The 253,566-nt window shown below is 40.0% G+C and overlaps 7 protein-coding genes and 2 long non-coding RNA genes across 12 annotated transcripts in view; 6 read left to right on the forward strand and 3 right to left on the reverse strand.

Annotated features, from left to right (window-relative positions):
• The window catches only part of LOC145438973 (uncharacterized), a 184,586-nt gene extending 156,179 nt beyond the window's left edge, over positions 1-28,407 (forward strand). The window contains exon 2 of the long non-coding RNA XR_013915062.1: positions 27,369-28,407. This is a non-coding gene — a long non-coding RNA (uncharacterized LOC145438973). The remainder of the gene's footprint in view (positions 1-27,368) is intronic.
• A 1,133-nt stretch (positions 28,408-29,540) lies between these two features.
• On the reverse strand, positions 29,541-31,490 carry LOC145438974 (uncharacterized). The gene has a single exon (XM_080316379.1). It carries the CDS (start codon positions 31,401-31,403, stop codon positions 30,534-30,536), a length of 870 nt encoding a protein of 289 aa, XP_080172505.1. The 5' UTR covers positions 31,404-31,490; the 3' UTR covers positions 29,541-30,533.
• Positions 31,491-63,583: 32,093 nt separating this feature from the next.
• Positions 63,584-80,196, reverse strand: LOC145438975 (uncharacterized). Of its 2 annotated transcripts, XM_080316380.1 has the most exons (12): positions 80,009-80,195; positions 78,545-78,634; positions 77,944-78,066; positions 76,725-76,894; positions 76,533-76,665; positions 74,818-74,955; positions 70,305-70,385; positions 69,977-70,139; positions 69,809-69,918; positions 66,442-66,562; positions 64,982-65,187; positions 63,584-64,805 (listed from the first exon to the last, which is right to left on the reverse strand). In XM_080316380.1, exons 2-12 carry the CDS (start codon positions 78,602-78,604, stop codon positions 63,765-63,767), a joined length of 2,346 nt encoding a protein of 781 aa, XP_080172506.1. In that variant the 5' UTR covers positions 78,605-78,634; positions 80,009-80,195; the 3' UTR covers positions 63,584-63,764. The 2 variants fall into 2 exon arrangements, with proteins under 2 accessions (XP_080172506.1, XP_080172507.1); XM_080316381.1 differs by lacking the exon at positions 74,818-74,955 and having other exon boundaries at positions 80,009-80,196.
• Positions 80,197-110,485: 30,289 nt separating this feature from the next.
• Positions 110,486-196,455, forward strand: LOC145438977 (low-density lipoprotein receptor-related protein 2-like). The gene is made up of 94 exons (XM_080316382.1): positions 110,486-110,866; positions 113,400-113,522; positions 118,293-118,409; positions 119,283-119,402; positions 119,535-119,648; positions 119,774-119,893; positions 119,986-120,102; positions 120,716-120,850; positions 122,095-122,211; positions 122,645-122,779; positions 122,882-123,045; positions 123,184-123,274; positions 123,996-124,128; positions 124,195-124,395; positions 124,502-124,704; positions 125,626-125,763; positions 125,830-126,033; positions 126,742-126,943; positions 127,165-127,290; positions 127,662-127,799; positions 127,866-127,989; positions 128,356-128,437; positions 129,449-129,558; positions 130,117-130,216; positions 130,281-130,404; positions 131,816-131,925; positions 132,387-132,506; positions 132,712-132,831; positions 133,657-133,791; positions 133,854-133,970; positions 135,168-135,314; positions 135,374-135,493; positions 137,267-137,389; positions 137,456-137,539; positions 138,001-138,116; positions 138,451-138,635; positions 141,495-141,717; positions 143,031-143,214; positions 143,666-143,799; positions 144,248-144,409; positions 144,521-144,654; positions 145,245-145,373; positions 145,436-145,610; positions 146,028-146,172; positions 146,691-146,857; positions 147,456-147,582; positions 147,993-148,196; positions 148,472-148,607; positions 148,959-149,133; positions 149,600-149,716; positions 150,902-151,015; positions 151,910-152,033; positions 152,357-152,514; positions 152,996-153,080; positions 153,184-153,333; positions 153,602-153,761; positions 154,369-154,509; positions 155,142-155,264; positions 155,722-155,836; positions 157,668-157,794; positions 158,382-158,498; positions 158,560-158,708; positions 162,510-162,609; positions 162,959-163,152; positions 163,856-163,977; positions 166,155-166,298; positions 166,671-166,840; positions 169,749-169,964; positions 171,719-171,917; positions 172,227-172,319; positions 172,882-173,029; positions 174,473-174,612; positions 174,685-174,855; positions 176,072-176,204; positions 176,836-176,935; positions 177,423-177,546; positions 177,924-178,048; positions 178,447-178,563; positions 179,051-179,174; positions 179,791-179,912; positions 180,416-180,473; positions 182,374-182,463; positions 183,669-183,812; positions 184,536-184,627; positions 185,602-185,776; positions 186,361-186,422; positions 186,775-186,928; positions 187,997-188,097; positions 188,163-188,281; positions 190,408-190,555; positions 193,910-194,086; positions 194,192-194,345; positions 194,620-194,745; positions 196,290-196,455. Exons 1-94 carry the CDS (start codon positions 110,803-110,805, stop codon positions 196,438-196,440), a joined length of 12,747 nt encoding a protein of 4,248 aa, XP_080172508.1. The 5' UTR covers positions 110,486-110,802; the 3' UTR covers positions 196,441-196,455.
• Positions 196,456-196,508: 53 nt separating this feature from the next.
• Positions 196,509-204,358, forward strand: LOC145438978 (low-density lipoprotein receptor-related protein 2-like). Its single transcript, XM_080316383.1, has 8 exons — positions 196,509-196,647; positions 197,219-197,398; positions 197,768-197,978; positions 198,540-198,598; positions 200,915-201,005; positions 202,201-202,363; positions 203,429-203,473; positions 204,042-204,358. The coding sequence occupies exons 1-8, from the start codon at positions 196,524-196,526 to the stop codon at positions 204,192-204,194; spliced, it is 1,026 nt and encodes a 341-aa protein (XP_080172509.1). The 5' UTR covers positions 196,509-196,523; the 3' UTR covers positions 204,195-204,358.
• Positions 204,359-209,978: 5,620 nt separating this feature from the next.
• On the forward strand, positions 209,979-212,596 carry LOC145438987 (uncharacterized). Its single transcript, XM_080316397.1, has 3 exons — positions 209,979-210,769; positions 211,624-211,767; positions 212,334-212,596. Exons 1-3 carry the CDS (start codon positions 210,625-210,627, stop codon positions 212,504-212,506), a joined length of 462 nt encoding a protein of 153 aa, XP_080172523.1. The 5' UTR covers positions 209,979-210,624; the 3' UTR covers positions 212,507-212,596.
• A 3,898-nt stretch (positions 212,597-216,494) lies between these two features.
• LOC145438985 (uncharacterized) lies at positions 216,495-222,792 on the forward strand. 2 transcript variants are annotated; one of them, XM_080316395.1, is made up of 11 exons: positions 216,495-216,646; positions 218,741-218,884; positions 219,595-219,744; positions 219,824-219,943; positions 220,011-220,151; positions 220,213-220,380; positions 220,505-220,672; positions 220,924-221,085; positions 221,208-221,354; positions 221,742-221,882; positions 222,628-222,792. In XM_080316395.1, exons 1-11 carry the CDS (start codon positions 216,598-216,600, stop codon positions 222,711-222,713), a joined length of 1,476 nt encoding a protein of 491 aa, XP_080172521.1. In that variant the 5' UTR covers positions 216,495-216,597; the 3' UTR covers positions 222,714-222,792. The 2 variants fall into 2 exon arrangements, 1 of the variants encoding a protein (XP_080172521.1); XR_013915065.1 differs by lacking the exon at positions 222,628-222,792 and having other exon boundaries at positions 220,924-221,137; positions 221,742-221,881.
• LOC145438988 (uncharacterized) lies at positions 218,922-219,288 on the reverse strand. The gene is made up of 2 exons (XR_013915066.1): positions 219,174-219,288; positions 218,922-219,131 (listed from the first exon to the last, which is right to left on the reverse strand). It is a non-coding gene; the product is annotated as an uncharacterized LOC145438988 (long non-coding RNA).
• A 4,726-nt stretch (positions 222,793-227,518) lies between the features above and the next one.
• Positions 227,519-234,991, forward strand: LOC145438979 (neuronal pentraxin-1-like). Of its 2 annotated transcripts, XM_080316384.1 has the most exons (4): positions 227,519-227,824; positions 233,416-233,474; positions 233,778-233,829; positions 234,136-234,991. In XM_080316384.1, the coding sequence occupies exons 2-4, from the start codon at positions 233,454-233,456 to the stop codon at positions 234,789-234,791; spliced, it is 729 nt and encodes a 242-aa protein (XP_080172510.1). In that variant the 5' UTR covers positions 227,519-227,824; positions 233,416-233,453; the 3' UTR covers positions 234,792-234,991. The 2 variants fall into 2 exon arrangements, with proteins under 2 accessions (XP_080172510.1, XP_080172511.1); XM_080316385.1 differs by lacking the exon at positions 227,519-227,824 and having other exon boundaries at positions 233,344-233,474.
• Positions 234,992-253,566: the final 18,575 nt, after the last annotated feature.

Genomic DNA, 253,566 nt, shown 5'->3' on the forward strand with positions numbered 1-253,566 from the left:
ATTCAAGATAACTTAGTAACCATCAGTAAAATAATAGCGGATCTAAATAAAGTTTGTCGCCATTTGCCACACGACAAATCAATCTCCCAGAAAATCGGTAAATCCAATCCAAATCCTAATCCGTTCATAAAAAAATCTCTAATCCTAATCCAATCCAAATCCGAAAAAATTTACCAAATCCTGTTTTTTCAAATCCTAATCCTAATCCATGCTGATCTCTGGCACACTCACCAACTCACTGCGCAGACCATTGGACAACAGTGCGTAACGACTGAAAAAAGGTCATAACTTCCGATTTGTTGTGCGCAGCGTAGATTTTCTGTGCGCCGAGACCGTGTCAGCACTCCGCACGTGCGCAGCTTAGAGGGAAGATTGCACCTCTCTCAGCTCTACCGGTAAATCTGGTAATGTGAGCAGAGAGGACAAGAAATTGATAGCAATATATATCCAATTCCCGAGCTTATTGACCGATTTTATCATGAATTATCGAAAATTTTCGCGCTTCGCACTAGCTCGCTAAACAGTAGGCCTACAGCTGATTTCATGGCAAAAGCGAACAACGTGATGGGGGGCGGTCGGTTTATCACCCTATGGGAGCCCAAGACCCAACTTTTTACGGGGGCCTGATGAAGTGTCGTTTCGTTCATGCCAACAGGTGTACGCCCGAAGATGTATAATTATTATTGAGGGGTCCTACCTTTTCAATCACAAATCACTCAGCTCTTCCGGTAAATCTGTTTACGTGAGCAGAGAGAGGATAAAAATTGATATCAATATATAGCCTATGCAATTCGCGATCATATTGACCAATTCAATCAATAATTATTGAAATTTTTCGCTTCCCGCGTCTAGGCTCAGTAAATGGACACCCAATGTAGATGACCGGTATCAGCATATAGCGGATAGACGAAGGAGGGTTTGGGGGCGAGGCCCCCCGGAAGTTTGGTTTATCACCCTATGGGTCGCAAGGCAATCGTTTTTAGGGGGGTTGACGAAGTGCTGTTACGGCCCTCCCTCTTACTCATTGTCATTATTACATTCCTTACAATATGAGGTTGGGGGGCGCTGGAGCACGATAATCTTTGACAGGGGGCGCTGGAGGAAAAAAGGTTAAGAACCACTGATCTAGACTGTCAAGAAATTCCCTATCTCATATAGGTGTGAAATTTTGGAACAACGTACCAACTATTTACCGTACTCTTCCTTATCATAAGTTTAAATCTCGCTATTACAAATTTATCTTATCCAAGTACTAAGAGGAACATATCTCATGGTCACAGTGATGTTGTTTTGTTTCATTTTATATGCTACAATAATATTACTACTGTGTACAGTGTAGGGGAGATGTGGTACCGATGGATCAAAAATTGGAAAATGATCGCTGGCCCCGAAATGTTCAGCCGTAAACAGCAGATCTTTTGCTGGCTCAGCACTTTGATACAAGCTCTACCTATCGCGCACATATATATGAATATCCGTCTTCTCAAAAAATATTTATGGACGTTCAAAATTTGTTGCTCGAACGTGTCATCGGTCCCCACTCCCCACCCGGTGGGTCCAATGGCACACCACCCGGGGACCTATGACACTATACCCTAAAAAACTCAGATGTGACAACTTTTCTTGCTCAATATTGTAATCTAAGCTACAGCAAGCCGCAGAAGAATGTTTGATCGCAACCGTCAAAAAATAGAATAAATATTACGTCAAATGTTGTCATAAAATCACGTTTCGATTTAGGCTCGGACTTATAAATTCGAGGGTACATACATATTGCCCGAAAATCGACAGTGTGACTTCCAAATACCTTGTTATAGCGATAAAACATCATATGCAATTATTACATAAAGATTTTCTGTACGTAGGCATGTTTCATTTGTTTCATGATTAGTATGCTTGATTATTTTGCTTGATTTGGCTATTGTATCATCGGTCCCCACCCTACGAATTTTATACACGAATCGAAAAAAATTCCACTCAAGGAAAGTACTGAAAAAATTATTAGGTGTCATTATATAGCCTGATACAAGCCCTACACTTCACATTAAAAATGATTGCTGGTTTGTTCGTGTTGAAGGTTACAAAGAAAAATGTATATGTCGATATAAATTTAGTTTACACCCCCCAAAACAAAAAACATCTGTGAGAGACCCCATAGCTCGCGCACGTCGAATTTTTTTGTATGTGAGGAAAGATTCTGCCAGCATGCAATTGTAGACAAGTTCACAGAGTGTAATCATGGTTTTATCATAGAGAATTTTCAAAGTATTTTCGGTCCCAGTGATCCATCGGTACCACATCTCCCCTACAATCCTACATGGGTGAAATTGCTATTTTCTGATCACACTGTTAACAATGACAACCGTCCTTCACTAGTGTTGCTGTCTTCTATTTACTTTTGTTTATTTCGTTACTATTTGCTGTACTACTTGACTGAGAGAAGAAATTGATTCATATTATCATAAATACTGCCAATATGCTTGGGTGACTCCGGCCTAGAAGACTTCGGTCATATCGGGTCTCCCAGTCTATACCGTGTAAAATATAGTTAGGAAAATATTTTATAAAAATGTATACTATTGGACATGAATGTTTGTGGCTATTGCCTATACTATATTTCATGGTTGACGAATAAAAGAATTCTCTCTCTGGCGAGATAGCGCAGCGTTATAATCTGCGGCTGCAACACCAATGGGTTGCGGGTTCGAGTCCGACCGAGGTCGACTTCAGAATTCGTATGCCTAAGTGTTGGAAGTTTATCTAGGCCTCTCCTCTCCTCTCCACCTCATCCGCGTAAGCGGTGTTCTACAAAAAGCCTAGAAGTGGGCTGTGCTATTAGTCGGCAGTTGCGGAATAAAAATGAAGGATATCGACCTGGTGTAAATGACCATAGTAGTCGACAAACACCGTGAATACCTCAAAACAAACAATCACAGATTACGTTTATGTACTAGCAGTAGAATAATCCAACAGCAACGTATCTCTGTTTCTTACACTGCTCAGTACTTACATCACGCAGTGCTCATCTTAACCAACCCTCTTATATGATTTGAATAGACCGAATGTAGCTTATGCGATGTGTAGATGGGTAGGGTATCGTAACATATCTATTTGTTTCTACTTCTCTGCGCTTCGTATTCGATCCTCTATTTTGACTCACGTATTTTATTAGCAGCTCTACGTGTGCGTGAGCAATGAAACCAACGCCTCTTTGAATGTATAATCAACTTATACTCGCTATTTGATTCAAGATGTATGACCAATCAATTTGTCTTTCGCACATCGCGACTCTGAATCATCACTCATACTTCGAAAATTCAATTTGACTTTGATTGTGACTTGACTCGTCACTTGACTTAACTTGACTCGAGTCACCTCCAAAAACCAAGTGACTTGACTTGACTCGAGTCACCTAAAAAATTCGATTGACTTGACTTGACTCGAGTCAAAATGTGCACTGATTCGAGATGGCTCGTTACTCGAAGGTAGGGACTTGATCCCAACACTGGTCAATACAGGACACGAGTCATTTCAGTAATGCATCCAAGACAACATGCTGGCGCTTGCTTTGACAGTATTAACATACAGAATGACAATACTGCGTATAGCAAATTATACCGACATTGCATGCTACCAAGTCGCGCGTGTTTCATTCGTCCGGAATCACTAGTTCGGTTAGGCCACAAAGTAGCGTAGGCTAACCAGTAGCCTACATCATGGCGTTTCCGACGTAACGAACAAACGAACTAGGTGACTGGATATCGCGCGCTATACATCTTGCACTTGTCTTTATATGGTTGCAAAGCCTAATACTGAGATTTGGCGACTGAAATAAATTTTCAGCAATCAGAATTTATCAAGACTTCTATTTAGGGTTGAGACTTCGGGATCGGGATTTCCCGGGATTTTCGCTTCTCAATCCCGGGATTTCCCGGGATTAGCAAAATTGTAAAATACGCATAATGCAAGCTACATAAACAACATTTATTCCTCGTATTATTGATTCCCAACCGCGGCTCCAAGGTAGCCTTCTTGCGGCTCTGAGTGACCTCTAAATATGCCACAAAATATAATGGACGACAGTTGTTGTTTGTTTCTATATATAGTTATAGGCAATTTTTTTATATGAATGCTGAAATGAGGAATACTAGATATCTCTAAAGCCGTCCAAGGCCGCTTCTGAAAACAGAGAAACAGAATTCTCGCGGACTAGCGTCAAACGCACGGAGGAATACCCGTCAGACAACGACATATCTTGAGTTCTGCTGCACGTAGACCTTTATATATCGTCTTTTTGAAGAGTAAATTACGACAAAATTTCACTAACATTAAAATAACGGCTCATAGTCAAGTAGAAATCGCAATAAGTCCAATATTTTTCAAAGAATAATCCTCCGCAAACTTGTGTATCAATTGCTGGAATGTATGAAGAGTTATCACATAACAACAAAATAGTATGTTGAGTAATGATATGCATTTTCAATTTATTTCAATGTATAGCACTTGCCAATCTGCGTCTACCAATGCTAGAATAACAGATATACAATCTGTAGAAGTCTATGTGCATGTGCATGCTTTCGAGTTTGCTAGATGCTGAGATTTAGAGGTAGGTTATCAGATACCTTTAGAATCAGTATATAGTCTAATCGGGTGTTTTAATGCGGCTCCCTGCGTATACTATGAAGTTTGAAATGCGGCTCCGACATTCAAATTGGTTAGGAACCACTGATAAAGAGTATCATCGCTTAGACCAGTGGTTCCCAGCGTGGGCGATATCGCCCCCCTAGGGGGGCGAAAATGACGAAGGGGCGATAGGGGGGCGAAAATGGACAAATGGGGCGACAGGGGGCGAAAATAGCGAAGGGGGCGATAGGGAGGCGATGACGCGTTAAAACGGCTATATTGTAGTCAAGTCGTCGAAATGACCTTTTTTTATAGTCAACCCACGGAAATTTAGTTGTAAAAATGTAAAATTCGACAACGAGCCGAAAAGTTGACCTTTTTTCTTTTTTTTTCCAGTCATCCCGCCGATGATTACAGATTGTATACCGATTTTTCGGTTCGCAAAATATGGGGGGGCGATGATCGGCGTTTAGCTTGAAAAGGGGCGATGAGTCGAAAAAGGTTGGGAACCACTGGCTTAGACGGTTTCGTAATTTGTTGGCGAAATATCCTTAAAATATGGGCGGGGGCGCCAGACGTAGGCCATTTTCGAAAAGGGGCGCTGCAGGGACGTAAGGTTAAGAAACAATGTTTTAGACAATCTGTCTAGTTTTTGACACTACTTTATTACCAAAAAATGCCACATGACGATACGTAAGCCCTGGTAGATGCTGTTCACAAATCCCGGGATTTCATTGGGGCTAATCCCGGGATCGGGATTGCTTCAAATCCCGGGATCCCGATTTCCCGGGGTCCCAACGCTACTTATATTCCACCGAGACATCAATTTATCGATCTTCTAGAGTCTAGACTTAATGCTTCGTTGGCGTTATTAGTACAACTGACATGCTGCTGAGCAGAAGCGCATTTGCTATTCTTGAATTTTACGAAAACATACTCCGTGTGCGTGCGCGCGCGCTTTCTTACAGCAAAACAGCTGACTAAGTTGTAAGGGTTTCCAGATAAATTGATTAGGAGCAATCTAATTTCGTGTTATTATATAGCAAAGATGCGTCAACCATATAGTAGTTTAAAAAGTCAAAACTCAAAATTATATCCATATTTTGACCGCGCCATACACACTTACCTTTGGTGTGAAACGTAAAGACTTAAACGAACTTATTTTAATGACTTGGACGATGATGTAAGTCGTACGAAGATGTTACAAACATAGGTCCTTAAAAGGATGTATCCTCTTTCTAAGTATAAGTAAAGTAATCTCCTAGTACACCCGAATGTCCTCTCCACTCGCATGTCGCCCTCTTTTTGCTTTCAACGAGACTTTTAGGCGATTAGACAGCGAATGGTGAAAAAGAGATCATCCGCGCACTATCTACTCGGTTTGCGGCGTCCTGTTCACGATGTGTTGACTACAAAAAGAGGTCAATTATCCCGCGTTGCGGATATAATCTGTTTAAATTTCTCGTTTTTATGTCTGTTATTGTAGCGTTTTTTACTGTAAGCACCAATCTTGACGCCAAGAAAAAAGTGTCCTCGTTTTAAATTCTGGAAATATGTTATATAGGCCTACAATATAACAATATAACGTGGAAATGCGGCAATAAAATGTATTTGAGGTGCCAGTACGAATTAATGATAACTTCGAATAAAATAATTATATTATGTTATGATCGGAATTTCTCATATTGACAAAATTATGACATGTCAAAGCTACCAAGCAACTTCTCATATACGTTGGCAGTATTCATTAGATTAAATTTCTTGATCAACAACAGATCTAGTTTTGCCAAACGATCAAAATGTCAGTTATAAATCATAGTTTCCGCCGTCATTTGTGAGATCAGAAGCCTCCGGTATTTGTGAGAGGTCGGCGGACGATGTGTATACCGTACGTATGTTTGGAACAAACGAACTAGTGACTGAATGACTTGGGAACACTGGTCTTTATCCGCCGGGTCAAGAATTGATGTCAACATCAGCGTGCTTCCTCTGTCAATTTTCCAAGACAATTACCACACCATGATTGACTATTTTGATGTTTATGCTACTTGAAGCCAGATATTCTTTAGACCAGAGTATTTTCACGGCGTGCATTAATTCCGTGACTGGATTTTTCCTGGGATTGCTACAAAGTCGTTGGATAGCCGGGACCGAAAGGAAGTGACTGCCCCATTCGCCAAGAGTAGTCTCCAGAACAATCTTTGTTTCAATTCTCTCTTTATCCTTGTAATCAATTTCTTGGAACTGGGCCCAGTGGAGGTCACATACAATGTTGGCATTAGGATGTGATATTTCCCTCGCCCTCTCACATAACTTTTTGTTCATCGCCGAGACTTCATCATAAATGATGGGTAGATCGTCATTGTCTCTAGAAATAATCTTGAACGTTTTATCAGCATAAAATAATGCGATACCGTCTTGTTTCAAGATGCGTCTGCATTCCGGTATAAAAGTCTTCACGTCAAAGAAGTGCAAACCGAATATGCTCGTAATTACATCGACAGTATGATCAGCAAGCGGCAATTTCTCCGCGGATGAGCAATGAAACTCGACTTGTTCGGAGTCATTGTGGAGAACCGCAAGTGCTATCTGCTCAGCGCTAGAGTCTACTCCTATCGCATGCTGAAAGTGCTTTGCCATAGACTTTGTGATTTCGCCGTTTCCACACGCAACGTCGAGTAAGCATCCAAGATTTTTGCCATCCAATTTTCCATACTTTTTCAAGTACTCAAACATCAACTGTACAATAATTTCTCTGACAGCTGCTGGTCTTGTACTGTTGAATCGTTCTACAGCTCTGCTAGAACTGTATTCATCTTGGTAATGCTTTGTTCTGGTATGCTGGTGTGTCGTAACAGACATATTAGTTGTAACCGCGAAAGAGGGGTGGAATCTTCCACGTATACACAGTAGAGATATAACTGTCTTATCCAACACCCCAAGATGACGCGTTTCTGCCTGCTTCGTTGGTTTTTTATTTTATACAGACGAAAAACGGTTTTCTGAAAGCATTAATACACAGCGAATTAACACAAATTGTTTAGTACCGGATAAATCAATATATACTTACTTGACGGTGTTTCCTTGAGGACAGTTACAAATTTCGAATCAGACTATTCATAATAATTATTTTAGGATCTATAAAAATTGCGATATAAATACGATTGATAGTCGAAATATTAGCATCTGATACAAAGCAGGCAACGAGGGCGAAACTGAACGACAGTGAACTATATAACAGTTACGTCACAAAGGTCATACAAGGTTTATTGAACCGTGATGTTTATGGCTCTTGAAGTCCGAAATCGCGACTTCATCCTGGCCCTTTAAAAATTGAAAATTTGAATTTATGCAAGTTTGGCAATTTTTACACAACTGCAAATTCACAATAAAAACACAAAGAAACGAAAGGTTACAATACTCAAAAAACTGTAACAAATTTCAGCTCTCAACAGTCACGAGCTTCACAGAGAAGCACCAATTTGTTTATGGGTCGTTTCAAAATATTCGTTTTGGTAAACACTCTCGCGCTTCTCACCAACCCAGACTTGTCAGGTAGGGTTTCAATCACACGACCTAGCAACCACATGTTACGAGGTAGGTTTTGATCCAACACAAGCACAACATCACCTACAGTGATATTTCTTTTCTTTTCATTCCATTTTTGGCGAATCTGAAGTAGTGGAAGGTATTGTTTCTTCCACCTTGTCCAAAAAAGATCAGCCAAGTACTGGACTTGTCTCCATCTTTTTCGGGAGTAAACATCTTTGACATTGAACACACCAGGTGGTAGCATGGGTTTATCTTTCAACAACAACAGACTGTTAGGGGTTATTGGGGTCAAATCATGTGGATCACTAGACACAGTTGAAATGGGGCGATTATTCATAATTGATTCACATTCGCACATCAATGTTAATATAGATTCATCAGACAACATTTGTTCATCACACAAAGCACCCAAAATCTTTCGCACTGTTCGAATTTGTCTTTCAAATACACCACCATGATTGGATGCACAAGGGGTCTGAAACAACCAAGTTATTTGTTTTTGCACCAAAAAATCTTGTATTTTTGTTTGATTCCAAGTTAAAATGTTTTGTCTCAACTCCTTCTCACCAGATGTGAAGTTGCTGCCATTATCTGACCGTATCAAACTGATTTGTCCACGGCGCGCAATACAGCGACGCAGTGCCATAATGAAAGAATCAGTGTCCAAACTATTCGCAATTTCAATATGGACAGCGCGAGTGGTTAGGCAAGTGAACAAAACGTCATATCGTTTCAATTCAGATCTACCACGCTTTACCAAAAACGGACCAAAACAGTCAACCGCAACTGCGTGGAACGGCGGATCATTCGGAGTTAATCTATCAGATGGTAGATCAGACATTTGTTGAGATTCTGGTTTTCGTTGACGTTTCCTACATGAGACACAATTTTTCAGAACGGATCGTACTTTGGAATTGATTGTGACAATCCAAAATCTTTCTCTGACTTGGGCTATAACATATTCCCGGCCACTGTGGCCACATGAAACATGAGCATCTCAAATGACCAATTCTGCAATTGGACTCTTTTTTGGGATGATTAATGGATGTTTTGAGTCGTAACCAATAGGAGCATTTTGATTTCTGCCTCCAACCCGGAGGGTCCCATTATCCAGAAATGGTGGCAATTTATAGATCGGGCTAGATCTTTTGATTTGTCCATCAGTCTTCAGTCTTTTTATTTCTTCAGAGAAGTGCTTTATTTGCTCATGACGTATAAGCATTTCTTCGGCATCTTTAACTTCGGTTAAAGTCAATGCCTCGTTTGTCAGCTTTGCATTTGGTTGTTTGTTTCTCGCTTTGGCAAGAAGATTATTTCTGAAGCGCAAGACCCATGCCAGCACCCTTTTCAGTCGGGTCCAGCATGAGGTCTTGGAGATAAGTTTATCAAGAACAGAATTTGGAGTGGTAATTGTAAGAAAACACAATTTGTTTGGCTTTTTGATTTCTGGGTCATCACAAGACAACTCCTCTAGAAATGTTGGTTGTTGAGGCCACTCCGAAGAATCTTTCCACAAGAATTCTGGACCGAATTTCCACATGTCGCAAGTCAAGAATTCAGAAACAGTCTGGCCCCGAGAAGCAATATCAGCAGGGTTTTGTTTTGAAGGTACATATCTCCAGTCTGATAATTCTGAAGACTCTTTGATCATATTGATTCTGTTCGCAACAAAGGTCTTGAAAGCTTTGTCTTTGTTTGTGAGATATCGCAAAACAGTTGTGCTGTCAGTCCAGAAGTATGAATCGTCAATAGGCAGGTCCAGCTCTTTTAGCAGAAATTTGTTATTACTGGCAGATATTGTTGCAGCGCATAGCTCCATTCTCGGAATGGTAGAACCTTTAATGGGGGCGAGTCTTGTTTTTCCACAGACAAAAGAACAGTGAATCTCACCTGCATCATTCACATATCTCAGATAAGATACTGCACCGTAGCACAACTCAGAGGCATCTGAGAAGTGGTGAAGTTCGATTCTTGTCACCTGTCCAAACTTTGACGGTTTGAAACATCTTGGAATCGTAAAGTTTTCAAGCATCGGTAGTTGAGATAACCACTCGCACCAAATCTTTCTGGCTTCTTCAGGTAACGGGTCATCCCAATTGTAGCTATTTTTGCATAAGTGCTGCATCAATACCTTCATTGGTTGCACTATAGTTTGCGCCATTCCCAGCGGATCAAAAATTGAGTTCACGATACTCAGAATTCCTCTTCTGGTACAAGGTTTGTGTTTTTCTTTGACGCGGAAGCACCACGAATCATCTTCTATATTCCACGCAAGCCCCAATGTCTTCTCCATCGGTAGCTCATCAGTTAACAAGTCAATATTTTTCAGGTTTTTGGCTCTGTTTGATTCTGGTATTGCTGCCAGTACTTCTCTGCAATTGCTTGCCCATTTTGTCAGCTCAAATCCACCTTTGCTTAGCAGAGAGCTGACATCTTCCACACGACGAATTGCAGCAGGAGTATCCTCACAGGAATCAAGAAAATCATCAACGTAGAAGTTCCTTTGAACCGCATTTATGACATCAATGTCATAGGCATTTTTGTTGTCTTCAGCGACAGTTCGTAGAGCAAAGTTGGCACAGCTAGGGCTGCTCACAGTCCCAAATAAAAACACAGTCATGCGGTACGTTTCAAGTTGTTGGTTTGGGTCATTATCCTTCCACCACAGAAAGCGTAACAGGTCTCTATCAGATTCATCAACCTTAACCTGGTAGAACATTGATCGAATGTCACCTTGGATCGCAACTTCATTTCTGCGAAAGCGCGATAAAACACCAACAAGGTTGTTTGTTAGGTCTGGCCCCTGTAACAGAAGGTCGTTCAACGCCAGGTTATTGAATTTCGCAGATGCATCGAAAACAACGCGGATAGTCTTCTTTTCAGGGTGATACACACCGTGATGGCTCAGGTACCAGGTTTTACCAACTGGCCCATCATTGTGAACCTTCTCGGCATATCCATTTGTGATCATGTCAGACATGAAAACTTTGTATTCATCGAAGAACTTTGGATCCTTTTGGAATCTTTTCTGCAGATAATTGATTCTTTGTTTTGCTTGATGCTTGTTGTCGGGCAATGTTAAATCCGGATGTTTCAATGGTAATTCCATTTGGTAGTGCCCGTTCGAGTCAAGTAGGATTGTCGATGACACCTTTTCCATAAATAGTTTATCATTTACAGAGAGTTCAGTTTTGTCATTTGCTATGGAATTGACATCATCGTGACACATCCTGCACAAAGGGTTTGGATTGGTTTGAATGAAATAGGAGTGAGGTTTGAAAGGTTCGGATTGTTTTGGGCATGTAAACATCCATCCGATGGCACTTTTCACTGCGAAGTAATCCTCAGGTCCATATATAGTTTCCAGAGGCTTATGAATTTTGGGATTGTTTTTACCAATCAGCAGACCGATGTCTCCAGAAAGATCTGGGATTGGGATGTCTTCAAATTGTCGAAATTGATGTACATCACTTTGTGTTGGCCGCAGGTCGTTGTCCAGAGCGATTTTCTCTGTAGATATCAGTGACTTCAGAGGTACGTATTCTGATCCCTCGTAATCAGAAATCTCTAAACCACGAACAATGGTTGACTTCTTGGTATTTTTAGATGGTTCGATTGTTTGGAAAGTTACGTTTCGCTCGGGCCCAGCGAGACCGAGTAGTTTCACGAGTTCTTCAGATATGAATGAACAATTGCTCGCATTATCAATTAATGCCAAAGTGGCGATGTACTCATCAGTGCCAACGATCCGTAGTCTTGCCAAGACTACATTCAAAGTAACACATTCATCATCATCATATTCATTGTCATCGCAGGAAGCACTGAAGAAAGAGGTAGCTTCTTTTGAATCAGAAATTTTGCCTTGGCCTTCAATTTGTTCATTTGCTGAATCCAAGGTTTTGTTAGCAACCTCTTTTATCTTTTCTTCAGGTGGGTGAAGAAGTGTTGTATGATTGCCTTTGCAACCAGGCCTTATACAAGCTTGAATGCGTTTGCATGCTTTTCCGAAGTGTCCTGACTTTAGACACTTGAAGCAGAGCCCTTTGGTTTTGACGAATTCAACGCGATCAGGATACTGCATTTTGCGGAACTGGATACATTGATTCAAGAAATGCTTTTCGTTGCACATGAAACAAAGTTCCAATGTTGGAGTCACAACTTGTGTGCTGAATGATGCCTTGGGCTTGCCAGTTTTGAATACACCCGTCACTTGCTTCTTGGATATTTCATGATTAGGGTTGGTATATTTACTAGTGATTTCTCGAATTTTCTGGCGAACATAGTCATTTACATGTTCAACAGTCAGTTCGGTTTTCAGGTCAAAAGTGACCTCCGCCACTAAGGTTCTCCAACCAGGCTGCCAAGAAGGGGGAAGTCTCTCGGCAATTTGTTCAACCATAGAGCGTGAAACATCACGAATTCTTCCAAATTTGGTCAACTTATTGGTACAAGCAGTTAACGATGCATGGAATAACAGCAGAGAATCGTTGTCACCTTCTACAAGTTTCGAGCCATTTATAACAGTGTTTATGTACCGGTCACTTATTTGGAACGGTTGGCCAAAATTGTCTCTCAATACCGCAAGAGCTTCATCAAAGCAGTTTTCCATATCTTCACAAGCTTTAACAAAAGTATTGGCAATACCACGGGTATATTGCAAAAGATGCATCAACTTCTGCTTTTGCGACCATGGTTGACGATTCAAAGTAGCATTTATCATTTCCTTGAATGTATCAAATTCAATTGGGTCGCCACTAAAACATTTTGGTTCCAACTTTAATGGAACAATTTGATCACTGGGTTTAACCTGGTGAATGACATACGGATTCTCACATTGAATCATGTTAGGCGGTTGGTTAGGCTTTACATTGAGATCAGAGTTTGCAGTATTTTGAACTGCGCAGCCTGCTGTTGCTGCCTGATTTGAATAAGCTGGCACAAAGGGTTGTACGCTACCAGATGCAAAGGAACTAGGCAAATTAGGAGTTATTCGTGTATCAATCATGGGAGGTGCTACAATAAGGCGACTATTTTTGGCATCAAATACAGGCGATTGATTTTTGGGTGCAATGCATGCGTTCAAACGAGCAGTCACATAATTACTGTTAGATCTTTCACGCACACATACATTCTCACTTAGGCCTACAACATTAGACATTTGGCGAGAACTGTGAGACATGCTATTAAAAGGAATAGCCACACCTGCGTATGAAGTATTCGAAGATATCGGTGGAGTTACATTTGTAGACGCTTCAGCAGTTGAAGTTATTACATTGTTCGTAGGTTGAATAGTAGCAATTGCTTGCTGTAGTTGTTCTGGAATATTGCTTATTTGAGGAGCCAGACTCCTGTTCTCAGATGGCTGCAGTTCTGCCGCTGTCAGTTGAGGTGAACTTTGCGTTGATACACCTCGTCTAGTGAGTTCTAGTTCTAGTTCACATGTATTTTGTAAATGTTCTCGTCTTACACGACGAGCTGTTTCGTCAGCATTTTGCTGCATCCTTTGTTTAATCATTTCACATTGTTGATTTTGCCGTCTTTGTAGTTCTTGTTCTTCTTCCTCCAACTTCCTCTGCTCTTCCTCCAACTTCCTCTGTTCTTCCTCCAACTTCCTCTTTTCTTCGTCTAGTTTCTTTCGTAGATCTTCTGCTAACTTCTTTTTTTGTTCTTGTAGATTGGCTCGGGCCAACGCAGTTTGATTTTTAATTGATTGTATTTCATTGTTCATTGAAGCCTGGATATCTTCAATATCCTGTTTTGCTCGTGCAGAGCTTATTTCTTGCAGTTTCCGGTGATAATTTACGACATTTTCAACATTCATTCCACTATAGCGAGATTTAGTTGAATGACTTGATGTAGAAGTACCGGTACCTGTTGATGACCGATGACTTGAACTTGATTTGCTTGAACTTTTTGCTTTCAAGTATTTGTGTTCTAAAGCCTTTGACATGGATCTCGTTTGAACTGATGATTTTGATCTGGCACCATGAGACCTTGAAGACTTTGGTTTGTCTTTTGTTTTGGTGACTTTGTTGTCTTCTTCGCATCTCGGCGTCACATCCAGATCAGGATCTTTGGTTTGGTTGTTGAAATCCATGACAATGACAGTTGAGTTTTTCTTTGTTGATTGGTGCACTTGTTGAGTGGAATCGTCAAAAAACTTTATGTAACCGCGAAAGAGGGGTGGAATCTTCCACGTATACACAGTAGAGATATAACTGTCCTATCCAACACCCCAAGATGACGCGTTTCTGCCTGCTTCGTTGGTTTTTTTATTTTATACAGACGAAAAACGGTTTTCTGAAAGCATTAATACACAGCGAATTAACACAAATTGTTTAGTACCGGATAAATCAATATATACTTACTTGACGGTGTTTCCTTGAGGACAGTTACAAATTTCGAATCAGACTATTCATAATAATTATTTTAGGATCTATAAAAATTGCGATATAAATACGATTGATAGTCGAAATATTAGCATCTGATACAAAGCAGGCAACGAGGGCGAAACTGAACGACAGTGAACTATATAACAGTTACGTCACAAAGGTCATACAAGGTTTATTGAACCGTGATGTTTATGGCTCTTGAAGTCCGAAATCGCGACTTCATTAGTTGATGTAGCTTCAATAGTATATACCGATTGTCGTGCAAGCGTTATAATCCTGAGTGGCGTTACGATTCAATGTGCTCGTTCCAAATGCTCATATACATCCGGTATAGCGTCATTTTATCTTTTCATTTCAGTCTCATGCGTAGCGTAGCCTAATTAAAACTTTCTGGAATCGATATTTTATTGAACCTCATTATTTGAAGGTGTTCCTGTCAACACAGGAAACATCAGAGTGGCATGCCATTAAATGAATGACTTGCATTCGTGGTTTGTGCAGACAATATGCAGTATTAGAACAGCCGAAGTTCCGAGACATTAATAAATACAGTCAATGCAAGCCAATAGTTGGTTTCATCAGTACAAACCTACATAATCTGAATACTGTATAACATATGGAACCGATAAGCGTACAACCACGTCGCGTGTTCCATACATTTACTAGTGCGGGGCGGATCAACAAATTCTCCGGTCCGACTTCGATCCCTTTCTTGAATTCTCTGGTCCGGATCCGGTCCCAGTCCTAGGCCGGATTCTTGAAATGACCGTTTTCCGGTCCGAAAAACTCCGATCATAATCATCTACCTACAAATACATATTTCTAGTAATTATACAACAAAAACAGTAGATTATGCGTTACGGGTTCAGGTTATCTGTTGAATATTGCAACAACAAAAATATGACAATGAAAACTCAGTTTTGTATTTTGAACACCGGTTTGTATAGGCGGACAGGCGGTACTGGCGCGTAATTGGTACAGTCACGCTGATCAATAGCCATTATGGCGATTCCAACTATATCGAAAAAGTACGATCCGAATCCGATCCGACTGCGGCCATATCAAAAAAATATGGATCCGGCTCCGACCGAAAATGAAAAAAATCCGGCCGAATATCCAGTCCGGCCCCGGTAGACTTCCTGCTTTATGATTTACTACTTCGGTCAAGTCACAAAGTAGCATAACCAGTACATCATGCAGCTCTCGGCGTAACTAACAAACTCGGTGATTGGATGTCGCGAGTGTTACATCGACCACTTTATAGGGTATAGATCGAAATTACATTATGGCATCCTCTGTTGGGGGGCTGCCAGTAAAACTGCACTCAAGCCACTGCAAAAACTACAGCATAAAGTACTCCGAATCATAGCTAGGGCCCCAAAGGCGCCTGGCTGCCCAGTGCCCATCCAACAAGTCGCTGCTGAAGAGATTCGGCGTCCTAAACATAGAAGATATGCGGAAACTAGAAATCGCCAAGTTTATGTATCAGTTCCACTGCGGTCGTTGCCCCGAATATTTCAATGACTTCTTTACCTCGGAATCAAAAGCGCACATGTACAATACACGCGCGTCCACGTCGTCCAAATATCATATGATCGACCGAAAAGATCATCACTCTATCAAATATGCCGGACCTGATGTGTGGAACAGTATCCCGCCGGCTATCCGACAGTCGACGAGCATGTCCACATTCAAGTCGAAATACAAGGAATTACTACTAAATAAATACATCCATCCTCAAGATTACCGGACCACGACTGACCTATCGATCTCGCTTCCCATGACATGCCGCCCGATTCTTGTAGTTCTTTCTATACTATATTCTTTACTTTCATTCAGTGTGCATGCCTCCTCTTTACATCGCCTAGGCAAAGGTGGGTGTCTGGTACCATAGACTACTCCAAGTCGCTTCGACATCTTCCTGTCGTTTCATTGTATCGCATTTTTTGTGGTGTATTGAACTGATCAAATTGCTAATAAACCAATGATGATGATGATGATGATTGATAGCCTACTATATAGTGAGATTTGGCGACTGAACTAAATTTTTATCAATAAGCTTTTATCACGATTGCAAATTTCTCGAAATCAACTTGACGATATTCCCGACCCGATAATGCTATGTTGGCGTTGTGATTAGGGTTAGTTCGGATATCAATAATTTTCACTATCCGGATAACGGATATATCCGGATATTTTGAAATTTATCTAACCGGTTAACCGGATAATAACTGCTAAGTGAGACAATCGATTTCATTAGGTCTGCATGTAAAACGGATCGCAAAATCATTACACAGTGTTATTGTAGAGTACCTACCTACGCGCGCAGTATGAGCGAATACGAGAAAACCACGCAAATTTAATGTTCACTGCTTCTGCAATGCCCTCTTTTTAAAGCACAGATGCATCAATTGTGGGATCCTGTACCCGGGACCGGAATTTTGTAACAAAGAGTTCACGTTCATTGAATGCTTTTTCAGCTTCCACAGACGTGGGCTGAATAGAAAGCAGCGCTTCGTAGAGAGTCAAAAGGTTGGCAGGTCGTACGCCGGAAACTTCAACGGCTTTACATCCTTTTGACCATCCTTATGTTTAGGTTTGGAGTACTAGAAGGACGACTAGCTGATACTGGAATTGATGCCGACATGATACCTCGCTCTAATTCACGTGATCAGGCACGCAGCCAGCCGAAAATGTAGGGGGATTGAAATAAAATCAGGGGGTTTCGATTTTTTTTTCGAATTAATCATCAGCGGAAATCAATTACGCTTGCACGCACGCACATTTTTGCGAACATTCGATGTCATTCAGTTTCGCGGTGTCACTCTCAGAATCACTAATTATAGAATAAACTTAACGGCGTATCGTCAACAAGCCATCGAGAGATAGGAGCCAATGCATGCTGGGTCCGAGATGGTTAGGCCAGCGATTTTATCGTTCGTAGGCCTATTGCAGATGCGATTGTGTAGGTCAACGATAATATCGTGAGCACCAAGCCAATGAAGATGCGATTGTGCAGGCCAGCGATGGAATAGTATGTACACTGCACATGGCCCATTGCAGATGCGATTCTTCAATCCAGTGGAACTATCGGCTTGTTGAAGACGCGATAAATCAGGCCAGAGACGATAGCCGAGCGCGCGGCAATCAATGACCTAATTTAACGATCTTCTCAGCAGGAGATCGCGTCACATTACATTGTGCAATGTGTGCAGACGCATCTCGCTAATTGGCAACACGCTTCTCGTTAATCGGCCGCGCGAACACTGAATACGACTTATTGAAGCTTACTAAAACGTGTAAAATGCATTAGCAACGATTCTTTTTTATCCGGTTAACCGGCAGAAAAATATCCGGATATCAGATAGTGAAAATACTTGCGGTTAACCGGTTAACCGGTTAACCGTTATCCGGATAATGCAACCCTAGTTGTGATGCTATTGCAGATGCGAATTCGTCACAGTCTAATTTCACAAAAATAAACTCAAACTGCGTGTTGTCAATGTCATAGCAAAAACGTACACCTAACTTTTACAGGTTTGTAAATAAAATTGATTCCGACATCATTTCCATTTATTATGGTGCGCCGAATAAATAATGTCGGCAGTTTCAAAAGGATTATCGAATTCTGACGACACCTTTCGTGCTTACCTTTTAGTCTATATACAGTAGGTTTTAGCATTAGGCAGAAAATAGGCCTATGTCATTTTAGAGTCTTCAGCGAAGTCGTTAAACTTGGCCGAAGAATTTATATTGATATAATGTTTGGAAATATGGTGCCAAGAAATTGTTCGACAACGGCAGGGTGCCAGTACGACTTGATACTCAAGTTGAATTACAATAGTAAAAGTTTTAGGATGGCTAGAGCCATGAGTTGACTTGACTCGAGTCACTTTATGAAAGTGGATTGACTTGACTTGACGTTTCAGAAATCAGGATTACGAGTGAATTCCAAGTCATCAAGTATTCGCTGTCTCTTGTATTTGTTCGCGATCCATTGTTGTAACATGTGAGAGCAACCAGTCATTCTATGCGTATTTTACTGAGCCTGCATTGTTATATCACAGATATATTTACCAAAGTAATCAACGCTTACAGCATATGTTGTGGTAAATTAGTAATGAAGTATAATCTATAAGCAAAGTGCCTCCGTTCTATGGACTGCTCAGTAGGGTTGTTCAAAAATACCGTTTTTTTCAAGTTTCACTCGCTTAGTGATAAATTTGTCAGATTGCCTAAAAAAAACGCTACACCCCAAATTTGGGTCACTTCGGACCAGTAAAGGCCGTGCAATCCTAAATTGAAATTTCGACCATTTTCCAATTTATAGTATTTACGGTGGCAAATTTCGACACTTCGATATGACCAAACGTCGTGTTTCAGGCATGCCTGAAGGAAAAGTGATGCTTTTTTCACGGGTTTACATCTTGATACTGGGCTGTGATAGAGTTGAGATAATGAAATTGCTAATCAATGAAAAATTAATTCGACACTGATTTGCTGGAAATGAGTCAACTAAATTGAAATAGTCTCGTTGAAATGATGGTGATATATATTAGCAAATAAAATACTTTTAAGGCTGAAATCGGGCATCATGAAGATAAAGTGAACTGACGCACAGGTAAAATACAGCAGAATATATTTCCAGGTTAATATCGATACCCGAAAGTACCTTTTGTCGTGTCGATGTAGATTTGACGACGTCGTAGCTGTTTTCTGCGCAATTCGTTATGATATTTGCTTTTCACGACTCCTATATACCTCTACGAGGCGAATTACGAATGCTGAGACATTATTCTCGAATTTTAGCGGATCCGCATCATCATAGGGCATTTTTATGTACCGTAGTGAACTCGCGCCGACTAACAATGGTATGTTTGAGGTTTATTTATTGGAAGAAGAAAAAGAGTGGCGCCTATATCACCGTTAGGTCTTGTGCGCCACGACAGTACTCAATTTTAATGTATAGCAGCAATTCAAATATATCGATTACAACTCAGCACATATTCTACCACGTATTTCAAAATGCTTGGATTCGTTAGTAAGTTGACGAGGCGAAATGGAGTATTTATACAAACACAAGCACGACGCAGGAACGTTCTATGAAATGCATGCGAGGGGCAGTTCATTATAAAGTGCTCAACCGTCTCAGGTTCATTGCAGGAGCTACAATGTGGTGAAGGCGCGATTCCAATCTTAAACAAGTGTGCGTTCAGTCCACAATGACCTGCGCGCAATCGAAATAATATTCGGTCGCTTATGCGATTTTCAAGAGGTGGTGTACTATGATGGAGGGATTCTCGAAAAAGTTTGAAATGAGAGCCTTTATCTTCTTCGAGGTAGTGTTGGTTCCAAATTTGCTTGCAATATTTCAGTATGACTTGCTTCGCTTCAGGCCTTGTCAAAACTGTATTTGTAGGATTCAGCCCTCCAGATGACGTTGCTGCGGACTTTGCCAATTGGTCTGCCGTCTCGTTGCCTTTAATATCGACGTGTGCTGGTATCCAAACGAAGATAATATGTATTTTCTGGAATTCAAGCTCAAGTAGATTAGTTGAAATTTCATTTGATAACTTACTCATCCTTCGGAAATGCGCTTTTTGTAGATGCTGCAATGCACAGCAACTGTCCGACAGTAGTAAATATTTCTTGACATACGAACCGTTTTTTAAAATCCACTTCAGTGCCTCGGAGATAGCAGTTAGCTCTGCTGTGAAGCTTGACGAATAGAAGGAACATCGTTTGGTTATCGACACGTGGTTTGGGATATACACTGCACATCCTGTTCCAAAGTCGTTTTTCGAGCCATCCGTATAAATATGGTCGTATCCAATGTATTTTTCTGTTATATATGAAATGGAATCCGAACGTAACTGTTCAAATGAGGTATTGGACCGCTTGAAATGCAGTAGATGAAAATCTACGCAGGGAACAGGAATTTTCCATGGTTGCACAGCTGTGTGTCGGTACGTATCTATTGTGAAATGTTGGAGCAAGTCGATTTTTGATATAAGGTTGAAGGTTCGAAATTTTGGATTTGTCAAACTGTATATTTCATGCCAGGTATCATCTAATAATTCCTTTGCTGGATTGTTGTTGGCGGAATGGGCAAGAAGAAAACAGCGATAATTAAGGCAGAGGTGTAAATGCCGGGTGTGAAGTGGCATCTCGTTACATTCGGCTTCCAAAGCGCAAATCGGAGTGCTTCGCATTGCACCGCAACAGAGCCTTAGAGCTTGATTATGTATTATATTCAGTCTATTCAAATGTTTCTTCGCGGCAAAAAAGTATGCTGGCATCGCGTAATCGATTGTACTCCTAATCATCGCTCTAATTTTTCTGGTGAATATCATTGCAATTGACTAGTCAGTAGAGATCTTGAAACCCCACTCGGAGCACCATTTGTGTATCACGTCTAATGATTTTTGAACTTCCGCTACTGCGTTAGTTATTGACAACTCACTGTCCCATACTGCACAGTCGTCAGCAAAAAGACCATTTTTCACCCGTAATAAGGGCGCCAAATCATTTATCATCACTGCAAAGAGGATGGGGCTTATAGCGCTTCCTTGCGGAAGACCATTTTCAAGTTGAAATGCGGTGGATAGCGAAGAACCAATGCGAACCGAGAACGATCTGTCACGAAGAAAATCTGATATCCATTTCAGCATCCTCCCATGTATGCCGAGGGCAGACAATTTATAGAGCAAACCATTTCGCCATACCATATCGTAGGCCTTTTCGATGTCGAGAAAAACTGCAACTACTGATCTCTGATTGTTCAGTGCCTTATATATGGTGTCATGTAGGCGAAGTATATGGTCTAGGGTACTGCGATCGTGCCGAAAACCAGACTGGGAGTGATGAAGAAGATTGTTCGTCTCAAGAAACCACTGAAGTCTATTTACTATCATCACTTCCATAACCTTGCAAAGATGGCTGGACAATGAGATGGGTCTATACGATCCCGCTTCAGAAGGATCCTTTTGTGGTTTTAGGATAGGAACGACGACAGCATGTTTCCAGGATTTAGGTAATTTTCCATCTCTCCATGAAATGTTATATAGCTTAAGAAGTTCGGTCTGGGCTGACGCCGAAAGATTTTGCAGCATTTGATAATTTATGGAATCATGCCCAGGAGAAGAGATTTTCCGACTCTGTCGTGCCTCCCTAAGTTCCGACATCTGAAACGGCAAATTGATTGGATCTTCCAGATTCACATTGAAAGGTAGACACGATGTAATATGCTGGTCACGTTGACACTTGGAAAGGAGGAAATTTGAAGCGTAGTTATCGGATCTGCTTATGGTAGCGAAGTGCTCGCCTATTATTTCAGCTTTTGACGTGTCTTCGGTGTGATCTATTCCATTTACTCGGATATCAGGAATTTGCCGATGCGCTGTTGTACCAGCGATGCTACGAATAACCCGCCATACGCGATTTAAACGTGATTTATTATTCAGCGAAGAACAGAAAGACTCCCAGCAAAGACGTTTTGCTTCGAGTATAGTTCTTCTGCATGCGGACCTGGCCTTTTTGAAGTTTATAACGTCTATTATATCAAATGTGCGCTTCATTCGTAAATATGCTGCTCTTTTCCTCCGAATCATTCTCTCACATTCGGGACTCCACCAAGGGACAGATTTCTTGTCCATATTCTTTGTCTTCGGTATTGATCGATTCGCTGCTCTCTTTATGCATTTTGTTAGAATAGTATTTGCAGACTCCACCTCTCGTTGATCGGACAAATCGATCATTTCATCCGCAATTCGAGAAAACTTCTTCCAGTTTGCTTTCTTGAGAGACCACGATGGTGGTCGATAAAAAGAAGATATCGCCGAGTTTGTCATATACTTCGTGAATACTACGAAATGATCACTTCCTAGCAGCGACGAAGATATTTCAGTTTGGCATCTCGCGGCTATATCTTGAGTAGCGAGTGTTAAATCTAGCAACGACCAACGATTGACAGCATTGCTCGCGAGATTGATATGTGTTGGAGTTGAAGAGTTCAACATGACTAAGTTTGCGTGATCGAGGACATTAAAAAGTTTAGTCCCTCGTTGGTTCGTTTGGTAACTCCACGACCAATGATGTGCATTGAAGTCGCCAAAGACAATGGATTTTGGTGGTAACGTCTCGAAAATGCTCGCATCACTGTCGCGTAAGCGGCAGTCGGGTGGGATGTACACATTGTACAATGATAGGCCATGAAGCTTCACACAAAGTACTTCGATGTCGGTTGTAGCAACTGCTTCGATGCTGAAGTTATGTGAAGATTTAATAAAGATCGCCAATCCACCGGAATGAAGGGATTTGTCCTTTCTGTGACAGTGATATCCTGGAAATTTCGGAGAGTATTTTTCGATAAGGTGTGTTTCCTGGAGAATTATCGCATCTGGAGCCCGTTCCAGAGTCGTGAGAAGGTGTTTTAGTTCGTGATGCTTCCTATATAATCCTCTACAATTCCACTGTAAAAAGTTTAGTCCTATATTATCCATCGTTTGTGGGATTTGTCATCGGATTGGTGTCATTGATATCATGGAAGGGTTCGAAAATGTTTCTCATCGTGACAACATCGGCCTGTCGACCGAGATATTTCATAGAAACTTTGGATACTATATTGTATACATCGCACTCCGTGTCTGATTTGCAGGCCGCCAATGTAAGCTTCACTATTTCAGCCAGTAGTGCGATAAGATGGATCGGATCAATATACGCTAACGAAGATTGATTATGTGGTTCCAAATCAGGATGATTGTTTGGGTCGTTGCTTTGAATGTCTCTGTTTATGTGATTAGAGGTTGTTTGTAGCGGAATCTTCCTGATGGTGGCTCGGTGACTTGGGTTGTTGATTGTTGATCGTTGCTGATTGATGACACGCGTTGCGCTATCCTGCGCCGCTTCACTGTAAAGACGCGTAGCTTGTGTTTCGGATGTTTCGGAATTTAGTATTGATTTAGCTTCGGAGTGAGTAACCTTGGAACGTTCTTTTATGATCTGTAATTTCGCCTGTTCTTTGTACACCGGGCACCCGCCATAAGCAGCACTGTGCGGTTGTTTACAATTAATGCAACATAAATCTTTGGTACACTTATCAACCTCGTGATCAAGACCCCCACATTTTGAACAGCATTGTTTCCCACGACAGTTCTCTTTTGTGTGACCATATCTATTGCATCCAAAACATCTGACCGGTGGCGGGTTATAAGGTTTGGTACGGAACCGTAGGTATGAAAAATGCACGTATTCAGGGAATGTCTCAGATGTGAAACATAACAAAATCGAGAGGCTGCTCTCATATTTTCCATCTACTTTGCGCTTTAGCCGTTTAACGAAATTGACGCCAGTTTCAAAGAACTCTTTCAAGATCTCTTCCTCTGTGATATCCAGCGGAACACCGGATATCACTGCTCGTGCTCCGTAAGGTTTGACACCAAATAATGAGGTTTTGACTTCGATCAGGTTGGAGTCCTTTCCTATTTGATCCATAGTGAGAAGTTTATCAGCCTGTTCTTTGGTTTTACAAGTTACAACTAGATCTCCAGAAGGCAATCTACGTATTTTTTCAAAATTGCCAATGTTTATCTTAAGTGCCTCACATACCTTTGTTGGATGTTGGTGTCCCATGCGTGTTCCATCAGACCCCGATAGCAGCACGTCAAGTTGTTGACTTGTTGCCTTTTGGCTATTAGATTCCCGTTCCTTCTCAACTGCATTATCCATCAGAGCAAATTTCTTGGCAGGTATTTTGCTTCTTACTTCGCACCACTCCCCATCCCCGCATTCTTCCTCAGAAGAATTGAAGGTAGTTGAAGACTTCCTCTTTGCGGAGGAACTTGTCTCCATGTCCATATCTGGCTACGCCAAAGCGTAAATTGCTAGTTGGACACTTGTCTTGATTACCCAATCTGCTAAGCTTAAATGAACTGAAACGACGATGCGTCCGCACGCTACGACGTCTCTGAGCGAAAAATGGTATGTTTGAGGTATGTCATGTGACCAGCTGGTTGATAATAATGATGGCAGATCTTCCTCATATCAATAACTCCTCTGAAACACTTCATATCATCCTCGAGATTTGGTGGTGAAAAAATACCCGATGAAAGAAAGCCCTCGCAAGGAACGGGAAGAGCTAGAACTAGCCTCGGCATAAAGATCAACATTGAAAATGAGCTGTGACATTGGGCAGTAGGCCGAGGTGGATGTCAGTTTAAGTGACCGCAAATGCGCGTCGTTCTGCATCCTCCGGTATGTTCAGTACATCGCATTGTACATTGGGTGTGTCTTAATCGAATGAAAATATAATCACCTGATTATTGATTATTGTCTTTCCATACAAATGTCTTCACTTAGCCTAGTAACACGGCAAGGCGCTTGCTTGCACTACTGCATAGAGTTTTTTTGCTGATAGTGAAAGATTACATAGAATATAGATAATTACCACGCTCTATAAAGTTGGTATGTTACACTTTGGTTCTCTGGATTTTCGAGCAAATAAAAATCATGTCTGAAATGCCATATGTCATTAATTGGCGTGTAGACCATTTCCGATGGCACTCTGCAGCGTTTGTCCGCGCCGCGGACTGATGCTATAATGCTTATGGAACTGCAAATTTGGAATCAGTAAAAGTTACAATCAATCGGTTCTATAGCAATATTTATCAGTTCAAGACACCATGAGATTGCGATCCAATGAAAAGATAAGGGGTAAGCAAACATTGCACAGTGAGTTCAACATGGCGTGGGGTTGTTCGTCGTTGTCTCAAACACCAAAACATGTGTGTGTGTAAAACGGTACTCGGACTGAAATGCACTTGATGTAGATTTATGGTAGGCCACTTCGGCAGGTCGTATTATTGTAACATAAAAATAGTCATCATTTCAATTTAGTATCAATGATAAACTTCCTATGGAAGTATACGGTACCACCGCAATGAATCATAAAGAATTTAGGATTTAGTAAAGCACATTTATCTTTGAAGTGCAGTGGTGTATGCGCATTGCGCAGCAGCTACGAAGGTTACAAGCGTGTTCGGTTCAACTCAGTGCGAATCAGCCTTTTCGGACATGAACTTCATCAAAAACAAGCACAGATCACGCCTCACTAATGCACATCTGGAACACTCACTCATATAGTTGCAGTGTCAAGTTACATACCAGAGTTCAGCGCACTAGTTGATAGCATGCAATGCCAGGCATCACTTTGACTGATATAGAAACAGATAACATGATGTCCGGTCTAAAGTGTGACATGATTTATTTTAAAATTTGAGTTGAAAATATGCCAACATGGTTCGAAGTAATGCAGGATTTCTTAAAAATATCTTAGTGGCTAGCTAGTTGAAATGAGATGTTTTGATTTAAAAGATTCTCTTACCGCAATGGGATTCCTGCCCAGTGCTATGAATATCAAAGCGGAAATTCAGTCTGGCACGGGTAAACAGCGGGAGTAAATGCTAGCCCGCCGCTTCAATCCGTAGCCAAGAAGTAGCTATTCGTTGCAAAAAGGTTGGTGACCCCTGGACTAGGCCTTTCGTAGTATTACTCGAACTCAGACTGACTTGGTGACAAAATGAAGATGATTCGATTTGATTCCGAGTAGGGTTGCATTTAAAACAAAAATCAATTTAATACAAACATGTTTAAAACAAGGCGCTAATTTCAAACATGTTTTTTCAAGTCATGACGTCACGAATATTCAATTGTGACGTCATAGTGGACTGACATCAACAATTGAAAATATAGCTCCTTTGACCAAATATCTGTAATAAACATGCTGAACCGACTATTTTGAGGGTTCCAACCAGGGCTGTGGAGTCGGTAAATTTTACCACCGACTCCGGCTCCGACTCCGACTCCACACATTTTCAATATACCGACTCCGACTCCGACTCCGACTCCTGAGTCTTTAAATGTACCGACTCCGACTCCGACTCCGACTCCGACTCCTGGGTCTTTAAACGTACCGACTCCGACTCCGACTCCCGACTCCGACTCCAGCATTATTACCAATTTACTTCGAAAATTATATGCCACATTGTCGGTTGAAAGACTATCATACAGCCATTAAACATATGCAAACATATGATTAACTGTGGCATGCTAAATTGTTTCATTGTGGCACAGCTCGAATTATCCACTATGCAATTAACATGAAATACAGATTTGCTAAATATCCTTCCTTATTCAAGTTTTTATAACATGGACTCTCTAATATCCTGAAATGTATGAATCATTCAAATACGGCAGATATCCAATCCTGTATAATAAAAATGTAGATAAAAAATCCAAGTGTAGCTCTTGTGTATGACTCGGCAACTAATAAAGAAATTGAACTTACTCATTGCACACTATCCTGATTACAAGCACAAACACTCTTACTACTAATAATAGACATTGGTCATAAATGGAATTTAGTTAAGTAGTCAAAGACCATAGCCTATGTCTAGTCTACATGTACTTAATCAAAGTATTCAAGGATTGGGACTAGCAGTCTTTCTTAATCATTTGTTCGACCCAAACAGCTAAGCTACACTACAAATATTTTTAATTTTGTCAAGTGGGAAGCATCGTTTGGTCATATTTACACCATTTTCACAATTTTACAAAACCAGCCGATGCATTTTCTCTGTCACAGTATCATGATATAATTCCAAAAATTGCATCAATTTTGAATGCATCGCGAAAAAGCATCTTGCGATTTTCTTCCTCTCTGCAACTGAGTTGTAATTTGCAAGTAATGTCTAATTTTATCTATATCAGGGGTGGGCAACTTTTTCGGCGAAAGGGACACCTGAGATTTACGAACCATTGCGCGGGCAACTGGAATGTTGATAACCTTTTCTTAGTCATCGATAGGAGCGAACTGAATTAGGTAACATTGCAAACAAGACTTATATTAATACGCTCTAAAATTGATAACAATATGTCATGCAACCGTGCAGCGCGCAATCAGGCCCTGGTTGCGCGAAGCGCGAAATTTTTTTGCAAGATAACGACTGAATTAGGCTATAGCTATATCAATAAATATGTCGGTAACATACATTGGGGGTCGCATCTGTACTGTATACCACTTGGGCTCATTTGGCTAGGACAGGATTATTCGACGTTTAGACATAGCAAAATCGACGGTATCAGTGAACATGCCTCTATCATTTTGTGCAAATGTTTTGTCGACGATCTCGCTGCAAGTGCACAAGCGAAGCCGTATCTCCTAATTGCGAATATAGTTAGACTCAATTCTGTGAATAATATGTATTTATAATTTTCAGAAGGGGGCTCAAATACTGAATGCAAGAAATCTAGTGACAATGAATCATGCGAAGTAGCCTACCGAGAAAAATTTCAAGTCAAATAAATCTGCTATGAAATATTCTACTTCATGGTCATATAAGAAGATCTGGGATAAATGCGGCTGACCCCTGGATACGTCAATGCGTCAGAACTGTTGTTTTAGTCATCATCAAATTTCGCAGTCATATGCTAATCAAATTTTGGTTGGCCTTGCAATTGTACCTGATGTCATAAATAATTTCGAGAAATACCTCGCAGGCCACACCTAACCTTCTCGTGTGCCAAATTTGGCCTACGTGCCACGGGCTGGCCGCACCTGATCTGTATGGCTAATAATAATAGTGATTGGTGGTACATAAAAATTCTATTGAAAATTCTTTGAAAGCAAATGTTTTCATGATAGAGAAGTTGGAGTCGGAGTCGAAGTCATAGTCATTCTCACAAACTCCGACTCCGACTCCAGTCAGTATTTTCCCACCGACTCCGACTCCGACTCCAGCTATTATAGTTTTCACGACTCCGACTCCGACTCCGACTCCATCAAGCGAAAATTACCCCGACTCCGACTCCGACTCCACCGACTCCGACACCGACTCCACAGCCCTGGTTCCAACCACCCAATATCGATATATACTTCAGCTATATCGGGTGGTAATTGTCCGTAGGCTCATACAACATGTTTTTTGGAAAGCATTTACGCAATTATGGCAAAATTTTACAACTGAAAAAAAAACAATTTTGTTTTTTTAAAAGGCCTTTGTTTAAAACATGTTTTAAACAAAGTGTTTTAAAACACCGTTTGTTATAAATGCAACCTTAACTCCGAGTGACTTGGTTACAGACAATTGGCCCAACAAACTGTTGGCGTGTCATAGGGAATATAGTAATAGTCAGGACCGTAACTGCCGCACCCCAAACCCCCCAATTGGGGGGAGGGGGGGGGCGAGCTCGAAGGGGGCCCAAATTTATTTCATGAATTAGCATAACTTATAAAGTATTTTTTGTAAAGTTATGTAATTTTTTCAAGAAATTTTCGCGCTTGGCGCGATTTCAAGTTACCAAATATTTCGATTATGGGGTACTCTTTCCCCGAGAAAAATCACGCAAGATTTATAGAAATGGGCATATCAGCGTAGGCCATTACCCCGCCACGACGCACCAAGAGACATGATATTCTTTTTCGCCTGCACCATCGAGATGCTTTGACGACGGAGTTGCGATACGGCCGTGAGGTCATCTATAGTCTACGCCCCCGTTTTTTTCTTCTCCCCGACCGGGTCAGACCAAAGACTCGAAAACTGGTATCAGCGGCTGCGGATACCAATTTTCGGGTCTTTGGTATGACCCGGCCGGGGATCGAACCCACGAACCTACCGATCGAGAAGCCGGACGCATAACCATTACACTATATCTCGCTCGCTCTCGCTCTCTCACCAAGACATATAAAGTTTTAGGCGATGTAGCATGCGATTCCAAGATTGTGCCAGAATGATCGGCAGCGAGAAAACCGTGACCGAAAAGGACTGCCCTCATGCTGACCGAAAACTTCGTTATATAGACAAAATACACATAGGCGCCTAAATGACTGGCGCCGAATGTTCCTGTCTTGGCAATCTGAACCTCACAAGACAAATACCCTCACGCAGGAAATATTGAATGCCAGTGACGAAATACCAATTTGAAATCGTGTGATCTCTTAGTTTAGTATGTTTGGGCGATTCTATATTTTTGATATACCAGACAGGAAGTAATGAAATACCATCATGTAACGAAGTAATACCAAGGAATCGGGTGGGGGGGGGTCCGCCCACCCGAAGATGTTTACTTATTATTTACGTGCCCTGCAGTTTCCAAGACACCTCACTCAGCTCTACCGGTAAATCTGATTACGTGAGCAGAGAGCACAAGAAATTGATAACAATATATATGCAATTTCCGATCTTATTGACCGATTTTATCATGAATTATTGAAAATTTCCGCGCTTCTCGCTGGCTCACTAAACCATACATCTCATTTCGTGGCAAAAGCGCACAAGGTGATAGGGGGTAGGTTTATCACGCTATATGGGAGCCCAAGACCCCAGATTTTTTTGCGGGGCCTGACGAAGTGCTGTTTCCTTCGTTTAAATTTCTCGTTTTTATGTCTGTTATTGTGGCTATTTTACTGTAACCACCAAACTTGACGCCAAGAAAAAAGTGTCCTCGTTTTGGGCTATGAAAATATGGCATATACGCCTACAATATAACACCATAACGTGGAAATGCGGCATTAAAATGTATTTGAAATGCCAGTACGAGGTAATGATGAGTTCGAATAGAATAAATATATTATGTTATAATCGGAAATTCTCGTATTGACAAAATCATGACATGTCAAAGCTACCATAGGCAGCTTCTCATATACGTCGGCAATATTCATTAGATTAAATTTCTTGATTAACAACAGATTATCTTGAAATGATGGTGCTGACTCAAATGTCAGCCATAAATCATAGTTCCCACCGTCAATTGTGAGATCAAAAGTCTCCAGTATTTGTGAGAGGTCGACGCACGATGTGTATATACTGTACATATGTTTGAAACGAACGAGCTAATCACTGAATGAGTAAGGAACATTGGTCTTTATCCGCAGGGTTAAGAATTGATGTCAACATCAGCGTGCTTCTTCTGTCAATTTTTCAAGGCAATCAGCACACAATGACTGACCATTTTGATGTTTATGCTACTTGAAGCCAAATGTTCTTTAGACCAGAGTATTTTCACGGCGTGCATTAATTCCGTGACTGGATTTTCTGCGGGATTGCTACAAAGTCGTTGCATAGCTGGGATCGAAAGGTACTGACTGCCCCATTCGCCAAGAGTGGTCTCGAGAACACTCGTTGTTTCAATTCTCTCTTTATCCTTGTAATCAATTTCTTGGAACTGGGCCCAGTGGAGGTCACATACAATGTTGGCAGAAGGATGTGATATTTCCCTCGCCCTCTCACATAACTTTTTGTTCATTGCCGAGACTTCATCGTAAATGGCGGGTAGATCGTCGTTGTCTCTAGAAATAATCTTGAACGTTTTTTCAGCATAAAACAATGCGATACCGTCTTGTTTCAAGACGCGTCTGCATTCCGGTATGAAAGTCTTCACGTCAAAGTAGTGCAAACCGAATATGCTCGTAATTACATCGACAGTATGATCAGCAACCGGCAATTTCTCCGCGGGTGAGCAATGAAACTCGACTTGTTCGGAGATGTTGCAGCGAACTGCAAGTGCTATCTGTTCAGCGCTAGAGTCTACTCCTATCGCACGCTGAAAGTGCTTTGCCAGCAACTTTGTCGTTTTGCCGTTTCCACACGCAACGTCGAGTAAGCATCCAAGATTTTTGCCATCCAATTTTCCATACTTTTTCAGGTACTCAAACATCAACTGTACGATAACTTCTCCGACAGCTGCTGGTCTTGTACTGTTGAATCGTTCTACAGCGCTTCTAGAACTGTATTCATCTTGGTTATGCTGTGTTCTGGTATGCTGGTGTATAGTAGTAGACATATTACTTAATGTAGCTTCAATACCTTATATTGATTGTCGTGCAAGCTTTATAATGCTGAGTGGCGTTACGATTCAATGTGCTCGTGCTAACTGCTCATATACGTCCGGTAGAGCGTCGTTTTATTTTTTCATTTAAGTCTCATGCGTAGCGCAGACTAATTAAAAATTTCTGGAATCAATATTTTATTCGTTGAACTCCTATTATTTGAAGGAGTTCACGCTGATCAATAGCCTCAATCACGATTCCAATTATATCATAAAAGTACGATCCTGCTCCGATCCGACTGCGGCCATATCAGAAAATATGAATCCGGCTCCGACCAAGAATGAAAAAAATCCGGCTGGATATCCAGTCCTTACCTCCTTTATCATTTACTCCTATTAGGTTGTATTAAGGTTAGCATCGTATTGTGAGCCTTGAGCCCTTGTGATGTGCTGATCTTTACATATTGAACCAGATAGTCCAATCACTTCTCACATACCCAGGACGAGTATGACCGCAAGGCCTTCATAGTTCGACCGGGATTCATGCCGTTTACCGACCTGTCATCCCAGCACAAGTGTGGTGGTGAAGAGACCAGCGGCCGCAGACGCCCCCTTCTAAGCCTGCTTGTGCCAACTCTCTGGAACCAACCTCCTAAACAGAGAGTAAACTGAAGAGAAAAAAGTAACCCGCAGTAACTATGGGTTCTAGTGTCCAATGACACTAGTAACCCTATTACCATCGGGGAGTGCCTACAGCTGGGTGAAATATCTCAGCTGCAGTCACAACTATCGCCACGGGGGAGGTGGGCTATGGCCCCTCCGGACCCTTGAAAAAATATGTAGCGTTTATTTTAGACAACCTGATAATTTTATCATTAAGCGACTGAAATTTGGAAAAAAAAGGTATTTTTGAACAACCTCACTGCTCAGTGCTCACAGTTGAGGTTGCATTTAAAACAAGAGACATGTTTTAAAGCAGTGGTCTCAAACACGCTGCCCGCGAGAGTATTTCGTGCGGCCCGCGTCGATATTTTGGATTTTGAATTATGTGACCATATTTAAGTGCCACTATCTTTTATTATTTATATAAAAAGTTGTTATTCACTCTAAAATTGCTTCAGAAGCCAAAATACTGCTCATTAAACTTCACGAAAACGTCACTTTCGAAATCTTGAAACCATGCGATGGATCATGCGAAGATCAGATAGCCTACGTAACATTGCCTATTTATGATGATAAAACATGATCAGCAGGTGCATGAATCCTGACTGAAAATTGTGACTTGGACTTGGACTAGACCTTTCGTAGTATTACTCGAACTCAGACTGACTTGGTGACCAAATGAAGATGATTCGACTTGACTCCGAGTAACTTGGTTACAGACAATGGACCCAACAAACTATTCCTGTGTCATAGGGAATATAGTAATAGCACAGGAAGTCGTAGCTTGGTATTTCGCTATGGAAGCAAGTTGTTATGGCAACCACAGGCATTTTATAGCCCGCTTAATATATAGTTATACAAATCTTGGGCTCCTTTATCCATGTTAATAACGCCACTTAATGGTGGCGAGCAACGCAGTGAAAAGCTCCACCGCTGTAACACGAATGCGTCGCTAGGCGATTGGTCATTTCTATTACCATGACACACTCATTATGTTGTTATTCATCTTTTGTTCTATATTTGAAGGAAAATCTGACGCTGTTTTGATTTGCGACTTGGGCAATGACATGATCAAGCCTATTTATCAGGAGTATACTTAAAAAACTGGATTAGACTACGCTACTCAACTGCTGTGATATCAGATCAATCATTGTTAAATTCCAGCTATAGTTGTAGCACGTCAAATGTCCGCTAGCTGCATAAACATAACGCGACACCTTTTATGATGAGATGATGCATTTATCCTCTCACATGGCGTCTATACCTCATAGTTTCGACTAAGTATGCTCACTCTCTCACGCGCAAGTACAACAATTTTTTTCAAATACTTGTAAATGTGATTTTTTTTTCGTGCCAGGCGTAAATTGCTATAGTGTTAAATCACATTTTCACGATGCGCGGGGAATGTCAGTCTGCTGGGTAGTCTCACTTTCCGTCGGAAAATTTCATCCCGCCAAATATAAGGACTACTTGGAACGATATTTAATACCCCTATTATTGATGCTGCGGCCCGCGGCGTCATCAAAAACTGGGAAATTGGCCCGCGAGCACACTTGAGTTTAAGACCCCTGTTTTAAACAATGTTTTAAAAATGCCATTTAAAAAAGAATTTTTTTTTCCAAAAATTGTATAATAATTATAGCATAATTGAGTAAATACTTTCGAAAAACATGTAGTATGAGCCTACGGACGGTTTGCAAATCAATACTCAAGTGAGGAATGAATCTGACAGAATGATATACCGAGAGCATGACGGGTCATTTTCTGTAATTCACATTAAGTAATAAAAGGCATAAAAATAGGCACTCCATTCAGCGGAAAAACTGGAACAAACCTACATGTTATAGACAAATAGTTAAACAGAATGCGTTTATGTTGAACATTGATGGGCATATGGCCATTCAATTACAGTAGTTCCGGAGAGGGAATCATTTCACGCAAGTGAATTCGTCACCGTATCATTGCTTCTATACAACTCGGCTTAAGCAAGTATAACTCGGTGACCTCTTACATGGTTATCTGGCGTCCAAGTCAATTAGAGTGAGTTATTGTGAATTTTCTTGCATTCATTTTGCACTACAGGAAACTTGAAGAGCTTGGTCTAGTGTAGATTGGCTATATAGGCATGTCAGGTGACCGGAAGATTTTTGAGGGTAAGGAGGTGGCTGAATTGTATGGCTCCCTGATGATTGATTATTCGAATAAACAATTACAAAATATTTTGGAATATCTGAACGAGAACCACGTTGGACACAAATCGATGGTGGATGTTGGTTGCGGTGGGGGAGGAACTACCCTCAGATTAGCACCAGCATTCGAAAATACGTTGGGAATCGATAGTAGCCAAGCTCAGACGGCGGATAAAAGAAAATACGAATGTGCGTTTTGAAACTGTCTATGATGATCATATATACCTGTGTCATTATGCTCGGTTGATATGGTTCTATATGCGCTATGGCTATTCACTACCTTGACGTACCAACGTTCGTCAGTGAATATGACCGAGTGTTACGTCCCTAAGGAGCTCTTGTTGTGATCATGTACGGAGCAAACATCCTCAAAACATTGAACGGCGAGATTATTTCTGACTTTGCGAAACCAGAATCACAGTGGCGGAAGACCATGTTCGAATACAACACGAACTGTGGGGTTCGAAAAAGCGTAATGGATATGTACGACGATCGTTATTGCACAATATTCGAGAACATCAGAAACCCAAACAAGCGTTGGCTGAACGGTGGAAGATATGATAGAAAATTCACGATAGTGGAATTGCTTCGATTTTTTCTACAATTGGTGGCTATATGACGCAGAAATATCCAGGCCCGAGGCTTGATCCGCCTAATATTATGAGAGGACGACTGGAAGAGATGATGGAAGCAGTTGGATTGGAATGTGAAGATGACACCGAGCTGTTTGTAGCAATGGAATTCTCTGCAATGGCCATACAAAAAACAGAGTGTAGCATGGAATTTTCTAATCTCTTTATTGCTTAGAAACAATGCAAGATTGTAGCAACCATGCAATACTGTAGATAACCATATCTATTGCAATGTCGGCATATTTATACTGGGGCCGAGTGTTTCAAAGTGACTCGAGTCGAGTCATTTCATATTGAATTCATCTCATGCCATGTAGCACTATACATACGATCCACGTTAGCGGAAACATTTCTGTGAATTAGTCAGTCAAGATTTCGATATCAGGAAAAGATAGGAGTGTTTCGAAACGACTTGGAGCAGTGATGCGCGGTCCTGGGAGGCAAGTGAGGCAGGATGGGTAAAAAAATTGTGACACTTACAATGACTATAGCACCAAAATCTGTGTATTTTCCGTCGATACTCATTAATGACTAATTTTGAACATTTCAACATACAAAATCACATAATTTACTTATTTCTTGTTCTAAACCATATCGTATCGCGAAAGGAGAGGGGAAGCGCAGACTGGTCATGGTCAGTGGTATTAAGGCCTATCCTAACCTGTGATAATAGCTCAATTCATCATAAACATATCAGAATTTGTAATAACTGGTATTGATCGCAATCGCATGCTATTGTTGCATTGATTCCAAAGTCTTAATATTAATAACGTCAGAACACCAGAACCCCTCAAAATCGACAAGGAATGTGCAATTCGGCATTGTTACGTAAATGGCAGCGCAGAGAAACAATGACCAGGTGAGATACAGATGGATTTGCCTCACCTACTGTTACGTAACATTCCGACAATCCAAGCGCAGTTAGACAATGCGGTATCGACTCCGCAAACCGTGTACACTGTACAGTATATACTTGCGACGACCAGCATGTAGCCTACTGTGGAGCAAATACATTCCCATACTGATAGCCTATATATGTTACGTATTTTCCATCACCCATACCTATTCGGGATGGTGCGAACCCTTGAAAGGTTCAGGTTCTGTGTGGACGCGAACGTGAGCCTATGATTTCCTGTGACATCATATTGCTAATTCCAACCCCACATTTAAGTTAAGGGATATGTTAATATACACGACACCTATAGCAACGACTCGGATTACCATACATTATGCCACAATGCTGAAGTATATGTTGACTTTTCAAACGTCACCAAATGTATCAACTGGAGCAACAAAATAATTCCAAAAAACAGCATCTTCCCTCGCTTTGCCAACAATTTCGACGAGTACTTGCAAAGGAATATAAGCTTACGCCTGAACGGTCCAGGCCAGACCGGACAATGTATTCGGCGTCTGACTATTGCTCAGTGTTGCTAACACTGGATGGACCAAAATGCTAAAACTGGTGTTGAAAGTCGCTAAATCTTGAAAAAAATTGCTAAAAAAGTCGCTAAATCTGCCTAATTCCTAAAATTGTTAAATTGAACCAGAATATCTTACATTCCTGTCAGCTTTATTTTAATAAACTGTCTCAAATTTCATACTTATAACATTTCTATTTCATAACACGCACGAGTCATGTCAGCCATCTCTAAACAGGACAAACATCACATTTTACCCAAACAGATCGCTCTGAGCAATGATCGCTGTACGTGACCCTGACCAGGTTTGCAGTCATAACCAGGGCTGTGGAGTCGGAGTTTATCTGATTTTCGCTCAATGGAGTCGGAGTCTTTTTTTAGCACGTCTTGGAGTCGGAGTCGTGAAAACCATAGTTGATGGAGTCGCAGTCGCAGTCGTGGAAAATACTGACTGCGGTCGGAGTTTTGAAAATTACCTTGGCCACGACTCCGACTTCTTTATTATGAAAACACATGCTTTCAAAAGTATCTTAAAATTACTAATAATACCTAAAATAGGATTTTTATGTACCACCAATCACTGTTATTAGTAAACTCTATCGATCAAATTGGACATTATTTGCAAATTGATGCAATTTTTGGAATTATACCATGATACTGTGACAAAGTGAATACATCGTCTGGTTTGGTAAAATTGATGTAACCAACCACTGCTGCCCACTTGACAAAATTAAAAATATTTGTAATAGCTCACCTTCTTGGGTCGAACAAATGATAAAGAAAGACTGCAAGTCCTAGCAGACATGGGGTAATCGCGATTAGTAATCGTAATCGATTACGACGATTACAGCATTTTCAAGTAATCGTAATCGCAATCGATTACATTCGAGAAAATTCCGAAGTAATCGTAATCGTAATCGACTACTTCCCATATTTAATCGATTTCTTTGCAAAAGAACGATTAATTTTTATTTGTACAGGACTATGAGATAAACGGAACATTCGTGAACAAGGAAGAGGTATTATACCAGTTAGTGACAGCACAAACGTCAGATTTTCAAATGCCACTGCTCATTATGACGTCAGAAGGGGACTATTAGCTTTGCTCGTCATTGCGTAAGAAGTATCCAGCTATCCATGCATAGTGAATAGATATTCGATGCCCATTAGTGTGATTGTAAGAACACTCACCGTACTGCATATCAGGTTATCAATACATTCCAGACGCCACTACCTCGCAGCAGGATAATTAACCACCACTCTGCCTAGTTTCAAATAGTAACTTTTGAATTGATGTTTGGTTATCAGTGTTGTAATGACTCGAGTCATGACTCGACTCGAGTCAGACTCGAGTCACGATTTTCGGATGACTCGACTCGACTCGAGTCATTTTCTCAAAATACGGAAATGACTCGACTCGACTCGAGTCAATCTTCGTATTGACTCGACTTGGACTCGAGTCATTGCACATGACTCGAAGCAAGTCATTGACTCGAGATTCAGACGGCCAAGACCGACATTTCAGTGTAATTTCGAAGCCAACACACTATTGGGATTTCGTTTGTTGGTACTGGTGCTTGAAAATGCGACCAGAAACTGCTAAAAGTGAGGAAAATTGATATATTATAAAGGCGAACCATTCAATATCACCGAACAGAGTTAAAAAAAGTGGGTTTAGGAAGACTTTAAATGGAAACTGAGCAGTCAACACAATGACTTGGACTCGGACTCGAGTCATAATACCATGACTCGGACTCGATCCTCTGTTCGCTGACTTGGACTCGGACTTGACTCGGGGGGAATTGAAAATGACTCGACTTGACTCGAGTCAAAAATATAAAAGTGAGATTGACTTGTGACTCGGAGCCTTGTGACTTGGTTACAACCCTGTTGGTTATGCTTAGTTAAACGCGGTTTGACCGTTGCTGCTTGGCGAGCAGTAGGCCTATGTAGTACGAACGTACACCGGACAAAGGTTTGAAATTTGAAAACTCGTCAAATAAAATATTACGGGATCCACGACGAAGCATTAAAACCAACAACTGCTGATATATATCATAACCGAGCTGGTTCTCGTAATGGCCGCTTGCATTACATTATCTGTATTAAGTTGTAGGCAGAATTTTATGTTTACTTTCTCTTATTCTCATATGATTCTACTTGAAACGGGCGCTAATCGTTATTTCACAATTCTTTACTCAACATTCGGGCCTGCCGCCATAGCCACCGGCTTATATGCAATGTTAGCGTGACATGTAGCTAAAATCAGGACAAACACAGCAAAACGTCCCCCATAGGGTAGTAAATTTTCAAGTTGAAGATTTAATTTCGTCAATTATATTGGTAATTGCATTATGTTACTATTCATTTTTAATCCTCTCTCAGCCCCCGATGGTCAGATTTACCTGAAGAGCTGGAGGCACGTAATTCGTAATTATAAAATCTCGTATCTTGTAATAATTAGTTACTTTAGGGTATGTTGTTAATTCGTGACCTCCGGTCTGTTGTATAATCAAAAGATATTGTCGTGGCCCAAACGTAGCAGACTAAAAGAAATACTTGCGTGAGACACACACACTAATTGCCATGTCATTAATGCTCTGTGGGTGCCCGGGGGGCATTTGCATTGTGGGCTCAGATTGGAAGGACCGGACTATTAGTCACGCCCACCCAGCGCGGCTATTGACAATGGACACATACCCCAAGTTTCGGCCTATGTCTTTCATTAGTAGCACACTTCGTGGATTCGCATGTTGCCGAAACTGCATATGTGTTTTGGTGTGACGTGGCGCGGTATTGACTGGCACCTAAATGCCTATTACTACAAATTATGCATGCATTTTTTTTTGGCGTATGTATTTCAAAATAAAGCTATCTTGTAGATACATTTGAATCGCGATGCTCGTAGATAATTTTCAAGTTCATGAAATCCCTCGCAAATAGTCTATAATTTGTGTTGGTTTACAAAATACATTTGAGTCCCCTTCGAGCTCGCTCCTCACCTTATTAGGAAATTTGGGGTGCGACAGTTGGGGACCTGGCAAGAATGCAAATCGTTGGGTGCGATAAATCGTCCTCTATAAAATAGGCAATGGGTACTTTATGACATAACAAGCAATTATCGCGTCGTTTTTTTAAAGAAAGTTGTTATCTCATTAGGCCTTTTCAACGCAATCCATGTATTGTCTTCCAATATAACTTCTAAGATGCAAAATAAATGTAATCGTGAGTAATCGTGATTACTTTTCCAATGTAATCGTAATCGACTACTTCCTGATTTTGCTGTAATCGTAATCGTAATCGTAATCGCGTCATTCAGAAGTAATCGTAAATGCAATCGATTACATTCACGAAGTAATCACCCCATGTCTGAGTCCTAGTCCTTGAATACTTGAGTAAGTGCATGTAGACTATAGACATATGCTATTTCACTATATTTCCTAAATCTCGTTTCTGGCCAATGTTTGTAAGTAGTGAGAGTGTGTGTGATTGTAATCAGTATAGTGTGCAATGAGAAAATTAGTAAGTTACATCTCTGCATTAGTTGCCGACTCATACACAAGAGCTGCACTTCGATTGTTTTATTTACATTTTAATTATACAGGATTGGATATGAATATGTGTCATGTTTGAGTGATTCACACATATTAGGATAGGCTATTAGAGATAAAATATTAAAAAACGAAGGATATTTAGAAAGGCATTCTTCCATGTTAATTGCATGGTGATAATTCGAGCTGTGCCACAAATCCACAATGAAGTAATTTTGCATGCCATCGTTAATCATATCTTTGCATATGTTTCATGGTCATATAAACGTTACTGTGGCATGTAATTTTTCGAAGTAAATTGGTAATACTGTTGTTGTCGGAGTTCTCCTAAGAAAATAGTCGGAGCAAGTACTTTTAAAGACTCATGAGTCGGAGTTGGAGTCGGTATATTGAAAATATGTGGAGTCGGAGTCGGTATAATGTAAATGTCTGAAGTCGGAGTTGGTGGTAAAATTTACCGACTCCACGAACCTGGTCACAACCAGTCGCTATTTTATAGTCGTGGCCAGAAATGCCGCTGAATTGGAATTTGGGGTAAAAAGCATCCCAAATAGATACGTGTCTTGATCGATGCGTCCGAAAATACGCCGATGAAGAAAGGCGCTTGACTGCCTTCCCTTAACTGTGTGGGAAAACTTGAATACGACATGACTTGTAACGGGTTTGTCGGCCACTATAAATAGCTACGTGCACTTTGGAAAACAAGAGGAGGGCGATATTTAAACCCTGCTAGGCTAGAGTGTTGTCCGCGACGTAATCGGTAATTTTTTCATATATACACCCACAAGATATAGCGTAATGGTGAAGCGTCCGGCTTGTTGATCGGTAGGTCGTCGATTAAGTGTAGTGCGGAGCATGGACCGAAGCCGGATTGGATATATCCGACCGGATTTTTTTAATTTTGGCCGGACCAGATCGGAGCCGAGTCAGTACTTTTTCTGATACGGCCGGAGCCAGATCAGTACTTTTTCCTGATACGGTCGATGCCGGAATTGAAAAACCGGATTGGAGTCGGACCAGAGAATTTGTCAATCCGCTCGGCACGAATTCAGTGCCCCGGCCGGGTCAGACTATAGAGACAATCTCTATAGTCAGACCAAAGATCTAATTAGCAACACTGGTTTCCATGAGTTCCCCGCTTGACGCTCAACATTACCGGGATAGCATGGAAGGGTGATGGAAGACTTAGAAACAAATTCTTACAAGATTAAATTATTTTGCGCCACAAGCCACGTTGCCCTGCATCTAGCTTTTGACTTCTACATAATACGAGACCCATATAACCATTGACCATGTACCACTATGCATAACTATCTACCATATAACACTATGCACGCCTACGCTCAAATCGTCCTCCCCCACATTACTCGAATACAGAGTTTTGTAGCGGATTCACGTCAGAAGAAGCACGTCGCTTTACCTGAATCAGTTACCATTTCGGGTTTATATAGTCGTAAATCTGACTCCAAGGTCAGTGCCTCACTAAACATGAACCTCACCGCAAGTCACTGACTTGACCTAGAGCAGTGGGTTCTCAAACTTTTCTGCACTTCGTTTCGAGTTATCTGCATGTATGGCGTGTCCTTTAAAAATATGGAACGTGTAGCAAAAATGCAAGCAATTGAAAAGACAAGGCGATTTTAAGAAACAAGGGGGGGGGGGGGGAATGCCAAACGGGACGAAATGATAGAACGTTCAGTGAGATATATTAAATTAACACGGCCATAAATACAATTGAAGACCAGCTGATTCTGCGTATAACGCGAAAGTTAACTCAACGGAAAGTTGTCGTGGCAACCGGTTTTCCGAGCACCGTTTCGTAAAAATGAACTTTTTTAGTCAATTCACCAGCGATTCGAGTTATGTGAATAAATTTCCCGTTTATATGTCCTCTTTTTCGGATACGTAAATATGGGAGAGAGAGGCGAACATTTGTGTCGAGCTTGATAAGAGGGCGATGAGTCGAAAAAGATTGGGAACCGCTGCTATAACCCCCGACCGATATCAAACTTTGGAAGATATATCGTAATGCCATCAGCGGTGAAAAATATTATCGGTAATTCTCTAATTGTCGCATTATGTAGTAGTAGGGTTACCTTACCATACGTCCTCCTTTTTAAGGTTTTTGAAAATGTGCTCCGAGGATGCCTAAATGTCCTTCTTTTTGGCAATTCATCCTCATTTACAGCTAAGATAATGATAGATTCGAAAGAAAATAGGCTTAAATGACGCTAAATAGTAACTTCGACCTTTTTTTAGTCAACCAACTAATTTTTTATCAAAAATAGCGAAACCAGCTGATTTCAGTTTTGATGAACTGACTTTTCTGATTTGGTAAAGTGTCCCCCTTTCCCGATTCCAAAATATGGTAACCCTATGACCTATGTAGCAGGGATCCAGAGTACTATTTATCTGCGTTCTGCGACTGCTAGACTGGGAATATCAATGAATTTCTTGTAGTTTACAGGTGTCCAGATGCAGCCTTTCTAGTTTCTTCCATGTCCTGTCCAAGCATAGCAACGGGTATAAAGCTGTTCTAATAAATGCTCAGAATATGGGAAAGGCATCATAGGCCACGCAGTGTTGGAGTCAAGTCACTATACCTTCGAGTCACAAGTCATCTCGAGTCATTGCGCATTTTGACTCGAGTCAAGTCGTCTCAAGTCAAGTCACGATTCCAGTAACATTCAAGTCAAGTTGTCTTTTTGAAGTACGAGGTATGATCGATTCATTGCATTCACCATTCAATTTAAATCGAGGACCGAATATAAAATTAAATAGCTGTACAAAAAGACGTGGTGTAGTTCACTCATGCGTAGAATTTCTAAACTACGTAAGTAACTGCATAGTGTAAGAAAACCCTCCGTCTATGATTATGTGCCAAAATAGAGAATAGAATACGAGACCTCAAATAGTTGAAAAGAAGTGATATGATGCAGACCTATGTAGCAGGGATCCAGAGTACTATTTATCTGCGTTCTGCGACTGCTAGACTGGGAATATCAATGAATTTCTTGTAGTTCACAGATGTCCATATGCAGCCTTTCTAGTTTATTCCATGTCCTGTCCATCCTTCCATACCTTTGCTTTTCACGGGAATGCTTTATTATTAATCCGATGCAAAATAGTATGTTATATCACGGAATATGTGAGCTCGGGACACTATTCGAGCAACACCGTTATTCGCAAACAATGGAATTGGCAAAAATACGATAATTGGCCGATTGAATACATTTATAAACTACTATATGAGTGGCTGTAACGAGGATATAATTGAAATATTTATTTGCCTTATTAGTCGACAATCGACATGCGTCGTTGGTCCGACGTATTCGTGGTGAGAAATATGCTGGATTATTTACGTCGAATTATTTAGTAGTAAAATATCAACTTCTGTTGAAAATTTGCCGGATAATGAGATATTCATTTTTCAGTTTACTCAGAATGGCCTCGCGGGCCGGATGAAGTGGTCTGACGGGCCGGATGCGGCCCGCGGGCCGTATCTTTGACACCCCTGGTGTAAACCCTCCGTCTATGATTATGTGCCAAAATAGAGAATAGAATACGAGACGTCAGATAGTTGAAAAGAAGTGATATGATGCACTACCCAATTACATTTCCAAACGATATAAATTTAAGCCTGCGCCAATGGTTGACGAGTAATATAACCTATATTAGAATTCAATTTAAATCATACTAGAGGCTCGGTCAGGGTGAGTACCGGGCACCAACGATCAGTATATAGAACGGAGATAGATACTTTGCTACAATATTGCTTTCCTACTAGTTAAAGACAACGTACGCTTTAAGCTCCAATCGCTTCGTTTGCGGTCGATTTATATGTGTGATAGAACAATGGAGATTCAGTAAAACCCAAAATCATTGAATGAACGTAATTGATCGCTCTCACAGGTCACACCAGCGTTTCGAGAACAATTCGAACACACTAAACATGCAGCGATTTTTATCGGCACCGATTAGGCTAATTGATGACTTGAAAGTCGGGCTACCATACATTGGAAATCTAAAAAAAATTTAAATTTATTGCGAGTTTGTACTTGGTTGACTAAAAATAGTTATTTTTCCGATTCGACTTTAAAAATACACACTTTCATTGAATTTTCTGTTTGTTGACTCGCAGGACCGTTACTCCAGTACTAATTTCCTATATCTCAGTTGAATTTTAACATACATGTAACCAAAACCTTTAAAAAAGAGGACAAATTCTCAAAAAAGAGGACATTTGGGCGTCCTCCGAGGACACTTTCAAAAAAGTCAAAAAAGAGGACAAATCCTGTAAAAAGTGGACGTATGATAACCCTGTGTTATGGGGAATAGATTTTGAAATCGCCCAAGCGTACTAAACTAAGAGACGCACACGATTCTAAATTGGTATTTCTTCACTGGCAAATAATTTTTCTCTTAGGGTTGGCATTTGTCACGGGAGGTACAGATAGCCACGACAGCAAGATTCGGCGCTAGCCATTTAGGTGCATATATGGACATTGGACAATTACTCAAATATATATCGAAATTTTCGATCAGCAAAGGGTAGTCCTTTTCGGCCAAGTCTTTTCGCTGCCGAATTTTTGGAACACTTTTAGAGTCCCATGTTAGCCTGAACTTCATTATGTGTTGCTGCGTCGTGGCGCGGTAATGGCCGACGCTGAAATGCATATTTCTGTAAATGATGCGTAATTCTGGGGGGAAGGGTAGGCTACCCAATAATCAAGTCATTTAGTGACACTAAATCGTGAATGGCGCGAAAAAAAATTCAAGAAGTTGAATACATTTTCAAAAATTACTCGGTAATTTATGTTCATTTACGAAATAACTTTGGACCCTCATTAAGCTCGCTACAATTGGGGAATTGGGTGCGGCAGCTACGGTCCTGAATTGAAAACAATTTGATCGTGCAAACTGCGTGGATTTATCGAGTCAGGTCGTACTTGTTCGCTCGCATGTCGTCGAATGACACGGCTTAAACTTCAAGTTTCCAGACCTAATGTTACCTCACGAGGTTCGGAATCAGTTTAAAAATTGATTTTTTATTTATTTTTACTATGGAAAGGCTTCAACATCTTGCATCTTGCAATTATAGTGTAAAATTGTAATATACCTGGCGGACAGGCAAGAAAGTCAAAAAATAAAAAGCATGTTTGTTTTAAATGGATTTTCGTTGTAAATGCAACCTTGCATATATGACTCAAGTCAAGACATTTCATTCGATTTCATTGTATTCGTCGTTCGCTCGTCATTCGTAACCATGGGGCTTTACACCACGTTTTTCAAACACAGTTACTGTGCTTGACTTGGAATGCCTAAACTTGCAATGAATCAATAATATTATAATTATCAATCAAGTGGATGACAATTTTATTGATGAACATGTGGAAAAGAATGGGATATTTCCTTTCAAAAATGAGATGGCATACATCCATATATTATACCACACCAAGGAACTAAGCGACTTAACCCACTTATACAATGTGGTGTAGCAGACCGCTGGTCCTCAAACGCGATGTCCCAACACGATCCATGTGATACGAGAGAAATAAGATAATTTCGTAGCAAGAAGCTCCCAACTGTTCATCATACAATTGCACCCAACCACTATATCTTACTCAAACTGCAAAATCCTTCTTCCTATCGCTCGGGTGTACAAAATCTGATTTTTTTCGCATGAGATGAGATTCATTTTGACGCAAATTCTACGTACTCATCAGGAATATATCTGTATCAAGTGAATATGAGGATTAGAAATTCAACAATCTCAGGATAGCAAGTCGCTAGTAAGTATTGTTCCAGCACGATTCATATTGGTCAGCTACCTTTATGCTTCAGGCACAAACACTGCACCATCAAATACAAGAATGTCAGACATTGTGGACAAGCCGAGTGACATTACTGTCATGTTTCGAACTTTTGCTTAGTAATACGGTAACCGGATTTTATTCTTGGGTTTAGGATCAGGACTCGCTGATCGATCGTAGGCAAACCGAAATTTAATCTACCTTATCCTGCCTAACGAGGTATCATCAATGTACATTTCAGTACAGTTCTTTCCGCTTTTTGTATTTATTATGTACTGCATATGGACGCTTTAAATGACTATTACAAATGCCACGTCTTTCATTTATTTGATTATCTCATATTATTTAAAACATGACAAAAACTTTCGACACCGTGATGATACTGGAGAGAGTCAAGACGATATCTCTGTGATGCGAGTGTTGATATCATCGTGCATGTTCTGTCAGTTTTTCAGGATAATTACCACGCCATGGTTAACCACTTTGATGTTTATGCTATTCGAATCCAAATCTTCTTTTCCCCAGATCCTTTTCACGGAGTGCATTAATTCGGTGACTGGATTTGCTGTGGGATTCCAGCCAAGTTGGTAAGCCGGGATGGAAAGGTATAGCCTGCCCCATCCGCCAAGAGTAGTCTCGAAGACACTCGTTCTTTCAATTCTCTCTTTATTTTCGTGGTTGATTTCTTGGAATTGGGTCCAGTGGAGATCGCATGATATGTTGGCAGCAGGATGTGATATTTCCCTCGCCCTTTCACAAACCTTTTTGTTCATCGCCGAGACTTCAGCATCAATGACAGGCAGATCGTCGTTGTCTCTACAAATGATCTTGGATGGTTTATCAGAATAAAATATTGCGAGACCTTCTTGTTTCATGACGCGTCTGCATTCCGGTATGAACGTCTTCACATCAAAGTAGTGCAAACCGAATAGGCACGTGATTACATCGACAGTATGATCAGCAAGCGGCAATTTCTCCGCCGGTGAGCAACGAAACTCGACTTGTTCGGAGCTGTTGCACCGAACCGCAAATGCTATCTGTTCAGCGCTAGAGTCTACTCCTATCGCACGCTGAAAGTGCTTTGCCATAGACTTTGTCATTTCACCGTTTCCACACGCCACGTCGAGTAAACATCCTAACTGTTTGCCGTCAAATTTTCCATACTTTCTCAGGTACTCAAAAATCAACTGTACATTAAATTCGTTCATCTCATCTGGCATGGCGCTATTGTATAGTTGCACAGCGCTCTCGGAACTGTAGTCATCTTCGTAACGTTTTGTCGCAATAGACATATTTGTTAAGTCGCTTCAATAGTATAGGCTATCAGACGACTTTCGAGCAATCGTTGTGATGCTGGCGCGGGCGATATAACAGTGCTACGGTACTCAGCAGTAGCGCCATATGAAGTTCAGGGAATCAATATGCTAAACTGCTATTCGTCGAAGGTGTTTCTGTCAATACATGAACTTGGGATGTATGAAAAACATGTCATTAAATCCATGTGTTCCATCCGTCTTTGATATCCGTCTTTAATATCTTCGAATGAATTGTTAGGGGAAGTATAGGCTTCGAAATCGCTCTTACATGACTATTTGAGATCTCATATACAAATTTCGCTGCATAACATCATGGTTGTATAGTGACGTGAGTCGCAATTTTCTCATAAAGATGAAAAATGAATCGCATTGTACATTTTATGTACTTATATGACTTTCATTTCATCGTATTATTCGCTCACCAAGTCTTTTTGCGTAATGACGATGTTATAACGGCAACGTAGGGATATAAGTGTCGGACGCTTCGAAACGTGCTAATTTCGAGAGTCGACCCAGATTGCTGGGCGGTCATGGCGATGGATACACACAGTGATGTGCGGTCAGGGGAGGCAAGTGAGGCCGTGCCTCACATGTGTTCCTGCGATAAGTAACAGAAAATTGTGAAACTTTCAATTATCATAACACCAATAATTACGGGTATTTTCTAAGGATGTTCATATTGTTGATTGTTCATGAGTGATTTATTTTAAATATTTTTACACCTAAAATCACGAGATTTGCAAATTTATTGTTCAAAAGTATGGAGCGAAAGAAGAGGTGAGGTACAGACGAGTCATGTTTCACCTGTGACAGCGCAAATTCATCATTAACAACTCTCGATTTATAATAACTGGTAATAATCGAATGCTATCGTCGCGCTGATTCCGAAAATCTAAATATTAATGACATGAGAGCACAAGAACCCCCTCAAAATCACCAAGAATGTGAAATTCGGCTTTGTAACGTACAATGACAGCGCAGGGAGACAATAACCAGGTAAGGCAAAGATGAATTTGCATCATTCACTGTTTGCTGACAACAGAGCAGTGATACAGTGCGATGTCGACTTCGCAAACCGTCGGTGTACGTCGTATATGAGTGTAATAGTATTCATACTCATAATACTGAAATATTTAGTTGCAAAAAATCGATGGTATACACCAGACGTGGCCAGACCTGCCTCAGACCCGCATATAAAAAATCTTAGCTTTAAAAAAGTTCGGGACATTCGCTGAATGCGGCTACCGGGTTATGTCTTGGGTTATAATCAAAACTCTCTGATCGATCGTATCCTAATCTGAACTAAACCAGGGTTGTAATGACTCGAGTCACGATTTTCTGATGAGTCGACTTGACTCGAGTCATTTTCTCAAAATGCGGAAATGACTCGACTCGAGTCAATCTGTGTATTGACTCTACTTGGACTCGAGTCATTGCGTAGGACTCGAACCAAGTCATATGACTCGAGACTCAGACGGTCGAGACCGACATTTGATTGTGAATTCGAAGAATAGTGAAGTAACCAACATATTGGGACTTCGTCTATTGGTACTGGTACTTGAAAAAAGCGACCAGAAACTGTTAAAAGTGAGGAAAATTAGTATATTATAAACGCGAACCATTCACTCGGAGCCTTGTGACTTGGTTACAACCCTGAACTAAACTCTACCGTAATCTTTATGTTGCACTCCTGCGTGTTCACATCTACCAGTTGGAAACGAGCCAAATTTGGTGTGCAGCGTTTTTTTTTAGGCAACCCACCAATTTAATCAGTTATCCCCCGGAATCCGCTGGCCCCAGACTGACCCGAATCGGTTCGGGTAAGACGATGATGCTACGCTCGCCGCGTAATCGTCTGCGGATGAACTGGGAGCTCCGGGAACCCTCTATTTCTGTCAGTCGAACGGCTCTCTCAAGCACTAGAAAATAACAACCGGGGCCGTCGATTCAGGTTTCGTGGAATATACGTAGCCATCATGGTGACCGCATTGCATATAGGGTTGGGACTGCGGGATCAAATTTGAACTTTCGGGATAGGGATTTCCCGAGATTAGCAAAATAGTAAAATACACATACAAGCTACACAAACAACCTTTATCCCTTGTAATATTGACGCAAAAACATGAGAGCATCCAGAGTATCATCGTTTGGACCGGTGATTCTCAACGTGGGCGATATCTCCCCCTGTGGGCGATTTTGAGAAACAAGGGGCGGAAATAGCGATTGGAGCGACTGGGGGCGAAAATGTGAAAACGTCCTGTGAGATATATCTAATTAACACGGCCGAAAAATGCACGTTAAGACGGCTTATTCTGCATATGACGCGAAGGTTGACTAGAAAAGGTCAACTCAACGGAAAATAGACGAGCAAACCGGTTTTCCGAGCAACTATACTCGGAAAAATGATCTTTTTGGTTGGCAATTCACCAACGATCAGAGTTAGGTGAAAAAAATTTCCGCATAATGTCCTCAATTTCGGATCCGTAAATATTGGTGGGCGACAATTTGTGACGAGCTTGATAAGGGGGCGATAATTTGAAAAAGATTGGGAACCACTGGTTTAGACGGTTTCGTATTTTGTTGGCGAAATATCCAAATGCTGAAAACGCACGTTCAACCGCAACAGATGTTGGCTTAACAGTTAACAGTGATTCATATAACTTGCTCAAGTTTTCTGGCCGTTTTTACTGGCTTCATATAACAGCATTTCTTTTTGTAGTACGCGTGCGCCAACATCGCCGTTTTGTTCTTCCACACTTTCATCCTCCGTCACGAAAGCATGCAGCTCTTGTGGCAATGTCATTTCCGGATTATGGCTAATGACGGAATCTTCATGCTGTTCCGTAAACCGTCGATCCAAATCAACAGCTTGGCTTGGAAACAATCTCTGAAGAGCATCAGTGGCCAGGGCAGCGATTTGTTGACGTTTTATTTTATGACCAAGCTGATGCTTCGGTTGATCAATGTAGGAAGGATTCCTGAGATAACCAAAAAGGTGAACCAGTTCGACATTCCGTCGCTCGTCAATTCGAGACCTAAAGCTTTTTTTCAAATCCTTGCTAATTTCCGAATTTAGTTGTTCGAGCTTCTTGAAAATAAATGCGATTACTTTTTCTGATAACAGCAATTCTGCCTCCTCACTCGATAGTGCGTCAATAGTGACCTTAAAGGGGCAAGAGCTTCACACATGTCTTTAATTGCCTTCAACTCTGCATCAGACAAATCGAATTGAATATCAAGGTGCAGCAACTCCATATTGATCTGCTTCCTCAGCTCGTAGAATCTCTCCAGGATTGTAAGCAAACTGTTCCATCTGGTCTTACAATCCAATAGAAGAAACTTCTCTTTTCCAAAAGCCTCCACAACAAACGGCTGAAGATTGTCGTCATTTTTGACGGGAGAACGTCTAAAGATTTGGACAGTTTCTCGCACTTTCTTAATCAAGTTCTGCAGGTTATAGTATATGAGTGACTTCTTCTTGTGTCAAATCGTCTTCGTCTTCATCATCTGAAGCGGAATCAGTGACAATTTCGGAGCAATTTTCATTACTTCAAGGTACAATTCTCGTATGCTTTTCTTTTATATACAGAATGTCACAAACAGCTAAATGGAGGGTGTCGTTTTCGAATTTTACCATAAGACTCGCGCTATCAGTGACTGTTGCCATTTGCAACTGCATCTGTGTTCAGATTCAGGCCAAAGGATTCTAATCATTCTTCAGCCAATTTGATTTTCATTGCTGCATTCATGCTCCACTGAATACGAATGAAACCTAGCGACCGACTACCATCCGGATAATGAGCGTATAAATTCACGTACCGCCGGTTTCGTGTAGAAGTTGATTCGTACAACGTGATCGAAAAACGTCCATTATTCCGTTTCATCGCCCTAAACTCTTCTTCCACACACTGGCGAATTTTTTTGCTGTGCTCGATCACCAAGACCCGAACCGGTTTGTGAGTCATAGCAAGTCATAGCAAGTCATAGCCGTCAGCCTTGAAGGCCCGACGAATTCGCTCACTTTGAGCAATTTGATTAAATGTTAGCTCCTCCACAGCAGTAAACTGGCTAAGAAGTTGATCGAGACGAGACTTTTGTGATTTATAAAAGGAATCGATCTTCATCATCTTCATTTTTGGCTGATCTTTCTTTTACGTCCCCGAGTGAGTCATGCATGATTTAACTACTATCTTGTGTACGGACCTTAAATGCGTTATCAGTCCAGGGTTGTAACCAAGTCACAAGGATCCGAGTCACAAGTCAATCTCACTTTTATAGATTTGAATCGAGTCAAGTCGAGTCATTTACAAGTCACCACTGAGTCAAGTCCGAGTCCAAGTCAGTGGGCAGAGGGTCGAGTCCGAGTCATAGTAATATGACTCTCGAGTCCGAGTCCAAGTCATTGTGTTGACTGCCCAGTTTCCAGTTAAAGTCTTGTAAAACCCGCATTTTATAAAATTTCGAAATTCGCCATTATTCCGACCTGTATTTCCCCATCCACAGCAGAGATGAGAATGGATTAGGATTTGGGAAAACCGGATTTGTGAAATTTTGTCGGATTAGGATTTCAGATTTTTTCTAATGGATTAGGATTGGATTTACCGATTGTCGGGAATATTGATGTCCTGTGGCGAATGGCGACAAAGTTTTTCGTCTTACCAAAGTTACTGCGTGTACTTTAGCACTCATTATGCGTTTTATTTCTTTTTACATAATTTTAGGCTTTAGGCTGTGGGGCGTTATATTAAATCCGAGTAGTATTTCTCGGCGTGAGAATCATCCACCTGGTAATCGATGATTGATCAGGATTTCTTTACTCGGCCTTTTAGCCAATTTCCTGCGATTTTGATTGGCCTTTCATGGACCCACTGAAACTAGTCCGAGAACCCTAATATCATACTGGTTAAGGAACTGAATGCACCAATACCTGTAGATGCTCAGAAACTAAAAATCTTGAAATTTATGGCAAATATTGACTGCTGGTAATTTCTCATAAATACCAGTCCGATATCAGGGTTGTAATCAAGTCACAAGGTTCCGAGTCACAAGTCAGTCTCATTTTTTTATAGTTTTGACTCGAGTCATTTTCAATTCACCACCGAGTCAAGTCAGTGAGTAGAGGGTCGAGTCCGAGTTAAAGTCATCGTCATCTGCTCGAGTGATATAGAATGGCTTGCATTCATAATAATGTCATAATTTTCCTCAGTCCTGACAGTTTCTGGCCCTATTTTCAAAATATCAGGACAGATGAACGAAATACCAATAATGTGGTGATTTTACTATTCTACGAACAGAGGTGGTCAGTAACGAAGTACTTCTACGTTTTGGAAGTACTCAAGTAGTTTTTCTCTACTTCTGGTACTTACTCAAGTAGATCTGATTTTCTCTACTTCTACTTCGTAATATTTTGTGATCTACTTAATTACTTTTCGCCATTTTCAGTTTGTCAAGTAGAATTAGTTTAATCCCCCGATACGGAAGATAGCCTGAGGAATTTCGGGGCTGTTTTCATGGAGTACCAACATTTAATATTCATAAAATTCAACTAAAGGCCAGAAATTTTGTTGCGCTTCGCGCACAGTAGTTATGGAGTGACAAATATGTTTTCACCTGAGTATCAGTGAATATTATTTAGGGACCGGATTGCTTGGTTCCGCTCACACCGCATTGTCGCCCATATCAAATATTTCATCACAGTAAATAATGCCCACTATAACGTTTGAAACTACCGTTTTGCAATCTAGCAATTACGTATCATATCGTAATCTAGCAGCCCATGACGTGTCCGGCTAATCCGGAAAATCCGGCTTTTTAACGTTACACCTGTTTTAGCATATCACCTTTGACGCTTTATGGACAAAAGACATGAAATATATTTTCCGCTTTTTAGAAGTGGTATTTGCATTTCACTTTCAATTCCGAGTATCATACTTGAGTTCCAATTACGTCCAGTTCTTTTGTCTGCAGAAGATATGTTGAAGCATAAACGCAACTGTAGCAATGCCTCTATTTTCCGAAAAAAAGCTAAACTAAATATAACTTTTAAGATCCACAATATTTGTTATTAACGTATACTAATCGCGCAAAGTGTTGAAACCGTATCCGATACAACTTTTCCGCATTGCTCGTCGCCTAGATTTGGGCCTTATAATATGGGGTCGGGCGCCATGCAATGATGTTCTCTAAAACGGGATCTTCTAGTGAACAAAGGGTTAGTATCGCATTTTCCCATCAATACTATAATTTGCATCCCATAATGCGAAATAATGCTTATTCTGTCGAAAATTGATATCTCATGGGATGCATCAATACGAATCAAGCTCCCTGCACGTTCCGCATAGCTCAATTTGCAGCTTTTGACAGTCCATGCGAACGAATTAGGACTGTTTTCAAAACTACTTACTTACTTGAGTAGATTTAAAGTCGGTCAATTCTACTTCTACTTCAAGTAGTTTTAAGTTGCTTATGGAAGAAGTACTTCTACTCGTACTTGAGTAGATTTTTTCGTCGCTACTTCTACTTCTACTTGAGTAGCTTTCTTGACTACTTTGACCACCTCTGTGACTACGAAGTTACAACGAAATGTCTGTCTTGGCTGTCCTAGTCTCGAGTCATGTGACTTGGTTCGAGTCATGCACAATGACTCGAGTACAAGTCGAGTCATACACAAATTTACTTGAGTCGAGTTACTTTACCGATCTGAAAAAATGACTGAAAAATAGTGCCAATACACCACCTTAGGGTTATTTAGTGGAATGTATCGGACAAATCTAACCCGTCACGGTCGATACGAAGGTACATGATTGCAAAAACAAATTTGCTGTCAATATTTTATCCAATGTCATAATTCCCTCTATCCACTATTGCACACCTTGAAATCCTTGACCTTTTAATGCGTTGATTATTCAGAGAAAAGGAGACAACATGTTTTCATTATGTTGCATGCTAAAAAGTCGGCAGCTGGCTCATTAGTGCGGGCGTTATAACATTGCATCAGTGTATAACTGTATATACAATACACAGAAATTGTGCATATGACGAATCACATGTGGTGGACTTCGATTTCTTGTCACGATGACGTTGCCAATCTTTAATTGTGACGTAACAGTTAATTGAAAGCATTTTATGGTTCATTCAGAATTAAAATGGAAATGTAGGGTGAATATGGCTCATTTGATGAAAAAGGTTCCCGACCCCTGGTATAGTTTATGAGCTACAACAAGTTCTTCAAGTTGCAGTTTTGTGTTCTTTGGAGACCGGTCCGCGAATAATTTTGCATTTTTGGTACTGGTCGCCGACCCCTGATCTCCTGGATGCGCGCAATTATTTCAATTTAAAGCGACTATGAAGCTGGCGTGGCCTTGTACGTAGGGTTGCATTTAAAACAAAAAACAATTTAAAACAAAGATGTTTAAAACAAGGCCCTTGTTTAAAACATGTTTCTATTCGTTTTTGTTTTTTCAAGCCATGACGTCACCAGTATTCAATTGTGACGTAATAGTGGATTGACATTGACAATTGAAAATATAGGGTGAATGTAGTTCCTTTGACGAAATATCTACGTACGTTGAAGCGACTATTTTGAAGGTTCCAACCATCCCATATCGTATAAGTCGGTTATTTCGGCTGGTAATTGTCTGTAGGTTCATACAACATGTTTTTGGAAAGTATTTACACTATCATGGCATGATCTTACAGATTAAAAACAAATCTTTTTTTTAAAGGCCTTTGTTTAAAACACTGTTTAAAACATTCTTTAAACAAAGTATTTCAAACAACCATTTGTTTAAAATTCAACTCTACTCGTAGGAGTTCATTGTCGATTTTTACTGCATGGATCGTCATTGTTTCACTTTAATCACTCCTATTATATAACGAACGAAGTATACTGTTTATTGTGCCATAAGCTGACGATAGGAACTGCAAGCATGTATCCGAATTGAGCGGACAATTGCCCGATTTAATCGTTTTTAACGAGCAATTTTTAATTTTGTTCCATTTCTGGGGATTTTGCCGAATAAAGTCCATGTCCTGGTAATTCGGTGTCCGAATTAAGCTGAGTTTACTGTATTAATATTATATTGCTATGTCCCGGGTTCCATGCAGCCAAATGTTCCATGGATGCGCGGACTGTTTATCGGAATCGAGATCTTCAAATTAGTTGATAAAATATTGTCGGCAGTAGGCTATATGTATAGTAGGCCCAGCGCTGTACTCGCGATACTGTGGAAATGGATTTACTGGCAACGAAACAATCATAGATATTGAATATTTTCAAATCCAAATGTTGTTCCGAAGTCTATATCTGATCCAGATTCTGCCAATACCATCAAATCTGGTTTTTCAAATCCAATTCAATGCTTAACTCCGAAATAAATCTGACATAATGATATGCCGGAGCATGACGAGCCATGTCCTGTAATTCACATTGCAGCATGTACGCGTAAAAATAGGCATTCAATTCAGCGGAAAAACTGGAACAAATTTGAATGTAATATCGATAGTTAGCCCGAATGCACTTATGTTGAACGTTGTCATTGTCATCGTCATTGTCATTGTCATTGCCTTTGCCATTCAATTACAGTAGCTTCGGAGCGGAAATCATTTCACGCGTGTAAATTCGTCAGCGAATCATTTCTGCACTATATCTCGGCTTTACGAGCAAGTACAGCTCGGTGTTTCTTACTTGGTTCTCTGGCGACTAAGTCATTTTGAATGAGGTATTGTGATTTTTCTCCCATTCATTTTGCACTACAGGAAAGTTGAAGATCTAGTAAACATTAGCTATTCACATGTCACGTAGGGTTGTATTTAAAACAAACGGTGTTTTAAAACACTTTGTTTAAAACATGTTCTAAGCAGTGTTTTAAACAGAGGCCTTTTTTTAAAAAAATGTTTTTTTTTTAAGTTGTAAGGTTATGCCATAATTGTGTAAATACTTTACAAAAACATGTTGCATGAGCCTACGGACAATTACCGCCGGATATAACCGACGTATATCGATATGGGATGGTTGGAACCCGCAAAATAGTCGGTTCAACAACAATACTACATATATTTCGTCAAAGGAGCTATATTTTCTAGTGTCAATGTCAATCCAATTTGAAAATGTTCTGTGGACCAGCTCAAAATTTGATAAGCTGATTACCAAAAAAGGTAAGCACCTTTGCCCAGACTTACTCGCGGCCTATTTTTGAAGCTGATTATACATTCAACATCTTTGCGAACCCCAGAATAAAGGCGAACTACCCCCCAGATTTAGAACCACTATCTTTGAATAAAGCATTTTAACGGCCTTAACCGACTCTAGGAATATACCGTTCTCCTATAATTGCGATTACAATTAGACTTATTTCAGTAGATAAAGGTTATTTTAGATATTTTTGATTACAGTTTTTTCGAGGGCTGTCGTCTCCATACTAAAGCCAATATATGTGATACTAAATCGCGCGCAGGGCGAAAAAAAATCATGTAGCATAAATCTGCCTAAAATTATGTTGTTTATGTGGATTTACGAGAAGATCGTGAGCCTACTTCAAGCCTCCAAAATTCCGGACATGTAGACATATTTTAGAATTTCCTCCCGGAACCAGAATCACAGCGGAGGAAGACCATGTTCGAATACAACACGAACTGTTGGTTTGGAAAGAGCGTAATCGATATGTACGACGATCGTTATCGCACAATATTCGAGAACATCAGAGACCCAAACAATCGTCGGCTGAACGGTGGAAGCTACGACAGAAAATTCACGATAGTGGAATTGCTTCGATTCTTCTGCAGAGCTGCATGGTGGCTATCTGACGCAGAAATATCCAGATAACAATATTTAATCCAAATTGTGCATGAACTGCACGTAGGCTACTCGTCACGTCACCTGCATGGCAGTGAATTGTAATCGAGTGTATTATATATATATATTTTTTCAAATATAACAGAGGACAGTCTGCAATATAGTAGAAAATAATAAACACAAATGTATAACAAAGACAGTAACCAAGGTAACATACTTTTTAAAGCAATATGATACCAATAAATATATGTAGCCTATAATATATAAATTACCGTCTACAGACTCTAATCATATCTTAATGTAATTTGAAAAAAGGTATCACCGCATTTTAGCGGAACCTTCGATATTGATATGTTCAGGCACCGAATAGTACTAATCATAGCCACGCGCGGTACAAATGCGACCCGCGGAGGTAAACAATGCTCCCTGCGTTGAAATGCGAATCGACAAGGGATTTCTACTTTAGTTTAGTCCGGTACGTGTGAGGGATTGCAGTATCTTTCGAGTAGGCTATAGCGTCAATCATTACCGAGTTAACGAAATTACACGCTTCAACAAAGTAGGCCAAATAATAATATTGACAAAATTGATTCCATAAGTCCAAATAACTTCGCTCTTCACACGATAAGATAATAACTGCACACTGATTTTCATAACACTGGTTGGTGTTTAGTAAGGCTACCATATGTCCTCTTCTAAGAGGATTTGTCCTCATTTTTCAATAAGTTCAAAGTGTTACTCGGAGGACGTCCAAATGTCGTCTTTTTCGGAATTTGTCCTCTTTATGTAGAAAAAGTGTTAAAATGCGAGCAAAAATTGGACTCCGACACCAGCGGTGTCCAAAAAATAAAATAAACGAAAAATCGGAAAAATGACTCAAGTTGGAGGCGGGTATTTCAGGAGTGGAGTCAGAAAAATGACCCAATACTATATAAGGCCATCTCTAAAAAAATTCCAAATCACCCGTTTTCTCCTCTGGTATTATAGCTTTCAAATTTTTTGAAAAGCGTTCTCTTTTCGGGTGCCTATTTTCAAGAGTTAACGGCACACTAAAGGGATTCAAACAGATTTAAAAGCAGAAAAAAAGGTAACGTATGACGCAACAATCAAAATCACACACCATGAGATTCGCATTGCAAAAATGGTAGCAACAACAAACTTTGAAGTATATAGTACTATAGTAGAGCAACGCATGCAATTTTTAAATAAGCAATTACAGTACAACCACGAAACAGAACAAACTAATGAGAAATTTGTAAGTTATAGAGAAAATATTTTTGTCTACATAAGATAGGTTTGATCAATTGATTAATGGTGGACTCCAACACTTTTAAATGAAACAAAGATCTGCCTCGCGCAATGACAGTGAACATATTGTCATTATGCTGTTGTGCACAGGCGAGGTTTTCACTCAAATGTTGACCAATCGACGAAGCGTAAGCTTGGTAATCGTCATAACAATATGTCTTGCACCTTATTTGCATTGCCGTGCGAGCTCTGTGCGGTAATTTGCGCATGTTTTTGACGGGATCAATTTGGGGACATGCTGCTTGATACGCTCAAACAATCTTTGCGATGTACGTCCTACATACCTACTATCACAGTGGCACTTGTATTGGTAGACAACATTACTTGCATTTAAGGCAGGAAGTAGCCTACATCTTTTCGAGCGTTTGGCAACAAGGGTTTCGTTGTGTGCATCACATGCGTGTTAGCCCTGAAATAACATCGGTGAATAGCCAATTTAATGAGTTTTTCAAAGCGGTTAGACACGTTACCTAGCCAAGGAAGGTGAAAAAATGCCGGGCCTTTTTCTGGTCCAAATGTGGGAGAAATATCTTCAAAAAGTCTTCGAGTTTTATCAATTTTCTACTACAATGGATGTTGTATTGAAAGCTATATTCAAGTTCTGTACCACGAACCAGCTATTCAAGGATCTCACAATATGACAACCCTAAAGGAGGGGTCGCCAACTCGAAACGGGTCGCGTGCCACTTTTCAAAATTTGTAAAAAATACCGCATTACTTCAATATCGAGATAAAAATAGACGACGCAGTTCAACAACAAGTTTTGATAACTCTACGTCAGTACATCGCTGTGCTGTCTAACACGGGCGACGGGCATAGTTACCAGGGTGGAGTGTAAATAACTCTTTTTTAATCCAGAAAAGTTTTTTTTTTTAAATCTCGACAAATGACCTAAAACTTCATGAAAAATTGATTTTAGGGGATTGCCCCCATTTTCCAACCGGCAACCGCCTAATTTCTGCGTGCGAGGGGGTAAAATTGCCCATCTCGACAACCACTGGTCGTAGAGTCATGATATATAGCTGAAAAGCTGCCAAAACATCATGTTTCTATCTGTCTTAAGAAGAAAGTTTTCTCTATTGTGAACACAAAACGAGTTACAGCCAAAAAACACTAAAATTTAGAAACGGGTAAATGGCGGGAGTAACTAAGTTACACGTTGTGTAATCTTGTTGTGTGTAATCACGTTGTGTGATCTACACCAGAACGGCTAAATAAATAAATCTCATTATGTAAGAGCTCACTGGTAACGGCTGTTGCTTCATCTATTTTAAGAACAGGCCCGCTGGCGATTCATCTGGTCCTTGCGGGCTACCTGGGGCCCGTGGGCACCGCGTGGTGACCCCTGATCTAGAATATTGCAGTGGAAGGAGACCCTTAGTGGTCACGGACGCAACAAACTATCCGACTGCTATGGGAATAGTAATATATCAAATAGTTGTTGCTTGATGCGTTGCGTAGTTAGCTATCGAAACAGGTCGGTTGTTGCCCTCTTGATATATAGTTAATTACATCCTGCGCAATCGTCGGTCTCTTTATCTATGTTATCATCGCCAATTAAATGTGGCAAGGTATAGTGGTAAGCACAGCTGTAACAACAATGGTACACTCGCTTCATGTTTATAACTAATTATTTTGACAAACAATGCCAAGTACAACAACAATTTTACTCAAATAATTGAAAATGTGATATTTTTCTACGCCAGGCGTGAATTCACAATAGTAACTCACATTTTCACGACGTGTGGAATGCCAGTCTTCAGGTCCTGTCAAATAAGGCATACTTGGAAATACATTGAATACCCCTATTATCGGTGTTGCGACCCGCAGCGTTATCAAAAACCAGGAAATTGGCCCAAGAGCACATTTGAGTTTGAGACCCTTGATCTATATCTGTTCATTGAATCACATTGTGTTTTTTGTATCACATTATACGCTTCTTGAGCAGGACATAAAAATGATAGAACCGCAAATTATTATCAACCATTTAAAAGCAGGGGCGGGCAACATACGGCCCGCGGACAGTTTTCCGTCTTACATGATAGTGTGGCCCGCGGCCCCAGTCTTCCGAGATTGCCCACTACATGCTTACATACGTCAAATTTTAATGACTGTATGTCATTATACACATGTATGATGTATGCGCACTTGCGCAGCGAGGGTGGAGCTTACGCGTAAATTCGTCGAAGCGAGAAGACTTATTGCATTATCGGCATTTACGATGTACTCAACCCTAATGTCATTCGTGGTAATCATGATTAGAGCCCGACCGATATTGGATTTCTGAGCCGATACCGATAACACCGATATCCAGTACCTCCACCGATAACCTCGATATATTCAGCCGATATTCAAAATGTATGGAATCTAGCTCAAGGCCCATATTTAACGCCTCAGAGCATTTATTTCAACAACTTTACAGCCATTGATATGCTTGAACATGAAATAAATGATCTAGGGGCTATAAAAATATATCAAAAGCACCAATCCAGCAGTTGCAGATTACAGTTCACGAAGCACAATTTCTCGGCGCTTTCTCCAAGGAGTGAACTTCTGTGGTCTTTCATAAATGATGTATATAGTACTAAACACAGTGAGCAGTCTTTCACTTGGTACCTAGTGGCACAGCAAGGATTGGAAATCTTTCTTCATTTTGGTTCCACCGCTCCCTTGCAGGGGATCTTTCCTTCAATGGTTTCACCAAATATTGATATTCTTCTGGCAGAGCACCTGGAGCCTTCAGCACATCATCAACAAATAGCTGAAGAGAAAGTTGAAAACAACTCAAATTGTCCATGTCTGCAACTGCTCCACCCATCCCCCTTGGGCCTTGACCATGACCAGCATTTCAACAATCAATTGATCAATATTTTACGCTCTTTTGTCAGAATTGGCCAATGTCATCATGGAATCAAAAATGTTCGGATCTGTTATTGGCTTTACTCCACCTTTGCTTGATTTTCTTGCCCTCTATGCTCGCATATTTCCTATCATGGTGGCCCCGCAGGTCTCAGCCCTCAGTCAGAGTGTCAGACGACTTCATACATTACTGGTATAATTAGCTCTGTTGGTACCGAACCAATAGCACTATCTTCAGAGAAACGTTTCGACGCGACGCTTTTCTCTATCATCACGAGGGACAGTCCAGCATGATTGAAGTTCTCATTTCTCTTACTGATTGAAATCTTCTGCAGACAACTATCCATCCAGGATCCAGCTGCTCTCTGTCTTTGGTGATCGATTGATTACTGCAGGGGGATTCCCACGAAGTCAGCGGGGCATAACGGTGATTAGTTATCTACAATATTTTTCAGATAGGAACGCCTACTGCCCTCTATGCAGCATGCACTATATGCAGCTTGGCCATTTATTTTTATAATTTACCACCCTCACGTCTTCTATCGACTTCTCTGACTCCCTGCCACCATGTTGTGACGTCACGAAAAAGGCCGATATTTTTTTACCTTCAATGGCCGATACCGATATTTCTCTCCAAGCGTGATATCGACTCGATATTATCGGCGAGCCGATAATCGGTCGGGCTCTAATCATGATGGTGTTTGTCGACTACAATGGTCATTTACACCAGGCCGATATTTCTTATTTTTGATTCCGTAACCGTCGACTTGTAGTACGGCACACTTCTAGGCTTCTGTAAGACACTGCTTATGCCAGGGTCGCCAACTCAAAACGGGTCGAGGGCCACTTCCAAATTTCGTGGAGGCCGCATGAATTCAATATCGAGAAAAAATAGGCCACGTAGTTGAACAACCACGCTATCTCGTCACCCACTTAACCCTAAAGAATTGATATCTTGGTAAACTTGTGTTACCGGGCTTATCGAACGCCTTGAAATCTTAATTAAGAATTCAATCAATCATTTATTTGTCACACCAGTGAAAATCCGGTACGGACCAGGATGACGACGAGGGGCCGCAAGGCCTTAGTACACAGTCGCCACCTGTAGGAGTAGGCTATACACATTCCAATCAATGTCACATAACAAATGACAAAAAATTTACAAAACTACAAGAAAAGCAAAGAAAATAATTCAACAAGGATACACGAGCTATAAATATTAGTTTCGAGACCGCAGTGCAGAATGAGTCAATAGAGCAGATTATACGGTACTTTCCAACAAGACAGGGATTGCAATATCGGCATTTAATCAAATATACTTATCTAATATATATTTCCGATAACGCTTTTTAAATAGATGATCGGGCAAATCTCTGAGGTCTTCTGGTATAGAGTTCCAGGTAGCGGCACCAATATAATAGATGAAGAGTTGCACCGCGTGTTGACTGATCAGAGAGAAGCAGACATTGTGGTGCCTGTATGACAATGCTGTTCTCAAATCCACATTGTCGTCGTCATTATTGGCGAGAAATGGCTTTGAAATTACATTGCTGTAGTTAAAATACATTCATTAAATACGATTTATTCCTTGTATATGTGGATAAATGAGCGAATATTGTATCGATTCAGCAATCCGGCCCGCCAAGTTCTTAATTTTCCTATATCCGGCCCGCCGACTGGAGAAGTTGCCCGCCCCTGATTTAAAGTATACAACAGCCAATGCCTCATACCAATACTAGCGCTACAGCTACCTACTCTCATGCCAACCCTCAGGAATCACGTACTCCTCAATTCCATAATATAGAACTTTCTTTGCAAAAGTGACAAAATATGCTGTAAAGACGATATTATAAGACGCGGTGCTATGAGCAGCAGCAATATATGTCCATTGTCCAGTCCACACAATAATCATATGGATAAGAGAGGAGTCAACAGGATAACGCTAACGCAATATCAAAGCAACGTAAGCCATCACTACTGCATACATATATCACACACTTATTGTTGAGTGGATACCAGTGGATTGAAGACCTGGACTAAAGATTCAAAATATCGAGTGAGCCCCACATAAAGTTAGGATAAGAATGACGTTGGATGACGGGCGACAACAACGGTATATGAAACGAGCCGTAATCACAAAGAGGGAGCCTTCTCACACAGTACAGAATAAATTGAGTAAAAAATATATCAATGGAAGAATTTCTGTACCATGCATTTAAATGTTCTGGTTTGAATTAAGCTGGAATAAATTACTTGAAACGCAAATCTGGTAGAAAATGATGCTATATCGGCAGAAATCGTACATAACGGAAATCAAGCAATGCGTTTCAGATGCCACAGGGACACACATCATCGTATGCAGTTTACAGGTTGATATGCATTTTTATACTGGTATACTACCACTCGAGATGTAGTCTCACTTGGATCACGAAGATGCGAATGTGGTCCTAACCAATGTTCCCTCTAAGCTGCGCATGTGCGCAAATGCGCAGTGCTGACAAGGTCTCTGCGCACAGAAAATCTAAGTTGCGCACAAAAAATCTGAAGTGATGACCTTTTTTTAGTCGTTACGCACTGTTGTTCATGGGTCTGCGCAGGGAGTTGGTGAGTCTGCGCAGATGCGTCAAAAATTAGAGGGAACAATGGTCCTAACACTAGTCCTGCGACTTGCACGCATCTATATACCATCAAAGTATGATTTGATTGCTTCAAACTTGAGCAAATGGCAACAATAACCAAGCTTGGAGAACAAACCACAGAACACCACAAATTGCAGAGCATGTGGAACCTCTCAAAAATATTCACTAAATCCATGACGGAACTTTAACCAGTCAGTCAGACGTGGCCTGGTGAGGATCCAAAACATAATCAGAGATAGGCGAATCTCTTGTCACGGATGTACTCTTCAATGCGGCTGACAGATCAGTACATCTGTACAAGTTGGGCACAATTTTTCGCGTTGTTGAATTTGAGGTAATCTTTAACGACCCGGAAAGACCCGACACGAGGCTCAACGGATTGAAGCGAGATTTGGGCTGGGCTATAGGCTTGGAGCTGAACACCTGCTTACTGAAATTTTTCAGTGAGCGCAGCGGTGCTAGTTTTGAAACAGGGTAATCAGAATCGCTGTCTTCAACACAGCTAGATTGTGAAAGTTCCAGCATGGTAGGAGATGACGTGAGCTTCCTTTTTTTGACATGGGTCTTGACGCAGTTTTCCAAAGGCTTACGTTTAGGGGTTGTAAATTTGCCATAAGAGTTTTCTACCGTGGTCAAGACATTTTCAAATGAATAAGGCTGATCTTTGACAATCTCATAATTGGTGCGGGACCTTTTGGGGCTGTCTCTTCGGGCTACGGTTGATGTATCTTCGAAAACAGTGTCTTCCTGGGACGACGATGCTATTATGTCTTCGCCGTGTAAATCACAGAATTCAACTACACCATTTTTGTCATTGCTATCTGTCTCAAGATCTCCATCAAAATCCTTGACAGATTTTAGACCCTTCATCTCATCAATACTACCTGTATCCGGCGGTCTTTCGTGAGTTTTGGCAACGGCGGTACATTCTATGTTGTCTTGCAAGCTATTCAATGATTGGTCGGTGTTAAGATCAGCGATAGCTGTAGATAATGCAAACTGACATAACAAGCTTCCGTTGCTCGTTGTATCTGATAAACGATGACAATTAGGAGAACATGCAACGCTTCTGGCCAAGTTCTCAGTGGCCTGGATTGATGTCGGCAACTTTTCACAATTATCTGTATCTGGTAATCTTTTGCTGGTATTTTCGACTTGCTGCTCCACATACATTCTATCTTTGGTATTGTGAATAATAAGATCTGTTTTCTCTTCTGCGCAGCGTGAAACATTCTGAAATTTCAGCAGTACAAGGAAATTACAATATGAAAAAGGTATTGGCACGCAGTAAACTGGGAAAAGTGATTTACTCAACTTTAGTTAGCTCAAATAGCAAATGTAATTTTCAGTATGCACGATATCCAGGACGACCAGAAGACTCCAATGTAAAGCAAAAGAAAACAACTTACTGTCATATTACATTCTGTTTGACATTCTTGATCATGCAGGAAGTCCTTATTATCAGTTTGGGAGTCGCTGTCCTTAGTTACAGGTGCATTTGATTTGACTTTTTCCAATTCAGATTTATATTCGGAAATGATCTTTTCCCTCTGTGACAAGTCAATGGCTTGACAACAATTCCTTTGGTTTGCAGCCTCCAATTTGATTTTCATTTCTGGATGAAGTCGAATGAAAATCTATTCGCATGACATGACTTGCAAGCACAGAATTCCCTCTCAAAAAATCACAATAGTCCGGTGGTATGTTATTGTATTGCATGATATTGGAATATAAACTATTAGCATTTGGGGGTGTGAAAGCATCTGAGGGGAGTCGAGAAGTCACCTGACAGAAATGATGTTTCTTGAACTAGGAATGAGTTTAAACTTCCGTGTTTCAACAATGGCAATAATCTTAATTATCTTTAAAATGTTTTGATCATGGCGTACCATCCGCAGTCCATACACTGATGCTAGATTTTGACTGATACCGAAACTTGCACTAATCAGAATAAGTTCTCGTGATGAAGTGTAACTGGTGAATGTGTGTAGCTATGCCATTGGTTTTTGATCTGGCTTATGGTCAGGTACGTTTGAACCAAGCTCAAGTGGGGTTATAGAAGGGATTAGGCACCAAAATCCCTAAAATATCAAAGTGCTACGTGCCACCATCGCACAGGGTTTTGTTTAACAAAATATTCATCTGGAAATTTTTCCTCCAGCTCGTAGTTATTACTCTGTGTATAGTCTGAATTCCATATTTCAGAAGTGTCTTCCCAATATTGTCGATATGACAATAAGGGGGGCGCAAAATTTTCATTATCATCAAGGGTGTGTGTGTCGAAAAAAGTTTTGAGAAGTTAGGTGGTTATAGTATCTCAGCTAAAGCTAATTAGCGACATTGTGACAACGTAAGTACTTTCAACATGTAGGTCTAATATTTAGAGCGCTCAAGACCAGACACTGAGTACTCAGGACTGATCGCGGCGATTACAGCTATCGACAGCTTTGTAAATTACCAGTTATTCAATTTATCAGTTTTCAAAAGACAATATCATCCATAACCAGTATATTGGACAATGAGTAGTGATATGTGTCAAGTTATTGACAATGAAACCGGTTCGTGAACTATCTCCCATAGTCCCTGCTGATTGTTCTATCACAAGTATGTTGTTCCCAAGTTACCGACGTTAAAATTGTCTTCATGATTTCTATTCTGAAGACTCTCTCGAATGTTAAAATCATGTCAAATACGGCTCAATTTCTAGTGAGTAAAATAAATGTAATCGTCATTAATCAAAATTGCTTTTTCCGTGTAATCGACTACTGCTAGATTCTGCAGTAATTACAATCGTAAGTGCGCATTTTTGAATGTCGCAATATCAAATCAAGACCCAAAAGACCAACTATAGCCCACAGTTTAAAAATACCTTGAATGGTGAGTTTGGCTTCTTTCAATTCCTTGACATTACGCTGCCAATCGTTTTCCTTGCGAGTAAACTCTTTTACCTGACTTTCAAGTGAAGTAATTTGTTCAGCGCAGCAGGCAATCTAAAACAAACGTCAGCATTATAAAATAATCGGGACATATATTATAACGTTGAGAATGTCAATAAATTGTTTGAGGCAAAAATATCACCAGAGTTATAATTGATATTTTAGACGAATTTTACCTCGCAACTCATAAATAACCTACATGTCAGATGGAGGCTGTAGCTTTCATGAGTATAATGTTTTTGCCGCAATATGTTGCAAGATATGTATCAAATAGTATAGGTCAGTGGTTCTTAACCTTTTTTCCTCCAGCGCCCCCTTTCAAAAATTATCGTGCTCCAGCGCCCCCCCCCCCCAACTTCATAATGTAAGGAATGTAACAAAGACAATGAGTAAGAGGGAGGGCCGTAACAGCACTTCGTCAACCCCCTAAAAACGATTGCCTTGCGCACCCATAGCATGATAAACCGAACTACTGGGGGCTTCGCCCCCACGAACCCCCTATCGTGATTTCGATGGTCAGCAAAGTTTGTGTGGCCTGGTCGCCCTATGTACCAAAATTTTCTATAATGCATGAAAGAATAGGTGGTAATTACATATATAAGTCGCGATAAACTGAGTGAGCTGTTGTATAGGAAGATAAAGGACACGTAATTAATAATTAAATATATTCGGGCGTGCCCGCAGGTACAATTATTCGTTACCAGGGCAGTAACAGCACTTCGTCAGCCCCCCCCCCCTATAAACAAAAGACGTTGGTCCTGGGCCCCCATCGGGTGATAAACCAAGCTTCTGGGGTACTTCACTCCCAGACCCCCATTAGGCTGTCCTCTATTTGCTGAAAGCCTGTTAGGTATCCACATTGGGTGTCCACTGTCCATTTACTGAGGCAGCTATTTTTGCCTAGTCGCGCGAAGCGCGAAAAATTTCACTAATTATTGATTGAATTGGTCAATATCATCGGGAATTGCATGTAAATTGAGATTAATTTTTATCCTCTCTCTGCTCACGTAAACACATTTACCGGTAGAGCTGAGTGAGGTGCAATGTTCCCTCTAAGCTGCGCACGTGCGCAGTGCTGACACGGTCTCTGCGCACAGAAAATCTACGTTGCGCACAACAAATCCGAAGTTATTACCTTTTTTAGTCGATACGCACTGTTGTCCAGGGGTCAGCGCAGTGAGTTGTTGAGTGTGCGCAGACTTATCAAAACTTAAAGCGAACATTGTGAGGTTTCTTGGAAACTGTAGGGCCCGTTACTAATAATTAAACATATTCAGGCGGGCGAACCCGTTGGTATGACTTCGTTGCATGATGTTATTTCGTGACCCCCTGTCTGCAATATCAAAAAAATAGAATCGCTCAACGGGGATATCGCCCAACAAAAATATCCCTGTCGCCCAATCGTACTAAACTAAAATACGCACACGATTTCAGATTGGTATTTCTTCACTGACATATAATTTTTCCCTGCCAGATGGAATTCGTCTTCTGGGGTTCAGATTGCCAAGACAGGAAAATTCGGTGTCAGTCATTTAGGCGCCCATGGACAATTAAACCTACATGTATTTTGAAGGCTATATGTAACGAAGTTTTCGGTGTTAATTTGCTCTGAATACTCATTAAGGATATGTCCTATCACCACATGATCTACTGCGAAGCCATTTTTCTCCAGCGCCCCCATACCGCCCCCCTGAGCCAAGCGCCCCCCATATCGCCCCCTGAGCGTTTCCGCCCCCCTTCAAAATCGCCAGCGCCCCCTGGGGGGCGCTGGGGGCAAGGTTAACCCTTTGTGATCGGCCGGCCTACTGACCAAAATTTTACTGCATCCATAAAAATACCGATAAAATGCGATCCATAGGGCTTGAATCGACGCCCAATATATTGCTGTAAACCTGAAGTAGCCTCCTAGCGGACTGAGACACTCGCACGGCTCAGACGCGAGAAGGAATGGCGTTATGCGAGGAAAAGTTGTCAATTTTTTGAAAATGGAAGATGATTTTGTTCTTCAATTTACCCTGACGTCATTCATATGGCTTCTATTGGTATATGACCACCTGATTGTTCTCCGCATGAATCTCCACGTTCCAACGAGCCATTACACGCTACTATAACGCTTCACAGCCCAGCGCTACGATATTGGAAAGATAGAGAGGATAAGGATGACTCACGCGGCGGCCGCCGATAAGTGATTGATTACGTAATCTCGTATTCTCGCTGAAGGCAACGCGGCGCGTGTCCAGTTCTACGTAACATAATAGGCACTGCCCTGGCTACATTGCCTAAGTTATATATATCTCTGCTATTCAAGTGCTATCAGCTTCAGTTGGTTATTGTGTGTAACTGCAATAAGGCAATCCAAGTGAACATATACTGGCTTATCCTTATTCGACGCTGCCTATATGCGCTGGAGAATTCATTTTACACGATACAGTATTGCTTCATTTCACATCCATTTGAACTGTCTTCTATAGCGCGAATGTTTTACGTATGATCAACACTATTCATAGAAGTCAACTGTAACTTCCTATGCCATCTAAAACAGACATAGGCTGCGTCTATGTGATGTTGTTATTACAGGCTCGGCTACCGAAATAGCCTAACTCGCACGCTAATTTGTTCAGTGTTAGGGCTGGTGTCGGTTGTCTTATACAAACCTAAGCTCCACGATAGCGATATTGATGGATTTGCAAGGATAATGGCCAACTATATGTATAATTTGCAATTGCCTGAAGCAATTATACATTTGTCTGAAACCGCAACCAGCCAGGTGCTCTTACGCAGCCATGATTTTCACGTGGCAAGGTATCGCTTTCTTTCACGTCAATTTGAAACATCTTCTACGTGCTAATCTTCGATATAAGGGCTTTCATACAATGGTATAACTACAACAAGTCATGGAAGATAACTGTCACTGGTTATATGACGTCTAGAACGGAAGGTACAATGGTTTAGATCTCAGGCGTTCATTCAAGCGAACATCGTTACAAATTTAATTTCGCTGGCAACGTTTTTCCGTGTTCAATCTTCATTTCAAATAGGATATACATTGATATAATAGATTATACATGGTCTGATGTATGCGTATTCATAAGAGTTATCCTTATAAAACGATTGTAACGGTTCATGACCAATACAGGTCTAGCTATCTTGGATTAAATAACGACTCCTCTATGTTAAACAGTGGCGGTCCAGTATACTGGACAGCCGGGCGCAAAGGGTTAAGAACCACTGGTATAGGTCATAACAAAAATCACATCATATAAATCGATCGCTTTACCAACACAGGGAGCCCCTGCCTACCTCAATCCCTTTTTCTATCTTGACCTTTTCAAGATCTTCCGAAATAGACAATAGTTTTTCTTCCGCAATCCTGTTGCAATTTTCCGATTCCTTGAGTTTATTTTCAAGATCTGCAAAAACTTCATATTCCATTTTGCATGCGTATCATCAAGTAATCCATACACAAACCAATCACAGATTTGTCGTCGCAGGTGCAGCACGCAATGAGTTTATGGGCAGATTCCAATCGTTCTTGGGTTTCTTTCAGATTGTTAGATAATTTTTCGTGATGATCTACATCATCACGACTCTTTTTCTCCAGGAATCCTATCTTTCTTTTAAATTCTTCAACCTTTGCGTAATGAAATTGACCTCAAAACTATATACTGTGTTTTATATACACATTTCATTTAGGCAATCTGGTCCAATAATAAAATCCGCATGATTTGTTTAGTACTCGATATTCGTGGTGACTGAAATATTTTAAATAGAACATCTTTACACTGACTTAACCTACCTCATTTTGTAAGATTGCTTCAGCTTTTGACATACATGTCGAATTTTCTGTCCACTTGCAGCTGGCTTCGGACACAATTAACTGGAAATTGAGAAAAAATAAAAGTACAATTCAGTAACGAATAAAATTAGCAATGATCGAAAACGCAACAATAGCTATAGACTAGATCTTAAATGCTGAAAATGACTCGACTTCAGTCAATTTGTGGATAGATTCTACATAGGGTGGAGTGAAAATGACTTTTTTTTTCAAATCAAAAAAAGGGCTTCCTCAATCCTGACAAATGACCTAAAACTTCAATAAAAAGTGACTTCAGGGTGTTGCCCCCATTTTCCAGCCGGCAACCCCCCAATTTCTGCGCGTGGGGGGCTAAAATGGCCCATCTCGGCAACCTCTCGTCGTAGAGTCATGATATATAGCTCAAAATCTGCGGAAGCATCATGTTTCTATCTGTCTTAAGAAGAAAGTTTTCTCTATTGTGAACACAAAATGAGTTATAGCCAAAAAACAATATATACGCACATTTTTGTTGAAATTCAGCATTTATTTTGACGAATTGTGATCTGTCATTATTTTTTTTTAAGAAAAGTAACACACTGACAATACCGAATATTGGGCCCATATTACAAATATATTCACAACACAGTCCTTTAAAAATCGGTTCAAAACATCATAATGAAACACTCACATTTAACGACTTATTGAAAATGCATTCTTTTGTCAAGTTTTTTCATCAGTTTACGAGACTTAATTTTTCGGCGAATGAGGCCATCTCGTCTTTGAAATCCCGAAACTTGTGCTGATGCTTCTGTTACGAGCTTTACATGTCGTTCCACTGTCTGATTGTGGCATGGATGAAACAAAATCAGAGGCTTCTCGCAGCATTCTTCCAAATCTGCATCAGTTAAGTGCTCAATCGCTGGAGGAAGTTGTTGATATAAGGTTCAATATCAACCAACTCGTGGTATGCCTTTGCTTCCAAGTTCAACTTTGGGACACAGAATAAACGAACAGGACCGCAGTTCGATTGGTTGGAACTGCTATGACTCTCAATGTCCAGAAGTGAATTTTATTCAGCGGCATGTTTTCGAATCGCCAGCACCTTGGTCACACCCAATTGGAAAAAAACTACGTGGAAGTGTATCTTGTTGGCCAGTTACTCAATTCAAAAAGCTCTCGCCACCACTTATGGCCTTTCCAAAGCTCCCATCGGAAATTGTTAGTGACTTAAGGACCAGTTATATGCTTATAAATGTGCTGGGCAATTATTCAAGGAAATGCTGATGATGATCCGGCTTACTTGGAGGTTGGACCACCAGTTGCGCATTCAAGATGGCTAACTTTAGGATGCAGTGCAGAGTTTTACGGTATTATGTAACAGTTGATGAACCGCCTTTGAACCTAGAGATTCTGGTTCGTTTTTGCCTTGAAGTATATTTTCCGACTTGGTTTGAGATCAAGGGAAACAAACATATAACACGTGGACCCAGAAACATCTTCAACTTGATTCAACAGGTTTTGAAACGTTCGAAAAATTGCTTTGAATGTGGTGATAAGAAACGGTTATTCCGCACACCCCGAAAATATTATGATTGCAATGCTGATAGATGATAATGAAGACATACGAAATAAGGGTGTGACCAAGGTGCTTGCGTTTCGAAAACATGCCGCTGAATAAAATTCACTTGTGGACATTGAAAGTCATAGCAGTTCCAACCAATTGAACTTCGGTCCTATTCGTTTATTCTGTGTCCCAAAGCCAAGGCATACCACGAGTTGGTTGATATTGAACCTTATCAACAACTTCCTCCAACGATTGAGCACTTAAATGATGCAGAGTTGGAAGAATGCCGCGAGAAGCCTCTGATTTTGTTTCATCCTTGCCACAATCAAACAGTGGAACGACATGTAAAGCTCGTAACAGAAGCATCAGCACAAGTTTCGGGATTTCAAAGACGAGATGGCCTCTCAATTGCCAAAAAATTAAGTCTCGTAAACTGATGAAAAAATTTGACACAAAAATGCATTTTCAATAAGCCGTTAAATGTGGGTGTTTCATTATGATGTTTTGAACCGATTTTAAAAGGACTGTGTTGTGAATATATTTGTATTATGGGCCCAATATTCGGTATTGCCAGTGTGTTACTTTTAGTTTCAAAAAAACTGATGACAGATCACAATTCGTCAGAATAAATGCTGAATTTCAACAAAAATGTGCGTATATATTGTGTTTTGGCTATAACTCATTTTGTGTTCACAATAGAGAAAACTTTCTTAAGACAGATAGAAACATGATGCTTCCGCAGATTTTGAGCTATATATCATGACTCTACGACGAGCGGTTGCCGAGATGGGCCATTTTACCCCCCCCCCCACGCGCAGAAATTGGGGGGTTGCCGGCTGGAAAATGGGGGCAACACCCTGAAGTCACTTTTTATTGAAGTTTTAGGTCATTTGTCAGGATTGAGGAAGCCCTTTTTTCGATTTGAAAAAAAAAGTCATTTTCACTCCACCCTATTCTACATATACTCGAGTCAGGCGCATGACTTGACCAAGTCCTATGCCTTGACATTCGGACTTGCAAGACAGTATAGATAACTAACCTACGGATAGATACCCAACACCCGTCGTCACGCTTGCTTGCCCGGAGGAAAATACTGCTCAGCAATCTGAACGCAGCGTGATTGCTAATCCCATAGCTGACGACCCGAGCGCTCAAGTTAAATATAGTTGATCTTATTTGAAAGCTACTGTCGCACTGATTCCGAAAATATACATTAAAATCTGATCAGGGCTATGGAAGCGCCTCGAAATACACCTCAAAGTCTGAAAATCGGCATTGTTCTGAACAATCGCTGCCACGCAAGGGTCATTGTTATGGTCATTGTGGTACGTCGCTGCGATTGTTTGGAACAATGCCGATTTTCACACTTTAAAGGTTATTTCGGGCTGGTTCCTTTGCCGTGATGAAAGTTTAATGTATATTTTCGGAATCAGTGTGACAGTAGCTTTCAAATAAGATCAACTTTATTTAATTTGAGCGCTCGGGTCGTCAGCTATGGGATTAGCAATTACGTTGCGTTCAGATTGCTGAGCAGCATTTTCCTCCGAGCAAGCAAGCGTGACGACGGGTGTTGGGTATCTATCCGTAGGCTAGTTATCTATAAAGACAGGCATTTCAATGTAACTTCGAGGAATAGTTAAGTTACCACATTATTGGAATTTCGTCTATCAGTACTGGTACTTGAAGTAATAAGGCTAAAAACTGTTAAGAGTGAGGAAATTTCTATATTGTAATGAAAATTGGATCAAATATGACTTGAACTCGCACTCGAGTCTCAACAATATGAATCGAGCTCCACCCTCTGCTCCTCGACTTGGATCGGACTCCGTGGTGAATTGAAAATGACTCGAATTGACTCGAGTCAAAACTATAAAAGTAAGATTGATTTATGACTTGACAGTCGGCACCTTGTGACTTAGTTACAATACTATGAGATCGTATGTAAAAACAGGCTAGTATTAATGGTCAAATTTAATGCTTTTTCAGTTAGAGGCAGCAGTTTGCCTGTCACAATGATCACAAGTGCCGGAAAAACTCACTGTGAAAGCCAACTTTATTACGCACATGAAGAACAAGCAAACACTAGACAACCTGGAGCTGGCCTTTTTGAAAGTAGATTATATTAGGCTTCGATGTATTTCACATGATGCTATGCACCACAACGAAAGAAAATTTGACTGAAGGAATGTTATTCTTTCGCACTCAAGGTTTTGTACACTTATTTGTGTTGAAATAAATCTTTTGTTTATCGATTTTTGTGTTATAGCAAGAGGTACCGTTAAATTGTTGTTTTATAAAAGCAGATCATGTGTGTTGAAGGATGCGCTCCCCCGCTCCACTGTTACTGACAGAACTAGACCAGACACAATCACGGGTCAATCAACATGAAAATCCGCAAGGTATGTTCGTACTCGTAGTAATAGATCATAGCGGTTTAGCTTGGAGGTCACAAATGTAAATTCGATTTTTACAACCGCCAGTAGATCAGGGTTACGTTGCTCTCGATAATTGCTGATTGTAGTGTATAACACATGTTTAAGTAGGAGTATGGAATTTTTGCCAGAGGTGATTATATTATATAATGTCTCCATCAGCACCCAGAGAGAGAGAGAGAGATGATCGGTTTTATTTATGTCTGCTTCAGTCAAGATACTTTGACAAAGGAGATGAGGCTTTCAACTGTTTCTTTCAATGCAATATCAACACTTGAATCCCCAATTATCATACAGATGTCGTGATTGCCACGAGCATTCTAAGTTTGCCGTTTGATTCGGCTGTCCAGAAGGATTAAATATCAAAGAAAAACCAGTGAAGATAGTCTGTCACTTCGTTCAATGTTCACTTATCCACCTTTTTGACATCGTGAATTCCAGAGAGTTAGAATTAGATCAGAGATTATCTGGGAATCTGCCTCATCTCAAAATATCATTGTGTAAAAAAAGAATTGACCTTATGCTTCAACGCTTCAATTTCTTCTTTTGATTTATTCAATAAGTACTCGGCATACGTCCTGGACTTCACAAGGTCGCGATTTATTGCCGTGGCTGAATCAGCATTCTTACGGAGTAAAGCTTGAGTTTCTTCATACTGCAATAAGGTATTCAGCTGAAATTCAACTATACATCCATAGTTTTCGCATGCAATGCGTATCTTAAATCAGTGGTTCTCAACCACAGGTCCACGGATTGATGCCAGTTCATGCAAAGTTACTTAACTTACCCAAATGTGTTACAATTTCTCATCGCAATTGAAAATGCATGAGGTTGGAATCTTGTCTATTATTTAGAGCAGGCGTTCCGGACCTGTGGGCCATGGCCCCCTATGCAGAAAATGAATCGAAATAAGAGAAGAGAATTGGTCTGGCATAAATGACCGTTGTAGTCGATTAACACCATGAATACCACAAATAGCAACTAAATACTGAAAAAATCATGTTTATTGTGTGTTGCATTTGCATAATTTTATCGTTTTAACTTGTTACTGTGTAAACCATTTTCCACTTCAGACTTAGCTCATGTCACAAGGCAGTAAGCATTGTACGAAACTGTTTCAAAATCTCCTACAAGTCGGTAAGAAAAGTGTAAGCTAAGAAGACTTTTCAAACAGTATTCGTTGTCTTTTGACTGTACAATTTAGGGACATTTGGCAGTATAACAGTGGCTACCAAACAGCAAAGTCACATTGCTTTCAAAGGAAATCGAAAAATTGAAAACACGTTGGTGGTTGTAACAGAATTTCGCTTATTAAAATTTCAATATGGAACGGGGAAGCACAAATAACGCGTGCAACTTCAAAAAGGCAGGATTAACTAAGCCATTAGAGTTCATTTTTACTTTTGAGGGTTGACCATTTGCCACATTTGTTTAGAAATGTTACCAGTTCACGAGCTGAAAAAAGATTGAGAACCACTGTTCTAAATAGTAGACTACATAGCTATATAAAATACAAAAATGATATTCATTGTAATTTCGTTATCTGATTCGTTTTCTTTCAACAGAATCACGTATACACTATTCCTGCTGTATCGCTGTAGCAAGTTTATATGGCTGCTGACTTGTGGCACCGGTACATTAATGGAAGATGTTTAACAGTTATCATATCTCAGAGAAGTAGTCAAGCCTTCAGCTTGTATCAAATCAATGATAGAAGGATGTTATCAAAGCATACTTTGGTACCATACTCAATTTTTGTCGAGCAGGATGGAACCGATTCAATTTGGTATAGGCTACATAATAAATCTCTTGCATTTCTAAAAAATCTGACAGCCTATCAACTCTATCAGCACTGTATATTATTGGGACAATGGTGGTATATAACAGACCAAGTTGTGAATGAAATTAAGCACTGCAAATTATGTAGCTATTTCCCATACCTCAATTTGCAAATGCTGCAACATCACATTAATACAGCGTGAATGGCATAACTACAGTCGGACAAGTAACTACCGTTTAAAATTGAATCATCTTGTACGATTTGTCAACACAATGACATCTAGCTAAAATATATATTCCGTCGTATACTGAGGTTTTGTACCTCAGAGAGTCTCTACCAAGTCATCTGTGAGTGATATATAAACACATAATTGAGCCAAGTCCCAATACCAAGTCACTATTAGTATAAACAGGCTTATTAAAACCCTAACAGATAGTCTTTTATCAACAAACCTCATCTAGCTGCTTTGATATCTTCTCGCTAGCTACCTCAATACAATGCAACCTTTCAGTCAATCCAGCCGACCGTGCATTACTTGCTGTAGCATTCTGTTCCGATTGCTTCAAAGATGCTTCAAGCTGATGTCTGGATTTTGTTTATTGTTAATTAAGTATTCCGTTTCTGATCAGTAAATCGTTTCCGACCTTTGTATGCTTATCATCCCTATCTCTTTTTTCAACACGGCGACGGTATTCTCAGCAGCTTCCAACGCAATTTTGAGCTGCTGATTTTCTTCTTTGTATTTGGATTCCAAAGCTTTGCTGGACATTTCCTCCAGCTTGCTTCGCAAGATGCTTACATTCAGGACAGCTTGCTATGTAAAATAGAACTCGGTTATGGACAACAGTACTAAGGTAAGAATTTCTAACATTCCCTCACCTAAAATAAGGTTTTGTGGTGGAATTGATAAATATTTAGCTGCATACGCTGATTTGATACATTAATTTCATTCAATTTTATGGCACAGAACTGAACTGGTTCTCATCAACACTGCTCCGAAAGCTAGCAGTGTTCGTATGATATCCATATTGGAATATAATCGCGCCAATAATCTTCCAATTCAAAATTACATGGCATCAAGGTAAATGAGACACACTGGCATAATTCACTAAATATCTGACGAATGTAACATTTCCAAAATTCCAATGGTCAATCTTGATCATGAAGCTTTCAAGACATATCTATCGCTTGTTTACGCTGGCTAAAATATTCAAAATGTATTATCCATTGTTCAATAAAATGATAGGGACAATACTTAGTTCATGACTCATAAATTTATGCATGTACCAAGTCCTGTCCAGTTTGGTTGATGTTTTATTTTTCAAACCACCAGTGATGTATGAGAGCAATAGATGAAAGCGAAAGCCACTACAGGTAATTACGGGCACATCCTCGAAATACATTCCTAGACTACTATTGCATTGATGCCTTCGTCTAAAACAGTGGTTTCCAACCTTTTTCGACTCATTATCAAGCTCGACACAAATTTTTGCTACCAAAATTTACGGATCCGAAAAAAGGACTTGACCTATAAACTGGAAACTTACTCACTTAACTCTGATCGCTGGTGAATTGACTAAAAAAGGGTACAGGTAATTTATATTTAGTGGGGGCCAGGAAAATCGGTTACGACGTCTACTTCCCGTTGAGTTTACCTTTTTTCGTGTCATATGCAGAATAAGCCGTCTTCCCGTGCATATTTTGGCCGTGGCAATTAAATAGATCGCAATGGGTGTTCTAACATTTTCGCCACCTATGGTATTTTCGCCCCCGTGATTTTCAAAATCGCCCACTGGAGGACAATATGGCCCACGTTGGGAACCACTGTTCTATAAGGTCCCTTCACAAATTTCATATGCTCACTTTCAATCTTTCAGATGTAGCTTCCAGATTTTGCTCCGCTGAAAGCTTTTCTAGAAGCAACTTTTCGGCAGCAGCCTGTCGCTGTATCGCCTCATCTCTTTTCAGTCGCAACTCTTCAAGGGCCTGGTAATGCCAGTAAGTTCAGCTAAATAATTTATGACTGTGATGGTCGGTCTCAACCTGAGGGGGCATGGTGTCTTTGGTGCATTACCTATGCCCTGTAGACCAAGTATTTAGATGAAAGTCAAAAAAGAATTCAAACAGACATGTCAGGGATTATTCGCCTTTTTAGGCATGACGTGAGGTCTTGATAACATTGTATAAATTATGGTATAGACTTCATTTATGCCAACAAAGCATAATACTGGTAAAGTACTACTCAACTTCCATACTGCCATTCAATGGTATTGACAGAGAGACACTATATGATACCAGTCTGCAGGGCTGGAGCAATTAATAGATATTCGGATGTTATCATCGATTTGCCCTCAGCTGGATAGAAAAGAGCAACATTTAGCCTCCGTTTTATAGCAACAACTGTTCACTCCGAGATCACGAGCAAGTATCATAGGAATAAAGTCAAAGTAATGATCATACTTACTTGAAGAACATTACTGCGGTATGCTATCATTTCACTGCGACTTGTGAGTGACGACTCCATTGTAGTATTATTGTATTCTAGGATGTTGTTCTGATAATAAATGCAATCGGTGAATCAAAAGCGGTAGTACTTTTCAATATGTGTAGCATACTGAAAAGTCTTTCTCGTGACCACTAAGGATGGGCACAACACATCACCTAATTAAAATTGATTCTAATCATTTATAGATGGCCGTATGATTTGAATTAAGTCTGCTTGATTAGATTATGTAAAGAAGGGGCGTCACAGCATGGGTAGGGTACTTATATTTTGTCATTAGGCGGGTAGAACTACATTTGCAAAAAGAAGAGAGAATATTTGAGTGGAGAGATGATCAGCGAGTCGACCATTAGGTCACCACGTTATCTGGCACATAATCAAATGAAATGCACCAGAATATTTTTGGCTGACACTCGCCAGGGGTAATCATCAGCGACTGGTAGAGAATTGGAAAGAACATTGTATATCAACAATCGTATCGCAAAATAAGACGTCACCAACTCTACATCACATTGAAGGTTATTTGACATACCTATTTCATTGCACTTCGATAAAATATTGTGAGTTGACCACGGCTTTACAGATATATCATTTCCATTAACATATGTAGCCTTGTACTACATGTTTCGTCTGCAGCAATACAACCTATTGAGGTTTACAACCTTTCACAGTGGAAAATACTACCGAAACCATAACTTTTGCTGATAGCGGCAAGGTGCGCATATAATTTTAGTACTGTATGTTACTGTGGGCATTTCATGTGAATTTTAGGGGGTTCAATAATTAAGGAGCCATACTTGTATTCGCTAGATGGCGTATGCTTGACGGCACTTCCTGGTCTGGTCAAAGGAAATATTCTGGATACAGCTGTGATAGGGTACTGTGTGTATCAATAGTAATTTACCCACCGGACGTTCCCCCACTGTATCTACCGATCGTGTTGGGACAATATCTTATCGTGCTACTGCTTTGTCGTATTGTATTTGGATACAAGGAAATTCGATCAATTGGAACTTCAAGCAATATACTGTTTCTACCGTACTTCAAGATGGCGTGTATTTACATCGGGAAACTTGTAGGACTTTGCGGCGCTGTCTATTGAAGGGAAAACAGCTTACATATAATCATAAAGGCAGTTCAGCGACCGCAACACTGTACTTGAACAAAATAATCACCCACTACTCGACTTGAGTCATTACAATTGATACTCGATTCACATTTGAGTACTCCAATCATTGCGTACAACCCTAGTGACTGCATGCAAAAGTTACAAAAGCAAAGAAAAAGATACAAAAAGGGACACAATAACAACAAGTCAGGTTCAGCCTATGAATATTTTGCGTTTCACGTAACTTTAACCAATGAGGAATAATCATTTTTAACGAGTTCATAAAATTGTCAGGTCCGGTCTACTTTTCTACCTACAACGAAAAGTGTGAGTCATGAGTCATGACAACCCCCATTTAGTGTTCCCGATGATTATGTCAACATGTACGGTGTTCCATCTTTTCATCACCTGTGCTCCCACTGCACTAGATATTATATAGTCTACCACCCTACTCGTAGACCATCCTTGCGACATATGAAATTGGTGCGTTTATATACCGGAATACACTATACGCCAGTGTTGGGATCAAGTCACTACCTTCGAGTCACAAGTCATTTCGAGTCATTGCACATTTTGACTCAAGTCAAATCAAGTCAATCGATTTATGAAGGTGACTCGAGTCAAGTCACTCGATTTTTGGAGGTGACTCGAGTCAAGTCAAGTCACGAGTCAAGTCACAATTCAAGTCAAGTTGCCTTTTCGGGGTATATGAGGCATGATTACATCATTGAATTTTGCTAGCTGTCTGAAATACAGATTGAGTGGTCATTGATTCTGAACCGATGAATGAATCTAGAGGTAAATATACACGCAATAAGGTGCTGTATCGCTCACATAGACATTGAGCTGTTCAACTACGTAAGTAATTTCATAGCCTCAGCTTAAAGTTACCAGCCAAAATAGAGAATGGAGAAACTAATTGATAAGATGCAATATATTACCCATATTTATTAGGGTTGTCCAAAATTTGGAAAATCTCAAAAAGTCTCCGTGATTGTGTCTCATTCTATAGATTATTGATAAAAAACAACAATTAGCCTGAAAGAAGCTTACAGGAAAGCCGTTAAGATTTCGGTCAAAGCGTTTGAAAGTAGCTGCTCAAGAATGGGCGAGCCTCTGACCATAGAACGGCGAGAAGACTAGCAATCAAATAAGCGCGGCTCTTGATTGGCTAATCGGCTATGCTTTAATGACCACGGCAGCAGCTGCTTGCTGATCAGGCGTTCAAGAAGTCTGCTACCGACGAGGATTCTGAGTGCGCATTGTTAGCAGTTTGGCAGGTGATGATTTAAGATTAATTCAGGACATGTTGAGGTACGAAATACATGATGAACAAACAACACCTGCTTCACAGAAGCTTTTACAGCATGACTGCTTCATTGTGAAGGAAACGGCTGAATCCTACATGTCGTGTTTTCATCGAGAGAAAGCAAAGGCGCTTATGCAAGTGTTGAGCGAATTCACCGTTACAGTACGGATCCAGTACGACATGTAGGCTTCAGCCGTTTCCTTCACAATGAAGCAGTCATGCTGTAAAAGCTTCTGTGAAGCAGGTGTTGTTCGTTCATCATGTATTTCGTACCTCAACATGTCCTGAATTAATCTTATATCATCACCTGCCAAACTGCTAACAATGCGCACTCAGAATCCCCGCCAGTAGCTGACTTCTTGAACACCTGATCAGCAAGCTGCTACTGCTGTGGTCATTGAAGCATAGCCGATTAGCCAATCAAGAGCCGTGCTTATTTGATTACTAGTCTTCTCGCCGTTCTATGGTCAGAGGCACGCCCATTCTTGAGCAGCTACTTTCAAACGCTTTGACCGAAATCTTAACGGCTTTCCTGTAAGCTTCTTTCAGGCTAATTGTTGTTTTTTATCAATAATCTATAGAATGAGACGCAATCACGGAGACTTTTTGAGATTTTCCAAATTTTGGACAACCCTAATATTTATACATATTGATATGATACAATTCGAGTCTGCGCCAATGGTTGAGGACTATATTCGAATTCATTTTCAATAAAACAAGGTTTGGTTAAGGTAAGAACAGAGAACAGAAATAGATATTTTGCTATTAAATTACTTTACTAATTGTTTACGACGACGTAAGCTGTAAGCTTCGAACACTTCGTTTGTTCTCAATTTATTTGTGAGAGAACAATGGAGGCCCAGTAAAACGCACGATCATTGAATGATTGGTCGCTATCACGGGTTACACCAGCGTGTCGCGAACAATGCGAACATATGCAAGATGCAGTGATTTTTATCGACACCGAGTACTTCATGACTTGAAATTGACTCGCGAATTTTGCTCCGAGTCATGAGTCAATCCACATTTCTGTCAAGTCAAGTCAAGTCATTTTAGCAAAGTGACTCGAGTCAAGTCATGACTCGAGTTATCCCAACACTGCTATACACAGACTTGTACAAACTACTGGATTTTCAAAAACCGCAACTAGAGCTAGAACAACAACTCAATTTTCAAAATCAGCAACTAGAACTATAGAACTAATTGACCATCAAATCAAGTGAACGTTTAGTTTGCACAAGTCTGACTATACAGAATTTGAAGTGTCATTTTCGATTGTGTTCAGTTCACTGAACATTTCATCCTGGAACATGACATCATGGAAATACTCATAGGTGATCGACCTATGGTGCAATTAAGCATGCAAACAAAAACCCGCGGTGGGCTATTACTAAGGTAAGTATTATGTACCCGTACCCTATAAGCCCATACGACATAGGATACATTCTTTACGCAAAATATCATGGAAATACAACTGTCAAAAGGCCCAAACCAATAGGTCTGTGAAGCACAGACTTACACATGAAAAAGTGCGACAGATCCTTGAATGTAATAAGGCCCAGATTGTAACAAAACCATACCAATAGCGAATGTACCAAAATGTTTGCAATAACAATCATGAAGACAGGACAATTTGTCGGAAAGTCTTTTATAAATCAGTAATTTAGAAATATCAAATCAACATATTTAATTTCTACATAATATTTTTGGAAATTAAACACAACTTCTCGCCTTCAAGTCATGTTGAATTTCGCAATAAGAAAAAAAAAAATTTTTGACTTTGAGCGTCCTCGGGGGTTCATCCACTGGTAGGCCTACCTCAACAGACCTTGTCACCATAATGAGGATCATTATTGGAGTGCCGCCGTTCTTGCACTACCACTAATAGAAGGTAGACGAATTTTGTTACCGGTACGGACGTACGGTACCGCCCGTAAGCTTATCAGCTATCGAATGTAATCAAACAATGGTAAACAAAACATGAAATGGCAATGACGATTTCCAGTAAATTCGGCCCTCGGTAAATTCGGCCAGTGAATTCGGCCCTCGGTAAATTCGGCCAGGGCCAGGGTAACAATAACAGTTACAATAACATTACCTAACCTTAACCCTAACCTAACCCTAATCCTAACCTAACCCTAACCTAATCCTAACCTAATCCTCACCCTCACCCTCACCTAACCCTAACCTAGCCCGAATCCTCACCCTAATCATAACCCTAACCTCCTAATCACTTGATAATAATATAATTATGTAATATAATTCACATTAATAGTTGGTAATACAACTTCACACAAAATTCTGCGAGGGCCGAATTTACCGGTTGAATTCGGTCATCAGTAAATTCGGCCCCGTATATATCCGCGTGATCGCCCGTGACTGTGTGATATACGCATAGTCGCATACCCTGTCCTCCAAATCACTCGATAATAATAGAATTATGTAATTCATTCACATTAATAGTTGGTAATACATTTTTATACAAAATTCTCCGAGGGGCGAATTTACCGAGCACATTCGGTCATCGGTAAATTCGGCCCCGTGAATATCCGCGCTATCTCCCAGGATTACGCGATCTACGCATACCCTGACATCCAAATCGCTTAATAATAGTATAATTATGTAATTAAATCATGTTAACGGTTGGTAATACATTTTAATACAATATTCTCGGATGGCCGAATTTACCGAGGGCCGAATTTACTGGCAACCGCAACGGCCGATTATTCAGCTTCGATCCGCTTTGCTGAGGCTGAATTATGGATTGTTTCAGCGTCGAATCGAACATTCGATGGTTTCGCGGCTGTGAATGTGGAATTTCTGGCAATCTTATAGCTGGCGTATCCAGCGCAGACGTTAATGAGACTGGTCTCGATCGAAAGCCAACGTCGCACTGATTCCACAAATATAAAGTAGAATATGATCGGGGCATGTGGAGATCTTCGCCTCAATGACTTCTTACATTGTGACGTAACAGTCAATCGACATCTTTGTATGGCTCTTTGGGAATAACACTACAGTGTTCTATAACCAGAACACAGTGATATCACTATAGATTACTAACCTCCGTAGGTTAGTAATCTATAATATCACTCAGAAACATAGATCCGAAAGAGAGAGGTCATATCTATTCTCATCAGCACCACCATGGTTTTTGTCCTGGATGATACCTGAATGCTGAGCGTCGAGCGGAATAGCCGCGGATACCAGTTTTTCGAGTCGTTGGTCTGACCTGGCCGGGGACTGAACCCACGAACGACCGATCGCTAAAGAAGCCTGACGCATCACCATTACGCTACCTCGCTAATGGCTCATTTGACGTAAAAAGGTTCCCGTCCCCTGGACGAGACCGATAATTCTAAGCTTTGTGGGAATCCGAAGTCCGGTCCGAAAACTTCTAGTAGGCCTACAACAGAGGTGGGCAAACTTTTGAGCTCGCGGGCCGCATTCAACATCTGAATCCTTTCGCGGGCCGCACTATATAAAATTGGGATCATAAACCGAAACGCAATATTGCTGGTAGTAGTAGTATATATAGTGAGGACATGGAGATAATATATATGCTTATTTTAAACAAACCGAACATTGCTATGATGATATCGCACACGCGCCAGAAACAATGGCGAGATTTCATAGGCTGGTCGACCTCAATAACCAATCTGTCAAAACAATAGAGATGATGAGAGTCTGTTGTCCCGATTCTTAGAACAGGATTGAAATTTAAATCTGTGAGCAGTGATCAGTTCATAGATTTACTAATCCCGCTTTGGGTTCAGTTCCAGGACACACAATGCTGACAGCATCATAACCATATTAGCTTCAAACACGCTTCTACTATATGTGTAGATTTCACGCCCCCTTATCGTCATATCACAAAACGCAATCAGGATGCTATAGAAGACCTAACGGATTGTTTGGTGGCATGGGAGGTTACGACTATTGACGAGAGATTTTTAAATATGAAATTCATACTAAATACGGAGCAGTAATCATGAATTAGAAGGAAATCGCGCGAAGCGCGAAAAAATTTTCAGTTCAGCTCACCTTCGCGATTCACTTCAAATGCTTTCATGACCCCAATGGGCACGCATCCCCCAGGTTGAGACCCACACTTCCTTAGAATTATCATGGTGAAATATACTAAGAAAAAGTTTAATCAAGTCCCTGCATTAATTCGATTTTTAGTACGCATTTTATCAATATTTTTAATAAGTTTCTTTAGACTCTCGCGGGCCGCACAGAACGGCGTTGCGGGCCGCATGCGGCCCGCGGGCCGTAGTTTGCCCACCCCTGGCCTACAATAAGAAACCAACTTCAAAACGTTGGCAATGACGCCGTAGGCTGATCGCGTGTGGCAGTCGCGAGGTCGTTTGCCTATATTCTCTGGGTATCGCGAAAACGAAAAATAAATGACTATTACGAGAATGTCCGGATGGATAAAAAATATAATTTTTTTCCACTTCGTGGTCGGTTGACTGAAAAAAAATATCAACTTTCTGGCTCAGGTCCCGAAATACATTTTTTCTTTCACATTATCAGTTGGTTGACTAAGAAATAAATTCAACTTTCCGCCCCAGCTCCCGAAATACCCACCGGAACGGTACTTTGGTGCTGATTTACTGTATTTAAGTCGATTTTGCCACATATTTAACCAAAATACTCAAAAAAGAGGACAAAATCACAAAAAAGAGGACATTTGGGCGTCCGCCGAGGACACTTTCAAAAAAGTCAAAAAAGAGGACAAATCCTCTTAAAAGAGGCCGTATAGTAACCCTAATTAACTGGTCGGGGGCATAGAAATCAATAGGACGGGAATTTCTCCTTCCAGGAAAACTGCAGGTGAACTGGTCGAGCTAGGTGTCAATGTTGCCAATTGGCACATTTGGGTTCCAAATTTGGGAATTTTGGAACTTTTTAACTTGTTTGGCACTGAAATTTCAAGTTTCGCACGTTGACACTATTTTGGCGCTTTCAGCTTTGTTTGACCATCACAACGAAAGGTCTCTTTCAGCTCATTTCAGATTAGTAGCAGATGCTTCTAGAGAAGTGGGCTCCGGTATTTCAAGTTCTTCAGAAAAATAAAGTAGTTCATCTGCATCTGGATTTGGAGAAATGTAGAATCGGGATGCTTCAAAACTCAGGGGTCGCCAACACGCGGTGCCCGAGGTCATGTTTTGAAGGGTTACCATACGTCCTCCTTTAAGAAGATTTGTCCCCTTTTTTGACTTTTTGAAAGTGCCCTCGGAGGATGCCCAAATGTCCTCTTTTTTGAGATTTTGTCTTTTTTTTTGAGAATTTTGGTTAAATATAGGGCAAAATCCGACTGAGATACAGTAAATCAGTACTGAAGTAACGGCCCGGCGGCTATTTCGGGAGCTGAGCCGGAAATCTGACCTTTTTTAAATCAACCAACGGATAAGGTGGAAGAAAAACCACCAATAAGTGGGAAAAATTTACCATTTTTCAGGATTTTTCTGCGGTATATTTTGAAAGAGTGTCCTCTTTTCAGATTTCCAAAATATGGTAACCCTAATGTTTTGCGGCCCGCGAACTGATTTGAGATATCGGAAGAACTCTTAGTAGAGCATTTTGAAACGCTGAAATTGATTTCAGTTTCAAAATATTGTTGTTGTTATTCAAAATAAGCTATTCTCCAGTGCTAAACTCACTAGCTGATACGGCTCGGCGATGGTATAGCATGGAGGAGGAATTAGCTGTTATGAATGGGCATTGGGCATATTGCCTTCACGTGCGATGTCCCAGACACTGTCAGGACCAAGACTCTTAGAAAACGACTTGGGCTCCTCGACATTGACCAAGTTAGTTTTCCTGCAATTACCGTGTATAGCTAACCCCGATATCGATCGGGTGCGCTGCTCATAGTTCATTATATATTGAAAGTGGTGATCATGATATTTTTGTTGCATTTGTAGATTTGTATCCTGGAAATATTTTTATTTCTTTTGTGGTGACTATAGGCTAGAGGTCCATGTTAGAGAGCCCAACATTGTACTGACGTAAAGTTTTTAAAACGTGGTTGTTGTTGTTGTTGTTGTTGTTGTTGTTGTTATTGTATAAGGTTCATATTTGTGCTCGACTTCTAATGGTCTTTTGCTCCAGATCTATGATGAGATGAGAGTATTATATATTGTTGTAAGTCTTTATAAATCTCAACCAGTCAGCAGGGCATATTCTATCAGAGTACCCTTGGTGAGAGGATTGATCAATAATGTTTCCAAGCGGAAAGAAACGGCGTCTCTTATTAGGACTCGCAGATACTGGTTGTTAAACTGTTAAATTATTTTACCGCGATATTGAATTCATGCAGCTCGCGGCCACCACAAATTTGAAAAGTATCCCCCGACCCGTTTTGAGTTGGCGACCCCTGCCCCAGACACTGCCAAGACCGAGCTCTTTCAGATAGTACCTTGTCTCGCTAGTCGCTAGCTCCAATACCGATTCCTTAGTCGCTGAAAAGCAAGGTTGTTACCAAGTCATAAGGCTCCGAGTCACAAGTCAATCTCACTTTTATAGTTTTGACTCGAATCAAGTCGAGTCATTTTCAATTCACCACCGAGTCAAGTCCGAGTCCAAGTCAGCGGGAAGGGGGTCGAGTCAGAGTCATGGTATTGTGACTCAAGTACGAGTCCAAGTCATTGTGTTGACTGCTCATGCTCAGTTTACAGTTAAAGTCTTATTATAAGGGCAAGTTTTTGCAACTTTTGCAACTTTATTTTACAGCTTCCGGCAGCTTCCTAAATATTCGGAAGATATGTAGAATGCGGTTTTAAGCTGTTTGAAGGAATCTTATAGTGCAACTTTTTGCAACTTTTGTCCATTTTTTTCATGCAACTTTTTGCAACCTTTTGCAACTTTTTCGATTTTTCATGAAAGTATTTCTTAAAAATTACAATCAAATGTTGATCTTGGCTGACTGAATCTTGAGTCATATATCGGGGTTCGAGTCGTGCGCAAAGTCGGACTCGAGTCATTACAACCGTGCTGAAAAGTGTTGTCAGGTATGTATCGTGCGAAGCTGATAGTTCCATATATAATGAAATTGATGATCATGATATTTTTGTTGTATTCGTATTTCAATATTAAAATACTACCTGGTTTGTGTTAATTACGCCCGTCGCCCATATGTTAGCGAGCACAGCGTTGGACAGACGTAAAGATTTGAAAACTTGGTTGCTAAATGTGTGGTATTTTGTCTCTTGCGGCACGCGGCCTCCACGGAACTTTAAAAAGTGGCCCGCGACCAATGTTCCCTCTAGGCTGCACACGTGCGCAAATGCGCAGTGCTGAAACGGTCTCTGCGCACAGAATATCTACGCTGCGCACAAAAAATCAGAAATGATGTTTTTTTTTTAATAGTTGTTGCGCACTGTTATCCAATGGACCACGCAGGCGCGCAGATTCGTGAAAATTAAGATGAAACATTGTCAGGGCAAAATAGTGTTATCACTGAAGTCTGAAATCGAGGTACAAGTGCGCCCCACAAAGGTAACTCATGCGCTCCGCCGCTCCGTGAAGAAATAAGAATTCACAATTACGTGCGCCTCACTGAAGATATTTTTGTAGTATGGCCTCGTACGCGTGAGCGATACTGATATCATTTCAATAGCGCATTATTTTCTGGGAATGGCGAAATAACATGGTTTAACAAAGTTTAAATAATAATAGGCTAGCTCGAAGTTAATCTCCGAGAAACTAACGAATAGTCTTCTCCGCGTGGCATGAACATTGTGTAAGATTTACTCAGAACCGTAACTTTCGCACCCAAACCCCCCAATTGGAGGCGCCGAGCTCGAAGGGGGTCAAAAATTATTTCGAGAATTAACATAAATCATGGTGTATTTTTTTAGAACTTTTCAGGAATTTTTTTTCGCGTTACGCGCGTTTCATTATTGTCAGATATCTGATTATTGGGTACCGTTTCCCAACAAAAATTACGCATGATTTATAAAAATGCGCAGTTGAGCGTCGGCCATTACCGCACCATGACGTGCCAAGACATATGAAGTTAAAGGTTATGTAACATGCGACTCCAAGAAGTGCGCCAGAAAGATCAGCAGCGTGAAAACCTTGGGCGAAAAAGACTGCCCCGGTGCTGACCGAAAACTTCGATATATACAAATATATGTGTAATTGTCCATGTCCATAGGCGCCTAAATGGCTGGCGCCGAATGTTCCTGTCCTGGCGATCCGAGTACCACAACAAGACAAATGCCATATCGATGGAACATTATTTTCCAGTTAAGAAATACCAATTTGAAATCGTGTACGTCTTTTACTTTAGTACGTTTTGGCGATTTCAACATCTTTTGACATAGCAGATAGGGGGTCACGAAATAGCATCATGTAACGAAGTCATTATATCAACGGGTACGCCCGAAGATGTTTTATTATTATTTAGAGGGCATATCTATTCCCAAACACCTCACTGGATCAGCTCTACCGGAAACTCTGAATATGTGAGCAGGGAGAGGATAAAAATTGATAGCAATATATATGCAATTCCCGATCATATTGGCCGATGCAATCATGAACTATATAAATTTTTCGCGCTTCGCGCGTCTAGGGACGCTACTAAATGGGCACCCAATGTAGTTGATAAGTACCGGAAAGGGCTAGAGCGCTAGGGGGGTCTGGGGGGCGAAGCCCCCCAGTAGTTATTTTTCAACCTATTGGAGAGTGGTTGCGCACTGTTGTCCGAGGGCCTGCGCAGTGAGTTGGCGTGTTTGCGCAGACTCTTGAAAAATTAGAGGGAACATTGCCCGCGACCCGTTTTGAGTTGGCGATCCCTGGTATAGACTATATATAGGCACACGCTCGGCGACGCCGAGGATCTTTATTTGTATTTCGCGTGACGCGCAGGATCTCACGTACCACTGCTTCGATTGGATAACCCAGGGCTCTTCAACCGGGTGTATCGTACACCCCAGGGTTGAAACCTTCATCCGTGCGACGCACACGATTCGAACTCGGTGTTTCTTTATATGGTGCATCATTTTCCTCTGTGGTTCGCATTTGTACGGTGGGACTCATATTACGCTATCATACTAAAAACGAAAAATCCTAGTCACCCTGAATCGGGCCAAGCGTGAATAAAATTTCCAACTTAAAATACCCTAACAGATTTGGGATCCAATTCGTCAATTCGAATTGCGCATTGACGGTCGCCAACACACGCTAATTTAATTATGTGTTGAGGGCCGCATAATTATTGTTCAACGTCGTTCGCCTGCAGGTTGTCCTCATCTGGCATGTTTAAATAAGGATGAACAAGGCTGCAACGTAATTGTCACGTACAAGTCAAATAAATCTGCTACGAAATATTCTGCTTTATGGTCATATACGAAGATCTGCGGTAAATGTGGCTGGCCCCTGGTTACGCCAATGCGTCGAAACGTACGTGTTTATATAGCTCAGTGGTCGGAACTGATGTTTTAGTCATCATGAAATTTCGCGGTCAGGCTAATCAAATTTGGCTGGCCTTGCAATTTTACCTGGTGTTATAACCAATTTCGAGAATCACCTCGCGGGCCACACAAACCTTCTCGCGGGCCTCGGGTTGGCCGCCCCTGGTCTATATCGTATCTATATCGGAAGAGTGTCGTCACCCCACGCCGAATCTTGTCGTGTTGTGGTTATGGCTTTGACATCATTTGTTAATGCATTCATTAATGTTCGCTAGGTATGTTAACGAAACATGGGATATGCTCATTTATTGCTCAACCATCTATTTTCTCTGTCTGCATTATCTGTGACTGAATTTACAATCGTTACATCGGTTGCCATTTCAACTGTTCAGCCAAATACGATATCTTGTAATAATTTCTGATTAAAATTTGTGATACTCATTTCAGTTAATCTACGAGGTATTTTATTGCTATATTTAGCCTTTATTTTACGATGGAGACTGAAGCCATGAAGTGACTGCGATATGCCCAAATATCCGTATACGTCTGGTGGTGAATTGAAAGAAATGCAGCGTTGGCGAAGGCGACAGTTCATAAAATATCGTTCTCTAAGCATTGGTTCAGCCTGCAGCGACAATGTCCTTGATCAGCCGATTATCACTACTAATGATACCTCGCTTTCTGTACATCAAGGAATATGAGGCCAGTGGAATTACCCAGATATCAGAGACCAAGACAAGCCTAAACGTGGGTTTAATCATTCACAATTGGGCTCTGAATGAAGTTAGCGTCCCACACAGTGAACTGGCTGCTGATGGTAGCTCCGCGTTGCCTTCACCCTATTCTTCCTGCCAAGGCACAGACTTGTTCGATAAACCAGATGATGTGTTATGAAACCAGATTTTGTCTATATTTCAATTCAAGAACAGGAATAGATCAAACTTGTACCGGAAAGAACATCTCTCTGTATCTCGACTGAAATCACTGTGTCGTTTTATGCATTTTATATGACTATCTGTCTGTATTTGACCGGTATTTTGAATGTATGCTCGTGGTGGATTTTATTATAACTAACACGATAATGAAAATATATTGTCAAATTGTGGTGTCTTGCAACATAAGGTTAATATATCTGCCAGAAAGCAACAATGATTCAGGTAGCGATAGGGTTACTAGCGGTTGTAAGCTGCAGTATCGAGAGGGTTAATGAACGGCAACTAAAGGGTTAATGAGTCTGCGGCTGAAGTGCGAAAAGTGTATCTTTTGAAGCATCATTTTGACATCGAATGCGCGAAATACGCCGGGCGATCGCTTCCCATTTTGTTGACTGGGATGTTAGCGAGCACAGCGTTGGACAGACGTAAAGATTTGAAAACTTGGTTGCTAAATGTGTGGTATTTTGTCTCTTGCGGCACGCGGCCTCCACGGAACTTTAAAAAGTGGCCAGCGACCCGTTTCGAGTTGGCGACCCCTGGTATAGACTGTAGAAAATAGATAGGCACATGCTCGGCGACGCCGAGGATCTTTATTTGTATTTCGCGTGACGCGCAGGATCTCACGTACCACTACTTCGATTGGATAACCCAGGGCTCTTCAACCGGGTGTATCGTACACCCCAGGGTTGAAAACCTTCATCCGTGCGACGCACACGATTCGAACTCGGTGTTTCTTTATATGGTGCATCATTTTCCTCTGTGGTTCGCATTTGTACGGTGGGACTCATATTACGCTATCATACTAAAAACGAAAAATCCTAGTCACCCTGAATCGGGCCAAGCGTGAATAAAATTTCCAACTTAAAATACCCTAACAGATTTGGGAACCAATTCGTCAATTCGAATTGCGCATTGACGGTCGCCAACACACGCTAATTTAATATTGTGTTGAGGGCCGCATAATTGTTGTTTAACGTCGTTCGCCTGCAGGTTGTCCTCATCTGGCCCAAATTTAATTCTACGACCTACCCTGCCCTGCGCGCGTTTCATCATCGAAGTAGCCTACATATCAATAGCTCTTTCAACCTTTTGTAACGATTCTGTACTACCTATGGATGCTTTAAATCACAATTACAAATGTCATACCTTTTATCTGTTTAATCGTGTCATATTATTTAAAAAATCACAAGTGAAAGTGAAAGTTTATTCGTAAAATTTCATCATTTCCAAACATCACAAGACTGCGATACAATGAAAGATAGGAAGATGCCGAAACGACTTGGATTAGTCTTTAAGAAACTTCATGCCAACCGTAGTGATACTGGAGATAGTCACGAGTCACGACGACATCTCTGTGATGCGAGTGTTGACATTATCGGGAACATTCTCATTGTTCTGTCAATTTTTCAGGGCAATTACCGCGCCATGGTTAACCACTTTGATGTTTATGCTATTTGAATCCAAATCTTCTTTTGACCAGGTCTTTTTCACGGCGTGTATTAATTCCGAGACTGGATTTTCCGTGACATTGCCGCATAGTTGATAAGCCGGGATTGAAAGTATATGTCTGCCCCATTCGCCAAGAGTAGTCTCGAGGACACTCGTTGTTTCAATTCTCTCTTTATCCTTGTCATCTATTTCTTGGAACTGGGCCCAGTGGATGTCACATAATATGTTGGCTGAAGGATGCGATATTTCCCTCGCCCTTTCACACAACTTTTTGTTCATGGCCGAGACTTCAGCATCAATTGCAGGCAGATCGTCGTTGTCTCTAGAAATAATCTTGAATGTTATAGAACCATAAAATATTGCGAGACCTTCTTGTTTCAAGACGCGTCTGCATTCTGGTATGAACTTGTTCACGTCAAAGTAGTGCAAACCGAATATGCTGGTAATTACATCGACAGTATGATCAGCAAGCGGCAATTTCTCCGCGGGTGAGCAACGAAACTCAACTTGTTCGGCGTCATTGTGGAGAACCGCAAGTGCTATCTGTTCAGCGCTAGAGTCTACTCCTATCGCACGCTGAAAGTGCTTTGCCATCAACTTTGTCATTTCACCGTTTCCACACGCCACGTCGAGTAAACATCCTAAACGTTTGCCGTCAAATTTTCCATACTTTCTCAGGTGCTCAAAAATCAACTGTACCATAACTTCGTTCAGCCCATCTGGCTTTGCGCTGTTGAATTGTTGTACAACACTACCAGAACTGTAGTCATCTTCGTAATGCTTTGTCCCAGGTAGACATATTTGTTAAGTTGCTTCAATAGTATAAGACGATTTTCGAGCAATCGTTCTTATCGTTGTGATGCTGGCGCGAATATAACAGTACCACGACACGGTACTCAGCAGTAGCTCATTTTTGCAGAGCGGTATTTCATTTCCTCATTTGTAGCATTATATGGAATTTATAGATTCAATATGTTAAACTGCTATTCGTCGAAGGTGTTTCTGTCACACTCAATACATCAATTTTGGATTGACGAAGAACATGCTGTAACGGGTGAATAACTGCAGTCACGTGCCGGGGTTTTCCCCGCACATGTTTTCGGTGTCGGGCCCAGGAAATGTGTGGTTCCCAAAGGATTGTCTTTTAATTTGTTTATATTCTTTTCGTTTAGAGCGAGTTAAATTATTGTTAACCGTTTCCAATAAATATCCTAAACCGTTTAATGATTGATATAAAGATGTCATGAGAGACGTGTTAGCATCAAGACCGCTGAGCAGGCTTACATTAATGTAGCAGTCTACAATCGACTCCAATCGTCTAAAGTAACTGTTACACATGCCATTAAATGAATTGACGAATTTGACAGACTTCCGATATTTTCGAATGAATTGTTGGTGGAAGTAGGCTATATGATTTGAAGTCGGTCTTACCTAACCATTTCGGATTCCATATCAAAATTTCGCTGTATAACATCATGGTTGTAATGACGCGAGTCACAATTTTCTCAAAAAGATGGAAAATGACTCGCATTGAGCATTGTATACCAACCTATATGACTCCCGACATTTCATTCGATTTCATTTTATTCTTCGTCCACCGGGTCTTTTTGCGTAATGACGACATTAGAACAGCTACGTAGGGAGATAAATGCCCGACGCTTCGAAACGTGCTAATTTCGAGAATCGATCCAGATTGCTAGGCGTTCATGGCGATGGATATCACACAGTGACGTGCCGTCAGGGGAGGCAAGTGAGGCCGTGCCTCAGCATGTGATCCAGTGGCAACTAACAGATTATTGTGAAACTTTCAATGATCATAACGCCAATAATTATGGCGTTTTCAACGGAAGTTCTTGAAAGATTTTATTTTAAACATTTTTGCACCTAAAATCAGGGAATTTTCGTATTTATGGTTAAAAAATATAGCTCGAAAGGAGACGTGAGGCACAAACGTGTCATGTCTCACCTGTGCTAGTGCAATTCCTCATAAACAACTCTGAATTGATAATAACTGATATTTATCAAATGCTATTGTTGCGCTGATTCCGAAAATCTAAATATTGATATAACGTGAGAACACAAGAACCCATTCAAAATTACCAAAAGTGAGAAATTCGGCTTTGTTACGTATACAATGACAGCGCTGAGAAACAATAAACAATAGGGGCACAGATGAATTTGCCTCACTCATGGTTTGCTAACCGTGGGACGATAGCAGGACTGGGATACAGTGAGCTAGCGACTTCGCCAACCGGCGATGTATGCCGTATGAGGGTATAGTATTCATATGCAAAAGAATTGAATATTTCGTTACAAAAACTCGATAGCATATACAATTCATCCTTTACTATCATATATTACACTACACCACCGCACACACCAAGACACACCAAGAAAGTAAGCAGCCTAATTCACTTAGGCAGTGTAGTCAAACCCTGACAACACTGACGAGACAAACTTATACCAGGAGGTAATTTCAGACCATGGTGCACCAGACCCTTGAGGGAGATAAGCGCCACTACAAATTTTAACCATATTAATAATAATAATAATGACGAGACAAACTGACATATTTGCCGCTTAGGAAAAACACGTTTCGAACATTCACTTAATACGGCTACCGGATGATCGTGATTCGGAGCAAATTAAGTCAATTCCAAGTCATAAAGTAATCGGTGTCGAGAGAACTTTGCTGTATCTTGTACAATGTACATGTTTGGATTGTTCGTGAAAAGCTGGTGTAGCCAGCTGTGAGAGCAACCACTCGTTTGATGATTATGTGTTTTACTGAGCCTCCTAACGAAGAAAAAATAATATCTCAGACATCTCCAAACTACTTCAAATGAAAGTATAGGAAATCAAGGATCTGAAAAGCAATTAGGTAAATATTTTCCAAAATTAGATTTGGCCGATGGATTGCCACTTCCAAAACTGCAAATTCATGAGTACACTACATATTGGTGCAATGTCCGAACATATATTCAGCTATACCGTGACACGCAGAGGCTAGCCTACTTCTCACGACTCTAATCACAATGTAACTCATAGACGCATGGCTAACTTATCCTAAAATTCCTAATACTTTTCCAAATCCAAATTATGAGAAGTCGGAAGCTATACCAAAACCTGTCCCAGTAGAAGTGGCAGAACATATTCTCTTCAGTGAGCAGTGTAAATAATGAGCACTTCGTTACAGATCTGTTCAAAGCATGGTTGATTCGATTATATTTATATTTGACCCCTTCTCTATTCACAACGCTCATGTATATACATGGTAGGCCTACAGGTGTGAAGCAAAAAAACTGTTCTGATATGTGTCACTAAACTTGATTTTAAATATACTAAAAATATTAACTTCATGGCATATTGCAAAAATGCGCTTTTTACCACTTCGTGCTCGTCAGCGACATTTATACAATTCGTTTTCCTATGCCGAAAATATCTTCGTCCATCGATGTCGTCCGCTTCGGCAGAGTCATCGTGGTCGCTGTCGTTTTTATCAAACATGTGAATGAGTTGTTTACACGTATAATTCCGAGTCAAATCAACCATATGGCCAGTCCTTGGTCTCAGGTAGTGTTATTCAACATTTTGAATTTACAACCTATTCTATATCTGTGGCATGACTGCTGCGGCTCGTCCAATTGTCCAGCCTTCGAGCGACGTGGCGTTTGCCACTGTAGTTGTAAACCTGAATGTCATATGGTACATCGAATATACGTGATGTCGTGATAGCTGGTCTCCAAATGGTCGATCCGGGGTCACTGGGGGCAGTCATGGTCTCGTGGAATTGTCACTCAATATCCGTTAGTTATAAATTATTCGTACCCTGTCCCGTGTGCAACAATATACCTAGTCACTACCTACTATTTTATGATTTAATTATGATTAACATCAAAATTACACATGTTACGTCTTTCATTTATTTAATCATCTCATATTATTCAGACATGACAGAAAGTTGCGATGTGAGTGTTGATACCATCGCGCATTTTCCGTCAATTTTTCAAAGCAATTACCACGCCATGGTTAACCACTTTGATGTTTATGCTATTCGGATCCAAATCTTCTTTTGACCAGGTCCCCTGCACGGTGTGTATTAATTCCGTGACTGGGTTTTCTGTGGGACTGCCGCCAAGTTGATAAGACGGGATGGAAAGTAAATGACAGCCCCATTCGCCAAGAGTAGTCTGGAGAACAATCTTTGTTTCAATTCTCTCTTTATCCTTGTAATCAATTTCTTGGAACTGGGCCCAGTGGAGGTCACATACAATGTTGGCAGAAGGATGTGATATTTCCCGCGCCCTCTCACACAACTTTTTGTTCATCGCCGAGACTTCATCATAAATGACGGGTAGATCGTCGTTATCTCTAAAAATAATCTTGAATGTTTTATCAGCATAAAATAATGCGATACCTTCTTGTTTCAAGACGCGTCTGCATTCCGGTATGAAAGTATTCACGTCAAAGTAGTGCAAACCGCATATGCTCGTAATCAGAGGTGGTCAAAGTAGTCAAGAAAGCTACTCAAGTAGAAGTAGAAGTAGTGACGAAAAAATCTACTCAAGTACGAGTAGAAGTACTTCTTCAATAAGCCACCTAAAACTACTTGAAGTAGAAGTAGAATTGACTGACTTTAAATCTACTCAAGTAAGTAAGTAGTTTTGAAAACAGTCTTGATTAATTCGTTCGCGTGGACTGTCAAAAGATGCAAATTGAGCTATGCGGAAGGTGCAGAGAGCTGGATTCTTATTGATGCATTCCAGGATGTATCAATTTTCGACTGAATAAGCATTCTTTCGCATCATGGGATGCAGATTATTCTATTGATATGAAAATGCGACCCCGTTTTAGAGAATATCATGGCATGGCGCCCTACCCCATATGATAAGGCCTCAAGTTTAGGCGAAGAGCAATACGGAGAAGTTGTATCGGATATGGTTTCAACACTTGGCGCGATTAGTATACGTTAATAACAAATATTGTGGATCGTAAAATTTATATTTAGTGTAGCTTTATTTTCGGAAAATAGAGGCATTAATACACTTGCTTTCATGCGTCAACACGTATGTTCTGCAGACAAAATACCTGAAAGTAATTAGAACTCAAAGTATGATACTCGGAAATGAAAATGGAATACAAATACCATTTCTAAAAACCGGAAAATATATTTCATGTCTTTTGTCCATAAAGCTTCTACGGTGATCTGCTGAAACAGGTGAAACGTTCCAAAAAGTCGAATTTTCCAGATTAGCAGGACACGTAATGAGCTGCTAGATTACGATCTGATAGGTATAATTGCTAGATTGCGAAACGGTAGTTTCAAACGCTGTGATGGTCCATATTTACTGTGATGAAATATTTTATATGGGCGACAATGCGGTGTGAGCGGAACCAAACAACCTAAATTATATTCACTGATACTTTCGTGAAAACATATTTGTCACTCCATAACTAATGTGCGCGAGGCGCAACAAAATGTATAGGCTTTTATGAATATTAAATGTTGGTACTCCGTAAGAAGAGCCCCGAAATTCCTCAGGCTATCTTTAGCATTGGGGGATTAAACTACTTCTACTTGACAAACTGAAAATAGCGAGAAGTAAGTAAGTAGATCACAAAATATTATGAAGTAGAAGTAGAAGTAGAGAAAATCAGATCTACTTGAGTAAGTACCAGAAGTAGAGGAGAACTACTTGAGTACTTCCAAAAAGTAGAAGTACTTCGTTACTGACCACCTCTGCTCGTAATTACATCGATAGTATGATCAGCAACCGGCAATTTCTCCGCGGGTGAGCAATGAAATTCGACTTGTTCGGAGTTGTTGCAGCGAACCGCAAGTGCTATCTGTTCAGCGCTAGAGTCTACTCCTATCGCATGGCGAAAGTGCTTTGCCATCAACTTTGTCATTTCACCGCCTCCACACGCCACGTCGAGTAAACGTTCAAGTTTTTTGCCGTCAAATTTTCCATACTTTCTCAGGTACTCAAAAATCGACTGTACCGTAAATTCGTTCAGCCCATCTGGCTTTGCGCTGTTGAATCGTTGTACAATGTACAGCGCTTCCAGAACCGTAGTCATCTTCACAGCGCTTTGTCGCAATACACATATTTGTCAAGTTTCTTTTGTGTAGGCTGACGATCTTCGTTCAATCTTTGTGATGCTGGCGCTGATGATATAACACTGCCGCTGTAATGTTGAGTTGGATTACGATTGAATGAGTTCGTATTTACCTCTGGCTCATTTCGGCAGAGCGATATTTCATTTCCCCGTTCATTTGCTCGTATGAAATTCAGAGAATAAATACGCTAAACTGCTGCTATTCATCGACGTTTCTGCTAATACACGCAATTTGGATATATACGAATGACATGTCATTAAATGTAGGCTATCCCAAATAGGCAGACGTCTTTGATATTCGAATGAATGGTTAGTGGAAGCATATGCTTTGAAATCGTTGACCAGCCTTTTGTTGTGTAATATCATGGCTGTAATGACGCGATTCACAATTTTCTCATAGAGATCGCATTAATGTACCGAGTCATATGACTCAAGATATTTCATTTGATTTCACTGTATTCGCCCTACACCTGGCCTGTTTCGCGTAAAGAAGACGTAAGAGCGGTGACAGTGTGGTGCACATCCGCGTAATTCTTACGAGCGTACGATTCTCACTCGATCACTACTGTCACTGAATTGGCCAAAACGAGTGATTACGTCATCGCTGAAGGAAAAGTGAGAATAAATTTTTATTCTCTATAGCACAATTCGATTACCTAATGTATGTGTATGAGACTTTATTGAACGTTTGGTGTGTGTAAACAGTAACACTGCAGACTTACTACATAGAGCGCTAGCTAAAAGAGCTAAACAACTTCATCGCTAATGATCATCGCTCTATCAAATATGCCGGACCTGAAGTGTGGAACAGTATCTCGCCGGCTGTCCGACAGTCGTCGAGCATGTCCACAATCCACATTCAAGTCGAAATACAAGCAATATCTGCTGAATAAATACTAGTCAGCCCTCACCATTTACTGGACCACGACCTGACATATCGATCTCGCCTTCCGTCACTTGCCACATGATTTTATCGCTTGCCATTTTATATTATCTTCTTTTACTTTCATTCAGTGTGCATGATATGCCTCCTCTTTACATCGCCTTGGCCCAGGTGGGTGTCTGATCTTAAGACTACACTCCTAGTCATTTCGGCATCTTCCCATCATTCATTGTATTGCAGTTTTGTGATGTTTTGAAGTGATGAAATTTTATGAATAAACTTGAACTTGAACTTATCGATACAATGAAAATGCTGGACTGTACGAAAATACCATCGCTTGAGAGTAAAACCGAGTACCATCACAGAGTGTTCGGGTATCCAGATTTCAATTACAATGACAGCTACAAATATACAGTTGCAGTTACAAATTTTTTGTTGTTTTTGCATAGCAAATTTACATGATTGGTTCTCAAAGTATCAAATAGGCAATTGGCCTACAAATATACATACGTCACAGATTCACTTATGTGAAAATGACTTCCGCTAAGACACACCACTTAAATTTTTATAGAATCGGACTTGGGTCATCAATATTTAACACAACGTTTAACTCATGCAAGCATCCCAATATTGGAAAATAAAGTAGGCCTGCAGGATGAATAGAATAACAATTGAGATTATCATGGGGATTTTGGAAACATATGACGTTTTGGGTAGCATGTCTAAACTTCTCATGGATAATTAATATAAAAAAGTGAATGAAAATATTTTTTTGATCTTGACGTAAAAAAGAATGAAATATTTCGTTACAAAAATTCGACAGCATTCATCCATTACTATGGTATACCACACCAAGAAAGTAAGCATCTTAATCCACTTATGCAGAGTAGTCAAACACTGCACAAGTGCACATGCAAGATTATATGCAAGAAGGTCAAATAATTCCTGTGCAATCAGCTATTTGTTCTTGATGCTTGTTGAAGAGTAGCCTACTTTGCCATGACAAAATTATGAATGCAGCGAGGTTACTGAATAATCCACCTCGGCGAGATAGTTATGGTGTGTGTTTTCATGCTGAATGTGGGTCCCAATTGTGGAAGAAGATATTTCAGGGAACAGGATTCTTCAATGCCACGACGTCGTCGCATTATAACCGAAATCGTAGAAGGGGGGTTTGCATTGCTACCGTGCTTCCTAATAGCGGGCCAGATATACACATTGCTCTGAAACCGCGAGCCGCACATATGGTTTCAAGTATAGTAGCAAGTAGGGATGGTGTGAACGTGAGGTTCACGTTCGCGTTCTGTGTGTGAACCTCGGAAATTTAGAGGTTCGCGTTCACAACAGAACCTTGGTAGGTTCTGCACTGTGAACCTTTTTCATATATTAGAATTTTCACTTCATTATGACATCTTTAGTTCGATTTTATTGCATTTCAACTGCGGGCCAGTCTATGCATGGGGCTGGCAGCATAAGAAATCAACACAAAACGAGCATGCACCTTGACAATCTCAAAGATTTTACTAGCTTTCCGTTCATGAATGTTTATTGTTTAGTGACTCTCTGCTGTGAGCTTGGCCCACAATCACACAACATCACGAGCGACATACCCTATATTTAGTATGAGTTTCACATTTTAAAATCTCTCATCCACAGTCGTAACCTTCCATGTCATCAAACTATCCATTAGGTTTGCTAGCATCCTGGTTGCGTTTTGTGATATGACGATTGAGGGTGCGCGAAATCTTTCACCATCATAAAGGGGGGACGTTTCTTAAAAAGTTAGAGAGCCACTGTTCCAAGGTTAATATTATTTTTTGTTTAATTTTGCTGCGCGACAGCCCGATCTCAAGGCCCACACAGTTTAAAAGGTTTCAACTGCTTAACATCACAGAAACCCTAAACGAGATTGACATAATTCGGATCGCGAGTGAGACTTCAGATTGGCTACTTCTGTTTCAATTATTTCAGGGATGTGCTTATAAAAAACGATTCGCTCGAGTCTTAGAGGTAGATTCGTTATGTGTATGTGTATAATTGGGGTATTATTATTTTATCTACACCTGCGTGTTTGAAGCAAACGTGGTTATGATGCTGTATGCATTGTGTGTCCTGGAATTTAGGCAAAAGTGGAATCAGTAAATCTATGAACAGATAGTTGCTCACAGATTTAAATTTCAATCCTGTTCTAAGAATCGGGATAACCGACTTTCATCTCTATAGTTTTGACAAATTGGTTATTGAGGTCGGCCAGCCAGCCTATGAAATCTCGCGACTATGTTTCTGACGCGTGTACGATATCACCAAAGCAATGTACCATCTCCATGTCCTCACTATATAATAAAATACCAATATTGCGTTTTGGTTTATAATCCCAATTTTATATAGTAATAGTGCGGCCCGCGAATGGATTCAGATGTTGAATGCGGCCCGCGAGCGAAAAAGTTTGCCCACCCCTGCTATACATGTAGTCAGCGAATGATGCTTATTCAACCAATCAACGAAATTAATATCGTTTTTTGATGTAACAAATCTAGCAGACGTACGGGGTCAATCCTGACTTCATATGTTTACTGTATATCATTAAATCTAAATCCGTGCGAGCAAGGTATTGGCTACAGCTGTATAACTTGTGGGGTAGCCTAATATCGGTAGCAAGTACAAAAGCCTGTTTTACACTCTACTCAATATCAATGAAGCAATACTCAGACGCCGACTACATTGTCCGGTATGGTCAAGACCGTTAGGGCGTAAGCTTATATTCCCTGGCAAGTCCTCGTCGAAATTGTTGGCAAAGCGACGGATGATATTCATTCTATGGAAGCATTATATCATTTGATTGCCTCAGTTGATACATTTAGCGACGTTTAAAACGTCAATATGTACTTCAGCATTGTGGCATTATGTGGCCGGAGTCGTCGCTAGGTATCGTGTACATTAATATAGGCCAGTGGTCGGGAACCTTTTTTGTCCGAAGAGCCATATTGGCCCTATTTTTTCCATCTCAACTCCCAAAGAGCCATACATGCCAATAAACTGCTACGTCACAATTGAAAATTCGTGACGTCATGGTAGCACTAATTCGAAGTCACGACATGGGATTCCTCGTGTGCGCGTAAAAACTGATATTTATTTTTCGAATATAAAGCTCGAAACGCACAGACGGGCAAAGCCTCACCGTTGATAACGCACTTCGAGTAGTTTAGAATTTATTATAACTGATATTAATCGAATTTGACTGTCACACTGATTCCGAAAATCGAAATACTTATCTCAAAAGTATTCGGCGGTAGCATAACGTTGCGCTACACGCATACATTTTATCGCCGGTACACTCCACAGTCTGTACTTACCGCAGTCTGTACTTACAAGAGCTATACTTACCAATCAAGGACGTGGATAGCTATGACGCTGTTTGTAATTCGAGTTTGTAATTGTGAATGTCACATCCACAACAGTTCATTTCTCGCCTTAGATCAGGAAGACAATGTGTATTTGAAAACTGCGTTTTGAAATGGGCGTCGCCATGTCTGCTATGTTCTTTTATTAATCAACGTATCGGACAATTCAATATTTCGAGTCGGGTGCATAGAATTCGCGAATGATATTGGCCGCCAGTGTGACAGTATCTTAAATTTGATGATTATGAAAAGAGAGGGTCCGAGACCCTAAACCTGAAGACGGCGTTGTCTTTGTCTCTCACAGACATTGCCACGAGAATACTTATTTTGGTCAACAAGTCGCTGCAATATTGATCAATTCAGTACAAAAATAAATATTTGGCAAAGAGCCATATCTTATACCCAAAAGAGCCATATATGGCTCGCGAGCCATAGGTTCCCGACCACTGATATAGGCTATCCCTATATTGAAAGATAGGCTTGGAATTGGCAATATGACGTCACGTGACGTCATGAGGTTCACGTTCGCGTTCACACAGAACCTTTCAAAAAGGTTCGCGTTCACACGAACCTGAACCTTTCAGAGGTTCACACCATCCCTAGCAAGGCTCACTATTAGGGTTGCAGTTGAAACACAATAGCCTACAAGTTACAAGTTACAACTTTAAAAAACACATTTTTAAAGGCCTTTGTTTAAAACGTTTTAAACAAAGTGTCTTAAACAAATGACTTTAAAAAAATATGTTTCTTTAAGTTGTAAAATCATGCCATAATTAGGATATAGGATGGTTGGAATCCTCAAAATAGTCGGTTCAACAGTTATAGTACAGATTAAGGATGGTGTACAACACACGCGCGTCCACGTCGTCCAAATATCATATAATTGACCGAAAAGATCATCGCTCCATCAAATATGCCGGACCTGATGTGTGGAACAGTATCCCGCCGGCCATCCGACAGTCGACGAGCATGTCCACATTCAAGTCGAAATACAAGCAATTACTACTAAATAAATACAGTCCATCTTCAAGATTACCGGACCACGACTGACCTATCGATCTCGCTTCCCATGACATGCCGCCCTATTTCTTGTCGCATTCTTCTTCTATACTATCTTCTTTACTTTCATTCAGTGTGCATGCCCCCTCTAGGCCAAGGTGGGTGTCCGATTCCATAGACAACTCCTAGTCGCTTCGACATCTTCCTGTCTTTTCATTGTATCGCATTTTTGTGGTGTATTGAACTGATAAAATTGCTAATAAACCAATGATGATGATGATGATGATGATGATGTGTAAACGTGAGGTCCACGTTCGCGTTCTGTGTGTGAACCTCGGAAATTTAGAGGTTCACGTTCACAGTGCAGAACCTTGGTAAGTTCTGCACAGTGAACCTCTTTCATATATATTACAATTTCACGTCATTATAACATCTTTGCTTGCGATTTATTGCATTTCAACTGCGGCCAACTCTATGCATGGCACTCACAACATAAAAATCAACACAAAAGGAGCATGCACCTTGACAATCTTAAAAATTTTACATGCTTTGTTAGAAAAGTTTGCTCGAAATATCCAGCATTCTGTTTGTGAAATTTAGTGTCTCTCTGCTGTGAGCTTGACCCGCAATTACACATCATCAAAAGCGAAATACGCTACTTGTAGGTAGTCAGCGAATTATGCTTATTCAACCATCAATGAAATTGATATCGTTGCCTGATGTAAAAAATCTAGCAAGCGTACGGGGTCCATCTCGATTTCATATGTTTATTGTAGCCTACCATAAAAGCAAATCCGTGCGATTGGGGTGTTGGCTACTGCTTTATAACTTGTTAATGAGGTAAAACCCATAGCACACTCTGCTCAATATCAACGCAGCAACACTCAGACGCCGAATACACTGTCCCGTCTGGCCCATACCGTTAAGGGGTAAGCTTATATTAGGCTTACCATATTTCGGAAATGAAAAAAGAGGACACTTTTTCAGAAATTCCAGACAAGCAAAACTGGAGAAGAATTCTCAAAAACAGGTAAATTTCACCCGCTTCATGACCGGATGACTAAAAAAAAAAAAGGTCATCACTTCCGCTCAGAGCTCAAAAACACGTTTTTCACTCCACATTGCCAGGTGGATGACTAAAAAAAAAAAAAAAAAAAAAAAAAGTGGTCTTTTTTTCGCTCAGAGCTGAAATCACCCCTTTTCCCTCCGAAATACCCGCCGGAGCTTCACTTCTGCGCTAATTTGCGGCATATCACTCGCGATTTCCTCTAAATATGACCTAAATTTTCAAAAAAGAGGACAAAATCTCAAAAAAGAGGACAAAAGGGCGTCCTCCGAGGACACTTTCAAAAAAGTCAAAAAAGAGGACAAATCCTCTTAAAAGAGGACGTATGGTAAGCCTAGCTTATATTCCCTTGCAAATCGTCGTCGAAATTGCTGGCAAAGCGACGGAAGATATTGATTTTATGGGGATATTATATTATATCATTTGATTGCTCCACTTCATACATTTGACGACGTTTAAGACGTCAAAGTACTTCCGCATTGTGGCATTATGTGCGCCTGAGTCGCCGCTAGCGTGCACAATAATATATATCACTTCAATGAAATGTACGGTTGGAATTAGCAATATAACGTGACGTGATGTCATGAGGTTCACGTTCGCGTTCACACAGAACCTTTTAAAGGTTCGCGTTCACACGAACCTGAACCTTTTAGAGGTTCACACCATCCCTAGTACAGATGTTTCGTCAAAGGAGCTATATTTACCCTATATTTTCAATTGTCAAGGTCAATCCACTATGACGTCACAATTGAAGATTCGTGACGTCATGGCTTAAAAACAAAACAATAAAAACATGTATTAAACAAGGACCTTTTTTAAACATGTTTGCTTTAAATTGATTTTTGTTTTAAATGCAACCCTACTCACTATATCATCGCAAATCGGTAACGATTATTGTAAGACTTTTATAAAAACTTGAATCGTAACACAAACGTAGGCTACCAAACCCAACTCAATAAAGAAGAAATCATTTGGGGACTGCACAGTGCACATGCACACCATTCAAGATGCAGGCATGTAGCGTTCCGCGGACATTTGGCCCGCGGATAACAGGTAGTATAGTCCGCACGCGTTACCTAGGTAGAATATATTAAAGATTTCTAAATTGAATAAATGAATGTTAAGTTGAATATTAAGGGATTTTTTGCAAAAGAACATATACAAGAACACGCGCATGCTTTATTCAAATGAAATTGGTATTTAGTTTCAATCTAAAATTCTATACAATCAATTGCAAATCATACCAAACTATTATAAACTTTACCATAAACTTACCCCAAACATGCCGTTATTGAAATATTGCTCGTTTGTGGTGAAATATTGGTTTTTGAATTTTGTAATCGACAAATAATATTACAAGCCGCGTATGCACTGGTACACGGCAACAATACGTGGATACAATGAATTATTCGCATAATAATAAACTCGTCGCGGGTGTACCTACAAAAATATAACGAGCAATTTTTGACAGTCATCCTTAAAGGTAAATATTGGAGTAAAATACTCATTTGACCAGGTAACATCACGGCAAGGCACGTTTTAAATCTCGCGTCTGGAATTTATTGCCTAACTCACCCAACGCATTCGTAATATCCGATTCACACCATTATATGTGTTGCCCTGTGACCGCTCGGCGCGGTGTGAACTATGAAATATCTGTATTGTTATTCATAGAACTGGGAAAACTTTTACGACTGTTTCGTAAAACATGCTCCATGCGATGATATCTCCCACGGGTTTTATTGGCAACTGTAATAATACGGATCGGCTTCGTAAATTTATAACCTCAGTTAAAACAAACTTCACGATTTTTTGTACACATTTTCAATTGAAATGCTGTTGTGGCGCCGTCCTGTATATCAGTCAGGTTGATGCAGTTGAATGGGAAATGGGCTGCAGGCATATAGTGTGCAAGCTTCGATATCATAGCATTCGCATAAAATTAGCGAATTAGCGATAAATCTATCATGAATGTTTCTGTAGCTTTCCAGATGCTAATTGAACCTGTCAGCCAACATCAAATGGAGCAAGAAATGTTTACTGTAAGGATCAGACACGCACTAGTTAAACTTAATCGCATAGATATCCACGAATATCATGATAATAATTTCTCCGGATCATGATAATTTATACTTTTTTGACAAAGTAATATGATTAGATAGCGATTCAGCTCTTCACAGGCGCATAAAAACCTTCCTCCCAATTACAATATCATAATTACGCCTCATCTTTTAGATTTAGATAGTTTGGGAAGAGCGTTTATGCAAGCGCTCTAATATAATTTCATTGCGCTAATCAGCGCTTGTCTATCATGGCTGCTGACTGTAGCAGATATCTTGCCCCTAATATATTCATTAGGGATGGTGTGAACTCCGAAAGGTTCAGGTTCGTGTGAACACGAACCTTTTTGAAAGGTTCTGTGTGAACGCGAAATGAACCTCGTGATGTCACGTGACGTCATATTTCTAATTCCAACCCTGCATTTCAGTGTAGTGATAACCTAATGTACATCAGTACATGATACCTGGCGAAGACTCGGGCCACATATTGCCAACATCCTTCAATTTTCGAACAATTTCGACGAGGACTTGCAAGGGAATATTAAATTACGCCTTAACGGTCTAGGCCAGACCGAACAATGTATTCGGCGTCTAAGTATTGCTACGTCAATATTGAGCAGAGTGTAAAACTGGTTTCTATACTTGCTACTAGGGATGGTGTGAACGTGAGGTTCACGTTCGCGTTCTGTGTGTGAACCTCGGAAATTTCGAGGTTCGCGTTCACAACAGAATCTTGGTAGGTTCTGCACTGTGAACCTTTGGGTAAATTGTAATTTTCACTGCATTATAAGATCTTTGGCTCAAATTTATTGCATTTCAACTGCGGGCCACTCCATGCATGGTGCTGGCAGCATAGAAAATCAACACTAAACGAGCATGCACCATTCACCTCGACAACCTTAAAAGTTTTACTTGCTTTGTTGCAAAAATTTTCTCGGAATATCCAGCTTTCCGTTTATGAATATTTAGTGACTCTCTGCTGTGAGCTTGACCCGCATTCGATACACGTAGTCAGCGAATGATGCTTATTCAACCAATCAATGACATTGATATCGTATTCTGATGTAAAAAATCGAACGGTCATACTGGGTCAATCTTGACTTCATATCTTTACTGTATCATTAAAACCAAATCCGTGCGATTAAAGGTGCTTGCTACTGCTGCATAACTTGTTGTTTGTGTGATCGGTAGCGAGTATAGAAACCAGTTGTACACTCTGCTCAATATCATGTAGCAATCCGAACACATTGTCCTGTCTGGCTAGGACCATTAAGGCGTAAGCTTATATTCCTTGGTAAGTCCCCGTCGAAATTGTTGGCTAAGCGACGGAATGTACTGATTTTATGCAATTATTATATCCTTTGATTACCGCAGTTGAGACATTTAGCGACGTTTAAAACGCCGATATGTACTTCATCAGTGTGGCATTATGTGGGCCGAATCTTCGCTAGGTATCGTGTACATTAATATAGGGCATAGGCTATCACTTCATTGAAAGAAAGGGTTGGAATTAGCAATATGACGTCAAGTGACGTCACGAGGTTCACGTTCGTGTTCACACAGAACCTTACAAAAAGGTTCGCGTTCACACGAACCTGAACCTTTCAGAGGTTCACACCATCCCTACTTGCTACCGATATTACCCCATTATCAAGTTATAGAGGAGTAGCCAACATTCCAATCGCATGAATTATGTTTTTTTTTTATGAGACAAGAAACACATGAAATCAAGATTGACCCCATACGCTAGTTAGATTTTGTACATCAGACAACGATATCAATTTCATTGATATTAGCATCATTAGGTGAGATTGTCAAGGTGCATGCTCGTTTAGTGTTGAAGTTTTTTATGCTGCCAGCGCCATGCCAAAAGTGGCCCGCAGTTGAGATGCAATAAATTTCCACCAATATGTTATAATGAAGGGGAAATTGTAATACATATAAAAGGTTCACAGTGCAGAACCTACCAAGGTTCGTTTGTGAACGTGAACCTCTAAATAATCTGAGATTCACACACAGAACACGAACGTGAACCTCACGTTCACAGTTCACACCATCCCTAATATTCATGACCCGCAATGGCCGCGGAGGAAGTGATGCGTCCTGAGGAATACTACTCGAAAAGAGATTCCCCGACTGTACTGTAGGCCTACATGCTGTAAGGAGGCATCAATATATTTCAAAGTCACTATGCCCATTGCTCAATGTAAGCGCAAAATTCCGGGTGATCGATTAGGGTCACGAAATCCGTTGGTATAGCCCCACTGAACTTATAGAGAAATATGTGCTATTCCATAGTCTGGCCGCATAACTATGACCCTTCGTAACTGCAACGTATAGTTCACCGATTGGTTTCGAAACACTTTGCGGGAATTAATTGCTGAAAGTTGGCAGGCAATTGTACGAGAAATGGAGAATCGTACATGTACATTGTCCAATGTACATTATGAAGTCGATATTCGCGTTTTTGTTCAACGCCGATATCCTGCCTATTTCAATCACATTTAAGCCGACTATATCCACCAACTTATGACGAAAATACATGGTATGCCAGCTATCCTATGTTTTCAATGCTTTTAAAAACTTGACTTCTTCCTTATTTCCGCACTTCGATTTATCAATGATAATATTGTAATTTGGTTCTCCACACCACGTATCGCTTCTTTAATTTCGATGCATCTTCTTTGGCTGGCTATGATCATCTTACCAGGGATAAAACGGTTTCCTCACCTTGGTTCACATTAATGTCGCCACTTTTTCTAATCTTTCATCGGACACTGATTGGTGACTGCACATTGCGCATGGTGGTGGACAATCAGGACTTTGGCTATAAATACAACTCTAGAATAGATTAAGTAGGATTCAACCACACATCTTATCGAATTGATGATTAGGCCTTCTGCTCACGCAATATTTTCTCAATAAAATAATTGCAGTCGTTCTGCACGTTGTGTCTGGGCTGCAATATGACCAATTAAAGCCGATATAAATTGATGAGTCATTATAATGTGTCTTGCACCAGGGTGAGTCAATCGAACTCTTAAATGGACATTGGACAAACATGGAAGAATGTTTGCGCAACAGTGCTATTTATGCACGGTTGGTTGCTCCGGGCGACGGAATTGGGCTACCGGGATGTCAAATTGAGTCAACGATATAATGTTACTGTCACAGAAACGTAATCCGGTGTAAACATTCCCTTTCCTTGGTACTCGTTGGCTGGATAAATGGATACGGCCTCAAACAGTTGGTTTTTCGACAAATTCTTCGCTAAAGTAATGTTGAGTCACTCACGATACACGCCAAAGGTTACCCTGAATCGAACTCTTGAGATCTACCCGTACTCGAAAACAAATCTCGTAAGCAGTGTAAGGGTCCTTACAGAGCATCTTTATAGTTATATTTAAAGATATATGTTTAGTTGAGTAGCACTCATTCTCCAATGAAAAGCTAAGCGACAAGTTATGATACGCGAAGGATTTGTGTCATTTCTGGTATTTTTCGCCTTGTGCCAAAAAGCATTGGCAGGTAAGTGGAATTTACTCAAGTCCGGTACAGCTCTAGTTACCGTGGCGCCCATATTCAGAATTTTATTAGTATTATTATTAAAAGTTTTCAGTGGCACTTATCACCTGTTAAGGTCTTGTGTGCCACGGACTACAACGCAAACAAATTCAGGAAAAAGGCCTCACATGAATCTAATACTAGAGAGAACAAATTCAGCTACAGCGGGCGATAGGGCCGGGGCTAGATAACACATCAAGCAGTGTGAAGGGAAGGTTGAGCCTAATACACTCGCCATATTCAGAATGAATATATACAATATATGTTGTTGGATTTGCTGATAGCAAATTCAAGACAAAACAGGTATATGATTTCCATGCATTCCGCATCATCAGAATGAAGTGGCGGTCGGCTTCATATAATATTTATCACCCAGGCATCAGATATTCATCGTTTCAGTGAAAGAGAAAGATTATAAGTGGTACCTAATAAGTTCTCCGTCGTTTCCTTAGTTACAATAACCATAACGTTACGATCTATAATGTCGACTAAGGATTACATTCTCATCATTTAATATTTTACAGCCACGTATCCGCAAATAGTCTGAATCCTGATTACAGCTTTCGAAATGACACCATCGCTCAATAAAATTCATAAAAGTAGCCTACCTACATTATTCTTTGATAATAGCGCAATTTGCACTACGCAACAATGCACTTGCATGATCCACTTGTCGAATAATAAATAGCACAGGGTGACTATATACATATATATGCGTGGCTTGCATGTGTCTGCCGAATTTCGTTGTTAGATAACAAATAGACGAATATTTTGAAAGTGATATGGGAATGAATCGTTTATAGCCTGAATTTGTCGTCATCTATGTCAAAACGTTGATAACAATTTGGAATCTCGGGTGTTTATGAAACAGTTTGTGCGTAACGTCAACAGGTTGAAATATAATTGATATTCAATGTCTTTTGATATGACTGCTCCTTGACAAACATGATCCCGCGTATAGCATACAATCAGGGCCGAAACAGCACGTCGTTATCCCCCCAAAACGTTGGTATTAAGCCCCCATAGGGTGATCTACCTAACTTCTGGGGGGCTACGCCCCCAGACTTCCCCTCAGAGTCTACGTTTTCAACGCTACCTGTAAGCGACATTTGGTATGCTAGTTCGTGGGTCAGTTTAAGTCGCCGGAAGTTTTCTGTATTTCATGCTTGAATCGGTCAACTTTATAGGAAATTGCATAATATTGCTATAAATTTTTTATCCTCTCTCTGCCCATGTATAATCAGATTTACCGGTAGCGCTGAGTAGAAAATGTAAGGCTCGCAAATAATAATTAAAGATATTCGGTTGGGCCCGTTGGTATAATGAATTCGTTCCATGTTGTTATTTCGTCACCTCCTGTCTGCAATGTCAAAATATATTAAAATCGCCCAAACGTACTAAACTAAAAGATGCACACGATTTCAGATTGGTATCTTTCTCTGTGGGATGGCATTTGTCTTGTAGATTGCCAGGACAGGAACATTTGGCGCCAGCCATTTATACACTCCTATGGACAACTAAACATTGCATTTATATAGAAAGTTTCCGCTCAGCATAAGGGCAGTCCTTTCGGCTAAGGTTTTCTCTCTGCCGATCGTTCTGGCACGCTTCTCGGAGTCGCACGATACATGGCCTAAAACTTGATATGTTTGCATGCATCGTGGCGCGGTAATGCCCGACGCCGAAATGCTAATTTTTATAAATCATGCGCATTTTTTCTTGGGGGAAGGGTATACCCAATAATGAAGAGATTTGAGTAACATTAAATCGCGCGTAGCGCGATAAAGTTTGAATACAGTTGCAAAAATTTTCAAAAATACTCTATAATTTATGGTAATTGACGAAATAATTTAGGACCCCCTTCGAGCACGCCGCCTAATTGGGGCTTTGGGTGCGGCAGTTACGGTCCTACATACAATGTTGTGTAAACCAGATTTTTTAAAACAGAGGAAACGTTTGCATACAATATTACACATGCGCCATGTAATAACAAGGAATGGCACGTATTTATTGTAATTAGTAATACACGAAGAGGATACAGTAGTGAATAGACTGTGAAGCACAAGGCCGAAAATCGGCCCCAAGCATCCATAGCACGACTACGGTAATATTATCAACCCCGACTCTATATCGAATGTTCTCTTATATATCCAATAAAATTTTCACTTAGTTGGAAACAGCACATCGAAAGCGAACCATAGTCCTGTTTCGCAAAATCCTATTACGTCGTTCCGAATCTACATAACATCCAAATCACTTTCCGTCTAGTTCAGACCAATTCCTATACCTAAATACTACAGCATAGCCTAAGCCGCTTGGGCCTCTACTTTGCCATCTCATTCACGCCTACAACAGTTCCGATATGATGCTGTCCATAGTGTCCAATGTCCATGTTCAATAGGACGTTACCCGAGATGAAACGTGTTCTGCTGATAGGCTCTGTTTTCCCAACCATTGCGATGTCCGTATGTGATCAGCGATTTATTAAAATTTTTAGAATGTGATTCCGGAGAGTTTTCCTGTGAAGGGAGTTCAACATGCATACCACAATCTTGGGTTTGCGACGGTGTGACCGACTGTCAAGGCGAAGGGACACCGGGTTCCGACGAAAAAGACTGCGGTATGTATGTATTGTATATAGCAGTGGTCGGGAACCTTTTTTGTCCGAAGAGCCATATTTATCGCATTTTTCTCATTTTACCTTCCAAAGAGCCATACATGTCAATCAGATGTTACGTCTCAATTGAAAATTTCTGACGTCATCGTAGTAATGATTATTGTTGAATATTATTATTATCACACAACGACAGTGGCGCTTAACGCCTGTTCAGGCCTTGTGCGCCACGACAGTACATTTCGTAAATTTTAATGTCATTGCTTTGGGTCTCGAGGACGTCTTGCACGCGCACTCCCATTCTCTCTCGCATTCGTGCGTCCTATTTGTGGTCTCTGCTGCCGACTTTGGAGCTCGACTCACTCCTCTGGGCATTTTAAGACGCTGCGTTAGCAGCGGGATCGGCGGTGAGGAGCCCAGATAAACCTCCAACACATAGAAACGGTTGCCCGACATATGAGCATGCGACACAATGGAAAACGACAGTTCAGCATGGAACGCATCAGCATGCGTCACTTCAGCATGTGACTGTATCACCCAAAACCCGAAAGATAGCCCTGAAATTAACCCTTATATATCCTAACCTAAAGCCCAACCCTAACCCAACCATAAATCTAACCCTAGCCTGCCCCTAACCTGTAATTTAACCCAAATGCTCATGTGTCGCATGCCGAAGCGTCGCATGGCCACATGTCCACGGACCCACAGAAACATGGCAGAGCCAAGATTCGAACCAACAACCATTGGTGTCGCGGCGGTGTCGCTTAACTCTCTACACGGGATTCGTCGTCTGCGCCACATTTTCTCTGAATAAACTCGAATTAATCATGCTGGTTGCCTTACTTGAGCAGATGAAATTTGAGTTACGAGAACGTAGGTTCTTCGTGATGCTCCTTTTAAATGCGAGAACCCATGATCACATTCGTAGGTGGAGCCAAACATGGTCACTACATCAATCTATTTATAGGCCTACCCAATCTAAGCTGTTAACGAAGATTTTGAAACCTTCAATTAATATTGGTATTTTCTATTGATGTTCGTGAATGACTAGAGTTTGAACATTTTTCTCCCAAATTCACACAATTTGCAGTTTATTAATCGTAAATAAAGTGCGAAATGAGAGCTAAGGCACAGACCGACCAAGCCTCGATCACCATTGATAACGTAATTCATCGTAAATAGCATAGAATTTACTATAACTGATATTTATCCAATGTAACTGAGGCACTGATTCCGAAAATCTAAATACTGATCGACTTCCCAATCCTCAAAGTATTCAGCCGTAACATATAACGTTGCGCTACACGCCTATTTTATCGCCGGTAGAGCTACTTGCCAAACAAGAACGTGCTGGATAGCGATGGCGTTGTTTGTAAATCGAGTTTGTAATTGTGAATGTCACGACTCACGTCCACGGCAGTTCATTTCGCGCCGTAGATCAGGAAGACAATGTGTATTTGAAAACTGCGTTGTCATATTGGTGTCTCCATGTCAGCTATTCTCTTTGATCAATCCAAGATTTCAAGTCGGGGATGGGCTACCTCGAATTCGCGAGTGATATTGGTCGTCGGATAGACAGTAACTTAAATTTGAGGATTTTGAAAAGAGTTCAACCCCCTAAGCCCGACGACGACATTGCCTTTACCTCTCAAAGACATGTTCCTACTGCCACGGGAATAATTATTCTGGTCGTGATGAAAATTTACTAACAAGTTGCTGCGATATTGATCAATTCAGTACAAAAATAAAAATCTCTCAAAGAGCCATATCTTATACCCAAAAGAGCCATAGGTTCCCGACTACTGGTATATAGGCAAATCAACCATATTGATATAAAAGTACCCGTCTCGAGAAAAAGAAGACTTCAGTTCAAATTCAGTACCACATATGCTTTGATTTATAATCATCCGTCTATCAATACGGAGAACGGTAACTTCAGTATATGTGATATGCAATGCATATATCTATATTGCGTATATATTTGTGCCGTTATATCATAGGCCTACTTTTAAGGCTATCTCTTAAACGGTAGAATCTGAATCAATGTAGCGAATATGTACCTTATTGCATCCGGTTGTACAGGGTACGAGATCATGTTCGTGTATAATGGGGAAATTGTTTCGCGCCGGAGTGTAGCCTACTTTACTTCACGCCCAGGTAAATTTAAATGAAGACTAAAAGAAATGCCCTCATTTTGGCGGGGTAGTTGGCACAGCTTTCTTTGTAAGCAAATCCTTAATGTGTGGCTCAATTACAGCAATAGCACAGTAAGATTATCCTTTAACTTGCGTACTTCCGAAGAGTCTCGCGTACTTCCGAGGAATCTGGAGTTAGATGCGAAAATGCATCATTAGAAAATATGAATGACGTCACGTTGAGTGTACTAAAATAGCGAGTTTTTCCAGTTTCATCTATATCGCGTGTATATGTATATTTGATAATCAGCCGCTCAGTTATCTGCCATGAAATGCTTTCACGGACTTTTGAAAGTTAGGTTAAGTTTCCACCTTACTTTAATTCTGTTCAGAACCTGATCGCACCTTGAACACAATGATAATAATTTAGCTGAGAATTATTTTCACCGCCATGATGACAAAATTCAAAACAATGAATAAAAGGCCTTGCTAGAATTATGACATGAGCTCAACGAAATATGAATTTAATAAGCTACATCTTAGCTGTATGAATAGCTTTAGTAAGAATATTTGTTTTACTCTGAAACAGCTGTCAACTTATTCTGATATTTCGAGAAATATCTTGAAATTCGTTATATGCTGAAATAACTTTATTCAAATTTCGTGGTCAACTGGTCATCAACAGTGTTATTGTCGAAATATGCGCCAGTGTTTCTCACTTTACAAATAGGTGATGATTTGAATACTCGAATCTGAATCGAATATTAATTTTAATGATTCGAGTCGAGTAGTAAAAGATGATTTTTTCGAGTACTGTATTTATACGCTTCTCACCACTGAAAGTTAATTTATTAACGAGAATTATAGTTTCGATACTAATTGTCACAGTTAAAGCCCTGAAACCTTGATTGGCGGTATCGAAGCATACGAAACATATATTACAACGCTACGAGCGTTACTGGACGTAGCACATTTCCGAAGTCATGATTATCCCACAAGATTATCAATCACCAAGTGGAATGAAATCGGTATGGTCGAAAAATACCAAAGTATCTTTTATGAGATGGATAACATAGGGTTACCTTATTTTGGAATCGGGAAAGGAGGACGCTTTGTCAAAATTTTCAGACTCAAGATTTTTCCCGACTTTGCGGTTGGTTGACTAACAAATAGAAAAAGGTCAACCTTCCGGATCAGCTCCAGAAATACAGTGTTTCTTCCACATTCTACATTGATTAACTAAAAAGACCACGAACTTCATATTTAGCGTAATTTATGCCCCTTCCCACTACCTGTCCACCATATTAGCTCTAAAAGCTGCGAAGGAGTACGAATTGCCAAAATAGAGAACAGTTAGGAGTCCTCGGAGGACATTTTCAAAAACCCGAAAAAGGAGGACAAATCCTCCTAAAGAGGACGTATGGTAACCCTAGATAACAGGCATTATATTCTTTGTGGTGGCATGAACTGTAGGCCCTACATATTTGATCTTTAACGTATTACATTTTGTTATGACATCATAATGAGTAATGAGTGATACTCGATTACTCGACTCGAAGCATATTACGTGATTCAGAATCGAATCACTCAGGTACTCGATTTTGCCCAGCCCTAGTAATGATAATTGCCAATTCAAAATGGCCATATACAATTATACAATCGCCACGTAGATATGTAGACAGAGTTTATTCGTTGCAACTTTTAGTAGAAAAACATTGACAAAGCGATTATTATAGCTGGACAAAAACAAAGCTGGTGAAGGGGAAGTGGTTGTGGTTGATTGCCAACAATATTTGTGATTGATCGACGTCGCAGTTTAGCTGGATGTTATAAAGATGGCGCCACAGTTCCATATAGAGACAGTCTCTATAGTTCCACAATTCGCAGTCCTGACCGAAAGTACTTTTTGCCTCCCTTCTGAGGCACTCACTCCGACGTATATTGTCATACAATAAAGGTAACGAATAACGATTACGTTGGTGGCGCGATAAAAAAGCAGTTCGATGCAACGCACGCCGTCGCGCCCGAGAAAGTTAATAGGATGGTGTCACAACGGAGCTGCATAACTTAGTCCAGATGACGTCGAAGACAGTGCTATCCGCCCATGACCTACATAAGATAGGCCTACCTACTACCTAGTACCGTGAGTATAATCGTAAGCCGCGCAAGCCTGACAGTTTCTCTAATAAAAACAACGGCCTCATAAAATAAAACCAATAATTAGCTATAAATATAACAGCATTAGATAGCTGCCTTTTCTCACCGCAGTCTCCGGTGAATGGGATGTTAGGCGTCACTGTGAGCAGCCCCAGTGATTGATAACTGTGCTTTTTGTAGCAAGAATGGCGTCATATAAACTTTAATTAAGATCGTGGGCACTTCTTGCAATTAGGCAGTGGGATACATCATCGGGCGGAGTCATGAATTCACGTCACCTTGCTGTGGTGTCCACTTAGTCTACAGTCAAGCCCAAATGGTAACCCAATCGCGCATTCAGAAGCCAAGCGCGATCATGTCACAACGCGATAGACGCAAAATGCCGTAGTGTCACGCTTGTCGTTTGCTGTAGCTGCATCTTACGAATCAATTCCTAACCAGCTCGAAATTTGTTTACGTCATCCTTCAAATGCAACATTTGTAGATCCAGTCTCGTGCGATAATAATCAGTTTCAATGCGACGATGGTACCTGCATTGATTCATCCTTCCAATGCGATGGCCAAGAAGATTGTTCTCAGGGAGAAGATGAGCAAGGATGCGGTAAGTATTATATTTCATTGTATACAGGGTGTAAATGCCCATAGGCCTTGGCCTATTGATTCTATGTCATCGTCAACAACCTTTTAAATGAAGCAGGGACACGGGTTTATGTCTTTATTTAATAAAGATTGCAGGCTGACTTGATGCCTTCGCATGCTAAGCTAACTATAGCTGTTGCAGACTTTATTACAACCGTCAATAATTTTCGTCGTAAGTAACTAACTGATGAATCGCAGCTTTCGACGTAGGACCGGTACTTCTATCTATTCCTTTCTCTATTTGATATTGGCCTAAATTATTGAAATAACTATATTTCCTATAGTCTTGGCTAGTGTTTCTTTGCCTTGTTTACCTTGCGGCACCCTAGCAAAGGATCAACTTCATGAGGTATCATTCATCGTTTTGAAAAAAACATGAAATAGCGTCGAATATCTTGATACCTCATTTTCAACAGTCAGTCATGTCTTCAATCATTGATGATTACTGTTTGTAAGGGACAGCTAATTTTGCGTATGAAACACATTGATTGAACATTACAATAGCTTTTAACATGTAGCCTAACCAAGTCAAAGCTCATCGCCATCCAATTCGCGTAAGCCAGCGACTGGCAACCTTTCGCATGCAGCGTGCCAAAGTATCAAAAAATTGTAAAATATTACCAACTGGCGTGCCAACCATTTTTAATATTGTCATATTTAGCGTTTCGAGCAAGGGATTACACCTGCAGCTGGCCACGGCCTACCAACAGTAGAGAACGACTCAACTAAATGCTGTAACTATCAACGTCGGTCTTCCGTACTCCCCTATATTCTCAACGTGGAGTCTTATGGTTAATGGTCATATTACAATGTTACATACTTGAAAATTGTTTAGCCGGAAGAACCTGCTCAACCGAACAATTCACCTGTTCGAGCAACAACTTCTGCATTCCAATTCAGTTCAAATGTGACCATGTACAGGACTGCTCCGAAGGCGAGGACGAGGAAGGCTGCGGTAGGTGATGAAGGGTCCCCGCATTTCGTAGTTACTATACTGTTCAGTGTCCTCACTTTGTCCTAAAATATTATGTCTATATGGTAACATTGGAGATATATCTAATCAGACACAAATATAAAATATATTTAGTGCCCTATCCAACTTGTGAGCAGGAGACATGTGAAAATGGAGCATGCTACAATACCGATCAAAAATGTGACGGACTACCGCACTGCAGAGACGGGTCAGATGAGTACAACTGCAGTAAGTACAGGAGATACGGTAAAAGCATAATATCTCGCTAATTATAGCTATGTTCAAGTACATATGGTATAGCCTACATACACGTATAGACACGGGGTATTTAGACGTGTATTATCGGTTTTCAGCAATTCCCCTATGCTTCTCGGGATTTTTTCAATGCTCCAGTGGAGAGTGCGTCCCGAGACATTTCTACTGTGATAGGCACATGGATTGCGCCGATGGAAGTGATGAGCCTGATTCATGTGGTATGTTATTACAAAAATATATCTATTGCTTGTAAATATTCAATCTACTGCCATTCCCTCTGACAATTCACAACTGTCTCGATTACTTCTAGATTATGTTCCTTGCAATGGTGATCACTTCGAATGCGATAACAAAATTTGTTTGACACAAGACTGGGTTTGCGACGGATTTGACAACTGTGGAGATAGCTCGGATGAAAAAAATTGCAGTAAGTCGAGTTATCACGGAGAAATCGTTGCGTTTTTGCTGTCTAGTTTGCCATGCTGCTGAATCGATGCACAGGAACCGCTATAGGGTCCTCTCCCCGCTGGGTGCGGTAGTAGTAGAGATGGCGTGGCGCGCTCGCCGCATTATCATCATCATCATTGGTTTATTAGCAATTTTATCAGTTCAATACACCACAAAAAATGCGATACAATGAATAGACAGGAAGTTGGTTTTGAGTTACTTTTGATTACGTTCGCACAGTTGATAGGCGCCAAAAGCTTAACTTTTGCCAGCGCCGAGTATTTGAACTCTTGTGAAGTCATTATTCGTGTCGGTGAACTTTAACGCAACCGATTTCGGAACATGACATGACATGACAAAATACACAGTAACGACGACAATAGGTTTATCACTAGTAACGACTTTGTCGATTGTTATCCGACAACCTATCCGGTGTACACTGTGCGCAGTACACGTACCACAACGGAAATATGTAGAGATCTGTCATATTCGGCATGAGAATGTTATCGTCATAATTCTGTTGAACAACGTGCAGTCGTGCACACTTGATTTCTCATTGTCATATCAATGTATATTGTTGTTTTCTTCCTTAGATTATAATAATACCTGCGGTCCGAATGAATGGCAATGTCCAGGAACTGTGAAGTGTATATCTGTTACGCAAGTGTGCGATGGAAAGGAAGATTGCAAGGGAGGCGGAGATGAAACGAATGGGAATAATACTTGCAGTAAGTCGTTTAATGCACCATATCTCTGTCTATTTATACAGTGCCGGAACAGTCGCTATCAACTGGAATCACCAATCCTGAAAAAAATGCTGTAGTAGAGACCTAGTTTTCAGTCTTTGTTCGACTTGAGCGAGCAATATCGAGTCGACACGGCGATCGATCGCAGCAAATGGGCGCTTCGAGCTGTAGCGTCTATGTGCTCAATTAATAATTCCGCAGCACTATAAGTTCTTGGTAATTGTCATTGAAGAACACGTCAAGATAAATCCTGCACGTATACTGATAGTTTTTTGCTGATGCTCGAAGTTCTTTTTATAAGTGACCACACAAATTACCGATGCTATACCAAAGACGCAATGCGAAGCAATGAGAAAACACGGGACGGTGTGGAATAGTCGTAATTTCTGGTCATAGCTTATCAAAGAACTATACAGTATACACCCAATTGGGCGTACCAGTACTTTTTATTGTGTCCGGGAATATCAGTGGGCTAGCTTTCACGTTCGCTGATATTTGTTTTTTAACAGTGACGTGCGGTGAGGTTCCTAGTTGGTGAGGCTCGTTAAATTCAGATTTACAAATATATGAACCTGTTGGCAACCCGGTGACAACGATTTCCTAGAGTTCGATGAACAGCGAATTTTGACCAACGACGCAATATATTTTTATCATACGCCAAGAAGCTGTTGTGGATTACACCGTTCCCTCTAGTGATGTAACGAAACAGTTTATCAGAGGTTATCAAGTAGAAGTAGAAGTAGAAGTAACGTCAGAAATTTTTACTCAAGTAGAAGTAGCAATTTCCAAGTAAGTAGAAAGTACGGTATGTGTTCTCGATCGAATTTTGCCTAAAAAATTGAAAACTGTCAAATACAAGTAGATGTAGTCTAACGTCATAATCACTTAAGCAGTTAGTGCAGGTAGGCAGAACCTACTTGAGTAATCCAAAACAGTAGAAGTACTTCCTTATTGAACGCCAGCATCTGCAGTTTATGGTTGGCTAAATGATAGTCTGAAGGAAAAGGGTTTGAGCTGGATGATTAGTATCATTTGTGAGACGTGCTCCAGGAATATCCTGAAATTGTCTCTTGTGTCATGCAACTGGTAGTTGAGTTCAGTTCGGATTAGTATTTTTTCAATAATTATCAACTGTCTGCTAGATGTTTGTTTTGTTTTTAAAATCTAGTACACATTTTACGCTGTAGAATCATCAAACTATGATACTATTTCTGATTTTACTACAGGTTCATCTTTATGTGGAGCTCTAAGCTGTGATGGAAGTTGTCAACCAACTCCTTCTGGTGGTATGTGCTACTGTCCATTCGGATATCAAGTAGATGTTGATGCGTCGACCTGCGTTGGTGAGTCTTAACCATTCTATGCGGTATTGTATCATCAAATGAAAACCTTCAACCTTCAATCATAACACCATCTGTGTGACGTGCCATTTTGATGCACACTCAGTATATGATTGTATATTGGAGTTCAGCACCTCCAAGAGTCTATTTAAACACTATATATGTTTTCTAAACCTTGAACTAGTAAAATTTAATGCTCCCAAATGTAGTCCCCTGCACCCGCGCTTACCTAGATTCACTTAAGATCCGTTTGGAAATGTTAGGCCTTTTTGCATTTGTCTTGCACCTTTTTTATAGCATGTAGCTCAGCATCTCGACCTCACAATATCCATATCGTCATTTTATCGCGGTATATGCTATATATATCATAGACATTTTTAAGCCTATTGTCTCGATTGAGACCTGAAAAAACTCGATAGTCGTGTGATTTTTACAGATGTCAACGAATGCGATATCTTTGGATATTGTGAGCAGACATGTTTCAATGTAATAGGAACTTACAAGTGCACCTGTGTTGATGGATATCAACTTGAAAATGGCTTTTCAAAGCATTGCAAGGCAAACCCAGCTGGTTTGTATATTACTGGTACCTCAGTATTTTAGATTAGTGTACAAGATTATAGTTCTATTCTAACAAGTTCTCATGATGATTTTACTTGCTATTCTGTTTCAGACGATCCGCCTATGATTTTCTATGCAACTGGCGACAAAATTTTGAGTCTTGACCTTGAATCTGGGGCAGAAGGTGTGGTCGTCGACAATCCATCTTTTGCAACTGCTGTAGACTATCATTATGAGAAGAAACTGGTGTTTTGGGCAGACTCTGTCGAAAATAAGGTTTGAATCTTTTATAAAACCGTGGCAGGGCAGTTCGAATGATATTATTTCGTCTGACCTGGCGCAAATCGGCCTCACACCCACCCTATGTCCAACATCATTGCAATATTGAAATCTTATGATTACACTACGATACAGATCAGATCAGCGAATATGGATGGGACTAATGTCAAGGACGTTATCAGCGACGGAATCATGGATCCGGAGCAAGTTGCTGTAGATTGGATTGGTACGTATGATGCTTGCACAAAACAGTCCAGCCATATCTGGGTTGCCATGTAAACATAGTTTCCTCGTTTGAAGTGCATAATTCTTGTGTGCTACCGGGTAGTAGTTATTCTAGGGCAGTACTCCACTGTGTATGCACAGTAGTTTTTTTTGTGTCTCAGAGTTCTTCACCCAACATGACATTATTTCAGAGGAGTGATTTTAATTTCTGGTCAGCTCTACTTGAATGTGACTTCATAAGGAGCACGTATTATTCTGGTCTGGCCTTTTCGTTCATTGTTGTTATCTCATAAAAATGTTTACATCAGATATTGTGATGTTTTATCATGTTGCACGAACAATGAACCGAATATATGCAATTGTGTAAACACGTTAAGCAATCCATTTTGCTTGTGTACAAATACATGACATATCGCCGTAAAGGTGTCAGGGCATATTCAAAATCATTTTGTTGCACAGAATCGCACCTTTCAACGCAATTCCTTATTTGGTCTACGAGCGTAATATTCAACAAGTTTTCTATTGACTTGTCAGTAGATATGAAATGACGCTTGGATTTTAGCGTGCCCCTGTATTCCACCAATTTTGTCATCGAGGGGTAGAATTAAGGAGCTCGAAAATGAAAGGTTAGGAACTGTTGCTGTGTCACTTGCAGTGTCTGCCATTATACAGACTCGATGTTGTCAATTACGCCCCCTATCACTGCAAATTTCAATTTCCAGGCAACAATTTGTATATTGTCGAATCATCTGTTGCGAGGATTGACGTATGCGACATTGATGGAAACCACAGAACCTCAGTGATATCTACAGGACTACGGGACCCGAGAGGAATAGCTCTAGACCCTACAGTTGGGTGAGGCTGCCCACAACGATCATTAAAGTTTTTTCTGTCATCCGAATTTTACATTAAAAATATCAGATACATGTTCTTCTCGGACTGGAACTCTGCTGAGCCCAAATTGGAACGAGCCTACATGGACGGCTCGAAAAGATACATTCTTGTGAACACGCAAATTCAACTGGTCAACGGAATCACGGTGGACTTTGTGCTGCAACGTGTGTATTGGGCTGATGCGCATTATGACTACATTGAGACGATCGATTATTTTGGAAAAGATAGGTATGTTCACGACCATTTTATTGTTTCACTGTTCTTCACCATTTACCGTATGTTTGATACATCGAATGGGTTCCAAACGTGGTAAAATAAATGACTCCTGTTTTAGGCGAACAATATTGTCCGGGCATTCCAGTCCCCATCCGTTTGACGTGACCATCTTCGAAAAGTACTTTTACTTCACGGATTGGACGAAAATGGGCCTGGTACGTGCCGACAAGTTTAACGGCAATGAAAATACCGTACTTACGCAAGCGGCCGCCTCAAAACCACTTGGAGTGATTGCCTATCATCCAGTCCGGCAACCACACGGTGAGTGTCTAGGTAGACAGGAAGAAAGAGGAGAGATTTTTTTCTTCAACTGATGTGTTCAAAAAATTCATATTTATGATACAAAACAATGCTTGACTATAGTTTTCGTGATATGATCAACAAGACATTTGTGTCAACAGGAACCAGAGAGCTTGATTGGTAAAGCATCATTGTTAAACAGTTGCACATCTTTATAGGATTTCATGAGTATACAGCGTAATTGTTTTGGCAGAAATATAAAATTATAGTTTATGATTGGTTTCATTTAAACACCCAGGGATAGAAACATTCAAATGATGCATAAACAGAAAATGTTGAAAATGTTGTATCGAATAATAACAGCATAAGCTACCTATTGATTTATTCCTGATATTTAGATGAGCCAATTTTATTTGATTGTGACGATTTAATTGATATAGCGGGGCCTACGATATCTTAGGGCCCGGGTATAGTCTTTTATAATCAATATTGCTTCAGCATCATCCCTATTTATCTGTGTGTTGTTTTCCATGTACGGTATTGTATAATTTGATTTTTTCTCGTCTCTTTGTTATGACTACCGGTACAGCTGACTTTGCCTAGCGTTCATTTTTTATTATTGTATTATTACGTCATACACTGCCAATTTGGTTTTCGTTTGAATCTCTTTCTGTATGCTTGTTATTGTGCCGTTAACTCTTAATAAGGGGCACACGAAAAGTCTTTGAGTTAATAAATTCTTTACTGCAATGAATGTAGTTGTGAAAGCAATGCTCATCCCTAATTCAGACATTGAAGACATTACCTTTAGTATACCCACTCGATTTTAACATCTATTTACTAGCCCATTCCATTTTTAATAAAAATGGTAGCGTATTATTGACATCAGTATGGGACTCATTGTTGATATAGAAGTGTCCTAAGCTTCTTTTTTCCGTCCAGTCATCAATCCATGTGTCAACAATGGAAGGTGTCAGCACCTTTGCGTGCTCAGTCACAACACGGTCAACGGTGGGGCTGGCTTCAATTGCAAGTGTGACTTCGGTTATCAGCTTGGAAACGATGGATTTTCATGCCGGAGTAAGTAACGAGAAACGTAATCTGGAAATGTGACGCTGATCTTGATTCGTTTAAATTCTCTTTCAGAAATCGACGAGTTCATTGTTATGGCCGCTTATGACTCGATAAGAGCGATATCCTACGATACTAAAGGGGACGAAGCTATCACGCCAATTCCGGCCAAACCTAGCCAGGCTTTCCTTACGGTAGCCGCTGATGCCGGCAGAGGTTTTATTTACTACTCGGAAGCTTTCACTGGAACTGTAAGCCGTATCTATGCTAATGGCACAGGTGAGAATTGCAGTATGAATATAATTATGTTGATTTATTAGTTATACTGCTAAATAGTAGCAGTACAGTTCAACAAAACTAAACTAAACTTTATTTTGTGACTATGATACAGAGATGGAATTGCCCCCTGCAAGGACAGTATAACTCATAAAATTGATGCAAATTTATCCAACTGCTACAATCTACGAGAAAAATTCAAGATGTTTAAAACGAAGTAATCCGACTTTAAAATATGTCGCAGTAGAACCGAAAAAAGCTTAAAAATAGTAGCTGCTGAAGTGGGTGGTTCAAGTACATAAAACCTACTTGAGTACTCCGAAAAAATGCAAGTACACTGATATTGGTGATCACTTCTTGCATTTTCATTCTGCATTCACAGATTGTCCAAAATTGACTTACAAATTGATTGTTCAGTCCAAAAATCCAAGGTAAGACTGAGTGTGACACAAAACATCGAATAAATTAGTCATAGCAGTGGAAAGACTACATGCAATTGCACTGCAATTCAAAATTTCTGGAAGTTAATTTTGGTGATCTTAATCGGCAAAATCTTAAATGAATGAATCTTGTTCTCCCTGTATATTTGTTTCTTAAATCGATACAAACCTTGATAGCTATAATCATAACATGATCATTCTTAACCCTAATACTAATTTGAAACTAGCTTATTAGGGCTTGTGTTGAGCAGTGTTTTTTTCACCTTTTCAGGCGATGTCAAGGAGATTGTCAACAATAATATAGGAACCATTCGAAGCATGGCCTGCGATTATGCTGCCAACAACCTTTACCTGTTGGACAGCTCATACAACATGATCCGCGTGGTCAGTCTAAAAGACCCGAAAAAGAGGGCCAATTTGGTGACGAGAGGTATATCCACACCAACCGACATAGCCATCACACCGGCAAACGGGTTAGTATTATAAAACTACATGTTATTTTCAGTTGCGACTGAGCATAATTTGAATTTGACATCTCTACTCCGATTCATGATAGCGTTGATTTGTAGTAAGGCTTGTGTTTCTCTCATATTCCAAATTGAAATCAGGATTGGAAACTCCTACACCAAGCCTACTGTTGACTAAAACTTAATGTAAAGTACAGCTCTGACGTTTGAATGATTTAAAATGACAGGTACATGTTCTGGGGTGACTCTGCCCGACCTGCGAAAATAGTGAGGGCTTGGATGGATGGAACTAACGCCAAAGACTTTGTTGACACATTAGTTGGAAATCCAGTTGCTCTTAGTGCCGATCAGAGGTAAGTCTGTGTCCTGTATTGCATAGCAGTAATGATGCATTGATTTTAGGTGCCAAAATGAGTTTGCATGTGACGAAGGCGAGATCGATAAGTCAGGTTGTGGTCTGAGGGCTTACTAGTATTCCGATTGTAAAACTACAGTTACTTTTGTAGCATGTAAAATCCCAAGATAACCCAAGTTCCAGTCATGCCTCTCATTTTGGAATATATTTCATTAAAAACAATCCTTTATTCATATGAGACTGGAGGCATGGACGATTGGACATGTACAATAATTGAGAAAATGCATCATAATAGATAACACGGATGTGTACGGCAACACATAAAATATAATAAATTACAACTGATCAATTATTGTACTTCTTTCCCAGATCATATCGTCTGTACTGGTTGGACTCCCAGTTGGAGCGGATCGAATATATTTCTTTCAGTGGATATTCCAGGAACCAGATCGATACAAGTCAACAACTGTATCGCCCGAATGCGTTGGTGGCGAACAGCTACTATGTGTGAGTTAATATCATAATCCGTGACCGGTTTAAGAGCATTTTGTAACAAAATATTTTCTCCGTCAGATATTGGGCGGATACGAGGTCTGGATCCATTTATCGAGCTTACTCATTTTCGTCACAAAGTACGACGGTACTGGAGAATGCTGGTAATGTCTTCGACATGGCGAGTTATGACACGCGGCTGGAGGTATGCGAATTTCTGCTTTTGGTACTAAGTTATGAAATTTGAAATCTAAATTGCAAAGGTATGATGATTTTTGGCCAATAGTGATATTGTTGCAGCCAGTGGTTGACCAGAAGTAACATTGGAACCATCGTTGCAATATGAAATAGTAATCAAATACAGAACTCGAGACAATCAGTTCAGAATACAGCGCATATTGCTGGTCTTATAAAGGCAATGATAGATCATTAAATCAGGCTCGTCGTTCAGCTACGCAACCGTTAACTTACATCTTTGCTGAAGAACCGATTTGAATAGTGTATCATAAGCCTGATATTTGCTTGTTTAGTTTGTTACATAGGGTATAATAATTATTATTTTCTTTTCCAGGACCCATACGACAATACTGAATGCGACCGAACTGACTTGATCAACGGGGGTTGTCAAGAATTCTGCTTCCCGGCTCCTTCCTGTAAGCATATTATATGTTACAGACGGACAGAATTGATTCACATTTTATTTCTTTGTTTTCTTTTTTGAATGAAATCATTCGTGACATGGTATTAGATTCAAGTAGTTAGGAGATTGAACTTGTTATGGCATTTACAAAAAACAGAGGTTGCCAAAGTATTCGGGATTTCGACTTGAGTAGAATTATAGGTGACGTCGTAATTTTCTACTCAATTACAAGGAGAAATGGCAATATCAAAGGAATGTCAAAAGTACTTCAAGATGATGTTTCAAAATATACACAAGTCATCTAAATACTAGATTTTTATTTAAGGTCTCATACTTTTAGCAGGTAATCAAAAAAGGCCGTTTCCGAAATTGCAGGGTGCATTCTTGCGGATAACGCAAAATGACTAATGACACTACAAATAGACGCTATTTGCGAAAACGTATTCAGCTTTGAGGATACAGGCTCTTTCGCCAGTTGTCATGTCATTTTCTTTCAATAAATCGATGCAAATATATCCAAAGCTAGTTTCTAATTCACAAAATTCAACGTGTAAAACGTTAGTGGTTTTGCCTTAAAACTGTTGAGTAACAGTTGAGTAAGTAATACCGTACAAATAGGCTAAACCACTGGAGTATCTGGAAAATTTATAGTTACTTCGTTACTAACAACCTCGGTTTACGAGTGTCTCTTGCCGTGTTCCGTGGCATGCAAGGTACCATCCTGAACCCATAATTTATGTACGGTGTGCTTTCTACATTGTATGCGACGTACTTGGAATTTTATGTCCCAAATGTGCTCTGTTAAAAAGCATGAGGGGATATAATTCCACTGATCTGATAGCTGAATAGTTCCCGAAACCAACTAGATATTTTGTCATTTAATGTTCAACTAAATGTTTCCTGATTGTATGGATGAAGTTCTCCGGTTGTTGCATTAACTGATCATGGGTAATTTCTTACATAGCACACACAATACACGAATCTTCAAATCTGTTTTAAAATGTGATTTTCAATTCGTAACCAGCCTCCAGAACTTGCGGATGCCAGCTCGGATCCAAACTGGCTGAGAATAATCAGGATTGCGTTGATGACCCAGACTCGACACCGCCACCTCAGTGCGTTTCGAGTTATCAGGTGTGTTATTTTGTCATTCTTAGGTGACGTAAAATAAAATAATTTCCTCTAGGAAACTGAATGGCAGCGCTGGTCGCCAGCTAGTGAGTGCCAAGCCTAGCCAGCCGGACTAGTAGCGGCATGTACTATACAGCAACTGGGGGCATTGCCTGAGTTATGACAATAGTAATACTGATTCCCCTTCATGGCAGTAGAGCAGTTGAAATAATGATATTGTGGTAAAAATTGGTATTTTCCATGTTTTCAGTTGTAAATGTATAGAAGGGTCGATGTGGGATTCATTTTCCTGCCCCATTAGCGCTCACAACTAGCTTCCGTTATTAATTCTTGTAGAGCCGCTCAAAATTAACAAAGCAATGATTTAATCACTTTATGTGTCTTACACGGTGAAATTGGTGGACACTAGGGAAACTTTTGACTTGCCTAGTTCTTTTCCTCGACCCAACACTGGGTCTAGTCGAGCCCGGGATTGAATCCATGACCTACCAATCAAGAATGGATGCTCTTCCTTTACCCTTTGTTTGCCTAGCTAAAAACAGTCATAATTTTTCTGCCTAGTTTTCATGTGACAATGGCCGGTGCATTTCCAAGACATACATATGCAATGGTTTGAACGATTGCGGTGACAACAGCGATGAGGACGTTGCACTTTGTGGAGGTATTGGTTTTGACATTTGTTCATATTGTTGATATTTCGAAACATGTTATTTTACACTACACAGATACAACCTGCGGATCTTCAGCATTCACCTGCGACAACAACCAATGCATACCATTGTACTATAAATGTGACGGTGATAATGACTGCCTGGATGGGAGTGATGAAAATGGCTGTCCAACTACCAGGTAATGATAGCAATAGCATAATTTCTGTTATTTCTATTTTTCATTTTCAATCATCTGTACCTACACAGCCCTTGGCCATTCTTCATCTAACGCAATTCTGTAATCTGACTTCATTTATTGCATCGAAATAACAATTTGACTTGATTACTCCAATCTCGCAATTTTCCTTAGAGGGCAGGTTTTTCTAAGTTTATGTTTGTATTTACCAGTTTTACTGTAAATAGAGAATATAATAATATATTATTTTATAAAGCGCCTAATGTAGCAACATATCATCCCTACACTAGACTAATAAAATAAAAAAGCTATTTAGATATGTATAAAAGATAGAGTGCATAGTTATATGGAATTAAAACAGTTTTGATATCGCGCATTACTTTATTCTAATCATTTAAATATTTTGATCATTGCATCTTGGAAGTGGAAAGAGTCTATAAATTTATTACGTAAAGTATGTAAATCAAGTTTCGACCATAAAAATGTTGAAGTTCAGTCGTGAAAGATCCGTTACATTCAATGAAATTATCAGTGAAAATGCTGTGATTATACTAAATTGGACAAATGAAGTTGTGTAATTCTACTGGAATCAATTGGATATGTGAATGTGGTTGACATACATGCGTTAGGGTAGGCTTCGTGAAATCTATGCTCGTGAGACTAAATCTGTTAATGGTCGGTGATGTTCATTGATGCGGGCTAATATTCAATGAGTCGTAACTGCTAGCACCTAGCATTATTATTTCGTCTGAGCTAATTAAGGGATATTTTTCCTATATAGATGGTAATCCCATTGTTAGTATACCGCCCAATTTGAACAGTGGCCCTGCTGTTAATGCTTGTTTTGCCACCATAATTGTACAGCTTCTTGGAGGTACAGAACTTCACAATTGTATAGTATATTCATATTGAAATGAGTCCGAATATTTTCGGCTGACACTCGTTAGGGGTGTGCTGGTGACGTCATATTTTGTGTTACGATTGTTGATATACGATGTTCTTTTGAATTCTCTACTAGTTTGTGACGATTACCCCTGACGAGTGTCAGCCGAAAATATTCGGGTGCATTTCAATATGAATATACTATTCACCATAATTGTCTAAAATTTCTGAATTTTATATAACCATAATATTTGGCATCAGTTTTGAGAAAATGCTAGCTCCGGCTTAACAGTGGCACTGATAAAATGGTGCGATTTTAACATGCCAATGTCGCTATTTTAATCGTGACATCATAAAATTGAAATAGCAGAAGCCCGTTGGTATATTCCATTCTGTTGTTTGTTTTAAGCGTCGCAAGAAATTTATGTTAGATCAGATATTCTGATATTTAAGCGGGATTCATAAATATTGTTCGCAGTATTTGAGAACAAAATAAAATCATGCTGTAATTTTGGCATTGTTTGTTTTGCAGACCATGCACTGGCCCGGATAATTTTGAATGCGACAACGGATTTTGCGTGCCCAATCAGTGGGTCTGTGACACAACCAACGATTGTGGAGATGGAAGCGATGAACTAAACTGTAAGTTTTGCATGCCCTGCACTGTGACTCTAATCTTATGTCATGTGGTTAATAGAATATTTGGTTGATTCTCATATGGTAAAACAGTGAAATATGGCTGGGGCCAATCGTATCAACAGTAAACAATTGATGTCGATGGAGAAATATGTCGTTCTGACTCTGGTTTAAATCATTATTGCAAGTTTAATTTGATGACTGTCTAAATAAAACTTCGCAAGCTAGAGAAAGGGGTCATGGGCGACCATTGCTGAGCAGGGCTGGGCATAACAGTACAATATATTGACCGCAGATCGAATCTGTCAAATATCCGATATTTACAAGCGCTGACTATCAAATTCCACTAGAATGAGTACAGCATTATATGTCATCTATTCGAAACCTCACTTGCAAAGTCGGCAAACAAGCTGATTGGTTTTGCCGTATACAATGTAATTTGCAATTTACATGATTCAAACTTTCAGGCGAAGAAACAACATGTAGAACTTCACAATTCACCTGTCCCGAGCACAGATGCATACCGGGTTATCAAAGGTGCGATGGCAGCAAAGATTGCAGCGATGGCGCCGATGAAGAGGACTGCGGTAGCTGTCGATTATATGATTCATTATGAACCTAACTTTGCTAATGTTGTGAGAAAAACTTCGAAATATAAACGATGTCTTAAGTATATATAATGCCTACGATTTAGGAGAATAAACCGTGAAAAACATGGGCTGTGTTCGTTTGTACCGGCTGTCGACGTATGCTTTGCCTCATTAGTATTCAGAATAAAATATTCACTTTCAGAGGCACGAGACTGCTACCCGGGCTATGTCAAATGCCAAGACACTGGGCTCTGCTTGTCGCCTTATTACAAATGTGATGGTATTAACGACTGCTCGGATGGCTCGGATGAAGTTGGGTGCCGTAAGTGTCTCTGCTTTAGTGTGAAATTAATATAAATGAGCATTAGTAACGAGAGGTGGATCTAAAGTGGAGGATTAAAACCTAACGCCGGGATTCAGAGAAGTCCGATTGGATGATTGGATTCTATCTGGATCTAAGATTTTGTGGTTGGAATAATCCAGAAAATCTCAATCTTAAGTGTATTGTCAAATATATAAGGCCTTCAATTCTGTCGTAGACCCCAGATAATCTGAATCCAATCAGTTGAATACTCGATTTTTCCCAGTTATCGGGCTTCATGGACCCCAGGTCAGGAACCAGGGTTGTAATGACCTGAGTCACGACTAGACTCGTATTTTTGACTCAAGTCAATTTGTATATTTACACGACTTGTACTCAAGTCATTGAGAAAGTCATAAGACTCGAACTGCCCAGACAGGCTTTTCATTGTAACTTTGGAGAATACCACATAATTGGTATTTCGTATATAAGTATAGGCAATTCTTAAATAGGGCCAGAAACTGTGAAAAGTAATTATTATATTATGTGTCCGAGACATTGGATGTCACCCTAGCAGTGTTGTAAAAAAGTAAGTTGAACTTTACTTGAACTAGAAACTAAACAGTGAACACAATGACTTGGACTCGGACTCGACCCTCTGGTCCCCAAATTGGACTCGGACTTGACTTGGTGGTGAATTGGAAATGACTCGACTTGACTTGAGTCAAGACTAAGATACTAGGATTGAGTTGTGACTCGGAACCGTGTGACTTTGTTACAACCCTGCGTTATAGACATCTCACGCTTTACTTAGTTTCAGTGTATCATAGAGAATTGTGGTTTTAGCGACATCATTACCTGGGCAATGCTTGCACGATATCGAATATCAATGTCAGACCACGGGAGACTGCATCCCCATGGATTGGTACTGCGATGGCCGTGCAGACTGCACCGACGAATCCGACGAGCCGATATCTTGCGGTAACTCGAATCAGACTAGCTGTTGATGCTGCACCGGCTAACATGAAGTGTTTTATATGTAGTTGAGCGAACTTGTGGACCTGGCCTTTTCCGTTGCGACGTTTCGAGATGTGTACCACAGGAATGGAAATGCGACGGATTTGACGATTGCAACGATGCTACGGACGAGCAAAACTGCCGTAAGTTATAGCCTATTTGCATTCATATATGTTCATTTCAATGTATATTTAATACCATACTGAGGTGGTCAAAGTAGTCAGTGTAGACCAGGGTCGTAATGACTCGAGTCCGACTTGAGTCACGATTTTCTCGGGCCTCGGCTTGCCTCGAGTCATTGTGCATGACTTGACACTAAGAAGGCCAAGACAGACATTTCATTTTAATTTCCAAGAATAGTAAAGTCCCCACATTATGGTATTTCGTCAATCAGTCCTGATACTTGGCCGGAAGCTCTTAGGACTGAGTAAAATTACGATATTATGAGTGCGAGCCATTCTATATCACTCGAGCAGAGTTGAATAAGGTGGGTCGAACCGGATTGAACTAAACAATGAACACAATGACTCGGACTTGACTCAGTGGTGAATTGAAAATGACTGTCGAGTCAAAACTATAAGAGTGAGATTGACTTGTGACACGAAACGTTGTGACTTATCCCTGGTGTAGACGCAGAAGTCATGCCCTAAATTTCGATTCGATTTCAAGTATTACTATCGATTTATAAGACATGTTGAAACTATTTCAAGCGGAAGTAAAAAACAGGTCCGAAAAGTGATTAAGTCAGTGGTTTCAAAAATGGCTTTGGTCGATCAGTTAAGCCGAGGCAGCTACTTCGAAATTGTGCATCTTTGTGACTGACGAAAAATAACGAGTGGCACTACGAATAGATGTAATTTAATAACATAGACATAGGCTACTGCTGCTGTGGGACAGGTTTTTTCACCCAGTTGTTATGACAGCTTCACTCATAACCACTTCAGATTACATATATATTTCAATTCATAGGTAGACCAGCGACAAGGTTGTAATGAGCATAACAAGTAGTAGCTGTTGTGACAGTTTCACTTTTAAAAGTGGGGTAAAATGCACTGGAGCACTTCAAAAACAATAGAAGTGCTGACCACCTCTGATTACATATATGTATATTTCAATGCTTATCCATATACTCCAATAGATAGATAGGTCGGTGACACAGTTGCAATGATGGACAGACAAATTTCTTCATTTGTACAATGTGAGTTAACACAAATATGCAAAAAGACAAATACAGTGATAGACCACAGGAAGATGCGTAGTCTAATGGGTATGAAACGCGAACCTGTATGTAAATATGGACTTGCTCTATAGAAAAATTAATAATTTTTTTTTTTCTGCAGCAACCATCCAGGCACCGACCATAGTACCGCAGTACTGCGAGTCTCACGAGTGGGAATGTCCCGGCTCTAACATTTGCATTGACGTATCTAAGATTTGCAACGGGGCGTCGGATTGCCCGGGCGGCACTGACGAAGGAAATTTCTGCGGTAGCGTAATATCTATTACGATTACAAAGGTTTGCGATTTTCTCATGCAAACCATTTAGATGCCGACTTGTGCTCGTCGTACGGATGCACGCAGGAATGCATCAACTACCCTTCGGGACCGCAATGTCTCTGCTCCGGTCCTGGTTTCCAACTTCTGAATGACAGCAAGACCTGTATAGGTATAAAATTGGCATTGCTATCAAATATGAATACTGTCATGAATGGGCCACAATTGTTCAAATATCGATATTTACTCGGCTTATGTATAGGGCTGGGCACAACCATTCGGTTACCGGAATCTGAGTCGATTATCTTGTAATGATTTGAGTTAAGTAGTGAATTTTTGAGTAATGAAAATTTACGCCTTCACATCAAGAATAATATTTTACCAACGAAAAAATAGTTTAAATACTGTATTTTCACCATGAAAGCCTCAGAATCTCGGCTAGCCGCAGTTCAACATTGAAAAACATGTTACACAAGGCTACTGGTATTCATGGTACATTTCTATCCATTAGTGATCAAACCTCACACTGGTTACCAAGCACATGAAATAGTCATGGACCAGAAATACAAATTATTTTTCATGACACGTAACTAGCGTTGTGACCCAGGGAAATCCCGATCCCGGGATCCCGGAATTTGAAGCAATCCCGATCCCGGGATTAATCCCAATGAAATCCGGGGATTTGTAAACAGCATCTACAAAGGCTTACGTAGCGCCATATGTCTTATTTTGGTAATAATGCAGTGTCGCAAACTAGGCTGATCGCCTAAAACGTTGTTTCCTAACTTTTTTCTTGCAGCGCTCGTTTTCGACAATTGCCTATAGGTCTTTCCCCACCCCCACATATTTTAAGGATATTTCGCCAACTAATTACGAAACCGTCTCTAAACGATGGTACTCTTGATCAGTGGTTCCTAACCATTTTGGATGTCGAAACCGCATTTCATACTTCAGTGTATACGTTGGGAGCCGCATTGAAACAGTCGAGTAAGCTATATACTTATAACGAAATTTTAAAGGTAACTAATAACCTACCTCTGGGATCTATAGCCATCTATAGCTAACTCAAAAGCATGCACATGCTCAATGCACAATTGCACATAGACGTCTATAGATTCTATATCGGTTATTTTATCTTTGATAGACGAAGATTGCTATACATTGAAACAAACTGAAAATGCATATCATTACTAAAACATACTATTATGTCGTTATAAATGATAGCTCTTCATACATCCCAGCCCTTGATGCACAAGTTTGAGGGGGATTATACTCTGAATAATATTGGACTTATTGCAATTAATACTTGACTATGAGCTGTTATTTTGATGTTATTAAAATGTGTCGAAATTTACTCTTCACAATGACTATATGAAAGTCTACAACGAGCGGAACTCAAGATATATCGTTGTCTGACGGGTATTCATCCATGCGTTTGACGCTAGTCTGCAAGAATTCTCATTCCCTGTTTTCAGAATCGGCCTTGAACGGCTCTAGACATAACTAATATCCTTCATCTTAGCATTCATATACAGAAAATGACTAGAACTATTCATGAAAGCAAACAGCAACTGTCTTCTATTATATGTTTGTGGCATATTTAGAGGTCAATCAGAGCCACAGGAAGGCTACCTTGGAGCCGCGGTTGGGAATCACTGCTCTTGATGCTCTCATGTTTTGCGTGTCCATATCACAAGGAATAAATGTTGTTTGTATAGCTTGTATGTACGTGTACATTACCATTTTGCTAATCCCGGGAAATCCCGATCCCAGGATTTAAAATTTGATCCCGAAGTCTCAACCCTACGCGTAACTGGCATCATTTTTCTTGTGTCCGCAAAATTCCGTATTTGAACCGTGTTATAATTACTGTTATGCTGCACACATTTATGATATATTCTACACATCGGCTACAAAATTTGATGATGTGATCTTGTTTTGGCAGATATCGACGAGTGCGCCAGCTACCAGTGTAGTCAGTATTGTGAAAATACAATCGGGTCGTTTATTTGCAAATGTAGCGATGGCTACCAATTGGATTCGGACAAAAAGACTTGCAGGATAACGAGTAATATACGATTTTCAATTTACATTCAGCTTACGAATATCAGTTACTTTACTTGCTTGTTAACAGGCGGTGATCGTCAACTGATATTCGCGTCTGGAACTCAGCTGAGAAGATATGACATTGACAGAAGATCGTATGTACCGATTACATGTAAGTGAACTAATGTGATGAGGATGTGATCGAAATGAACGAAAAATAGAAGCTGAAAAAAATTGCTGAATAAGTGTTAAGCAGTGCAGCATAAGTGAAATCGGGACGAAAAAGCTGACTGTGGATTCCCTGGAAAAACACTTCACGAATAAATTCTTTTGTCACTTGAAAATTCTGGTTATTTGTTGGCAACTGAAATCGCTGCTCCAGACTAACTTTTTTTTTTGTCATGGTGTCTCAAGCCGTCATAAATGATTAGCCAAGATAATTGTACGACTTGACATGTCAAAACTCGCTGATAAGAACTAGTGATTGCTGTTGTGACTGCAGAGCTTTGAATGGTAGTTCAGCGTCCACTGACCGATATTGCATTGCAAAACTACAGATACAACTATATAGCAACTGCTCCATCCATTCAAATTTTCTGCATTTCACTTGTCTTATTCCAATTTCAATGAAAGATACCAACGCTTTCCTCGGAATCGATTTCGACTGGGAATCTCAACGAGTTTTCTACTCCGACTCTGTCATCGACTGGATACAATCTGTCTTCATCAACGGTACTCAGAAACAAACTGTACGTATGCAATGGAACGCGCCCTTCAGCCGTCAGCCGTAATACTGACATTCAAAAAGTTTGTGTACCAACTATTGGTATCGCTAATTTTGATGTAACACCAATAAAATTTTGATTAAAAAATACTAGAGATATATATAATGGAGACACGAAGAGAACAAGGTATTTTGTGATATTTAAGTGATACACATTTCATCTTTTTGTTGCCATAGAATTGTATTTCTATTTGTCAATCAAACAAACCAAACCCATCTGTCTCTATTTTGTTCAGATACCCGGCATTTTGATGGCATGCAAATCACAGATGTGATAATGTATGCATATTGCATTTCAGCTCTTTGCGGGTGGGCATGCTCTCGCTGAAAATCTAGCCATTGACTGGGTTGCCAAACACCTTTACTGGTGCGATTCCGGGCTGAATTCCATCGAAGTATCTAATTTCGACGGTTCGCATCGGACCGTTTTGATTTCGGAAGGTCTGGACCAGCCTAGGGGTCTCGTGCTTGATCCAGTGATGGGGTAAGGAGGCGGGACGCAACTTGAAGATATGGTGCTGATTGTGATTGAATTGAGGCCAATGATGGCTCAGTGGAAGAGGAATTATTGTGTTTATTGGTTTTGTGACTCATGCATTAATAACATCGAACGTATGCAACTTTCTCTATTAGATTAAGGCAAGAACAGCCACAAATTGAGTGCTGTGGCCCATCTTTTCAACCGAGGGTTTGCTATCCCCTACCTTTTCTAAAGAATTACAATGACAACGTATATGGCAGAGAATGACTCGATCGTATAGTTCAGTGGTTCTTAACCTTTTTTCCTCCAGCGCCCCCTTTCAAAAATTATCATGCTCCAGCGCCCCCCATCTTCATATTGTAAGGAATGTAATAAAGACAATGAGTAAGAGGGAGGGCCGTAACAGCACTTCGTCAACCCCCCTAAAAAAGATTGCCTTGCGCACCCATAGCGTGATAAACCAAACTTCTGAGGGCTTCGCCCACACGAACCCCATAGCGTGATTTCAATGGTCAGCAAAGTTTGTGTGGCCTGGTCGCCCTAGGTACCAAAATTTTCTATAACGCATGAATGAGTAGGTGGTAATTACATATATAAGTCGCTATAAACTTTTTATCCTCTCCGCCCATGTAATCAGGTTTACCAGTAGCGCTGAGTGAGCTGTTGTATAGGAAAATAAAGGGCACGTAATTAATAATTAAACATATTCGGGCGTGCCCGTAGGTACAATTATTCGTTACCAGGGCCGTAACAGCACTGCGTCAGCTCCCCCCCAAACAAAAAACGTTGGTCCTGGGTCCCCATCGGGTGATAAACCAAACTTCCGGAGGACTTGACCCCCAGGCCCCATTCGGCTGTCCGCTATTTGCTGATACTAGGTATCTACATTGGGTGGCCATTTACTGAGGCAGCTATTCTCGCCTAGACGCGCGAAGCGCGAAAAATTTCACTAATTAATGATTGAATTGGTCAATATGATCGGGAATTGCATGTAAATTGAGATCAATTTTTATCCTCTCTTTGCTCACGTAAACAGATTTACCGGTAAAGCTGAGTGATGTGTGATTGAAAAGGTAGGATCCCTCAATAATAATTATACATCTTCGGGCGTATACCCGCTGGCAGGAATGAAACGTCACTTCGTCAGGCCCCCGAAAAAACTTGGGTCTTGGGCTCCCATAGGGTGATAAATAAACCGCCCCCCATCACGTTGTTCGCTTTTGCCACGGAATCAGCTGTACTGTTCAGCGAGCCAGTGCGAAGTGCGAAAACTTTCTATAATTCATACTAAAATCGGTCAGTAAGATCGGGGATTGCATATATATTGCTATCAATTTCTTGTCCTCGCTGCTCACGCTACCAGATATACCGGTAGAGCTGAGTGAGGTGCAATGTTCCCTCTAAGCTGCGCACGTGCGCAGTACTGACACGATCTCTGCGCGTAGAAAATCTACGTTGTGCACAGGTATATATAGAACTTCTATATATATTTCGTCGTTACGCACTGTTTTCCAAGGGTCAGCGCAGTAAGCTGTTGAGTGTGCACAGACTCATTAAAACTTGAAGCGAACATTGAGAGGTGTCTTGGAAACTGTAGGACCCGTAACTATAATAATTAAACATATTCGGGCGGGTGAACCCGTTGGTATGACTTCGCTGCATGGTGTTATTTCGTGACCTCCTGTCTGCAATATCAAAAAATATAGGATCGCCCAACAGGGATATTGCCCAACAGGACTATCCCTGTCGCCCAATTGTACTAAACTAAAAGACGCACACGATTTCAAATTGATATTTCTTGACTGGCATATATTTTTTCCCTGACAGATGGAATTCGTTTTCTGGGGTTCAGATTGGTAAGACAGGAATATTCGGTGCCAGTCATTTAGGCACCCATGGACAATTAAACCTATATGTATTTTGAAGGCTATATATAACGAAGTTTTCGGTGTTAATTTGCTCTGAATACTCATTAAGGATATGTCCTATCACCACATCATCTACTGCGAAGCCATTTTTCTCCAGCGACCCCCCGTACCGCCCCCTGAGCCCAGCGCCCCCTATTTCGCCCCCTGAGCGTTTCCGCCCCCTTCAAAATCGCCAGCGCCCCCTGGGGGGCGCTGGGGGCAAGGTTAAGAACCACTGGTATAGTTGGTAGAAATAGTTAGCATTGCAACATCAAGTAGAAGTACTGCTGTAAATTTCTAGTTAATTACACATAGAAGGTAGTATTTCAAAGTCATGGTAACACTATGTTATGAAGCAGTGGGAAATGAAGAGTCTCATATGTACTCGAAGTGAATGGTTTTTCAAAGTATATCTGGTTCTTTCAAAATTTCATGATACATCGTGATGGCAACAAAAATGACTGATGACAGTAAAAATTGAGTAATTCTCTGAAAAAATATATAATGTTATCAAGATATAGAGACTATTTCACCCGGTTTGTATGATAATGTCAATGGTTTTTGAGAATTATGAGTTGCAGAACCTGATAATAAATCATCTGATGTATTACTGTACAGTGTTGGGATCAAGTAACAAGTCCATTCAAGTCACTCTATTTTTTGAGGGGCTCGAGTCTAGTCTAGTCAAGTTGAGTCAAGTCACGAGTCAAGTCAAGTCATGACTCGAGTTGTCCCAACAATGTTACTGTATCTAACTAATGCTCCGCTCTGTAATAAGCACGTCATTGCTTGCAATAACAGAAGCTCTCGCTTCAGATTTGTATTAACATTATTGTACTTTGTTAGATACCCTGGAATAGTGTAATAGCTACAAAATGTGTTTTGTTCATCTTGTTCACCTGGAGATAAGCCTACACCAGCAAAAATTTGAAGTTTCAAATGTAAATTTCTGCAGATATATGTTCTGGACTGACTGGGGACAAAAACCACGTATTGAACGTGCAGCTATGGATGGCACGTTACGCAGTACGATTATCAACGAAAGACTGTATTGGCCGAACGGACTTGCCATCGACTATCCCACCAACACGCTGTATTTTGCCGATGCGAAATTAGATTTCATCGATGCTTGCGACTATGAAGGCGGCAATCGACGGCAAGTGATTGGAAGTTCCTTTGTGAGTTGTACTTGTATCTCTAGCTGAAACGTTATGAAATTGGGACATCATACTGGATGATAGTGATAGAGATGAAATGACTCCATGGTTGCATAGCCTAATGTATACCTGTAGATTTATTACGATTGCGAGAATGTATGTATTTATTAGGCTATTTAGATTGATGTCACATGTATATGCAACATTAAGAATTAAAGCTATCCGCGCAATATCTTGGGGGGGGGGGCTGCCACTATTAACTTTTGTGTTTAGTTCGTTGTGACTTGCTCTAGGGTTTTGGGTAATTATGTTCATTGGCTTGATTATTGGATGGCTCAATATTGTAGATTTTGTCAATACGCATCTTTGGGACTTCGCATAGTATTATCATTGAGATATTTGATCATACTTGCCATGTTTCCATTCTGTCAAACGATCCAGCGGTTGGATGAGATTTCCAGCCTCATTACAACGATAGTGTGAGATTTCATCGCTATTATTCATAGCCATCTTCAGTAAACCTAATCTCGGCCAAATTGGATGCACACCAGCAATAGTTTCTCCGGGTAACTATGCTGGGCAGAATATGCGATAACTATGCTGCGCAGAATATGCGATAACATGTTCACCAAGTCCCACGCATAACTGATCCGATGTATGTAGCATCACCATAGTATATTGTGACTAGCTACAAAGGCTGGGAACAATGATTGTAGTGCTTGAATCTGAATTGTGTATTTATTGTAATAATTCATATCAAATCGTGAGATATGATTTTTTTAGTATTGAAATTATAGACCCCCTTCCCCTTAGAGGTAATTTATTAACAATAATTACAGTTTCGATACTATTTTATCACCATGGTAGATTTGTCTTATCACTGCATAGTGCGTACGAAACATGCAGTACTAAGCTACTCACAATAGTGGAAATGACATTTCTGTTAAGTCGTGATCAACCTAAAACATTTTTACAAAATTATTGTCAAAAGATTTATCAGCAATTTGATGTAAGACTGGCACTACTTGAACTTCCCGCATCATTCCTACTTTTATGACATCATAACGAGTGATACTTGAATACCCTACTCAAACCAGGTATTCAATTTAAGTTACTTGATTTCAACCAGCCCTAATAACTCTTTCTTTGATAAAGTATCACAGTTCTTTAGCATATAGAATCATAGTCATATCTTGTTGTACCCATGCATAATACGCACCCCTCCCGATAAATCGGTAAAATTTGCGCATTATACATGGAAAATTACGTTATGACTTTGATAAAGTATCATATTTCTTCAGCATATAGAATCACAGTCATATCTTGTTGTACAGATTCTACTGCACCCCCATGACATCACTATTTTCGAGGACTGGGTTTATTGGACAGACAGACAGAGCTCGTCGATATCTCGCGTTCACAAGTATGGTGCAGACCGCGGCGAAGAAACATTCTCCACTGGGATCTTGCGGCCTTCCGCTATCCATTCCCTTCACCCTGTCCGACAGCCGATGAGAGGTATTTGATTCTTGCTATGTCTTATCATAGATTCGAATGCTTTACAGGATGTGTTATTATACCTGGACTGAGGTGGTTGAAGTAACTGAAAATTGTTATGTAGATGTAGAGGTAGTTTGAAAACATAACCACTTGAGGAAGAAGTGTGAGTAGGTCAAATCTACTTGACTTCATTACCTACCACTTACCTGTACGTCAGAGCAATGAAACGCCTGCTGGCTTTCATGCTCGGCTTAATTGAGATGTTTTTCTTACTTTCCAATTCCTCTCATTATACTTCTTTCCCAGGCGTACATGTTTTATGCTTGATTCTGGTTTGAATAAGCAAATTTATTCCTATTCTTCTCCACATGTATTGGAAGTCTAACACACAATTCCTTATCTGGTTGGACACTCACGAATCGAAGTCCGATTTTGCCATTACTCTGATATAACCCACTTTCTGTCACAGCCTCGAACCCTTGCGATAACGCGGAATGCTCCCATCTCTGTCTTCTGAGTCAAAGGAGGCCTGCCTACTTTTCTTGCGTCTGTTCCATCGGGTATAAGGTGTCGGAGGATAGATTGACATGCGAGAAATATGACGTGAGATGGTGTACTTTTTCAGTTAAAATGAGATTTTGAAGATATATTTTACACGCTGGTCATTTCATGTGTCAAATTCACACCCCTTTTCAAAGTTGTGTTTTCAATGAATATATTGCTTGATCTCTCTTACAATTTAATTTTAGATGCGATTATGGAATCTTCATTGCAACGTTGACCATTTTATAAAATTTACTTCCTGTGTTTGGCTTTCAATTTGCTCTAAAATTTTGATATCAGGGTTTTTTCCTGAACTAAGGCAACTAAATCGATGTATTACTAATTTAATTTAATTAATCCAATTATCACTGAAATATTTTGAAAAATACCGCTATTAGTAAAATATCACAACTATGTTGGTGATAGAATTCACTGCTACATCGTAAACGACTACTGGTACCTCAAGTACGGCAATGGTTCAGATATTGACCTGAAAGTTCTATTACAGGAAGAGTTTGTAGTGGTCTCGACACCAGGCACAATTTCGGGGATATCTGCGGATCCTGAACACACGGGCACCAATTTCATGATACCAGTGACTGGAATATCCAATCAGCTTGATGTCGAGTTTGATACAAAGGAGGAAAGACTGTATTGGGTTGAATCCTATGTGAGTGGAACAGTATGACCGCGTGGAAATAACTAATATGCTTTATTTCTATACTTTTGATCGTAACACTCTACCTTCAACTCGTCTGAGTGATTTCCAAATTTCATTCAGGGTATTATAAACCGGATCAAACTAGACGGAACTGGACGGGAATTCTTTGCACAAGGAGCTATAATCGGAACGCCCAGCGCTCTGGCCATTGATTGGATCACTCGGAATCTATACTACACCAACCCAACCGGAAAGTAAGTAGCACGAATTCGAGACGTGTTTCCTGCAGAAAAAGCGTCCGAAAACAAACTATACAACCCCATCTTTACATGATACTTTTTTGCCTCTGTATGTTACTTAATCAAGTGGCTATTTTTTAGACTACTTTCACTTCTACTTCATAGATTTTATCACAAAACTACTTGATTCCTACTCATTAAATCTTGTCAATCTGAAAGTAGTTTTGCGGTATGATTACACCAGCTTTATGTGTGAAATCGTTACAGAAACTGCGCGAAATTGTCCCTGTGTCATGGTAACTTAATTTATTTTTGAAAATTGGCCCTGTTTCTGATGCCATTTACGGTAGTCGTTTCGTGTTAGGCACTAAGATGCACTTCACAAATTCGGAAGTAGAAATCCGCGATTAACCGTTTCAAACTGCTTACTTGAGAACCCTCCAGACCTTCATTTTCTGCCTCTACTTGAGATAGTTTTGAGATGTCCCGTTGATTGCTACTTTTACCTGGAACTGAGTATAATTTTTTTCTAGTTCGGCTTGAGTACAAAGGCTCTTGAAATAGATAAATTCTCGATGAGAGATCACACATATCATTTTTCCAAGGTCTATTGAAGTCGTGCGTATGGAGAAGGATGATAACGGGAGATATCTCAGAAAAACAATAGTAAGCCACGTCGGAAATGAAACGGGGGTGGCTAACCCCGTTGGGATCGCTGTCAACCCCATAAATGGGTAAGTCTCTTTTTTATTTTCTCCATGCACAGAAGTGGAATGGCATGATTTTTACAACGCAGCGTTATGGTGTGGTCCGATCAAGGTGGTAGTGGCGTGCCTTCGAAAGTGACCATGTGCCTCATGGACGGTTCGGGATTGACCAATATCGCCACCGGTAACCTGGGGGGCATACAGCACGTGGCTATTGACGGTGATACTCATTATGTATACTGGGCTGATCAGGAACATGGAGTGGTAATTTATGTTACTTCTCTAATCTCGAACTGCACGAGATATTTCTTCATAGGCTTTAGTTTGAAACTGCTTTTTGAGTGTTATTGACTTTATTAACGCATTATGGATATCTCAGCAGCTACGATCTTATGCGCAAACTTTGATTCCTGTGTGTAGGATTTTGTTATGTTATTTACATCACTACTTTTTATGTTTTAGATTTTTGGTAAAAGTTCGTCATCTTTTGTATTTCAATAAATCGGTAGAAGTGGAAAATAGTAATCGGATAAATTCACACAACTACCATGACCATTGGCCGAGGCAGAATTTCTACTTGTACTTTGGTAGAACTTGATGTCGTTTCTTGTACTTCTAATTGATTACCCCTATGAACGATGACTACTTTAACCGCCCCTGAATTTCCGTCATATCAACTAGATTGGACGTGTAAGAATCGACGGTACAGGGAGGGAGGATTTCATCACAAATCTCATCAAACCAATGGGATTATCGGTGTGGAAAGAATATCTCTACTACAGCGACTTGACTTTGGAAGTCGTGGATCGCGTTAAGCTGGCCGATAGTAAGTGACGTAACGGGATATAATGGAACATTTTTTAAAATTCTTTTAGGGACATTCTAAAATATTCTTTATGTGTCGTATATGGGTAGTATTTACAATTGACTCAAAGAAGTCTACGGTGCAACTCGTTTCGGACAAATTACATATAATAGCTAAAGAGACTTTTGAACAAATTTCGTTAAATTCCGACAGTGCAATCAAGCTATACTTGGCAATATAATAAAACCTATACCAAAAAGCAAAGTTGCATTTCCTTTAAAGGATACGAAACAATGCCAATCAAGTTAGTGGTCTTAAACAGAACTTTGCGAGTTGCATCTCGCAGAAACTTCAATAGAACCTTGCACAAATATCTAATAATAAAAAAGGCATCATTTAATAATATTTCCGATATTCCGTTTGAGTTGCAATACTTTCACTTCTATCAGTTTTGCCACCTCGCCTTGATTCGCAATACTGACACCTCTGTCGAAGAGTTATAGATTCAACCCATCCTAATGCGACCCTTTCGATTTCAGGAACGCTCGATGTTCTGCGCGACCATATCAAAGACGTAATGGCCGTGAAAATGTACGCCAGATTGCCGTCTGGTACTATCTCATGCAGTGCTAACAACGGCGGCTGTGACCAGATATGTTTGCCGGCTGGGCATGGACACACTTGCGCTTGCACCACTGGGATGAAGGTAATATCGATAAACTTTATTGAGATATAGTTGAAATGCAGAAAGTCATATACAGTCTTCTTATAGGCGAACCTTATTGAGAAATAACGGTATTACCTAAAGTCATTTACAAACAGCATGGTCAAAGCAAATGTTATTGAGAATAATTGAAATACATAAAGTCATACACAGAAAGCTTGTCTAGGATTAACTTCATTGAGAAATAGTTGAAATGCACAAAGCAATATATGGAAAGAAACTTGAAAATCGGTAGTCTGTTTGAACTTTCAACATTAAAATGTACTAGCTACGCGCTAAAGGCCATACCGTGGGATTTGGGGTGAGATGGTTAAACTCAGTGGAAAAATTCACTATTGAATCCTCAGCCACTGAATATCTTATAATTCGTTTGATTTGAGCGGTGCATACACCTCTCATAGCAAATAATTAGTGATTATTACTGAAGAGTCCTGGTTAATTGTGGCAGAAAACTCTATTATCTGCTTAGAAACAATACAAAAAACAATTTTTGTTTAATTCTCGAAATATTCGCCAGATTGGAATTCACCCCATCTGGTGACAAATGCTATGGAGCAAAACTGGATATTTTACATTTCAGCTCAACGATGATGGTACCTCCTGTAGCTCTTACGACGAGTTCATTCTCGTGTCACAAGAGACTCTGGTCCGGGGTTTGGATTTCGAAGGCTCCCATTCCGATGCCATGCCTCCTATCGCTGCTGCAAGTGAGATGTTTCACTATTTATCTACCCAAATATTGATGCGCCATTCGCGATTCAATTGGCTTTATCAATGATGTTCGATTGGCGATACCTCATCGACCCATAGACCAATGTGTCATTAAATTTTAAAACGTAAATAGAGATATTTGGTTGTTTTCCTATCACGACATTCAAATTAATCGGGTTCCAAATGCAATAATTATCATTATCATTTTGGTGAGCTTTTTACCCTGCATGATGCGCATTAATGAGATATTGAGTTGTTGGCCTATTGCAATATTCAAATTATCGAGTTCTAGATTCACTATTAGTATCTTTTCGGCAAGCTATTCTCCGTGCACCGTAATTATTTTGTTATGTACACATGATCTGACTTGGAGAAACCGAATAATCGAAAACTGATATCATTCCAGCCTTGAACGTGACTACGATGGACATCGCTTACAACAGGAATAGCATTGTGTATGCGTCGCATGTATACGGCGGCAGCTCAGGATCAGGGGCAAGATACTCTGCGATTTACTCGAGTGATGTCAGCGGATCCAGTAGCAACATCGTGGTAAATGACGGCATTGGGCAACTTGGAATCGGTGGCATTGCTTACGACTGGATTACGAGTGAGATATTATCTCTTTTAGTTAGGCATGTTGAGTACCAGGTTGGTAAAAGTTAAGAACCACCAATTTCCAATCTCTTTAGGCACTTACAATCCTACATGTTGACCTCGTCACTTTAGTGTTAAAAGCCTCATTTCTTACGGGTATGCTCTTTTGGCCCCTCGACAAAACTGATATCGCCACGAAATAAACAATCCTCAATCTTCCGAGTTACTTGTCAGATTTTCTCAAATTCGCCCGTATTTCTTTCGATAAGGGAAAAATCTTTGTCACAGACCATATCTATTTCACGAACGTGTTCACGACGGAAACGTTCATCGAAGTCGTATCGTGGAATGACCGCAGGAGACTCACAATGCTTAAGACGCAGGAGGACTCACCGAGGGCTATCGTTGTTAACCCGATACGAAAGTATGTCTTCCCTAAAGCAAGTTAGACACACGATCAAGTGTTATCTGCCAGTTGCCAAAAGCAAATTAGACCAGCGGTTGAGTCTAATCTACTACTTGTTCGTCCTACCTATTCTATTTTAGCAGGTTGTGCCATTGTAAATGCACTTGCAGTTGATATCAAGGAACCTCTGCTGTTCATGCAAGCTTTCTCTGATTCCCTTTACCTGTACTATTTGTACTGAAATGGATTTCAGATTGTTTCTACCATGAATTGCGTGAAGTTTTGTACTGCTTTCTGCCAGAATTATTTGGAGCGTGCCCCTTTGTTAGCGTTGCGAAGTTGCATTGCACCCTTGATTTCCTCGAATAGGTATCTGTACTGGGCAGACAGTGGGCAGAATCCCAGGATAGAACGATCGAGGTTGGACCTTTCGAACAGGACCGTGATGACTCAGTTCGGCGTTGTGCAGCCTCGCGGAATGACCATCGATTACGCGACCGACCAAGTCTATTGGGTGGACGACCACACTTCTACTGTCGAAAGGGTCAGTAAGTCACCAGTATCATTTGTGAGCGAAATACGCAAAATCATATTTATCTAATATGATTGTTAGATACTCTTGGGTGAAATCGTGTCAGTACCAAATCATATATGTATATATACATAGCCCATACAGTTCCTTTTACATAACACTTAACTGCATTATCCAGATTTACGAATATTTACGCTGCTTTTCATGGATTACATTAAGGTTTTTAGAGTCAAATGTTTGGTGTGAGGGTTTTATTCAGAGTAAGATCACAAATTAGCTCTAACCATTCGAGTTCTTGGCTAAAACTAATAATGGTGCCACTATTGGAGATATAAAATTGTTGCTTTTCCAATGGTAGAAACATTTCTCAACCGGAGAACCGCGCGATTCCATGCATCTGACTTGTCTCTGACAGTTCAGAAATGACTTTGATTCAGTTTGATGTGCAAAAATATCGATTGAGGTTATGCTATTGCAGATGGAATGGGACGGCTCGAATGTGATTATTGTGCGATCCGGAAGGCAGATACCAACTCCATACGGTATCGCCATCAAAGGTGACGATATGTACTGGGTGGACCGTAGCTACAGGAAGGTATACTGATCAACAGTTGGCTATGATTTTTTTGTACTGTTCTACTTCAAATGCTTTAAATACATGTTTATATTCATTGAATCGATCTTGACATGTATGTATATTAGGGCTCTTCAAAAATGACGTTTTTTCTTAAATCGTACTGGCTACTTGATAAAATTGTTAGGTTACCTAATTTAAGCCTACACACAAAATCTGGTTCAATTCCAGCCAGTAACCGCTTTGCTACAGGAGAAGAAAGTTTCTATTAATTATATAAAAATAAATAATAAAAAATTTGAAAATTTTCTGTTCACCCCATGAAATTTTAGGCTGTCTATAGAAACGATGCTCACCAAATTTGGTTCAATTCTGACCCGTGGAAGCGGAGTTATTGCCGTCGAAAAATTTGGATTTGAATAAAATAGTATTTACGGTGAGCACAACTATAATAAATAAACAAAGAATCGGTCACCGTAAATACTATTTTATTCAAATCCAAATTTTTCGACGGCAATAACTCCGCTTCCACTGGTCGGAATTGAACCAAATTTGGTGAGCATCGTTTCTATAGACAGCCTAACACTTTCATGGGGTGAACAGAAAATTTTCAAATTTTTTATTATTCAATTTTATATAATAAATAGAAACTTTCTTCTCCGGTAGCAAAGCGGTTACTGGCTGGAATTGAACCAAATTTTGTGTGTAGGCTTAAATTAGGTAACCTAACAATTTTATCAAGTAGCCAGTACGATTTGAGAAAAAAAGTCATTTTTGAAGAGCCCTAATGTATATATTATTATTTGCAATTACTTAAACTGTTACTTTGAAACTATCAAGGTGGTACTGGGGCAAAGACTTTGTCACATCAAGTCACCCAGTCTATAATTTAATTCCTTTTTCATCAATATATAATTTGTAAAGCGTAGTTTGGGTTAACAGTGAATGAATGAATTCCCTCTCTCTCTCTCTCTACAATAACTTATATATTCCATACTCTTTTTATTGCATTGAGACACTTTGCCTATTTTTGTTGCGAGGTCATGACAGCAAATTGTCCTCATCACTTCACTTCGAAACTCATACAATAATCGGCCTCTCAAAACTACCAACATGAAAATTTTGTAAACCCAAGCTCCCTTGCATTCGAGAGCAGTGAACTAGTATTGTTTGAGGGCGATCTGCAATGCTGAGATTGTATTCTAGGTGTTCAAGGCCAAGAAGGACCCATCGAATACAGACGAGGCAGAAGTGATCAGAGCCCAACTGGATAACTTGAGGGCTATAGCTGTCTACTCTGACGGAGTGCAGCCTGATGGGGTAAGAAGGACCATAAGTTTACTTCTTGCTTAGCAGCATTGATTTTGGTCTATTCGCAAATTCGCTGTTCTGTGATGGTGATGCTAGAAAACTACCAACAGTGCTATATGTCACAATTTTATTTTCGGTGAATTTTGAACTCAAAATACGCAGAATAAATTGTATATTACATCAGTTTGGGGAAGGCATTGAGGGAATAATATTGCAAGTCGTCGGTTGTAATTTCTCTAATGGGATATTTATAATGCAGGTCGAATGTCTTTGTGATGTTATACTTGTGTAATCTGACTCCAGAAGGTTACTTGTACAATTCGCTGCATATATCTTACTTTCGACGGACCGGCGTCCACGACAGTGAACACCTTGTTTGCTGACGTACCACAGAGCCTGTCATGTACACACGTATCTCAAGATCACACGGACATCTTTCTTTTTGTTCTGTCTCCACGACTTGTAATTTTATAAAGCCAACCGTACCTACGACATAAGAATCGTTTTCAAAACGCAACGTTGAATTATATGTTATACATTGTATCACACACATATATATATATAGTAGAAACACGAGGTCGTACACGATGTATCTTACAAATATTCCTTCCTATCGATATTTCACTCGACACACATAGTGTATCACACCTAATGTCTTATCGGTTTTTCACTTCCTGGACAACATTTCAAGATAATATATGGGATTTAAAGCAAGGGATAATTACAATGTTAACGACATTATATTCCGTTATATCATTGATAAGGACGAACTTTCACACTAATCTATCTATTTTTGTTGGAAAGCTTCATGATTGTTATTTGGTGCGGCTTAACAGATAGTTCAGCAACCGCCTTTTCAAAGTGTTGGCTTGTGGGATCCAACTAAAAATTGTTTTCTTCTAGGACAATCCGTGCACGACCAAAAACGGCGGATGCGATCAGCTTTGCTTTGCAATGCCTGACGATGGCGGAGTCAAGTGCTACTGTCACACTGGGGTGCTGTCACAAGACATGAAATCCTGTGAAGGTAATGACGAGCTTTTCAACTGCACTCATCATGTCATATTGAATTAGAACATGTACAGCATGTAGCTGATCATAATTTACATACTTGACATGTTTGCTTCATGGATGATGAATTTTCGTCCTCAGGTAGAGTTGTAAGGTGAAGTACATAGCATTTGCAGTTTTCTCAATTAAAATTACAATAGTAGAACATGTTGACATAATTGAATCTATTACAATTACTTTAACACTGTTAGCATCATATAATGTCTTGACCAAGCACAAACTTGAATGCTTGACCACGTTTCGCATACTCCTGAATCTCAGCATTATTTAATTATTCAGAGAGCTCCCAATTTGTGGCGTATGGCAACGGAGCAGTCAGCAGCTCCTTCCACGAGGATCCTGAGGATCATACCATGCCTTTTAATGACGTCACAACCTCACAAATCGTACTCTCCATGACTTATGACGCCACTGACAAACGGATCTACATGGCCGGTGTAAGTTCATGTGCTTCGTGCGTGCAGGTCTATAGAATTGAATGACTTCCTGATGATGCTTTGTCGTGTAACGGTTTAAACTACAGATTAGGATCACACGTTGTCTGCAAAAAGATTAGAGGATTCTGAAACCACATTTCTCTCCCATTCTCAATTTTTCATTTCTTTTCTCAACTTTTCTACAAGTCTATTCAGAAATTACAACGTTAAGTTATATTAATGTAACAGATCAAGTGCCTAGAAATGTAAAGACGATTTGTCTTTTCATAACAGGCGCAATTGCCTGGAAAGTGGCAGCTTGCAACAATGCATATTTTTATACATTTATGCACCAATATAGTTATCATCTAATAATGTAAAAAAGGTAAAGTTTTTTGCAAATAATTGACAACATATCCCATTTAGAGGTTAAATGGATCCTCTGCTGTGCGATTGAAAAATTCCAATTTCCGACTGATGATAACTTTCTATCGAATTTCAGGGTAAGACAGTAAGCTACTTTGCATGGACCGAGCAATTTGCTCCCGTGAAAAAGTTTGATATTGCAGAAGCATCTAACATCGAAGGTAAGCGCTCTTCGATTCAATCTGCCCTTGTGATATTAGCGCAGATTGAAATGAATTTCAATGTTATGATGCTTGGTTGATTTTTATTATTCATTCTCTTCAGGACTGGACTATGACTGGATAAACAAACGACTTTACTTCTCGGATTTGGGCGCCCAACTGATTGGTTTGACACACTTGGACGGCACCAACACTTCTGTATTGGTTCGTGGACTCGATAGGCCGAGAGGTCTTGCGGTGCATCCTTGCAAAAGTAGGTCTCCACGCCTGCATTGGTTTTGTGGGCGAACGCGTGCAGTGCATTCAATCTATTGTCATTTATGAAATCTTTGCGATTATAAATGAAATGTTTGAACCCTCATGCTACCTGCTATGCAGTTTGGTATTAATGTACCCGGGTCTTATGTCTAACTGATGTGCTGTGCTTCACATCAATATATTATTGCTATCACTTAATAAATAGCATTAGTTCATTGAAAATTATTGAGTTAACTGCGTCTAAGTTTGGATGATCATTACAGAATACATGTATTGGACGGATTGGGGCACCAGTCCAAAAATTGAGAGGGCCACGCTGGCTGGTAACTTACGCAAAACATTGGTGTCAACCAACCTGCTATGGCCCAACGGTCTGTCCATCGATATGAATGAAGACAAATTGTATTGGACGGACGCGAGACCGTAAGTGTTCATCTTGCTGGTTACGTATCTTGTCCTTGTAACTGTTCATGTTAGCAATAAGTTACAGCCCACTGTTCCCATATTTGATTATTCCGTTAACAAGCATCTGCTTAGTAATCTTGAAACCTATTTTCATCGAATTTGAGAAATTTTCGTTACCTAGCTGCAAAGTACCATTGAGTTTCATCTCAATTTACTTGGTCATACTTATTTATTTTTTGCCATTGAGACTTGACACCCTTTTTTTGTCTTTAAGTTTTTTGTGAACCTTCCGCACCATCCTCCTTGATAAGCGGATTAGCAGCATTTTTAAATCGATTGTTGGCATTTAATTTTGCAACATGGAATAAATATCGCAACAATATACAACCTGACTACACGTTGTCAAATTTAAAATGCAAATATGGTTCTCAGAACCCTATTGAATATGATTTTTTGAATAAATTCCCAGTCACTGCATAATCATCAATATAAAAGAACAAATCTAGCCTTTATGCTGTGATACGAGATCTAGTATGTAAGTTGTAATTACATACAAGCTAATGTACTGCATATATTGGCGCATTGCCGAAATTTGATTTGTAAGGTTTGACAATTTATTTGCCAGTTTGAGCGAAAAGATAGAACGTTGCAATTTGGACGGCGGCCTTCGCGAGACTATCATTTCAAGCCAAAACCACCCGTTTGACCTTACAGTACTCAATCAATACGTCTACTGGACTGACTGGCAAACGTTTAAGGTGTTTAGGTGAGATTATTATGTAACTTGCTTTGTACACATCTTAAATTTACTGTACGATTTGATGAAATTTTAATTGGCCCCTATTCTGGCCTCCTCGTCCCACGACAAAAAAGCCCAGAAAAAGACCCAATGGAGAACAAAAGAAGGATAAGAGCTGGAAAGTGCGACTAAAAAAGGACTTACGGCAGATTAACACCGAAGAGACTGTGACAACATAAAGAGATCGCAACTGGTCGTTTCGGCATCCTCCTGTCTGTTCATTACATTGCATTGTGTCTTATATATCGCATTTACATTCTGTGAGTGTTTCGGGCAGATGAAAATGTAATCTGAATATTATTGATATTGTTCCATTTCACTTCAATATTGCTATTCATTACGATGCTGTGGTATTGTTTGAACATGGTAAATTTACAACTTTTCAACCACTTGCTACTACGTGACTGCTCTGCGATATCGACTTAAGTTAAGATCTGCTTTGGCGTATCTTGCTCACCTCCACAATCGTTTTGTACGGCTGTGGTAATAACTTGTGGAACGTTTCTCAACAAGCATTTTCCCCTATTTTCTAGCGGACTCGCCTGACCATATTTTTGCCGCTTCTTAATCATGTTTCCATGTTGGTAAATTCATCACAGAGCTGAAAAGAATACTGGAGGACAAGTTTTAGAGATGGCCTCACCACCAAGACAGCCGCTCGGAATCGTGGGTTATGATGCCCGTAGACAAGTGCAGTGTACTGGTGTAAATCCGTGTGACAGGTAAGATTTTCTTGATAAAAAAAAGAGCTAAATTACTGCTCTATCATATCATGAAGATTTTGCGGTCATTTAGTTCACAGTTATCAACTAAAAATTGATTCACAAAGTATGGATGCGATTGGCGTATGATACATTTTATCTATCCTTATGCAACGGATAATGTTCGTTGACCCGGCAACAGTTTCCCTGGTCAATAGCATAGCTGTGTTTAACATCAGTGCCAGTTTGAAACTATTCCCAATCCCTCGCATCATCGGAAGCAATACAAATACAATCCGTTTTCGCTTTTGTATCGAAACACTGAATTTCTAGCGTGAAAAATGCAATGTGCGAATGCAAATTGATATTGACGTCAGTGTCTACCGAAAATATTCGGGCTCAGTTCAATATGAATATACAGCACAGTTGTATAGTGAAGTTCTGTACCTCCACAAAGCTCTTTAATTTGATATTTCAGACTTAACGGTGGGTGCAGCGACATATGTACGCAAGGCCCAGGCGGTGAAGCCGAATGCTCATGTCCGATCGGGTATTACCTCACCAATCGTGGCAAGGACTGTATTCTTGAGAGGGTGAGTACATGTCTACTATATTTTACAAAGGAAAACTACTGCTTGTGATCCGAAGTGTTAAGACAGCATTGCTATTGAAGTAGAAGTAATACTAATGCCATAAATTTCAGAAATATCACTGTGGGTACCAGAGTACAACTTTTTCAGATACTCAAGTAGGTGTGCTTATTAGCAATACTCGCGTGGCTATTTTTTAGACTGATTCCACTACAACTTTTTTTAGGCCAAACCACTTACGATTTACACTTTAGACCAGTGGTTCTTACCCTTGCCACCAGCGCCCCCCAAAGTGCGTTTGCGATTTTGAAGGGGGCAAAAACGCTCAGGGGGCGATATGGGGGGGCGCTGAGCTCAGGGGGGCGATATGGGGGGCGCTGAAGAAAAATGTCTTCGCAGTAGATGATGGAGTAGAAGATCATATCCTTAATGAGTATTCAGAGCAATTAACATTCCACAAATCATGTCAAATCGCGAAACTTTTGATCGCGATGATGTTTGCTACATATGTTTTCATGAATGTAGTGGGTTATTAATTATTATAGTTCATGTAAAATGAATTGCGCGTACTTTTAGATCGCCAATTTACCGTTAAAACACTGCCGTCATGCTTGCTAGGGTTATTTTAAACAAAATGTTTCGAACTAGATATTATATCCTGCAGCGCACAGCGTGTGGAAATCGAAGAAGGGGCAATGTATATCACTTTTGAGAGTGAGAGCCCCTTGTACATAAAATATGTTTTGAAGCTTTGTATTTGAGAGCTAGTAAATTAAATCGACAGAATATTTCTTCATCGTATCATAAAGGATGATACAATCTGGTGTTGTGGTCCACAACCTCACATGAAAGATGAATAATAGGAGTTGCTTTCTTTGGAATACATTCATGTTAAAATTAATAACTGGGAACAGTACTAAATTCAATGTGAGCAGTTCACTCAGCACTACTGGTAAATCTGATTACGTGGGCTGAGAGGATAAAAGGGTTTATAGCAACATATATATGCAATTACCACCTATTCATATATGCATTATAGAAAATTTTGGCGCCTAGGGCGACCAGGCCACACAAACTTTGCTTACCATCGAAATCACGCGACGGGGTTCTTGGTGGCGACCCCCCCAGAAGTTTGATTTATCATGCTATGGGTGCGCAACACAATTGTTTTAAGGGGGACTGACAAAGTGCTGTTACGGCCCTCCCTCTTACCCATTGTCTTTAATACAGTCCTTACAATATGGGGTGGGGGGCGCTAGAGCACGATAATTTTTAAAAGGGGGTGCTGGAGGAAAAAAGGTTAAGAACCACTGCTTAAGACTATGTAAATAGATTTTACATTTATGCGTACATCACTTCATGACAACTGGGTGACAGAGCCCGTATCATGGTAACGAAATTGACTTTAGAAATTGCCATATTTTACTGTCATTAGAAATTTGGCGTTTGTAGTGTAGATGAACCCTGCATAACTGCTAAAAGTATACGACCAAATCTAATTTTTGAATCCACCTACCTGAGTCCTTTTCAGCTCTTCATTTTGTACTTCCACTTGAAGTATATTTGACATGTCTTAGAAGTTGATGCTTCTGATTGTGTTTGATTACAAAGCATTGGCTCTACTTCTACTAAGTAGCGAGGCTTTGACCACCTCAGTCTGGTATGACGATGCTAACACATTAAATTTACATTCCAACGCATATATCACCATGGAAGACTTGAAATTTGAGCACTTGAGCAGTCCCAGTATGTTAACAGCATACAAATTTAGATACAAGAACATTGTTGCTCATCTATCTAAGCCACATGCTGCATGGCATCATATTTTTGGCAGGATGGTGTGGAACATTGTGACTCGGACGAATATACATGCAGCAATGGCAGGTGTATTACTTACGATTACGTGTGCAACACTTATGACAATTGTAACGATGGCGCTGACGAATCAGACCGTGTTTGTGGTGAGCTTTAGTATTCTTACACACTTTAGCTTTGGCTGCAGCCTGGTTCTGAATTGAATTATATATACTTTGCTTTGTATTCATGTTTCTATGAATATTCATAGACATACTTATAGTTCAGGAGACATAACTTATCAGCATTTTCAGGGAGTGTTTTACTCCATTCAATTTCCTAATGAAAAGTCTCTCACATTTGTAGCAATGACATTGACACTGAACTGGCTAATATATATTGATTCGATAAGTGCTTTTCAACCCAATTTACTCAGCTGCGCGAACAAACAGGTCTTGAACAATTTCTAGGTTACTTCCGCTTTGGTTCCATACTTGCAATGCATATCCAAAATAGATCATCAGCTCTACATTTTGTCGCTATGCAGAAAAACGCATTCCAAATTTCTGAAGCATTTCATAAGTTTGCGCATTACTTCTCCAATTAACGGAAAAACATTCTACTTCTCGCATTTTGCAATTTGGATATAAAATCATGACGCATTGAACAGCTGGGGAATAAGAACTTCTCTAGATTGCTCTGATCGCAAATCGTGATGTCAAAATCTGATAGATCTTTCCTCGCTAAATTTCAGCGGACCACGTGTGTCCGGCCAACTATTTCACTTGCCCGAACAAGAGATGCATCAGACTGTATTATGTCTGCGACCACGATGACGATTGCGGAGACGGCGCTGACGAAGAGGGATGCGGTAAATATGCAGTTTTCGGGGTGGTGTTCCGTAGATATATAACGATTTTTCACTGTTTCAGTAAATCCGACATGTGAACCTGGCGAATTCACTTGCAAATACGGACGGTGCCTGTCGGAATACTTAGTCTGCAATCAGCGGGATGATTGTAGAGACGGATTGGCTTCAGACGAACAGGATTGTCCGCCGTCTGAATGCCGCGATGGATATGTAAGTGTCGACCCATTGTGTTATAGGTATGACGGGCAGTACTTCGAATACTCGAATACAAAGTATTTCAGCTTTCATCAACAAAACTTCATTTTTATTAAGGATAGCCGTTGTTCGCGTTCAACTTCAAAAGTGGCATTCCTAACTGTTCAGAAGATTAGGAAATTACAGTATTCCTGAAAGAACAAATCCTTTAAATTATTTTCCCTCGTATATCCAACTTCGATACGTGTTATAATTTTTATTGAAAGTGGTTGTAGCGGTCGCTGCAACGGCTTGTTGCAAGACACGCTGTTATAGTGCTTGATCGGAGTCGACGCTACAGCTTACAGTTCCTGTTGTACGCACTAGTCACTGACTAATGACCGCTCTGAGTATACTCTTGCAGTCCTGATCACACACGCAGATCAAAGGAGCTTTCTTTACTAGCACAGAACAGCCAAATAGTAGTAAATAGTGGTCAGAAACTTGTAGATTTACCAGGTTCAAATCATACTGCGGTTCGATAAGAAATAGAAAGAATAAATGAAGCGAAATGGAGCCAATTGTCTATCTTACGACTGAAGCGCGGGCGCGCCGACTCGAATATGCGGGCTCTGAGAACACGTGCCTTGCAGATTGCCTGTGCCGGTGTGTGCCGTCACGGTTCTGGTTTCGCGCGAGACCTGTTTATGCTTTCGCGCATGACGGAATTGGGACAGCCGTTTACACTCCCCACTTAAGGACATTTCTGTGCAACACAAAATGTCTTAACAACTATTTTCGTAAACAATGTGGCTCCACGTCGGGTATCGGACTTTTACAAACATTACATCGAACACAAAGGGAGAAATAGACCAACTATTTTCGTAAACAATGTGGCTCCACGTCGGGTATCGGACTTTTACAAACATTACATCGAACACAAAGGGAGAAATAGACCCTAACAGGCAACAGGTAACAAACACAAACAAATGCTAATCACATACATTATACAGCAGTAATACAAAACAGACAAGGATAATCTGAGACCAAAGCACCAATTATACAACATCAATCACCCACAGTCTTATACTCGGACACTTCAATACAATTCGAAACAGCGGGAGCAGAGCACGGATGCAAGCTAGTTAAATGTAACTTTCCACATTTCCTACAAACTACGCGTTTTGGACAATTTTTACCGTGGTGCATTCTAGTACATCTTTCCCCACATCCATAACATAAAAACTTGTCACGCATAAACGATATTCGTTCAGAAAACGGGAAATTCTCAAAATCCACACAATCTGGGATATGGTGGTCATTTTTTCCACAAAACAGGCAATTATATTCGCCTGACATAACATTAGTACCAAATGAAACACATGGCCTATCACGGCCAAACTTTTGAGCAGATTGCGTGATATTACTATTTCGGTTTTCATCCAACATTCTGAATTCTGGCATATTTCGACGTTCAGACTGATCTCTCACAAATGACACAAAATACTCAAATGTAGGGTAGCAATTTACATCATTCATCTGTGCCTTGTACTTTGACACTTTACAACGCCACTTATCAATAAGTGACGGAGGTAACTTTTTCACAACGTAAACGTGATTTGACGAGTAATCAAGAGTGCCTAACTCTGGCACAAACCTTTTGTTCACAAAAACTTGCTCCAAGAAATCAGAGAATTCTTGCAGCCCAAGTCTATCATTTTCCTTTATATGACGCCAACCTTTTAATTTATCTAGAAAGGCCTGCCCAACAACGACAGGGCTTCCATACCTACTTCGCAAGTCGCTTATTGTTTTTCAATAAGATTCCTCGGTACCATGCAAAAAATAACATTTCACAACTTTCAACGGGCCCGGACCAAGATGTTGTTTCAACAAATTCATCTTTTCATGAACACAATACACTCTATCTTCAACTAACGCTTTAAACGAATTTTCCCATTCCATATAATTAGTTTCATCGCCATCAAAAACCCAAACTTTCATATCAGGTATTCGCGTCAACGGTTTCATGTTGTATTGACGATCAATTGGTATATCGATAGAATTATTGACGGGCATCTCTGCAAACGTGTTTCGGCCGGTTGCTTCCGGCTCAACATGTGGGACATTGTTTATTTGCACAGGAGTTTTATCAATAACTGGACCGTAGGATACAGGTTCACTACATTCGACATTACATTGCCTTACTTCAGGGCACACATATGGGTTACTAATAACGAAGTTTTGTACCTTTTCTTCCGAATTCAACACAGGAACCTTGCACCGTATATCTGTATAACTTGGTTCTTCACGTACGACATCTTCATCGTCATCAAACCCGAAGAGGTTTTCGTTTTCCTCCTTTTCAATTTGCTCACAAGCCTTGATCACGGCTCGTTTTTCAGCAAGTTGACTCTTCAGAGCCAATTGCGACAATTTTGCTTCATCTTCAACTAGCTTCTTTTTCCTTTCAGCTTCAAGTCTATCCATCTCTGCTTCATCTTCAACTAACTTCTTTTTCATTTCAGCTTCTTGTCTTTTCATCTCTGCTTCATCTTTGACTAACTTCTTTTTCACTTCAGCTTCTTGCCCTGAAAATTCCAGTTTTACTTCCAAAGCGGCTGCTTCCCTTATGCTTGCATGACGTAGCTCTTTGTTGCTGGCGAGGCTGGTGCGACTGTTTTGTGTACGACGACTCGATCTCGAGCCGGCTCCAGATCTCGCTCGACTGCATACGGATCCATTTTCAGATGGAAGCATCATGAAATCTTTTACTTCTTGCCGGACTTTTTTAATATCTATTTCCACCAACCTCAGACTGTTGGTGAAATCTTCTGTTTCCGTATTTTCAGCGTGATTTGAAATAATTTCTTCCGTAATTTTGCGCAATTCGTCTCTGCAGCGGGAAACGCCTTTCATTGCTTCCCGTAATTTTTCTTTATTTGCGGATTGCGTCATAATATCCTCAACCGATTCGATACGACTTTTAACATCTCTTTCTGTATCACAGAACTGACGTTCAAGTTCAACCAATCTCTGGTCGAATCCATGGAAAGTGCTGTCACTACTGGTTGGAACATCAGAACCCACTGACTTGCTCGTCGCCGGGATCTGGTCCACAATTTCTTTTTTGACACTTCCACAGTCTTCAACATTTTCCGAACTTGGTGGAGCTGGGCAGTCAGCACTCGTCTCTGACGTTGCCACATTTTGACTTTGGACGGCTGAGCAGTCAGCTTTCTCTGGCGTTGCTGCAGCTTCCATTACTTTCAACTTCTCCGACTTTCAACTTTGTAACTGGTAAAGTTTCTGACTGTAGCGGTCGCTGCAACGGCTTAACTTATGACTGTTGATGAGAGAATTAAAAACTATGAAATACGGTCTACATATAGAGAAGCACGCGTTAATTGGAGGTAATTCGCGCAGGGCGCAAAAAACTTTTTCTATTGACCGCTTCTTCGCGCCCCCCTCAGATGCTTTCACGCGCCCCAGGTTGGGAACCACTGGTTTAAACAAAAATATTTTCTGTGCATCCTACAAATCACTCGACAGTTTGATTTGTTTCGTGTACGCCGTCTGTTGCTTTACCTTTGGCGTTAGTGTTATGATACCGTACAATTCAAAGTCAATTTTTCCGTAGTTGCTATGTGAATTTCACAGTCCTATTAATTTGATTGCTACATCATACTTTGCCATATTGGTTTCACTTTTTAATCTGTTTCAATTCCTAGAGTGTACCTATAACTCTTGATAGGACACCATGCGTATAGTCATTGATTTAAAGTTAACTTGTTCTAGCAAGGGTTATTGTTACGAAAATGAGTTCCAATTTCACAGGTACAATGCGAAAATTCCAATGTGTGCATATACCATTATTATGTCTGCGATGGAGACGATGATTGCGGTGATAACAGCGACGAGTCCGAGCTGCATTGCGGTAAGTAGCGCCTCGTTTTGTAGCCACATGCCAGAGCTTTTACAAATAAGATAAGAATTAGAATTATACCCGCACAATAAATTCGGAATTACCGATTTTGCAAAACCTTGAAAATTGAGTTAGTCAGTTCAAGGTCAGTTCATATGAAATCACAGCTCGTACTCAAACATGACAATGGCAAATATCTATAAAACAAGCATGACTTGGTTTGCACTATACAATTCTCCTGCAGCATTTTCCGGAAAACCACAAATTAAATTTGAATTGGATTTTTGGCAATTGGTGTAATTAGACGTCTAGAATTATCTAGTCCAACCAATTTTTAAGCATGTACTTCTTTTCTTCCCAGCTGCCAAAACATGCTCGCCGGGCTATCACATATGTGACGACAAGAAAAAGTGCGTACCTCCCTATTTCTTCTGTGATGGCGATATCGACTGTGCCGACGGCACAGACGAGCCAGCCGATTGCCCATCGGGAGAACACGAATGCCCGGACGGATCTTTTAAATGCAACAATGGCCGGTGTATACCGACTAGTTGGGTGCGTAGAATGTTTGTGACTCTGTCATTATCACATGTTGGTAAAGAAGATGTAACATTGAGTGCAAAGTTATGATTCAATTTGGCGAGGGCACAGAAATATAGAATTAAAAAGGTTTTAACTGGCACACCATAAGCAAAGGCGATTAAAATAGCCGTTTTTTGTTGCCTAGAAGTAGGAGTAACGGCGTAAATTTCTACTCGAGTAAAACTAAAAGTAGCGATTTCCGAGTAAATAAAAAAGCATGCTCGAGTGTTTCGAAAAAGTAGAAGTACTCATTCACTGATTACTTCTAATTGGAACTGGGGATAAAAGGTCGGGACTTGACCCCTGTAATTCAAGATATACACAACACTGAATAGAATATCAAGGAAAGAATAACAACATCAGTTTAAAGAACACTACACGTGTTCAAACAGTGCTTTACTAGCACTTCATGATAATATATATAACGTTCATAGATACATATAACAAATATATTGCGTAGTACCTGGCTTATTCTTGTACAAAGACCTCAAATGTTACCTCTGCCACTGTTTAAATTTCATATGTGCTCGCTGGATCTGCACACCTAACACAGAGCCATACATTCAATTCATAACATGACATGCAATTCTAATTTGGGTAATATGATGATCATTGGAATACTTACGTCTTTGCCAGTGCGTCTGAATATATTCAAATATAAAACTTAACTCTACAGGTTTGCAACGGTTACGACAACTGCAACGATAACTCAGACGAAGACGAATTGCAGCAATGTCTCGAATTGACGTGTGGACCTGATCGATTCAAATGTGATGCGAATCCGCTTGGATATTCAAAGTAGGGAGAGCGGTAATTCATTGTTAGTTAGTGCAATTGGAATATACAATTAATGATCTGATCTCCTAAGCTTACTCGCTTTGATGGTACTTATTTCGACTAACCAGTCTATTTATAAACACTTAACAGTATTGAAATTTCCCAACTATCAATATGTTCATTAGGGTTGTTCAGAATTGACCGACTTTCAAAAAGTCCAGGTTTTCAGTCCGATTCCCATGCCTTATACCTTAAAAACATATTCTGGCTACTTTTTTTTGTAACTCGTCCCCTGCATCCGTGTGCACATTGAGCTGGAAGAATAGCAGCTGAAAATAGGAGATTCCCCTAAAATCCGACTGTCACGATTTCACCTAGCCTAGTTGAAGTGACATATATCATGGATTTATGCAGCTGTTGCGGTTTGGAGTGCTACAAAACCCCACTATATAAGGCATTCCTAGTTCAGGATATCATTTCCATGTCCCACACTGCCTTAGAACTGCTCAAAACTACCTAAAACTGATAGTCATTTTGTTGGATCACATATCCAACACCCCTCAAACCTACCCTGCACTGTTCATCAATTTCCTGGATCCCCATGTGCAAGAATACAACTGTAAATGTAACATCCACTCACAGCCACATAATAAACATCACAGGAAACGAAAAAATAAGGCAAAGAAAGAGATCAACTTGGCAAAATATTACATAAATCAGGTGGATGAAATGGTTGCTTTCGAGAAATCTGCATATCTGTTCCGGTGATCTTCCACAGCTTGTAGGAGGCTCGCTCGCTATTTTTTGTCATCCGTTATGAACGCAGCATAGTCGGTATTCAATTTTACCATACGCTCTGCTGCATCATTAACTACTTCAACAGTATTCACAAATTCTTGAGCAGTCACGAAATCCGGATCAGTATGCCATTCCGAAACTGGAAGACTCAACCAATCATGTTCCACATGTATAGCATCAAATAGAAACCACGATTCTGGCCCAATCAAATCGACCATACTCATTGACTCAGAGACAGAGTCAGAGATCAGACTGAGAGGCATACCTCTGCGAAATTTTTCAGGGATTGGCATTTTCAGCAATTTAGCAGCCATCGCTTCCTTCAGTTTGTCAGGAATCTTTGGATTAGCCGAGAACATGGTAAATACCACCATTTCCTCAGTTAGATACCAATGATGTTTTCGCAATTTCTTGTATGCCACATCAGCAACAGTGAGATCGCATAATGAAAAGTTTTTCATGTCATGAAGGAATTTGAGATCATTCCAAGGTGCGTCACATGCAATACCAGTTTTCAACCAAGCTGGAACATAAAACAAAGCAATGAATGTATTGATTCGTTCCAACTTTTCAATGAACTCTTCAAAATAGTCCATTTGCTCACTCCACATGAACATTTTTTGACAGTACAGGACTTGACTCATCCATCTAGCGCTATGAGTAGCACCAGGCTTGCGAAAACGATGATCAACATATTTGTCATCCAAAATCGCCAAGGTGCCTGTTGCACATTCTCTGTAGTCATCTCTTATCAAGACTTCTTTCTGCTTTTCATCATTGGGTTTCATCAGTGGAATTATTTCATGCTTTGCTTCATCAGCTTTCATTGCCAACCAGCTGCCTTCAATAAACTTCAGCGTTTTATAGCTTCTTGATTTATCAATATGTTTCCACTTCTTCTTGAAGGTATTAAAATCCGTGTTTTCAGGGCCTGTTGTTGTCGATCCAAACAAACACTTCCAAACCTCTCGAATGACCAGTTCATAAATATGATGACGACAGGCATTGTAGAAAACTTTCCTGTTGATCAATTCTTCAAGTAACAGAACCGCACCTTTGTTTTTACCAGTGCTTGAGGATTGTTCATGTTGCCAATATTATTGTACTTGAAACTTGACTGTATACAATCAGAAGCGAACGTTAGGAAATGCGCTTGCTGTGATTTGAAATTAAGGAAGAATTGTGTCGTAAGTGCGACAAGTACACAGATACATGGTATGGGAATTAGAGTTTGCCCTAACTAAAATGTGTCGCCATTTCATGAAAACAAAGTCCAGTTCTGTTTGCGTCTTCGGATCAACTGATCTGCATTTGTAAATTAGTTTTCCGATCTCTGCAATTACATTGAAGAATATGAATTGACGATCTTCTTTGCATGGCACTTTTTAATCATATTTCAGATGCATACCCGATTACTACGTTTGCGACGGAGATCCAGACTGCCAAGATGGCGCCGATGAGTTGTTTGATGGTTGTGTTCCCCCGCCTTGCTCCAGCTGGGAGTATCAGTGCGACAACGGTCTTTGCATTCCGACATATTATGTGTAAGAGACGCGATCTATTCGAACTTATACAAGTTACCGATCTAGTTAGCCTGCTACTGATTTCTTGAGCAGTTCTAGCTCTAGGTCTAGTTGCAGATTTTGAATAGTGAGTAGCTCTACTTCTAGATCTGGTTCTAATTCGTATTATCAGCTATCACTTTATTGTGTTTTAGCTAGTTACTTAGTTGTGGACTTTTCAAGGTCATTAGTTTTAGCTCTAGTTAAGAGTTTCGAAATGAGAGTAGTTCTAGTTCTAGTTTTGGTTGCGCATTTGGATCCTTTACCTTTTCTTGCATTATTGAATCTCGCTAGTTATGAGTTGATTGACGACTGTCTCACGATTGATTTCAAACCGTGACTCTCCCTGGAAAGGTGCGATCACACCAACGACTGCGTGGACAGTTCGGACGAGGGGCAGTCTTGCACTTACGAGCCTTGCAAAAGCTATCAGTACACCTGCGGCAACGGAAAATGCATCTATCAATTCTACACTTGCGACGGTGATGATGATTGCGGAGATGGCAGCGACGAAGATATTTGCGGTAAGTTTGCACTGTCTTCGGGTGAAGGATATTTTGTGAGGGCGATAGCCGCAGAGCAAAAGTTTGCGGTGTTACTTCCACTCTAGACCTACCATATTCTAAGCATCCAAAAAATGGAAATTTTTTAGTCGGCTCAAGTGAAAGTGGAATTGTAATGTTTGAGTTTGATGATGATATACATTTCCTCGGTAGTTGCTAGACAGTATTTAGGTAGATGCCTAACTAGACTAGCTTCTGTAAGAAAGAACAGACTCAAACATCGCCTGCCACAGAGTGACACACTAATACAGGGGTTCTCAACCCGCGGGTCGCATGTGGCCCGCAGACGATTATTTTGCGGCCCGCGGCATCTTTCAACAGGAACGCAATTACTACTGGCACAGTATGGTTATGGAAGACAGATGTGTCACATTTGTCGAAGAAAAGTTGTTGTAACGAAGCGTGGAACCTTAAAATGATACCACGATAGTTTCTCTGGAGCTGTACTGCCTGATCTGGGAGAAAACGTTGCTAGCTAGGTTTCAAGCCCACCAATCCATATTTCGAGGCATTGTTAAAATTTCCGAATACTTTACAAGCGCATTGTTCATATCGTTAAACCCAAGAATCTGTTAGAGAAGGTTTGACTTCAATAAAACTTTAACGTGTGCGAATATTCGGTGTTTCCGGAACTTTTCAGCATGTCCAACATCACCTGACAAATTTCGAAGCTAAAGTTGTCTGATTCAACACTCACCAGAAGAGTAAAAGTCAGTCGATCTTTAATTATTGCATGTTCTGAAACACGTTTCCACGTAGACTACTTTAGCCTAGCATTGGACAAACCCACCGACTGCACGCACGTGGCATAGCAAATTATCCAGGTGCGTTTTATCAGACTGGAAATATTTCCAGAGGAAATGCAGAGGGGAGGGGACCAGTGAAAAAAACATCAACTTTACAAAGCTGACTTCTGTAACTAGTGATGTAGGGCTCCAGTCATGGAAGGAAAGGAGAAGAGTAGATCGGTTTGCTCATAAATGATCCCGAACGCCTGACTTCTTCTCATATCACTGAGAGCTGAAAGTGATATTGGCCTCTGTAACGAAACAGTTACCGTAATTTTATACTTGCTCGCTCACGCATTAAAACAGAGTTCAGTTCTCTTGTGTAAGGGTTTGAAGCAGAGATATCTATAACTATGAGTTCTAGATATCCCTGGGTTGAAGGTGCAGATACCGACTTGGCAACGTATGCAATGCACGCTTCATGAAGGGATTTACTTGCGCCACTGGAAGTTGGATATTCTCACAAAAACAGTAACTGCAATGCTTGATAATGCATAGAAATGTACTAAATGCCCGTATAAGACTGGTAAATTGGCTGTAGTAGCCTAAATTGAATAGTAGCCCACTAATAGACGGTGATAATGTTCTGCGGCCCGCAACCTCTTTCGCTGTTAAAGTGCGGCCCGTTATACGAGGGAAGTTGAGAACCCATGCACTAATAGTAGGCTAGGCCCACAAAAATCACACCTTTGCTACATTAGTGGGCCTTTTTCATGTCAGGTTCTGTTACAATTTTCTACCGTAACTTTGAACTTAACAGACCAAACTTAAGTTTGAACCTTACAGGGAACTTCGATCAATGTTTACAAGAACAAGACGATAGGGCAATTGGTTGGAAAACCTTTTTTAAACCAGCAATACAGCGTGTTTCATGGCTACAGTAATTTTGCAAATAAATAAAACATCTTGCTCGAAAGTCTTGTTGAAAGTACAAGCAGCTAACTCGAAATTCGAAAAAAGAGGACATTTTGGGCGTGCTCAGACAACCATTCACTTTTCTAGAGAAAGAAGACAAATCCTCCTAAAAGAGGTCGTAAAAGATGATTTCTTTATCAGATATGCCAGACCTGCAGTGTGGAACATTATCTCGCCGGCTATCTGACGGTCGTCGAGCATGTCCGCATTCCAGTCGAAATACGGAAAATTTCTAAGGAATCAATACTAGGCAGCCCTCAAGTTTACCAGACCACAACCTGACATATCGATCTCGCCTTCCAACTCATGCCACCTCTTATTGTCGTCTGTCCTTTTATGTTATCTGCTTTTAATTTTCATGCAGTGTTCAATGCCTTCTTTTTACATCGCCCAGGTCAGTGGGTGTCTGATTTCGAAGACTACTCCATGTTGTTTTGACACCTTCCTATCTTTCATTGTATCGCAGTCTTGTGGTGTATTGAAATGATGAAATTGTTAACCATAAACTGAATTGAATTGGTACGCCTATTCTACTCCTGCTTGAGCATCAACCAGCAGTGGTTTTAGTAGCCATTGTTGTACTCACGTACAAGCAGAAATATCTATTTCTGAGTAAGGCAAAAAGTAAGTATCATAGGCCAAGTTGTGCCTAAAAAGTTCAAAACGGAATTAGAATTTGTCTGAAGTCATAACCACTTGAATATACAATTGAATAGTATATTCACATTGAAATGAATCCAAATATTTTCGACTGACACCGACACTTCTGTGACACTTGTCAGACGGGTTCATATTGCCTACCTGCACTACTACAAAGTGGTTCTTTGAAGAGTTTCTCGGAGGTACGGTATTTCAATATACAATTGAATAGTCTATTCATATTGAAATGAACTTGAATATTTTCAACATTCGGGTTCATTTCGATTTGAATATACTATGCAATTGTATATTGAAATACCGTACCTTCGAGAAACTCTTCAAAGAACCACTTTGTAGTAGTGCAGGTAGGCAAAATCTGCTTGACTGCTCCGTAAAAGCTGAATTACTTTGATACTAATCACCCCCTGGTACCAACAATGACTACATTTACCACTTTCGGTATAAAAACCTGTGCAAATCCCCATTAACTGGTTCAATTTTTGACATCGTCACTCTTCAATGTTCAGGCACGCCCGCGCCGACATGTCCTCCAGGGAAATTCATGTGCCATGACGGCAGTACCTGCATCGACGAACACCTTGTCTGCGACTTCCAGTCTGACTGCGAGGATAACAGCGACGAGGAAAAGTGCGGCATCAACGAGTGTAACAATCCGTCTTCGAATCAATGCGCACAGAATTGCGTCAATACGCCGACAAGCTTTTTCTGCACTTGCGACCCAGGTTTGCGGACACTTAATTACTATTTAACCGACAAGATAGCGTAATGGTGGAGTGTCCGGCTTCTTGATCGATGAGCGGTATGTTCAATCCGGAAGATCTGTTTGGTAAAACTGGTATCCTTGGCTTCCCCGCTTGGCAATCAGCATCTTCGGGACAGCACGGAGGGGTGGTGTAAGACTTTGTAAGCCTTTAAAGGCTATTTCTGCATTTTCCTTGTCCAGCGGCACATGCACATGATGCACTGATGGTATGCACATTAGGGCTGTTAAAAAAAACATTTTTTCCCAAATCTTGCTGATTACGTGATTAAATCGTTAGGTTGCCTAAAAACACGATGCACACGAAATTTGAATTCATTCCAACCGGTAATTGCAGAGTTATCACAGTTTGAAAATTTTAAATTGACTATAAGATGCCAAAACTAATTTTTGGAATTTTTCTGTCAACCCCATGAAATTGTTGAGCTGTCTTCAAAGACGATGCTACACAAATTTGACTCAATTCCAAGCTGTAGAAGCGGAGTTAGTTGAGTTTTTCGATGATCATTTTTGGATGATCCACCGATCAAGGATAATCCCAGAATTAATAAAGAAGAACTCAAATAACTACGCTTCTACGGGTTGGAATTGACTCAAATTTGTTTTGCATTGTCTTTGAAGACAGCTCGGCAATTTCATGGGGTTGACAGAAAAATTCCCAAAAAAAAATATTTGTGGAATTTTATAGTAAATTCAATATCAACGCCACAATTACCGGTTGGAATGAATTCAAATTTCGTGTGCATCGTTTTTCAAGGCAACCTAACGATTTAATTACCTAGTCAGCAAGATTCAGGAATTTTTTTTTATTTGAACAGCCCTAATGCACATGCACAGATATTAGTAGGTGTATATGTCGCAAAAACGTCAAGGTGAAAAATGCTGTTATTTTATTATTTCATTTTATACTAAGAAATCGCTTTACCTCTGGAGATTGTTAGTTAGTCGAAGTAGTGACGTGTAGTCGGTTCACTTTACCACCAACTTCAACTCCAGACATTTTCAATATACCAACTCTTAATCGAACTCTGATTCCTAATATTTTCTTCACTTCAACTCTGACTCTAACGTTCGTGTAAAAACTACTGGGACAACTAGACTTTTACTACATTTTTCACTGAATATTATTACCGTAACATGTATGGCTCGCAAAAATATAACAAAAGACTGTGCTCGCGGAAGGAAATTATTCTTGTGAAGGTCCGTTTACATGGAAAACGAAATTACTTCTGTAACTGCAACAGCACTTTTTAGTAACATTACAGAACATTTGGTTCGATTTTAGAGTAGACAGAATAAGAGCATTTTACCAGACTTCGAGTCATTCTTTATTTCCCCAACTCCAACTCCAACTCAAAGATCTCAAAAATATAACCAATGTCCCATAAAGAATTATAATTAGTTCAAATTTTCTGTTCCGAAAATAAGGCGTTTCTACTCAGACTCAACAACAGCTAAGATTTTGCGGAATGCTGTATGATATTTTTAATAGTGTGATATTTACTTGGTCAAATATCATATTGCCAAAACACTATATGGCAATATCACTCTCAGAATATTACATTTTTGCAAAGTATGTCTTTAATTTCGGAGTACAAGCGTTGAATATTGTCCTGACAATATAGTTTTTCCACAGCAAACCTCATCAATTTGATGAATAGACCTGGAAAAATTGACCGGTGTGACTATTCCTAATCGCTAATGATTTCGACACAGGATTCAGGCTTTTACCTGACGAGAAGGCTTGCGAGGATGTTGACGAATGTTCCGAATCGCCGTGGTTGTGCTCACAGCTTTGTGAGAACACTGAGGGTTCGTATGTATGCAAATGCCAGAACGGATACCTGCGTGAACCGGACGGAAGGACTTGCAAGCAGAATTCCGGTATTCAGCCGTATCTGCTGTTCAGCAACAGGTACACTGGATTTTTCTAAATTATAGTTATTTTTCCGCTCACAGTAAATATTATAATCCTTGTGTTATGTGGTTGTGAATCCCCTTGTCATTTCAAGATTACATGAGCAGGAAAGTGTATTTGATAAGACGGATTTAATACGGTATACTTTCAAACATAAAATAATGCAGCGATTGATTTCATATTTATTTGTATAGCTTTGGGTGGTGATCTTATGTCAAATTGTGAGGTACAATTGGTTTTTTCTTCTGCATGAATTACCGTTGTCTCATTTCACATATGTGACACCAAGTTTGTTTGTTCTCACAGATATTACATCCGCAATCTGACTACTGACGGACTGGACTATCAACTTGTCGAGGAAGGGTTCGATACAATTGTAGCGTTGGACTTTGACTATCAGTGAGTTCCCGTTGTTGATGATGGGTCTGTAATTATGCATTCTACACACACTTTTCGTTGCTGGTTCTTGTCAATTTGGTTTCGTTATCACATGTGATAAGGCGCTCCTAAAATTCGAGAAAGCGTCGAAATTTTGTTTTTCTTGGAAATATTAACATGGTGCCTATGATTTTACGTCTCGGCCTTATCTCAACAACAAAAATAACTAAAAATTGGGAAATTTTAATTTCACTGGGCACTGCCTTTGTTTATCTTGACCTGTGAAAATTAATAGCACCCTTTTGTCTGATGAGTGATATTTTTGGGTTTCATAATCGTTTGAACGTTGATTTTCGACAATTGTGACTCCTTTAGGAGATTGGCTGGTTTGGTTTGACTCGTGTTAAGCAATCTACTTCTAAACGTAGGATTTAAAGGTAATTAATGCAAGAATTTGTACCGAAGGAATAAAGCAGTACCAGTATATTGAATGGACTTTATAATATCTGAAAAACTATTGGAACAGCAGTTATATAAGAGAGTATGTTAATCTTGTACGGATGTTTGAATATTTTGCATCTAGGGACAAACGTTTGTACTGGACTGACGTGACTCGCGGCAGGATCGAAAGCATGAAGTTTGACGGGACTGACCGCAAGATTTTGCATAATCGCGAAATTCCTAATGGAGAAGGCTTGGCCGTGGAATGGCTCTCTAGAAAACTGTACTGGGTAAGAGCATCTGTCGTGTAGACATAGATATCAAGTCCACATTTTGTTGTTTACCGTACCAACGCATCGTGTTTATTGAACTTTCGCAAATTCAAATGTCCATATTTTTAGAACAACACACAGATACGAGAATATTAACCTCGTAACACTTCTTATCTATACTCTTTCATGAACGTTGTACGGATATTTTTACAATTCTACTGATAGCAATACTGGGAATGGGTTGTCACAAAATGGAGTCAACACTTTGTTTGAGTTTTACTTGCTTTGAATAATTAGGATACATTGCAATATATAGAGTATGGAACATAAGCTGCCAGGAAGTTGACATTTTGACAGACAAGTTATCATTTGTTACTGTCGGCTGCACTGTCATTTATACAGCTTACACTAATTTTATATTATATGAATTTGCAAGTTCTTCTCAATTCAATAATACAATCAAAATACACTTGCAGTGGACTTCTCCGTTCGTACTAAGATACACCTTAGCCTTAGTCATACCATAGTGTCCTATATGGTGTCGACACAGGCAAATCTCACGCCTCAGTGAAATTGTATACGTCACAATTTCCATTTGGCTACAGGCAATTTGACGTTAATTTTTGACCGGCTTGCCGAGCATTAAATTTGGTAAAACGGGTATCAATCGAAAGCGGACTCTGCAATGATTACGAAAATATAAATTTTATTCCGCTCGTGGCCTTGGAATTCCCACAATCAGCCTCGAATTTTTCATTGCTATGGAGATTGGCATTGGGACGCAACAATGCTGTCTGGCGAAACGAGAGAGTAGCTCTAGAGAAAAAGAGCCAGACGGCATTGCTGCGTCCCAATGCCAATCTCCATAACAATGAAAAATTCGAGGCTGATTGTGGGAGTTCCAGGGCCACGAGCGGAATAAAATTTATATTTTCGTAATCAGTGCAGAGTCACCTTTCGATTGATACCCGTTTTACCAAATTTAATGCTCGGCAAGCCGGTCAAAAATGACCGTCAAATTGCCTGTAACCAAATGGAAACTGTGACGTGATACAATTTCACTGAGGCGTGAGATTTGCCTGTGTCGACACCATATAGGACACTATGGTCATACTGTGTGAGAAGACATGGATACAAGCATAAAACAAGTAGGAGATTACAAAAATGAATTACGAGGCACACAAAATTGAATTGCTCATTCGTATCAGGCACTGGAATCAGAGCATACACCGGAACACTGAAATATCTAGTATCTGTAACGGCTATTCCCGCAACCATATTTATGCTATGTTCTGCGTAATGTGCACCTAATGTCATCATATCTGATAACGGTGTATATATGAATCTCTCATGGATCATGTTTTTAAGTCTATTCTGTGGTGTTTGCCAGGGATGGGCAAAGATAGCGACTTGACTCTTTTTTTCTGCATGTGACTTGATATCTTCACTATTTCCATGTAGGTTGACGCAGATCTGAAAAAGATGTTTGTTTCCGAATTGGACGGAACTAACCTTAAAACTTTGATCAAAGGATGCATAGACGCAAACAACACATATTGTATCGACCAGCCAAGAGCAGTGGCTGTAACACCGAAGCATGGGTAATGCACAAATTTTGCTTCCAACGATTTTAAATTTTGAATAAAAAAATGAAATTTTTGTGATTTCCAAAGGTATGTGTATTGGAGTGACTGGGGTGACTATTCTTACATCGCGAGAGCGGGGCTCAACGGCCTCAATCCGGAACCGATTATAACCAAAAAGATCAGCTGGCCCAATGCTCTGTGCATCGACTACGCGGCTGAGAGACTGTATTGGGGCGACGCGCATTTGGACTATATCGAGTGAGTCAGGATGAGACATATGCGGTTGGTTTTCATATTATATTACACGCCATCAAGTAAAGCATTCCAGTGTTCTGGTATTGGTGATAGAACATGTTCAAAATTACTGCTTCTCACATACAACAATGCGAAACAATAATTTCATATTGTGTATTTATTCGCTAAAAGCTTTTCGACTGACTCTCATTAGTAGCGAACGTCAGTAATAGGGGAATCAAATTCTAGGGAATAAATGAAGAATATGAACTTAACGTTTCGCGTTATTCTGTTGTTCCGTACTCCAAATGGCTTGTACACATATACTGCAGCACAGCTCGGTCGCACGATCGGTAAGACTTGAAATTAGTGCCTTGAACCTTCTCTCGAGCTCAGGTTTTGAATACATGATCAGTAGGGCAAGTTTTTGCAACGTTTGCAACTTTTTTTTACAGCTTCCGGCAGCTTTCTAGATACTCGTAAGATATGTAGAATGCTGTTTTAATCTGTTTGAAGGAATCTTATAGTGCAACTTTTTGCAACTTTTGTCCATTTTTTTCATGCAACTCTTTGCAACATTTTGCAAGTTTTTCGATTTTTCATGAAGGTATTTTTGGTTTTGGTGAAATACACGGCCAAATTCGACTGAAACACCGTAAATCAGCACCGAGGTACAGGTATTTCGGGAGCTGAGCCAGTAAATTGACCTTTTTTTTGTCAACCGAGCAAAATGTTGTCTTTTAGTGCAACTTTTGCAACTTTTGTCAAAAATAAATGAATAAATGCAACTTTCCGCGGATTTAACTGCAACAAAAACTTGCCCTAATGATTAGAGTCGGTCACTAGCGAAGGGGTTTTGCTTTTTTGGAGTTCTAGTAGGTTTATCCGAGGAGGTCTAAGTAGGTTTATCCGACTTACACTGCTTGTTCGAGTGGTTATGTTTTCAGACTAATTCCACTTCTACCTGAACATGTTTTAGGCAAATTTTCTTTTTCCCAGTAAAATTGTTTGAAGAAATGCGTCAAATAGACACCTGTATCTCGATAACTGAATATATTTTAGAAAATCTACCGGCTACTTCTAGTTAAGCAAGAGTGCAGACTGCTTTGACCGCATTTGCGCAAGATGTATGTGACACCTGGCTGACCAGAATTTGGCTTGGTTTTTAGCCGGCAGCAGTATTGCATAATGCAGTTTTGTAAATGAATTTTCAATGTGATTGGTTCGATTTTCTTGTCAGGTACTCGAATCTCACCGGTGGTAATCGTTTTGCTGTTAATCTGTCGCCACACACACCTCCGCATCCATTTGCAATTACCGTGTTTGACGGTTACATGTACTGGACCGATTGGAACACGTTGTCTTTGTACAAGGTTAGTTCGCTGTCTTGCAATTGAGAATGACATTCGTGTCATAAGTAGCATTACAGAAGTCAAGTTCTAAGAATTTATATCATTTAATTTGCGCCGCTCTGGGGTTACTTCTAATTACTTGCATTGCCTGATTACCGGCGATATGTTTTCTGTTGCGAATAGTGTGTACTCTTGCACAGTTTTTTTAGTAAAAACCACTCACTTTTTACTGTTCAGATTTTGAAATGTAAGCGGTGGCTTTGAGATACTTGGGTGGGTTTGTGTCACTTTTACGAGTGAATTTTCACAGCAACCCCATGAAAAGAGACACAATCATGGCAACAGAATTTATTTGTAGCGTCATTAGTCATTTTGCATGAGTCGCGAAGATGCGTCTTGCAATTTTGGAAGTAGTCACCTCCGATTAACTGCTAAGACTATGCCATCTGTTGACCAAATCTACTTTCCGAATCAATTTGCTTGTTTACTTGCTGGGCCGTTCAACTACTTCATCTTGAAATAGCTTCGAGATGTCTTGGTAATTTCTACTTCTACTCGTAATTAAGTAGAAGTTCAGGGTGTTACCTCTACTCGAGTAGCAGGGCTGAGTGCTTCATCGATCCGTAAACACTGGTGCGTCGTTTTTTTTCAGGCAAATGCTCTGGACGGGAGCGATTATTCCGTGATGGTCAACACAACGCATCGGCCTTACGATGTACATGTTGTTCACCCGTATAGACAGCAATATCATGGTACATGCAGATATTAAATAATATTTACACCTACTCAGTATTGGGATGCTTTGTTACCTGTTTACCGGTACCATCGCTTGCAATTTAATCAATAGCAGTTACAATAACTATGTCTCCTTATGGAATAAATTAATTGATAGTACATTCATATTGAAATGAACCCGAATATTTTCAACAACGCTCTTTCGAATTCTCTACTAGTTGCTGATAATTACCCCTGACGAGCATCAGTCGAAATTTTCGGGTTCATTTCAATACAAAGTTACTATACAATTGTATTTTGAACTTCTGTACCTCCAAGAAACTCTTCAAATGAATTAAATATAAGATTACTAAAATATTACCATGATTTTGCTATAATATGACAAGTTGAAGACGGTGGTAAGCGTACTACTTGTGAGGTGTCATCGGACTACAAACTAATCTTTTAAATTTCACTACCAATCGCTTTGTGATTATCCTGATACCAAATGATCTCTTTTCACAGGAACAAACACTTGTGCGGAAAACAACGGAGGATGCAGCCATTTGTGTCTGCTTAATCCTGGAGGCGGAAACAGCTGTCTATGTCCTGATCATTACATCCCGATCTCTGTTGGATTTAATCTCAGGTACGTGTATAGAATTTGTGTCGAAACATTTAGTCTTTTAAATTGAATAATCTTCATGAATAAATATTCAATTGAAAATTTTCAATACTATGTAACCTCCAAACTACCTTGTACACTAAAAAATTTCAATTGACAAAACGTATGTCTGCTGGGGCCCATTCAGTCAGATATCATTTTGGTATTAGCAAATGCAATGTAATCACAGAAATTAGGAAAGTTTAAATAACTAGTTCATGGTATAAGACTTGAGCATTGCTTTTATCAGAATATTCGTTGCCAAAACGCATTTGATATTATTGTTGTATATCTATTTTTGTGATGGATCCTGTTACGTAAGAAACTAGGAAGAGTTGAAAATTTTGCCACAAAACGTTTAGATGCATTGCGATGTGTACCTCGGCACAATTTCGATGTGAATCGAACGAGAAATGTATTCCGTTCTATTGGAAGTGTGACGGCGTGGAGGATTGCCCAGATGGTAGCGATGAACCGGACATTTGTCGTGAGTTACTCTGATGACCGGTTTATTCATTTTCAACACTACTATTTGGGTTTTTCAATATTTATTTCAGTGAAATTGTATACAATAAGTGGGCATTTTCGAGGGGCAAGGTGTGTATTCGGGTGGTGAAAATGCCAAGTCTTCAGGATTTAAAAAAATGTTGATATCGTTCATTTTTTGTTTCAAATGAGGAATATTTGATATTGAAAACCTCTTTTATGTTTTTAAAGAAGCCATTCTGGGTACACAACTTCGGAATAATGCGAAACAATAACTTCATATTATTAAATTATTTGCTAAAAGCTTTCAACTGACTCTCACCAGTAGCTAAGATCAGTCATCGGGTGGATAGGCTGATACTTAAAGGGTATCTAAGACAAATTTCACGGTACTTTCAGCCGCAAGACATTGCGACATCGGCCTCTTTCAATGCGATAACTTCAATTGCGTTCTGCCTTCGCAATACTGCGATTTGTCCGACGATTGCGGCGATGGCAGCGACGAGAAGAATTGTCGTGAGTGTTCACGTTTTCCTTTTACAAAAATATGTCAACATACAAATTACGATACTCACTTTATTTGCTGGGTAACTTGTTAAGCTGATGCTTGTTAGGCATCAGTTAGAAATGGATAACTCAAGAGGCAGTAGCGAACGTACGCAAAACATATTTGTGTATGACCAGCTGAGTGTAGTACAAATAAACTACGGCTACAAATGAACCGGAAGAAGTAACCACACACAAGGGCCAGCATAAGCAGATTTAATATTTATAAGTTCGATTCGAGATATGATTTCAAAAAGAAATATTGCTGCAAATTTGGAATTCTAGAGTCTGGAATTCACATGGGAATTCGACATCAAATTTCATGTCTCAAACCAAGTCTGGTCCAGTAGAATTTAGACAGTTTACAAATACAAATACATATAAGCTCCGGCATTCGATGAAGAAGTCCCTTTTATAGATGTTGAAAACGATATTACAGCCGCTAATCCCATTTCAGCCGAATACTCATGTCTCGAAAGCCAATACAAGTGTGACAATAACAAATGCATCTCAAAGTCCCTTGTTTGCGATGGCAATGATGACTGCGGCGATAACACGGACGAAGACGTAGGATATTGCTTGTGAGTAGTGATGAGTCATGCTTGTATGTCACGGTTACATTAGAACTGACTTGGATTTACGATGATTTTAAACTGGACTTGGACATGGAATTAAAGATCATTTTTATATTTCCAGATGTGAATCGGAAGAGGTTATACTGTTCTTCAAAAGTTTGAAGGACATTGTTTATAATCTGAGAATAGCACAAGGTTCTGAGTCACAAGTCAATCTCACATGCCATTGTGTTCAATGTTCAGTTAGGAGTTCAGTCCGGTTCAACCCACCACCCAGTGATATAAAATGGCTCGCATTCATAATATACTAATTTTCCTCATTCTTAACACTTTCTGGGCCTATTTTCTAAGTATCAGTACTGATAGACGAAATGCCAATATTGTGGTAACTTTGCTATTCTATTAAGTTACAATGAAATGTCTGTCTTGGCAGTTTGAGTCTCGAGTCATGTGTCCTGGTTCGAGTCCTGCACAATGACTCGTGAACAAGTCGAGTCAATACAGAAACTCGAGTCGAATCATTTTATGCATTTGAATAAATGACTTAAGTCAAGTCGAGTCACAGAAAAATCGCGACTCATGTCAATGCAACATATGTCAACAAACATCGTTCCTATTTCAGAACTCATACGTGCGAACCGAGCTACTTCAAATGCGGCAACGGCCACTGCATACCGCAGTCTTGGGTTTGTGATGTAGATGATGATTGCGGCGATAACAGCGACGAACCTTTTGATACATGCAGTAAGATTGATATATTGTAAGGGAATCTGAAATCGTTTGAAGATGTGTCACAATCGCATACGTACGCTTGTCCTCATTTATTATTACTGCTAAGCGACTCATGTTATTACATTCTGTATGATATATTGTATTAGTGTAAGCTGGATTGACTTTTTTCTTTTTTCCTGTTACATGAAATTTGACTTGTCTGTTTACACAGGGCACTGTATTGTGTATATTCGTCAAACTCTATAAAAAATGATACATCACTCTGGCTTTACGATGTATGAACAACCACGTGGGCCTACGCTGGTTCTGGTTGATATGAAAATTGTCATGATCATATCTCTGGTACCAGTCAAAAAACAATGTAGTTGTATAAGCAGTTTTACCATTGACCTTTCATGACCCCCCCCCCCCCCCCTTAAAATGGACCCGAGGTTAAGAACCCTTGTTGCACAGCAAATTGGTGGCAATGAATTCCAAAAGACTATATGTTAACCAATGTGTGATGTAAATTTCAGGCGGGCCGGACCATGTATGCGACGAGGAGAAGGAATTTTCGTGCTTGACCAACTACAGGTGCCATGCTGGTGTTTGCTGAACTGGAATGCATTAAGTCTTAAAATTACGAAGCATTTGTGATGTAACCTGAGCTGGTGGAAATAGTCAGTGATGCTACTCAAGTTGATGTGGAAGTAATTTCTACTTAATTACAAGTAGAAGTAGCAATTTCCTGTGCCTGTCAATATTAATTGAAGCGGAAATAGAAAAGTACTCAAGTAGAAGGATATTTCAGACATATGGCTGTAGAGTTATTTGCAGATGACATCATTCGAAATTACAAGATGTATCTTAACGACTAACTAATGATTAGGGCAAGTTTTTTCAACTTTTTTTACAGCTTCCGGCAGCTTCCTAAATACTCAGAAGTCATGTAGTATGGTGTCTTAAGCTGTTTGGAGGATTCTTATATTGCTACTTTTTGCAACTTTTCTCCATTTTTTTCATGCAACTTTTTGTAACCTTTCCCATTTTTCGTGCAACCAACTTTTTAATGGAATTATTTCGCACTATATGTAAATAGATCGCTTGATTATTTCACTGTCGTTCAAATTTGAGGTCCTTTCCGATTCGACGTACATTCGGGCTAGACCGCCGAAAATTATATATTCCACCGAGTCGATTTTGTTGAAGTCGCCAACATTGAGTTTTGTTGAAGTCGCCAACATTGAGTTTTGCTGCAGTGCCTTAGATACGGATCGATTCGAGTATCTCATACCCTAATAATTTCAAGGAACTTGTCGATAAATGCAAATTTTCAGTGCAACTTTTGTGAAAAATTAATGCAACGTTTTACTGCAACTTTTGTGAAAATGAAGTGTAACTTTGCACGGATTTGACTATTACAAAGACTTGCCCTAGTAATTAGAACGTTATTACCATACTTTAGAATCAATCACATTTGATTACTTTCAAAATTGTTTACATTCCAATTACTTAATTATGATCTTCATACCACTGAGACCAAATATAGGCTACTGTTACCGCTAAGCAGAAGTGGAAATATTCCACAGACATGGTCATTTGAGATCAGTGGTTGTCAACCGCCAGTTCGAGGTAAGCTTCCTGCCAGTCGGCTGATTTTATATCTCAATTCCAAAATGTAAGAAGTAGAACGCTTGTCCGCTAATTAGAGGACTAAAGCATCAAATTTTATATTGAATGTAAAGTTTAGTGCGTATTTTTCTCCATCGTGCCGGAATAGAGAGTCCCTACTCTAATTTGGTCGTACGTCATAATGTTGCATCTCCTGTACGAAACTGTTTAAAAGTAGCCTGCAACTTGTCACGTAAAAGTTGTATATAGAAGCTGCGGAGAAATTTCAAAGAAATTTCGGTATATTCTGACTGAAATTAAGCGGCAATTGACAGTATAATAGTGACTACAAACTGCAACATCGTATTTATTTCAAAAGATACAATCACAATCCAGTTACTGGCCTTTAAGAGGACTGCACTATCTTCGTTTTGCAGAAACTTCATTAGAACGACGTATATATATTTATAATCAAAAAACCAGCATTAAATGAAGTTTCCAGCAATACATTTGAGGTGCATACATTTGGAGTAATTAAATTTAGGGTTAATTTTTATTTTTGAAGGTTCAGCGATCGGTAACATTTATTTTAAAGTTTTACCGCGCGGTCATTTTTACTGACTGCCTCTGGATGTAACCGCGAAACTTTTCTACTTTCTTGCAAATTCCATGGTTGCTGCTATGCAAATATTCGTCCGCAATTCCTTTTTAACCACTAAAATTCTGTACACATTGTCCAAATCTACGTTTGTTCCTATGTCGATATACACCTATACCTTCCACCCACTGAGTGATATCCCTATTGTCTTCAAAGGAGTGCGGATGTTGTAAAGCCCGTCAGGCATTAGCCCAGACAATGATGCTTTAATCTGTTTTATGGCAGATGTGTTCCTACGTTTGTCGTCTGCGATGGATTCGATAATTGCAGAGATAATTCCGATGAACAAAAATGTGATCAAATTACCTGCCATCCGTAAGTATCTCATGATATCGTTACTATGCTACTAATAGGGTGTGTTATTATGAATGACTTTTGCATATTTTTTATTGTTGATTTGTGTGCGGTAGTGATTTATGCATAACCGGTATTGGTCTGCGTTAATTTTGATGGTGTTCCATACCGAGATCAGTAACATGATTAGGTATGTTATATCTTGACGACGTCATCCAACCTGTACCAAGTTTCAAGTTCAGCACCTAATGATTAGGATAGTTATTTAGTTAGTTATGTGTTAGATCACATCGGCAATATGCGAAATCATGTCACCTATCTCAGAATTGGTTACCTCACACCTGTACACTAGGGCTGTTCAAAAAAAAAATTTCCCAAATCTTGCTGACTAGGTGATTAAATCGTTGGGTTGCCTAAAATAAACGATGCATACGAAAATTGAATTCATTCCAAACGGTAATTGCGGAGTTCTCGCAGTTTGAAAATTTTGAATTTACTATAAAATGCCAAAAAGGAAATTCGAATTTTTCTGTCAACCCCATGAAATTGTTGAGTTGTCTTCAAAGATGATGCAAAACAAATTTGAGTCAATTCCAAGCTGTAGAAGCGTAGTTATTTGAGTTTTTCTTTATTAATTCTGGGATTATCCTTGATCGGTGGATCATCCAAAAATGATCATCGAAAAACTCAACTAACTCCGCTTCTACAGCTTGGAATTGAGTCAAATTTGTGTTGCATCGTCTTTGAAGACAGCTCAACAATTTCATGGGGTTGACAAAGAAAATTCGAAAAAATTTTGTTTTGCATTTTATAGTAAATTCAAAATTACTCACCTCACCTCACCTCAAAAAAGATTTTTGAACAGCCCTAATATACATATATATACTCAACTTCGATAACCAAATTACCATCTTTAGCATTAGATGTCAACCCTGAAACTTGGTACAGTGGTAGATGACATCTTTAAGATATACCATACCAAATTTTGTCACGGATCTCGGTATGGTATGGTAGCTCATCAATATCAATGCAGAGTGTTAGTTGCTTTTGCTGAAAATCTGTTTCCATTATCAGCTCAAAATCACATCTATGATAAAAATATTGGGACGCACTTTTAAGGCTTACTTTAATATGTATCAGATTATGACAGTCAGGGCTCAGACTTGTAAAAATGAATGTATGCGGTGCCAGACAATGTATAACACACGTGATTTCCCTTATTTCAGAGATGATTTTCGTTGCAACAATCACCGATGCATCCCAGCTCGATGGAAATGCGACGGTTTCAACGATTGTGGCGATAATTCTGACGAAGTATCGTGCGGGCCGCGTGCGTGCTCTGAGAGCGAATTCAGATGTACAAATCAAAGGTTAGATCGGAGATTCCCAAACTGTGTATTGCTGCATACCAGGATGTCGTGAATCTTTTTGAAATGTTGGAAAAAAATTACGTATAAAGATTTAGGATCGGGCATGCAGTCAGGTGTAAGCGTCTTAAAACGGTTGTAAATGCTTCGAGAGCTAATAAATGTATGCATTTGTGACAGTGTAACCCTTTACGGCATTGAATTGAATCACGCAATTATTTTGTAGAAGAAACAAAGGCAATCAAAATCATACTTCTCTTTGTATCTTCGTGGCGATATTAACATTGATTGTCTGTTTCAACTGAAATTATGAGCTCTTACCAAGCGGGGTCACTTGTATTTACCAACATAACAGGGGTATAATTTTCAACGATGCAATCATATTTCAATCGCATCCGTTTTTATCACAGTCACATCCATCAAAATTTTTTTGAAAGTGTGCGGAGAGTGTACTTTAATTTTGCAGTGTTCACAAGCTGGGTTAGATTCGTGCATATGGTCCCAGAGTCGGATTTTTTGGAATTTCTTTATATACAATCGTATTCAATAACATTATTGGGATTTGCAGCATTATTCAGAAAATTTGTGTCAATATCGTAGCAGAAGATCTTTTATTGCAATCAATCACTGATTTTCTGCCTATCCTAGCCGGTGTCTTCGTGTTGCGTTTGGGCAGGTGGAATTTTAAAGACACTAGCTTCAACTTATCGATGTCGCCTGATTTAGATGCATACCAGGTAGCTGGGTCTGTAATCAATACGACAATTGTGGCGACGGCTCGGACGAAGTTGGGTGCGCAATACAAACTTGTCAGCCAGGTATGTCTGTCTTGGAGAGAGAAATGTTCTCTGTGAAAGATGCGATGAATACGGTACAAAAAGCATATGATCTGAATGAATTGGAGATATTTCATCGTTATTTCGAAGAATAGTAAAGTTACCATATTATCGGTATTTTGTCTATCAGTCCTGATACTTGGAAAATAGGACCAGAAACTGTTAACTGAGGAAAATTAGAAGAGCTTCTTGGAGGTACAGAACTTCGAAATACAATTGAATAGTATATTCATATTGAAATGAACCCGAATATTTTCGGCTGACACTCGTCAGGGGTAATCGTCAGCCACTATTAGAGAATTGAAAAGAACATTGTGTATCAACAATCGTATTACAAAATATGACGTCACCAGCATGAAAGAGTGGTGACGTCATATTTTGTTATACGATTGTTGATATACAATGTTTTTTTTACAATTCTCTACTAGTTGCTGACAATTACCCCTGACGAGTGTCAGCCGAAAATATTCGGGTTCATTTCAATGTGAATTTATCATTCACTTGAGGAAAATTACTTATGAATGCGAGCCATTGTATATCACTCGAGCAGAGTTGGAAAAAGTGGGTTGTGCTGAAAACTGAACAGTTGAGCATAATGACTTGGACTCGAACTCGATTCAAAACACTTCGACTCGGACTTGACCCTCTACTAACTGAGTTGGACTTGAACTTGAGTCAGTGGTGAATTGAAATTGAATCGACTTGACTCGAGTCAAAACTGTAAAAGTGAAATTGACTTGTGAATCGGAACCTTGTGACTTGGTTAATACCTTGGTTTCAACAGCACTGTAAATTATTGAAGTGAAAATTCACTGGAATTTAGTTAGTGCTAATTCATGCAACCACGCTGTGTTGAAAGGCAGTAGTATCATTAGCCAATTTTTGCTATTCTGCGGGTATGGTTATGATTTGATATGATGCTATTCGGAAATCAATATGTACATGCTGTCTTCCAGGATATTTTGAATGCGATTCCGGACACTGCGTCAGCGACTTACTGGTATGCGACGGAGGCAGAGACTGCCTGGACGCCAGCGACGAGAGGGACTGCAGTCCGAAATATCCGGACGATAAATATTGTCCGCCCAACGTTAAATTCGAGTGCAACAATCACGTCTGCATCAATCCAAAGTAAGCAACTAATGTTGTGGTGGTTTAATACAAGTCTGTTGTCCGAGCATGATTTACTGTGAAGGTGCAAACCATCCACTTTATGGTATCTTGCGTTTTTTAATCGTTGTAATTCGGGCTGAGCAATGTCGAGTGCCTGGGTGATTCGATGGCCACAAAAAATGGATGCACGATGCACTTCATTCAAAATAGTTTCGTAGATATGGACCATGACTATTTCGTACTGCTTTGGAACCATTGGGTCAGGGACAAATGCCGTCGAACATTTTTTTTGATGCATTGTGTGTTGTACATTTGGATAGGAATTGTACCGACGTCAAAACTGAAATCTTTTGAATAAAATGGAGATTTTTTTAATGTTTTTTCAGTCAATATTGGTTCCTTGCAAGTTGCAAATTTGCTTTTCCGAATGAGATTACAGACTCGACATTGACCATGTATCGATTGCGAGAAGCCCAGGTCGAAATTGCAGGCTTCCAATTTCGATAGATATTGGATTGGTATTTTAATATTTAGTCGCATTAGGTTATGCGTGCTTTGTGAAAAAAAATTTCGAATTCTAATCCTGTTCTCTTCCGTCGCAGCTTCCGATGCGACGGTGACGACGATTGCGGCGATGGCTCTGACGAATTGCCGGGAGTTTGCCGTGAGTGAAGATTCTCTTTAGTCTGTCGCTGTTGTTCTGAATCATGAACTTTCACTGTATACGGGGATGGGATGGGGAGACCCACAAATTTCCATGCAAAAGTGAAATTCCAACTCAGTCCCCACCTGTCCAAAATCTTGCGGATTGCACGGCTTCTACTGGTTAGATTTGAACCAAATTTGGTGTATCGATTTTTTTCGCAAGCCCACAAGCTCAATTTGATTACTATACAAGTGAAATTTGGTAATAAAAGTTATTTATGAACAGCCCTATTGCTCAATAGTCCCATGTTCAACTGTCGTTTTTCATTGTGACTCCTGCTCAAATGTCGGGCAACCTATTTTCCCTGCAGTGCAAATCTCGTGCGACCCGCCTTTCCACCGCTGCAACAAGACCCTGCTCTGTATATTCGACTCGAGACTATGCGACGGCATTGACGATTGTGGAGACGGTTCTGACGAAGACGCCAAACTCTGTACCCCGTCCACCATACCACCGACGTGCAGGTATGTTTTTCGCTATGATCCCAGTAATACAGTGGTTACCAACCTTTTTTTCTTCATTCCACACTTCTGATTTTTTTCGGGTTGTCATTCCCCACATCCTTAAATATCTTGATCTTACCCTTGAAAATGCTCCCTCCAATAAAATTCTACGAAATCTTTATTACGCGTCGGGCTGCTTGTGCTAAACGTGTTTAAGACCCCAATATTGTTTATCAAGAATGCAAAATTAATTTCACGTACAACACGCCATAAAATTTGCGACGCATACAGTGAATACAGTGACCAGTGAACTGGTAGCGGTAATCGTGGTGTTATGCCTCCGTAGATATGTATATACTCCATGTATATTTGGTTTTCAAGTTTGTATGTTCCCCATCAGAAGCCCCTGAATTCTCCACAAGTCCCAGTTGTGAACCACTGCACTGATAGGTACAATCTCCGAAAAAATGTTGTGAAAGTTGTGATAACGCAGGGGCCATTTCATTCATAATAACGATACAAACTTATCCCAAAAATACTTTCTTCTTTTTAAAACGCACAGCTGACAGCTGTTTTGGGATAGCTTTGCATCGTTTTTGAGAGTGAAACTTTCATGACGGCTGGCTGAATTAGCACCCGGCATGGGGATGACTAGGAAGTAGTTGCCTCTGATAATCTGCTATAAGTATGCGTAGTCAAAAGCTCGAAGTAGTTTTGACATATTTAATTGCTACTTTTACTTGTGATTAAGTGACCACATCTAGTAAATTATTAATTCATTGTGTCCTTGGTCTACTGTCTGCATTGTTAATGCTGTCATGTTTATAGTCAGTATTACCATGCCATCTTTATTTTCCTTGTGACTTACTAAAAACTTCGTAGTTCAACGACGGTCCATGAGGTTATTTCTTGTTACTAAAATCAATTCAGTCAATTAATTTGAGCACTAAAAAATCACCTTAGTGCAGCTGTGAGGGATTTGGCCCACGGTAAAAGTTGGTATCAACGTCACAACATTAGAAATACACACACGGACTACATCCGAGCGTGGAAAGATTTTCGTTAACCCATTCTCACACGTCGCTTCAGACCCGGACAATACAAATGCATCAACCACAAATGCATCGATGAGATGAAGCAATGCGATGACGTCGATGATTGCGGAGATTTATCCGACGAATTGGGATGTCGTAAGGCCACTATTATAGTTTATCTGTATATATCCTGTACATAATTAACACTGGATGCATTTCAGACAAAGGAGAAAACAACTTGACCTGCGCGAGCAACCCTTGCGAACAAGTCTGTCAGGAGATCCCGTCTTCCAAAAATATGTCGGGATTTTACGTGTGTTCCTGTGACGAAGGCTTTAAGGTATTTATGGTGCCTTTAATGCAAGTAATGTTGTTTACCAATACAAGTGCCACTGTGATAGTAGGTATGTAGGACGTACATCTCAAAGTTTGTTTGAGCGTATTAAGCAGCATATCCCAAAATTGATTCGGTCAAAAACATGCGCAAATACTCGCACGGAGCTCACACGTCAGTGCAAATTGGCTGCCAAAACAGACTGCTATGACGATTACCAAGCATATGCTTCGTCAATCGGTCAGCATTTGAGTGAAAACCTCGCCTGTGCACAGCACTATGATGACAATATGTTCACTGTCATTGCGCGTGGTAGGTCTTTGTTTCATCTTAAAGTGCTGGAGTCTACTATTATTCAGTTGAACAAACCTATTTTATGTAGACAAAAAGATTTCCTCCATAACCTACAAATTTCCCATTAGTGCATGTGTTTCGTGTGTGTAACTGTTTATTTACGAATTGTGTTGCTATTTTGGTTGCCAGTAAACTCGCCCCAAAGTAAATTCAGCCCAGGCAAATTCGGCCATTACATCAGTAAATTCGGCCCACCGAGAATATTGTATTAAAATGTATTACCAACCGTTAACATGAATTAATTACATAATTATACTATTATTAAGTGATTTGGATGTCAGGGTATGCGTAGATCGCTTAATCACGGGAGATAGCGCGGATATTCACGGGGACCAAATTTACCGACGGCCGAATTCACTGGTCAATTCACTGGTTACTCGGTCAATTCTGCCCTCGGAGAATTTTTTATAAAAATTTATTAACAACTATTAATGTGAATTAATTTCATAATTATATTATTATCAAGTGATTTGGAGAACAGGGTATGCGTATAAATATATATATGTATATATGAACAGCTTCTTTGAGGTACAGAACTTCAATATACAATTGAATAGTATATTCATATTAAAATGAACCCGAATATTTTCGGCTGACACTCGTCAGGGGTAATCGTCAGCAACTAGTAGAGAATTCGAAAGAACAGCGTATATTAACAATCGTAACACAAAATATGACGTCACCAGCACGAAATGTCGAATACGAGAGCGTTCAATGTACTATTTTTAGATGATACACGAACTGTATCAACTGTGTCAACAAAAAGAGTTCGTGTATCATCTAAAAATAGTACATTGAACGCTCTCGTATTCGACATTTCGTGCTGGTGACGTCATATTTTGTGTTACGATTGTTGATATACGCTGTTCTTTCGAATTCTCTACTAGTTGCTGACGATTACCCCTGACGAGTGTCAGCCGAAAATATTCGGGTTCATTTTAATATGAATATACTATGCAATTGTATATGTATATATATATGCCGATGTTTACGGGGCCGAATTTACCGACAGCCGAATTCAATCGGTATATTCGGCCCTTGGAGAACATTGTGTGAAATTGTATTACGAACTAATAATGTGTATTATATTACATAATTATAATATTATCAAGTGATTTGGAGGTTAGGGGTTAGGTTTAGGGTTAGGATTAGCGTTAGGGTTAGGATTAGGGTTAGGATTAGGGTTAGGTTAGGATTAGGGTTAGGTTAGGATTAGGGTTAGGATTAGGGTTAGGATTAGGGTTAGGTTAGGATTAGGGTTAGGGTTCAGGTTAGATAATGGTATTGTAACTGTTGTTGTTACTCTGGCCCTGGCCGAATTTACCGAGGGCCGAATTCGACGGGCCGAATTTACCTTGGGCCGAGTTTACTGGCAACCGCTTTTTTAGCACCGTATGTCCGTATACTTCATAGTTTGTTATTGTTGCCATTGGTACAATGCGAATTTCATGGTTTGTGATTTTGATTGTTGCGTCATACTTTGCCATTTTGGTTTGCTTTTAAATCTGTTTAAATCCCTTTAGTGTGCCGTTAAATCTTGAGAAGAGGCACCCGAAAAGTCTTCGAGTTAATAAATATTATTATACAATGGATATTGTATTGAAAGCTATATTCAAATATTGTACTGGATCAGTCCGATAGCCGACTTGATTTCACCCAGTAAGACTCACTGCTTACTTCCTTATGCTTCACTATCTTTAATTGCGAATTATACACTCACAAAGCATGCACGAATTTCAATTATGTGCCCAGGCTGCCAATATTGCACGCTTGTTCAGGTGAACGCTGCCGACACTCATTTCTGTCTTGACATCGACGAGTGCACCGAATGGGACACATGTCAACAGCAGTGCCGAAATCTGAAAGGTTCCTATTCGTGCGATTGCTACGAAGGCTACGAAAAGGACGGGGATGAATGTCGCGTCACTGGTACATAGTTACTGTCTGGAATAGTTTGAGAATGACGTAGTGTGTGAAAAAAGTGTATTTTCTGTGACTGTTGTATTTGGAGAAACAAGGATACTGATGTGGTCAAAGTAGCCAGCTTGGCACTAAAGTAGAACTAGAATCAGCATCCTCGATATCTAATGAATTACGAGTAGTAGTAATATTCAAGGTATGTTAATAGCAACTAGATATTGAAAGTACTCAAATAGGAAAAGTTCTTTTGAAATCTCTACTAGTCGCTGACAATAATGTTCAATTTTATATTGAAGTTGTATACCTTCAAAATTCTCTTTAAATACGCAAGTAGATAGTTTCAAAAAGTAGCTTCATCGAGAGGTTGCATTATTACAGCAGTTAATCGGAGGAGGCCACTTTCAGAATTTCAGGGTGCATCTTCACTTACAAATCGCTGCATATTCGAAAATATATTCAGTTACTGTGATACACTGGCTATTTTGACGAGTTGCTATGACAATTTCACTTCTCAAAAGTGAAGCCAACAAATTCAAAAAGTGCTTTAAGCTTGAGCCAATACCACACGTGAAGAGTCAGTAATTTTGCTTATAACTCTGTCAAGTAGAAATAGAGTTGTCTAATGTGACCGTTAGGGCTGTTCAGAATTGATCGACTTTCAAAATGTCGTGGTTTTCAGTCCGATTCCCATGCCTTATACCATAAAAACATATTCTAGGTACTTTTTTTCGTAATTCATCCCTTGCATCCGTGTGCACATTGAGCTGGAAGAATATCGGCTAAAAATAGGGGATTCCCCTAAAATTTGAGTGTCACTATTCGGACTAGGCTAGTAAAACGTCATATATAAGCTGGTTTTATGTAGCTATTGCGGTTCGAGTGCTACATAACCTCACTATGGAAAGTATTGTCAGTTCAGGACACCATTTTCATGTCCCACACTGCCTTAGAACTGCTCAAAACTGCCTAAGACTGATAGTCATTTTGTTGGATCACCTATCCTACACTCCTCAACCCTACCCGAGATTGTTCATCAATTGCCGGGATCACCACGTGCAAGAATACAACTGTAAATGTACCATTCACTCACAGCCACATTATAAACATCACATTGTTCAAAGGAAACGAAACAAAAAGAAACAGATCAACTTGGCAAATACTACTTAAATCAGGTCCGGATGAAATGGCTGCTTTAGAGAAATTGGCATATCTGTTCCCGTTATCTTCCACGGCTTGTAAGAGGCTTGCTCGCTGTTCTTTGTCATCTGTTTTGAAAGCATCAAAGTCGGTATTCAATTTCACCAAACGCTCTGCTGCGCCGTCAACTATTTCAACGCTACTCACAAATTCTTGAGCAGTCACGAAATGCGAATCAGTATGCCATTCCGAAACTGGAAGACTAAACCAATCATGTTCGACATGTATAGCATTAAATAGAAACCATGATTCTGGTTCAATTAAAGCAACCATACTCATTGACTCAGAGACAGAGTCAGAGATTAGACTCAGAGGTATAGCCTACCTCTGCGAAATTGTTCAAGGATTGGCATTTGCAGCAATTTAGCAGCCATCGCTTCCTTCACTTTGTCAGGAATCTTTGGTTTAGCCGAGAACATTGTTGATACCACCGTTTCCTCGGTGAGATGCCAATGATGTTCTCGCATCTTTTTATATGCCACATCAGCAACTGTGAAATCGCACAATGAAAAGTCTGTCATGCCATGAAGGAATTTGAGATCAATATACTGTGCGTCACATGCATTACCAGTTTTCAACCAAGCTGGGACATAAAACAGGGCAACTTTCTAATGAACTCTTCAGAATACCCCATTTGCTCTCTCCACATGAACATTTTTGGCAGTACAGCACTTGACTCATCCATCCAGTGCTATTAGTAGCACCAGGCTTGCGAAAACGATTATCAATATATTGGGCATCTACAATCGCCAAGGTGCCTGTTGCACATTCTCTGTAGTCATTTATTATCAAGACTTCTTTCTGCTTTCCATTATATGGCTTCATCAGTGCAATTATTTCTTGCTTAGCTTCATCAGCTTTGATCGCCAACCAGCTGCATTCATCAAACTGAAGTGTTTCAGAGCTTCTTAATTGATCAATAACTTTCCACTTCTTGGAAGGTATTAAAATCTGTGTTTTCAGGGCCTGTGGTCGCAGATCCCAACACACTTCACTTCCAGACATCCCCGGATGACTAGTTCATAAATATGATGGCGACAAGCAGAAGTAGAAAGTAGAAAACTTTCCTGTTTATCAATTCTTCAAGTAACAGAACCGCACCTTTATTTTTTCCATTGTTTGAGGGTGTTGTGTCAAACACAAGAGCTCTGACATTATTTGTTAAATTATAAAGTTCCAGCAGTTCAAATGACAGATCAGCCTGTGCTTTTCCTGTAGCACTCTCCAGAGTTCGATTGCCAAGAAGTTTGCCTTTCTCAAATGCGTTGGAATACGCAGACTATGCCAGCACTGCCAAGGCCTCAAATTTCCCTCCGAAACGACTTCTAGTGAGCTTTGCATCTCAGTGCAATGCAATGTGCCAAGTTGATCTGTTTCTTTGCCTTTTTGTTTCGTTTCCTTTGAACAATGTGATGTTTATAATGTGGCTGTGAGTGAATGATACATTTACAGTTGTATTCTTGCACGTGGTGATCCCGGCAATTGATGAACAATCTCGGGTAGGGTTGAGGAGTGTAGGATATATGATCCAACAAAATGACTATCAGTCTTAGGCAGTTTTGAGGAGTTCTAAGGCAGTGTGGGACATGAAAATGGTGTCCTGGACTGACAATACTTTCTATAGTGAGGTTATGTAGCACTCCAACCGCAATAGCTACATAAAACCAGCTTATATATGACGTTTTACTAGCCTAGTCCGAATAGCGACACTCAAATTTTAGGGGAATCCCCTATTTTTAGCCGATATTCTTCCAGCTCAATGTGCACACGGATGCAAGGGATGAATTACAAAAAAAAGTACCTATAATATGTTTTTACGGTATAAGGCATGGGAATCGGACTGAAAACCACGACATTTTGAAAGTCGATCAATTCTGAACAACCCTAGTGACCGTGTTTCAGTTCATATAGTATATTCATATTGAAATGAACACGAATATTTTCAGCTGACACTCGACAGGGGTAATTATCGGCAACTAGTTAAGAGTTGGAAAGAACATCGTGTTTCAACAATCGTGTACAATGTTCTTTCCAATTCTCTGCTAGTTGCTGACGATTACCCCTGACGAGTGTCATCCGACAATATTCGGGTTTATTGCAATTTGAATATACTTCGCAATTGCATATAAGTTCTGTGCCTCCAAGAAGCATTTGATTCTGTACCAGGCAAGTCACCCATGTTGCTGGCGCCTGACGAGAACTCGATTCGTACATACATGTTCGATTCCGATCGTCAAGGGATATTGGTGGACCAACAGATACGCGTAACGGCCGTCGACTATCTTTTCCTGGACGACTCCAGCAGTCAAGTGTTCTGGACAGACACTGCTTCGGATGCCGGTGAGATAATATTGTTTTTGCATCGCTGCGTTGAAAACAGGGTTATAATGAGTCATGACTTGTTGCATTGTTGAGCGTCTCAATTGTTATTGCACATGTCTTCAGGAAATCCGGGAGTGGCAGATCCAGTGACACCCAGAATATTCCGTAGCGCCATGCCAACGACTTTCTCCTCCACCAGCAATATTCCCTTTCCTCAGGATCTCAATATCACAGGATTGGGTCAGCCAAACGGTATCGCCGCAGACTGGGTCAGCAGGTTTGTAATGTTTATATCCTGTGCGAAATATGTCTTAGAGAATATAACAGAACTGTTACATGAGCACAACAGCAACGCAACAACCAAATTCGCCCTGTACATTAATTGTCCACGAACATCTACCCAATAATTCAGTTAACGAGCAATCAATCAGCCGCATGTGCGATACTCAGCAGCCTAGATAAAACACACTAACACAAAAGCACGTATCCCGAGTAGTGTACAGAATAATTGGCACCCAACAGCTACTACCTGCACCGCTATACTGTAACAGAAATATCTACTGGACTGACATGGAGAAAGGCACAATCTCGGTGGCGTTGATAGACGGGCGGTATCGCAGGACGCTTTTGAACAGAATCGATCAACCTTTGGCTATCGCTTTGCACCCGGCAAAAGGGTGAGTAGCAAGTTTTCTGTGTAATCTTGCTCAGTGCTTGTTTTTCGGAATGGTACACACTTTCAATGTTTGCTTAAAACTCATTCACCCCAGTCCACGGAATACACCAAGTTTCAGGGTCGTATAATAACTCGAGTCATGACTCGACTCGTATCAGACTAGAGTCACAATTTTTTGGTGACTCAATTTAACTCGAGTCATTTTCTTGAAAATTAAAAATGACCCGACTTGTACTCGAGTCATTGCGGATGACTTGGAACGAGTCATATGTCTCAATACTAGGTCTACCAAGACGGGCATTTCATTGTAATTTCGAAGAAGAGTAAAGTTATCACACTATTATTATTACCTTTGTCAGTAGTGGTACTTAAAAATGCTACCAGAAACCGTTAAAAGTGAGGAAAATTAGTATATTATGAATGCAAAGCATTCGATATCACCGAGCAGAGCTGTAAAAAGTGGGTTTGACATAGCGTTAACTCTGAAGTAAACACAATGACTTGGACTCAGACTCGAGTCAAAACACTACGACTCGGACTCGACCCTCTACTCCGTGACTTGGACTTGACTCGGTGGTGAATTGAAAATGACTCGACTTGACTCTAGTCAAAACTATAAAAGTGAGATTGACTCGTGACTCGGAACCTTGTGACTTGGTTACGAACCTGCCAAGTTCTTAGTGATCCAAGTCGAATTAAGGATGGCTACAAGGATATGTGAAATATGTAACCTTAAATTTTACGAAATTTCATCAGTCCCTTAATGCGAGTGTTGCTGGTAAATTTCTTCAATTTGGAAGGGAAGCAGTAGCCTTGTTTGTAGTGGTTTTCTCATAAGCGTATCAACATCCTTTGCTGAATTTCTTTTTTTACTTTAATTTCAAAAGAGCAGAAAATCCTTGCTCTCAAAGGTATGTCGCGGGCGTGCGCACAATTTGGAAATCACTTTAAGACTGAAAGCAAATCTGACCTTAGTTCACTGGTTTCGTAGCCCAAGTTGGACTCTTCAATTGTGAGCAGTTGCAAGACCCACAATACAGGACTAAGATTGAAATAATTGTGCTCTGGCATACAGGCTTCAAATAAGCTCCCATTTACTGTAGCTTGCATCTCTGTGTCAAGCATTTATTTTAGGAGTATTGTGTCTTATTAACATCAAAATCCAAGGGAACCTAGAGAGAGAGAGAGAGAGAGAGTCTTTATTTTCATCCAACCAAAATACATAACACACGGCAGTGGTGGTGGTACAGAAAATATGCATGCACAGTATTCGGTATTAGATAGGAATGATCGATAAGACCGTGAAGGTCATCTAGTCTGATCACACCAGCATCAAACAGGTACACTTGACTCTAAACAGTCTGGCTGTAAAAAATGTTACGGTAGTTAATAAAATAAAATATTTAAAAAAATTAAACGATGGTAGCAAATGATCAATGAAGCAATGTCTGGGCGAGGTAGGGCAACACAACAACACAAAAACATCAATTATCAGTCCTAAGTTTTGATCTTCATGTTTTTATTGTTATGGTGATGGTTTTGTAGCATGATGTACTGGACAACTGTCGGTGCTGAGACCGCGTTGTATACGGCTCAAATGGACGGTGATGGCATGAAGAAAATAGACGACATATTCCTGGATTATCCATCTGGAATCGCGATTGATTACCAAAACGAAGGAAGGCAAGTTACTTAAAATAAAGTTTGACCTCATGTAGCCAGAGACACATGAATTGTTATGGCTGTTAATTTTCAAATTTAGGTATCACGTCATGTTTCATGGTTTCACTGCTACGATGTAAGTGTTGTGTTGTATTTAGAATTTACTTGTCGGACGAGAAAGGAAATACGATTTGGTCAGTGAACGACAGAGGACGCGATTTAAAGTTGATCACAAGAGGGGGTGAGCAATCTTTCTATAGGGGCGGCAATTACAATTTACAATCAGAACTCACTGATTGACACCCTCGATATCTGTGCCCAGGCTGCTGTTCTGTTCGAAAGTGACCAACATCGGCAAAGCGTTCTATTTCTGATTACGTCTTTTGAAATATGCTTGATAATAACTTTTATTCAAGAAGTAGGAGTAAATTATAACCCAATTCCTTTCATAATTTAGTTCTTCAAGCTGTATGTGATATTGATTGCTGAGGAGGCATAATAATAAGTGAATAGACATTAAATATGAACATTTAATCGTTGAAGATTAGGCTATGTCTCTTGATCAAAACAGTTTTCAAGATTTTTAAAGCCTATTTCATAATTTTTCGGCCATATTTCATCAGGAATCGAAAAGTAGGGGCAAAGGAGTGGACATTAGCAAAGTACGACGTCTTGAAATCATAGTTTCATAGGCCTCAAGCTTTTTTTCTTATAATATTTTACAGACATTTGAAAGAGTATGTTTTCCAGATTACGATTCAGCGATAAATTGAGCGGTAATTTTGCTCCTATCAACGAGTCTCCTTTTCTAGACATCGGAAATCCGACCGGTATTGACGTTTTCGAGAACACCGTCTACTGGACGTCGCAGACGAAGCAGTCTGTGATGAGAGAAAATAAATTCGGGGACGGAATACCGTCCACGGTAATGCAGGGCATCAGACGGCCGACCGGAGTTAAGATTTGGCAACGGTACAAGTACGACTCAACGGGTAAGTTTACTTTCTCGGCAGTAAACTGTGCTTTTTTCGACCTTGAACCACGTTTAGAGGTGGTCAGACTATTCAACGTTGCTACTCGATTAGAAGTAGAAGCAACAATGTAAAATTCCACATAATTGCAAGTAGAAGTGGAATTTCGAATACACGTCGAAACCAGTTCAAGAAGAATTTGAAAATGAAGTTCTGAAGCGTACTCTAGTGATAAGTAGTTTGAAAAAAAGTCAAGTAGAAAGCGAAAAACTGTTAAACAGAAGTAGCCTACTTTGTTACTGACTATATCTGGACGTGCTTATGACGCATGGTGGGCGTTTAGATTATTCTCTTACGATGCATAATAGCCTACTCATTCTGTTTCTTCAGTGAAGACGCGATGCAAGGAGAATTACTGCAGTCACCTGTGCCTGTTGCGTCCCGACTCCTACACTTGCGCTTGCCCAGACGGTACGAGTTTCGAACCCGGCAGCGCTACGAGATGCGACGCGGGGCTCGAACCTGAGGTGCCTCCGCCGGCGGTGTGCTCCTGTGTCAATGGCGGGATTTGTGATCTTACAGATGGAGTCCTAGGATGCAAGTAAGGAATTTTCATTGGTACAACTATAGATTGCTAACCTATGGATAGATACGCAACTCTGGTCGTCACTCTTAAACAACCAGAGCGGTTTGCTGCTTCGCGGTACAAAAGCAGTATAATTGGTTTTCCTATAGCTAATGACCTGAGCGGTAAAATTCAATATAACTGGTCCTAATCGGAAGCTACTGTGGCACTGATTACGAAAATTAACTCTAAAATCTGGTTGCGGCAATGGAACCACCCCACCCTCTGAGTATGAAAACCAGCACAGGCTTCCACGTTTCAATATAATGATATCATCACAGCTTTGGTCTATTCATTAACCCAGCCAATATGTGTGCTTATTCCGACACAGCAATGCCGACTACAGATGCAACTGATCGATTTGTTGCGTAAAGCGCACAGATGAAACGAATTCTTGCTTGTGCTAAAAGCATTTTCCTCATGTCCCAACGGTGCTGTGAGGTTTATGATATGCTATCGTTTTTCGACCTTGTTGTAATCAGTACTTGAATGAATTTGCTGTCGCTTTGATGTTGGTAATGCGATGCAATTTCACAGGTGTCCGCCGAATTTGTCGGGAGTTAATTGCGAGATCCAATCTACTGGCCAGGCGACAAGTGAGAACGATGCTTTTGTTTCATTTTGGATAAATCTCAACTGGCATTTTTCTATCGATATTGGTGCTTGGTCATCTCGCCTGTAATTCTTGTGCAACGAAACTTAGATCTCAGTCTAAATAAGGGGTTCCTAACCTTACATTATATTACATTAGTACAGTTTATGTGAAGGTCGAGCTCGTTTTTGCTCTGATAATGTCTTAATTGCTGGCTAGGTTATGTGGGGGGATGTGAACTCAAGATCAAGAAGTATCTTATTGTTGTACTGCCATTTTTAATAAATTATGATTTATTTCTTTTGCTGTAGTGTGGAGTAGATGTAAAGATGATAATTTTAATATTATGCCTCCTGGGAAAAGGCTAATGGCCACCAAGTTGGGAATCCCCGGTCTAAATCTTCAAATCTTGACACATTCAACGAGTTTTTGTTTGAGGGACATTGCGTTGTATTCTGTTTCAATCAACTGAAGCACTGGACCTTTTTGAGGCCCAATAGTTTACTGGATATCTATATTCACAATGTGCGACTGCATCTGTTCCTGGTTCGTACTGTTTGGCATAAATTTCATCGTTCTTGACCACATTTGATCACTAGCAATTTGTACTTGGCAATGTGTCATCTTGACCATTCTTTAGGTTACCTACTATGAATGTTCCCATTTAGTTTTTCATCTGTTTTGATACATTGCGAACATGTTATAATTTTTTGCTTTGCGAACGTATTATATTTTGTTTTGAGTTTCATATTACAACCATTCTTTCAGGCTGTAGCTGACTTGATGGTCTCCAAATCCCTTCGCTACAGCCTAGTTCTGAATTGAATTATATATGCCTTACTTTGCTTTCTATTCATCAATCTACGTATTTTCAATGTTCATGGAACTGAATAAATTCTCTCTCTCTCTTTCTCTCTATGTTTTGGAAAATTCAGTAATTCTTTTTCTAATCTAATTTGGAAAAACTGCAGATTCTCTAGTTGACCAAATTTGCCAGTGATTCATTGGCCTGACGTAAATGCTGGATTCGATACGCGCAGGCGCGTAGCCAGGGGGGGGGGTTTCGGGGGTCGAAACCCCCTCCTTTAGAAACGCGAAACCCCCTCCTTTAACGCGAAACCTTGCTCTTTTTAAATGACCACTCTGACGCTAATACTCGGTTGCAATTCAATAAGTCGTATTATCAGTATTGCGCGAGGCGAACTAACGAAAGGCGCGGCCAATTAACGAAAGGCGTGTTGCTAATTAGCGGAGATTCGTCCGTGCGCATTGTACTGCACAATGTAACGCGACACGATCTCCCGCTGAGATGATTGGCGAAATCGGGTCATTCATTGTCGCGCGTTCGGCAATCATTGCTAGCCTGATTTACCGCGTCTCCGACAAGCCTAATTCCGCTGGCTTGAATAATCACATCTGCAATAGGCCCTGTGCGCATGATATCGTCACTGGCCTTCACAATCACATCTACATTGGCTAGGTGTGCACGATATCTTCGCTGGCCTACACAATCGCATCTGCAATAGGCCTAGTACTAAAGATATCGCTAGCCTAACTACCGCGTCTTGGGCCTACCATGCGTTGGCTCCTATTTCTCGATGGCTTAGATAAAACGCTATTAAGTATAAGCTGATTAGCGATTGTGATTAAAGAGTGACATCTTGTAACTGAATGACATCGAATGTCCGCAATCATGTTCGACGCGTGCGTACATGCGTAATTGATTTCCACTAGTCTTCAGTTATAGTCCAGTAGGCTTGAGTTATAAGAGGTAAGGTTTGAACCACCTGAAATCGGCGTCATTATAGCACATATTCCATAAAAACTCGTACATTTTTACTTGCGCAAATCGTCGCCGAGGCTACGTAAGACGCAAGACGCATTGATGAGCGGGCGTATTTAGTTGTTGGACGCTTTGATAAGCGCGCGAATTTAATTGTTCAGCGCGTTAATAAGCGCTCGTATTCGAATGTTCGACGCGTGCGTATTTCATTGTTCACGACAGATCAGGGAGTCGCTAATTAACAGCACTTCCGGACTCGTCGACAAGCTTATCATACGCCTATAATCGCCAACACGGGGATGTTGTATAATCGTTATTTACGCATCGCATGTACTTAACCCTAATGAATCGATGCTACGTTACTAAATTCGGAAAAAATCGAAACCCCCCCCCCCCTTTTAATCCAAACCCCCCCCCTTATTTTTCGGCTGGCTACGCGCCTGGATACGCGGTTTAACGTACATTACCAACACCTGTCTCGTCACCCGTAATTCAATTTTCGTTGAATGCATGCTGAAATTTTCTGTTTTATTCCAGATGTCGTCGCCATCGTACTGCCTGTGTTGGCCGTTCTGATAATCGCGGGAATTGCAGTCTATTTCTGTATACAAAGAAGTGGAAAAGACAGGTAATGCAAACTGTACTAGGCTCTGCTGTAATATGGTTATCCGTTATTGGTAGGACTTGGCATAATTGAGTGTTTCAATATTCGAGTATAGACTGTGATAACGTCACGAGTCTTAACAACTGGTTAAGTAGTCATTATGGGTACTCAAGTAGAAATGATGTCGTAAATTTGTACTCAAGTACAATTAGAAGTGACGTGATTTACAAATGTGTATAAAAGTAAGTATTCTAGGCCTAGTTTTGCCTAGAATACTCGAAACCATCCAATAGTACCAAAAGTACGCTAAAATCATTACCACTCAGTCACTAGTACCGTTATGCAGAGCTTATCTGAACGGAGTACTTCTACTCTTACGGAGTACTGAAACAGGATTACTTCTTGCACTACTTACTTGACTGGATATGAATGTAGAGTACTTCTGTTGCTACTTGATGGTTTTCAGCACTCTGAAAAAGTATGTTATATGATTCAGGAATATCTAGAACTCAAGATATCCCTGATATTATTGTTGAGTTGATATACAATGTTCTCTTCAATTCTCTGCTAGTTCCTGAAGATTACCGCAGACGAGTGTCAGCGAAAAATATTCAGGTTTATTTTACTATCAGTGTATGTTTTATAAGGAATTTCATCTTTTCAAAACACCACAAGACTGTGATACAATGAAAAGATAGGAAGGTGTCGACACGACTTGGAATAGTCCTTGAAATCAGACACCTACCTGGGCCTAGGTGATGTGATATGAAAATGTTATTCAAAATTAGAAGTGTTGCGTTACTGAAGGCATCTGTTCACAATTTTTTTCCAATTCTAGTTGTTGGCTAAAGACTGTAGCTCATTTTTTGATCTGTGTGTTTACAAATTTACTAACTATAGACTCAAAGTCAAACACACCACTGAGTGGCGAAATAGCGTAGTGGTACGATCCACAGCTGCAACACCGATGGGTTGCAGGTTCGAGTCCGACCGAGGTCGACTCCACAATTCCTGCCTAAGTGTTGGAGGTTTATGTAGTCTCTCGCCATATCATCCGTGTAAGCGGTGTCTTATAATAGCCTAGAAGGGGGCCGTGCTACAAGTCGGAAGCTACGGAATTAAAATAATGAAAATCGGCTTGGTGTAAATGAACATAGTAGTCTACAAACACCACGAACACCACAAACAACAACAGTCAAACATAACTTTACTTTCCCAGTGGTACCGACGAAGACGCCAGTTGGTACAGCGGAGTGACTTCGTCCGTGCGTTCGCTATTCTCTAACACTAAAGAATCTGCTTTCGACAATCCCAACGCCGTGAGGTACGAGAAAGACGACAGTGGCATTTCCGGCGAAGAAGGCGGCAGTGTTTTCACTCAGGTGCGTATTATAGTCGTTCGTCTAGTACAGTGGTTTCCAACCTTTTTTAAGACACGCCCCCCTTTATGATAGTGAAAAATTTCGCGCCCCTCTTATTGCCATATCACAAAATCCAACCGGGATGCTAGCAACCCCAACAGATTGTTTGATGGCATGGAAGATTATAACCGTTGATGAGAGAATTGAAAAATATGAAATCTGGTGTATTTATAAAGAAACACGCGTGAATTAGAGGTAAATCGCGGAAAGCGCAAAATTTATTTTCAGTTGACCGCTTCTTCGCGCCCCCCTTCAGAGCTTTCACGCCCCCCCCCCCCCAGGTTGGGAACCACTGGTCTAGTAGTTTCACGGAGGTGGATGTCCGTGTGTTAGTTACATCGCCAGAAGGAATACAGGTTGTGGCAATAATTTTATCACTTATTCGTACTAGTTATAGCATTGCTGATAGAGATAATCAGTAACAAGTACTTATAATTTTTTGTAGCAATCGTGCTAGTTCTGACTTATTGCAGTATTTCAGTGGTCAAGTGGTACTTATAATCCTACTTCAACAGTTTTTAGGCAAAACTCCTTACTTCTTGCACCCTTGATTTTGTAAAGTAGAAATTAGTTTTGGGATGTCCCCATCACTGTATTGCAGCGCTGTTATGACTCGACTTGCATTGTTTATTGACTCGAGTCTTTTTCTTAAAAATGAATAATGACTTGACTCGACTCGAGTCAATTTGTGTATTGACTGGACTTGCACTCGAGTCATTTCGCATGACTCCGACCAAGTCATATAACTCGACAAATTCTATATAACTTTATCAAGTCTCGTATACCAGGACCGATAATTGAGAAATATTCCCAGAAACTGTCTTTTGTCTGTTTAAAAAACATGTTTTGAGTGGGAAAAATAAGTATATTATGAATCAGAGGCTTTTCAAATATTTATACTGCATTTGAATTCCTGGATTCATCTCGATTTATGCTAGTGATGAATACCAGATGTGTAGACTTGATTAATCGACACCGGAAAGTTAGTTATCAACAAATTAAAGCCTCATGGTTTTCTCTTTACAGGAGTCAGCCGATCCTGCGTCATTCGATAATCCCGGATTTGGAAAAGTAAGATTCGTAACTGTCCGTGGCTACGGTTCAGATTAATATTTAGTGTATGCTCAAAATGTTCAGCAACAATGCGACTCCTCGGTGACGCTGTGATAATACTCCCTCAACGATGTCGAGAATAAAAGAAATGTTGTTGAGTAGTAGTACCAATAGTTAAAACCTACTTGACCTCTACGAAAAAGTAGAAGTATTTTAATACTGATTTTCTTCTGTGTCTAGGAACAATACGGGTTATTGTCAATAATAATGAAACCATTATCCCTTTGTCATGAATAGTGATGGGAAATCAGAGAAGCAGTGATGCATTGTAAACAACTCCTGAGTCTGAGTTGACTCTGCGCTCTCGAAGCGTCTGAGGGAAAATTTCCATTTTACCAACTTCAAAATTCAAGCAGTGGCGTTCTTCACATTCTAAAAAGAACTCTTTTGTAAATCCAATCCCGTACATCTCCACTTGGCGCAATCAAACTGTGTTTGCGATGGTCTGATATTCTACGCTGTCGCCTTATGTATATTACTGCTGAGCAAGGTAACTACTATACTGTAGCTGCTATGTGTATTCCAGTCGCCGCCAACCGGCCTACCAGAACCATCGATGACCGAAACCGGCGTGGAACCTGAACTGTCTCACATGCGGGCCGGTTATAGGAACCCGTCTTACAAGGATAAATCGAAACTTATGGATCACGATTATTCTGTCGATATCTCGGACGCTTGATATGTCTTCTATTTTTACCTTATCGGTCGGCTTTGATTTGCCCGTGCTGTTTGAACAGAATCGTGCTTTGCCTTATTGTAGTTGAAATTTCATGCAATATAACGCTTTCATACTGTACGTCATTTTGCGGATACGATTTAAATATATAATGTGTGTATGCGCGAGTGTTTTTTTGTCGTGCGGTTGGTCTGGATAAGGCGATTAGTAGCGAAGGATTCAGATGTGTTCTGATTTCTCGATTCAGGTTTTTACACGCTCCTTGTATTTCTACTTCTGAGCTTTCGACTCCAACCAAGTTGCTTAGAAATGCAATCGCGGGCAAGCATATAGTCGGTATGTTAGAAAAGAGTTTTAAAGTAATCGTAGGCATTAATATTTTCCTCTGTCCAAGACACACAATGTACAATGCGACATAATTAGCAGATAGGAGGATCTTATAACGCAGTGTGAATGTTAATGTGTTGTTATCTGACGTCAGAAGGTTGCTTGGGTACTTCGCTTCACAGAATGTATTTTCCGACGTAACTGACTCACTCACGTGTAGGCTATTAGTATGATGTAACACGCAACAGCCTGCATTGTAGACACAGACCACGCACGACACGATGAGGATTTCTTGTAACCGTTCCAATGCAGTGGTGGCTTTTGGGGTGGGCAGTCGCCCAGAAGTTACGCTTGGATACTTAAAGGGGGCGCCCCCGGTAAGTCTCGCCCAGCCCCCCCCCCCCCCCCCCCCCCCGTTCGTAGGGCCACCACTGTTCCAATGCATGTAGTCTTTACTGAACCAGATATAAATTCGAAAGTATCTCAATTGTACAATGTACATAGCTATGAAAGAAGTTCATAACACGCACAATCGCACATATTCATACAATCCGAGAGTATAACGGATTGGGATTTCTGATCAAAAGTTCTTGTGCGAGGCAGGCAGTCTTATCGTTCGTTTCTTGGTTGTAAACTTGTAATCCAACGAGTCAAGTCCAAGATAGGTCTATACGTCCAGAGGGAGACGTATTCGTAGACCAAGATACTATGATTAAGATACTATGCGTTGACATAAGTGCAAGTAGACGTTTCAGCAATTCATAGCAAAAGACTCATAAAATCCCGCATAGGAGTCATTTAATGTTATGATACAAGTGAGCAAACCCCTTGCGGTGAATTATTAAAAGAGTTCTCAGAAATATTGGTTAAGCAACCTGTCAAAAGACGGGAGATGAAACACGTCATGCGAATAAAAACATACGGGTATCTTAAATCTCCGAAATCACGGTCGATCCCCCGGCAATATCTGTTAGTGAAAAATTTCGCGCTCCCGTATCATCATATCACCAGAGGTGGTCAAAGTAGTCAAGAAAGCTACTCAAGTAGAAGTAGAAGTAGCGACGAAGAAATCTACTCAAGTACGAGTAAAAGTACTTCTTTCATAAGCAACCTGAAACTACTTGAAGTAGAAGTAGAATTTAGTGACTTCAAATCTACTAAAGTAAGTAAGTAGTTGTAAAAATGTTCGTAATTCGTTCGCATGGGCTGTCAATAGCGCTATGCGGAAGGTGTAGCGAGCTTGATCCATATTAATGCATCCCAGGAGGTGTCAATTTTTGACAGAATAAGCACTAAGCAGTCGTCCACATCATTGGATGTAAATGACAGTATTGATATGGTAATGCGATATTAATCCTTTGCTTACTCGAACACCCGGTTTTAAGGAATATCATGGCATGGCTCCCTCCCCCATATTATAAGACCCTTAGTTCAGTCGAAAAGCAATACGGAGAAATTGTGTCGGATACGACTTAAACACTTTGCGCGATTAGTATACGTTAATTAAAATAGTGCAGATCGTAAAATGCCATAGGCTACAGTGTATAGCTTTTATACTTCATCATGTAGCCTATGCTCTCCAGACAAAAGATCTGAAACTATATTTAGAACTCAACGTATATATTATTATTGATTAGTAGAGCAAGTTTTTGCAACTTTTTTTTACAGCTTCCTGCAGCTTCCTAAATACTCGTAAGATATGTAGAATGCTATTTTAAGCTGTTTGAAGGAATCTTATAGTGCAACTTTTTGCAACTTTTGTCCATTTTTTCCATGCAATTTTTTGCAACTTTCTGCATTTTTCATGAAAGTATTTTTGATTTTGATGAAATACACGGCCAAATTTGACTGAAACACCGTAAATCAGCACCGAAGTAACGCTTTTACGAGTATTCCGGGAGCTGAGCCGAAAAATTGACCTTTTTTTAGTCAACCGAGCAAAATGTGGTCGAAATGCAACTTCTGCAACTTTTCAACTTTTTTCAAAAATAAATGCAACTTTCCACGATTTAACTGCAACAAAAACTTGCCCTATTGATTAGTGATTGATTGAAAGAAATACACAAAAGCGGAAAATATATTTCATGTCTTTTGTCCAGAAAGTTCCAACGGTGGTCTGCTAAAACAGGTCTAACAATAAAAAAGTCTAAGTCCACTATTCCAAATATAGGACACGTCATGGGCTGCTAGGAATAATAGGTAATCGCTAGATTGCGAAACGGTAGTTTCAAACGTTATGGGGGCCATACTTACTGTGATGAAATAATTGATGAATAGGCGACAATGCGGTGTGAACGGAACCACTCAACCCGGTATCTAAATTATATTCAGCGATACTTTCGTTAGAAAATATGAGATGGACTTTCAGCATTCCCGTGGCCACCAACTGGCCACGGATTTTGATGTGACCAGCCATGAGATATCTGTGGCCGGTCACAGAAAAATCTGTGGCCAGGAAGCAGCCACGGAAAAGCTGAAACCTCTACTGAAACATAGTTGTCACTCGATATCTACTGTGCACGAAGTGCAACGAAAATTCTGGGTATTACATGACTTTTGCGAAAATTAGATGTTGGTACTACTATAGTAAAATGCGGAATATGTCTCTGTGAAGTATAACTCAGAAAGTAGCTGTCCAATATTTAGGTTGTATGCTGTCTGGTACTCAACTGAGAGACTGTCTTCATTCTCTGTCGCGGTAGTTCTTCGTACGATATATATTGTTCAATGTTCATACACAGTTTATTCAAACGTCTGCAGGTAGGTTTACATGAATCTCATCTCGAGTGCGCTTAACATGCGCTTATCAAGACTCGAGATCATTGCAATAGAAAGTCATATTCGTATCCGAATATGGGCGTGAAATACACAATGTTGTCTGTTACTATATTATCCCGTACTACGTGAAAACAGCTCTAAATTCCCTATAGGCTATCTTTCTTATTAGGTGATTAAACTACTTCTACTTGACAAACTGATAATAGCGAAAAGTAAGTAAGTAGAGCACAAAATATTGCGAAGTAGAGTTAGAAGTAGTGAAAAAAATATCTACTCGAGTAAGTACCAGAAGTAGAGGAAAACTACTTGAGTACTTCGAAAAAGTAGAAGTACTTCGTTACTAACAACCTCTGCATATCACAAAACGTAACCAGTATGCTGTAGCAATCCCAACGGATAGTTTGATGGCATGTAAGGTTATGGCTGTTGATATGAAATGAATATGAAATTCGGGCTACACACAGAGCAATAACGATGAAGTGGAGGTTGACTGCAACTTAGCACCCACAGGCGCAGTCATCAATGAGTATAAGAATGGCAGGTATGTGAGACTCCTTGTTTTCTTTAGCAAGAGTTTGATAGAATCCCAGCGGAAGTGGTCGCAGCTGTGAATAGAGAGAGGCTACGTTGTATACACGGCTCTGCAGCATTTAGGAGACTTTTATATGGACAGTGAGAGAGAGAGAGAGAGAGAGAGAGAGAGAGAGAGTTCTTTTATTCGTCAACCATGAAATATAGTAAAGGCAATGTCCACAAACATTCACGTCCAATAGTATACATTTTTAAAATTTTCCTAACTATAATTTACACGGTATAGACTGGGAGACCCGATATGACCGAAGTCTTCTAGGCCGGAGTCACCCAAGCATATTGGCAGTATTAATTATAATATGGTGTCAAGTAGCACCGCAAAGAGTAACGAAATAAACAAAAGTAAATAAAAGACAGCAACACTAGTGAAGGACGGTTACCATAGTTAACAGTGTGATCAGAAAATAACAATTTGACCCATGTACACAGTGGTAATATTATTGTAGCATATTAAATGAATCAAAACAACAAACAACATCACTGTGATCATGAGATATTTTCTTCTTAGTACTTGGATAATATAAGTTTGCAATAGCGAGCTTTAAATGTATGATAAGGAAGAGTACGGTAGAAAGTCGGTACATTGTTCCAAAATTTCACACCTATATAAGACAGGGAATTTCTTGACAGTCTTGATGAATTCAATTTAACAAATAGGGACTGATTCTGTGAGAATCTTGTGTTATAATGGTGAATTGAGTTGGGGCATTGAAAAAAGCTGTCGAAATATTCAGGTAATGTTCTTCCATTATATTGTTTCATGATTTTTACAATTTCAAATTCATACAAATCCGAGACCTTGAGAATGCCCAATTTTCTAAATTCAGGACTGACACTTGAGCTTGGCAGCAGACGGTCAAGTTTTGGCCAAGATGATCAGCTACCGTAAGGAACGTACTGATTCAGCCATGTTCCGTTATCTTGACTACATCAATTATTTTGTAAATAAAACTTCATGGCATTTTCAATTCTGTTTATGATTGTTTGTCTCGAATTGAGATCAATAAGTTTATCGTTTCAAATGACCTGATGACCTGATTTTATGCACCGCATTGCGAGAGCACAAGTACGATAAAGAATTGAAGGACTTCCGAGAGATCAAGATAGCAGACAGTGGTTTGCAGTTACGAGAGTTGAAGCTCCTGAGGTGTGGGCGTTGTATGCTACGTTCCAGATATTGATCACCGAGTTTGTCTGAAATTCCGAGAGTCTGGGTTCCTCGGCGTATGAGAAGGGAGGTGTTTGAACAACTACACTCTCTGTCACATCCCGGAATCTGTGCGACGATACAAATTACAAAGACCCATAATAATAGGTGTATGATATCTTTACGTAGTGAATAACTTTGAATAAGTTAAAAAATAAAAATCCCCTTATGTAACTTGAATACCCATGTCACTACGTTGCGACGGAGCGATTTAGTATTACACCATAATAACCTTGAAGTAGTAGGTATTACCATAGTGAATGATTTATTGTGCGAGAGTTGTGATTGCAAACTTTACCGTGCTGGAAATAACGACAATTGCCTAATATATCGCTTGCATGAGTGTAATTAATTTGTTTCGCTTATTATTCTATTTAGCTTATTGTATTGTTATATTAGCATTTACATGTTATTGTCATGCGATGTGACATTACTTTATGAAGTAGAAGCAAAATCATAGTGAGTGAATAGCATGCGAGTTTTGGGATGTAATGACCCTGCGCGCTAAGAATCAGACATTTACCAGTCTGTACATAGAACAATACTCATTCTTATTCATTTATTTTCATTCAGATTCCTTGTTTATGTAATTTTCTCATCATATTGGAAACACATTTGTGCTGATTATTATGTATTTTATTACATAGTTGATTCGATAGTGTAGTGATTTCATGGATATGTGTTTAACTGTTATACTTGCCATCTGTATGTCAGTAGGCGCGTAGATAATGTTGGTTTCGACCCTTCTCGCAAGTTTCCGCGTGCACAATTGTACACTGTACGTACAACGTACATGCATGTTATTTTGTAATAGGTTATAATTTAATTCTTTTAGGCTGTATATATATGTGTGTGTGTGCCTTTTTTATAGTGAGACCTTATAGACCTATAGAAAAGGGCGCAAAAATTGCTGGCCGTCTCTATAATCTCCAAACGCACCGTATAATTTGATATATTGTTAGTTTCGTTGTGATGCCCCGTTGTTCGTAGCCCATGTAGTAGGCAGCCTACCCAAAATCTAATATATTCCATTCCATTTTTACTGAAGCATGTTTTGGGTAATATGCGGGAAATTATAACGCAATATATTAATTGTGCCATTTCGTAATTCAGTAAAAGAAGACAAATCGCCACGCATTATCAAAAGAAAGTAACGCATTCCCAAGCAACACCCAAAGAGACTTCGCGCTTCGCACGAAAACATGGTAAGAAATGCCACGCCGTTATATTCTCGGATTGCATGAATATCTATGCGCCTTATAACAGACTATCACGATACGAATCACATACTCAGGGTATTTGACCAGCAGTGATCATCAGTTTGCTTTCTCTACCCTATCGTTTTTGAGTCACATTCACCTCATTTCCTGATAAATTTCGGAAATAGTAAGAGAAGTGAATCGTCAATTGACCTCCTATTCGGAAGGAAGCAGGAAACCGATGCATGTATTGTCAAATTAGGCTGGATGCATTAGCTGTGTATGTAACTGGATAACAGAATTGTAAGCATAACGCATCAATACAAGGATAATGCAGCGAGATCTATCTATTTCGTTTTTCGCGATGGTATCAGTCGCAGTTACGTTGATTATCATCTCAATTTCCACTACTGGATGGGCTGGAACCCACATTGGTTTGTTCCAAACGTGCTTCAATGGGATCTGTGAATCTACAGGTAAGGGTATAATTGTTTGAATTGAAAACAAATGGTGTTTTTAAACTCTTTGTTTAAAACATGTTTTAAACAGTGTGAAATGCCTTTTCAAAAAATATTGTTTTTTTTAAATGCTGTAAAATTATGCCATAATTGTCTAAATGCTTTTGACAAAACATGTTTCATGCTGGTGACGTCATATTTTGTGATACGATTATTGATAAACAATGTTATTTTCCATTATTCATTATAGTTGCTGACGATTACCCGTGACGAGTGACAGCCGAAAATATTCGGGTTTATTTCAATATGAATATACTATTAAATTGTATATTGAAGTTCTGTACCTCCAAGAAACTCCACAAAACATGTAGCATATGAGCCTATGGGCTTAATTTGCATTCAATATAGTCAACGTATACATAATGTGATAGTTAGAACCCACGAAATCTTCGGCGGTTCAATCGCTATATTACGTTGAAATGGATGTTCTGATGATGATGACGACCGCCGACCGTAAAAATGCCGCAAAACGATGTAGTCCTGGTTAAAGATATTTTTTGTTCGTTTATGAGAGGGGTCGGTAGTCTTTTTCGTTAAAAGCGCCATATTTACCGTATATTTTCAATTGGTAATGAGAATCCATCGTGACGTCACAACTGAAGTTTCGTTACGTCATGGCTAAATTTTTTTATTTAAAAACACGTTTTAATCAAGGGCCATGTTTCAAACATGATTGTTTTTGTTTGAAATGCAACCCTAGGTATAATCGTTATTTGGTCCGTGTGATAAAAATGAATTTTGGGAACGAAGGAAGGATGAATTTGCAACGTATCCTTTCTGTTTTAAACTGGCAATTTGAAATTCGTTAACAGGAGATTATTTCGGCTCGGCGGTATCGGGTGCTTTCATGATATTCGCATTGCTGGCGTCAGTAACAGCCCTTGTTTTGGGCGGCATTGGCTATGAAAACAATACGGCCGTCGGTGCGAAAGCGTGGATTGCATGCGTAATTGCCGGTGAGTAAAATAGCCCCAATCCTGTTACGCTGCTGTATCTTGTGTTGTGAAATGATCACGAATACCAAACGTTGAGACTGATAGAACTCCGAGCTGTTGCCAGAGCAGACGGGTTTCCAACGGGAGCTCGCACAATGCAGTAAATAAGTCACCACAATCATCGATTCCAATTTCCGGTAACCTCGAACGATGATTGGGTATAAATTTCAGGATTAGTGCTTTGCCATGATATAGTTTTCGTTACTATTGATTTACTTTATTACTGTCTTGTCAACAACGCTGATTTAGACCTATGCTCCATGCGTCGACAGGTCTGTATAGAGGACAATTAAGTAACGAAGACAATAAGTTACATAGATAGAGATGATATTAACATTATTCGATATTAGTCGATATAAATGCAGAGTTGAATTTGTAGCTTCGTGCATATAGTAGCTACCCTCTACATACCCCAAACAAAGACGACATGCAGTTGCGGTCGGATGTATATTCGACGATGCAACGGTAACAGAAATAGTGCAAATCTGTGAAATCATTCAAATCATTTCAAATACTTTATATTTCAGTTATTATGATTGGTGTAGCCGTGCTCAACTTTGGATTGGTTTTTGGTGTCTCTGACCACACAAGTACCATGTCGTACGGATATGGATTCTGGATTGCGTGTGCTGCCGCTGCTTGCGACATTGCTGGAGCAGTTTTGGGAAAATATATGATAGCAGACAAACCAATAGCCTAGTAGTTTATATGCTTAATAGTTCTGTTTTCGGATAATATAAATGAGGCTTTTTACTTCAAGTACGTAAATAATAAATATACCGTAACACAAGCCTATGAAGACCATTTTCAACGAATTGAACACTTTGGAATCTCGATTTAAAGACGATATTATCCTTTGAGTTTCCTCATGAGCGCCTGTTGCGAATTATAACAGATCGAACAGGCTATGCCATAGTTTTCAAATACAATACACAATCGCAAATCGTGACATGATACTATAGTAGTCGATGCTGTTTTATTTTCTCACAATATATCATTCACTCAACATACTCCAACCGGATTCGAGTATCACGGGCCGAATCCAATATGCATTGCTGTAAGATTATTCTTCCTCGGACCAATGGTTATCGTTATATTATACGTTGTACAAATGTGTCATACGATCGACTCGTTTCGCGGATAATAATGGGACGGTGGAGAGTGTTGACACATATTCTAGGGCGGAGCATGGACCGAGCCGGATCAGTACTTTTTACTAAGAATATGACAGCCTTACCCTCATCCGCACTCGAATCATTTGTTCATGGAAATAAACCACATGCTAAGTCCAAGTCGGCATAATTACTTCAGATAAGGGTTGGGTGTCATGTTTGTATTGTTCGAATCAATATTCAATATCATCCTGTGAGCAATGTTCCCTCTAATTTTTGACGGGTCTGCGCACGATCACCAACTTGCTGCGCAGATCCTAAAAGGTCATCACTTCGGATTTTTTGTGCGCAACGGAGATTTTCTGTGCGCAGAGACCGTTTCAGCACTGCACATTTGCGCACGTGCGCAGCTTAGAGGGAACATTGCCTGTGAGTAGATAATTATTATCGGATTTGTTTGGACCGGATCACGGTCATTTCTAGAATCCGGCCTAAGAGTCGGACCGGAGTCGGACCGGAGTCGGACCAGAGCTTTAAAAAACACGATTGGAGTAGGACCTGGGAATTTTGTCGAACCGCTTCGCACTAATATATTCGTGATGACGGTATGAGTATGCCAGTAAAGCATACCGCAGTGTGCAGACGTAAATTGAGACGAGCCTCCTGTCACACCGGCGGTCGAACCATTTATCATCTCTAACGTACTGGCGTGTATTTGATTCGCAACCCATGCAGTCACAATATCAAATTCATCAGTCCAACTCTAAAGATTGCGCAATACCCCGACTGACGCAATAATCCGATGACAAAGTCAGGAGATAATTGTGAATTGCAAGACGATGAAAAATTGAGGTGACACATAGTTCTAAGAGAGGTGTGTAAAATGACGAAGACATACTGCGTGTATAAATGAAGTTATGTAACGCCTGTGAAAATTCAAATCATCCCCGAAGAATGCTCCAATTGCACCAAACGTGGTATGAAAGAGACCTACAAGCACAGCACATACCTTTGTCAATAGCGAACGTTGGTAGTGGTAAATTCAAGGTCGGGTTATATAAGTAGCATGATCAGATCACATTTAAGCGTTTTCACTTGGAACATTATCAGACGCCAACATTATAGGAATTGGGATCTGAAGCTAACGTGATAATTAGGGCATAACCAAGTGTTTGAAGCTATCAGAGGTGGTCAGTAACGAAATACTTCTACTTTTTGGAAGTTCTCAAGTAGTTTTCCCCTACTTCTGTTACTTACTCAAGTATATCTGATTTTCTCTACTCATACTTCTACTTCGTAATAATTTGTGATCTAGTTACTTACTTTTCGCTATTTTCAGTTTGTCAAGTAGAAGTAGTTTAATACCACAATATGAAAGATAACCTGACAATTTCGGGGCTGTTTTCACGGAGTACCTACATTTAATATTCCTAAAAGTCAAGTAAAGCTCAGAAATTTTGTGGTGCTTCGCGCACAGTAGTTATGGAGTGACAAATAAGTTTTCACGAAAGTATCAGAAAAAATAATTTAGGTACCGGATTGCTTATGGTTCCGCTCACACCGCATTAACGCCCATATCAAATATTTCATCACAGCAACTATATGACCCACCAGCATAACGTTTGAAACTACCGTTTCACAATCTAGTAATTACCTATGCTATCGTTATTTAGTAACCCATATCGTGACATGCTAATCTGTAAAATCCGCCTTTTGGAACGTCACACCTGTTTTAGCAGATCACCTTTGAAGCTTTATGGACAAATAACATGAAATATATTTTCCGCTTTTTACAAGTGGCATTTGTATTTCACTTTCAATTCCGAGTATGATACTCGTGCATCATACTTCGAGTTCTAATTACTTTCAGTTCTTTTGTCCGCAGAACATGTATGTTGAAGCATATAAGCAAGTGTAGTAATGCCTCCTATTTCCCGAAAATAAAGCTACACTGAATACAAATTTTTCAATCCACAGTATTTGTTATTAACGCATACTAATCGCGCAAAGTGTTGGAACCGTATCCGATACAATTGCTCCGTATTGCTCTTCGCCTAAACATTGTACCTTATAATAGGGAGTATAGGGCACCATGCCATGAAATTCTCTAAAATGGGGTCTTCTAGTAAGCAAAGCGTTAGTAGCGCATTTTCATATCAATCTGTCGAAAATTGATACCTCCTGTGATGTGTCAATACGAATCAAGCTCTCTGCACCTTCCGCATAGCTCAATTTGCAGGTTTTGACAGTCCATGTGAATGAATTAAGACTGTTTTCAAAACTACTTACTTACTTGAGTAGATTTGAAGTCAGTCAATTGTACTTCTACTTCAAGTAGTTTTAGGTGGCTAATGGAAGAAGTACTTCTACTTGTACTTGAGTAGCTTTCTTGGCTACTTTGACCACCTCTGGAACAAGCTATACTACTAATACTACTACTGCATGGATGTTTCGGTAGCCGTGTTGTTTATTCAACGAGCTCCTAATCAGGTGACGAATCATTGCATTTCATTTATTCGGCGTCCTTGACCGAGTGAAATTCCGGTAAATCCTTATGCTAATTTTGTGGTGATCGTTAAGGCCATTGATGTCTTAACCTTTCCTCCATGGTGCCGCCTTGAACTAACCGTTATTTGCTTCACACACCCCCTAAATTTAAATGTGTCTCACACGGATAAATGTAGAACATATAAAACATATTACTGACATAGTGATATCATCCTTCTTCCACTTTCTAAGAAGCGATGACGCGTCACGTCAATGCCATAGAGAGCTACAGTGGAATTGTACCCTTCGTGAACATCGTTCGGCTGCAGTGCAAATACGGTGACTTTCTGCGGAAAAGGGATGCTGTTTGCTGTCACCTTTTATTTGAGAACACATCATTTAGGGCGCTGCATGTGCCTATTTATCACATCGCATACTATTTCTTGTTCACTGTTCAGTTCGTCTCTTGGTCCGTGTAAAATTAAAAAGTTGGGTAATAGTCCTTCTAGAAAGCAATCGATTATACAAAATACTTGATTTTGGTTGCTTGAAAACGACACAATCGTCATAATAGGTTACGGTGACAAATCACGATTATCCGGTGTCTGATGCTACTATAATTGGTTGGTTCGATATCCTAAGAAAGAATAAAAACGTAATTTCTAACTTACCCCAGTGATGCAAGTCAATCATGACACCGCATGTTGTGAAAATATGACGCCTTTTGGAGAAGTTTTATGATTTCGCATATCACATTTGGTCTGTGACGACTCACGACGGGTTCGCGTGACATGTGATGCGCACAGTTAAAGATGAAAACATATTAAGTGGTGTTACGAAATTAATCGACTGTATACGTCCACGATTAGTCATACGAAGTGATCGGTCATTAATCTATGGTAATAACGTACGTGTAGTAGTACGAGCATAGACTATATATTGCACGTAAACGTGTTTTTTCCGATACTATAATATGCTACTGCAGTAGAATATCTGGCCATTATATGCAAGTGCTTTCAGGCGATACCCGATAATTTCACAGATATTCAGACCGCATTTTAACAATCCGAAACGAGGACAATATCTCTCTATAATAGACTAGCAAGATTTTGACGTCATGGATTTCTGTTACAGGCCGATTTCTCCACCGTTATTTAGGATTAGGTGTTCAGGCTGGTAAGAGTTTTCTACCATGGAAATGCTGCTCGCAATATTTTTATCTCAGATGGGAATTGCTGTTGGTAAGATAACACGAGACGGGTTGATAATAATTCACATGAAGGAAGATTGTGTGGAAATTACTTCGCCTCTGACTTTGCTCCAGATTCAGCGATTATATAATACACGATTGATTTGTGTCATGTACTGGAACAAATGGGGGAAAGAATCACCTACTATACGCGAATGTATAACACAGTGGTTGTTAACTTTTATCATCTAGCGCCCCCATTCAGAAAATTTAATTGTCTGGCGCCCCGCCCATATTTTAAGGCAGGGTTGGCCAACATTTTCGGCCAAAGGGCCACATTGTGCGGGCCACTTGAATGTTGATGACATTTTATTAGTCGTCCGATAGGAGAAAACCGGATTAAGTAACGATGAAAACAAGACTTATCTTACTATGTATCAGAATCAATAACAAATATGTCATAAAAAGTCAGCGTGCATTAATGTCCTAGCCCCGCGAAGCGCGAAAATTTTTCAAATATATAATGAATGAATTCGGTCAATAATATTGTTGCTTGCATATCTTCCGGGTTGATTCTGTATACCGCTGGGCTGATTTGACAAGGGAAGAATTATTAGGCACTTAGACATATCAATATCGAAGGTTTCGGCAAACATGCGTCTATCATTTTCATCGCCGACGATCTTTTTATGAGTGCACACGCGAAGTCCCATGTTGGACGACACGTTCTGTCATAATTGCGAATATAGTCAGACTCAACTCTGGAGAGGGTACCAATACTAAAAGCAAGAAATCGAATGACAATAAATCGCATTAAATTCTAAGTAAAAATAATGTCAAATAAACCAGACGCTAAATATTCTACTTTATGGTCATCTACGAAAATGTGGATGGCCTCTGGCTACGCTGTTACGTCTGAACTCAATATTTAACCATCATCACTCCAAATTGCACGGTCAGGCTAATTAAATTATTGGTTGGCCTTACAAGTTCACAATAAATTACCTAGGGACCTACTTTTTGGATAATATAACTAATTTCGAAAATTACCTCGCGTCGCCCCTGTTTTAAGGGTTGTGTTCATGACGATGGCGTACAGGTTGAAGTACGGTCGGTGTTGGCGGTTTTCTAGACTTAACTATTGAAAATATTTCGGGCCTGAATCGCGATCGTTGGCCGCTCAACCACTTAATATCTGGTAATTGTATGTAGGCTACTATTTTCGGGATCAAATCAAGGTTGTTACAACACCTGTTGGGGACGGGCTCATACCTACCGGGCTCGAGCCCAACGTACACAAACCTCTGCGATTGGCGATACGGTGAAGTTGTATTGGGTTTTCTTTTATTGCGTTTTGCGACTAGTTAGTCAGCGGAGCATGTGGTATAAACGTACACAGGGTACTATGGATGCTCACACGGAGCAATAGTTCACATTAGCTCGGTTATAAAGTGAGAATGTCGCACCAAGTTCTTAACTTTTAAAATGCATGTAGGCCTACTCAAAAACAAAGCAACCCTATTATATTACGCACACGTAAGGTTGTCGGTTTCAACACTAAACAGAATAATTTTATGGTACGAGAGGAAAATACTGACAAATTTATTTTGTAGCTATCAAATACTTAGTTAATCATTTCCGCCAGAAAAATTCAAAGCATCTCTACTGTACAAATGGCAATAACTCTCAGAAGTGGTGTAGAATTACGTTCCCAGATTTCGATACGCAAGATACAATACATATCATCGAAACATTCTGTCGAGAAACTGCTATCTCGTGTGATGGAACTGTGTTAAAAATGCTTCGTAATTTAAAGTGCCCACATGACGCATGAAACTCACATTTACAAGAATTATAGTATCCACTGCGTGTCCGTAAATATTGACTACATCGTCAGTATATTTCGCGCCACGCGCGATGACACTTTGAATATTTGATAAACTTTGTCAAAAGTGTATTTGCAACGACCCCTCCCCCCCCCCAAAAAAAATAGCCCCTCGAATATTCCGGCCACCTTCGAAATCCAAAGGGCACCAGGGGTTTAGAAGCACTAGTGTAACAGGTGACGGAGTTTAGGATATGCCGTGCTTCGGTTCCTCACAACTTTCTAACGAAAAATTGATGTACCGCGTCTCCTTCCTTCCAGGTCTCGAATGTTACGTTTGTTCTGATTTGGAGTTCGACGGAGTACCCAACGACGATGGGGACTGCTTCAATGTTGGAGCGGATATAAAGTCAGGCGGTTCAGCTAAAGTCGAATCTTGTACCACCATATTTCACTTCCAGGGTGGTAAGTAGGCCTAATATTCCTAGGTGAACTAGTTATCGAACACATATCAGCATGAAATATATATTACTTGTGTGAATAATACCGGATGTTAGCAGGAGGCTCGAATTAGAATAAACTGACTGTAACCGCTTGTACTGCGCAGTCTTTCTGATTTCATGCCACTATATTCTAATCTCAGCAATGAGATTACATTCTATGAAGCGATTACAAAACTTCATGGATTAACTGGATGCGCACGCGATTCACCCTGAATGACACTGTGGTGCATTGCATAGGTCTCATGACGCACCATTACGGTAATTGACAGCATACCGAATGACGGAAGTTATTTGACATCCAACGACATTCGATTTCTATTCTCGTATTTGATGAAGGATAGGTCTGCGCACTCAAACATACATGGGCGCATCGCAATTATGAAATTGTGAGGGAGAGAATGGAGAAGGAAATTCAATAGCTGTATAGATGGGGTCCCAGATCGGTATCACTAATTTATTCAGAAACAATATTTTCCTTCAACCTAATTCCTTTACCTGAAGTCACGAACGTAGTTCAATACAAGTTATATAGATAGCGTGCCGTGGTGATATCAGAGCGCTGCGCAAAATTGAAAGTCGCATGATGATTTGTGCATGATCTAGAATCTGCCCTACATTATTGGAGTGCTACGTACAAGTCGCCCTGGCCTTCATTATTTCGCTATATTTCAGGATTGGTGACTGGCGTTGAACGCGGACATTCCGAAGGTACAATTCCAGGCGACAAATGTCTGACAGAACTTAATCCAGACAATGTCGTATCCGTGAAGACTACCTGTCACTATTACTGTAATACAGACCAGTGCAACAATCTAGGAATTTGTAAGTTGCACGCGACACGGTCATATCAATATACATGTTGAATATGACTTGTATTAGCCCAAGTCCTCTTTGATTCCAGCCAGCTTGAAAAGATGTAACTCCGACTGCGGACAGGAGGAGAATCGTGGGAGATGTGATTACTTATCCGGGATTTGCATCTGCGAGGACGGGTATACTGGATATAATTGCGGACAAACTCGTAGGCAGAAAACTTCACGGATTCTCCCTTACATAGCTAATCTCATAATCGTCATTAACTGGTTTAGCTCCAGCGGATGCGCCGGTAAAACGGAAATGCATACAGTGCAGCTCAGAAGAAGACGGATGCAAGTCGCAGACTGTCGGATCAGATTGTCCCGAAGACGAACAATATTGCTTTGCAATGCATTCATCAGTGTTCACCATTTGTAAATGCAATCAATGCCATACATTTAACGCAATCGGCTTTCACGCAACTCCTCTATTCAGCCGGATCCTTCAGAACTAGCATCATTCGAGGGTGTAGTAATCTGTTCGTAGCGGTGGACAAATGCAAAATCACAGACCTTCCACACAACGATGCTTTCGAAGGGCGAGGTTACAAGGAGATAACATGCACCTCAACTTGCGACCACGACAATTGCAACGTTGACATACGTAGGAAATAGCTATATAACGTGATAACTAGTAACTATTACTTTACAGTCCAAAATCCATTGATGCCAGCGCATCAGTGCGTGGGTGTCTTTGCAATAACCACGTGACCATTAGTAAATTTCAGCCGATGGTCACATAAACGGTGGAGAGAAGAAAATACTGCAATGTGTTCAGTGCAAATCATCAGACGGCGGATGCACGGAGGAGCGTACCAACTGCCCGACTGGTACAAACTACTGCAAAGCTACGGTGACCTACGTAATATCAGATGAAAATGACAATAACTATCAAGGCGAGCTGTTTATACGTTACGTAGACACACAGCAGACAATAATGTCTGTGAATAGTTGAATGTGTCCACTCGAAATACTTAGTTATCATTGTATCTCGTATAGACCAATCTGTAGTAAAATCCGGAATAAAAGTCGTTGCATCTTGTCAAATCGATTTATTTATTCATTGACTAATCTATGTATTCATTGACATGCAGTTACAGATTGATGTGAATTTTCTAAATTAATCGTATGCGATGCTCCTTTTCAGCAACAAATCCTTCGTCGTTCAAATTCCTGAGTGAAGTCAGAGAGTGTTCCAACGAATCTGTGACGACTCAGTGCACCGAGGTTAAGGTGAACTACGGCCCAACTTTCAAACAGGTGACCTGCCAAGAGACTTGCCAAGAGGATGGATGCAATCTTGGATGGCGTAAGTTGACCGTACGAAGATCAGTACCTGCTATTAAAATTAGCACATTGTGGTCAGAATGCCATTGCCCATGAAGACAACTTAACCAGAGTGACTGCATGTTGTGTCTCTTTCTTCCACAGCTGCAAGGCCCAAGTGCATACAATGTCGTGGGATGCCGGGTGGGGAGGATAATTGTATCAGAAACCCAACTCCAGCTCAGCGATGTCCTTGGCCGTACGAAAAGTATTGCTATGTAACGGACCGTGGACTCGACAAATCGACGAAAGGTATATATAGGCTGTGCAATGATATTAGAGCATTTAAAATGACTCATGTTATCTGCGCGAACGGATTTTAGATATATCCTTGTGGGACTATTAGCTCTCTGCGATGGAAGGAAAGATATATTTTGGTACTTTTGAAGATTGCGTGAACTGTTGGCAAATACTACATGCTTTTACGAAAGTATTTACACAATTATAACATAATCATACAACTTTTAAATAAATTCGTTGCATTTTGAAATGGCACTTGTTTAAAACATGTTTTAAACAAAGTCTTTTAAAACGCCACTTGTTCTAAATGCAACCATGCATATCGGACGGGAGAGGTACTTAGTTATTCTCTGTCAGCTCTCAGTACAATGTAGCCTATGGAACGATTTGGTCTAACAGGAACCCTGGACGGATTTCCGAGAGAAGTAGAGCGGGACTGCAGTTACATCGACCGAGGTTCGGAGTGTACAACTTCCACGTTGCGAGGAAAGCACATTCAAGTGTGTAACTACACATGTACATCAGATGGCTGTAATGTTGGTGAGTATATATACATATTATCTATCTACAGAGTCAATATACAATCCATAGTGCTGAGGCGTCTTCCGTCAGAAACTCACCTTCGTTCATCAGGAGCTAAACCTTCGTTAACCGTTCAAGCATTAATCGCAAGGGATAGGGCCCACGAGCTCTGCTCTTCCGTAGGTGTTGTACAATAGGTTTTCGCAATGTACTCATCAGTTTCGCCAAACAAATGCTAATATAAAAGAGGGTCAGGGGACCACCATATGGGCCCCAAGTCCAACCTTTTTGAGGGGTTGAGGAAGTGCTGTTTCAGTACTTCATATACATTGATGTTGTTGTTTGTTTTCAAAGCGTCGCATATGTGACGTGAACCTCTAAATTACTGTGGCTCGCATGACGAACACGAGCGGAAATATTTACGTTTATATTCCTATTGTGGCTATCCGGAAAACTAAGAATCGAACCATCTACTGTACACTGTGCAGAGACTAATGAGTCTATATCAATTCAAAAATCGTAAAGCATATAATATTGTAGATTGATTTTCTGAAATTTTTTAGCGATTGTTTGCAATATAGGCCGAATATCTGTCCAACATACCTTAAGGGATAATATCAGGAGTGGACCCAAAACTAATGAACTACTACCAGATCACAGGCTTCGCAGGCATATACGAACAATGTCACATGGACCCACCAGCATGCATAGCCCACACCACAATGTATTTTCGTCGCAATAACCACTTTCGATATTTTTTCAGGGAGCCGGGCAGCAGTGCATTCTACTCCATCGTTGTCAGTATTTCTTTTCGTATTCTCCGCTGTTATTTTACTTGGCCAATACTGAGTCAAGCATATGCTGAACAATTTTTTGTTGCAAAATAACATTAAAACAGTGTCAGGTTATCTCAGACTGACTTAGCGAATGAATGTTTACAGATCCAGATATGTCAGTATGTGTCCAAATGATTTACCTTGTCAAAGTCACACCATAGCAGGGGTGGCCGAACTGCGACCGTAGAAGGAAATTTGTGCGGCCGTTGACACGTATTTCAATTAGTTTGTGTTGGCAGCCGTCGACATAAAAATTGATTTTGCGAATTTACTCCCAAATTTTAGGAGATTTTGATTAACCTTGAAATGTTCTTCGCGCTGCGCACGACTAAACGCGGCTTTGTTTTTCGATTTTAATGTAGTAGCGCCCTTTGCAACCTGAGCACCACAGTACAGATGCGAACAGCAACGAAAAATGATGTGCCTCATATAGAAATACCAACTTGGAATCGTGTCGTCCTCACGAAAGAAATTCGTTTCTGGGCCATTCTCAACCAGGAAAACAACAGTTGGTACCACCACATTCCCAAATCTTCTGAAATTTGGTACATGCATAGATGAGTTAATCTCGAACACAATAAAGTTTATGTGAGGAAAACCGAACTCCGGGGTCAAAAGTTTCGTCATTTTGAAAATTGACCATTTTCTGCTCGTTTCAGCTCTGCAGCATTCAGATATTGTCAATGTAAAATTCGAAAGGTGTAAACAGATGTTAGATTACAGTTGAGATTTGGCCCTCGGTTTTCTGAGTAGCTAATCTATTGGTCTATATTCCCATGTGGTATTAAATGCCCCGCGGTGTAGTGTTAAAGGTTTAATTGAGGCGAAATTTGATCGGCTTTACACAATTTAGAATGCGAATTGTTCGAAACCCTATAATATATTCAAGCGAGTAGGGTGTCATATGAAAGCTGGTTTTAACGACACTTTTCCAAAGCTTTTTCATTTTGATTTTTTTACTGTAAAGTGTTGAAATTGCAGTCTCAAGATTACACTGCATTTTTACATAGAAATGCGTAAGTTTGGAATATGGTAGACCGATGGTTCCATACTATATTGACTCAACACATCTTGTTAAGCTCAACTTATAATCATCACTACCCTTGAAGATAATATGTCAAGTTTCAACAAGCTATTTGAAACCAAGAGCAGTTCTTTGGGTATATATTTAATGAGAATGGCTACCCATTGCTCCCGCCATTTACTCGTCCGTTTCTAAATTTACCATATTTCAGAAATCTGAAAAGAGGACACTATTTAAAAATTTTCAGGAGGAAAATCCTAAAAAATGGTTAATTTTTTCCTCTTCGTGCGTGGTCGGTTGACTAAATAAAGGGAATGGTCAGCTTTTCGGCTCCGCTTCCGAAATTTACCACGGAACGTTACTTCAGTGCTAATTTACTGTATCTCGGTCGAATTTTGCCCTATATTTAACCGAAATTATCAAAAAACAGGACAAAATATCAAAAAAGAGGACACTTTCAAAAATGCAAAAAAAAAGACAAATCCTCTTAAAAGAGGACGTATCGTAACCCTAATGTTAGCACAGCGTCGTATTGACGTAGAGTTATCAAAACGCGGTTATTAAACTGCGTTGCCTATTTTTATCTCGATATTGAAGTCATGCTGGCCCGCGACCCGTTTTGAGTTGGCGACCCCGCTGGGCTACCCGTTACTACCGTCATTTACCCGCACCGATGTTGAATTTCCTTACTTTGGCATTCAGAGCACTATTGGTAGAGTTTCTGCTCCTTTTCAAAAAAAACGTAACTCTGAATGTCAAAGTTGAAAAAATTTAGCAACGGACGGGTAAACGGTGGGAGCAATGGGTAGCGATTCTCATTAAATATATACCCTAAGAACAGCTCTTGGTTTCAAATAGGTTGTTGAAACTTGACATATTATCTTCATGGGTAGTAATGAATATAAGTTGATCTTAACAAGGTGTGTTGAGTAAAAAAAGTATGGGAACCATCGGTCTACCATATTCCGAACTTACGCATTTTCATGTACAATTGCAGTGTACTCTCGAGACTGCAATTTCACCACTTTACAGTCAAAAAACCAAAATGAAAAACCTATGGAAAAGTGTCGTTAAAACCAGCTTTCACATGACACCCTACTCGCTTGAATATTTTTATAGGGTTTTGAACAATTCGCATTCTAAATAGTGTAACGCTTGACCGATTTCAGACCATCGATCAAGTTTCGCCTCAATCAACCTTTAACACTACACCGCAGGGCATTTAATACCGCATGGGAATATAGACCAATAGACTAGCTACTCAAAAAAACGAGTGCAAACTCTCAACTGTAATCCAACATCTGTTTACGCCTTTTCGAATTTTACATTGACAAAATCTGAAAGCTGCGGAGCCAAAATGAGCAGAAAATCGTCAATTTTCAAATTGACGTAACTTTTGACCTTGGAGTTCAATTTTCCTCAAATAAACTTTATTGTGTTCAAAATTAACTCAACTATGCATGTACCAAATTTCAAAAGATTTGGGAATGTGTTGGTTCCAACTTCTGTTGTCCAGGTTGGGAATGGCCATTCTATGGTGCGTTTTGGTGACTTCGATATATTTTCAATATACCGCAAATCTTGGTGGGAGATCAAAAAATAACAGCAGGCAACAAAGTGACTTATTACAATTGGTCTACCCGAAGATACATCATCATTTACAACTTTCGCTAAATTTTCGAAAAGACAGCCTCCAGCATCTTTGCGCGACCATGTCTAAAGCAAGAATCTATTCATAACATGACCACTCGCGATTTCGGTGCGTATAGTAAGCCGATATGAATAAATGGGCTAGTCTGGAGCTCATCGTAAATGGACATGGACATCAGCTCAAAATGGGTATTTGTCGTCTAGTTTGTTCATTACGAACTATATCCTGGAATGCGGCTGTAGGCTGCATGAATACTCGAAATCCGACCGTGCGTAGCAAAAAGGTTGGCCACCCCTGCACTATAGCAAGGACGGATGATTATCATTACGAACAAACATCGATCATCAAGACATGTAGTGTCACAGTAACTAGTAGGGCTGGGCAAAATAATTCGAGCACTCGAATCTAAATCGAGTATTAATTTTAATGATTCGAGTCGAGTAGTAAAAGAGTACTGAAATTATACGCTCCTCGTAATTAAAAGTTAATTTACTAATGAGAATTATAGTTTTGATACTATTTTACACTGAGGAAGCCTTGAAACCTTGATTGCCCGTGTCGCAACATCCGAGACATAGTACAAAGCTACGAACGTTACTGGAAATAACACATCATTTCCGAAGTCATGATCATCTCACAACATTGCCAAGAAGTGCAATGAAATCATTAAGGTCGAAAAAATACCAAAGTGCCTTTAATGTGACGGATAACAGGAATTCTGTTCTTTGTAGTGGCATAAAAGGTACATATTTGAACTTTAACATAGTACATTATGTTGTGACGTCATAACGAGTGATACTCAAATACTCGACTCGACTCGAAGCATCATACCTCATACGTGATTCAGAATCGAATGATTCAGGTACTCGATTTTCCCAGTCCCAGTTACTTGTGACACCTGGGTTTGCAGTCGTTACAGGCAAATTGTTATGTACCAAGTGTAGCTAACAAATGTGTTATTGCGACCAACTATCAATCAGTTCGAAAATAAAGTCACGGGAATAGGCTATACACGTCACAATGCTTTTACTGTTTGTGAACATTGTGTTGCAGGCTACGTACATTTAAACACCATTCACCATACGCGAGCGACCATTTATAGAGGAGCATATTTTCCTCGCCATCTCATCCGTGTAAGCGGTGTCTTACAAAAAACCTACAGAAGTGGGCCGAGCTACAAGTCGTCAGCTACGGAACAAAAAAATGAAGATAATTGGCCAGGTGTAAATGACCATTGTAGTCGACAAATACCACGAATGCCACAAACAACAACAAAAGGAGTATATATTTTAAATGTCGAAAAACAAACGGATCGAATCTTCCTTGTTTAACCAATTATTCATCACGCAAATCAGTGAGATGTCTTGAGTCAGCATATTGTTCACCAGATATTAACTCATCCGCGTATGCTGTCTCTAGCTAATCTTCGTCACTGTGCAGTGTGTACAGTGTGCAGTGCATGGTGTAGTAAGAGGCCGAGTATTGATTGAACGTCCGCGCGAATTCTGTCAAATTCTGTCATGACTTTGTAAGTCTCGGATATCAGTCACTGTAGGGGATCGGAAAGAAAGATAGTATTATAATTTGTTTGCAATCTGGTTTCATCTATATATAGAAACTTGATATAGAGATATTAGCTATGAAGACGAAGACCACTGGCGGACGTTGCTGCAAAAATGATATGAGAGTGGGTTGATACCAATTTGAAATTTCCTTCCAAAGGCACCTGGCCAACTTTCCCCAAGCACATCAGTTCTGAAAACAATCGAAAAACGGTGCCTCTTCCGATTTTCATCTTTGAGGATGATTTTGTGGGGGCACCAATGTTCTGACTAGCTTACAATAAGCATTTTTGGAATCATTGTGTCAGATTTCATGAATTGAGGCGAATTTCATTCCTTTCCGTCATCGGAATGCAGATATAAGATTACAGGCGGACGTTAATTTTAGTTTTCCAACGGTGGAGGGCTCGATGAATTAATGTACGGTGATTGTGGTCCTTGAGGTTTGCAACCTTCCAAAAGGTTAAGCACCACCGGTCTAGTTAATGTCGGTATCCTGAAACCGACGGTCATTTTTACTCAGTTGTCCAAAATATGACTTTTAATGTGATAGCAAGGTTTTACCCCCCCCCCCCCCCCCCCCCCAATCGTGGATTTCCTACACAGCATACATTTGAGTTACTGGGCGCGATAGGCCAATTCTACTATCAACTGATAATGCTAAGATAATGATAACAGATATTTTCTAAAATTATACCAAAGGCTATAAAACATGCCACTGAAGTATAGAATCCAGTATATCAAGCTCGCTATACCGTTTCCGGTAACAGAACGAAAATTGTGTCATGCAGAACATTGAAATCGAAAAGCCATGCATAAATTTTCAATATTATTTTATTTTATAATATCATCGTTCTTCGTTTTCCAACTATCATTGGGATCTAAAGGTGAGTCGTTCATTTTGGTTACAAACCGGTAAGGCTATATGAGGAATTATTTTATTATATCACCGTGTGTTGACTAGAGTTGCATTTTGAACAAATTTTTAACAGTGTTTTAAAAATGGTTTTTTATTAACAATCAAAATTGTGTTTTTTTCAAACGTTGTGGAATTATGCCATATAATTGTGTCAATACTCACGAAGAAATATGTAGCATGAACCTACGGACGATTTGCAACCAATAAAGTCGACATATACGATATGGAATGGTTTAAACCCGCAAAATCTTCGTTGGTTCAACACTTATAGCAAGTAGATATAGATCATTGGTACCGAATGCATGTTTTGATGATGATGATCACCGAACTTAAAAATGCTTCATAACGAAATTTAGTCATGGTCAAAGTATTTTGGTCCGTTTCTGGCAGGGGTCGGAAGCCTTTTTTTTATCAAATGATCTATACTTACCCTGTATTGTCAATATCAAACTACTGTGACGTCACAATTAAAGAATCGTGACATCATGGCTATTAAAAGCAAACAGACAACAAAACAATAAAAAACATGTCTTGAACATGGGTCAAGTTTTAAACATGTTTGTTTTTAATTAGTTTTTGTTTTAAATGCAACCCTAGTATTGACACGGTCATGTTCGATACCGACACCGTAACTACCCATAAGTTTACGTAGCAATAGACATCCGTTTCGAGCGATTCCAAATTGCATTATCGGATATATTAGATATTCTTATTGATTATGAGATATTATAATGGAAAATTAAATCGTGATACGGTAAACAGCAGTTTATATCCCCATCGCGTATAGGCAGGGTTGCCATCGACATGGACCCAAAATTACGGACAGTCAAAAAATTAGATGATCATTAAAAAAGCGTTTTTGTGCATACTCTGTGTGAGTTGAAATAGCGGTCTTTCCTATATGCCTAGTGCCTACGGGTTAATATCACAAGTGCAGATATTGCAATATGAAGTCAAATCATGTGGTATGTACACCACGGGAGTTCATTTCATTTATGTCATAAAATCACGAGTCAAAAGTATAATTTTAGAATATTATGCAACACGGATACCAGAGGAAAACGATCGAAGTTCTATAGTTGTTGAAAATAAGACAAAATAAGGACGCAAGTCGAAAACAAGGACATTTCTTAAAAATAAAGACAGTTGAGTTTTCTAAGACCTGGCCTTTTTTAAATAAGGACAAATCTTAGAAATAAGGACGGTATGGCAACCCTGCGTATAGGACTATAATTATCTGTCAGTATATTATTCAGCGGCAGTGATTCAATTTGCCTATACATAGCGACGCAAGTGGACGTCCGCGAGCATTTAGTCTAAGCAATGAGCAATAGACACTTACGTGACCTTTGACACGAACCAATCAGGTTGCAGCAGGATGTAAACAAAGAACAGGGCCGGGCAAGCTTCTATTAGCGCTTATGGAAATAGGTTGAAAAATGAAGGTTTTTAGCAAAATTACATTGAATTGGGAATAGCTGGCTTTGGTGAATGGTAATAACGTAGAGCTAGTATGTATCTGCAGTGTTCTAACCTACAATAAACATGAATGGTGGCAAGCACTCATCAGCATGGTATGTTCAAATGAATGGATTTCTGACAACTTTTCAGATGAAGCAACTATTGCTGTATTATCCTTAGTCGTATACTATAGGATTGTCGTACCGAATAGCATGTATTAGATTAATCTTGAGTCAGGATATGTGGGGTATTCATTATGTGGGCTTGGCGTTATATGTGTTCTATTTATGGAATCGTATATAGTACAGTCTACAGTCTGCATCATTATCTAGCACATTACTGTTACACTGGACACTTGTCTGCATATTCAATGATCATATTAATATGATATATGTTAGGCAATATGATCCGTTCCCAGCTGAATCGTCGTTTTTTGTTCTAGCTCATGCATATTGAATCAATCAGGACAAATGCCGGATAAACACTGTGCTAATAGCCTGTGTAACTTGGAGATGACTACCCATACCGTTCCTGGTGTACGCTTGTACCTTTCCCAGAGCCAATAACATGCATGGAAGAATGTTAAATCTGGATAAAGGCGTGGACTTTCTTGTAGTCATCTGAATTCTCATTTTATTAATAAAATGACATATCTATTATTGAACCAAAAATATTGAATCGTGACATAATTTAGATGAAACAATTCTGTGTTTCAAAATGAGTCCAATCTGAAATGCAGTCACACTTGATGCCACAATCGACTTGGTGTGTGTCTCGTTCTATTCCACTCCAGTTTTGCTGCTTGATGGTGTGTAATGGATTGAAATTGTTGAGAGCAATATATTCAATAATGAGATGAATAGTTGAAATTGGTAGCGGTGATACGTTGCATGAGTCGGACGAGCACGCCTTGATAGGTGGCTGCACAGCAGTGTTGCTCTGTAAAATAAACATATTATATATTTTGTGCAGGCTTGATGGATACCTTTAATGAAGCTGCAGAAAGAGGAAGTCTATGGATAAAACGCAAGAAAATCAAATTTCTGGAAGTAGAAGCACAAAACAGGAAACTCGTCCAGGAAAATTACAAATTGCCGGACATTTATTGCTAGTGAAGTTCAGTTCTCAGAGGAGCATCATAATGTCAAAAGATGCGGAGAAGCTGAAATTTTATGCTAGACTACAATAAATTGTTTCTGCATTGCCCGACTTATCCTACTGACGTCAAATTTATAGTATTGCTGTAAGCATATTATTAAACCGTTGGGTCAACCGTATGTAACTGCTTCATTAAATTTCGATTTGGCCATGTAGATATGTGGTTCTTAAAAATGCACCATTTGCATTCATTCATGATTTCTCAAAACTAGAATGATTATTGACTGTCTATAAATCACATACAACTTTGAAAGGATAGATGGATTGTGGTGCACTTACTTTTGTGCAGGAACCATTTCAGATCGAAATATTAGTGAAATATGTGGATTCGACAAGAAATGTGAGAAAATGATTGAGTTCAGCTATGGTGAAGCAGGAAATGCTATCATGGCAGAAAAGGGATTCACCATTGAGTCTGAAATCAAGAAATTGAATCTAGATTTAAATATTCCTGCACATGATTTGGCTCACCGTCAAATGCCTGAGCCAGACTGTTCCACAAGACAACAAGAAAGATGTTGAGACGACGTATTCATATTTAACAGCTGATCGGAAGAATCAAGGAGTATAAAATTTTGTCTGGTGTCATACTATGCAGCATTGTGTATCAACTAACTAAATATGGACTAATTGCTTACTCTAATTCAAGATTGAAAATTAAAAATGAATGATGCAACATATTCAGCAATTGTGAAAATTCAGTTCCATTGTGAATATCGTAATGCCTAATCGCATACTACGGATCGTAATTGCGCGGTGTCATGGTCAATGTGTATACCAACAGTGCATGTCTATTCATACTATATTCCATTGGTGTGCATTGAAACCAGTGTTGGGATCAAGTCACTACCTTCGAGTCACGAGTCATTTCGAGTCATTGCACATTTTGACTCGAGTCAAGTCAAGTCAATCGATTTTCAAAGGTGACTCGAGTCAAGTCAAGTCACTCGATTTTTGGAGGTGACTCGAGTCAAGTCAAGTCAAGCCACGAGTCAAGTCACATTTCAAGTCAAGTTGCCTTTTCGAAGTATGTATGAGGCATGATTACGTCATTGCAATTTGCTAGCCGTCTGAAAGACAGTTTGAGTGATGTGATGAACGAATATAGAGTTAAATATAAACGTAAGAAGGCGCTGTATCGGTCACATAGGGTAGAACTGTTGAACTACGTGATTGCATAGCCTCAGTTTAGAGTTACCAGCCAAAATAGAGAATAGAGAAACGAATTGATAAGATGCAAACATTATACCCATTTACAAATAGATATGATACCATTCCAGCCTGCGCCAATGGTTGAGGACTATATAAACTATATTCGACTTCAATTTCAATAAAACAAGAGGTTTCGTTAAGGCAAGAACAGAGAACAGAAATAGACATTTTGCTATTCGATTACTTTACTACTAGAGTTACGATAACGTAAGCTGTAAGCTTTGATCACTTCGTTTGCGGTCAATTTATTTGTGAGAGAACAATCGAGGCTCAGAGAAACGCATGGTCATTGAATGATTGGTCGCTCTCACGGGTTACACAAAGCGTTTCACGAACAATCCGAACATATGCAAGATACAGTGATTTTTATCGAAACCGATTACTTGATGACTTGAAATTGACTCGCGAATTTTGCTCCGAGTCACGAGTCAATCCCCATTTCTGATACGCCGAGTCAAGTCAAGTCAAGTCATTTTATCAAAGTGACTCGAGTCAAGTCAAGTCATGTGAAAAAGGTGACTCGAGTCTGACTCGAGTCAAGTCATGACTCGAGTCATCCCAACACTGATTGAAACTCATTTAGATGCCCAATTTGTTGAATGAACAATTCTCCAGGTGAAAATGTTCTAGGATTATTTGTGTTTGGTGGAATGTTATAAAACTGAAGACACCAGATACACCAAAATCTACCTTGAGGCAGGAGTTGATCGGTTGCGAGTACGGTCGAGAGATTGCTTGTCAATCACGATCGAGCTCACTGATGCTGATGCAAATCAAAATGTAGTCCTTGCAGCTTCAGGTGCTGAATTGTCTTAATCAATGCATATGCATGAGAGCATATATCAGAACCTAATGTGAAAATAAATCATGGTTACAATATCTATTGCAGGAGTCTCTGACAAAATGTCTTTTTCCTTACTTACCCTGTCTTACAATTGCAAGACGAATCAATAATGGATTTTCTGAGAATGTGTATTTCCATTGAGTGTGATATCTCACTTTTCCGCAAGTTCCGATAACATTGGCTGTTCACTAGAATATTGCCTCCACAAAGAGTGGATTGTCTCCTCAATCTTTGTCCCTAAGTCGTGTACGTAGCGCTCCATGAAATACTTCGTAGCTTTCTCCGCGGTGTTAGAAGAAGATGCTGTTCCACTCAAATCCAGAAATTCGATAGAATCTCCATAGCTTTCATACACCAAAATTGTGATGTGTGGCAGCAGCTGTATTTTATAGCATATATTTCTGAACATGAGATATGCTTGAGAATCTCGCTCGAGACCTGGAGCCTATGGAATCGTCAAAATATGCATTACCACAATCCTATAGTATATTATACAACAATCGTCGCTTAATCCGAAAAGATGTCAAAAATCCATGCTTTTGGACACAGCACGCTGATGCGTACGTGCCACCATACATGTTCATCCTAGACTAAAAGCTGCAACTACATACTAGCTCTACGCTATTACTATTCATTAAGGTCAGTCATCCCCAATTCAACGTAATTTTGCTTAAAACCTTCATTTTTCAACCTTTTTCCATAAGAGCTCATAGTAAGCTTGCCCGGCCTTGTTCTTTGTTTACATCCTGCTGCAACCTGATTGGTTCGTGTCAAAGGTCACGTAAGTGTCTATTGATCATGCTGAGTGAATGTCATATTCAACTCTAACATGTTAACTAGCACGACCCGGCTTTATCGCGTAGTTCTCTCACTTCCATATGTAGGAGGCTTCTGCGCAAGACGGATGGTCTAAGGAAAATGGATGACTCTAGGAGATTGCGGGGTAATAATTTTCGTGTGGTGATCGACCTCTTGTCCAAACAGTGAAAGAACATATTTTGTGATTATTGCTTATATACAATTTTATTCATGCAAATGTTGTTCAAACGGTACTAACACTAACGGTTTCACTACACTTTGTTTGAAGATTATAGTGGTTCGATTTGATCGATATTATTTCATTTCATAGTTAATTTGTATCCAAAGATTTGCTAGACTATAGTCGATATGAATAATTCGTTTCCGAAATCACATTAGAAACTCGGAACCTAAGCATTTCGCCAACGCTAAATCTTAGTGTTTTTAGGGAGTTTCAGCGACAATTAACGAAGTCAAAAAACAAGTAAGAAAATCATTGGGTAAGTTTTCCTGATTCCACCATTCCAATGTGAATCATTCGTTACAGTATACATGTTGCTGAGTTCGGTATAAGAGGGCTTAGCCCAAAATAAAGGTTCCTGATTCTGTCGCGAAACGGTACAGAAGGCATATTCAAACCCTAGGTGATACAATTTGAGACTCCCAAAATTCCGAAAAGCTGAAACCTGCGAGACCTTATTCCAGGTCAATCGACTTTTGTCATCCTGGTGTTCACTTTTTTTAACCTAGAGCAGCAAAAGTCTCGCTTAGGAGTATATGTGAGTCATACATATGTATTATCACAGGATGCGGTATGTCGTATTTCAATTTCCGGAATGAATTACATCTCGACTACGTTCAATACAGCGGAACGCTACCGCTGCTGACTTCATTTTCTGCATGCGTGTGGTTCCAACTTGCAAGTTCCACAACAAACGAGCAAGGCTCAATACTCAGTTACTGTGTCCCTGGCGCTCCATTTTGCAATACCATCCTTGTCTGGGTTGAGAATTCTATGACAATGGTAGTGTACTTGAACGATCACCAGCACCGCTTCAGTGACGTCCCTTCCATGGATGGTCGCTCGCATGCGTGTATAGTGCTTTCATCGGAGGATATGCTTTTGCATTTCTATCTAAACGGCACGGAACAGGCTGACGCAGTAAGTTCGAACCATTCGGTTCCTGCCGACGGGGTGCTGATATTGGGTCAAGATCAAGATGGGAGCGTAGATGGAACCAACCCGGGAGCCCCGCAAGAAGACGCAGATCGATTTTACGGTACACTGGAAGACTTTCATATCTGGAGGAGAGCTTTGAATCCTAAGGAAATTCGGGACTTGCATGCATTCGGGTGCACATGTCCGTCGGATGCTATCGTTACTTTCAGCGAATCTAACACAATCATTCACGGGGAAGTGGTCCAGAATTGGGAATACCCTTGTCATCCGAACGACTCGTAGCCGTGAACTGCACAAAGGAAATGTACACTCTTATATTGGTAGAGTGTGTGTAAAACGAATTTACAAGAAAGATTTGAAACGTGGCCCATAAAATATGTTCTTTTTCCTGTTTTGTATGAGTATTTTAACTTTTACTGTTCTGGTATAGGATGATGATGAAATCTGCATGGAATCAATAATTGAACGACTTACCTTTTAAAGCAGGGGTTCTTAAAGTTTGGGTCGCGACCCAAACATGCGTCGCGAAGGGTATCATTTTAAGCCGCGACGGCACCAGAGCGATCCTTTAATATGTATGTCATATTTGTGGAATTTCTTGCAACGAAAAAATTTCTCCCGACTTCGCGCGATTACCTGTGTATACTTTGTGCGTGTTCGTGGTCACTATGTTGGGTAATGGCTACTATAGCCGATAAACGAGACACACAAAAAAGCCGTTACTACAAGATAGCTTGTTTATGAATATGTATCGACCTTTGTATTACACGAATTGACTTGAATTCATGATACGATTTCTCCGACAGATCTGCGTTGCGTATACGGCTATCGTCTGTACGTTCTTTATGTCATACATGCCCGTCAGAACGTGGCTTACTAATACTAAAATGCATTCCCTGTGATGTGTGAGGCTTGGGTCGCGAGATGCCACTAAACTCAGGTTTGGGTTGTGGCCTACAAAGTTAAATAACCACTGTATTAAAGAGTCATGTACGAGCAGTTTCGCTGGCAGTTTTGAGTAAATACACAAGCGGGAAGATGAAAGCATTACCAATAATAAATCGCTCTCTCCGCTGTTATTATCATATTTTCATGTAGATTTATAAAGCGTCCTGTTTTTCGAATCGGCTTGAAAATACAATCTGAATTTTAACGTAAAAAATTTCTTTTCTGTATATTATTTGCATTAACTATATTTCAACAATCGTTCCGACAATCTCTTTAGATACGAGCTATTAGACAGGTAATGATGGATTCCATCATTACCATGCATGTATGCCCAATTGCCCACTACACAATACATAGAATGAAGTAATTAGATAACAGTATTTATCGGTAAAACTCACCTCTCGAAAGACCAAAGTATAGTGTTAATTAATCGTAAGACAGTACCAACCACCATAACAAGTAGGGATGGTGTGAACGTGAGGTTCACGTTCGGGTTCTGTGTGTGAACCTCGGAAATTTAGAGGTTCGCGTTCACAACAGAACCTTGGTAGGTTCTGCACTGCGAACCTTTTTCATATATTACAATTTTCACTTCATTATAACATCTTTCATTCAAAGGTATTGCATTTCAACTGCCGGTCACTCTATGCGTGGTGCTGGCAGTATAAAAAATCAACACTAAACGACCATGCACCTTGACAATCTCAATATTTTTACTTGCTTTCTTACAAAAGTTTTCTCGAAATATCCAGCTTTCTGTTTGCGAATATTTGGTGACTCTCTGCCGTGAGCTTGACCCGCAATTAGCCTACATAACATAAATAGCGAAATACATTACATGTAGTCAGTGAATGATGCTTATTCAACCAATCAATGGAATTGAAATCGTTGGCTGATGTAAAAAATGTAGCAGGTGAGCGGGGTCAATCTTGACTTCATATGTTTATTGTATCATAAAAACCAAATTCGTGCGATTGATGTGTTGGCTACTGCTGCATGACTTGTTAATGGAGTAATACCGGCAGCAAGTCTAGCAACCCGTTTTACACTCTGCTCAGTATCAATGTAACATTACTCAGACGCTGAATACATTTTCCGGCCTGGCCTAGACCATTAAGGCGTAAGCTTATACCACTGGTAAGTCCTCGTCGGAATTGTTGCCTAAGCGACGGAAGATATTGATTTTATGGGAACATTATATCCTTTGATTGCCTCAGTTGATACATTTAGCGACGTTTAAAACGTCATTCAGCATTGTGGCATTATGTGGCCCGAGTCTTCGCTATCGTGTACACCAGAGGTCTCAAACTCAAATGTGCTCGCGGGCCAGTTTTTTAGTTTTGACGACGCCGCGGGCCGCAGCATTTATAGGGGTATTCTATGTCTTTCCAAGTAGGCCATATTTGACGGGAATGAATTTTCCTATTAAAAGTGAGCTGATCCAGCAGACTGACAGTAAACACACATCGTCAAAATGTGATTTACTCTTGTATTAATTTAGGTCTGACACGAAAAGAATCATCACCCTTATAACTAATTTGAATAGAATTGTTGTTGTACTTGATATAGCCTACATTAATCATAAGACATAGACAAATGTATGATGCCATGCCATCATAAAAGCTATCGGGTTATACTAATAGCTACAATTGAATATTTTGAATAACAGATTGATAATAGAGACTGATCTGATATCAAAACATTTTTAGGCTGTGCTGCAATTCCAATCCAAGATTTGCGTATACTTCTGATAAGTGGGCTATTAATCTCATGGCCAAATATCTTTAAATATAGGAACAGAAAAAAAAATATAAAATAAATATATTGATGAATGTGTCCTTGTGATTGAAATGTCGGAACGCCGAACGCCGAACGCCCCATTGTTGTTACATCGTTGGAGCGTACCACTACGATACTCTGTACCTTTAAGTGGCCTTATTAACAGGGTTCAGCGATAAAAGATGTAACTAACAGATGGCCAATGGTTGCCATAACTACTTGCTTAGCGAAATACCAATCTGCCACCTTCCGATCTATTACTATTCCCCTGATAGTTTGATTAGATTAGATTCCCCGATTAGTTTGTTGCGTCCATGGTTCTAACAAATTTACGGCATTCCGAGTCACTCCGAGTCCACTCGGTATTTTTTTCATTTTGCCACCGAGTTAGCCCGAGTCTGAGTAATTCTAGAAAAGGTCGCATCCAAGTCCAACTCACAAATTTCAGTCACACATCGTCTAAGGGTCAGGTTTTGTCATCATGAATTGGAAATGTGGCGAAATAGTGAATCCTTCACTGCATATGGTAGCGTTTGCAATTGATGCGATAGTGAAGTTTGCTGAATAGTTTCAGGCTTTCGGAGCAATTTAAGAGGGGATTTTCAATATATAACCTGAAAAGATATGTGACACTTATATATTGTCAAATTAACAAAAATCTGAAATGTCGTAGCGGGCCGCACAAAATGTTCTGGCGGGCCGCGTGTTTGAGACCTCTGGTGTACACTGTACAGTGTACACACTGTGTCACATTAATACAGGCTATCACTTCATTGAAAGATAGGATTGGAATTAGCAATATGACGTCATGTGACGACACGAGGTTCACGTTCGCGTTCACACAGAACCTTTCAAAAAGGTTCGCGTTCACACGAACCTGAACCTTTCAGAGGTTCACACCATCCCTAATAACAAGCCATCTATGGAGTACGCCAAGTGCAAAGCAAATTTAAACGCTATCGTTGCCGATTAGGCTACATCAGTGCGCGACTGTGAAACGAAATATGACGCTCCGAAGTGCAGTGTATATGCGTTAAGTCGGCGACCTGGGTTATGAGTTCAGTAAACGCAAAGTGATTGAATTTTCCAAAGGACAGGAAAACACTTTCATGATAATCGACAGATGTTATCCGTTGATTGCCGCGCACGTGTTGTGCACCCGATTTTAGGCGGCCATTTAGTCTGAGATATAAGCGGAGTGCAGGAGAGATTGCGTGCGGTAATTCAGTCGATATTAGTGGATGAATGCGCAGTGCGAACACAAACTGCTGTTGTGTGAGGCATTCATGGTGTTTTCGACTACAATGGTCATTTACACTAGGCCGATACTCTGTGCTACCTTCCGTATTTTCCGACGTATGTAGAACGGCCCACTTCCAGACTTTTCTAAGACACCGTCGCATGCGCAGATCAGATGACGAAAAGGAGCCTAGAACCTCGAAAAGTAATCAGATTTAGCAGTAGAGCTGAGTGAAGTGTCTTGGAAAATGTAGGGCAAGCCGTAAATAATAATGAAACATATTATTTCGTGACCTCCTGTCTGCTATGGCAACAGATATTGAACGTACTAAACTAAAAGACGCACACGATTTCACATTGGTATATTTTATCACTGGAAAAAAATCTCTCTGCGGGATGGCATTTGTCTTGTGGGGTTCAGATTGCCGAGACAGGAACATTTGGCGCCAGCCATTTAGGCGCCTATCGACAATTAAACATATTTGTATATATATCGAATTTTTCGGTCAGCATAAGGGCAGTCTTTCTGAGTCAAGGTTTTCCCGCTGCCGATTTGGCACACTTCACTTCTCGACGTTGCATCATACATTGCCTAAAACAAGGGTCGTCAAGTCAAAACGGGTTGCGGGCCACTTTTTAAAATTCGTAACAGCCGCGGACCGCATGAATTCAACTACGTTTTAAAACTCTACGTCAGTACAATGCCGTGCTATACCTGACATAGGCAATGGACAATTGGACATAGTGACCACAAAAGAAGTAATATTTTATTAAAAGAATACAAATACAACAAAAAATCATCATCGTCAATTTCATTTTATTTTCAAACTCTGGGCTGTGCACGATACCTGGAAACGTTTTCAGCGACTAAGAAATCGATATTAGGGATAGCGAGATACGTTACAAGCTGAAAGACCATCTCCATGTAAAGCTCGATCTTGTGGAGAAGCCCTAAGACAGTGGTTCTCAAACTTTTTTATACACGCCCCCCTTTATGATACTGGGAAATTTCGCTCCCCCTTATTGTCATATCACAAATGCAACCAGAATGCTAGCAATCCCAACGGATAGTTTGGTGACATGGAAGGTTATGACTGTTGATGAGAGAATTCTATACGCAAATATGAATTTGATGTATATCGCGCCTAGCGCGAGAAAATTTTCAGTTGACCACAGCTCCACGCCTCCTTCAGATGCTTTCACGCCCCCACAAGAGGGGCATGCCCCCAAGTTTAAGAACCACTGCCCTATGCCGTTTTCTAGGCGTCTCGGTCTTGGCAGTGTTTGGGCCGTTGCACGTCAAGACAATATGCCCAGCCCGTTCATATCAGCTGAGTATTCTCCCTCGATGTAATGCTGTTCCCATCCCTAAAGCCGTTTTAGCTAGTGAAGAATAGTGATGTTGTACATCGGAATGGTTTTCTTAGCATTCTTCCGAAATCTCAAATCAAGTCGCGGGCCGCAAAATAAGACCTCGCGGGCCACGTGTTGGTGACCCCTGGCCGGTAATGTGATGCGGTAATGGCCGACGCCGTAATGCCCGTTTCTATAAATCATGTTTTATTTACTTGGGGAAGGGTACCGAATAATCAAAATATTTGACCATATTGAAATTTGAAGTTCCATAAATTTTCAAAAAAATACTCTATAATTTATGTTAATTCACGACATAATCTTGGGCTCCCTTTGAGCTCGTCCCCTATTGGGAGGTTTGGGGTGCGGCAGTTACGGTCGTACATGCAACCAGTTATGGCCAATACGGATACTGCCGCATATCATCACAAATCATAGGTTTGAGTTGAGTTCTCGTCTTGACTTCCCAGGATCCCCTGAGAGTCGCTCAGGGGGTCGTATAACGGAATGTATATTCATTATTCCATTCTGTAATTCAGTAAACGTAGAGAAATCGTCATGCGTTGTCTAAAGATATTAAGCAATTCCCAGGAAACACGCGATAGCACTTTATACTTAGCATGAGAAGATTGATAATGATTATAATGTCACGATACTATACTCTGGTATTGGTAAATGTGCGTGCGTTAGGGTTGTTCAGAATTGATCGACTTTCAAAATGTCGTGGTTTTTGTTGAATTCTAACAGCAGACACGCCACAACTACCAAGTGTGAGCCGGTTTATTGTCAAGGCAGGAACGCGAGTTCCTCACACAGCAGCAGAATACAAGGAATAAACCAGACTACATAATAGCACGTGCACAGTAACGAAAAGGGGCAACACTAAAGGTTGCTGTCTAGCACAATCAATTAATCATCAATCATTCACATTACAACACTCCCACTTGATTGATATTTCAATGCTAAAGCATTTCGAGAACCATTATCCCTTTCTAGCTCCAGAAAGTGTCACAGATAGTGGAAACACATTTTGGTATCAGACTAACCATATTTATCAATCAAATTGCAAATGTATCGTTTTTGATGCAAATAGATACACTTCTCAGTGCGGTCTTGCTTAATGCAAACATCAAGGCAGTAATGCGATTCACCCATACCCGCCATGCAAAATTCAGGGCCGAAGTTATACTTCACTTCAGTTAGTTGATGATAAGACGGCGAAGCCAAAATGACATCATCAACAATGAACAGATTCTTATCAGTGCATGTAACGCATGAGTCAGAATAACAGTGTTTGGACCCGATCGACTCAAAGTACTGATTAAGCACAATGTTCCAACAGCTTTGCGGCTGTTTCAATACATACAAAGACTGATTACACACCAAATGTTCAGAACCAAATGCAATATAACCAGGTGTCCGATTCATATAGATGTCATCTTCAAGCAGACAATTCATGAATGCAGTATCCACATCCATATGATGTAACATATCGTTTTCAGGTGCTACAGCTAGCACAGCTCGACTCGAGACAAATCTGACAACTGGTGAAAATGTCTCATTATCATTTATGCCGCATTTTATTTCGAATACCGAGGGGCATTCAGCTGGTGCAGTTCCTTGTGGTTGCTCCACAACACTCCAGGTTTCATTCTTCAACAGAGAAGCGTATTCCCTGTCAGCAGCTTTTTTGCACTCACTTGAATGTGGTGATTTCATAGCCTCATCAAAAATTAGAGGTTCACATATTCCAGCAGCTGCAAATGCAGTGTATTCAGTACCAGTCCTCCCATCAGTTGATTCATCAGGCACATCATCATACTGGTTATATCCATTTCCAGTAGGGTGGTTTTCAGATATCATTTCTCCCACTGGTTCAACATGTCCATTGGCAATACTTTCTGTGTCAGATATAACATGACGGCAACACAATCTGTACAGTCTTCCTGCCACTGAGCCAGTTCCACAAAGCTTTCCATGCTTATTGTAGATTCTGCATTCATCTCCAATAAATGCCACTTTGCCACCAAATTTACTTGCTGCTCGCACAGAAAAAAGGTTGCTTGCCAGCTTCGGAACGTATAAAACCTTTTTCAGTGTCAAAGTTACATTTTCTTCATTTTCAAGAAACATTTCAAGGTTTACTTTTCCAATTCCAAAGGCTGAAACGGTGCTACCATCGGCTAAGTGAATGGGTCGAGGAACCTCAAATTCTTTGTAGTCCGAGATTGATTCTTTCACCTTCGACATGTGCTTTGATGCACCACTGTCTACATTCCAGCTTGGATCAGCATCATCCCAAACTTCTTGACCACCAACAGAAAATGTATATTCTTCATCACTGTCATCAGACTCTAGACATTCGTGATACAGGTGACCAAATTTGTCGCAGTTATAGCATCGTAATTTCTTTATCGACACCATTGCTGATTCTTCCAGTAGTTCATAGCGATTTTGTTTACCCCTTTTTTGCTTGCCATAAAGCTTATCTTCTTCATTCAAAATTGCTCTTTGAACAAATTTCAACTTAAGACCTGGTCCTCTATGAGTTTCCAGGGCAGTGACCAAGGTTGCGTAAGGCTTAGGTAAACTTCCCAGCAATGTTACAACTTGCAGTGTTTCTTCGACTGGTGAGCCAAGAGCAGCCATTTGATCAGTCAATTTCTTCATATATTTCAAATGACTCTCGACTGAGTCAGACTGTTTCATTTCACATCGAAAATACGACTTCATTAGCAAAAGTCTATTACCGGCGGAGTCACCCTCAAAGTGTTCCTTCAAGGCATTCCAGGCATCCTCCGGCGTATTGCAGGATGTTATTAAATACAGTTGCGACGTAGAGACAGCCAAAGTAATGATGGCTAACGCCTTATCTAACTTCTTCTGATGTTCCCTTGTCTGCTGCTGATTTGCGCCTCCTGGCAACACTTCCGATCCATCAACATATTGGAATAATTCCTTCGCCTTCAGCAAACAAGTTATCTGGTATTTCCACGTCAGCCAGTTATCACTATGCAGTTTGTCCGCCGTGAATTTCTGTACTTCACCGGACGCCATAGTAGTCATTAGGCTCCAACGCAAATTTTAGAAACTGTAAGCTCTCCGTACGATCCAATATTCTCAATATCTCTTCTTCGGAATCCCCAAACTCGTTACTTGCCGCAGCGGGAGCGTGCTGGTCCCATAACCTGTTGAATTCTAACAGCAGACACGCCACAACTACCAAGTGTGAGCCGGTTTATTGTCAAGGCAGGAACGCGAGTTCCTCACACAGCAGCAGAATACAAGGAATAAACCAGACTACATAATAGCACGTGCACAGTAACGAAAAGGGGCAACACTAAAGGTTGCTGTCTAGCACAATCAATTAATCATCAATCATTCACATTACAACAGTTTTCAGTCCGATTCCCATGCCTTATACCATAAAAACATATTCTAGGTACTTTTTTTTCGTAATTCATCCTTTGCATCCGTGTGCACATTGAGCTGGAAGAATATCGGCTAAAAATAGGGGATTCCCCTAAAATTTGAGTGTCGCTATTCGGACTAGGCTAGTAAAACGTCATATATAAGCTGGTTTTATGTAGCTATTGCGGTTGGAGTGCTACATAACCTCACTACAGAAAGTATTGTCAGTTCAGGACACCATTTTCATGTCCCACACTGCCTTAGAACTCCTTAAAACTGCCTAAGACTGATAGTCATTTTGTTGGATCACCTATCCTCCACTCCTCAACCCTACCCGAGATTGTTCATCAATTGCCGGGATCACCACGTGCAAGAATACAACTGTAAATGTATCATTCACTCACAGCCACATTATAAACATCACATTGTTCAAAGGAAACGAAACAAAAAGGCAAAGAAACAGATCAACTTGGCACATTGCATTGCACTGGGATGCAAAGCTCACTAGAAGTCGTTTCGGAGGAAAATTTGAGGCCTTGGCAGTGCTGGCATAGTCTGCGTATTCCAACGCATTTGATAAAGGCAAACCTCTTGGCAATCGAACTCTGGAGAGGGCTACAGGAAAAGCACAGGCTGATCTGTCATTTGAACTGCTGGAACTTTATAATTTAACAAATAATGTCAGAGCTCTTGTGTTTGACACAACACCCTCAAACAATGGAAAAAATAAAGGTGCGGTTCTGTTACTTGAAGAATTGATAAGCAGGAAAGTTTTCTACTTTCTACTTCTGCTTGTCGCCATCATATTTATGAACTAGTCATCCGGGGAGGTCTGGAAGTGAAGTGTGTTTGGATCTGCGACCACAGGCCCTGAAAACACAGATTTTAATACCTTCCAAGAAGTGGAAAGATATTGATCAATTAAGAAGCTCTAAAACACTTCAGTTTGATGAATGCAGCTGGCTGGCGACCAAAGCTGATGAAGCTAAACAAGAAATAATTCCACTGATGAAGCCATATAATGGAAAGCAGAAAGAAGTCTTGATAATAAATGACTACAGAGAATGTGCAACAGGCACCTTGGCGATTGTAGCTGCCCAATATATTGATAATCGTTTTCGCAAGCCTGGTGCTACTAATAGCACTGGATGGATGAGTCAAGTGCTGTACTGTCAAAAATGTTCATGTGGAGAGAGCAAATGGGCTATTCTGAAGAAAGTTGCCCTGTTTTATGTCCCAGATTGGTTGAAAACTGGTAATGCATGTAACGCACAGTATATTGATCTCAAATTCCTTCATGGCATGACAGACTTTTCATTGTGCGATTTCACCGTTGCTGATGTGGCATATAAAAAGATGCGAGAACATCATTGGCATCTCATCGAGGAAACGGTGGTATCAACAATGTTCTCGGCTAAACCAAAGCCGTGCGTGTTATGAAATTCTAATAGATTTGATTTTATATCTGGCTCAATAAAGACTAAATTTCGTTGGAACGGTTACAACAAGAACAAACGCTGTCGTGTTGCGGTCTTTGTGTCTCCAAGACCGGCTGTTGAGAGTCATTTATTACAACAGGTGCGGGAAACATACGGCCGGCGAAGGGATTTTGAGCGGCCCGCAAAGGGTTTTCGGTCTTAGATAATAATGTGGCCCGCGGCCGGAGTAAGATGCCCATGAAACTAATTTTTATGTTCGGGTTTACATACATCTGCGAGCAAACATTTTCGACCATAAAAATGAACAGAAAAAGCTACAGTCCAATCTAAATGATGCTCAGATGCTGTCTTTACTGAAGGTTCCACGTCTGACATGCAACTAGAGATCAAAGAACTTCTCGGCAACTTTGAGAGAGAGTCTTTAATTTTCATTCAACCAAAATACATAACAAACGGACGGCAATGATGGTGGTACATAAAGTATGCATGCACACTTGCACAGTATCAGATAGGAATGATCGATACGGCCGTGAAGGTCAATTAGTCTGATCACACACGCATCAAACAGGTACACTTTGACTCCATATAGTCTGGCTGTAAAAATGTTAGTTATAAAGGAAAAGAAAAAGAAAAAATAAACGATGGTAGCAATTGATCAATGAAGCAATGACTAGTCGAGATAGGGCAACGGCGGTAATATGACAAGAGGTAATTGAGTAGGTCTTTTTCCAATCTATTATATGGCAATTCACGGATATGTTGGGGTAATGCATTCCCGATGATAGGTCCTGAATAATCGATAGAATGATCAACCACACATCTCATTGATTTCAATCAATCAATAAATTCAAAAATTTGTTTATCGCCTCCATGCTTTCAGCTTGAAATTTACAATAAATACGATTTAATCCTTGTATAGGTGGATAAATACACATTACACGGTTATTGTATAGATTCCGGAGTCTGGACCGCCGGGTACTTCGTTTTCCTACATCCGGCCCGCCGACTGGTGAAATTGCCGGTCCCTGTGTTATATCAATGTAATATATGCGAATGAGGTCAGGTCAGTAGGAAGAAAGACCACTGTGATGCTAATAGCACATTGGCAGAAATATGATGACCGGGTGAATCATTGTGAATGTACCTGTAAATCACGCGATTTTTCCGTATGTAAAATTTAGAATTAACTGGGATATGGGTTGCCAGATCACAAAATTCTTCAAAAAAAGCGGTTGCCAGGTATAGGCACTAATTGGTGGTTACAGATAGATACACTTTACCAGTATTGATATTATAACGGAATTTCAAAAATTATTTTCACTACCCTGCGGCGTCAAAGGCGTAACTACATATTGCTACAAGTTGAGAGGAGTAACCCAACATTACCCCTAAAAGTATTTCAGACTTCGGAACACAAGAGGGGACCCACCAGAATCCGATGAAATGGGTCATTTTTCAGGAAATTGACATATCAGTATTGATATTATAACGGAATTACAAACCTAATTTTCACTACCCTGCGGCGTCAAAGGCGTAACTACATTATGCTACAAGTTGAGAGGAGTATCCCAACATTACCCCTAAAAGTATTTCAGCCTTCGGAACACAATAGGGGACCCACCAGAATCCAATAAAATGGATCATTTTTCAATAAATAGACATACCAGTATTGATATTATAACGGAATTCCAAAAATCATTTTCACTACCCTGCGGCGTCAAAGGCGTAACTACATTATGCTACAAGTTGAGAGGAGTAACCCAACATTACCACTAAAAGTATTTGAGACTTCGGAACACAATAGGGGACCCACCAGAATCTAATGAATATGACCATTTTTCAGGAAATTGACATATCAGTATTGATACTATAACGGAATTCCAAAAATCATTTTCACTACCCTGCGGCGTCAAAGGCGTAACTACATATTGCTACAAGACAAGAGGAGTATCTCAACATTACCCCCAAAAATATTTAAGCCTTCGGAACACAATAGGGGACCCACCAGAATCCAATGAAATGGGTCATTTTTCAGGAAATGGACATGCCAGTATTGATATTATAACGGAATTACAAACCTAATTTTCATTACCCTGCGGCGTCAAAGGCGTAACTACATTATGCTACAAGTTGAGAGGAGTATCCCAACATTACCCCTAAAAGTATTTCAGCCTTCGGAACACAATAGGGGACCCACCAGCATCCAATGAAAATGGATCATTTTCAGGAAATAGACATGCTCGTACTGATATTATAACGGAAGTTAGAAACATCATATTCACCCCCTTCCCCTGTGGCCTCACAGGCAGAACTACACTGTGCTACAGGTCGAAATGCCCATCCCAATCATAAACCTTTCCGAAAAAAAAACACGAATAATGTCGCGCCATGTCATGTTCGTTGATGTTCGACTAAAGTAAAATATTCACGTTAGATCGTAAATGCGAATGCGAACCAGGGTTATATAGAGTTCGGTCGCAAACATATAGGATGCAAGTAAAAATCGGCGATCAATTCTAATTATGAAAGCAGTTTCATTCGAAATCAGTATTCGTTAATAGTATAAATACAAAAAAATATCATATTACGAGTCCGTCATCTCTTTAGCTGCGATGTAGCTGAGGTTGCGTGTGTGCATTAGATATTTAACGCAGACCTCTTTCAGTATAACGTGTCGGAAGTATTCATCTGCATGAAAATCGGGCTCCAACAATTTCATCAGTTCACAATCTTTTTTGATGATCGATGGATTGAACACATTCGTGATACGTGGTGCTGAGTACGCGTGCACAGTGACAGTCGAATTGACACGCTTTCTGAAGAGTTTCTTATGCAGGCATAACTTCGACATCAAATACCAATACAAATTTCCAATTTGATCTTCTGGTAAGTCTGCCGGCGCTTTGGACGGAGTACGCTGAGCCAATCTAGATTGCATCATCATCAATTTCTTGTTGATAAGAAAAGATCCGTGAGTTTGATGATGTGGTTCCTGGCACGCGTTTCGAGGCCTTTCACACAAAGCTGTGAAGTACGAGACTAAACCGTCAGCAAAGATTTCGTCAAATTCTTGCGGTATTTTAAACATTATCATTTGGAACTCCGTCACATTTTCCATCCTGATTTCCAAATTTTCAATTGGTCTCATTCTTTTCCTCTTCACAATTTTTGGTTTTGGAGTCTCATCTTCGTCGGCGGTAGAATCATCGTCGCTTATAATCAGACGCTTATCTGGGCGTCTTACATAAAAATATATGTATCCATTCTGAGTCAATACAGTAGATGAAACGTCACGGCTTTCTCGATAAACGGTATTGTCATCATAGACAACTGCGGTACCATCCTTTTTCAATACGTTGGTGACGTAGTGTCCCGCGTTGACCGATTCACCAAGCCTTGAAACTACGGCGTATAAATTAAAGCACTTGCCTCCATACTTAATCTTTTCCGCTGCTGCGAGGCTGTAGGAAAGAATATTGCTGCGATCGTTCCTTGGTGCATGAACGACCAATAAAGTCGGAGTCGACAAGATCTGACGATGCATATCCACCACAGAGTTACATTTCAAACAATGTTCTGTGGTCGAATCATCGAATTGTTTTCGGATATTGTCCTCCAGTGACTCAGTTGCATTATCCCCCACAACAAGACGAATGACTGTGTTGTTTGTGGTCGATTGATTTATGAAGCCACAGGATTGGCAAGCTCCTCGTAATTCAATATGCGTGTCGCAATTCAGTTTGGCCTTTTCTAAAATTGTGGGAATATTGCTGAGCTCGAAAAATTCTATGGCGTCTTGTTGTTGTCCCTCTGGAAACTTACAAGCCTCAGCAGATTCCCTGACGGCATTTTCAACTTCCTGATCCGTACTTTCCTTGCGGTTTACTAGATTAGAAATGATTTGGGCTGTATGATTAGTGGATTGGATTTCTTCGATATCTCCTGCCCAGCTACACGGAATGCACGAAGCTACTGCCTGTACAATTGAATTAAACCAACATGTGTTTCCCATGTTCTTCAATCCTATGACGGCGACATCTTTCAGAATGAATCTTTCTTTGGATTTTTTGACATCGGAATGGACGGCCACTGATGTTCTTGCAAAATCGTAAAGAATCCAATGGCGAAAATGTGTTTGATCCAATGGGAATTTCTCGGTTTCTGCCGAGCATATCACCCGGGCGACAAGGCAAACGCAAACTCCACAGCTACTGTTGTCTACCTGCTTCAACACATTCCTTGCCTTGCACCGCGCCCTCAGTATCCGCTGTTTGCTAGACTTTGAGCGACGCAATATGGAGCGTAATCGTTGTTCCACAAGTTTGGCCAGATCCTCTTTATTTTTTGAAGAAGAATCAATCAAATACCACATGTTGGAATGTTTTGAGTACCACAGAAGAAAAAAGTGTTCATTGTACAGAACAGGGAGAAGAAGGTTGTCTGGAACATCTCCTGCAGCGTTCATCAGTACAGAAGAAAATTTCACAGCTGCTGATTCCTCAATTTCCGTTGGGTTTTGGAATAAGATCAAGTTATTATATGTGTTCGAAAAGCCGAATCTTTTCATGCCCAGGTCTTTATTCAGATTCATAACGCACTGAGAAATATATGAGTTGACCACGTCTGCCGTAAGCCACCCTGGATAAGTCGTGTTTAAAACATGCGACTGAATTTTGTTCATGACAATGTCATCAGGATCCAAACACAAACAGTAAACGTCAGTAGTAGTATACACAGTAACGGGACGCGCCCCAATCACCGTCGAGTATTTGATCACGTGACATCTGTTAGCCAATCAGAATGCAGAACGATGTGGGTGTGGTTCCAATACGAGAGAGGTTTTGGTTGTGTGAGAGATGACATAGTTCCAGTCCAGTAACGCTGAGATATTTATTACGTCATTGCGTAAGTTGATTACTTTCAATTGCGTATTGCAGCATGTTCATGATTACGTCACATGCGATTACTTTAGATATTACGAGAGCGACTTTGCTTAGTTCACGTAACGCTGAGATATGATTACGTCAACATTGCATTGATCGCCTTTGTTATTGCAGTTGAAGCAAGTGCAAGGCAATATATAACGTATAATATTTATTACATGATTATTCGCTGTACGCTGTAGATTGAATATGTCAAAGATTACTGCTAATGATATATACGTCATAATGGATCGAATTGACCTGATGAACTGGTATAGGTTTGCACGCGAAAAACTTGAGCTATCTGACAATGAAATTGCCGAATGTCAATACATGGATTGCTATAACTTAACCGAGCAACGATATCAAATGATACAGTTATGGATTCGTAAAAATGGTCGTTGCGCCACAATGAACAAACTTGAAGAATTAGTTCACAGTTGTCAGATACTTTCAAATAGCAATTCAAATGCTCTGTTGAAAGACATAACGTACTAAGAGGGAAATTGCGTGGACTAGAGAATAATGACGATGCTCTCAGAAGACTTCAATATCGGTTTATTCGTAATCATATGCTCATGTATGCGAAACTGTTATTGCTTTTACATCGCAAATCAAAAAAGGGATTCTGATATCAAAAAAGTGTGTCAAGATCTCAAAGAAGCTTTATGCCTTGTTCTGAACGATTAGTAAATGTGCTTGTTCGTTATTAATAAACTGCACATGTGTATTTGATTGTTATAAAAGTCACTCAACGGAAGTGAATAGACAAGTCTGAACCTGTCTATATTGCAGCATATTCGAGATAGATTGTGCAATAACCTCTAAATACGGAGAGTACTAAACTTGAGTGACCTGCTTATAAACACAAAGCTGCTCTACAGGGCTGAGCAATTAAATCACCTCGTATGCTATCTTGATGTAAGTCTATCAGCACTGAAAATCATTGAACACAACAATCATAATCACAGGAAGCTTTTATTTCCACGCACATAGCAATAAAACTAATACAATTGATATCGCATTCAGCGCGCTTCCGAGACAATTCAAAATTGCTTAGAATTGTTTGGCATCCATCTACGATTGCCGTATTGCGTATTGCTATTTGCAAAGGCTCCATTAGCATTGCCAACATTCCGGAAACTTGCATTGGCATTCGACATGCCACCATTCGAATACCCAGCAAAGTTACCATAGCCATTTGGAAATCCCGCTTTAGCGCGATCCATAGGCTGTATTTGACCATTCGGTGCAATGTAACGCGATGTTTCTTGTAAAATCCACCCCAGTGGTGAATTTTCTACGTCATCGACGACGTTAGACGGAGAATATAATATATATTCATCAGCGAGATTGATTTGCTGAAAGTATTCGATACCTTCTCGAGTGTAATACGCAACGAGCTTCCCATTATGAGTTAAACTGGCTTTGAATCTTTGTATTGCACCATTCGTTGGAAACACATGTACTTGTCGAGTATCGATCAGCTGATCGTCTGCAGTTTCGAAATTATCTCATGTTGTTGATGAAAATGATCAGCTTACGTTATTATAAGCACCAAAGCATGATTTAAATATTTTCAAATATTCCACTTTTTGAATATTATTACTTTGGTTCTAACTTTGAAACAACAATTATTAATAATGTTTTTTTCATTATTCATTGAAATCATTGTAGCTTATAACGGGTGAACTGAACATCTTTTTAATAATATTGTTGCTTTGTGAATATCTTATTGATTTTTAGGTAAATTATCGATTATCTTGTATAGTTGATGAATTAGTTTGTACAAAAGACGTTCACTGTTATAATCTACACGATTTCAATGATTATTAAAAATAATTTTAATATTAAATCTAACAAAGTAATAATATAAAAAATTGGCTAATATTGTGAATATCTTATCATTGTGAAATTAGCAATTATCTCGTGTTGTTGATGAAAATGATCATCTTACGTTGTATTAGGATTTATTTTACAAAACTGTAGTGTAAAGGTCTTTAGTACTTTGGAAAAAGTAGTTTCTATCTACTTTACTAAATTTGATGTAAAGTGTTCGACGATTTAAAAAATTGGTATTTATTTTACAAAATTCCCAGTATAAAAGTTTTTTACAAAATCGACTTGAGTAAGTACTGTCACTAGGCAAACCCTAACAGAGTGTACTCTGATAAATGTAGTAGTAGTAATCGATTATCGCGAAATAAATAGATAACATACAATATGTGCGTTGCTACGATGTCTCATAAATACTTTCATTTAATGTATACAAGTAGGTTATTTATACGTTAAGTCAAGAATGAAAAATTAACGCTGTCTCCATAGAAAGATATGTAAATATACTAGAACGGTTACATCTGGACGCCTGCAAGTAAGAACGTAAGCTGATCATTTTCATCAACAACATGAGATAATTGCTAATTTCACAATGATAAGATATTCACAATATAAGCCAATTTCTATATTATTACTGAATATCTTATCATTGTGAGGTTTATTCAACTCTCATTAATTCAGGATTCTAGAACTACTGAAGTCTCATGGAATTATAAAATACCGTGCTTTGCAAACAATGTAAAAATAATAGAAGCGAAGTTAGGTTGGTTCCCTGGGGACATCTATGCCTTTGTCAGGAATGTTCATCCATCGATTAGGTAATTGAATACGCGCGCTTATCAATGCCTCTTGAAAAGCTAGTGGACGGGAAGTGAATACCCTAGACAAGTCCGAACCTGTATGTGTATATATTGCAGCATATTAAAGATAGCTTGTGCAATAGCCCTAAATACAACAAAATGCGGAGAGCTGATATCGCAATAGGTGCGCGGTATTCGACAATAACAAAACGCAATTGTTCGAACTTAGTGGATCCCATACCACATTGTTAGCTCTAAATACTTAACCGTTGAAAAATCTATTCCCCAATGAGTTAGACAGCAATGCGTTAGTCGTAGCGATTCAATCGTGTGCTCTATAATAACAAAAACACAAATGACTTAGTGGATATCACTTCTAGCTCTAAATACCAGTCGCATAGCTGAGGCTAAATGCCGTAAATAACTACTGAGTTGGCCGAGTGGTGATTTACTCGCTCGGAAATCGTCACTTCTTGCACTTTACTAAAAATTTGCTGCTACTAAAATGTTAAAATGTACTTTTTTCAATGGCCTTGAGGACCAGCGTCAGTTTCATCTATATCCTATCATGCATTTTCACACAGCAGAATGACTTATCGCATCGTAAAATAGCAAAAATACATCGAGAATCTGCAGACTTTCACTGCGAAATATTTGAGTTTTACGAATTATCCTTCATAGTGAGCTTACATATTGGATATCATCCAAACCCTCTCGATATCGAAATAATTGAATATTTGGAGTACTCAAGTATAGGTTTCGCCTGCTTGGGCTATACTTAATCAAGCGATTATCTGTTTAGACTAGAGTTTTCAGTTATCAGACAAATAATACCTTCAATACTTACTTTTTTTAGTCACTCGGAAATCAACACATCATGTACTTTGGAAGAAATTTACTGGTAATAGAATGTTGAAATGTACTTTTCCATTGGATATTATTCAAAACCTAATGAAATTTCGCGTCGAGCGAGCAAAATCAATATTATGCTCAAATTATATCAAATATTGGACTTATTTCCAACTCGCAGTACAACTCATTAGGGTCTTATTCTAATACCTGCATAATTGTTTCATGTCGAGTATAAGGCTATTTAAATCATCACTAAAACGCCGCTGGCGTGCTTGTCGGTATCTGAGATTATGCACGCTTGTGCCTATCACAGAATCGCAGAGTTTTCGGTGAACTTTGGCCTCGGTTGGACTATAGATTACTAACCTACGGATAGATACGCAAGTCCCGTCGTTACGCTCCGACAAGCAGTTACACTTGTTGCTGATCAATCCAAAAGAAGCATAATTGGTGAAGTTATAGCTTGCGTCCTGAGGGC

Source organism: Botryllus schlosseri, chromosome 5 (assembly GCF_051294905.1).
Source record: "Botryllus schlosseri isolate E-star chromosome 5, Bs_hap1, whole genome shotgun sequence".
NCBI lineage: Eukaryota > Metazoa > Chordata > Ascidiacea > Stolidobranchia > Styelidae > Botryllus > Botryllus schlosseri.

What these genes read in the sequence shown, in the direction of transcription:
- LOC145438974 (XM_080316379.1), bottom strand. Translation starts at nt 31,403, where the DNA reads ATGTCTACTACTATACACCAGCATACCAGAACACAGCATAACCAAGAT.
- LOC145438975 (XM_080316380.1), bottom strand. Translation starts at nt 78,604, where the DNA reads ATGGAGTCGTCACTCACAAGTCGCAGTGAAATGATAGCATACCGCAGT. An exon ending in GGGATGATAAGCATACAAAG is followed by an intron (nt 76,666 to 76,724) that starts GTCGGAAACGAT and finishes AACAAAATCCAG; the next exon opens with ACATCAGCTTGAAGCATCTT. An exon ending in AGCCAAACTCACCATTCAAG is followed by an intron (nt 65,188 to 66,441) that starts GTATTTTTAAAC and finishes GACTTCATCCAG; the next exon opens with AAATGAAAATCAAATTGGAG.
- LOC145438977 (XM_080316382.1), top strand. Translation starts at nt 110,803, where the DNA reads ATGATACGCGAAGGATTTGTGTCATTTCTGGTATTTTTCGCCTTGTGC. An exon ending in AGACATGAAATCCTGTGAAG is followed by an intron (nt 152,034 to 152,356) that starts GTAATGACGAGC and finishes TTAATTATTCAG; the next exon opens with AGAGCTCCCAATTTGTGGCG. An exon ending in CAGCGACGAAGATATTTGCG is followed by an intron (nt 166,841 to 169,748) that starts GTAAGTTTGCAC and finishes TTCAATGTTCAG; the next exon opens with GCACGCCCGCGCCGACATGT.
- LOC145438978 (XM_080316383.1), top strand. Translation starts at nt 196,524, where the DNA reads ATGGTTTCACTGCTACGATGTAAGTGTTGTGTTGTATTTAGAATTTAC. An exon ending in GATGGAGTCCTAGGATGCAA is followed by an intron (nt 197,979 to 198,539) that starts GTAAGGAATTTT and finishes GCAATTTCACAG; the next exon opens with GTGTCCGCCGAATTTGTCGG. An exon ending in ATCTACTGGCCAGGCGACAA is followed by an intron (nt 198,599 to 200,914) that starts GTGAGAACGATG and finishes GTTTTATTCCAG; the next exon opens with ATGTCGTCGCCATCGTACTG.
- LOC145438987 (XM_080316397.1), top strand. Translation starts at nt 210,625, where the DNA reads ATGCAGCGAGATCTATCTATTTCGTTTTTCGCGATGGTATCAGTCGCA. An exon ending in TGGGATCTGTGAATCTACAG is followed by an intron (nt 210,770 to 211,623) that starts GTAAGGGTATAA and finishes ATTCGTTAACAG; the next exon opens with GAGATTATTTCGGCTCGGCG. An exon ending in GATTGCATGCGTAATTGCCG is followed by an intron (nt 211,768 to 212,333) that starts GTGAGTAAAATA and finishes TTTATATTTCAG; the next exon opens with TTATTATGATTGGTGTAGCC.
- LOC145438985 (XM_080316395.1), top strand. Translation starts at nt 216,598, where the DNA reads ATGGAAATGCTGCTCGCAATATTTTTATCTCAGATGGGAATTGCTGTT. An exon ending in GTGCAACAATCTAGGAATTT is followed by an intron (nt 219,745 to 219,823) that starts GTAAGTTGCACG and finishes CTTTGATTCCAG; the next exon opens with CCAGCTTGAAAAGATGTAAC. An exon ending in ACTCGACAAATCGACGAAAG is followed by an intron (nt 221,355 to 221,741) that starts GTATATATAGGC and finishes TTGGTCTAACAG; the next exon opens with GAACCCTGGACGGATTTCCG.
- LOC145438979 (XM_080316384.1), top strand. Translation starts at nt 233,454, where the DNA reads ATGACTCTAGGAGATTGCGGG. An exon ending in TGACTCTAGGAGATTGCGGG is followed by an intron (nt 233,475 to 233,777) that starts GTAATAATTTTC and finishes TAGTGTTTTTAG; the next exon opens with GGAGTTTCAGCGACAATTAA. An exon ending in ACAAGTAAGAAAATCATTGG is followed by an intron (nt 233,830 to 234,135) that starts GTAAGTTTTCCT and finishes GTATTATCACAG; the next exon opens with GATGCGGTATGTCGTATTTC.